Source organism: Heptranchias perlo, chromosome 31, assembly GCF_035084215.1.
Source record: "Heptranchias perlo isolate sHepPer1 chromosome 31, sHepPer1.hap1, whole genome shotgun sequence".
In the NCBI taxonomy this organism is placed as follows: domain Eukaryota; kingdom Metazoa; phylum Chordata; class Chondrichthyes; order Hexanchiformes; family Hexanchidae; genus Heptranchias; species Heptranchias perlo.
In genome coordinates, this window is record NC_090355.1 from 29,100,410 (window position 1) to 29,321,194 (window position 220,785).

Genomic DNA, 220,785 nt, shown 5'->3' on the forward strand with positions numbered 1-220,785 from the left:
TCTGGTCAGGAGAAACCTAAATACAAGGAAGAAACATCTGGGGCTGGGCCAAGCATTCTGGGCACTGAGGCAACTGAATCTTTACCACCTGGGTCTGCCTCGGAATGAATAGACATCTTCCAGGATTTGCTCGACCAATTTGCAGAGGTCAATAGATTTATCTCTTTGGCTGGGTCAGGTAATGGTGGCAGAGAAAGGGTCAGTCCCTTTTCTCAATCCCTAGGCTTTGTACCAGGAGAATCAGAGGATGTGCCTTGGTCCCCTATGGTGGAGGACAACCCAACAGCTGAGCCTCACTGCCCAGGTGGGGCAGGGGATTCCAGAATTGCTGCCACCCCCTGTCTCAGAACTAACATAAGATCCCTTGAGAGATTCCTCGATCTTAGAGCCTGGGGGTGGGGCCAAGCAGGGTCAGACACGGCAGCCAGTTCCCTCTTTGCCTGGTCTGGCCTACACGTGACGGTCTATTTGTAACCTCCTCCAGCCCTACAATCCCACTCCCCCCGCTGAACTCTCTGTCCCTCCAACTCTGGCCTTTTGTGCACCCTGCCTTCCTTCACCCCATCATCGCTGTCAACTATCTAGGCTCTGGAATTCCCTGCCTAAACCTGTCCTTCTCTCCACCTCCCTCTTCTCGTTTAAGACCCTACTTAAAACTCACCTTTTTGACCAAGCTATTGGTCACCCCTCCTAATATCTCCATTAATGGAACGAAAATCAGGCGGGTTCTGCAATGGGCAGACAATCTGCTGCCCCAGGTTACCACCCAGGCAGCAAAGTTGAAAATGACCCCCTACAGCTCATCATGGGGATTGTAATTAGTATGGAAATGGCAATGGCTTCAGGATCTTTTGGAGGCTGTCTTATTGGAATTTGTGCTTGTGATTAAGGATGGCACAGGGGAATTCTACACTTCCCATTTGGGAACATTTTATAAATAGAAAGACTTGCATTTATATAGCGCCTTTCACAACTGCAGAAGTCCCAAAGCGCTTTATAGCCAATGAGGTACTTTTGAAGTGTAGTCACTGTTGTAATGTAGGAAACGCAGCAGCCAATTTGCGCACAGCAAGGTCCCACAAACAGCAATGAGATAAATGCCCAGATAATCTGTTTTAGGTGTTGCTTGAAGGATAAATATTGGCCAAGAGACCAGGGAGAACTCCCCTGTTCTTCTTCGAAATAATGCCATGGGATCCTTCACGTCCACCTGAGAGAGCAGACGGGGCCTTGTTTTAATGTCTCATCTGAAAGACGGTGCCTCTGAGTGTGCAGCACACCCTCAGTACTGCACTGGGGTATCAGCCTAGATTCTAGGCTCAAGTCCCTGGAAGGGGACTTGAACCCACAACCTTCGGAGTCAGAGGCGAGAGTGCTACTGACTGAACCTCAGCTGACACCTATAAAGACAACAAAGCAATAATGAGATATGGTCGGGTGCTAAAGGATCATAGAATTTCACGTTCACAGACGGAGAACATTAGGCCTATCATGACTGTGCTGGCTTTCTGAAAGAGCTAATCACTTAGTCCCATTACTCTGCCCTCACCCCATACCTTTAAAAATGTTCTTTTTGAAATATTTACCCACTTCCCTTTTAAAAGCTCTTATGGATTATTGTTCCTCACTGTTTTTGGTAGGACATTCATATCATTGCAACCCTATGCATAAAGACATTTATCCTAACCTCAACACTGCGAGAGTAGGGGGAAGGGAGAGAAAAGCTGTGGGGAGCTAGTAGCTGGAAAAACTACATACGGATTAAAGAGGACTGAATGACTTGCAATCGAATCCTTACACCAGGAGCCAAAGAATCAAAAACAATTGACCTTGGGTACTGTTTGCATTGCCCAATGACTTAGCGTAACAGAGAGCTTTAATGTACTAACCCTATCTACATTAAATAGTAACTTATTATTGTCAGTATACAACCAAATAATCAGCAGTTATCCTGGATAACAAGGTAAATTGTTTTATGCAAAGTCTGGATTGCAAATTTCAGCTAATGGGCTAGAGAAATACCATTTCTGAATTTAAAAAATTAGCAAGTAGCCAGTTACAGGGTGAGCTAACCTTTTTCTCCTGTTTGAAAAAAAATCAAAAGCTCATCCAGAAAATAATCAGGGGCAACCTATCCAGAGACAAGTGCAGTCACTCCAATGTTTTGCTTGAAAGCATTTTTTCAGTGCTCGGTTTTAAAGGGGCTGCTTTAATTCACAGCGATGGATTAATTATGTGAAAGACAGTGGGTTGTAGCCTGAACTACAAGCAGCAGCAATGTATCTAATACACTGTATCCCTAGGTAGGGCTAGTCAGCCAGTCTTCCGTGATCCGTCCGCTTTTGGAGAATTTTACACTGTGGCATTCGTTTAGAATCATCTATGGAGCACGAACCCAGTGGGCAAATGCACACTGGTGTAATAGTAAGCCGTAGAGATCAGGAGATTTCCAGCTTTGGTCCCTGATCTGTTCAGCGATAAGAGAATTATAATTGGCCTTGGAGTCCCAAGGCTAGGAAGGTGAGAGATGAAAATCAATTCAGTCAGGTTGTGTCTCCGGAATTCTGACCAGTGATCTCTGCTGGAAAGTGCACATATGTAACCATCAAGCAAGGATCGGATTGAGCATGGCAGTGTTGCTCTCTCCTGCACTGGTCAACGTTCACTTTCCAGGCTCACACACGAAGAGCACTCACTTGGGTGAGGTGCAAAGGAGCTGCTGGAAATGTAATCCAACAAGAGTTGGGCCTTGGGCAAGGACAGGAGAAAATTGGGAGGAAAAAAAAGCTAAAGAAAAATAAACTTTTACAGTTAAAACATCCAGGGCAGAATCAGGAGACAGACTGCAGCCCGCCACCATCTTAGACATTGCAGCAAAATGTAGTTGTTTTCACTCAAATTAGCAGTGGCCAGATTCCTGATTACTTAACCCCTTTACAACTCTCAGTTGAGGAAGAAAGAAGGAAATTTAGATAGCATCTTATCAAAAGTGTCATATAAAATAAATTACTTTGAATGGCAGTGAAAGCTGTTTCGTGTGTGTTTCATTAATTGAATGTGGTTCAGGTATAAATTGTTACAGATCAAATCTAGAACAAAGCAAATGACAGAAGCAGAAAAAGGGAATTGAGCAATAATGGACTCAAGGGAATAAGCTGACTTGGCCTGTCAATCAAATCCATTCAGTCTACTGTGCAACTCCACTATCATTATTAACAGCTGATTAGAATTCTTGTCAGAATATTAAATATACTTTTCTCCACTCCTTACCTGGAGGCATATTTATCATTTGGTAAGTGCCATACTCATTGGCAACCCTTCATTATCTTGCTCAAGTAATGAAACTTGGCTTTCTTCAGTTCTGAACTTAGACAATGAATGTTAACATACTATTTGATCATGGAATGGGTGGAGGTAGCAGACAAGCCCAGTTATGTCTTTACCTGATGTCCACACCCATACACCTTCCTGTTGCAATTACTCGATAGTGATCAGAAGTGAAAACTATGGTTGCATTCCCCCCCTCCCCCACCCCACCTCAACCATCTCAGGGGTATCAAGGACAATTGCAGAATAGCCATTGCTGCTCCATCTGGGATCAGCTAGGCAATCTTTATGTAGATATTTACTTTATCTGATTTTATCGCACCTCAAGGCATCGAATCTTTGCCGGGTACAGTTCCACGGGCACCCTCTGGTACCTCATCAAGTGACCATTCTCTTGTGTGAGCCTTAACAGTAAATGTCAACAGGCTTTTCAACCACATGGACATCATAGCCCAGCTTGATCCTGTCCTTACCCGACATATATACAAACATACTTCCAGCAATGGTTGCCAGATAGCGATCAAAGGTGGGAACCCTGGCTGATTTATTTCCTTCCGAACCGAGGGGCATTAAGGCCACTTGTAGCATTCCTACCACCACCTCCATTGAGAGCAGCTAACTTAGCTCAAACTGGGGACTGAACATGAGATCTTCTTGGGACCATCTGGTTGGCTCCTCTAGTCACTGTCATAACCACCCAAGGGGTGAAGCTAAGGAATCATTTTTAAGGTGAGCATCAGAGGGGATCTGAAGTGGCTTGGCAGAGTCAAATACATTAGTATAAAAATAGGGATGATTAATGATGCTTCTAAGTTTGCTATCAGATTTTCTTACAATACAAGTTCTGAAGAAGATTTGGACAACAAAAGTACAATGCAAGTTTATTGCACTGACTTTAGTGAGCTGCCTTACACACTGCACACTTGCACAATGGTGCGGTGGGGATTTCTTGAGCTGCAAGTCACCCTCACTTGAACATAGATGCAACTAGATAGCAATGTAGGTAGGCAACTGACTATAAAGAAAGAACTTGCTTTGCACAACGTCAGGGCATTCCAAAGTGCTTCGCAGCCATTGAAGTACTTCTTTAAAATGTAGTCACTGTTGTAATGTAGGGAAACGGAGCAGCCAATTTGCGCACAGCAAGGTCCCACAAACAGGAATGAGATAAATGACCAGATAATCTGTTTTTGGTTGAGGGATAAATATTGGTCAGGACACGGGAGAACTCCCCTGCCTTCTTTGAATAATGCCATTGGATTTTTTAAATATCCTGCCAAGAGGATAGATGGGGCCTCGATTTAACGTTTCATCCGAAAGATGGCCACCTCTAACAGTGCAGCACTCCCTCAGTATAGCACCGACTTAATCAAAGATAGACTTCATACTACCTATGTAATCATACCCAGCCCAGAGTTGGCGCCCATGAAATTGGTACCCTAACAAGAGCCAGTGACTATGGAACTGGTACCCCAGTGAGAGAGTCAGTGCCCATAGAAACCAAAGCCCAGCAAGAGTCAGCATCTGCAGGGGAGGAAAATTTGGAGAAAACTGGCAATATTTTTCTTTAAGTGTCAGCCTTGGCTCAGTAGTGGCACTCTTGCCTCTGAGTTAGAAGGTTGTGGGCTCACATCTCACTCCAGAGACTTGAGCACATAATCTAGGCTGACACTTCAGTGCAGTACTGAGGGAGTGCTGCACTGTTGGAGGTGCCATCTTTCAGATGAGACGTTAAAACCAAGCTCTGTCTGCCCTCTCAGGTGGACATGAAAAATCCCACGGCACTTTTCAAAGAAAAGCAGGGGAGTTCTTCCAATGTCCTGGCCAACATTTATCCTTCAACTAACATCACCAAAACAGATTATCTAGTCATTTATCTCATTGCTTATTGGGGGATTTTGCTGTGTGTAAATTGGCTGCCCTGTTTGCCCAAATTACAAGTGACTACATCAAATGCCAAGCACTTTGGGACGTCCTGAGGTTGGGAAAAGCACTATATAGAAACAAGTTATTTCTTTCTTTACCTGCAAGGAGTTTATGACTATCACTGAGTGCCTTGAATGATAATTTACAACATCTGTATGAATAGGAACCCAATTGACACTACTGTCATGTGCCTAATCACATCGGTGTTTGGAGAATTTCCTCAATGAACCTTTAAAAATCGCCCTGCGCAGAACAGAACTGAACCTTACAGAGTGGCAAGTTTCCAGGGTTGTTCCCCAGTATGTGTTGAATTAGCTGATCTCAGCCCGGGCAGTGGTAGGGATAGCGCAATTAGCTTTAGCATCCCTGGTCTAGGGAGGGGAAAGAAAAATAAAATGTAGCCAGGATTGCCACTCCTGACCGTTACCTAGTGAATCCGGAAAGTACATGTGCAGATGTCAGCTGAGGACAGGATTGGACTTAGCTGCAATGCTCCTCTCCCCCAGTTGAATACCTTGTCAACACTTACTGTGTGGGCTCACAAATTAATGAGGGCCACTTGGCAAGGCACGAGAAGTCCACTGGTACCTGTGCAACGGTAGCAAGGAATCGGCAACTTCAGAGCGGATGAGGAAGAGCAGGAAGAGAGATTAAGTAAAAAGATGAGCTGCAACGAGTGTAGAGTTAACTGCAGTGCAAACATGCCTTAGTGATCTACACGGCTGCATTCTAGGTGAGGTTGCAGACCACCTCTCCTCTCCCCTACCCAATAACGCTGCACAGTTAGGCAGTAATGGCCCTCAGTTTAGACCCTGCCTCCTTACTACCTAATGCAAAACACCAAGAAGTGATCTCGTTGCTGCTTATGTATCTTGTTACCAACTGTATTCAACCTTCTATATGCCCATTATTCTGCATTTTTGAATGCCACATGACTATATGTACCAAGCACAATCTGGATAAGTAAAATACATATTTATAAATGTGAGTACAGTGTGACCCTACATAGACCTCAACTTTATCACATGTGCAAACTTTGCAAATGACAATAAACTTCATAGAAAGCAGATAGCCTTTTCATTTTAGATGACCTCACCTGACAAAAAATGAATAAACACTGAAAGCCAAGATAAACCGACTGTACCTGGATTGCACAATGTAAAAAACTAATGCTCCAGTCAGATTTCAAAAGTCAAATAACCCACTCATACTAAAACCATAGCACCAACACTCTGGAGTTGGAATCAGCTTGATAAGCACAGTCAATAATGGGGTTTCAGTCCATTGGGATGAACAGTCCACCCAGAGAGAATCCTTCAAAAGATCCAAATCATTGGACTCTGCACTTCAAAAATAATTCAGTTTAAGGGACAATCAAGTAAGTACAGGTTAAAGAAACAACTAATCTATACTGAACAGGAGACAATGAGGAAAGCAACAGATTTCTTTCCGACCTTCTATTGACGCTTAAGTTCAGTGGTTACCTTTTTTCCACATAAGACAGCAATTTACATGTCCTTCCTCCAATCTGGCACACGGGAGCCCAAATGCAGATTGGGTCACTGTATCTGCAAGTGTGTGTGAGAAAAAAAAAATTGACAATGTTTCCTTATATTTTCTTTACTATGTTTTCCTTCTCCTCTTCCCCTGGAGGCACTGCCTTTGCAAGGGTACAAGGTACCATCAGCAGCCCTTTGGTGCCTCACTCAATCTATAAAGTATTTGAGGGGGCATCATAATCAAACCCAATCCTGTTATCACCAGACATTCATACTTTCTAGTGGGGCCATTGATATTAATAAGGGGCAGGAAAGCTAGCTGGTTAATCCCTTGCTTGGCTAAGGATACTGAGGCCGGCTATAGCACCTCTAATGCCACACTGGTTGAGATTAGCCGTCTCAGCACAGAGCAGGGATCCTGTTCTGGGTGGGTCAGTAGGTACTCTTGGTAAAATATAGTTCACACTAGACACAGCCTCAGCCCTGTAGCTCCCAAAACACATAGGAGGTGAGATTCGATTTGGGCGGGGACAGAAAACAGACAGAATCGTTGTTGCCAACCATTATGAGGCGACTCGGGGAAAAACTTTTTTTACGCAGTGTGTGGTTATGATCTGGAATGCGCTGCCTGAAAGGGTGGTGGAAGCAGATTCAATCGTGGCTTTCAAAAAGGAATTGGATAAACACTCGAAAGGAAAAAATTTGCAGGGCTGCGGGGAAAGAGCGGGGGAACGGCACTAATTGGATTGCTCTTACAAAGAGCCGGCACAGGCTCGATGGGCTGAATGGCTTCCTTTTGCGCTGCAACAATTCTATGATTCATTCTATTATACGTCGCGCCCGTTACTCAGTTCTATTGAAGGCAACGGAACTGATTATCAGGCGAGATGTATAACAGGCGGCAGAAGAGATACCGTGTGTTTTGCGTCCACGCCCATGCCCAATTTCATCCCCACAACCTTCTGCACCAGATTTTCCAGTATTAGGCTGTGCTCGGTGAGTCCAATGAAGCAACATTTCAACGTATTCTAGTTATTGAGGAGAAAGTTTTAGCCGATTGTGTTTATAGGCAAAGATGGACCAATCATCGGGATCTGGTGCCAGACCAGCAGCAATGGTTTGACCCAAAGCCAGATGAGCTGATGATGACTGGCAGATAACTAATGAGGATTCAATGAGCACTGGAGAGACTTTGCAAAGATTGGCTATCGGCGCGAGCTCCGCTAGACTACCATGGAATTCAGAGTTAGACCGCCAGGGAAAATGAATCCATCCATTATGAAAGAGGTCCTTCTGAACATGCGTAGCTTGTTTAAAAGTGCATTCAAATCAAAACTGGTCCAAATTCTGATTTACGCATATGAATCCGAGTCAGGCCCGTTTGGCTTTGGTAAGCAATCTGAACAAGTAGTTCCACCATATTGCAACAGACACAGGGAGGGAATTTTAATCTCCCAGGCAGGAGAGCAGCGAGACAAGTGGGCCGCCTGCCCAGGAGCTGCAGTGGGAGGTCCGGCCCATTTTAACGGTTGCCCAGAGGCAGCTTGCCGGCTGTGGGCCTATAAAGATCGGGCGGCCCACAGGCAGCCCAGGCAAGTCGCAACGGGGAGAGGGGTAATGTTTGGGAGCTTTTTGGGAGGGTTGCGGGAGGGTTTTGGGAGCTCTTCAGGAAGGCCCTGGGAGGGTTTCACGGGTGGGGAGGGAGCAACCTAGGCCGGCAGCATCCAAAACTTTCTTTGTAGGACACCTGCGCCTCCAGGTCCCACAAAGATAAATATTACACTTGCAGAGCTTGTGCCGTATGTCCGCCAGGTTTTACTGAACAGGTCAGTTAAAAAGCATCAGGTTCCCATCTAGGTGACAAAACCCTGATTCATGAGGCTCCCATCTGAGTCAGGCAGTGCCTCGGCCGCCCAAGAAATCAGCAGCGTCAAAAAGACCGTGGGGCGGGCAACGAGTGGTAAGTTTACCGCTTGTATTTTAGATCTTTCCACCAGGCGGAGAGAGTTAGAATTCCCCTCTACAGGATCTGGATCACATTTGGTGATGGGATACTCATAATTCCAAATTGCTTGGGGACTACTGGAGACCATTGAAGAAGAAAGAAAGAACTTGCATTTCTATAGCGCCTTTCACGACCTCAGGACGTCCCAAAGCGCTTTACAGCCAATGAGGTACTTTTGGAATGTAGTCGCTGTTGTAATGAGGAAAGGAGGAGGTGTCCATTCTTATGGCCAGAAAGCAAAGGCAGAAACTTCACTAATCACACCCGAGCAACAATAAACTGAATTCATCCAGCATCAGCTGTCAGCTGGTAGAAAACTGGCTAAAAATGAACACCAGCACAGACAAATTAAGGCCCAACAACACAAAGATATTGCCAACTATCTCTGGAGCTTCGTAATTTGAATAACATGTTAATCAGCAAATCACTGCAGCAACTGAAGAAATGAAGCATTATCAGAACAGGACAGAACAGTGAGAATCTTAATAAAAGATCCATTATTATTCCAGCCTTCTCTCTCCTGCACAATGCACATTGAAAGCTTTGAGGTCACACAATGGAATTGGCAGCAGTAGTGCAAAAATGATCAGAATAGAATTAGAATATTAAAACTCTACCCTACTGGAGCCCTTAGTTTGTTTCTGATGTTGAGTCTTATTCCCTATCAGCCTGACCCAATTTCTCAGGTAACTGTAGTACCAGCTTTGTGTTATGTTCATTACTCTGCCTGGATCCTAACAGAGGATAGGAGTGAGGCAGGACCTACTGTGTTAAGGGATATATTTCCAAATCCTTGAAAAATGAGAAATATGGAAACAAGCTTTCTTGTCTCTCTCTCTAGTTGATCATTACTAGTACGGACGGTGCTGCTCTGAACTTTACAATCTAGTTCCTTCTAAATTTCAAACACTGTTCTTCATAATCTTCCTCTTCCCTACATCCTGACTGTATTGAAATCAAGGCTTCACACATCTGTCTCACAACAATGCAATTCAAACTAACACCACAGTCTCAATCCAGCACCTTGGACCATTTGGCAACACTACCTGATTTACCTCATCTTTTATATTTTTCAACCTAGTGGTGTCCTGCACCATCAATGAAAGAAAGAACTTGTGTTTATGTAGTGCCAGTCACATCTTCAGGATGTCCCAATGAATTATTTTTCATGTGCAGTTTGTAGATAAAAACAGTAGCTAATTTGCGCACAGCAAGGTCCCATAAACAGCAATGAGATGAATGACCAGTTAATCTGTTTTTGTGATGATGAGAGATAAATGTTGGCCAAGATATTGGAAGAATTCCCCTGCTCTTCTTCAAAAAAATGCCAGGGGACCATCTACATCCAACTGAACAGGGAGACGGAGCCTCGGTTTAACATTTCATTTGAAAGGTGGCACCTCTGACAATGCAGCACTACCTCAGTACTGCACTGAAGTGTCTGCCTCGATTATGTGTTGACGGATTATGGGTTTTAAGTCTTTTCCTTTGATTTCTCAATTTAAAAAAAAGAAAGAAAATAGCGTACAACGTCTCAAGGCACTTCACAGGAGCGATCATCAAACAAAATTTGACACAGAGTCACATAAGGAGATATTACGACAGGTCAAAGGGGTAGGTCTTAAGAAGGGTCTTAAGGGAGGAGAATCTCAAAGTGTGTTATGTAGTTTTATGCCATAAATATTTGAAAAAACTTTTGAATCATATCAATCATTGCAGCCTTGTTTTTGGAACCATCTTGAAGCTAAACCCTCTTTCATTATATATAAATTCAATCATATTTCAGCATTAAATATTAATGCCCTGGTTACTGACTGTGACTAGAAGCTGGAGTAATGCCAGTGTGAGTCAGGATATTCTATTCAGGTTAGCGGAAGCTGCATCCGTGATAGCGGATGATGCGGTTCCATCCCATAATAACATCTTACCTTCTGGCGTTGGGGCTTGGTGCTGGGCCACATCTGCAGCATCTTCTTCAGAGTCTGTTCAATAGAAAAATATACCGTGATTTTTTTCAAGAATGAATCCATACAACACCATCCCAAACCTTGTTGTGGGTCGAGGGGCACTTGAGGTCTAACCCAACCTTGACAGTAATGCTGCAGGTTTATCTCAAGAGTGGTGTGGATCATCATCTCTCTCTGATGGAAGAGCTTCAATACAACTGTGCTCAATTAGCAGTGTGCTGCGTACGAAGGAACTTGTGGTTCCACACCGCTATGTTACAGTCGGAGCACAGTGTGCTTTATAAACTTTTTTTTAAATAAAAAGCAGATTCAAGCATAATTTTCCAAAGGCAATTAGATACATACTTGAAAAGGAAAATTTTTTGCAGGGCTATGCGGAAAGAGCAGGGGAGTGGGTCTAATTGGACAGCTCTTTCGAAGAGCCGGCACAGGCACGATGGGCTGAATGGCCTCCTTCTGTGCTGTATGATTCTATGATCATTCTATGAGAAAGAGGTTGAGAGGCGGAGAGGTTTATGGAGGGAATTCCAGAGTTTAGGGCCTAGGCAGCGGAAGGCACGAGGCCACCAATGGTGAAGCAAAGAAAATCGGGGATGTGCAATGAAATGATGAAGGAAAATTAAGGGCTAGAATTCCCCGTACAGCGAGTTCTCAAGCTCTGAGTGGAGATCTGCTGGTTCCCACAGAGGCGTGGGCAAGAAGGTGGCAGATAGAGTATAATCTGGGGAAATGTGAGATTGTTCACTTTGGTAGGAAGAATAGAAAATCAGAATATTTTTAAATGGTGAGAAACTATTAAATGTTGGTGTTCAGAGAGATTTGGGTGTCCTCATACACGAAACACAGAAAGTTAACATGCAAGGTACAGCAAGCAATTAGGAAGGCAAATGGTATGTTGGCCTTTATTGCAAGAGGGTTGGAGTACAAGAATAAGGAAGTCTTGCTACAATTGTATAGGGCCTTAGTGAGACCACACCTGGAATTTTGGTCTCCTTATCTAAGGAAGGATACACTTGCCTTAGAGGCAGTGCAACAAAGTTTCATTAGATTGATTCCTGGGGTGAGGGGGTTGTCCTATGAGGAGAGATTGGGTAGAATGGGCCTATACTCTGTGGAGTTTAGAAGAACGAGAGGTGATCTCATTGAAACATATAAGATTCTGAGGGAGCTTGACAGGGTAGACGCTGAGAGGCTGCTTCCCCTGGCTGGAGAGTCTAGAATTAGGGAGCATAGTCTCAGGATAAGGGATCAGCCATTTAAGACTGAGATAAGGAGGAATTTCTTCACTCAGAGGGTTGTGAATCTTTGGAATTCTCTACCCCAGAGGGCTGTGGATGCTCAATCGTTGAGTATATTCAAGACTGCGATCGTTGGATTTTTGGACCCTAAGAGAATCACGGGATATGGGGATCGGGCGGGAAAGTGGAGTTGAGGTCGAAGATCAGCCATGATCTTATTGAATGGTGGAGCAGGCTCGAGGGGCCATATGGCCTACTCCTGCTCCTATTTCTTATGTTCTTATGTTCTTAAATGATGGAAAAAAAATCAGGAGAGCTGACCAGGCTCGTGTACTTCCTGGAAACCATTTTAGGATTATTACTGGCAAAGGATTGGCAGCTGTTGATCAAGCTGGATATAATTTGTGGGCCCCAGGAGAATCAAAGAAAGTAACAAAGAAATTAGGAAGATCAAATAAAAGTGAAGTATTTTCTTTAAGTCACTCCCAGCTTTGACTTTTTATAAAGTTATAAGGTTGCGGTTTGAGGAACTGGATGGATTATATTACAAAACATGTATTCATAATCAGAAGTAACTGGATTAAAATTCACTTCCTCTTCAGGCTTCTCTGTGGTCGCCTGGATTTTTGCCATTTCTTGTAAGTGATGTCGAGTCACCGAAGACAAAAGCTCTTGCACGACATTGCAGCTGGCACTAGGTGTTGTTGGGTGTCACTGTTGCAACAGGCCCATCAATTTGCTGTTTCTTAATATCTTTACTGCAGTACATCCTCTTATTTTCCAGTAAATCGGTTTATTGCATTATCTGGAAACGGACAGCCGGTCAATCAGAATCTATGGCCAGAGGAGACAAGTTCATTTTCAGATGGAAATGGAAAAATGAACAAGCATTTAAACAGGACCAGAACAAAGGGAAAGGGGAGGGGCAGGGGGAGGGAAAAAAGAAAACACGCAAACAAACACACACACGCAAACACAAACACGCAAACACAAACACGCAAACACACAAACACAAACACGCAAACACAAACACGCAAACACAAACACACAAACACACGCAAACACAAACACACACACACACAAACAAACACAAACACGCAAACACACACAAACACAAACACGCAAACACACATACTGGAATGTGATCTGCTCAAAAGGACAAATGGAAATGATTAGAATGGTCTTTACATCGGATGATGTGTGGGGGGGGCGGAGAAAAGCATAAAAGAAATGAGTAAGCTTAAGGGAAACAATGTCAAGGCTGAGTCAGTGGGATGTGACTGAAACTGAAACACAGGAGAAACGAGTAGAACAGAGTAGGATCCGAATGCCTGAGGTGAAGAAAACAGCAGGCTCACAGCACAGCTTCATATCCCTCTGACAACCAAGGTTCTGATAATAGGTCCCCCCAACCCAAGTAGCAACCCGACCCCTGTCAGACGCTAACAGGCCCATTCCATATCACCGGCTCCCTCCTGTCATATTGTTAAGGGTTGAAGTTATTAATGTCATTGTTAAGTACAAAGGGCGCTGGAAAACCCTATTCCCCCAAAAAAATTCACGGGCCAGCGATCCCGGCACGAATGCCAGGATTGTGCCTGGTGTGTACCTCTGCTGCCGTTCCCCCCAGAGACATCCCTGAGTCAGGGAGAAGTTCCCTAATTAGCCTGCAAATGGAGGGAGACCACCCACCACATAAAAGAAGCTAGGAAATGTGGTGCAGGTGCCAAGGCCGAGGGGGGGCCAGAGGTTGAGTCGAGGCCTCCTTCCTGGGAGCGAATTACAAATGCCCCTTTATAAGAGCCCTCCCTGAAAATTTAAAATAAAAATTTGGTCTCCCAAATTTTCAGCATTTCTGGCCACAATCCCAGCCTGGACCTGTAAGTTCCATCGGCTCACTATTGGCAGCTGTGCTTTCAGCTGCCTGGGCCCTAAGCTCTGGAATTCCCTCCCTAAACTTCTCCGCCTCTCTCTACCTCTCTCTTCTCCTTGAAGATGCTCCTTAACACCTACCTCTTTGACCAAGCTGTTGGTCACCTGTCCTAATATCTCCTTATGTGGCTTGGTGTCAAATTCTGTCTGATAACGCTCCTGTGGAGTGCCTTGGGACGTTTAACTGTGTTAAAGGTGTTCTATAAATGCAAGTTGTTGTCGTCAAGACGGAGGGGAAGAAGGGCTACCCGAAAAGTAAGTGAACAGGAAACCCAATATGGAGGTACATAACGCCAGGGAGTACACCTCTATCAAAAATACACCATTTCCTGTGAAGGCCCACGGCACAGGACCTACCATTGTGAGAAGTCCCTCCTCACCCTGACCCCGGCACAAGCCCTGCCCTTTCCTACGCTGATGGCCATGTTCGGGGCAGGAGGATGTTCAAGTCCCCAACAGACCATTATGGAATCCCTGACATAGACTCGGGAAGCAGATCCCAGCCTAGCGTCTGGCTGTTCCAGAAGACCCGTGCCAAAGTTACAGTGGGAGTCTGCGGAACGGCCACCGACTTGTGGGACCCCTGTTACTGCTGCCTCACAGTACAATCCTCTTATAAGGTAAAGTTGCCACCAGTCCCCACTGTGTTGAAATCAAAACTCATTAGGGGTAGCCTAGATTTCCTAACAGGCATTATTGTAAGATAAGCGTTTACCCATTCACTTTAAACGCACTATGGCTGGTGTTGAATTAATGCCAATTGGAAAATCTAAGCTGCTGTTCACTAGTTACATGCAATTTTCTGTTGTCAAATCATTATCATAATTATTCCCAGCTCTGGGTGTTGCTTTGGATGTGCACAGGGAGGTAGCCAAATGGTAGGTCCAGAAAATTGCTACTTTGGTGAAATTTAAAGGGATACAAACACTTAAAGGGAAGTGGCAAATTAATGGGTCAAGGAATTTAACAGCCTTTGTAACCTCCTCCGGCCCTACAACCTTCCGGGAACTCTGCGTTCCTCCAATTCTGGTCTCTTGTGCATCCCCGATTTCCTTCGGCCCTCCATTGGCGGCAGTGCCTTCAGCTGTCTAGGCCCTGTCTAGTGTTTTTTTGTTTATGAAACACACGACATAATGACATAATTTAAGTCAGAACATCAGTGTTACCATCTTTCCCCTCACCTGAAGGCACTGACTCACGCAAAGGGATAATTCCACAGGCACCAGTCACCCTCTGGTACCTCACCAGTGTTGCCAGTCTATTTTTGAGTCAGGCCGTGAGTGTTGACCAGTTATTTGAGCATGGGGGGCATCACAGCCAAGCCCAATCCTGGCCCTGCCTTTACTTATATGCTATTTCAGTCAGCTGGGCATCTGACACATTTGGAAACCCGTCATGCGACTTAAGTTTCCAAACAAAGCTGTAAAATCCTCATAGGTAGAGTTTCTGCTTGCCTCATGCCAATCCCAAGAGTCCACAGGCTGAGACTGGAGTTTAACCAGCCAAATTCGCACAGCCCACCAGTACAGAGCATTGGTAAATTTCCCAATGTTTGTCCAGGCAGGATTAGCCTCCCCATTTGGTTTATAGGATTATCTGGAGTCAAGTCGGAAAAATCCAAGTTCCTAATAGAAAATCCACTCCTCTTCCAGTTGGCTGGTGAGTCACCAACAATGCCCTGGAGCACTGAAAACCTGCTTAGTATTAGCTACCGAGCCATAGGAGGAAATGAAATGACTCGTATTTATATAGTGCCTTTCACAACGTCAGGAAGTCCCAAAGCATAGTCACTGTAGATCACATGGTTGATGGGGGAGGAGGTGGGGTGTGGGGGGGGCAGGAGGTAGGAAGTATCTAGAGATGGTGCTCCAGGTGTAGGGCAGGCTTGATGGAGCAGCAGGTCTTTTCCTGCCTGTCATTTTCGTATGTTCATATGTTGTAATGCCGTGAAAAGCGGCAGCCAATTTGCACACAGCAAGGTCCCACAGACAACAATGAGATACATGACCAGATAATCTGTTTTAGTGATGTTGGCTGATGGATAAATATTGCCCAGATCACCAGGGCGAACTCCCCTGCTCTTCTTCGAATAATGCCACAGGATCTTTTATATCCACCTGAGAGGGCAGATGGGACCTTAGTTTAATGTCTCATCTGAAAAAGCAGCATCTTCGACAGTACAGCACTCCCTCAGTACGGCACTGAAGTGTCAGCCTGGAATATGTGCTCAAGTCTCTGGAGTGGGACTTGAACCCACAACCTTCTGACTCAGAGGCGAGAGTGCAACCAAGGTTGACTTTGGTCCAATTTTCCATCATCAGGCATGTCATCATGGAGCAACCTTCACCTCAGAGATACTCCGCTTTCCTCCCCCAAGGAGGATAGTCACTAGTGGGTCATAAGTGTGGCTATAAATGATTACTAAACGAATAGCAGATATCTGGAACTCACAGGTAGCAGGAGATTGAGCAGTATAACTCATCATAAAATGTGTGACCTCACCTAATCTCTACCCACACACACACACACATACACACATTCTCTCGCACACACTCTGTCACACACATACACACGCTCACACTCACACTCTAATGTTCACACTCACACTCTCACGCTCACACTCTCACACCACACTCACTCACTCACACACACACACACACTCACACACACACACTCTTTCAGACTCACTCACACACACTATTTTGAGTAAGGCTCACTGAATAATAAGCAGGAGTGGGACTCCCGGCTGATTCCCCCTCCCCTCCACCCCAGCCCCTCCCTAGCCCATAGCTAATGAGGGCCAATTGTCATGATCCATACTGTCTCAATATGACATTTTCATTTTGAACATCAGTAATCCTTGTGCTCTACTCTGGCTGAAACAACCGAATTAATGACAAATTGTGCCTTTTTAAAAAAATGTCGTTTTCAAAGCACCCAGTTGAGGCAGAGCAGAGTGTCACGGGTAACAGTTACTTTGTCAACAAAAGTATGACATCAGCCAGGTGCCTGGGTAAATTGCTTTGCTATTTTGAGATCTCTGCCAGCACGAATAACCCAGAGGACAATTTATTTTCCTGATGAACATTCAGTGACAGTCACTAACCTTTCATTGTGGACGTCATTGTGCAGGAAAACACTGTAAAACACACAGAAGCATGTTAAAAGAACACCTTTGACCCAGTTCCAGGACATTACAGCAACGCAATTGGCTTCGAATGTAGTCATGTAAATGATAGGATTTCCTGTCGAGTTACTCCCTGGCCCAGCTCTAACTGGCATCATCAAATTGGCTTCTCAGTGAGAGGAAACCTGAAATGCAGGTAACTGATTAACAACACAACAGGGCATTTACTTAACTTCAATGCGATGCCCAATTTGACATTCCCGCCAATCCATGTACATCTAGTGAATGGGTGGTGCCCAAGGTCGCCAGCTCTGGTTGGGTGTATTCCTGGTTGTTTCATCATATGACCTCCAGCTTGGAACCACCCCGCCCCCACACTCCCCCCATTGGTCTATCCTCCAGGTGCAGAGAGTAGAGGTGAACAGCTGTTTATCGGACTGGAGGAAGATATACATCTACTGCTATTTTTGATATACATTAATGACTTGGACTTGGGTGTACAGGGCACAATTTCAAAATCTGTAGCTGTCACAAAACTTGGAAGTGTAGTGAACAGCGAGGAGGATAGTAATAGACATCAGGAGGACATAGACAGGCTGGTGGAATGCGTGGACACATGGCAGATGAAATTTAACACAGAGAAATGCGAAGTGATACATTTTGGTAGGAAGAACGAGGCGAGGCAATATTAGCTAAAGGGTACAATTCTAAAATGGGTGCAGAAACAGAGAAACCCGGGGGAATATGTGCACAAATCGCTGAAGGTGACAGGGCAGGTTGAAAAAACGGTTAAAGAAGCGTATGGGATCCTGGGCTATATATAGAGGCATAGAGTACAAAAGCAAGGAAGTTATGATGAACCTTTATAAAACACTGGTTTGGCCACAACTGGAATATTGTGTCCAATTCTGGGCACCTCACTTTAGGAAGGATGTGAAGGCCTTAGAGAGGGGGCAGAAAAGATTTACTAGAATGGTTCCAGGGATGAGGGACTTCAGTTACGTGGATAGACTGTGAAGCTGGGGTTGTTCTCATTAGAGCAGAGAAGGTTGAGAGGAGATTTGATCGAGGTGTTCAAAATCATGAGGGCTAGACAGTAGATAGAGAGAAACTATTCCCATTGGCAAAAGGGTTGAGAACCAGTGGACACAGATTTAAGGTGATTGGCAAAAGAGCCAAAGGTGGCATGAGGAAAAACTTTTTTACGCAGCGAGTGGTTATGATCTGGAATGCACTGCCTGAAAGGGTGGTGGAGGCAGATTTAATCGTGGCTTTCGAGAAGGAATTGGTTAAATACTTAAAGGAAAAAAATTTGCAGGGCTACGGGGAAAGGGTGGGAGAGTGGGTCTAGCTGGATTGGTCTTGCAGAGAGCCGGCACGGGCTCAGCGGATCAAGTGGCCTCCTTCTGTGCTGTAACCATTCTATGATTCTATTTCTGGAGACTCCAGGACAGTCCTGGAGGGTTGGCAACCCTAGCGGTGCTGAAACAGGCCATGCTGGAACACATCATGCTGCTCTGCTAGCCTTTCTCACTTACTCCCCTGCATCACACTCAGTCAGGCCCCAACCTTCAGCCAAGACTGACCATTCCCAGTCGCGAGGTGGCAAACTGATTTCAGACAGTACTGTATAGTATTTTTTAATTCATTCTCAGGAAGAGGGCGTCGTAGGCAAGGCTGACATTTTATTTCCCATCCCTAGTTGCCCACTTCAGAGGGAAGTTAAGAGTCAATCACGTTGGTGTAGGACTGGAGTCACATATAAGCCAGACCAGGTAAAGACCATACACGCACACAGACACAGACACACACAGACACACAGACACAGACATACACACACAGACACAGACACACACAGACACACACACATACACACACACACACACACACAGAGACATACACACACAGACACACAGACACAGACATACACACACAGACACACACAGACACACAGACACAGACATACACACACAGACATACACACACAGACACACACACACAGACATACACACACACACACACACACACACACACAGACATACACACACAGACATACACACAGAGATATATTTTTTAACATGTGGCAGTGATCAGAAGTTGGAGCTGCAGCTGCTTCCAGTCCTCCCTAACTCGAGGTCTGTGGGCAATGGTAGCCTTAGTTGCTGCCTTGGCTGTGATCAGCTAATTCAGGGCAAACACTTATGGCTTGATACCACACTGGTGCAATTACACTTCCCCTTTATTAGAGAAACACTATTTTTGGTTCTCTCTTATACTCTGCTGCATGTCGTCTCGCTCTGTAATTTCTCTTGCTCCTCTGAGGCTTTCCCTGTATGTGCCGCAATACCTTTGAATTCCTCGACTCACTCCAAGGCGTTCTCTTGAATTCCAATATTACAATTACCACAAGTGGTTGTTTCACTTCAGTTGGACAGGGCAGACTTGAAGTTACCATGACAACGAGTATCAATGTCAACCTGTCGGGAAGCATTACTTCAGGCGCCTTATTATTTCAGAAGATTCTGACAAACCATTTGCTTTGCTTCCAAAATTCAAAGGACTAACCCTTTCATGAAAGGTTCAGAGTCACCTTTGGACAAATTACTGAGGTTGTGAGGTGGGAAGGTGGGGGCGGGGTTGGCGAAGGTTGGATTCATTTCAGGTTTTTAGAATGAAAGAAAGACTTGCATTTATATGGCGCCTTTCACGACCTCAGGACGTCCCAAAGCGCTTTACAGCCAATTAAATACTTTTTGAAGTGTAGTCACTGTTGTAATGTAGGAAATGCAGCAGACAGTTTGCACATAGCAAGGTCCCACAAACAGTAATGTGATACTAACCAGATAATCTGTATTAGTGATGTTGTTTGAGGGATAAACGTTGGCCAGGACACCGGGGAGAACTCCCCTGCTCTTCGAATTAGGAACATAGGAACAGGAGTAAGTCATTTAGCCCCTCGCACCTGTTCCGCCATTCAATGAGATCATGGCTGATCTGTGACCTAACTCCATTTACCCGCCGTAGCCCCATAGCCGTTAATACCTTTGGTTAACAAAAATCTATCAATCGCAGATTTAAAATTAACAATTGAGCTAGCATCAACTGCCGTTTGGGGAAGAGAGTTCCAAACTTCTACCACACTATGCGTGTAGAAATGTTTCCTAACTTCACTCCTGAAAGTCCTGGCCCTAATTTTTAGGCCATGTCCCCTAGTCCTAGACTCTCCAACCAGCGGAAATAGTTTCTCTCTATCTACTCTATCGGTTCTCCTTAATATTTTAAAAACTTCAATCAAATCACCCCTTAATCTTCTAAATTCCAGGGACTACAACCCTAGTTTGTGTAATCTCTCCTCGTAATTTAACCCTTGGAGTCCAGGTATCATTCTAGAAATAGTGTCATGGGATCTTTTACGACCACCTGAGAGGGGAGACGGGGCCTTGGTTTATTGTCTCATCTGAAAGATGGCACCTCCAACAGTGCAGCACTCCCTCAGTACTGCACTGGACTTCATGCTCAAGTCTCTGGAGTGGGACTTAAACCTACAACCTTCTGACTCAGAGATGAGGCCGCTACCAACTGCCACAGCTGACCCTAACTGAAAGAGGAAGAAGGCCAACAATTTATTATTTTTTTGTTACGTCTTACTCTTGTGCCCCCTGCCACACTCCATCTACCCTGTAGAATCTCACCTCCCCCAATGTTCTTATGATGTTTAGGATGTGAAAGAAGCATGTGTGTTGATGCAGGGGGGAAAGTGAGAGAGGCACTGGAGAAGGTGCAAAAAAGATTTACAAGGATGATACCGGAACTGAGAGGTTATAACTATCGGGAAAGACTGAACAAGCCAGGGCTCATTTCTCTAGAAAAGTGAAAGCTGAGAGGTCACCTGATAGAGGTCTTTAAGATTATGGAGGGGTTTGAAAGGGTAGACATAGAGAAAATGTTTCCACTTGTGGGGGAGACCAGAACTGGCGCCATCAATATAAGATAGTCACGAGTAAATCCAATAAGGAATTCAGGAGAAACTTCTTTACCCAGAAAGTGGTGACAATTTAGAACTTGCTACCACATGGCGTACTTGAGGCGAATGGCATAGATTCATTTAAGGAGAAGCTAGATAAACACATGAGGGAGAAAGGAATGGAAGGATATGCTGATAGGGTGAGATGAAGTAGGGTGGGAGGAGGCTCATGTGGAGCATAAACACCAACATAGACCAGTTGGGCCGAATGGCCTGTTTCTATGCTGTAAATTCTATGTAATTATCTGTGTTGGAGGGTAACTCCATCCTCTTAAAGAAAACGCAATGAATGAATAATTCTCAGTTGCCATTCAAAGCCCCCGTTCATTATTTATCAACATTTATGTGAGAAACATAAGAGGGCCGATTTTCCTCCCCCCTCCCCCCACCACGTGCACTGAATAGGTGCAGCATATCCAAAGAGTGCCTGGACCATGTGAGTTCATGCCTCAATACTTTCAAATTTGGTTATTTGGCACTCTGGCTCTGGTCTGCTCCTGGCAGGGCCTATTGTCCGGAGGTGGAACAGGAAAATCAGTCACTGTTGCAGCAGTAATCAATGCTGCGGTTGGGCCTTCTGGCCGCTGTCCAAAGCCAGCAATGAGAGAGTCTGCAGTTTATCCCCTACCCGACTTTCCTAAAAGCTAGAGCAGGGTCTTAACTGCATAAAGGCAGAAATCAGTGAGTCAGTTCTCTGCCCATTGTGGAATGAGCTACATAGAACAGGGTTTGATCCTGGTCTGTGTTAATGATCTCAGCCAAATTGATGGTGGGCTGTTACAATTCATTGGCTCTAGGCTAGGGATGGGGAACATTGATCTGGGCTCCCAAACATTATCCATTGTGACTGACTCCTCCTGGAAAGTGTCTGTTTGTGTATGTTGGGTAAGGACAGGATTGAACTTGGCAGTTCTCCTCCCTCTTACATTTGAATAGCCTGGGTACACTTTCTGCCAAGGGCCACATATTAAGAATGACCTCACCTCCACAGTGCTCCATCTCGGATCAGCTGATTTCTGGGCGGCTGAGCTGAGATGGCCCGTTTTACACTATCGCCCAAAATCAAAATTAACCCCCAATGAGCCTGACCATGTAAGCAAGCTTAATTTACACCACAAAAGCTGACACCCCTATGGTTAATGACCGTGCATGATTAACCCAGGAGGAGTACATGTATGTTAAAATTTCTACCGGCATTAAGTCAGCTCCTCTGCACTTTCAAGTCCACTGACCTTTATCAAGCCAATTCCACTGATGAATACACACGGACAGATGAAAGCACAAAGGGCATGAATGTTAATAATTCTTTGTGACTTTGATTATTAAGTACAAAAGGAATTCACGCATTAACATTTCAGACAAGTCAATTGAAGTTTTTCCAGTGAAGTCAAAGGGGAAATAGACCTCTTTCACAATCCAATGTTCTCTTGCAAACGGCTGAGGGTAGATCCAGTATATTTCACAAAATCAGCTGCTTGTGGCTTCGCACAGCTTTCATTTCCCAACTTGTAGAACTAGTTATGTAATGGAATTGGAAGAATAGGTTTGGATTTAATGGGGCTGCCGATATAACTCCCCTCCATCCATGGGAGGCTAGGTACGTATATTTGTGATTCTGTGATATCCTACTGAGAGCGGGGTGAGAAAATAAGTCGAATGGGAAGCAGCCGCGCTCCCATCTGCAAGATCGAGGATTGTCAATGCAACACTGTCAGAAGGTTGTGGGTTCGAGTCTCACACCAGAGACTTAAGCACATAATCCAGGCTGACACTTCAGTGCAATACTGAGGAAGTACTGCACTATCGGAGGTGTCGTCTTTCGGATGAGACGTTAAATCAAGGCTCCATCTGCCATTTCAGGGTGGACGTAAAAGATCCCAAGGCATTATTTCGAAGGAGAGCAGGGGAGTTCTCCCCGGTGTCCAGGCCAGTATTTATCCCTCAACCAACGTCACTAAAAAAGATTATCTGTTCATTATCACACTGCTGTTTGTGGGAGCTTGCTGTGCGCAAATTGGCTGCCGCGTTTCCTACAACAGTGACTACACTTCAAAAGTATTTCATTGTCTGTAAAGCGTTTTGGGACATCTTGACATCGCTATATAAATACAAATCTTTCTTTTTCATAGTGCAAGAAAACACCAAGGTTGGAAAGAATAAGCAATGAGGTAAATTAATGTGATTAAGCAACATCAAGCTTGGGACAGGAGTCTATGCAGAAGGAGGGATGATTGAGAGGGAAGGCAAGCCATGTGAAGAAATAATGGAGTGAGAGACTGTGCAATGAGCCTCGATTTCAACACAGCGAGGATGCATGTGCCACACTGAAATTAGATGGAACGAGAGGAAAGATTCAGAGCAGCAATGACTGTGGTACCAATAACACGCGAGAAAGTAAAGAAAGATCATGGTAGAGGGAGGAAGGCGAAAGGTGTGAGAAGGATTGCCTGTCAGGCAACAAACTTGCTCTTGTAATCTGTCCAGAAGACACATTGGAAGGACAGGAGGCAATTGGATCCATCATGCCCAGTCCATTTGCACACCTCCAGTACTAATTTCTCCCTAACTGATGTCAATGTTTCTGCTTCACGTGACATAACAGAGAGAGAATTTTACTGAACAATAATAGTTTTTTTTAACCAGAACAGTCACCACCATGTGCAATATTGTGTCCAAATGCAGTTATTCTGTCCTACTACACAGGCAACTTATAAATTAGTTTTGTCCCATCTGTGGCACACCCTGCAAATTACCCCCCACTGTGGTAAACATGCAGAGATACCTGGGGGTGAATGCAGGCCACAGATGAGTGTAGAACTTCAGGCGAATGGCTGATGGTCCATGGGTTCATTGGGTGTCAGAAGGTGTAGACACCCCAGATTTCTCCCTTCCTCTCCTGAAGGTGTTGACTCTCGCTGGGGTAGGTTCTATGGGTTGTTAGTGTGACTGTAGTGAGCAATCATTGGGGAACTGAGAAAAGGGCAAGGCAGACACTGCAGTCTGGTCTGACTATATTGAGCATCATATATGAAGTTCAATTTCCTAAGGACGCGGAAACAAAACATCAGAGAGCCAGCTCACACTATCGGCTCCTCACTGCACTTAAATATATAAACATTGGCTGGTGGTTTTTTTTTCAGTATCATATGAAAGTCCCCAGTCAACATGAAAATATGCAGTGTTTTTTTTAAAAGTTTTTAGAAGATCTTTTGTCTGCCCATTCCTCCTTTTTGGGTCTTCTTCCCCCACAGATGACACCACTGCTGAGTGGGAAGGCAGGCAAGCTGCTCCAACGGACTTTACTGAAGTCATTCTGTTAGTTACCTGGAGCTGCACAGACGCGTCGGGAGACTCTCTCTCTCTTTTCTCCTTTTTCCATTATTTTAACTTTAGTGTGTTTCTTTCCCCCTCCAATTTAATCTATCGGTCTTATTCCCTTACTTAACTTTAAAGACCATTTTAAGATCTTCACTCCACCCCATCTTCCAAAAGCACAACTGAGCCCGCACAGTGCAGGGAACAAATTGTAGATGTAAACCCAACTCCTACCCTGCATGCAGGAACGCCAGTGTGTTGCCAGCAGAGAGACATCCAGATCACATTTAAAACACTTCCGAGCAGTTGAGACATTGTAGGCACAAGTCATTGGAGAGGGTGCAGAGGAGATTTACCAGAATGGTGCCAGGGATGGGGGACTTCAGTTATGTGGAGAGACTGGAGAAACTGGGTTTGTTCCCCCTAGAGCAGAGAGGATTAAGAGGAGATTTGATAGAGGTATTCAAAATTATGAGGGGTCTCAATAGCGTAAGGGGAAACTGTTTCCAATGGCAGGAGGGTTGCTAACCAGAGGACACAGATTTAAGGTAATTGGTAAAAGAACCAGAGGGGAGATGAGAATTTTTTTTTACATAACGAGTTGTTATGATCTGGAATGCACTGCCTGAAAGGGCGGTGGAAACAGATTCAATAGTAACTTTCAAAAGGAAGTTGGATAAATACTTGAAGGGAAAAAATTGCAGGGCTATGGGGAAGAGCAGGGGAGAGGGACTAATTGGATAGCTCTTTTCAAAGAGCCGGCACAGACACGATGGGCCAAATTGCCTTCTTCTGTGCTGTATGATTCTATGATGAATCTATGTACACTATGATGAATCTATGTATGGAGCTCCAGGGCATTGAGAGGCTGGAATTCGGGTTGGGACTTGCGGCAGCAGAACCGATTTTCCTTGGCACCCTTGCTGCCTTTGTTGACAGTGCTGCTTAATGTCACGATGTCCTGGTGTAAATGGTGTGGAGATGCTGGTGATGGACTGGGGTGGACAAATGTAAGGAGTCTTACAACACCAGGTTATAGTCCAACAGCTTTATTTGAAATCACAAGCTTTCGGAGGCTTCCTCCTTCGTCAGGTGACTCACCTGACGAAGGAGGAAGCCTCCGAAAGCTTGTGATTTCAAATAAAGCTGTTGGACTGTAACCTGGTGTTGTGAGACTCCTTACTGGTGTAAATGGGACAGGGTTTTCCAGGAGCCGGCAGTGAACAACACAGCAAAAACCAAAACTGCACGTTCAATGACGGCAGAGAAACTTCACTCAACACAACAACGAGGTCAGTTCTGTTTTATTAAATTTACATTCGGTCACCTCCTCCAGTCCAACCATCAGTTGAGGCTCCAATAAATACTGGTACAAGTTCGGGTTTGTTTGCAACAGAGTTAGAAAAAAAAAAATTGCTGGTTTGCTTGACAACACAGGAAGAAAGAAACTACAAAAAGACGTTGCACATCTGCAACCATGTTATAATACTTCGATAAATCACTAATGCTTTGAACTCACCTTGTAGGGTATTGGTAATGAACACATTAATAGGATCGTGTGAAATTCTTTGCTATTATAACAAAGGCATTAATAGTTAACAGTTTAATTAAAACACCAAAGAAAATTTGTACGAACGCAGTAAAATGTTTGTTCACCAATAACACACAGCATGATTTCATTGTAAATGAGCATTCTGGATTTTATTTCCCCCAACCCCCAACCCCCCACTCCACCAGTTTGTTCGTTGAAACACCAAACACGGCTTTACAAAAATGTGACTACTTTAGTACAGTTTACAAGAAGAAAATGGAAAGAACGAAATGTTATTTAGGAGGTTGCAGGTTGGATGCCCACAGGAAGATTTCACATGGAGAAAGACATATTTTCAGTCTGCAAATAGTGTCTTGTTTTGACCTTTCTGCATGAATGATTATGTAGAGGGTAACCCTCCGAGGGACTGCCCTCGCACTTCTGCCTCAAAGTAAAAATATTTAAGACTGTAAGGTTTTTTTCTTCCTGAAATTTATTCAGAGAGTATGATACACAAGTAGTGATATTCTGTAACTGGTTTCCACAATAGCAAGTCCCAGAATTTCACAGACAGGTCACTGCTATACATGTTAGATTATATGTAAAGTCAAGATTATTGATTTTATTTTTTAAATGGAAAATTAGTTTGAGTCTTCAATGGGTTAAGCGTAACAGGAAGGAAGTGGTTCTGAGGAATGCATAATGGGATATATAAATACAGGTACTGGTCGGACAAAATGGCTGCCATTTACTGACTAGTGACTCCAGTTGCTATTTTAGCAAAAGATATCTTTCGTCTTGAAGGATTTTTGTTTCAGGTAATACAGTACTTTGTTTACTGTGGGACTCTTACAGCGTTGTCTGGCTGATCTTGGGCTCTGGGACAGACTCTTTCAGCAAAGTACCTGCCTCATGTTTTGATGCGTCGCTGACTGACCCTGTCACGAGTCAATCTTCAGCATAGGGGTTTTGAATGGCTGGAAAACCCACTTTCAAAACCAATTTTCAACCAATAAGAACCCAGCTTGCTTTTTTTTTTGCTGTTGGAAATTTCTCCCACCTCAAAGAGGAAGTGGGTGTTAGGAGATGGGAGGAGAGGTAAGTGAAAGATCTAATAATCTATGAAGCTAAATAAAGGGAGTAAGACTGATAGATTAAATCGGAGGGAAAAAAAGTGAAGTTAAAATAATTGGAAATAGGAGAAAAAAGAGAAATCAAAGTGAGCTGAATTAAAGTGTTTAAAATGATTTTGTCTATTTGAGTTTGGATGTAATATTGCAATAAAAACTATTCCAGATGTTTGAATAGTTTTCATACTGTAATATTACGGTTAATTTCATTGCCATAGTCCACAAACTATAAAGCAAAGGCACTGGTTAGCACAGAAAAACATTCATTACCAGCTGCCAGCTCCAGAGTTAGGTCGGAAATCTCTGGTGTGCGGGAAGCTTTTGTTCACTGAAGTATTACGAACGACCTCAGCGCAAAAGAGACCAGTTTAACAGTCTGAGACTGTGATGCGTTGGACAGTTTTAGACCAGATTACTGGTGGGAACCTGGCCGGGTAATCAGAAGCATCAAATACAGAAAATGTCCAAAAAAGCAACCTCAATTCCTGAGCAGATTGTCTTACTGGGGGCTTAAGAATTTTCTGTGATTGATGCTTCTTGACAGATAAATCTATTGATACCATGAAAATGCCTGTGGCATGTCTGAACATATCTGCCTTCAATGACAAAAGAAATGATGTGGATTTCTGTGGTTGTGTGTGGGTATTTAGTGCACAAAGCAATGAGAGCTGGGGTTCCATTGCTGCCACGGAGGTATGGTGCTGAGCCCCATTCTATTCAATGGATGTTGTTCGACAGGCCAATGGTGGAGATACAATTTCACGGTACACTTGCTGCCTTAGTCTGCCAGCTCGTTCCAAAATACTTGCAGGGACACCGCACAATGAAGAAATGGATCCAATCAAATTTCCGGATGAATAGCCCGTGGCTTGCCAGCCAACTATTAGCTTAACCAATGATTCTTCTTTCTTAGTAACACTGTCCATGATCGGCTGAAAGTGAGACTAGGAGGATAAAGGCATTGCTAGGGGGCAAAGGGAGAGGAGGGGTATCGTTGTAATACGTCTGTCTTCAGGTCACTTTAACACATCGAGAGCAGCTGCAACTTGAGTGAAGACATCGTCCACTGAACCCTCAGCGTTTATCTAAAGATTGAGAAGAAAGAAAAGTACAGACAGCAGCTAAGTAAATCCATATTTCAATTTTCCTTTTAATTAAAGGCAAATACGATCCTGTGTTTCATTCCAATTCCCCGCCCTCCCCTCTCTCCTCTCCAGAAGGTTATTGTGTCTTTCTGAAGTATGGTTGCACAGGTCCAGGCTGCCCTCTTGTACCTCAGTCTAAATGGGCATTCTTAATGTGTGATCTGGACAGTGATGGTCAGAAGGCTGGTGGGGGGGGGGGGCGCCACAGCCAAGTCCGATCCTTTCCAACATCCACAAACATGCGCTTTCCAACAGGAAAGGAACCCGGAATGGGAATCTGGGTGACTTTTCCTCTCCACAGCCCAAAGGGACTGAGGCGAATTGTAGCAGCCCCAATATATCAAGACAGCAGAGATCAGCTCACTCAGCATCGAACGGCCTTCAAACCTGGCACTTCCCTTGTCTCCGTGACTGAGTACCAGAGTGGACGGTGAGTTTGCCAACTGAGCCATTGGGGCAGCTGGGTTTTTCTTTGGCAATAAGACCTGTGTGGGTAGAAGGCATCCCTGATGTGATTGGCTGCCATCTGTTTGAAGCTATAAAAGAAGTTTTTTTTATTTGGTCATGGGGTGTGGGCGTCACTGGCGAGGCCAGCATTTATTGCCCATCCCTAATTGCCCTTGAGAAGGTGGTGGTGAGCCGCCTTCTTGAATCGCTGCAGTCCGTGAGGTGAAGGTTCTCCCACAGTGCTTTTGGGTAGGGAGTTCCAGGATTTTGACCCAGCGATGATGAAGGAATGGTGATATATTTCCAAGTCGGGATGGTGTGTGACTTGGAGGGGAACGTGCAGGTGGTGTTGTTCCCATGGACCTGCTGCCCTTGTCCTTCTAGGTGATAGAGGTCACGGGTTAGGGAGGTGCTGTCAAAGAAGCCTTGGCGAGTTGCTGCAATGCATCCTGTAGAGGGTACACACTGCAGCCACTGTGCGCCGGTGGTGAAGGGAGTGAATGTTTAGGGTGGTGGATGGGGTGCCAATCAAGCGGGCTGCTTTGTCCTGGATGGTGTCGAGCTTCTCGAGTGTTGTTGGAGCAGCACTCATCCAGGCAAGTGGAGAGTATTCCATCATACTCCTGACTTGGGCCTTGTAGATGGTGGAAAGGCTTTGGGGAGTCAGGAGGTGAGTCACTCGCCGCAGAATACCCAGCCTCTGACCTGCTCTTGCAGCCACAGTATTTATATGGCTGGTCCAGTTAAGTTTCTGGTCAATGGTGACCCCCAGGATGTTGATTGTGGGGAATTCGGCGATGGTAATGCCGTTGAATGTCAAGGGGAGGTGGTTCGACTCTCTCTTGTTGGAGATGGTCATTGCCTGGCACTTGTTTGGCGCGAATGTTACTTGCCACTTATCAGCCCAAGCCTGGATGTTGTCCAGGTCTTGCTGCATGCGGGCATGGACTGCTTCATTATCTGAGGGGTTGCGAATGGAACTGAACACTGTGCAATCATCAGCGAACATCCCCATTTCTGACCTTATGATGGTGGGAAGGTCTTTGATGAAGCAGCTGAAGATGGTTGGGCCTAGGACACTGAAATGAGGAACACCTGCAGCAATGTTGCTGGTTGTGCTTAAATAGTGATGGCAGAGGAATTAGAGGAACCGCGATCTCTGGTATAAATGCCTCTATTTCCACCTCTGGTCCCCCTCACTCCACACATCAGGTAGGCAAAATGACCTGCTCCCAAGTTTTCGTTAATGCCGTCCTCTGTTAGCTGATGGCAGGTGCTCTGTACAGAGATTTAAAGCTCATGGTTCCTCTGATTTCTTCCCACCCACCAACTGAACAAGATACAATGAACATAGCTGGCAACTAAGATTGCGTCCTCAGAAAAGACAGCAAACAATCACATCAGTGGTGCTACTCCACCTCCGTAGGCCATCATTTACCTTATTTTGATTGCCAATGGTGGCATGGGTGGATAAAGAGTCACCCAGTGCCTCTGCTGCTATTGGACAACCCAACCCAAACTCTAGGTGGACAAAATCCAGACCTTCACAGATTCCCTTAATTTGTGGGTGTGGAGCTTGTTTCAGCTCATAATTTGACCACTTTATTGACTTCCCGGGCAACTTGGAATTGAACACATGGAGCTGGGATTTCAGGAAAATGCTCCCATCAATGTGTTGTTTTCCTTTGCTACTCTCATAACCGTTGTCACATTCTCGATGTGTCAGGCCTCACCTTCCTGATGATGCCCCTGTGTTCATAGAAGTCGATGACGGGTTCTGTTGCTTTGTAGTAGGTCTCGAGGCGTTTTGTGATGGTTTCTTCATTGTCATCAGAGCGCCCGCTAGTTTTTCCACGTTCCAGGAGACGTTTGATCATTGTTTCTTTGCCAGCATCAATGTACAAGAGCAACGTAGGAGGGCCAATCTACTAGGGCAGAGAAAGCACACATTCAGAAAATTAGCGGAAGGACATTTGTCAAAGTGCAGCTCAGAATTCGGATTCCTCCTGTCCCTTTTTCTTTCTCACTCTTGTCTGAAATCAGAACCCTAGTTTGGTTTTATTTAGTGACTTTTACATCCTTTAGCATTGCAGATGGAAGCATTTCCACTTTGTGTATCCAGTGTCAGTGTCAAACACTCCCAGATCTGGTACAACACAGATTAGATACAGAGTAAAGGTCCCTCTACACTGTCCGATCAAACACTCCCAGATCAGATACAGCACAGATTAGATGCAGAGTAAAGATCCCTCCACACTGTCCGATCAAACACTCCCAGATCAGGTACAGCACAGATTAGATGCAGAGTAAAGCTCTCTCTACACTGTCCGATCAAACACTCCCAGATCAGGTACAGCACAGATTAGATGCAGAGTAAAGCTCTCTCTACACAATCCCATCAAACACTCCCAGATCAGTACAGCACAGATTAGATATAGAGTAAAGGTCCCTCTACACTGTCCCATCAAACACACCCAGATCAGATACAGCACAGATTAGAAAGAGAGTAAAGGTCCCTCTACACTGTCCCATCAAACACACCCAGATCAGATACAGCACAGATTAGATACAGAGTAAAGGTCCCTCTACACTGTCCCATCAAACACACCCAGATCAGATACAGCACAGATTAGATACAGAGCAAAGCTCTCTCTACACTGTCCCATCAAACACACCCAGATCAGATACAGCACAGATTAGATACAGAGTAAAGGTCCCTCTACACTGTCCCATCAAACACAACCAGATCAGGTACAGCACAGATTAGATACAGAGTAAAGCTCTCTCTACACTGTCCCATCAAACACACCCAGATCAGATACAGCACAGATTAGATACAGAGTAAAGGTCCCTCTACACTGTCCCATCAAACACACCCAGATCAGGTACAGCACAGATTAGATACAGAGTAAAGCTCTCTCTACACTGTCCCATCAAACACACCCAGATCAGTTACAGCATGAGCTAAGCACAGAGTAATGCTCCTTCTTTTTCTGTGCCAAAAATGTGCCTTAAGCGTAACCTCAGAAGACTCTTCTCTATTGCATCAGTGCAATATTTCGATATCTCACACCAGCCTTCAGTGACACTGCCAATTTAGTAAGGTTCTTTTCCCCCCAATTTTCTCTTCTCTATTGCGAAGTAAAGCCTAAACAGTGAGCGTTGACAGGTTATTGGACAATGAACGTTGTCACAGCTAAGCACGATCTTATTGCCACATGTACCCACTTTCCAGCGAAGTGTCGCTTGGCCGCAATCAGGAGCAGGAACCTTAGCTGAATGTTTTTTCTATCCCTAATCCAGTTGAGGCCATTTGTAATGTCTCAGCTGATACTTTTGGCTGCGATCAGCCAACTGAGCACAAACCAGGAAGGCTCTGGTCTGTAGGGCTGAATATCACACTGGGAGATGCCTTTACCCAATGGCCAACAGGGGAGTTTGGCCATCTCTATTGTTAGCTACAAGTTGATGTGTCACTAAATCATGGGCTGCCGACAACTGAATACCTCTGTACCTTGTAATTGTTAAGAGAGCAATTATACACCGATTATAGAAAAGGAATAGTTTTGAATTCTGTTTCATCTTTTGGCAAAAAGCCCATTTAAACTAATCTAGGTTCACTGGATTTACTTCAGTAAATGTACTCTTGAGAAAAAGTGGGAGAAAAGGAGTTGGAATCGATGAAAAACAGCACAAATAATTGTATGCCCACAGACTAGAATAGGAGGATTCATATTCCAGGGAGGGGTTTTGTTACTTGGCAAAAACAAAAATCAATTTGTCTCAGACGGGATCACGCCCCATTGTTACTGTATGCCGTACAGACCGCAGCCACTTAATAACATGGAGGAGGCTCATCAAGACCCATTCGCCTGGAAGTTCCACAGGGGGTTTCCCCAGCAGGAGGTTGGTAGAAATGGCCCTGTACTCCAGGGTTCCACCGATCTCTAAGGCAATGTTACTGCAGAAGGTCCTGTCACCCCGTTCCTACTGAGGACAACTCCCACTCTTGGCCTTCTCCTTGTAAAGAACAAATCCCTGCTGAACTGAAGCTTGCCCCCCAACCCCAAAGCAAGTTTCGCTTATTCCTGCCCTCTGAGCAAAGAGTCACCCACCCCCCAAACAATGAGAAGCAAATTGTCCTCACTGACAAACAACCCGTGCCTCTTTCAGACCTTCACACAGAAGCAACTCAGCACTAACCCCCACCCCCCACCCCGAGCCACGAACCTACCTTCTGTAATGTCCCTCCCCACGAGAAGCAAAACACTCCCCCTACTGCCTCACAGGGAATTCGGCCCTGGCCCAATGCAGCTCCTCCTTCCCACACTGTCCCTGGCACGATGCCATCCAACCCTCCTCCAACCACCATGGGCAGCTCGCCTCCACCCCCTGCCCCTCTCCTCTTCCTCAGCTTGTCGTGCCCACAGGACTTGGAGAGGGAACAATTTACAAACACCAGCCTCAAACCCACCGCTCCTGTTTTCCTTCTGTGGGTAACACACACACACATACACCACACACATACACACATACACACCACACGCACATACACACCACACGCACACACAACACACACACACACACGCACACACAAAACACACCACACACATATACACATACACACACAACACACCACACATACACACACCACACACAAACACACACACAAACACACACAAACACACACACAACACACACACAAACACACACACAACACACACACAAGCACACACACACCACACACACACCACACACACACACACCACACACAAACACACACACAACACACAACACACACAAACACACAACACACACAAACACACACACACACACCACACACACACCACACACACACAACACACACAGACACACCACACATACACACACCACACACAAACACACACACAACACACACACAACACACCACACACACACAACACACACACAAACACACACACAACACACACACAAACACACACACAACACACACACAAACACACACACAACACACACACAAACACACACACAACACACACACAAGCACACACACACCACACACACACCACACACAGACACACCACACATACACACACCACACACAAACACACACACAACACACAACACACACAAACACACAACACACACAAACACACACACACACACCACACACACACAACACACAACACACACCACACACAGACACACCACACATACACACACCACACACAAACACACACACAACACACACACAACACACAACACACACAAACACACACACAACACACACAAACACACACACAACACACAACACACACAAACACACACACAACACACACACCAAACTGTATTTCGAAATAACTATTCTTACTGTCAGGTGAACACTGTTGAGATTTTGGGTTGGAGGTTGAACAATGCAGATCATGAAAGTATTAGATTGAAGGTGTGTATGGCATCATGTAATGGATATTTTGAGCTTTGTTTTGCAACAGATTCCTGGCAATCTGCTTAGTACGTCACATGCGCGGGCAACTCTAGTAAGGTAATATAAACTGCCAGGAACAAGTCAGACCAGCCACAACCCTTGTTACCAACAGAGGGAACGGCTCTGCTCCTACTTTTCAACCATTCGAAACTGAGCCCCCCCCCGTAAGCTGGGTGAGATTGTTCCGGGGCCACAGACTCACTCATTCCACCTCCCATTCACTGAACTGAAATAAGAATTTAGGGAGGGCGGGGTGGGGGGGTTAGGGGTGGGGAGAGGGAAAGAGAGAAGAGGAGAAATCTGGCCAGGACTAGATAAATAAAACAGGACAAGATGACTCCACATTTCCTCGACTCCCCGGCCCACAAACCAGCTGCGTCAGAGAAGGAGCTAAGCCCACTGCCAAGGTTGCTGGCAGGAGTGGAATCAGCCTCCAGATTCTCTCCTTTGCCGGTGGCCTGCATTGCACATCCTCTCACAGTGAGGGAAGTGGGGGGGGGAAGAGGTCATAAACATGAACCCCACGACTTGTCACTCTGTGGTGCTGCCAGGTGCTCTGACCCACCGCCATGTTTGTCACAACGTTAGGGACGTAGCTTCAGGGAGATAAAAGAGGTATGTTATCTTCATATTCTAAACCTACGCTCCAGGAATCTTTTCTTAGAGCTGTGTAATGAAGCCATGGTTTTGCTTAAACATAAGATGCCCTCCCATAGAACTTAGGTACAATCCCTCTTCATTATCCTGTAGAAGTAATGAATTTTACACCAAATTAATAAGCATGAGAGAAACACGAACTGAAGACTGGAGCCAGTGAATTATTGCAGCACAGTATCTGTGCATTTGACTCGGAGTAACACAGTGCAATTATATCAGGGCTGCCAACTTCCACAAAGCTATTATTGGTTTTGCACCATTGCTTTAACGTGCATAAGGATAAAACAGAGGGAGAATTACATGTATTAAGGCATTTGACATCATAAGTGTTGGCAACACTGTACTATAAATTTTCCTTTAAAGCTGTATCATCTCACACTTGTTTAATTACATCACTGAATCACTCACAGCTTCAGGGGAAAGATCTCCTCCCAGCTCTATCCAGAATTTGCACAAGGTTAAAATCAAATCCCAATTATCCAAGTTTTCCCAACTTATAAACGATTTCCACAAACCATCTCTACATTCCTATTGCAATTAGCTCAGTTGCAATCTCCATATTCAAATATGACAGAAATTCTACTTTATTATCACAGGAACACCCAAGTCTTTAAAGTGAAGCAGACAATTGTGGAAACACACGTCACGTCCTCCAGCATTCGGAAATAGAAAGGAGAGGTTAACATTTCAAGTGTCGCCCCTTCACCACTCTCTACCCAAAACAGTCAACTCTTTTGACCTCCACTAAATCCTGCCTTGTGATGTTTGTTTGCCGCTGTATTGGATGTGATAAATAAACAGAGGCTCCTGCATTCCAACAGCTGTCTGAATTGTTTTGTGGCCACCGTTGCTTTAATGATTTACCTGTTTGCAAGTGTTGGATCTCAGTCACTATCTGCCATCCTGATTTGTGCACCTTTGCTACAGAGCGAGTCCGGCCACTCCGCGGGGGGTAGGGGGTGGAAATTTCGACTTTGGGCGATAGTGTAAAGCTGGCGATATTGATTCAGCTGCCCGTTACACACACCTCTCCTGATTATTTCCGTGACTTGAATGGAAATGTAAATGGGGAGAGATGTATAACGAGCGACTGATCCAATATCGCCCTCTTACACTATCGCCCAAAGTCAAAATCATCCCCAATGACTCCAGTCACTATTTTAGCAATAACTGTATAAAGACATCTTCTGTTAGGGTTTGAAGGATTTTGTTTTCAGGTAATACAGCACTTTGTTTACTATGAAACTCTTACAGCTCCACAAACAAGTTGATTTGTTTGCCTGGTCTTGGGCTGTGGGACTGGCTCTTTCAGCAATGTCCCCTCATGTTTTGATGTGTCACTGATTGACCTGGTCATGTATCAGTCTTCAGGATAGAATGTATAACAGGCGGCTGAATTGATCTCGCCCGTTTTATACTATCGCCCAAAGTCAAAATCACCCCCCCCCCCGGCCTGCCTGCTTCACTGATTTACATTCCTTAATCAAATCCTGAGTAAAAGTGGATGCTTTCAGGCATCTTCCAAGTAGCAGATTGTGTATCAGACCAGACGATCAGAAATCTCTGCAATACCATCAGCACCAATCTCTCAACTGGTTTTGCCCTTGCTGCGTCCCATTTGGGCACAGCGGGTTACAGTTTAACAGGCACCAGCCATTTCCCAGTACCCAGGCTGCTACTCTTAACGGCTGAGCCTAGACGCTGACCCACAGCAGGCTGTTCAACCAGGAGGGGCCATTGCAATTTCCTCCTCAGACAATGTCAAAGAGCGAGAATGAAAACGAGAATGTCTGTGAGAAGTCACAGTGAAGTGACTCATGACTATAAGAACAACAACTTGATTTATATTGTGCCTTTTAAGGACATATTAGGACAGGTTACCAAAAGCTTAGACAAAGAGGTAGGTTTTAAGGAGCGAGTTGAAGGAGGAGAGAGAGGTAGGGTGGTGGAGAGGTTTAGGGAGGGAATTCTAAAGCTGAGGACCTAGGCAGCCGAAGGCATGGCGGAGCGATAGGGATACAGAGATCAACGTGCCTATTGACACCACTACGTCAGCCAATGGGTTGAAGGCTGGGTGGGACTTACTGCTGGCAGGATTTGCAGCCAAACAGTTTATTTTACAGTAAACAAGGTCTATTTACTGTCTATTTATAAAAAGTCTCTACGAGCTGCAACCAACAGAACTCATGTGCGTAAAATCAATCCCAGTCACTTACAGCAGTGCGGTCTCCAGGGGGAATTACCCAGTCATCTCCATTCTGGCCGGGAATAGTGGTGTCACTATATGAAGCCTATAGAGATAGGGAGGGATGTGGCCATCGAGGGGTTTGAACACAAGGATGTGAATTTTAAAATCGAGGCGTTCTCGGGCCGGGGTCAGCGAGCACAGAGGTGATGGGTGAACGGGGACTTGGTTTGAGTTAGGATACGGGCAGCAGAGTTTTGGATGAGCTCAAGTTTACGGAGGGTGGAAGGTGGAAGGCCGACCAGGAGAGCATTGGAATAGTCGAGTCTGGCTTCTCGCAATCAATTCTAAAAGCTAAGGTGCCACCCACATGACCTCGAGCCAAACAAAGAAGAATCAGACCAGGGCTCCAAGAGTTCTGCCTCTAACCCCCTTCCCCCACGTCACAAATCCTGTACCTTCTTCTCAAATTCTTCCCCCTGCTTCACCTCTCGGGGGTAGCCATCGATCAAGAAGCCCTTCGAGACGTCAGCCTTGGCAATCATGGCGTCCTTCAGCATGTCCAGGACAGTTTCCTGAAGAAAGGAGGCAGTTACAGAAGAGGCTCAATATGCAGGTTCAGGGGCTAAATAAAAATGCATTCTATTTACTCCACAATCCCTGCAAGATACACCAGCAACCCAGTAAACACACAGGATTTGAAAGAGAGAGTGCCGCCACCTGAATCCCCATGTAAAACTGAGGTTACAAACAGGGTAATGTACAGCCCGCTGCTGTCTCTGTGTGTGTGTGTCTGTGTGTGTGTGTTGTGTGTGTGTGTCTGTGTGTGTGTTGTGTGTATGTGTGGTGTGTGTATGTGTGGTGTGTGTGTGTGTATGTGTGGTGTGTGTGTGTGTCTGTGTCTGTGTGTCTGTGTGTGTGTCTGTCTGTGTATGTGTGTGTGTCTGTCTGTGTGTGTGTTTGTGTGTGTGTGTGTCTGTGTGTGTGTTTGTGTGTGTGTGTGTCTGTGTCTGTGTGTGTGTGTGTGTCTGTCTGTGTGTGTGTTTGTGTGTGTGTGTCTGTGTGGTGTGTGTGTGTGTTGTGTGTATGTGTGGTGTGTGTGTGTATGTGTGGTGTGTGTGTGTGTTTGTGTCTGTGTGTCTGTCTGTGTGTGTCTGTCTGTGTGTCTGTCTGTGTGTCTGTCTGTGTGTGTGTCTGTCTGTGTGTCTGTCTGTGTGTGTCTGTCTGTCTGTCTGTGTGTGTGTGTGTGTGTGTGTGTGTGTGTGTGTGTGTGTGTGTGTGTGTCTGTGTGTGTTAAGGCTGTAGCACTGTGACAAAAGCACATTTCGCCTTTGGGTTTATATGATTTTAAGTTGATGAGGAGGGAGCTTGGTGAGTCTCTGCTTAAATGTGTTAAATTTGCCCTGACTTTCACTGGTCAGTATGGGCACACTCCTGCATTGAGAGAATATCGAAGGCAGATCTGAAATTTGTAGCAAGGTGCATTGATTGCTATCTTGTGCATAACAGGCACAATTTTTCAGAGAGCCTTAACACGGCAACAACAACAATAACTTATATTTTGAGAGCGCCTTTAACGTGGGAAAATAGAGTCGATGGGGAGAAACTGTTTCCACTGGCAGGAGAGACAGTAACCAGAGGACACAGATTTAAGGGGGGGAAAATGAGGAGAATTTTTTTTACGCAGCGAGTTGTTATGATCTGGAATGCACTGCCTGAAAGGGAGGTGGAAGCAGATTCAATAGTAACTTTCAAACGGGAATTGGATAAATACTTGAAAAGGAGAGATTTGCAGGTCTATGCAGAAAGAGTAGGGGGAGTGGGACTAATTGGATGGCTCTGTCAAAGAGCCGGTATGGATACAATGGGCCGAATGGCCTCCTTCAGTGCTGTATAGTTCTATGAAAGATGTTTCACTGGAGTGTAACCAGACAAAAATTGACACCGAGATTAATAGAAGCTGCTCTCTCTACACCAGATACAAAAGTGAAGACAATGGGACTTTGGGAAACAGGTAATTGATTCCCTATGACAGCTGGGCAAAGTATTTAAGGTGTTAATGTATAAAACAATACAGATGCAGTTGTTACTCCTGTGTTACTCTGTGCATGAATACAGATGCAGTTGTTACTCCTGTGTTACTCTGTGCATGAATACAGATGCAGTTGTTACTCCTGTGTTACTCTGTGCATGAATACAGATGCAGTTGTTACTCCTGTGTTACTCTGTGCATGAATACAGATGCAGTTGTTACTCCTGTGTTATTCTGTGCATGAATACAGATGCAGTTGTTACTCCTGTGTTACTCTGTGCATGAATACAGATGCAGTTGTTACTCCTGTGTTACTCTGTGCATGAATACAGATGCAGTTGTTACTCCTGTGTTATTCTGTGCATGAATACAGATGCAGTTGTTACTCCTGTGTTACTCTGTGCATGAATACAGATGCAGTTGTTACTCCTGTGTTACTCTGTGCATGAATACAGATGCAGTTGAAATGGGAGGTGTGGGGGAGACCAAAACTAGGGGCTATAAATATAAGATGGTCACAAATAAATCCAATAAGGAATTCAGGAGAAACTTCTTTAGCCAGAGAGTGGTTAGAATGTGGAACTCGCTACCACAAGGAGTAGCTGAGGCGACGAGCATAGATGCATTTAAGGGGAAACCAGATAAACACACGAGGGAGAAAGGAATAGAAGGATATGCTGATAGGGTGAGATGAAGAGAGGTGGGAGGAGGCTCGTGTGGAGCATAAACAGAAGCACAGACCTGTTGGGCCGAATGGCCTGTTTCTGTGCTGTACATTTTATGTAATTCAATGTAAAGATGAGGAAATAACCCTCTCACCAGCCATTGGCTAAAACTGTTAACATTTTGATTGTCTACCCGCTACAAAGAAATTGACTGAACCACAAAGGAAAGTTATGCTCAGAGCTGACCCAGTAAAAGGGGCTTTTCAACCGGGGATGGTTGGGAGTTGCATGTCTTTTTAAATTTAGTGAGTGAATCTCATGATGGTTGAACTTACCAGAGGTACGAGCTCCCCTTTCTCCATGATCGCATTGAGATGCTTGCCTCTGTCTGACCCAGAACTCACTTCTGCTCTCAGCAGGTCTCCAGTGGACAGGTGAGTGTAACCATACTTTTGCACGACCTTATCACACTGAGTGCCTTTACCGGACCCTGGGCCACCTATTCACATGTGAAATGAAACGCCATGTTACCAAAACAACGCTAGGACAGCCCCGGGCAAACCCCAATTTACCACCGTGTTGTGGTTACCGATACGTTTCAAGATCATTGCAAACACAATGCATTTCAAAAAATATCTTCTCATTCCAATTTTCTGCACTCCTGCCCTGCAAGTAGCCAAAATGGCCTTTCTTCATCTGTGGGCCTCGACAGCGAGTGTTAATGAGCTATTCAACCGTGTCGGGTTACATATGCACCTGATACAGCCCAACTCTAACACCCACATATTTGCACTTTTCAGCATGGGGCCGTGACGACAGGATCAGGCCTGAGTGTGATGGCTCCCACATGTGAATAGCCTGACAACACACACTATTGAGGCTCACACAAGTCCCGCGACCTCCGCCACCTAGAAGGCCAAGGGCAGCGGGTGAATAGGAACACCACCACCTCCAAGTTCCCCTCCAAGTCACACACCATCCTGACTTGGACATTATATCACCCGTTCCTTCATTGTCGCTGGGTCAAAATCCTGGAATTCCCTTCCTAACAGCACTGTGGGTGAACCTTCACCACACGGACTGCAGTGGTTCAAGGAGAAGGCGGCTCACCACCACCTTCTCAAGGGTAACTAGGGATGGGCAATGCCAGCGATGCCCACATCCCGAGAATAAATTTAAAAAAGAATGGGCACGTTGTAGCAGAGGGATTCATGTGGAACTGAACTCCACAAGGAGTCAGAATCTTCAGGAGAGGGTGGGAGTCAACTGAGGGAAATTCTAAAAAAAAACACGCCTGAGAGACACAGAAACTCTTGCTAAGGTCAAGTAGCAGAACTCGACTCAGCAATAAAACAGACCTGAGGAGGAAGCTGGAGTCGTGGCCTCCTGGGGACGGGAACGGCAGTGACCTGGGATGAGGTCATTTGCTCCGTTGGATACAGGGGATACCTGGTCTTTGGGGACGGAAGGGAAAGAAAATAGGAATGAGAAAACCATCCCCCCAAACCAAAAAAATAAATGGTACATGAAGCCAACAGGTGTTCAGAGTGAAATACTCCAACAGGTGGGGGGAGTACAGACAAGGTAGACAGTCACAGTATGAAATATACCAGCAGATGGGAGGACTGTCAGAGAGGGACAGTATGAGAGAGTTCCAGTAGATGGCGACTGAGAGCTAGAGACAAAAAGGTATTGAGAAAGGAAGAGGCTGAAGTAAAGGAGTAGGTCCAAAAACGAGAGACAGAGAGTAGATCATCTACATTTTGTATACTGGGAGACCTGTTACCTACATTCCTTTAAAAAGAGATTTATGCATTACTGGTATTTCCAGTTAAATTCAACTACAGGCCCCCAAAACTGGTGGAGGAGTCAGAATTCAGGATTCCTAGTACGAGATCTTAAATCAGAATCTAAATCTGAGTCTCCAGTTAGTGTCACTCCCAAGGCTGGTGTCAGCTGTGGCTCGGTGGTAGCATTCTCGTCTTTGTCAGAAGGTCGTGGGTTCAATTCCCACTTCAGAGCCTTGAGCATAAAATCCAGGCTGGCACTTCAGTGCAGTACTGAGGGGGAGCTGCACGGTCGGAGGGGCCGTCTTTCTGGGCCTGCATCCTGTCACACTTAGTGATGGTGGAGGGGGGAGGCACAGTGTATCACACTCAGTGAGGGGGGGGCTAGTGTATCACACTCAGTGAGGGGGGGGCTAGTGTATCACACTCAGTGAGGGGGGGCTAGTGTATCACACTCAGTGAGGGAGGGGCTAGTGTATCACACTCAGTGAGGGGGGGCTCGTGTATCACACTCAGTGAGGGGGGCTAGTGTATCACACTCAGTGAGGGGGGGCTAGTGTATCACACTCAGTGAGGGAGGGGCTAGTGTATCACACTCAGTGAGGGGGGTCTAGTGTATCACACTCAGTGAGGGGGGGCTAGTGTATCACACTCAGTGAGGGAGGGGCTAGTGTATCACACTCAGTGAGGGGGGGCTAGTGTATCACACTCAGTGAGGGGGGGGCTAGTGTATCACACTCAGTGAGGGAGGGCTAGTGTGTCACACTCAGTGAGGGGGGGCTAGTGTATCACACTCAGTGAGGGGGGGGCTAGTGTATCACACTCAGTGAGGGGGGGGCTAGTGTATCACACTCAGTGAGGGGGGGCTCGTGTATCACACTCAGTGAGGGGGGTCTAGTATATCACACTCAGTGAGGGGGGGCTAGTGTATCACACTCAGTGAGGGGGGGGCTAGTGTATCACACTCAGTGAGGGGGGGCTCGTGTATCACACTCAGTGAGGGGGGTCTAGTATATCACACTCAGTGAGGGGGGGCTAGTATATCACACTCAGTGAGGGGGGGCTAGTGTATCACACTCAATGAGGGGGGGGCTAGTGTATCACACTCAGTGAGGGGGTGCTAGTGTATCACACTCAATGAGGGGGGGCTAGTGTATCACACTCAGTGAGGGAGGGCTAGTGTGTCACACTCAGTGAGGGGGGGGCTAGTGTATCACACTCAGTGAGGGGGGGCTAGTGTATCACACTCAGTGAGGGAGGGCTAGTGTGTCACACTCAGTGAGGGGGGGCTAGTGTATCACACTCAATGAGGGGGGGGCTAGTGTATCACACTCAGTGAGGGAGGGCTAGTGTGTCACACTCAGTGAGGGGGGGCTAGTGTATCACACTCAGTGAGGGGGGGCTAGTGTATCACACTCAGTGAGGGAGGGCTAGTGTATCACACTCAGTGAGGGGGGGGCTAGTGTATCACACTCAGTGAGGGAGGGCTAGTGTGTCACACTCAGTGAGGGGGGGCTAGTGTATCACACTCAATGAGGGGGGGGCTAGTGTATCACACTCAGTGAGGGGGGGCTAGTGTATCACACTCAGTGAGGGGGGGGCTAGTGTATCACACTCAGTGAGGGAGGGCTAGTGTATCACACTCAGTGAGGGGGGGGCTAGTGTATCACACTCAGTGAGGGAGGGCTAGTGTGTCACACTCAGTGAGGGGGGGGCTAGTGTATCACACTCAGTGAGGGAGGGCTAGTGTATCACACTCAGTGAGGGGGGGCTAGTGTATCACACTCAGTGAGGGAGGGCTAGTGTATCACACTCAGTGAGGGGGGGCTAGTGTATCACACTCAGTGAGGGGGGGGCTAGTGTATCACACTCAGTGAGGGAGGGCTAGTGTGTCACACTCAGTGAGGGGGGGCTAGTGTATCACACTCAATGAGGGGGGGCCTAGTGTATCACACTCAGTGAGGGGGGGCTAGTGTATCACACTCAGTGAGGGGGGGGCTAGTGTATCACACTCAGTGAGGGAGGGCTAGTGTATCACACTCAGTGAGGGAGGGCTAGTGTATCACACTCAATGAGGGGGGGGCTAGTGTATCACACTCAGTGAGGGAGGGCTAGTGTGTCACACTCAGTGAGGGGGGGCTAGTGTATCACACTCAGTGAGGGAGGGCTAGTGTGTCACACTCAGTGAGGGGGGGCTAGTGTATCACACTCAGTGAGGGGGGGGCTAGTGTATCACACTCAGTGAGGGAGGGCTAGTGTATCACACTCAGTGAGGGGGGGCTAGTGTATCACACTCAGTGAGGGAGGGCTAGTGTATCACACTCAGTGAGGGAGGGCTAGTGTATCACACTCAGTGAGGGAGGGCTAGTGTATCACACTCAGTGAGGGAGGGCTAGTGTATCACACTCAGTGAGGGGGGGCTATTGTATCACACTCAGTGAGGGAGGGCTAGTGTATCACACTCAGTGAGGGAGGGCTAGTGTATCACACTCAGTGAGGGAGGGCTAGTGTATCACACTCAGTGAGGGAGGGCTAGTGTATCACACTCAGTGAGGGGGGGCTAGTGTATCACACTCAATGAGGGGGGGGCTAGTGTATCACACTCAGTGAGGGGGGGCTAGTGTATCACACTCAGTGAGGGGGGGGCTAGTGTATCACACTCAGTGAGGGAGGGCTAGTGTATCACACTCAGTGAGGGAGGGCTAGTGTGTCACACTCAGTGAGGGAGGGCTAGTGTGTCACACTCAGTGAGGGGGGGCTAGTGTATCACACTCAGTGAGGGGGGGCTAGTGTATCACACTCAGTGAGGGGGGGGCTAGTGTATCACACTCAGTGAGGGAGGGCTAGTGTATCACACTCAGTGAGGGGGGGCTAGTGTATCACACTCAGTGAGGGAGGGCTAGTGTATCACACTCAGTGAGGGAGGGCTAGTGTATCACACTCAGTGAGGGAGGGCTAGTGGTGCACACTCAGTGAGGGGGGGGCTAGTGTATCACACTCAGTGAGGGGGGGGCTAGTGTATCACACTCAGTGAGGGGGGTCTAGTATATCACACTCAGTGAGGGGGGGGCTAGTGTATCACACTCAGTGAGGGAGGGCTAGTGTGTCACACTCAGTGAGGGGGGGCTAGTGTATCACACTCAATGAGGGGGGGGCTAGTGTATCACACTCAGTGAGGGAGGGCTAGTGTGTCACACTCAGTGAGGGGGTGCTAGTGTATCACACTCAATGAGGGGGGGGCTAGTGTATCACACTCAGTGAGGGAGGGCTAGTGTGTCACACTCAGTGAGGGGGGGCTAGTGTATCACACTCAATGAGGGGGGGGGCTAGTGTATCACACTCAGTGAGGGGGGGCTAGTGTATCACACTCAGTGAGGGGGGCTAGTGTATCACACTCAGTGAGGGGGGGGCTAGTGTATCACACTCAGTGATGGGGGGGCTAGTGTATCACACTCAGTGAGGGGGGGCTAGTGTATCACACTCAGTGAGGGAGGGCTAGTGTGTCACACTCAGTGAGGGGTGGCTAGTGTGTCACACTCAGTGAGGGGGGGCTAGTGTATCACACTCAGTGAGGGGGGGCTAGTGTATCACACTCAGTGAGGGGGGGCTAGTGTATCACACTCAGTGAGGGGGGATTACACTGTTTTGGGTCATTTTCGGGTTGGCGGGCTGTTACTAGTGGGGTGCCGCAAGGATCAGTGCTTGGGCCTCAGATATTTACATTATAGATCAAGACTTGGATGAAGGGACCGAGTGTAATGTTACCAAGTTTGCTGACGATGCAAAGCTAGGTGGGAAAGTAAACTGTGAGGAGGACGCAAAGCGTCTGCAAAGGGATAGAGACAGGTTAAGTGAGTGGGCGGGAAGGTGGCAGACAGAGTAAAATGTGGGGAAATGTGAAATTATTCACTTTGGAAGGTAGAATAGAAAAACAGAATATTTTTAAAAAGATGAGAGACTAAGAAATGTTGGTATTCAGAGCGATTTGGGTGTCCTTGTACATAAATCACAGAAACTTAACATGCATGTACAGCAAGCAATTAGGAAGGCAAATAGTATGTTGGCCTTTATTGCAAATGGGTTGGAGTACAAGAGTAAGGAAGTCTTACTACAATTGTACAGGGCTTTGGTGAGACCTCACCTGGAGTACTGTGTACAGTTTTGGTCTCCTTATCTAAGGAAGGATATACTTGCCTTAGAGGCGGTGCAACGAAGGTTCACTAGATTGATTCCCGGGATGAATGGGTTGTCCTATGAGGAGAGATTGAATAAAATGGGCCTATATTCTCAGGAGTTTAGAAGAATGAGAGGTGATCTCATTGAAACAGATAGAATTCTTATAGGGCTTGACAGGGTAGATGCTGAGAGGCTGTTTCCCCTGGCTGGAGAGTCTAGAACTTGGGGTCATAGTCTCAGGATAAGGGACTGGCCATTTAAGACTGAGATGAGGAAAAATGTCTTCACTCAGAGGGTTGTGAATCTTTGGAATTCTCTACCCCAGAGGGCTGTGGATGCTCAGTCGTTGAGTATATTCAAGACTGAGATCGATGGATATTTGGACCCAGGGGAATTACAGGATATGGGGATAGGGCGGGAAAGTGGAGTTGAGGCCGAAGATCAGCCATGATCTGATTGAATGGCGGAGCAGGCTCGAGGGGCTGAATGGCCGACTCCTGCTCCTATTTCTAATGTTCTTATCACACTCAGTGAGGGAGAGGCTACACCGTACCACACTCAGTGAGGGAGGGGCTACACCGTACCACACTCAGTGAGGGAGGGGCTGCACCGTACCACACTCAGTGAGGGAGAGGCTGCACCGTACCACACTCAGTGAGGGAGGGGCTGCACCGTACCACACTCAGTGAGGGAGGGGCTGCACCGTATCACACTCAGTGAGGGAGAGGCTACACCGTATCACACTCAGTGAGGGAGGGGCTGCACGTATCACACTCAGTGAGGGAGGGGCTGCACCGTATCACACTCAGTGAGGGAGGGGCTGCAGCGTACCACACTCAGTGAGGGAGGGGCTGCACCGTACCACACTCAGTGAGGGAGGGGCTGCACCGTACCACACTCAGTGAGGGAGGGGCTGCACCGTACCACACTCAGTGAGGGAGGGGCTGCACCGTACCACACTCAGTGAGGGAGGGGCTGCACCGTATCACACTCAGTGAGGGAGGGGCTGCACGTATCACACTCAGTGGGGGAGGGGCTGCACCGTACCACACTCAGTGAGGGAGGGGCTGCACCGTACCACACTCAGTGAGGGAGGGGCTGCACGTATCACACTCAGTGGGGGAGGGGCTGCACCGTATCACACTCAGTGGGGGAGGGGCTGCACCGTATCACACTCAGTGAGGGAGGGGCTGCACGTATCACACTCAGTGGGGGAGGGGCCACCCCATATCACACTCAGTGAGGGAGGGGCTGCACGTATCACACTCAGTGAGGGAGGGGCTGCACCGTATCACACTCAGTGAGGGAGGGGCTGCAAAATATCACACTCAGTGAGGGAGGGGCTGCACCGTATCACACTCAGTGGGGGAGGGGCTGCACTGTATCACACTCAGTGGGGGAGGGGCTGCACCGTATCACACTCAGTGGGGGAGGGGCTGCACTGTATCACACTCAGTGGGGGAGGGGCTGCACTGTATCACACTCAGTGGGGGAGGGACTGCACCATATTACACACAGTGAGGGTGGGGCTGCATTGTATCACATTCAGTGAGGGAGGGGCTAGTGTATCACACTCAGTGAGGGGGGGCTAGTGTATCACACTCAGTGAGGGGGGGGCTAGTGTATCACACTCAGTGAGGGGGGGCTAGTGTATCACACTCAGTGAGGGGGGGCTAGTGTATCACACTCAGTGAGGGGGGGGCTAGTGTATCACACTCAGTGAGGGGGGGCTAGTGTATCACACTCAGTGAGGGGGGGCTAGTGTATCACACTCAGTGAGGGGGGGGCTAGTGTATCACACTCAGTGAGGGGGGGGCTAGTGTATCACACTCAGTGAGGGAGGGGCTGCACCGTATCACATTCAATGAGGGAGGGGCTAGTGTATCACATTCAGTGAGGGAGGGGCTAGTGTATCACACTCAGTGAGGGGGGGCTAGTGTATCACATTCAGTGAGGGAGGGGCTAGTGTATCACACTCAGTGAGGGAGGGGCTGCACCGTATCACACTCGGTGAGGGGTGTAGACCGTATTGCCCCGTGTAGCCCCCCTTGCAGTGTTTACTAATGTTTGTTACGTGAGAACACTGCCCCCTCGAAATCTTCAATTTCCTTCATGCCTTGTCGAGGCAGAGTCTTACGTGGTGTTCAGCTTCCGTGAGGAATCACTCATTCAAAAACTTTCCCCAAAAAGTCACTTCAGTTAATTTTACTAGTATACCGATTTATTAAAACCATATAAGCTCTGTACTTACCGACAACGAAGATAATCTTGCTTCCTTTCAGTTTGTCTGCGGGTTAAACAGAAAGTGGCCGTTAAACTCACCCATTAGAACTTGTCGTGGTCTTATGTTCAAAAGCTAGATCCAGATGTGGGAAACTGCTTACAGTCCATCCCAGTTCCTGCCTCTAAAAGAAACCGCAGCCCCCAAAATATTCCCTGAAAACTCCTGGTTTCCCACCCTACACGGAAGTCCATCCCAAGCCTCGATCAGGCTACGCACGAAGGACTTCCTGACATCTTCCCTAAATTAGTCTCTCACCTCCGAAACTTCTGTCCTCTTGTCCTACAGTCACGGTTTTAGTCTGAAGTAATGTCCCGCCTCAACCTTTTCTCCACCGCTGTAAACCTCTGCAACTCTCCCCTTAACAAGGACGTAGAGCCCAAGTTTCTGCAGTCCCTCCTCGTAAATCGGCATTCTAATCCCTGCGGCTTTCCAAGATGGTTAAACTGAGAAACCCACCAGACCAGGCCCGAAATAAAACGGACACAGCTAAAAGCTGTGGGCGGCCTAGTGACCCTCTCTAATTTAGGCCGTCGGTGAGCCTTTTCAGCCTGCGCTGCCCCACTATCTCTGGCCTTACCTGTTCCAGGGATACTCTGCACTTTTGTCGAAGAACTGGAGGAGCAGTTGACACCCATATTTTATGCTTGCTTTTTTTTTTGGTCCTATTGACGGAGAGCTGGATAGTACATATCCCTTCTGTTTAACCAGTGCAACTGTTTTGCCCTGTAAGCAGCAACTGTTGAATCATGCGTTTCCATGGTTACGGTTGCTAGTCTCGGTATTTAGCCGGAAGTCTCGGCTGAAACCACTAAGTATTGGAATTCAGCTCCCTGCTTTGATTTCTCCCTCAGTGCCGTCCTGAAATAGTCGGTCGCAAAAGTCTGGGAGGGAGGATAATTTAAGTTAGTTCTAATCTGCACTGGTTATCTTGTACCAGGGGATAATTAAAATTCTTTGAAAAGTTCAGAGGGAAAGTCGGGTAGTTTTTGTCTTTCGCGAATAGAGTGAGTCTCGGTCTCGAGAGGAAGTTAGCCTGGTTAAACATTAAAATCTTTGACACTCAAACCCATAATAGCCCATTGTTTCCTTCTATCAATAACTTTAACAGCAATGGTTCAGCAAGTAACACATTAATAACAGCTGGGAAAGCCATTAACCCCCTGGTGACTGCGCTGACGTTAAAAAGGGGGGAAAATAAATAGTTTGCATTTGTACTGTGCTTTATCACAGCTCTCGGAAATGTCTCCAAGTTCTTCAACTACTCTGCATTTGACAGGCAGTTACCTGTCGTTACCTCCCCACAAAAACCTCGCCAAGTGCGATGATCCCATCCTGTAAGATCATCACTCCGTTCAGACAGAGCCCTTTGAATCAGCCCGACCCAATGAACACCAGGGATTGTTGCTGAATTATCTTTAACGCCCGTATGAGCAGAACCGTCTCGACAACCCCCAACATGTACCAGGTGACGTAACCGCACAGTTATGTAGGTATTTGATTGTAGGTGTAGCTAATTTATCCCTCAACCAACATCACTAAAACAGATTATCTGGTCATTTATCTCATTGCTGTTTGTGGGATCTTGCTGTGCGCAAATTGGCTGCTGTGTTTCCCACATTGCAACAGTGACTAAATTTCAAAAGTACCTCATTGGCTGTAAAGTGTTTTGGGACGTCCCGAGGTTGTGAAAGGTGCTATAGAAATGCAGGTTCTTTCTTTCTTTTATTTCTAATTAACTTCAAAGTTATGCAGCCTCTTCCAGAACCTCGCGTAACAATTTCAAAGGCCACAGTGTGCATTAGGTGTGATGGTAATGTCATCACAATTAACCTTAAAAACCTTCCTTCCTGTTAAATTATCCTTTCCCTCCCTCTGCTTTCCTACTTTGTACCTTCTGTTCCAATATTGTCAAGAGGGCCAGTAACAGAGCTGGTGTCCCGCAGTGGCTTATTATTAGAATAAACTGCATGATGTGTTGCTGAGTTATACAGAGCAGAAAGCCCCCAGGTTCCATTCCTGGTCTGCGCTGAGTTAGCTGACCGCCGTTCAAGGATTATAGTAGGTTAGAGAGAGAGAGAGAGTAAAAAACACACAGTCAGCTGGGGTTCCCACTCACAACCAGTGGCCCCTGCTGGAAGTACATCTGTGTGAACACTGGGTGAGGACCGAATTGGACTGGAAAGTGCTACCCTTCCTGCTCACACTTAGGGTTAGAAATGTGTCTTGGGCGGTACAAGAACATAAGAAATAGGAGCAGGAGTTGGCCAGACGGCCCCTCGAGCCTGCTGATTCAATAAGATCATGGCTGATCTTCGACCTCAACTTTCCCACCTGATCCCCATATCCCTTGATTCCCTTAGGGTCCAAAAATCTATTGATCTCAGTCTTGAATATACTCAACGACTGAGCATCCGCAGCCCTCTGGGGTAGAGAATTCCAAAGATTCACGACCCTCTGAGTGAAGAAATAGTTCAGCATTATATGGCCCGCCCGACGTTCAGTCCCACTGACTTCAGTAGAACTGAATATCAGGGGGCGAGTATAACAATCGGTCGATACCATTTTGTACCTACCGCCCAGGCGAGTGTCTACCCCTTACTGTCTGGACTCACACCTGAAGAATGGACACTTAGGCAAGGTACTGGAGGAGTGTCCGTGCCTGTGTGACTGTACGGCAGTAAGAGTCAGCACCTTCACAGGGGGCGGGGTGAAGGAACAGGTCTCTCAGTCGCCTATGTGGGCGGTGCTGAGATCACAGCCCGGTGTGACACCCCCACCTTGTTCACAGTTCCTACAGCAATCAATTACAGTGCAGAAAATGTCACATGACTTTTAGCATCGTCCTGAAGGAGAATTAAAGGCTGAGGTTATTCCAGGAAATGCTTGAGTTAGATGGAGAAACTTGTGGTAAGCTGTGGTTTTAAACCATTTTATAATTTGACTCTAAAAGCCTCTACAAAAAAAAACCTCCCACCGTTACAGATGTTCTCTGATTTAAATCTCAACTGGTAGAAGATGGTGTGTAACTTTCTAATAACTGCATGCAGAGTGCAGCGACACACTGGTGTCACTGTGCCACTGACAGCGCCTAGTCCAACAGGCTGGCTTTTCAAACTTTAATCTTAAAATGGACACATTTCTGTGACAGCAGCCTGATCTTCGAGGCCTCTGCTCCGGTGGGCTGCCTGGGGACGTCCATTAGGCGTCCGCAGTTCGCTGGCTTGATGATAATGAGGCCCGAGGTCCAATATTACGTGCCCCTCGGGCCTGACCATTCAGGCAGGTGGACCGTTCCCTGCAACCCCTGTTTTTGGGTGCGCTCGACTATCTAGGCCATTAAAATTATACATCTCTCACATACACACACACATATACACACACAGATACACACACACATATACAACAACAACTACTTGCATTTATATAGCACCTTTAATGTAGTAAAATGTCCCAGGGCGCTTCACAGGAGCGATTATCAAACAAAATTTGACACCGAGCCACATAGGAGGTATTAGGACTGATGAACAAAAGCTTGGTCAAAGAGGTAGGTTTTAAGGAGCGTCTTAAAGGAGGAGAGAGAGGCGGAGAGATTTAGGGAGGGAATTCCAGAGCTTAGGGCCTAGGCAGCTGAAGGCACGGCCGCCAATGGCGGAGCGATTAAAATCGGGGATGCGCAAGAGGCAAGAATTAGAGGAGCGCAGAGATCTCGGAGGGTTGTAGGGCTGGAGGAAGTTACAGAAAAAGGGAGGGGCGAGGCCGTGGAGGGATTTGAAAACAAGGATGAGAATTTTAAAATCGAGGCGTTCCTGGATCGGGAGCCAATGTAGGCCAGCGAGCACAGGGGTGATGGGTGAACGGGACTTGGTGCGAGTTAGGATACGGGCAGCAGAGTTTTGAATGAGCTCAAGTTTATGGAGAGTGGAAGATGGGAGGCCAGTCAGGAGAGCATTGGAATAGTCCAGTCTGGAGGTAACAAAGGCATGGATGAGGGTTTCAGCAGCAGATGAGCTGAGGCAGGGGCGGAGACGGGCGATGTTACGGAGATGGTAGTAGGCATTCTTGGTGATGGAGCGGATATGTGGTCAGAAGTTCATCTCAGGGTCAAATAGGACGCCAAGGTTGCGAACGGTCTGGTTCAGCCTCAAACAATGGCCAGGGAGAGGGATGGAGTCGGTGGCTCGGGAACGGAGTTTGCAGCGGGGACCGAAGACAATGGCTTCGGTCTTCCCGATATTTAGTTGGAGGCTAACCGTCCTCAACAGAAAAATCTTCCTTAAAAATCTATCGGTGTCAATGATATTGTGGGGAAAGCTTTCCACGGGGAACAGAGGCCGGCCTGGACAGAACACAAAGAGGGAAATCAGGTGGGGAAGGGTATTGCGTTACCGAGCCCGCCCGCCCAATTGTCCTCTCTGGGCCCCGCCCAAGCCAAATAAGAGGAAAGTCTGCCCCAGTGTGTGGGAGGCCCAGGGTGCTTTGAGGATCAGAGAAGTGAGTGAGTGTCTCAGTTCGTCATGTTTAACCCTTAGTGTACCAAGAAGGGGTGTGTGTGTATATGTGTGTACATGTGTGTGTATGTGTTTGTGTATGTGTACATGTGTGTGTATGTGTGTGTGTATGCGTTTGCATATATGTGCATACATGTATATGTATATGCATGTGTATATGTTTGTACGTGTGTATGTGTGTGTACGTGTACATTCATGTGTATATGAGTGTGTATGTGTATACGTGCGTACGTGTGTGTACATTGTGTGTGTATATGTGTGTGTGATGTATATGTGTGTGTGTATGTATGTATGTGTGTATATATATATATATATGTTTGTGTGTGTGATGTATAATTTTAATGGCCTCGATAGTCGAGCGCACCCAAAAACAGAGGGTTTGGTGGGGGGGTTCCAGGCCAGCCTCTGCGCCTCATGGCAATAAGAGGAAAGCTTTTCCAGCAATATTATGACACTGATAGATTTTTAAGGAAGATTTTTCTGTTGAGGACAATTAGCCTGCAACAAACAGCACACATCCTGGGGATTTTCTTTGCGTGGAGTGCAAGAATGAAACCTGCCTCCTCCCCGCTCCACGGTGTTAGGTGTTCCCTGCCGTCCCCTCACTTATACAGGTGTATGTCCCACCTATCTCTCTCTGAGGGTGAAGGGCAGCGTTGCTCACTGTGTGGAGTGGCGTCGCAAACAACATCGCTTCTTGAGTGCATTTATGACGTGGCTATTGTCTGGAGCAAACCCTTCCTCTTATGTTAGCAAAACTGCAAAGCACACCCAATAGCCAAAGGATTACAAAGGAGAGTATCCCCACTGAGGTGTCCGTCTGTGAGCTTTATGCAACCCATCTTAAAATCAACATGCATCCCACCCTCACTTCCCTGATCTCAGCCTGTGGCAGGAGTGCTACAACTGGCTTCGATGCGCCTGGGCCATTGAGGGTTAAAATCAGCCAGGGTACCCTCTCCCGATCGTTAGTGGAACAACTCCATTTGTTAAGTGCATGTGTGCGGATTGTCAGGTAACGACGGGATCAGGCTGGGCTTTGATGTTCCCCCCACCGCCCCCCGCCACAACAGTCGAATAACCCACTGATGCTCAGTATCTAGGCTCGCTCACAAAGAAGGGCAGACTGGGGACGGTGCCAGAGAGCTCCAGGCGCCTGTGCAACTGCAACCCCTCCCCCACCCACCCACCCCCATCCCCACCCCCAGCAGGGGGGGACATTCCTGTAAAAGAAAATCCAAATCATTCTTAAAGCAGCCTCGGTTCATTAAAGCAAACACAATCACCGAGTAAAATCACAAAGTGCATCTGCAACACGCTCAAGAAGGCAACCACTTTTCCATCTGTAACATTTCACCCCAGGATTCGTGTCGAAATGAGTCATTACCTGACATTGTGATCTCTTCTGTGGGTGAAGTTCCTTCAGTCTAGAACAGAAGAAAACAAAAAGGATTTTTTTTTCCCCCCTATAAATAACTGGAGCATTTCTTTATGAATTCTGCAATCTATCTGCTATTGTGCAGGGTGCTTGACGCAGCCCGTGCTAACACATGCAAATTGTGGCACATCGAGAGGTTCAGAAACTACTCTAGGGAATTGAAAAGACAAGGAAGGCAACTCGTAAGTGGTGTCCTCCGATGAGACGTCTCATCCGCTCTCCTTGCTGTGGAGGCCAGTGCTTAAGTCAAGCTCCTGGTTTGTTTACACAACCCTAGCAAAGGCCCCTCTGCTGCAGAACTGTGTGCTCACTGAGCATGTGCAGTACGTAAGCCGTGCACTTTGGGAGTTACAGTCCTTTCCAATTAAAAAAAAAGCCCCTTCCTCAACTCTTCAACTGAAAAATCCCCTCCCTTCCTCAACCCTTCATTTTATCATTCCACCTGATTTAATTTTTTTTGGTGGAGGGAAGACGCCCGCCTGCTTTTTAAGTTGTTCTCTTTTGTCCTTCTCTAATTGAGTCAGCTCACGCAATGCAGGCTGACCCCTAGTCTTAGAGATCTGAATTATGAGGAAAGACTGGAGAAACTTGGGCTTTTTAGCCTTGAATGGAGACATCTGTGCGATCTGAAGAGAGGTTTGTCGGATAGTAAATGGTATGGAAAAGGCAAATCCAGAAAATTATGTTAAATTGTAAGAGTAGGACAAGGAGTAGAGTTGCCAACCCTCCAGGATTGTCCTGGAGTCCCCAGGAATTGAAGGTTAATCTCCAGGACGCTGCTGCGAGCAACATGGGCAAAAAATAATAGGGGCATTAAAAAAAATTGTGTTTTTTAAACACTTTCATTTATTAGTTACGAAAACATTGGTAATGAGAAAAAAGGCTAACAGTCAAGAATCATCCAATCGGATAATAAAGAGCCTCTTTACTTTCCAATTAGCGTGGAAAGGCAGAAGGTCATGTGATAAAACCTCCAGGAATACGCCCAACCAGAGTTGGCAACCCCAACAAGGGGGTCACAGGTTCAAATTAGCGCTAGACAAATTTACGACTGATATCAGGGAGTTTTATCTCATGTGACAAGTGATCAATACATGGAATGGGCTCCAGGGTAGAGTGGTGGAGACGAAAACAGTGGAACCATTAAGAAACAGTTAGATGAGGCAATGGATGGACTGTAGGGTCATTCTGGGTGGATGAACTAAGATGGACCGTCTGTCTTTCCTCAGCTGCAGTGACCTTGTGATCACTGTCGGTCAGGTAAAGACTCACACCTGTCGAGTTTTTGAGTGTGCTGGCCTGAAGTTGCTGAAATGTAATCTGGGCACCAGAAATCCAAGTTTAAATTAGAATCTTATTTTATTCCAACTTACCTCTCTACCTGTTATGATGGGGTGGGGGGAAGGGGTCCTGTTTGATCTTACGCAATTCAACCGACCTCCCTCAGCAGAACTTAATCCCTGATTTACGGTTTACGTGGGGGAATAAAATGGATGGAATTGCAGAATACAATCCATAAAACATTGGTTAAAGATCCCATGTGCTAAAAACAGAACGTGGCTCGTTCAGTCACTGTACATCAGTGAGGCTAATTAGATGCAGAAAATGGGACTGCGGAAAGAAATCGCCAAAACACGGGGAAAATCCCAGAACCCCGAGTCATAAAAACTGAATTTGCGATATTCAGTCACTGTAAAGCAGTGGTGTGTCTGTGATTTTATCCCCTTGTTCCTGCCCAGTCACACAGATGCCACCCTTCACCATTTGATGCAGACAATCAGCATTTAAAATAAATGATTCTGGGGATGTGGGCATCGCTGCCAAGGACGGCATTTATTGCCCATCCCTAGTTGCCCTTGAGAAGGTGGTGGTGAGCCGCCTTCTTGAACCGCTGCAGTCCGTGTGGTGACGGTTCTCCTACAGTGCTGTTAGGTAGGGAGTTCCGGGATTTTGACCCAGCGACGATGAAGGAACGGCGATATATTTCCAAGTCAGGATGGTGTGTGACTTGGAGGGGAACGTGCAGGTGGTGGTGTTCCCATGCGCCTGCTGCCCTTGTCCTTCTAGGTGGTAGAGGTCGCGGGTTTGGGAGGTGCTGTCGAAGAAGCCTTGGCGAGTTGCTGCAGTGCATCCTGTGGATGGTGCACACTGCAGCCACTGTGTGCTGGTGGTGAAGGGAGTGAATGTTTAGGGTGGTGGATGGGGTGCCAATCAAGCGGGCTGCTTTGTCCTGGATGGTGTCGAGCTTCTTGAGTGTTGTTGGAGCTGCACTCATCCAGGCAAGTGGGGAGTATTCCATCACACTCCTGACTTGTGCCTTGTCGGTAGTGGAGAGGCTTTTGGGAGTCGGGAGGTGAGCCACTCGCCGCAGAATACCCAACCTCTGACCAGCTTTAGTAGCCACGGCCTTTATGGGCCAAACTCATTGTACAGTAGGCCCCCCCCTCAAGCATGGCTCAGGAGCAGCCACTCCTGCTGTGATTGACACCGCTGGACAACGTGGACAGGAGTTGTCATGGGAACTGCTGCCCAGGGTGTGTAACGCCATCAATCACAGCAGGAGTGTCAGCAGGTGGGGGTGCTCGGCAGCAACAGTCTTGTGGGGGGGTGGGGGGGTGGAGAAAGGGAGGTGGGGCAGGTTAGAAGAGTGCACTTGGCACGGGTTGGAGAGAGGGGAGAAGCCACGACCAGCATCTTGAGGGGTTGGGAAAGGAAGAGAGAGAAACTAAGAGGAGCACTTTGAGAGGAAGGGGGAGATAGGAGCTGGAAGCAACACTTTGGAGAAGTGAGAGAGCAGCACTTTGGGGAGGAGAGGGTAGAAGTTGGGGAGGCACTTTGAAGGAGAGAGAGAAAGGGAGGATAAAAGCTGGGAGCAGTGTTTCGGGAGAGGGCAGAAGCTGACAGCAGTAATTTGGGAAGAGATAGAGAGAAAGTTAGAGAGAGAAAGAAAGAGAGAGATAATGATAGAGAAAGAGAGAACGAGATAAAGATTGGGAGGTGTAGTTAATACAAAGGAAGAATGCGACAAAATACAGGAAGACATTAATAAAGTTGCAGAATAGCCGTGTAATTGGCAATTGAATTTTAATATAGAGAAGTGTGAGTTGGTGCATTTTGGTAGGAAGAATAAGGAGGTCACACACTGCTTGGATAATAAGAGTCTAAATGAGGTAGAGGAGCAAAGAGACCTGGGGGTACGGATACACAAATCACTAAAAAGCAAACCAAGCACTGGGGTTCATTTCTGGAGGGATAGAATTGAAAAGCAGAGAAGTTATGTTAAACTTGTATGGAACCTTGGTTAGACCACACTTGGAGTATTTGAGCAGTTCTGGTCTCCATATTATAAAAAGGATAGAGAGGCACTGGAGAAGGTGCAAAAAAGATTCACAAGGATGATACCAGAACTGAGAAGATATACTTATCAGGAAAGGCTGATCAGGCTGGGGCTCTTTTCTCTAGAAAAGAGAAGGCTGAGGAGTGACCTGATGGAGGACTTTAAGATAATGAAAAGGTTTGATAGGTAGAGAAAATGTTTCCACTTGTCGGGGAGACCAGAACTAGAGGTCATAACTATAAGAGTCACTAATAAATCCAATAGAGAATTCAGGAGAAACTTCTTTACCCAAAGAGTAGTTAGAATGTGGAACTCGCTACCACAAGGAGTAGTTGAGGCAAATAGCATAGATGCATTTAAGGGGAAGCTAGATAAACACATGAGGGAGAAAGGAATAGCAGGACATGCTGATAGGGTTAAACGAAGAAGGGTGGGAGGAGGCTCATGTGGAGCATAAACACCGGCATAGAAAAGTTGGGCTGAATGGCCTGTTTCTGAGCTGTAGACTCTATGTAACTCCATGTAAAATAGAGAAAGAGAGAGATAAAGAGAGAGAGAAAGAAGGGTGAAAGCCAGGAGCAGCACAAGGATGGGAAGAAGCTGGAGGCAAACTCAGTCAGTCGGTGTGGATGTAGCTGGTAACTGTACATTTCCCCCTTTCCTTTTTTGGTTCCCCCCATGCCTCACTAGTATTATTACTTGGCTCTAATCAGTACCATCCTTGAGCAGGCCTGAACAACAACAACACGAGCAGCAATAACAATATCTTGCCTTGATAAAGGACTTTTAAGAGTGAGTTGGGCAAATCACTTCTTCCCTCCGTTGGCACAATTGAGATTGGAAAGCTGCCAGCCCTCTCTCACCATTCCAACATCTGCGTTGATTTGTTCAGAGTTATGCAAAGCTCCAGGGACGCAACACAGCTTCCCCAATTGTATCATTACCCAAATATTTTAATTCTTATTACGAGCGCCAGTAGGTTAACTCGACCTGATTGGCAGGGCATATTCTACACAAAAGAAGCCCCTGGGAAAGTTTGTCCTGAGGCCGTTTCAATTTAAGAGCAATCCAGGGAGCGGGAAAGGCAACGACCTCGTCCGTCGGCGGTTAAGATTCCAATCCTACATTCTGGAGCGGGTGATAATATATAAGGTTACCAGCAGCAGGCGCCTCCCTTCAGTTGCCACATGCTACGTTTATTAAAACTGCTCTTTAGATTATGGAGTCCGACAGCTGGCGTGATCGGATTGACATAGAACGATGGCTCACCTTTCCAAAGAGTGAGATCGGAAGCATTCTGCTGACTCTGCCTCGCCCTCAGCTCCTTTAAAGCCCACCCTTTTGGATAAACCTGATCCACCAGGGCAAACAACAACAACTTGCATCTATTTGGTGCCTTTAACATAGTAAAATGCCCCCAAGGCGCTGCAGAAGTGCGATTATCAAACAAAATTTGGCACCGAGCCAGATAAGGAGATATTAGGACAGGTGACCAAAAACTTGGTCAAAGAGGTAGGTTTTAAGCGGTGTCTTAAAGGAGGAGAGAGAGGTACAGAGGCTGAGAGGTTTAGGAAGGGAATTCCAGAGTCTAAGGCCTAGGCAGCTGAAGCCACGGCCGCCAATGGTGGAGCGAATAAAATCCGGGATGCGCAATAGGCCAGAATTGGAGGTTAGAGTCTAGTTCTGGGTGGACAACCAGCACTTCTGTGGCCTTTTACGGCTCTTTCAAGCCCCAAGGGAACAACTGCACCGTAAACATTTAGAAACTAATACTCAATATACAAAACATCCACTAGTACGGTTCAATCAACTGCCTATCCTGGCCTCTCACCCACAGGTGATTTGAGATATTTTTACTGATGCCCAGGCTCGGCAGTTTTAGTGAAAGGTCGACAGCCTTTATTTAAGAGATAGAGAGTAAGATGAAGCAGAAAAAGGGGGCGTATGACAGTTGTCAGGTTAACAATACAAGTGAGGACCAGGCTGAATATAGAAAGTACAGAGGGGAAGTGAAAAAGGAAATAAAAGAGGCAAAGGGAGAGTATGAGAATAGACTGGTGGCTAATATAAAAGGGAATCCAAAAGTCTTCTAAAGGCATATAAACAGTAAACGAGTAGTAAGAGGAGGGGTGGGGCCGATTAGGCAACAAAAAGGAGATCTATGCATGGAGGCAGAGGGCACGGCTGAGGTACTAAATGAGTACTTTGCATCTGTCTTTACCAAAGAAGAAGATGCTGCCAAAATCACAGTAAGTGAAGAGATAGTTGAGATACTGGATGGGCTAAAAAATCATAAAGAGGAGGTTCTAGAGAGGCTGGTTGTACTTAAAGTAGATAAATCACCCTCTCCGGATGGGATGCATCCTTGGTTGCTGAGGGAAGTAAGGATGGAAATTGCAGAGGTGCTGGCCATAATCTTCCAAACATCCTTAGATACCGGGGGGGGGATGGTGCCAGAGGACTGGAGAATTGCAAATGTTAGACCCTTGTTCAAAAAAGGGGGTAAGGATAAACCCGGCAACTACAAGCCAGTCAGGTTAACCTCAGTGGTGGGGAAACTTTTAGAAATGATAAAGCGAGACAAAATTAACAGTCACTTGGACAAGTGGGGATTAATAAAGAAAAGCCAGCATGGATTTGTTAAAGGCAAATCGTGTTTAACTAACTTGATTGAGTTTTTTGATGAGGTTACAGAGAGGGTTGGTGAGAGCAATGCGGTTAATGTGGTGTATATGGACTTCCAAAAGACGTTCGATAAAGTGCACATAATAGGCTTGTCAGCAAAATTGAAGCCCATGGAATAAAAGGGGGCAGTGGCAGCATGGATATGAAATTGGCTAAGTGACAAGAAACAGAGAGTAGTGGTGAACGGTTGTTTTTCGGACTGGAAGGAAGTATACAGTGGTGTTCACCAGGACCACTGCTTTTTTTGATATATATTAATGACTTGGGTGCACAGGGCACAATTTCAAAACTTGCAGATGACACAAAACTTGGAAGTGTAGTGAACAGTGAGGAGGATAGTGATAGACTTCAAGGGGACATAGGCAGGCTGGTGGAATGGACGGACACATGGCAGATGAAATTTAATGCGGAGAAGTACGAAGTGATACATTTTGGCAGGAAGAATGAGGAGGGGCAATATAAACTAAAGGGTACAATTCTAAAAGGGGTGCAGGAACAGAGAGAACTGGGGACATATGTGCACAAATCTTTGAAGGTGGCAGGACAGGTTGAGAAAGCAGTTAAAAAAGTATACAGGATCCTGGGCTTTATAAATAGAGGCATAGAGTACAGAAGCAAGGAGGTTATGTTGAACCTTTATAAAACACTGGTTCAGCCACAACTGGAATATTGTGTTCAATTCTGGGCACCGCACTTTAGGAAGGATGTGAAAGCCTTAGAGAGGGTGCAGAAAAGATTTACTAGAATGGTTCCAGGGATGAGGGACTTCAGTTACGTGGATAGACTGGAGAAGAGAGCAGAGAAGGTTGAGAGGAGATTTGATAGAAGTCATGAAGGATTTAAAGTAAATAAAGAGAAACTGTTCCCATTGGCGGAAGGGTGGAGAATTTTAAGGTGATTGGCAAAAGAACCAAAGGCGACATGAGGAAAATCTTTTTTACGTAGCAAGCAGTTATGATCTGGAATGCGCTGCCTGAAAGGGTGGTGGAAGCAGATTCAATCGTGGCTTTCAAAAAGGAATTGGATAAATACTTGAAGGGGCTACGGGAAAGAGCGGGGAAATGGGACTAACTGGATTGGTCTTACAAAGAGCCGGCACGGGCTCGATGGGCTGAATGGCCTCCTCCTGTGCTGCAACCATTCTATGATTTGAACCTTCGGAATTTTGCAAGAGTTCAGCGGGTCTCGCATGACTGAGGTGGCCCCTAAGTTCAACTCTGGGGAACCCTGAACTGAGCATATCGTATTTTGCCACTTAGAGGAGGAAGTTATCAGATTTATTCAGATTCAGGGGCAAAAGTTTCCCTGTACAAAATAACTGGCCACTCCTGACCTGGGCTTGCATTCCATCAGTGGAAGACCTGTTCAAAGAGTCCCATCAGATTTGTAACGTAATGCGTACCCACAAATACACCAGTATTTATTCTTGGAATCTTACAGCACAGAAGGAGGCCTTTGGCCCATCGTGCCTGTGCCTGCTCTTTGCACGAGGTATCCAATTAGTCCCACTCCCCTGCTCTTTCCCCAAAGCCCTGCACATATTTCCTTTTAAAGTATATATCCCTTTGAAAGTTTCTATTGAATCTGCTTCCACCACCCTTTCAGACAGTGCATTCCCGATCATAACAACTCGCTGCGTGAAAAAAAATTCTCCTCATCTCCCTTCTGGCTCTGTTGCCGATGATCTTAAATCTGTGTCCTCTGGTAATCGACCTGCTGGCCACTGGAAACAGGTTTTCCTTATCTACCCTATCAAAACCCTTCAAAATTTTGAACATTAAATCTTCCCTTACCCTACCCTGTTCTAAGGAGAACAATCCCAGCTTCTCCAGTCTCTCAACATAACTGAAGTCCCTCATCCCTGGTACCATTCTAGTAAATCTCCTCTGCACCCTCTCCAAGGCCTCGACATCCCTCCTAAAGTGTGGTGCCCAGAATTGGACACAATACTCCAGCTGAGGCCTAACCAGTGAGTCATCACTTCTTTCGACACAAGGTTAATTGTCCCTCTACGTCTTCCCCTTCCCTTGTGACCCTTGGCGATGCACCCTCTGTGTCTGGCAGGTTGGGTGGGCAACTTATAGTCAGGACTCCGTCAATATGCCAATGTGCAGGATCCAAAAGGAAACAATAGAATGCGTCAGCCTGGGCTTTTCTTGCTCCTGTCCCAGCTGTTTTTGGAGGCAGAAACATAGAAAATAGGAGCAGGAGTAGGCCATTCGGCCCTTCGAGCCTGCTCCGCCGTTCAATATGATAATGGCTGATCCTCTATCTCAATACCATATTCCCGCTCTCTCCCCACACCCCTTGTCATCCTCCTAAAGAAAGCCAACATCTTAACATGGCAGTGCTGAGCATTAACCCACTATCGTTCTGTGCTGTGGGACAGGATTCAGGTTCCAGCAACCCCCCCCAACTTAAATCCTAATCGAGTCTCGCCGAGCAGGGAGGCTCTGCGTTTCTCAGCGGTGGCCCCACGGACGGAGAAGGAGCCGAGGCACAGCCCTCTCCTGGAGCTTTGATCCTCCACGCTTTAGGGAGCTGCTGCAACCTCTCTGTACAGAGTCTGAAACTCGGAACCTGAGCAGGACTGGATTCAAACTGGCATCTCTCCCCATTCGGCATGTGTAGTGTGCGACGAGCCAGGTCAACTTACTAAGTGATTCAGAGTGACCTTATTTGACCTGCATCTGAAATTTCATCCCATTTCAGCTGATACAGATATATACAGTTGACCTAAATCCTGTTTGTAGGGTTGTCATGTGCGTGCCTGTGTGTGTGTGTGTGTGACTGTGTGGAGTAGAATGGCCTTGACTCTCAAAAAGGCCTTGACTCTTCATGACCATCAATTGACGTAAATGAATTGTGCTGTAGTTACGTGTCATCTCTCGGGTCCACTCCAAACCTGGCATTTTCACAGCCTTTTTATGGAAAGTGTGATACTCATGCGATGTACGCTAAGTGTAGAAATTTGAGGGACGTCTAGCCGTTCTAAATCACTTGTCCTAATTTTTGTGCGATTTTACCCTGTTTTCAGAGCTCTCTCTTTAATCAGAGCAGTAATGGTGGAATGGGATCGGGGCAAATAAGGAGCATTTGTCAAAGCCATTACGGGGAGTTCCCCCGATGGCTTAGTTGGCCAACACAGCATGTAAGTGAGCTACAGAAACTGATTCAATTGCCGGTTTAGGCTGTTGGGTGATTTTAGCTGGCACATGGTATCACATAGAAATTACAACATGGAAACGGGCTGTTCAGCCCAACCAGTCCATGTTGGTAGCACTCTCGCCCCTGAGTTAGAAGGTTGTGGGTTCAAGTCCCACTCCAGAGACTAGAGCACAAAATCCAGGCTGACAGTTCTGTGCGGTACTAAGGGAGTGCTGCACTGTCGGAGGTGCCGTCTTTTGGTTGAGCCATTAAACCGAAGCCCCATCTGCCCTCTCGGGTGGACGTAAAAGATCCCATGGCACTATTTCGAAGAGAAGGGGAGCTGTCCCCGGTGTCCTGGCCAATATTTACCCCTCAACCAACATCACTAAAACAGAATATCAGGTCATTATCACATTGCTGTTTGTGGGATCTTGCTGTGCGAAAATTGGCTCTTTAACACATTGCAACAGTGACTAGAATTCAAAAATAATTAATTGGCAGTAAAGCGCTTTGGGATGTCCTGAGGTCATGAAAGGTGCGATATAATTGCAAGTTCTTTTTCTTTCTTTAAAAGTTTCGCTTTTGGTAAAAATTCCCCCTGCTTCAATTGTCCCTGTTCCCCTCCTACAGCTGCTGACTCTCACTGGGGTACAGTCCACGAGTGTTAGCCACTCTCCAGCCTAAGTGGCCATTTATGAGCCTAGACACTGAGTACTGGCAGGCTATTTGACCACAGCGGCATCACCAGGGATATGGGGATCGGGCAGGAAAGTGGAGTTGAGGTCGAAGATCAGCCATGATCTGACTGGATGGCGGAACAGGCTCGAGGGGCCGTATGGCCTACTCCTGCTCCTATTTCTTACGTTCTTATGTTCTTACAGCTGAGCTCCAGTCACCTCATCTGGCGTGCACACTTTCCCGTGGCGATCACAGTCAGCTGTCTTGCCTGGGGCAGGCTGAATGGCGGCTGCTGCCTTGCCTGGTTCCATAGATTGTCAGAAAGAGAAGAGCAACTCTCAGAAATGTCTCATGGCACTTCGCACACAATCAATGACTTTGAAGTGCAGTGACTGTTGTTATGTAGGTAAACACGGTGCACAGCAAGATCCCACAAACAGCAATGCGACGAATGACTACCCCATCACTTTCTGACGGCGTTGGTTGAGGGGAAAACATTGGGCAGGGCGTCAGGACAACTCCTGTTACTCTTCAGATAATACCGTTGGCTCTTTAACACGTACCCATAAAAGCATAGAAGCGGACAGCACAGAAGAAGGAGGCCGTTTAGCCCATCGTATCTGTGCCGGCTCTTTGCCAGAGCAATCCAAAACTACTTGCCCTGCCCCGTTTGCTCCCCATAGCCCTGCATCAAATATTCATCCAATGTTCCCTTAAAAGATGAAATGGTCTCTGCCCCCCAATCACTCCCTGTGGCAAAGCATTCCGTGGTCCAACAACCCTCTGTGTAAAGAGATTTCTCCGAAACTCTCTCCTCATTGTCTTTGTCCCATATTTAAATTGACCAACCAGAGGAAATGGTTTCACTCTTCTCAAAACCTTTCATAACTTTAAAAACCTGAATTAAATCTCCTCTCAGTCTTTTTGGCTCCAGTGGAAATAGTCCCAGTATCTTAGTTCTCTCCTCATAACTACCTGAACAGACAGAAGTGCCCTTTACTTGACATCTCATCTGACAATGCAACATGCCCTCAAGTACTGCGCTGGCCGACCAGCCTAGATCCTGTGCTGCACCCAAGAGATAGGCCTTGAACTCACAACCTTCTGACTCGTTGTATTTTCCTGTGTATTCCTGATAGCCTAGGAGTATCCAAAAGGGGCATGGTGATAGCCAAGTCTTGTGATACCCCATTAAGCTAACAGGATTGCTTCCTGTAAGAGCATGATGAGAGGCAATGCCACTCCCTCCTGTTACTACTGCGTGCACTGGCCTGAGCCCCATACCGTTCTCACTAGCTCAGTAGCCAGCCACAGGCATAAACTTCCCCTTCAACTTGGGTTGCCAACTCTGGTTGGACGTATTCTCATGACCTCCCACTTCCAACCACCTCACCCAGTCAAATAACCATCCACCCCCCACCCCCAATATTTTTATCACTAAGAAATTAAACTGATCAAAGAAAATCAAGAAAATGCAATTTTTTTTATTTAATGCCCCTATGGTTTTTCTCCCGAGTTGATCGCAGCAGTGTCCTGGAGATTAATCTTTAATTCCTGGAGACTCCAGGGCAATCCTGGAGGGTTGGCAACCCCCCTACTTGCATTAAGCCGATGTCACCAACCATACTTGCTCCAGATCCGCCATTTAGTCTCTGACTGCTGGCAGGCCGAGCTCTCTCAGCACAACAACTATAGGCCAGCAGTGCACGTCTTGCTGGCCTCCCCGACACAGGGCAGGTTTGTCAGCGAAGGAGTAGCAGGAAGGGATTCCGTAATGTAAACGGAGCGTTCAATTTGGTAAAATCCCCTTTCCCAGTACAGAACTTGTCAGTTTATTCATTACTGAAAATTGCTGCTCAATTCGCCAAGAATCAACTTTTAAATGCCTTGGGATGTTCTAACACGTTAAAGGCGCTATATAAGTGCAAACTGTTTGGTGTTTTATGTATTTTATGTTTCTTTTAGATAACATTTCCACTTTTGCTTTTTTAAAAAATCTCAGCTGAAATTATATTTAGAGTTGTTTTATTTCTGGGTTGCTCCTCTTTCCACTGACTGATGGGAGATGGTCTCTTGGAACATCACTGTCGTTTGCATGTTTACATTCAGTCAATGATCAGTCTATTTATTTCCTTTCGACAGGAGACGAGTAAAACCAATTTTCAACTGATTACTTTATCTACTGGATGTAAAAAAGAAATGAACAATTGTCCTCGATCAAGTTGACAAAGTAGCAGTTCGCCTGTTCGTGAAGGAAGGTTTCGGCAAGATTCGTTTCTGTTTGAAAAGGGGGGAGAGCTGAGTGCTGTGTGAATGATGCAGTCATTATATACAACCATACAGCACAGAAGGAGGCCAATCGGCCCATCGTGCCAGCTGTTTGAAAGAGCTCTCCATTTAACCCACTCCCTTGTTCTTTCCCCACAGCCCTACAGTTCCCTTTTGAAAGTTACTGTTGAATCTGCTTCCACCAGCCTTTCAGGCAGTGCATTCCAGATCATAACAACTCGCTGCGTAAAAAATGTCTCCTCATCTCACCTCTGGCTCTTTTGCCAATTAATGTAAATCTGTGTCCTCTGATTACCTTCTGCCAATGGAAACAGTCTCTCCTTATTTACTCGATCAAAACCCTTCATGATTTTGAACGCCTCTATCAAATCTCCCCCTAACCTTCTCTACTCTAAGGAGAAAAGATTTAAAAACTGCCAATTTTTTTTCTTCGAGGCACTATCCCTTTAAGACATTTTTCTGGCATTTCCTTCATTAACTGGACGCCAATTACAAGAAGAAAATTAACTCAACAATCCCGACCAAGAGCAACTTGTTCACTGACTTCAGTGAAAAGGACCATTGTGGAGTTTATCAAACATTAGCTTATTCAGTTCGAAGGGCTCACAGGAGCCCTTTCAAAAAAAAATGGAACAATTCTCATTTACTCTTGTTTCAGTATTTTTAGGTTAGTGAGTATAAATGACAACATTGGGTGTGGGGCTTGGAGAAGGGCTGGGGGGGGGGTGGTGGGAGGGGGGAGGAGAGTCTCTGGGACAGAGGAGTTTCTGAGCCAGGTAGTGCGGAGCAGCTGAATTGTCATCGGTACGGATGCAGTTAACGTCTCGGGTTACAAGGGAGGGTTGTTTAGGCCTGGACTGGGAACTCATTTAGAAAACACCCTCGGGCTGTAATGGGAAGAGGGCAGGGTTGGTACAGGCAACAGCTGAAATCAAATCGGCCAAATGGTCTCCTTCGCCCAAACCGATCTTGTGGGCAAACCAGGACATTTATTTTGAAGGGTATTCTCCCTCCCAACCCCGCCCCGAATAACTTTTCTCTCCAAGTCGTCCCGAAGATACCGGCAATGTATTTCCCCGCAAAAAAAAATTGATGGGCAGAAAAATTCCAACGAGTATGTGAAACATATTTGCCCGTTATTGATTATTTTAAAGCTGGGGCCTGGTGGTGAATCCCTCAGGGGTTAACAGTCGTCTCTCTACCCGACTGAACCCAGCTCATATTTATGGTGTTCACGGCAACATTGGACAACATCTCTGCACCTAATTAGAGTCACGTTCCCACCTGGGGAGTACACACACTGACACCACACGGCACTTCAGAGCACGGAATCCATCACAAGGCATTCCCAGAATTGAGAACGATACCAAATCACATTTTAATGAAATGGAAAAAGAATATGGGGGTGTACTAAAAAAGATCATTTGCCAAAGCTGCGCGTGGTGGTAAAACGAATGGTGGGATTGTTCTGGGAGCGCCACATATAAGCCAGGGGTCGATTCCAGCTGAGGAAATGTGACAGATGAATAACAATTACAGACTACAGTGTACATTCACTCAGGCAGGCTACGGCCTGCTTTTAATAAGCCCACCATTAAACGGACAGGCAAAGACTATTTAATCCTCCTTTGCATTCAGCAGAAAAAAGAAAATGAGATTAATATTTACCCGTGAGAGCCTTTAATTGTAAATGCTTCTTCTGCTCTGGGCCAGGCAGCAAACAGCAGCAGAGGCGTAACTAGCTGACTTGCATATCACCCCAGCCTATATATATCTATCTGTGGCAGAGCAGGGCATGTCGGGAGAGCCAGATTGAAATCTTCTCTCGCTCTTTGCCTGCGAGGACATTTGATTCCTGAGCTCTGACTCGAATATGAATCGTGCAGCAACAAGTCGCCAAGGGAGTGAACGGTGAGTGACGAGAATCGCAGGCAATCCCTGTCCTTCGCCCGACATTTCGTAGCTGCCGCAGACAAATCAAAAAGCTAAAAGCAGCCACAGCCCTGCCGTTGAATGCTGCCTTTACGTAATGGTGTGGCTTTAAGCAGGAGCAGTCTCTGTAATGCTGCAGCTGTTGCTCCAGCAACAAATGGCCGCACCTGCACAGCTGCTCGAACATCTGGCTGACTTCCATTTCCAGCTGCCGGGGAAGGCATGTAAAGGCGAGCAGCAGGGAAACTGCGTCACTGGCCAGCTGCGGGGGGAGAGGGGGTCAAGGAGGGGATTCGTGCTCCGCTAATAATGGCAGACGGTAATTTTATCCACACCCAACATTTGGAATATCTGCTAATATTTAAAAACAATTGATTCAAATGCCATCTTAAAAATTAAAATAAGGCTACAATTTTCTCCCCGCACCAGCTTGAAGGCACTGACTCATCAAGTTACAGTGCAGAAACAGGCCATTCAGCCCAACAAGTCCATGCTCCACACGAACCTCCTCTCTCCTTACCTCATCTACCCCTTTCAGGATATCCTTCTATTCCTTTCTCCCTCATGTGTTTGTGTAGCTTCCCCTTAAATGTATCTACACTATTCATCTCAACTACTCCTTGTGGTAGTGAGTTCCACATTCTCACCACTCTCTGGGTAAAGAAGTTTCTCCTGAATTCCCTATTGGATTTATTAGTGACTATCTTATATTTATGACCTCTAGTTTTGGTCTCCCCCACAAGTGGAAACATTTTCTCTCTGTCTACCCTAGCAAACCCTTTCGTAATCTTAAAGACCTCCATCAGGTCACTTCTCAGCCTTCTCTTTTCTAGATAAAAGAGCTTCAGCCTGATCAATCTTTCCTGATAAGGATATCCGCCTCTCAGTTCTCGTATCTGGGGGGACAGTTCCACACAAGCTGGCCCTGATCAGGTACCTTCGCCATGTATGTCCCTAGGCAGTAGGTGTTAGGCTATTCAACCACAGTAGGCACTTTAGAGCCTGTTCTCACCCAATGTGCACGGGCTAATGAAGGGGGTTAAACTGAGGTTCTATAACTGGGCAACAACTCTGCACGTCTGTGAGTGGAAGCCAGCAATGATGACAATAGTATTGCGTATGTGTCCGTGTGTAAGTAAATAAAACTGTCAAACTATCTCCTGAAGGCGCTGACTGATGGAGGGATATGGTTCCACAGTCACTATCGGCCTTCCAGTACCTCATCCAATTGACGGTTCTCCATTAGTGAGTCTAGTCAGTGAGTGCCAGCGAGCTATTCGACCATGTTGAGCATCACATTCGAGGCCCAATCCTCTGTCCACACTGCACCGTTTCCAGTATGGGTCACTGGGGAGCTATCAGGGCTAACAAGAAGCCTTGTGAATTCGTCCCGTCTCTAGCCCAGGGACGTGGAGGCCCACTGTAGCAAGTCAAGTGCCACCAGCTAACTCAGCACAGACCAGGGAATGATGCTTGGGCCTTCCTGGTCCGTTCGGCTCAACAACACACTCGGTGGTGCATATACCGACTGAGCTACCTCTGCATGAGCAAAGGTGGGTTGGAGGGGAGGGGGGGATAATTTCCACAGATTCGGGCCTGTTTCCAAGAGCCCAGACTCTGCCCTGCAGGACCAGCACAGAGAGGCCCGGAATCGGGCCTCAGGGTCTCCTCTAAATAGTCGAGGGGGAGCTGCCGCCGCCTGTCGTGTCTCCACAGGCAGGATTGCTCCTCTGTAGGATTGACCATGTAGGCCGCTTGTCTCACCAGCAACAGCTCTCGGGTAAGTTCTCGAAGAACAGTGGGGGGATTTGGGTGGGGTTGCCTGGGATGCTCAAAAGTGGGGCCCTATGAATTTAGCATTAGGATTGATACCTGCGCAGGTTGGGCTCCGGCCATCCCACTGCTAAATTGGTCTGCTTTGTGCCCGTTTTATGCCCCAATTAAGGGCACAACACATACCAAATTTTACCTCATTGTCTTTTGGATGAGCAATAAAAGCGAGGCCCTGTCTGTCCTCTCAGATGGACATAAAAGATCCCGTGGTACAACTCAAAGAAAAACAGGGGAGTTCTCCTGATGTCCAGCCAACATTTGGCCTCAACGACCATCACTACAACAGGTGATCTAGTCATTAGCTCACTGCTGTTTGTGGGAGCTTGCTGTGCACAAATTGGCTGCTGAGTTTCCCTACGTTACAACAGTAACTATATTTCAAAAGTAATTTATTGGTTGTGAACTCTCTTGGGACATCCTGAAGTGATGTAAGGCGCTATATAAATGCAAGTTCTTTCGTTCTTTCTAAAGGGTTCTGCCATCGGTGATGGTGCAGAAGGAACAGGAGACAGGATTTGGAAGATCAGATGATGTCGGCTGAACACAGGGCTGGGAGAGAGGAGGATGCAGACTGGACAGAGGGCTGGGAGAGAGGAGGATGCAGACTGGGACAGAGGGCTGGGAGAGAGAAGAATGCAGACTGGGACACAGGGCTGGGAGAGAGGAGAATGCAGACTGGGACACAGGGCTGGGAGAGAGGAGGATGCAGACTGGACAGAGGGCTGGGAGAGAGGAGAATGCAGACTGGGACACAGGGCTGGGAGAGAGGAGAATGCAGACTGGGACACAGGGCTGGGAGAGAGGAGGATGCAGACTGGGACAGAGGGCTATGAGAGAGGAGGATGCAGACTGGGACACAGGGCTGGGAGAGAGGAGGATGCAGACTGGGACAGAGGGCTATGAGAGAGGAGGATGCAGACTGGGACACAGGGCTATGAGAGAGGAGAATGCAGACTGGGACACAGGGCTGGGAGAGAGGAGGATGCAGACTGGGACACAGGGCTGGGAGAGAGGAGGATGCAGACTGGGACACAGGGCTGGGAGAGAGGAGAATGCAGTCTGGGACACAGGGCTGGGAGAGAGGAGGATGCAGACTGGGACAGAGGGCTGGGAGAGAGGAGGATGCAGACTGGGACGCAGGGCTGGGAGAGAGGAGGATGCAGACTGGGACACAGGGCTGGGAGAGAGGAGGATGCAGACTGGACAGAGGGCTGGGAGAGAGGAGAATGCAGACTGGGACACAGGGCTGGGAGAGAGGAGGATGCAGACTGGGACGTGTCCCAGAAGTAGGGTGGTGAAAATGCATGGAAGGATCTGTAGATGTGGACCCGGAGTTTACAATTGGTATTTTGGGGGGTGGGGAGCTGGTGGAAGTCAATGAAGACAAGGTGAGTGGGACTTAGTATTGGATAGGATGTTGGGGACAATGAGATTTACTTTACTGTTGAAAATTCATTTCAAATATAAACACTCTAAACTCACAACACGCAAGAGACTAATTAGCATTCATCTTCACAGCAACCAAACCTCCAAGGAAAGTAATGCATCATTAAACTTTTATATTGTTATCTAATTAAGCTTTAATGTACGGTGTAGACAGAGTGTGTTGGTGCTAGGGAGAGTGATTTTGGGGTCGGCGGATGTGAGTTATACTGCTGGCTCTGTATTGCTCTTTCTGAACAAAGAAAATGGCAGCCGAATGGCAGTTACATTTTAACGTCAATACGGAGACAGTTGGCTTTCTGCTTACATCAACTTCAAAATGGAGTTTAAAAAGTCTGCAGGGGGTCCAATGGACTCACTTCCACCTCCACTAAGTTACCTCTCTCCGTTCCTAGTTTATTCCCACTGATATTGAAACTCTCATCTGCCATTTCAACACTTCACTGCTCGATCTCTAAAGCTTTGCTCAGCAGCCTCCTGAGCTCCTCTGTATGTAAACTCTGAAGCTCTGCCACTTATATCCGCTATCACTTGCTGATCTTCACTAACTCCCCATCGCCCAGTGCATCGATTTTAAGATCCCTGTTTTGTTTTCGACGGCCCTGATCCACCCTACTTCAACAACATCCTCCAGCCCTGCGTTCCAGCACTCAACCCAGCTACACTGACTCTGGTCTGCTGCATGTGGCCCTCCTCCGCCATCTCTATTCCACCACTGCTGACTGAATCTCCAGCCATCGCTCCCCTAAACTGCTCTGCTTCCCTAAAAGCCTCCTCCGACCATGCCTCTGGTCACTCCCTGTAACTTCTCTGCCACTCCCTGCTTGGTATCCTCTGATCTCCTTTGCTTGTCTGTTAGATGAAGGTAACTGATACTGGGGAATGGTTTGTCAGGCATCAACAATCCTCCCCCGCCTCATCAAAGTGGCCGTTCTTCATGCGAGTCTAGACGATGACAACAACAACAACTTGCATTTATATAGCGCCTTTAACGTAGTAAAACGACCCAAGGTGCTTCACAGGAGTGATCATCAAACAAAGTTTGACACCGAGCCTCGTAAGGAGATATTAGGACAAAGCTTGGTCAAAGAGGTAGATTTTAAGGAATCTCTTAAAGGAGGAGAGAGAGGTAGAGAAGCAGAGAGGTCTAGGGAGGGAATTCCAGAGCTTAAACCATGAGTATCGGCAGGTGATTGAGGACCAGTTGCCGCTTTCAGCGTGTGAACCTTCCAGCAGGACTCACTAAATAGCAACCAAGAGTGGGAACCTGGCTGATTTTCTCAACTCCCTGGTTCAGAAGCAACATAGGCAATTATGGTGCTCCTCACAACTACCCTTGGATGAAATCAGCTAACTCAGCACAAAGCACGGGGTCATGTGGTGATAAAGTGCAGCGACTTCAACATGCATTGCCACTGAGAGGCAGATTCCCCACACAATGGGTTTACAATCATTCCAGCAGTGGGCATCCTGAGTGCAAATAGGGGAAGGAAAGACCAACGGGAGACACAATGGGCAGCTCATATTGTTTGTTTTCCAATGATTCCCTTCTCCAAAGGCTCTGATTGACTGACACTGGTGTCTGGTTCCAAGACAGTCACCAGCCCTGCCGTACCTTGGCCAACTGGCCATGTGTGAACCTCGGCAGTGAGTGTTGGCAGGCGATCTATGAGAAGGGGCACCTACTTTTTAGAGCTTATAAAACCCTAATTTGCCCACATAACAACTGTCACTGCACTTCAACATAATTCATTGGACGTGAAGCACTTTCAGGCATTTCAAAGAGCTGTGATAAGGTGCGATATAAATGCAGGTCTCTCTCTTTTTTAGAGTCGGTGTGAAGCTTTTGGGACGTTTTTCTCCGTTAAAGTCGTTGGATAAATGCAAGTTGTTGTGTTGTGAGACTAGCTCCCCAAGGAGTTCTCACATTCCTTGCTTAAGTTCGGTGACTTCGTACCCAAGTTATACCACACATTTTACCAAAACCATCTCTTGCTGACGTGAAGTATGACCTATAACCAGTCCATTGCACACAGACCTCAAGTGCCTTTATCGTATGTCCACTGTTACTCTCTCAACCTCGTAAAGATGAGTCAGTACTTGTTGGATAAATATATCTGACACTTGGCAATCATCACATGTACTGACTCAGTAAGATAGTTTTCAGGTTTCCCATCAGTATAAAACGATAGACAGGAACTTCTTGTGGACAGCACTGAAGAAGATGGAAGATATACCATTAAGCCAGTTTCTATGAAGCCTGGTGATCTGTATCCAATTTCTTACCTGCCCCTTCCTCTCAGCCTCATTCTAGGATACACCCACCCTCCAATACCTTGTTCAGTACCCATTCTTGACTTGTGAGCCTAGACAGTGGGCATCACCATGCTAGGGGGCATGACAGCCAAGCCCAAAGCTGTCCTTAACCAACATTCACACATAGGTAGCAACTGGGAGCAGGGGCTGTAGCCAATTTCCCTCCATCCTAATCCAGGGACACCATTGCCAGCTGTAACACCCCTACTGCCTGCCTGGCTAATACCAGCTTACAGAGGTGGGATTGAACCCGGAATGTGGAACCTTGTTGGTCCGTACAGCTCAGCTACTCATTGGTTTAAGCGGCTGTGCCATTTGGGGAGAATCCATTTGGAATTCCTAACATGAGCAGTTGGCCAACTTGGATCCAAATATGCAGGGAGAGTGGAGTGCAGTGACCAGCTGAGCACCACTGCATAGTGCCTGCATGGTCCAAAACATGGGGCATAACCTTAAAATTAGAGCTAGGCCATTCAGGGGTGATGTCAGGGGGCACTTCATCACACACGGGGTGAGTGGAAATCTGGAACTCTCTCCCCCAAAAACCTGTTGAGGCTGGGAGTCAATTGAAAATTTCAAAACTGAGACTGATAGATTTTTGTTAGGCAAGGGTATTAAGGGTTACAGAACCAAGGCGGGTAGATGGGAGTTAAGATACAGATCAGCCATGATCTAACTGAATGGCGGAACAGGCTCGAGGGACTGAAAGGCCCACTCCTGTTCATAAGTTTGGTTGTTCTGGGGCTGGGCGAGGCTCTCGTTCATTGCCAGCTGACTGCCATGGAGAATGCAGAGTTTGTATTCCCAGTCCACTTTCAGGATAAAAATTACCGGGTCTATGTGAGGTTGAGGCCTTACTGTAAGTTAAGTGGTGGGATGCAAAGCAGCCTTTCAAAAGTATAAAATGTAACCAGAGCAAGATGAAACATTCTTAAAATACAAATCCTGCAAATTTCAACTTGTCCATGGAGATTAATGTCCCTCTGATGACTTTCGGTGTAATTTGGATTCAAAGGGTTGACACGAATGACATTTGCAATCTTCTATTTTTGGAGCAAGGCTGGAGGCCCTCAGGTTGTGACCCCGAGTAAAACAGATAAGTCCCTTTAGCTTCAGAATTTGTGCAATCCTATCAGATTACTTAATAAATCACTTGAAAGAATGAAGGCAGCAGCTGGCCCAGCCAGCTTATCCACAGGGCTTCTTGGAATGCTGTAGCTAGCCACCTCTCATCTCTTAAAGCACTAACACGGGGCACAATTAGGGTAAAAGATGGCTGGGACAGTGCAGAGCAATTCCCAGCCGAGCACCAGTGTATGGTGCCACAGCGGTGATGGGATGGCTCCCACACCAATAAGTGCCTGAACTTCAGTGTCACTGTGGGGAGGCATCAAAGAGGGGGAAGAGATTAGCAATACCATTGTGTGTCTCCCGGCTACTGGCCCAGGGCAGCATTGGCAGAGGACTGGGAGCAGGCCAGGAGCCTGCCCCACTTTTGTGCCAGATTTGGGCAGACTGGAGGAGGAAATTAGAGACAGTCATCGGCCGTGTTTGCCTCCAATAAAGAAATGAGAAGGCCGGGAGAGTGGGTACGTTAGGAATTGTAATGACATATTTGAAAAGGACTAAAAAATTCATCAGACGCACCCACACTCAATCTACCCAACCTCATGCACCACCCTCCCCAATTGCTAGTTATGGGGTTTCAAAGGGGTGTCATGAGCCAAATGAGCAGAAAGGCAGCTCATGTCCGGAAGCAGCCATCCTGTTACATTCTTGCCATAGTGGGTAAGTTTGACTGCCGCAGTGTGAATGAATCATTAAGGATACATTTTCCTTTTAAATATCAATCAGGGCCTGTTTAAAGTAGGCCTGTCAAGTTTCACTTATTTGTTTTTAGACTCACTCATTTTGGTTTAAAAGTGTTTTGACCTATCTCACTCGAAAACTAAACCAGCTCGGTGTGTTTAAAGTGGGTTTGTCATCCGTCTTGTTCTTCGTCATCATAAGTACACTCCTGATGTTGATGGCTCTGCTCTGGCTTTTAGGGCAGTTTTATCTCATGGCATTGCGTTAGGGTTTCCAACCCTCCAGGATTGCCCTGAAGTCTCCAGAAATTGAACATTGATCTCCTGGGAGAAAATTCATAGGGGCATTAAAAAAAATTGGTGTGTTTGTTTCATTTTCTTTGAATACTTTTGCTTATTAGTTGTAAAAAATATTGGAGATTGGGGGGAAAGGCTGTTTAACTGGGCGGGGCAGTTGGAGGCAGAAGGTCATGTGATGAAACCTCCAGAAATGCATCCAACCAGAGTTGGCGTCCCTACGTTGTGAGCATTACTAACTGGATGGAGACTGTCCCATATCACTTCCCTTAGGAACTCCAAAAGCCATTCATAAAGCACCTCTGGGAATGGATTGCTTGCTTTACTGATGGATCATGAGCTCAATGTTACAATTGTCACATTTGAAGTTGAGAGGTGAAAGTGATACAAGGATGTTTTATTCATGGCCACCGGATTGTTTGGAGACTGATACCTTTTTTGCACTAAGAATAACACTCTATTTTGTCTCAGAATGCAGGCTTTGGATTCCATTATTTAAATCCAGAAAACTAAGTGAAGGTTTATGCTAACCCCAGATTACGGTGAACATTAAAAATACTGTCCCTGACAATCCACGGGATTTCCGGCACGTTCCTGCCGTATCTGAGGGGGGAATGTGGCAGAAGGCTCGTGAATTTGGCTGGGACCCGGATACGTCAGTGCAGGCCATCAACCAAGGTTGCAAAGAGTAAAAATGAGGAGGTAAACCAAGGGGGCAAGTTTAACCTAACTCGCCGGGCGGGAAACCCAATGACTTCAATGGGGAGCAAAATCGGGCGGGGTTTAAAACCAGCGTTTTGCACCCAATCTCGTCAGTTTCCTGCCAGGCAAGTTAGGTTAAATTGCTCCCCAAGAGTTTGAATGACACCAAACTTGGATTTTAAGAGCTCGTAGATCGAAGGAGGAAAGGAAGAGAGAGGGAGTTAAAGGTTCAATGGTTTTGAGGTCTGGGGAAAGAGGGAGTTAGAGTAGGAAATAACGCAGTCTTGATTTCAATGCAATGAGGATCTCCGGAGTAGGAGGTGAGGGCAAGATGCCATATTTGGAGCATAGAAGGAACAAGTGGGGGAAGTCCAGTGGACCAGTGACCATAGTCGCGACATAGAGAGACAGGAAAGGCTGCGACAGAGAGAGGTTGGCGGTGACAGAAAGATTTTTCTAACCAATTAGAAAAATGGGCAGATATCCAGATTTCAGCTCATTTAGCTTCCTGTTCAGTTTTCTGCTCAGCCTTTGTACCGGCACCAGAGTGCTCACCTGCCAGTGTGCAGTTGATTATATGAAGATTAGCCCCCGATCACATCATTTAGAAGTTCTTCCAATTTATGGCATCTACGCACCATACAAAATGGCCGTGCAGGACTGCTGTCCGCAGGGGAGCTTTTTAAACAGGCCTGCTGTCAGATTTGTAGCAGCGGTTTGTGGCTATTTGTGATCACTTTCTGATTTGTTTCTTTCCTATTTCCTCTTGGGCTTTGTGCCAAGTGAGCTGGCACTGCCCTTTTATGTTTGGGTAGGTTCAAGTTATTCGAACAATGGGTCTCCCAATGGGAATCCCTTTTGACCCGTGCTATTTGAAGGATAAAGCAGGTGCGGTTGAAGGAGCTATTTATTTAGCTGAAGGCGCTATGTAAATGCAAGAACTTTCTTTCTCATTCTGCACCAGGGGTCGGGCTGTAACGCAAGGGTCATCTGAGCTCTTGTTCTATCGCTCATCAGACTTTCACTGGAGGGGAGGGCCGGGGAGAGGGGGGGGGGATGCGACTGCTCATTGAACATGGAAGTGTTGTGCAAAGCAGCCCGTGAATTCCTGCAGTAGAAAGTATCACTCACCTGTGCGTCTGCCTCCGACCTTCCTTGCTCTTTCTCACTCTTCTCGGTGACCTGCAGCATCTCCTGTCCATTTATCTCTGAAGAGAAAGAACAGAAAATCAACCGGACGTCCCGCTGCTACATTTATGCTACCCCCGGATACGGTGAACATTAAAAATGCTGTCCCCGACGGTCCAAGGGCCGTCCGGCACACTCCTGCCGTAACTGCGGGGGGAATGTGGCAGAAGGCTCTTGGAGTAGTCTGGGAGCTGGATACGCCAGATCCTGGCCTGTTGTTGGAGGTCCCACAGGACCGCATCGGGGCAAAACTTCCTTCCGCCCTCAACAAGGACACCACCGTCAGAGGGGTGGGTTGCGGCCAGGCCCGGTGGACCTCCAAGCCCAGAGTCTTCTTGGTCATTCATAACAATGGGTGACCGACTGGCGTCACTCAAGCCACACAAGGCTTCTGTGCGGCTGAAGTGCAGCTCTTCTCACTTCCTTACGAATCCAATCCCAGTGTTAAGAGTGGGAGCGAAGGGAAGAGGCGGGATCCCCAGGGATCAGTGTTGGAACCTCGTCCATTTCTAATTTCCATGAATGATTTGGATCTGGAAGCTCAGAGAAGATTGGTCCAATTTGCAGATGATAAGAGGGGCAGCTGATTTTTGAAGAGGCAGTTTGAGGGAACACAAAACGAGTTGGACAAAATATGTGCAAGGGTAGAATAATGATAAATGAAATTTAATGCAGACAAGTGCAAAGGACTCCACACAGGAAAGAAAAATGGACGACATAAGTAATCCGTGAATGGGGGACAGGATAGAAGAACCTCACGAAACCATTCATTAAAATCCTAGTGACAATTCAGCCATTTCACAGTGATACTCCCATGGTCCCAGTAGGTCCAGGTCCAATGACCTCCAGTACATGTGTCCATCACTCCCACTCAATGAAATAGTCACATGGGCCATAACACGACATTACTCCACATCACATTGACATTCTCACTCAGAGAAGACTTTTTAAGATAACTGGCAAAAGAACCAGATGAGGAGAATTTTTTTTACGCAGTGGGTTCTTATCATCCGGAATATACTACCCAGGAGGGCGGTGGAAGCAGATTCAATAGTAACTTTCAAAAGGGAATCCGATATATACTTGAAAAGGAAACATTTGCAGCGCTGCAGGGAAAGAGCAGGGGTGTAGGACGAATTGGATAGCTCCTTCAAAGAGCCGGCATGATGGGCTGAATGGCCTCCTTCTGTGCTGTAAGATTCGATGATAAGCCACAGGAGAGGTGGTGCAGGAAATGGAAAAATGTCACACTGGTGTGATGGGGATCGGTTTCTGAGATTGGGGTTGAGGCACATTGGGGCAAAGTAGAGGAAACTTTGCTCTGCACCTAGCCCGTGCCATGCCTGACCTAGGAGTGTTTGATGGGACACAGTAGGGAGAGCTTTGAACTTTGAGTAACCTGTGCTGTGCCTGACCTGAGAGTGTTTGATGGGGCAGAGAAGTGAAGGCTTCACTCTCCATCCAACTGTGCATGACCAGGGAGTGCTTGATGCTAAGACTAGGACCCCGATGGGGCATGTTGGGGCCGGGGTGGGCGGGAAGGGCCCGTTACGATGCTGGCACGAAACCCGGAACATTTTAAATCCTGGGCTCCATTACCGTGTCGGAGGACCAGTCTCATTACCGTGTCGGAGGACCAGTCTCATTATCCTGTCGGAGGACCAGTCTCATTATCCTGTCGGAGGACCAGCCTCATTACCGTGTCGGAGGACCAGTCTCATTACCGTGTCGGAGGACCAGTCTCATTACCGTGTCGGAGGACCAGTCTCATTATCCTGTCGGAGGACCAGCCTCATTATCCTGTCGGAGGACCAGTCTCATTACCGTGTCGGAGGACCAGTCTCATTACCGTGTCGGAGGACCAGTCTCATTATCCTGTCGGAGGACCAGCCTCATTATCCTGTCGGAGGACCAGTCTCATTACCGTGTCGGAGGACCAGCCTCATTATCCTGTCGGAGGACCAGCCTCATTATCCTATCGGAGGACCAGTCTCATTACCGTGTCGGAGGACCAGTCTCATTACCGTGTCGGAGGACCAGTCTCATTACCGTGTCGGAGGACCAGTCTCATTATCGTGTCGGAGGACCAGCCTCATTACTGTGTCGGAGGACCAGTCTCATTACTGTGTCGGAGGACCAGCCTCATTATCCTGTCGGAGGACCAGCCTCATTATCCTATCGGAGGACCAGTCTCATTACTGTGTCGGAGGACCAGACTCATTACCGTGTCGGAGGACCAGTCTCATTACTGTGTCGGAGGACCAGCCTCATTACTGTGTCGGAGGACCAGTCTCATTACTGTGTCGGAGGACCAGTCTCATTACCGTGTCGGAGGACCAGCCTCATTACTGTGTCGGAGGACCAGTCTCATTACTGTGTCGGAGGACCAGTCTCATTACCGTGTCGGAGGACCAGCCTCATTACTGTGTCGGAGGACCAGTCTCATTACTGTGTCGGAGGACCAGTCTCATTACTGTGTCGGAGGACCAGTCTCATTACTGTGTCGGAGGACCAGTCTCATTACCGTGTCGGAGGACCAGTCTCATTACCGTGTCGGAGGACCAGTCTCATTATCCTGTCGGAGGACCAGCCTCATTATCCTGTCGGAGGACCAGTCTCATTACCGTGTCGGAGGACCAGTCTCATTACCGTGTCGGAGGACCAGTCTCATTATCCTGTCGGAGGACCAGCCTCATTATCCTGTCGGAGGACCAGTCTCATTACCGTGTCGGAGGACCAGCCTCATTATCCTGTCGGAGGACCAGCCTCATTATCCTATCGGAGGACCAGTCTCATTACCGTGTCGGAGGACCAGTCTCATTACCGTGTCGGAGGACCAGTCTCATTACCGTGTCGGAGGACCAGTCTCATTATCGTGTCGGAGGACCAGCCTCATTACTGTGTCGGAGGACCAGTCTCATTACTGTGTCGGAGGACCAGCCTCATTATCCTGTCGGAGGACCAGCCTCATTATCCTATCGGAGGACCAGACTCATTACCGTGTCGGAGGACCAGTCTCATTACCGTGTCGGAGGACCAGTCTCATTACTGTGTCGGAGGACCAGTCTCATTACTGTGTCGGAGGATCAGTCTCATTACCGTGTCGGAGGACCAGTCTCATTACCGTGTCGGAGGACCAGTCTCATTATCCTGTCGGAGGACCAGCCTCATTATCCTGTCGGAGGACCAGCCTCATTATCCTGTCGGAGGACCAGTCTCATTACCGTGTCGGAGGACCAGTCTCATTACCGTGTCGGAGGACCAGTCTCATTATCCTGTCGGAGGACCAGTCTCATTATCCTGTCGGAGGACCAGTCTCATTACCGTGTCGGAGGACCAGTCTCATTACCGTGTCGGAGGACCAGTCTCATTACCGTGTCGGAGGACCAGTCTCATTACCGTGTCGGAGGACCAGTCTCATTATCCTGTCGGAGGACCAGCCTCATTATCCTGTCGGAGGACCAGTCTCATTACCGTGTCGGAGGACCAGCCTCATTATCCTGTCGGAGGACCAGCCTCATTATCCTATCGGAGGACCAGTCTCATTACCGTGTCGGAGGACCAGTCTCATTACCGTGTCGGAGGACCAGTCTCATTACCGTGTCGGAGGACCAGTCTCATTATCGTGTCGGAGGACCAGCCTCATTACTGTGTCGGAGGACCAGTCTCATTACTGTGTCGGAGGACCAGTCTCATTACTGTGTCGGAGGACCAGTCTCATTACTGTGTCGGAGGACCAGTCTCATTACTGTGTCGGAGGACCAGTCTCATTACCGTGTCGGAGGACCAGTCTCATTACTGTGTCGGAGGACCAGCCTCATTACTGTGTCGGAGGACCAGCCTCATTATCCTGTCGGAGGACCAGACTCATTACCGTGTCGGAGGACCAGACTCATTATCCTGTCGGAGGACCAGTCTCATTACCGTGTCGGAGGACCAGTCTCATTACTGTGTCGGAGGACCAGTCTCATTACTGTGTCGGAGGACCAGTCTCATTACTGTGTCGGAGGACCAGTCTCATTACTGTGTCGGAGGACCAGTCTCATTACTGTGTCGGAGGACCAGTCTCATTACTGTGTCGGAGGACCAGTCTCATTACTGTGTCGGAGGACCAGCCTCATTACTGTGTCGGAGGACCAGCCTCATTACCGTGTCGGAGGACCAGCCTCATTACTGTGTCGGAGGACCAGCCTCATTACCGTGTCGGAGGACCAGCCTCATTACTGTGTCGGAGGACCAGCCTCATTACTGTGTCGGAGGACCAGTCTCATTACTGTGTCGGAGGACCAGTCTCATTACTGTGTCGGAGGACCAGTCTCATTACTGTGTCGGAGGACCAGCCTCATTATCCTGTCGGAGGACCAGTCTCATTACCGTGTCGGAGGACCAGCCTCATTACTGTGTCGGAGGACCAGCCTCATTACCGTGTCGGAGGACCAGCCTCATTACTGTGTCGGAGGACCAGCCTCATTACTGTGTCGGAGGACCAGTCTCATTACTGTGTCGGAGGACCAGTCTCATTACCGTGTCGGAGGACCAGTCTCATTACTGTGTCGGAGGACCAGCCTCATTATCCTGTCGGAGGACCAGTCTCATTACTGTGTCGGAGGACCAGTCTCATTACCGTGTCGGAGGACCAGTCTCATTACTGTGTCGGAGGACCAGCCTCATTATCCTGTCGGAGGACCAGTCTCATTACTGTGTCGGAGGTCCAGCCTCATTATCCTGTCGGAGGACCAGCCTCATTACCGTGTCGGAGGACCAGTCTCATTACTGTGTCGGAGGACCAGTCTCATTACTGTGTCGGAGGACCAGTCTCATTACTGTGTCGGAGGACCAGTCTCATTACTGTGTCGGAGGACCAGTCTCATTACTGTGTCGGAGGACCAGTCTCATTATCCTGTCGGAGGACCAGTCTCATTACCGTGTCGGAGGACCAGTCTCATTACTGTGTCGGAGGACCAGTCTCATTACCGTGTCGGAGGACCAGTCTCATTACCGTGTCGGAGGACCAGTCTCATTATCCTGTCGGAGGACCAGTCTCATTATCCTGTCGGAGGACCAGTCTCATTATCCTGTCGGAGGACCAGCCTCATTATCCTGTCGGAGGACCAGTCTCATTATCCTGTCGGAGGACCAGTCTCATTACTGTGTCGGAGGACCAGTCTCATTACCGTGTCGGAGGACCAGTCTCATTACCGTGTCGGAGGACCAGTCTCATTACTGTGTCGGAGGACCAGTCTCATTATCCTGTCGGAGGACCAGACTCATTATCCTGTCGGAGGACCAGACTCATTACCGTGTCGGAGGACCAGACTCATTACCGTTTGGGAGGACCAGACTCATTATCCTGTCGGAGGACCAGTCTCATTACCGTGTCGGAGGACCAGTCTCATTACTGTGTCGGAGGACCAGTCTCATTACCGTGTCGGAGGACCAGTCTCATTACCGTGTCGGAGGACCAGTCTCGTTATCCTGTCGGAGGACCAGCCTCATTATCCTGTCGGAGGACCAGTCTCATTACCGTGTCGGAGGACCAGTCTCATTACTGTGTCGGAGGACCAGTCTCATTACCGTGTCGGAGGACCAGTCTCATTACTGTGTCGGAGGACCAGTCTCATTATCCTGTCGGAGGACCAGACTCATTATCCTGTCGGAGGACCAGACTCATTACCGTGTCGGAGGACCAGACTCATTATCCTGTCGGAGGACCAGACTCATTATCCTGTCGGAGGACCAGTCTCATTATCCTGTCGGAGGACCAGACTCATTATCCTGTCGGAGGACCAGACTCATTACCGTGTCGGAGGACCAGACTCATTACCGTTTGGGAGGACCAGACTCATTATCCTGTCGGAGGACCAGTCTCATTACCGTGTCGGAGGACCAGACTCATTACCGTTTGGGAGGACCAGACTCATTACCGTGTCGGAGGACCAGTCTCATTACCGTGTCGGAGGACCAGTCTCATTACCGTGTCGGAGGACCAGTCTCATTATCCTGTCGGAGGACCAGTCTCATTACTGTGTCGGAGGACCAGTCTCATTACCGTGTCGGAGGACCAGTCTCATTACTGTGTCGGAGGACCAGCCTCATTATCCTGTCGGAGGACCAGTCTCATTACTGTGTCGGAGGACCAGTCTCATTACCGTGTCGGAGGACCAGTCTCATTACTGTGTCGGAGGACCAGCCTCATTATCCTGTCGGAGGACCAGTCTCATTACTGTGTCGGAGGTCCAGCCTCATTATCCTGTCGGAGGACCAGCCTCATTACCGTGTCGGAGGACCAGTCTCATTACTGTGTCGGAGGACCAGTCTCATTACTGTGTCGGAGGACCAGTCTCATTACTGTGTCGGAGGACCAGTCTCATTACTGTGTCGGAGGACCAGTCTCATTACTGTGTCGGAGGACCAGTCTCATTATCCTGTCGGAGGACCAGTCTCATTACCGTGTCGGAGGACCAGTCTCATTACTGTGTCGGAGGACCAGTCTCATTACCGTGTCGGAGGACCAGTCTCATTACCGTGTCGGAGGACCAGTCTCATTATCCTGTCGGAGGACCAGTCTCATTATCCTGTCGGAGGACCAGTCTCATTATCCTGTCGGAGGACCAGCCTCATTATCCTGTCGGAGGACCAGTCTCATTATCCTGTCGGAGGACCAGTCTCATTACTGTGTCGGAGGACCAGTCTCATTACCGTGTCGGAGGACCAGTCTCATTACCGTGTCGGAGGACCAGTCTCATTACTGTGTCGGAGGACCAGTCTCATTATCCTGTCGGAGGACCAGACTCATTATCCTGTCGGAGGACCAGACTCATTACCGTGTCGGAGGACCAGACTCATTACCGTTTGGGAGGACCAGACTCATTATCCTGTCGGAGGACCAGTCTCATTACCGTGTCGGAGGACCAGTCTCATTACTGTGTCGGAGGACCAGTCTCATTACCGTGTCGGAGGACCAGTCTCATTACCGTGTCGGAGGACCAGTCTCGTTATCCTGTCGGAGGACCAGCCTCATTATCCTGTCGGAGGACCAGTCTCATTACCGTGTCGGAGGACCAGTCTCATTACTGTGTCGGAGGACCAGTCTCATTACCGTGTCGGAGGACCAGTCTCATTACTGTGTCGGAGGACCAGTCTCATTATCCTGTCGGAGGACCAGACTCATTATCCTGTCGGAGGACCAGACTCATTACCGTGTCGGAGGACCAGACTCATTATCCTGTCGGAGGACCAGACTCATTATCCTGTCGGAGGACCAGTCTCATTATCCTGTCGGAGGACCAGACTCATTATCCTGTCGGAGGACCAGACTCATTACCGTGTCGGAGGACCAGACTCATTACCGTTTGGGAGGACCAGACTCATTATCCTGTCGGAGGACCAGTCTCATTACCGTGTCGGAGGACCAGACTCATTACCGTTTGGGAGGACCAGACTCATTACCGTGTCGGAGGACCAGTCTCATTACCGTGTCGGAGGACCAGTCTCATTACCGTGTCGGAGGACCAGTCTCATTATCCTGTCGGAGGACCAGTCTCATTACTATGTCGGATGGGGGAGGGTGTACGTCCAGATGTGATTGCGGTCAAGAGTGGGGGAGGGAATCCCGAGCAGAGGAAGGCCCAAGGTTTCCCTGTGGGGCCTGGAAAATTCCTGACATTTCTCTGGTTTTCTGTCGCATGGAGGGCAGCGAAAAGAGTAAAGAAAAACATGGAGAAATGAAAGAGAAGGAAAAAAGAAAATAAAGATGGGTAAAGAGGACAACGAAGGAGAGAAGAATTCTTTTATACTATTTGACCATCCTCGATGGACACAGATTGCTAGATTTAACCTGCTTACGTGTTGGTGCGAGACAACATGTCAGGGACGTGCCTCAGGAGTGAAGATCTTACATCTAGGATTGGTTCAGTGCTGACAGGTGGATTTAAAAGATCCCATAGCACTACTCGAAGGGAGCTTTCCCCGGTGACCTGGCCACTATTTATCCCTAGAACAGATTAGCTGAGCATTATCACCTTGCTGTTTGTGGGACCTTGCTGTGCGCAAATTGGCTGCCACATTTCCTACATTACAACAGTGACTACACTTCAAAAAGTACTTAATTGGCTTTGGGACGACCTGAGGTTGTGAAAGGCGCTGTGTGAATGCAAGTTCCTTTTTTTTTAAAACAGATAAGCAATGGTACAAAGAACCATTAATAATAAACCTGCAAATGGATAGATCTCCTCTCAGGCACTTCATCCAATATATTTGAGCACATTTGGACGTGTCTAATTCTGGATGAAGATGAAGCTATTTTGGTCATTTTCTTTTGTCCGCGTTATTTATATACTCTCACGCCCCCTCCCTTATCTGCTCATTTCAGTCTACGGGAGGAGCGGCTGGACTCCAATGGCCCTCAGTAGCTGGTTGTGCGAGTGCACCCTCTGGTGGCAACATGCTTCTGCTTTTCTCTTCCCTCACTCTTGTTAAGTGCAGGGCCTTTGCTCAGTGGCTGTGCATGGTTGAGGTGGGAAAGCTTCATCCCATCACAACACAATGCAATAATAATCCTTGACGTGCAGTGGCATCGACCATTTTTGTTTTGGGTATTTGGTGTTCCTCGTTGTGAGGGATATTAGTACTCAGGGAGTGGAACACTTTTCATTTCAGGTACCCAGTATCAGCACCAAGAACTGCCAGGTCAGGACAGGTACAACTTTCATTTATATAGCACCTTTAATGTCCCAAGGTGCTTCACTGGAGCGATTATCAAACAAAATGTGACACCGAGCCACATAAGGAGATATTAGGACAGATGACCAAAAGCTTGGTCAAAGAGGCAGGTTTTAAGGAGCGTCTTAAAGGAGGAGAGAGAGTTGGAGAGCGGAGAGGTTTAAGGAGGGAATTCCAGAGCTTAGGGCCTAGGCAGCTGAAGGCACGGCCGCCAGTGGTGGAGCGAAGAAAATCGGGGATGTACCAGAGGCCAGAAATGGAGGAGCGCAGAGATCTCGGAGGGTTGTAGGGCTGGAGGAGGTTAGAGAGATAGGGAGGAGCGAGGCCAAGTCTCCGAGTGAGACAACCAATTCAGTGCCAATTAGGGGCAACATTCTTCTCTCACCCAATGCCACCAAAAAACAGACTGATTGGCAATGCCTGCGAGGACCGTGGTTGAGAGTGCCTGAATTTATTTGAAGTTGGGCCCTTATAGCCAGCAGACAGATGAAACTTTCATCCCATCGGTCTGGGTTGGATTTGAACCCAGATGCCCGCGGTGAAGGCCAATGTCCAGTGAAGTCAAAATACCACATGGCGAGTGGCAGTATGGTGGCAAACGCAAGTCTTGTACTTAACCCCCAGTGCAGTACTGAGGGAGTGCTGCACTGTCGGAGGTGCCATCTTTTGCATGAGATGTTAAACCGAGGCTCCGTCTGCCCTCTCAGGTGGACGTGAAAGATCCCACAGCACTATTTCGAAGGAGAGCAGAGGAGTTCTCCCCGGTGTCCAGGCCAATATTAATCCCTCAACCAACATCTCTCAAACAGATAATCTGTTTGTGGGACTTTGCTGTGTCCCATTACTTATATTACAACAGTGACTACACTTCAAAAGTACATAATTGGCTGTAAAACACTTTAGGATGCTCTGAGGTCGTGAAAGGCACTTGCATTAATGCAAGTCTTTCTTTTAACCAAATGAAATCTCGCTGATTGCAAAACATTTTAAACTGAAAGAGACGCCGTTCTGGGTTGTCTGCCTGCTTTTACTTGACCCCATTTTCCAAAGGATAAAACTCTTGGCACATCCCCCCCACAACAGCCCCCCCACCCCCACCCCCACCCCCCACAACACCCCCCCCCCCACCCCCTACCCCCCCCACCACCCCCCCCCCCCCACAACACCCCCCACAAATAGATTCAGAATGAGAATCAGGAGGCCTCTTTGCCTCTTGGTGGACTCTTTGGTGTGAAAGGCCACATGACATGCACATTAATGTCAATTCCGCTGCCGCCACAGGTGGAGCAATCGCCGACTGGACGGTGCCCTCGACGTGAAATCGACAGCTCGGCAAACTCATCACAACAGAGGCAACGCAACTGACTTCGCACTGGGCTGAGAGCCCCTCCCAGAGGAGAACCCCCTGCGTTCCTTATTTTGTTTAGGGCGTTGGGAGATTAATTTGTTGAATATCTGAATTTGACTCATTTTGGCCACTTCGCGATCAGGTGGTTCAAATAAAAATGGGCAATGCCACCTTCCCGGGCGCCTCAGAACCCCACCAGGACTTGGATACGCTGGGTCGCAGCCTCGGGTGGGTGGGTGGGTGGGTGGGGGGTGTGTCTCCATTGGGGCCTAGTAAGGGGCGGATCCTCCGTCCGTCCCTTCCAACGGAGGGGACTCCCCACAATGACCTCACAGGGACCTGGTGTAAGGCCAGAGGGCAGTACATGGAGCGAGAAAAAGTTTGGAAATGAGCATCGGGAGAGATGTTTTAACGGGCGACTGATCCGATATCGGCCGTTATGCACTATCGGCAAGAGCTAAAATGACCCCCAACAACTTTTGTGAAACAAGAAAAGACCTTTAGGCCCAAGAAGAGTTGGCGTCTTCAGGTTAGGACGGGAGAGATGGCGGGAATAAACAGTCAAATAATTCCTGGCCCCACCCACCAGTGACCTTTCACCCCATCATTGATTTTGACAGTAAGGCAGGCATCAAAGTCAATGACACGTTCGAGAGTTCAGCTCTAGAGATGGAAAATAAACGATTAATTAGTCTCGATTCCATTGCAGTAAATCTGACGGCGCTGTAACCTGCTGGCAGCGACACAATGCTCTCCGCAGACCCTCGCTCCCTGCCGCTTTCAGATGAGGTTAGAGGCTGTTGTACTGAACTGCAAGAAAACATAAATCTGCCTCAGGGTCATTGTCTTCCCCACAAAGAGCCTCTTTTGACGTCATTCTCAGTTATGGTAACCACGCACTTATTGCACAACCCTCTTTGAGAGCCGACAGATTGATTAAAATGGCCCCCTTTGCTCTCTTTCCATAGAACTGAATGAATCCTTACAGACAAGAACAGCCCAGCCCATCTTTCAGAGACCTCCATTTCAGTGCCATGCCTCTGCTCAGGGATTCCTAATACCATTTCTATCCAGCAGGATAAAAGACAATGGAACAGAAACTATAACTGTATCCACAGTTTCCACCGGTATGTACCTGAGGAGGAAGATAACAGTCAATAAAATGCCTGTCTAAGTGCCCCTGGTACTTTTCTCCATCCTGGTCTTCACATACAACAACAACAACAACAACAACAACAACAACCACCTACATTTAGCCAGGGTTCCTACTCTAGATCATTTTCCAAGGATTCCTGCTGGCAAGTATGCACGTGGACATTGGGTTCAGCTGTGATGTCCTCTACAACAACAACAACTTGCATTTATATAGCGCCTTTAACGTAGTAAAAGGTCCCAAGGCACTTCACAGGAGCGATTATCAAATAAAATTTGACACCGAGCCACAAAAGGAGATATTAGGACAGGTGACCAAAAGCTTGGTCTAAGAGTTAAGTTTTATGGAGCGACTTGAAGGAGGAGAGAGGGGTAGAAAGGTTTAGGGAGGGAATGCCAGAACTTAGGACCTAGACAGCTGAAGGCACGGCTGCCAATGGTGGAGCGATGAAAATCGGGGATGCGCAAGAGGCCAGAATTGGAGGAGTGCGGAGATCTCAGAGTGTTGTAGGGCTGGAGGTTACAGAGTTAGGGAGGGGCAGTAGGAGAAGCGGGAGGTAGCAGGGTGGTACTCACCAACAGCAGAATTAGGGCCCAGAATGGGGGCCAACGCCTGGGACTTGATGGGGCCTCAGTCTAATGTTTACTTCAAAACACAGCACCTCTGACAGTGCAGCACTCCCTCAGTACTGCACTGAAGTGCCAGCCTAGAATATGTGCTCAAGTCTCTGCAGTGTGGCTTAAACCCAGAAACTTCTGACTCAGAGACCATGAGTATGATTGCTGGCCAAGGCTGGCACGAGTACAGTTAATCAGGGACTTAGTGTTAACTTTGCTTCTCACCAGGTTGTACCTTCCCTCATTACCAATGAGCCAACATCACCATCTATTATTTTTAATTATTCTGATGGATTAAATCCCAGGGTTCAAATGTGGTATCAAGTCACAGCAGCAACCAATGAATCATGCACTGTACACCACCAGTGTTCATATCATAAGGTAAGTATGGACGAGGAAGGCCATTTAGCCCATTCTAGCTCATCAATCTAGAAAAACCTCCATCACAGCGTCTTAAATGACTCCAAAGGTTTTGCCTCTTATCCTACCCAAAAGTCGATTCCCAAGTGTTAATCCTTGTGTGAAGAGCATCTTGTGATGATTCTGCACTGATCGCAGATGAGATGGAATATTTTCACAGTGATCGCCAATAGCAGATGGGAGGTGGACTACGAGACAGATGGAGCGAGTGGGAGAGCAAATACAATGGCAAGAGCTCTAACTGCTCTACGTGCCCCTGAGCACCATCTGGGTACTGAAGCTATGTGGACAGCCATTAATATGGAGTCCTACAATATGAAGCTTGCTGGAACGGAGAAGAGAAAACCTTTTACTGGAACACAGTTCAAGGACATTAAGAACAATCAAAGCCACTCGAACTCATTGAGGCTCACATTCTAACAGCCTAACTGCGCCATTCAACTATTAATGATAAAAAAAAAGCTGGTACTAGATCAGACTAGATACACTCCCCAATATCCCGTCCTGTCTACACATGAATGCTTCTTCGCCCAGGGCCCCCTCACCTATAATCCCGTCCTAGAGCCACTGGTTGGGAGGAGATATTGAGCCGAGCAATGTGAGGGAACTGATTGAACTTATAGGCCCCTGGGAATTCCACGCCGTTTCTGCAACGGCTTTAGGGTAAATTCGAGGCATCTTTTCTTTACTGGGCAGTGAATTGGACTTGGAAGATGTTTCCATTGATTTTTCTGGCACAAATTCAACGCCCCCCCCCCCGGCCGAATTCTTAGAAAGTTCCTGGTGCCTCCTGAGTTCCCCAACCCACCTGATTAACATATATTAAAATGAGAGGTCAAACTCGCTGCAGCTCCACATTTCCTGGTTTTACGCTCATAAAGCATCAGCGGTGAATTAGAATGAGAAATATAACCTGCTGCTGCTGCCAGGATCAGTGGAGACTGGTGCAAGTGAAGGGCATTTGAGCCAGAGATTTGAGGACTGATTATTGTAGCTGGGAATGAGAATTTCCAGCCATTTTTTTTATTGTTACATTCAACCTTTGGTTCTGGCTGCCTGTGTGAGCGTGAAACCACTGAGAGATTCCCCCCGCCCCCAACAACCCTCTCCCCCCCCACCCACAACGAGGGCTTCTTGGGACCATTCCCTATGAGGTATACCTTTTTGTGCTGTTACCATGGAGGAGGAGGAGCAGGAGCAGGAGATGGTGGAGGAAAGGAAAGTGAGGCAGCTTTTAAGGAGGATGTACCCCACCAGATATTAGCCAGTACAAAGAATATACAGGTAACACAGGTCTTATGAGGGCCTGAGTGAGAAGATGTCTATTAGAAGAGGCAAAAGGGGACCAGTGCCAGCTACTGCATGGGGACCTGTAGCCATGGTCATCTGCCTGCACTGCTCTGTCTATGAGTATGACCACACTCAACTTTTATGGCACAGGGTTATTTCAAGCAACTGTAATATCAGCCAGGATGTAATATGGGCATGTATTCGTCAGGTGGTTAACACCCATTACAGGAAAGCCAGGAATTCATCCAGTTTAGCATCACATCAAAGCAGCGAGATAGGCCCATCCACTTTTATGGGGTGTCTGGCTTTCCCAAGGTGCAGAGTGCAATAGATGGCCTAAGCAATTCTTCAAGAACCTCTGCAGTCAACCCCCTCAACAGAGAGGGCTTCCACTCAATGGATGTGCAGATTGTGTATGAGAACACACAAAGGATCCCACATTTCAATGTGAGATCTGCTGTAGGTTGTCACAGTGCCTTCATCCTCTGGGATTATGACCTCTCTGAGCTCTTCAAGGACACAAATTATATCAAAGGAGGGCTTAAGATGTAGCCCCTGCTCCCATGCAAATGACCCCACTGAGAGCTGGATGAACAACAGCAAAGGAGCTTGACCACGAGGCACATGCCTCTTAGCAAGGTGGTTATCAATGAGGCAACGACACTCAGAACAGCCCTTTCCAAACCTCCAGGCTCATGTTTTAACAGAGTAAATAAGAAGAAACTGTTTCCACTGGCAGAAGGGTCAGTAACCAGATTTAAGATAATTTGGCAAAAGAACCAGGGGGGAAATGAGGAGAATTTTTTTTTACGCAGTGAGTTGTTATGATCTGGAATGCACTGCCTGAAAGGGCGGTGGAAGCAGACTCAATAGTAACTTTCAAAAGGGAACTGGATATGTACTTGAAAAGGAGAGATTTGCAGGGCGACGGGGAAAGAGCAGGTGAGTGCGACTAATTGGATAGCTCTTCCAAAGAGCCGGCACAGGCACGATGGGCCGAATGGCCTCCTTCTGTGCTGTAAGATTCTATGAAATTCAAACAGCGAATGAGAAGTATAAGCACAAATTGGACTGAGTTGTTTGGGTTTCCATGCCCAGATTGCTAGGTCTCAGAAGCTGCATGTATGTCACAGGCCCAACGTTTGGACGACTCTTGGAGCGGTCCACTGTCCACGTGGATGCCCTCATAGTGTCGCTGCGTCCAATGTGAAATGAAAACTGGAACGTCTTCACCAACCCATTCTATCCAGAAATTCCCAAGAATTTCCATAATATTCAGTAGGAATTTCCCCTTTTTATCTGTTGAGAGCAGCACTTTGTACACTATTAACTTCTAGGTAAGTCGATTCCCCACTTTATTAGTCAGTACAGAGAAATGAGGCCTTTGTCAAACCAGCAGTGACAAGTCTGTTAGATAAATAGCTTTGAAGGAGCAGTTTCCAGACAAAACATTACCAATGTCCTTGAAGGTGATATGATTTAATCATTGCAATTATAATAAACTGTCACCAATAAAAGATAAATAATGCTTAACTCTGAAATTATACCACACAATCCCTTTAAATTTGATAGAAGTGTGTTTAAATGTTTGAGATTTTTATCATGTGTTTTATATAAACATTTTTAAAGCAATCACTCCTGGCCCCTGATAATTCAAGGTTCAATTTCTGCTGGTTGTCCAATCCTCATTGCAAATAATATAAAAATTCCAAGTTTATTTGTGTTAGGCAAGGGTATTAAAGCTTACGGAACTAAGGTGGGTAGACAGAGTTGAGATACAGATCAGCCATGATCTAATTAAATGGCAGAACAGGCTCGAGGGGAAGAATGGCCTTCTCCTGTTCCTATGTTCCTAAGGGCTCAGTGTTTAGCTGAACCACACAGGCCACAAAAATCCCATGTTCGACCCCTGACCCGTGCTGAATTAGCTAGTCTCAACTGGAGTGGCGGTAGGGATGTAATAATTGGCCTTAGGATCCCTGGGTTAAGGAGAGGGGGGGGAAATCGGCCAGGATTCCTGCTTCTGATTGCCATCCAGGGACTTCTGTCGGAAGTGTGCATGTGTGCATGTCAAGTGAGGAGTGTAGAGAGCTTGACTGCAAAGACCTGGGCAGGCACCGGCCTCTAGATTCAACCCGCCCCCTTCCCCATTCCCCAAAATTGTCATCTTCCACGTCCAAATGCCAAGTCGGAAGATTGTACAGCACAAGAGCAGGAGAATGATCTGAAATATCTGATCACTTCAAACCTGTCTGCAGTCAAATCCTTGTTTACTGGAGGATCATTCTGGAGGCCAAAAAAAAAGCCCAAACTCCATCACACCTTCAACTTCTCAATCCTGCCCACTCTTTGCTACCTCAGCCTCCTCTTTGTTTTCCTCAGTCCCTCCACGGCCTTTGACACCGTTGGACGCTCCATCCTGCTCCAGGGCTTTTCCCTCTCATAATTCTATTCCGACCTGTCCCGATATAACCATCACGTCTCCTTCAAATGCTTCTCGTCCTCACCCTGTCATCTCCAGCGTGCCCCAGGGTCCCATCCTCAGCGCACTCTAATTCCTCCTCCGCCCGCTGTTCCTCAGCCACAGAAGGGCGGTTTCCCCCTCTCAGCGTGGAACCACACTTGCTGAGAGCGCACGCCTGTACATTGTGGTCCCAGTCCTTGATCTCCCATCTGACGGGTGGGGATCTGCAATTTGCCATGATGCCAAGTGCAGTTCCGTGCTGGATTGCTAAAGAGGAACATCTCCCACATTATCCATAAGGACTGGAGGGGCCGGGGTTGCCAAAACCTCCCCGGATTTCTCGGGAGTCTGCGGATCGATCTCCAGCAGCCCGGGAGAAAAGTAAATTTTTTATTGGCGGGTTTTATTGGCCATCACGCCTATGAAATCCACTTTCATGCCTATCTTCTGCCTCCACCATTCCCAGCGACCAGGAGCTCAGAACAGAGATATGGAGCTAAGGCAGGTAAATGAAGCTGATGTACAGATCAGCCATGATCTAAATGAATGGCGGAGCAGGCTCGATGGGGCTGAATGGCCTATTCCTGTTCCTAAGACAAGACTGCTATCCATCAGAGATACTGGAAAAGGGTAAACCAGGCTGAGACAAAGCTCCTTAATACCTCATGGTGATAAATCAGTTAATCACTCAAAGAATACATTTAAATAGGGCTTCCCTCTTCACTCAAACGTGACAGGAATGTAAAAAAAAGACAGATTTTTTTTCAGAACAGAAAGTGTTGCCAGCGAGTGTAACAGTGCAGCAAAATTCACTTAAAAAAAAATTGAAGAGGGAGGGAAGATTAGATAAAACAATCTGTGAGCGCCAGCACCTCACAAATCTCCTCGGACCCTCTCCCCCCGCTCGGTGAGTAACACGCTGGAACTGGACTGTGCATCTTGTTAAAACTCCGGGCAACATACGAACAGATACAATTGACGGGCAGGAAAAGACCAACTGGTCCATCAAGCCTGCCCCACACACCATGATGGCCAGAGCACCCTGACTGAACAATTCTTCTCTCTCCCCACCCACCCCCACAGCCATCTAATCTCCTGGGAGAGGCAAAAAAGACCAGAGGGAAAAAAACACCCAGAAGGACGTACAATGTCTTGGCGTCATTTCTATCCAACGGAGCACTGCTGAAAAGAAGGGCTGAGGAAGCACATCACCCGAGCGGGAAACACAGCAGAAATGGGCTCCAACCAAATGCACGTTCTCCTCCAAGTCACACACCATCCCGACTTGGAAATATATCGCCGTTCCTTCACAGTCGCTGGGTCAAAATCCTGGAACTCCCTTCCTAACAGCACAGTGGGAGAACCTTCACCACACGGACTGCAGCGGTTCAAGAAGGCGGCTCACCACCACCTTCTCAAGGGCAATTAGGGATGGGCAAGAAATGCCGGCCTCGCCAGCGACGCCCACATCCCATGAACGAATAAAAAAAATCTGTGCTCCTGCACCGAGTCCCTCGCCATCATTGAATCAATGCGACCCCTGTCCTCACCCCGGTCTCAGTATTGCTACAAAACGGATTAATTTTAATATGCATTACTTTCGTTATTAAGAAATGTATTCTACTTCCTATTTGGAGGAAATGTCTCAGATGTATTTTAATGCAAAAAAAATTTCATTTTTAGGATAAATTCTGGTTCTTTTCCATCAATGAACTGCTTTTACATTCCTGTAATGTTTGAGTGAAGAGGGAAGCCCTATTTAAATGTACTCTTTGAACGGGGAGCTTTGTCTCAGTCTGGTTTGCCCTTTTCCAGTATCTCTCCGGTGGATAGAAATCTCGACTTAGGAACAGGCCATTCAGCCCCTCGAGCCTGCTCCGCCATTCAATTCGATCATGGCTGATCTGCACCTCAACTCCATTTACCTGCCATTGCTCCATATCCAACAAAAATCTAACAATCTCAGCCTTGTTCCAGCATCCACAGCCTTTTGGGGAATCAAGAACGAGGGAATGTAATCTTCATTTCAGAGCTAGACCATTGAAGGGGGAAATCAGGAAACCTGATTTCCCCCTTCAATGGTCTAGCTCTGAAATGAAGATTACATCCCCTCGTTCTTGATCCCCCCACTACCGCAGAAAATAGTTTCTCTCCATCTACCCTGTCGAATCCTTTTAACAGTTTAAACACCTCGATCAGATCACCCCTCAATCTTGTAAAGTCAAGGGAATACAAGCCAGGTTTAAGCAGCCTCGCCTCGTAATTTAACCCTCTAAGCCCCGGTATCATTCGAGTGAATCTTTTTTTTTTATTACGGAGGGGGTGTAGAGCAGATTCATCAAAACTCAGTCCTGGCGTCTGAAGGACTGCATGCAGTGAGTGGGATGAGCAGGTTTATCTGTTAAGAGCTAGACTGGGTGGTGGGGGGGTTCACCCGTTGAGTGAAAAGTGTTGGGGGGGGGAGGGGGGAGAGGGGGGAGATTCAGTTGGTGAGGGGTCACCGAGGGACCTGACCAAAACACTAGCTGCAGCTGCCGAGTTCTAAAGTCCCGAGACACTTTGGATATTTAAATTCAAATTAATTGCTCCAGCTCTCTGGATCCCTGCAGGCTTTTAACACTAATTCCTTCCCTTCCCCCCACCATTACATATCTATGTAAATATTTCGAGCTCATTACGGAAAGCACTTGGGGCTTTGAGTAAACTCTTAAAACGAGAGCTGCTGAAAATAGACTTCTCTCCCGAATGTTTTTATTTTGTATCCTGTGTATGTTTATACGGTATTAGGTGCGGTGGGATACGTTACAAAGCTGCGCCTAGTCCTCCATTGGGTTGACGCTACCTCTGTGAGCGATGAGGGAAAAGTCAAGTCTGTTACAGTAAATAGAAACATAGAAAATAGGAGCAGGAGTAGGCCATTCGGCCCTTCCAGCCTGCTCCGCCATTCAATATGATCATGGCTGATCCTCTATCTCAATACCATATTCCCGCTCTCTCCCCTCGGTGCCTTTTGTGTCTAGAAATCGATCTATCTCCTTCTTAAATATATTCAGTGACTTGGTCTCCACAGCCTCCTGTGGTAGAGAATTCCACAGGTTCACCACCCTCTGAGTGAAGAAAGTTCTCCTCAGTCCTAAATGTCCTACCCTGTATCCTGAGACTGTGACCCCTCGTTCTGGACCCCCCAGCCAGGGGAAACATCCTTCCTGCATCCAGTCTATCTAGCCCTGTCAGAATTTTATATGTTTCAATGAGATCCCTTCTCATTCTTCTAAACTCGAGTGAATACAGGCCAAGTCGACCCAATCTCTCCCCATACGACAGTCCTGCCATCCCAGGAATCAGTCTGCTGAACCTTCGCTGCACTCCCTCTATGGCAAGTATATCCTTTGCTTACTGTAGCAACTTGCTACATTTCAGATGTTAGTACAGCGTCACCACGATGAAATAGAATGGCCTAGAAATCGGATCGGGTGGCCCCCGTTATTCGGGTGCTGAAGGGACCAATTTGGCATGCAGTGTGAACGCTCATTTTGCGCCAGGAGAGCGCCACATGCCAAATTGGATAGCGCGCCCCTGAGTCGTCCCGGGTGCGCACCTGAAACCAGCGTTAGCCCCATTTCCTATGCAAATCCAGGGCCTAATGCCGGTTTCAGGCCCCTCTCCCATATTCTATCGTGATAGGCCGTCCATGTGGCGGTCAGTTTTTCTCAGGCCTAAATCTGCCAAACCAGCAGTTCTTAAACGGCTGCTGGAGACTGACACGAAAAGGCAAGTGAAAAAAAAAAAATCCAGACTCGTGGACCCAGTGACAGCCAACTTTTGTCCCCTTCAGGATTGGCGCATTTCATCCTGGGACATGACCGGCATTCCCAAGCACCTCGGTTGCACCCTGATAACCCACGAGGACCAATTTCACATGGGGTCCTTTTGCACATCAGTCTCAGCGTGACGGTCACTGCCGCCTCTGGACAGGTGCCCGAATTCGGACACGAACCAATTTCTGCCCCATTGTATTATTTACTTTTTTTGGATGAACCGATTGGTTTTTATCTTTCATGATTAAAAATTGTGGAGCAGTGCGATGTTTAAACAAATGACGCAGTCACATTGATTTCCTAATTAAATATTGTGGGTACTCGCTTCTAAAGAGAAAACAATCTATTTTCAATCATTAACTGCTGCCCGTAAGTAGTCATGGAGCGAAGATTAGGTCGATGATTAAAGTTGATGATTTAGTTTTGATATTATAGATGTACCGTCAGGGTATTTTTCTTCACCCTGATGATGATTGAGGTTTGAGGGTGCAGGACGGAGAGAGAGAAAAGAAGAAAGGGAGACAGAAGTGGTGTAACCTCTGCCAGAGGTTAATCAAACTTTGTTGCAAACTTGTGACGAGCACAGCCTTATCTTAGGCCTCAGATTTTAAAGACGTAGCTGGCAATCAGGAGTGGGAACCTTGTCTGATTTGGGCCTCTCTAACCCAGGGGAGATGAGGCTAATTGTAGCAGCCCCCATCGTCACCCCGGTTGAAATGAGATAACTCAGCAGGGAGCTGGGATCACACTTTTGACCTTCCTGATCTCGCTGCCTCAGTTTGTTGGCATATTTACACTGATGACCTCTGCTTTGAGTTCACAGGAATTTAATTCAACCTTTACCTTCAATGGTCTTGGAGATGGTCTTGTGTTCAAATATCATGTGATTAGGTGTCGTGTAATTGGATGTCACATGATCAAATGTCACGTGATCAAGCCTCCAGGAATACATCCAATCGGATGTACCTTTATTTGGCCAATATCCGGGTAATTGTAGCATGCCTCATGGTTGAACGGAGAATCTTTGTCACTGTATTTCAGCTCATTCAAAACTCTGCTGCCCATATCCTAACTCACACCAAGTCCCTTTCACCCATCAGCCCTGTGCTCACTGACCTAATTTGGTTCCCGGTCTGGGAACGCCTCGATTTTAAAACTCTCAGCCTTGTGTTCAAATCCCTCCATGGCCTTGCTCCTCCCTATCTCTATAACCTCCTCCAGCCCTACAACCCTCCGAGATCTCTGCACTCCTCCAATTCTGGCCTCTTGCGCTACCCCGATTTTCAACGCTCCACCATTGACGGCCGTACCTTCAGCTCCCTAGGCCCTAAGCACTGGGACTCCTCTTCTAAACCTCTCTGCCTCTCATAAGAACATAAGAAATAGGAACAGGAGTAGGCCATATGGCCCCTCGAGTCTGCTCCGCCACTCAATAAGATCATGGCTGATCTTCTACCTCAACTCTGTTTTCCCACCCTATCCCCTTGTCCCTTGATTCCCTTCGTGTCCAAAAATCTATCAACCTCAGTTTTGAATATACTCAATGACTGAGCATCCACAGCCCTCTGGGGTAGAGATTTCCAAAGATTCACAACCCTCTGAGTGAAGAAATTTCTCCTCATCTCGGTCCTAAATGGCCGACCCCTTATCCTGAGACTATGACCCCTGGTTCTGGACTCTTCAGCCTGGGGAAACAGCCTCTCCGCATCTACCCAGTCAAGCCCTCTAAGAATTTTAATTTCTACCTCTCTCTCCTCCTTTAAGGCCCTTCTTTGACCAAGCTTCCTGTCCTACTATCTTGTTGTCAAATTTTGTTGGAACAGTAAACAGGTAGCAAGAACAAATAGCTTTACAATAATTATATACTTCACTGTGCTTCCTCTGGATTTGGATAACAATGCAAACCTGGACCTTGAAACACGGCCCCTGATTAAGCTCATGTGGTAAACTGTCTGACCTGTCCTATCTCTGATAACTTCAGAATGACTGCTGACTTGGAGGATGTCAGTTCAGAGAAACTCTTTCTTTGAAGATACATCAGAAGAAAGGACATTTTTAAAAACGTATCTCTCAAACTCAATTAGAGCTTCTAATCATAAATGTTTACCTTATCCACTTCTAATTGAGATAAACTTGTTGGCCCTTTCCTGGGGAACAAATTAATCCGTCCCAAAACACTTTCAATGACCCATGAGACGGGTCTCTTTTCAAAAACAATGGCAGCGCTAAATATTCGCACATCAAGGACTTCCTGGACTAACTTCATGCCTGCCATGTTCTCAGCCAGCCAGAACAAAAAAACCCAATAGCATAATACAAACAATAACAACTCGCTTTTAAAGTAGTAAAATGTTCCAAGATGCTTCGCAGGAGCGATTATCAGACAAAATTTGGCACCGAGCCACCTAAGGAGATACTAAGACAGGTGACCAAAAGCTTGGTCAAAGAAGAAGTTTTTAAGGAGCATCTTAAAGGAGGAGAGAGAGGTGGAGAGGCAGAAAGGTTTAGGGGGGGAATTCCTGAGCTTAGGGCCTAGGCAGCTGAAGGCACGGCCGCCAATGATGGGCGGGGGGGGGGGAAGGAAATCGGGGATGCGCAAGATGCCAGAATTGGAGGAGCGCAGAGTTCTCGGAGGGTTGTAGGGCTGGAGGAGGTTACAGAGATAGGGAGGGGCGAGAAGGTAGATTTAATGTGAAAGTGACGTGGATTGCTCCTCCATCACTCTCATACACCGGGAAATGGAGATGTGCCATCCACACTTGAGGACGTATAAATAAAACATTTTATTTTCCGTATACTGCATTTTTGTCACAGAGGGGGAAAAAAAATCCATTGTTTGCACTGTTTTGTTGCACTTAACGTTTATTTCAATATTTAGTTAGTTCGATGTCCCTTAACTGTGATCACAGCTTGAATCCTGAGCCGCCTGATAAATTCAAGATTGGTTCATTACTGTGATGCTGCCGACTGCACAGTTTAGTGACTCCATCTGCATTCGCTAATGAAGTGCTATCAGAGCAGTGTGCAGTGAGACTGTGTTATTTAAATAGGTTGCAGATGGTGGCAGATTCTGCCTGGATTGCAACTAACTGTCCTTTCCTACAGATTTCCTGCTCTCTCAATGCCTCCGACAGTGCAGCAAGCAATAAACACAGCAAATAAAAAGAATGACTCGGTATGTGGAGAGCGCTACTCATTGGCAGTGACAGCAGTACTTCAAAGCCACTCGGCACTCAGCAATAACTTACGTTTATACAGCGCCTGCGATATAGAAAAATGACCCCAGGTGCTCCACAGAAGCAAATGGGCACCATGCCAACGAAAGGCGATATTAGGAGGGGTGACCAAAAGCTTGGTCGAAGAGGTGGGTTTTAAGGAGGAGAGGGAAGCGGAGGGGCTTGGGCAGGAAATTCCAGGGCATGGGGCCCAGGCGGATGAAGGCTCGGCCACCCCAACGGTGGAGCAAAGGGAGGTGGGGAGGCACAGAAGGCCAACAGTCGGAGGAACCAGAGAGTTTTGGGGGTTGTAGGGCCGAGGGAGGTTACGGGGATAGGGAGGGACTCAGGCTAAACAAGGGATTTAAACATGAGAATGAGAATTTTAAATTGGAGGCGTTGGGGGACCGGGAGCCAATGTAGGTCAGCGAGGGCAGGGTGAATGGTGAGCGCAATTTGGTGCAGAATAGAATAGGGGTAGCAGAGTTTTGGATGAGCTGAAGTTTATGGAGGGGGGAGGATGGGAGGCCAGCCAGGAGAGCATTGGGATAATTGAGTCTGGAGGTGACAAAAGCATGGGTGAGGGTTTCAGCAGCAGATGGGCTGAGGTAAGGGGGGAGGTGGGCAGTGTTATGGTGGTAGAAGAGGATATGGGGTCGGAAGCTAAGCTGAGGGTTGAACAGGATGCCAAGGTTGCAGACTGTCTGGTTCATCCTGAGACAACTGCTATGGAGGGAGATGGAATCTGTGGCAAGTGTGTGAGATTGTGGCGGGGGCTGAAGATGATGGCTTTAGTCGTCCCAATGTTTCACTGAAGACTGGATGTCGCACTAACATTCTGATCACACAGAGGCTGTGGATGGGACGAGTGAGATGGTGGAGAGGGTGCCATGAGTGTACATGTGGAAGCTGACCCAACGCATGCAGATGATGTCCATTTATATTACGGTGCCAGCCGTGGCTCAGTGGTAGCACTCTCGCCTCTGAGTCATGAAGGTTGTGGGTTCGTAGTCCCACTCCAGAGACTTGACCACAAAAACCTAGGCCGGCACTCCAGTGCAGTACTGAGGGAGTGCTGCACCGTCGGAGGGGTCGCCTTTAGGATGAGACATTAAACCGAGGCCCGTCTGCCCGCTCAGGTTGACATAAAGCAGCCTTGACACTGCTCCAAGTCCTGTTGGCCCAGAGTGATTTCCATGCCCCATCCCAACTGGCTTGCGATAGTTATTGAGGTCAAGAGTACAGGTACTGTGGTTAACCAAGGATACATCAGTAATGCCTCAATAATGCACTGTCACAGCTTATAATGATGTCAGATAAATCGCACAATGCCTAATGGGAGAGAAAATACTCTATATCTCTGAAGCACACCGCTCTGTGCTGTGGGAATACGTTCTGCATACTTGTTGATACAGTGCTATCTGGCGCATACACAGATTATCCAACTACATATTTGCCAGGGAGTGCCCAGTAGTTACAGTGGAGTGATTGTACAGGCGAGTTTCATTCTTGGCACCTGCTCCCTGAATAGTCAGACCCAGGGGTTTGAAATCCATATTTCACTGAAAGTGTGAGCACAGGTGGATAAAGCCATAAAATGGCCAAAACAAATTTGGGAGTTTTATAAATAGGGACAAAGAGTAAAGAAAATCTCTAACTTTAGCTGTGTGTTCCACAGCCTCACAACCCACCGCGTAAAAAAAAAGGTTCTCCTGCTCTCCGTCCTAAACAGGTCAACAAGCATTGGAAAAAAGAAATCTCTAAAATTCTTAGATGTGAAAGGGTTACCGCACATCAGGCAGAGAAACCAAAACGATTCTGTTTGATTCATAGAGAAGAAAAAAACTTGTCTTCATTAAACGGTAGCTTGTTAACTAAGGAACTGCTTCCAAGAATCCTTTCCTGTTTGGTGCAGCAACACCCTTGGAGTTTCCTGTCTTATGGGTTAAAGAAAGATCATAGTGAAATTCCCAGAATTCTTTCCTACCGTCTCTTCCTGCTGCCAACAGTCTCTCCACAACCACAGAATTGATGTCACTGAATATTTCATCCTCTTCACGATCGGCATCCAGCTGGCTCGCAACAGGGGAAATAAGAAAGATAAAATGAATTTTCCGCATCGTAAGAGTCTAAGAGCATCCCCCTCCTGCCCTGGCTCAGTGGTAAATGCCCCACAAGAAGAACAAATTGCATTTATTTAGCGCCTTTACCATAGTAAAACAGTTGGAATGATTATCTGTAATCACCAGGTATTGTTCTCTGACTATAAATGTGAAAGGTTCGAGGATTTCCTGACATTCACCTGACGAAGGAGGAAGCCTCCGAAAGCTTGTGATTTTCAAATAAAATTGTTGGACTATAACTTGGTGTTGTAAGATTGTTTACATTTGTCAACCCCAGTCCATCACCGGCATCTCCACATCATAGTAAAACGGCACAAGGAACAATTATCAAACAAAATTTGACACCGAGCCACATGAGGAGATATTAGGACCGGTGACCAAACGCTTGGTCAAAGAGGTAGGTTTTAAGCTGCATCTTAAAGGAGGAGAGAGAGAGTTGGAGAGGTGAAGAGGGAGGGAATTCCAGAGCTTAGACGGCTGAAGGCACGGCCGACAATGGTGGGGCGAAGGGAGTGTGGGATGGACAAGAGTCCAGAATTAGAGGAATGCAGAGTTCTGGAAGGGTCGTAGGGTTGGGCGTAGTGTGATACCACGCCAGACAGACCAGGGAAGGTCCAGACACGAACCCTGGTCTGTGCTGAGTTAGCCGTCTCAGTCCAGCAACGAGTAGGAACACGACAATTGCCAGGCGAGGGTAGGAAAAGCCAGTCAGGCTTTCTGCCCCTGATTGCTGTCTGCTGACCCCTGCTGGAAAGTTATATGCGTGTGGATGTTGGATGATGATAGGTTTGTTTTGTCCTCCACAGTTGAATGGCCTGCCGACACTCACTGTCGAGGATACGATGTGGGTGGGGGGGGGGTACAAATTCGTCGGCAGCCCGGCGATGCGGCTGCAACGCGGGCTCGAACCAGGAAACCTGAGGCAGGCCTGAAATTGGCCTCGGGCCCCATTAATATTAATTGGGTGCCTGTTCGCGCCTCCTCAGGCACCTCTCCCATTTGGCCTGAAGGTTAAGTCCCAGGAGAGGGGGTGATCAGTATGCTGCGGAGACGGGGAAACACTTCTGATTCTCATGTCTCCACGGCAACAATTGTTTTGTATTTTATTAAAGAAAGGACTTACCTTTATGCAGCAGCCGCCCAGCGACCGCTTAAGAATCCCGAGTGGAACAGGCCTGGTTCCCGCGACATCGACTATCTGGGAGGGGGCCTAAAACAGGCGTTAGGCCTCTCATTTACATATGGGAGGGGGCCCAATGCCTGGTTTAGGCGGCCGCCGGAGACGCATGAGAAATGGCCCGACCCAAAATTGGGTTGGAATTGGCCCTCGTCGCACCCATTTTGCGCCCGTAAAACAGGCTCAACGAGGTCCAATTTCTATCCCAATGTTCCAGCACAGTATCAGGCCATTCAGCCCGTTAAGTTTGAGCTGGTGTTCTTCTGCACACAAAGCGCCTAATCTAATCCCACATGAACAGTTATGGCCGCATAAATTGGTCACTTGAGTGGAACTGTGCCACAGCAAGAGCTGGCACTTTCAGCAGAGGAGGGGAAAGGAAGGAAGGAAGGAAAATTGGAATTAAAAAGGCAAGAGGCTGACATGGGGCAGCAAAATTGGTTACAAGTTTTCTTCTTGTATGTCATCTTGTGATCATGTTTAAATTGCTCTGTTGGCTGAGATACCCGGAACTATCTCTGTTATTTGTGTTGATATAATTGAATGAGACAATGCCTGAGGAACAGTTTCTGAATGAATTCTTCAAACTGCAACTGGTGGACAATCAAAGGAACCTAAGGAAATGCCATAGAAACAATGGGGGGAGGGAAAAGTCAGCAATAGGGCAGATGCCACATCACAGGAGATGTTTATGTTTTTTTTTTATGTTTCTCATAAAAGGAACAAACCTTGATGTATTTTCGGGAAAGGCCTTTTTAAAGGAAACTCAAGAGAACAAACTAACGCTCACTTCTGCCATTGTTTACCTCAATAAAAGTCCACCAAGTTTATACTGCGAGTCGATCCTATCTCCGTCCTCACTCGCAGTCCCCTGATCCATTCTGGAAGCAACCGTCTTTGAGAGTATCTAGCCTTTGATTTAATCAGTGACACTGAGCCCTGGGTTAAACACGAGTCTCTCTCCACCAGCCGTTTCCCTCCCCTGCACTTGTCCATCAAACAGACCAGCTCAGTCATCTCTTTAAATATTATTGACAAATATCTGGCTGAGAATAGAGTTGGAAGCTGTAGTGATAGATCCGGACTAAGATGATCGATTGCTTCTCAGGACACAATAGCACCTGTGCTGCTGGAACCAAGCAACAGTCGCCTGTAGAAAGAGGAACTGACCGAGACCACATATTGCAGAAAGGGGACAGGGAGTAGATGGTTACTTGGCAGTTTTGTTTGATTAGCCTTTGGAAGATCGACATGAGTTGTGCAGAGTCTGTGATTGGACAGACTGTACATGGCATGTGATAGAAGTGGCGGTTGATGGGCTGAGTGGCCTTTTCTCATTCCATTATTCCTAACGTGCTGATAAACTTAGAGACACAGGGGGGCAATTTTAACCTAACTCGCTGGGGGGGGGGTGGGGGGGGTGGGTAACCCACGGGATTGGGTGGAACACAGGTTTTATACCCCGCCCAATATTGCTCTCCATTGACTTCGATTGCAAGCCATCCCGACTGGCGAGTTGGGTTAAAATAACTCCCATTATCAGCCATGCAAGTCAATATGCATCTTGTGGGGATGTTTAAAATCTTTTTGCCTTGTTAAAAAATCCATTGTGCGAAAGTGCCAGAACATCACAAGAGCATCGGTCACCTGAGTGATCTTAGCTCTCCAGCCTTCCCAAAAACGGTCGCAGCCTCCCCCAGCGTGAGGAGCGGCCACTTGGACGACATAGCACACTGTTTCTGGTGCGGAACTGTACCTCAGCATGAGTCGACTGCTTTCGGAACAGATTTGGGGAAAGAACGTTCCAAATATAACGCAGACGCAGGCTAACAAAAAAAATCTGCCTGTGAGAGAAATCGCAAAGCTAAACTGACCATCCACAGGTCGAGGCCTGGACGTGGCCCATGGGGGGAGGTGGATCGCTCCGACTGTCTGTCTCTCTTCCGCCGTCTCGTCCGTGCCCGGGTGGCCCTGGAGAAGGAGCACACGGTGCCTGCTGTGACCGGCGGGCACCGCAGGGGGCTGGAGTGTGTACTGGACAGCAGGGGGCTGGAGTGTGTACTGGACAGCAGGGGGCTGGAGTGTGTACTGGACAGCAGTAATATTATTATTGTTTAAGTTTAGAAGTTTCCTTTTTTTTTTATGGTTTTGTTCTTTATTAGTTGTGCCCCTTTAAAAGGGGGGGAAGGGGACACTTTTGTTTGATGATTCTGGGGCAATCCAGTATCTCCTTATGGCTTTATTTAGAAAAGGCAAATCTAAACTACAAATGGACGTTTCTCTAATCATTTTTATTACATTTCTTTTTGCGGTAGAGCAGCTGGTCCACTGCGTCACATCATGTTCTCCCCTGTCCCGCCAGCACTTGGGCAGATGTACTGCCAACTTCCCTGTGGCACTCGCTCAGAGCAGCAAAGACTGAGTGAATCCAGGACTAAATGAACAATAACTGGCCCTTAAAGGAAGATCATTCCGATCCAGCCTTCCTCATTAATCCGACAGCAACTTGCATTTATATAGCAGCATTAACGTAGTAAAACATCCCAAGGCGCTTCACAGGAGCGATTATCAAACAAAATTTGATACTGAGCCACATAAGGAGATATTAGGACAGCTGACCAAAAGCTTGGTCAAAGAGGGAGGTTTTAAGGAGCGTCTTAAAGGAGGAGAGAGAGGTAGAAACAGAGAGGTTTAGGGAGGGAATTCCAGACCTTAAGGCCTAGGCAGCTGAAGACACGGCCGCCAATGGTGAAGCGAAGAAAAACAGGGACGCACAAGAGGTCAGAATTGGAGGAGCGCAGAGATCTCGGTGGGTTGTAGGGCTGGAGGAGGTTACAGGGATAGGGAGGGGCGAGGGTCATGGAGGGATTTGAAAACACGTTTGAGAATTTTAAAATCGAGGCATTGCCGGACCGGGAGCCAATGTAGGTCAGCGAGCACAGGGGCGACGGGTGAACAGGCTACAGGCTCTTATCAGCCACTGCTGTAACCCTCGCAGGAGCAGTGTTTCAGAACCAGTCTCCACTGCTGTTACGATGGAGGAGCTGAGAATAAAGCATCATGGCATCTCCCAGGAAAGCGGGCGCAGACCCGCACCATGTGCTGCTGGTGACCATTAACAAAGTGGAAGCCCTTGGGATTCATGGAGGGCCGTGGGGTCGTGCGTAAAGAGCCCGCAGAGTGAGGTGAGGCACGCCAGCCTCCGCCAGGACTAATGCGGACCCTTCCGGTGGGGGACCAGGCCCGGGAAGCGGCCTGGAATCCTGAAGAAAGCAACCTGTCTTTAGGTAAATCTGAGAACAGGCCAAGGCTGAGCACTGCGGGCCCCAGGGGCAGGCGGGTGCCAGAGACCTGTCCAAAGTGACACTTGTGCCAGGTTTGCTTTGTTAAACTATTTCAATTGCATATCCTTCCACTGACCCCATGAACTCTGGCAGGGTCAGAGCTGAGAGGGGGGAGGGGCACAGTGGGTTGCGATCCAGTCCCAGAGGACTCTTGGCCCATATATCACTAAATTAAATACTGAAACTGATAAGACGTTTAGTAAACCAGGGAGCGTTTATGAATCCTCATACAACAGCACTGCACTTTATTCAATTGATATTTAGATTTAACATCACTGCATCAGCAAACTGCCAGGGTTGAAGTGACATCTTGTTAAACCACTCAAATATAGCTATCGTGATTTACTGTTTTATCAGAACCCCCTTTGATGTGTTCCTGCCTTGTAACAAACTCCTGAGTTTGTTCAGACAACTTTAACACTCCTATACATGATGCTTAGTGACAACTTTCATCTTAACACAGAGACAATAGGGGGTAATTTGACTTTGGATTACATCTCACCGATTTACATCTCTCCCGATTTACATCTCACCGATTTACATCTCACCTCTGAGAATGCAACATTCCCTCAGAACTGCACTAAATTTAATTTTAGAGGAGGTAATTTTTATTTCTGCCTTGCAGTGGGTTTGGCCGCCTGATTTGGAGCCACCATTTTCATGCTGTTTCTGAAACTGGATACGGTAACAAATTTTAAAAATCTTTTGGCTCCAAGAAATACTCGCTGCACCATCGAGAATCGTGGAGGTTGCTGGGAGCTGAACTGAGCCGAAGCGATAATTGTGAAATTGTGCAAAAAAAAAAACCCAGCAGCACCAATCTAGAGGTCTTGAATTTCAATTAAAAACAGGAGCTACTGTTTGATGAAGAAATCCAATCGGGAATTCAGGAGAAACTTCTTCACCCAGAGAGTGGTTAGAATGTGGAACTCGCTACCACAAGGAGTAGTTGAGGCGAACAGTGTAGATGCATTTAAGGGGAAGCGAGATAAACACATGAGGGAGAAAGGAATAGAAGGATGTTCTGATGAAGTAGGGCGAGAGGAGGCTCGTGTGGAGCATAAATACCAGCATAGACCCAGTTGGGCCGAACGGCCTGTTTCTGTGCTGTAAATTCGATGTAATTTTGTGCGATACATCTCTCCCATTGACTTCAATGGAAATGAAAATCAGGAGAGATGAATAGCGGGCAGCTGGTCCCATATCGCCTCTTTCACACTACTGCCTAAAGTCAAATTGGCCCCCAATATTACCACATGTAACGCTGCCAGAAAGCAGAAGTCTACCTACAGACTCACACAGCATGCAGGGAGCAGCACAGATATTGCATTTCTCTAATGGGTAAACCTACTTAATCCTTTTATTGGTAAAAGCAAATTAAATTGGAGACGCATGCAGACAAACAACATCTACTGGCTTTAGGATTTCCAGGCAATCTACTGAAAATGATTACACAATAAAACCTGCCGTGAATGAGATAGTTGCTAATTGTTCAATGAGACAGTCACCATATGTCAACAAGGAGCGTATAATGGCTGTCAGGAAATAAATCAAAAGCGGAATAAAATTATACCCAAACAACAGGTACCTGGTCAGGGATTTAATGGGAGTGATTCACTAGTTGCCTTAAACTGTGACACTGAAGTCTGAATGGTTTGTGATAGGAGCAGGCTGCTAACAGAGCGGTAAACACCAATTCAAAAGAGAACTGGGCTGATCCCTGATTCAACAGAGGGTAAAGGTTCAGGATAGAAAAAGGTGAAAGAATGGTTTAATGGAACAACCCAGATGGGCTGAGCAGAGTTCGTTCATCCTATACAACTAATTATAAATTTTAAAGAGTTGTTTCTCCCCCATCCCTAATTTTCTTCTCTTTTCCTCCCGTTCGTCCCTCAAGGTGCCGATTCTTTCGAAAAGGCGGACAGGAAAAGACCGGCTGGTCCATCCAGCCTGTCCCAACAATCGTGACGCAACTGCGCATCGTGACTCCCAGTGTCCCCTCCCACTTGTAGTCATGTAATCTTCTGGGCGAGGTAAACAAAACAGATTTTTAAAAAAAAACCCTGGGCCAATGCAAGGAAAAAAAATCTGGAAAACCCCTCTCCGACCGCTGAGGGAATCAAAACATGTTCCTGGAGATTATGGTGACCATGAGGTACGTACCCAAAGTCCCATCTACCGATTGCACACGGTGATATTAGCCACAGTAAGGAACTCGCCCAGCTCCTCTTTGAACCTCTGCAGCGAATCTGCAGTGTCTATATGAGCAGGTAACTCGTTCCAAGTGTCGACAATCCTCTGAGTAGATAAAAACCTCCCGACGTCTAACCGGCATGGGCTCGATGGGCCGAATGGCCTCCTTCTGCGCTGTAACCATTCCATGATTCTAGTCCTACGCTGGCAAAGCTTCTACGCATAACCCCTCGGTTTTCCCGAATGTAGTACCTTGCCTGAGGTATGGTGCCAGGTCCAACACAGCAGCCCTCTGGTATCTCGCACAAATGGCCAGGCTTTATCAGGTGAGCCTCAAACATGGGCTATTCAACCGCATGTGACTCCCAACCCTGCCCTCGCCCACTCTCCACACACCAGCACTTTCCAGCAGCAGTCACTGGCCAATTGTTCTGCCCTCCCCTAAAAGACTGGCGAGCGAACCTGGGATCTTCCTGCTCTGTACAGCTCAGAACCACCTGCTGAACCACGAGAGGAGGTGGCATTTCATGACCCACAGGATGGGTAAACGTGATTGGAACTATTGGCACACGGTAAACACTGTTGGGCCGAATGGCCTGTTTCTGTGTTGTAACCTCTATGTATTTCCAAGTATAAAGCTGGACAGCTCCATCAATTACTGCACCCCTTCCAGTGAAGCTTGGTCCATTTGGAATTATTCACAGGTCTGAATTGGCTCCAGATGGAAGTACAATGGTTGGCTCTCAGGTGTAGAGAGATGAACTTGCACCTCTGTATGCCCCAATATCCCACCACTGTTGCATGCACACACACAAAGGGACTTTTTGAATGCTGTTCACACCTTGGATGTCCTGTGTTAAGTTTCTCATTGTTACCGTAGATAAATGGATGGTGAGGGTGAGACTTCTGGTTGTGGCTGAAGACATGGGAACAAAGGTGATAATAGTCAACTTGGCTCAGTTGGTAGCTCTCTTGTTTTTGAGTCAGAAGGTTGTGGGTTTAATCTTCCTGAGGTTTGCCACGATCCAACTGATAGCAGAACAGGCTCAAAGGGCTGAATGGCCTACTCCTGTTCCTATGATAACTGATGGAGTGTCAGGAGGTGCTCTTCTTGTGATAAGATGGAAAATCAAGGCCTTGTCTGCCTGTTCCTGTGGTTCAGGTGATTATTCAAGGTAAAGAGTTCTCCTGGTGTCCTGTCCAACATTGCACCCTCAACCAACACCATCAAAAATAGATCAACTGGTCATTCACCTCACTATGTTTGCGGGATCTTGCTGTGTACAAAATTCGAAAGCATGTGTCTGTAGAGCAGCAGTCATTACACTTTAAATTAATTCATTATACGTGAAGCGCTTTGGGGTGTTCATGGGAGGTGTGATAAATGAAAGTCTTTATTTCTTTCAAATTAAGAACCAGAAACAAAGATGTCTTTAAATGGAGTTGAGGGACAGAAGAGACGACTTCAGATTCTGCTGCTCTGATGAGGGAACCTGTACATTTTATAGATGTCTAGTGGGAGGAGGGGGCTTATATCTACTTTTCACGCTGTCAGTGGGCTAATTGGTCATGGGTGGTTGCTGGGTCTCTTCCGTCCCAGGACATTGGGTTGGTGTATGATTGCTGCTTGTGCAACTGTAACTATATCTTACTAGGTGTCAGCCTTGGTCCAGTTGGTAGCACGCTCGCCTCTGAATCAGAAGGTTTGTGGGTTCAAGTCCCACTCCAGAGGTCTGAGCACAAAATCTCGGCTGGCACTCCGGTGCAGTACTGAGGAAGGGCTGTGCTGTCGGAGATACTGCCTCTCGGATGAGACGTTAAACCGAGGCCCTCTCAGGTGGATGTAAAAGATTCCATGGCGCTATTTCGAAGAAGAGCAGGGAAGTTCTTCCTGGTGTCCTGGGCAATATTTATCCTTCAACCAACACCTAAAACAGATTATCTGGTCATTTATCTTATCGCTGTTTGTGGGATCTTGCTGTGCGCAAATTGGCTGCCGCGTTTCCTACATTACAACAGTGACTACACTTCAAAACGCGCTTCATTGGCTGTAAAACACTTTGGGACGTCCTGAGGTCGTGAAAGGCGCTAAAGAAATGCAAGTCTTTCTCTTAATTCATTATGTGGAGATGCCGGTGATGGACTGGGGTTGACAATTGTTAACAATTTTACAACACCAAGTTATAGTCCAGCAATTTTATTTGAAATTCATAAGCTTTCGGAGGCTTCCTCCTTCCACAACATTCACCTGAGGAAGGAGGAAGCCTCCGAAAGCTTCTTAATTCATTAGTGGAATCATGTTGTTTCAAGTGGGGGGTGTGGGGGGTTGGGTGGGTGAATATGTGTCAATGCTCTCTAGCCTTTGAGAGTTGTCAACCTGTGGAGTGAGCAAAGTGAGGTGATGGGCTGACACACGAGGAGACAACCCCCCTTACCACTGGCTTGTTACGCAATGCTGTAACAGCAATTTGAGTCCAATTTCTTTTTTTTTTACAGGTAAAATGGAGCTAATCAATTCCTGGCATTGTCTGCCTTTGAATCATATCCTGGAAGCTTTCGAGAAAAAAAAAATCTCCACAACCTCCTCTCCCTAGCAACCAGAGTCCGAGCTTACACAATCATCCGATGTGGTGAAGGATGAACGATTCTTCCTGACAACAAGAACAAGTAGGTAAGACACAAAGTGTCAACGAGGTGAACACTTCTAAGGTTTCAAGATGGGTTGCTGTTGTGTGATAATGTTAATTGGATGAATCATTCAGACATCTGACTGAAGGCTGGAAACAATATACACTAAGATATCTTCAGCTGGCTTGAGAGGAGTGTTCCTGTTGTAGCTTTTTGTCTCTGTACAATCTGTACAACTCCCCCACCATTTTGTGAAAAAAAAAACACCTTCTTTCTGAAGACATCTTTTGCCCGTTGCAAAGCCTCCTGGTCTTCAATTGAATCTTGTCGATTGTGGCCCTCCATTTTCTTGACGGTTTTAACTCCTTCCTCCTCCTGAAGGCGCTGGCTCCTGCTGGCCTACAATTCCAGAGACGGCAACATTTTCCCAGTATCCCTGGGGTAAAAGTTCCATGCCCGAGCTCACGGCACATTCTGGCTGTGCCTATCTCAGAATGGCGCAGTCCCAGACTGTGATTCCACTCCCCCCCCCCCCACTCACCGTTAATCACGGCCTGGAATGGTCCTGGCCGGTGCTGAGAGGGCAGACACACAACGTTTGCCCCATTAGAGCTGGTTTTCATCGCTGATTTCAAAACCCGTTCGGAACTTTTTCCAGGTGTTTTCCAGATTCTATTTTTAGCATCAAAAAAAAATCAGGGTGGGGGCGGGAAGGGAAATTCGAATGCAAAAAAACCCCCCAGGTAAGTTCAGAGAAAATCCTTTTACAAAAACATCTGCATTTATTTGAAAGAGTTCTAAAACTCAAGAAAACAAGTCAGGGACTAATGCTGACGAAAGGTCATCAACCTGAAACATTAACTCCACTGAGGGAGCTAGCACGGGCACAGACGCAATGGGCTGAAAGGCCTCCTTCTACCTATGGTTTCTATGATGGGTAGGCTCAGGAACCAATGTTCGCCACAATGCTGTGCCTCCCACCAGAGTCTAGTTGACGCTCAATTGAGGAGTTATCGTGCCGATCACAGTCACTCCTGGCATTTTGCTAAATTTGCAAACTCGGGTAATGTAGTCCCTGCTTTCTCTCTAACTCGGTGGAGTTGGCTTGGACTGAATTACTAAGCAATCGGTCAGGACTTCCATTTTCAGATGGGTTTACGATGGTTCCGAGTTTGTCGTGATTTCGAAGAATGATATTTGAAGAGTGCCACAGCTGAAATTCTCTTTGGCCTCCTGGGATGGGTTTGTTCTGGAGTCCCCAAACTAACGGCCTCAGTTGTCAGGAACTCTTGTCAGAAAAGGATGTTAGTCGTCCAGGTAACTTATAGCATCCACCGCCATGGTCTGTAACAGAATGGACTAGCATTTTGTGTAGTTTAGGTAATCTATTAACTACAACACGGCCAGATGATACATAGGGGGTTAAATTGGATAAGGCATGAAACCGGGCGCAGGTACCATGATCTGCGATTAACCTGCGCCTGGTGTTTCCATCACTGGCCTCAGCACTGACCTCAGCCAAGTGTTAAAAACCATTGTTGACACGAGGATTCAAGGACATTTGCACTTTCCACCAGCAGAGGGAGCCTGAATCTCTTAAAGGCAGGCTGTCTCCCTGACAGCCAGCCAAAATCTCTTAAAGGTAGCCGGCACCTGTAATTTGCTAAAAGTAACAGTCTGCTGTCTGCATGGAGCCTGAACGGAGATCAGACATCGCACACGTAAAATACAGATGCAGGTCCCGTCCCTATGTTTACACACTGTTGAGTTATTTTAATTGTAAACAATTTTACAACACCAAGTTATAGTCCAGCAATTTTATTTTAAATTCACAAGCTTTCGGAGGCTTCCTCCTTCGTCAGGTGAACGATGTGAAAATGAAATCCTCGAAATGAAATCGCATTTATAATTCACAGAACAATGCTTGGTGAGTACAGACAGTTTTTTCAACTGCCCGTTGCCAAGGCAATCAGTGTGCAGACAGACAGGTGTTACCTGCCAGGTCTCACAGAATATACAAATCACCAAAAAAAAACAACAAACAAAAAAAAGAGATAGATTAAAACATTGAATAAAGGTTGCGCACTACTAAATCCCACATCCTCCAATCAGCATGCCAGACCTCACCAATCTGCCGATCTGAGTTGTACTAGGCCTGTGAGAGAGCGTGCACCAAGGTTCTCAGATGATGAACTAGAGGCCTTGGTGCAAGAGGTGGACAGAAGGAGGGACATCCTATATCTGCAATGGGGAGAGGAGGTGGGCAAGAGGCCCTCCAGGCATAAGCTCAAAAGAAAGTGGGAGGCAGCAGGGGACGAAGTCAATGCCAGGCGCACAGCATCATGGACATGGATGCAGTGCAGAAAGAAGTTCAATGCTTTGACATGAGTGGTCAAGGTGAGTGAGGTCAACTGTCAAGTGGCGGCTCCTACCAACTGCACCACGCACTACACCCCCCATCCCCCACATACCAATAAACTCTTTCCATCAGTACTCAACTCTTCCAATCAGATGCTTCCTCTCACCATTACACATTATCACTGTTGCAAGCCACCCACCCACAATGGCAGCTATTCAACCATGACAGGCACATCACCCAGTCACACATCCCGCTTTCTTGCAGGAGAAGGTGGCGCATAACAGGAGGCAGCAAGTGGCAGTGGCATTTAGCCCCTCGAGCTTGTTCCGCCATTCAATGAGATCATGGTTGATCTGTGACCTAATTCCATATCCCTTAATACCCTTGGTTCACAGAAATTTATCAATCTCAGATTTAAAATTCACAAGTGAGTTAGTATCAACCGCTGTTTGCAGAAGAGCATTCCAGACATCTCCCAACCTTTGAGTGTAGAAGCGTTTCCTCATTTCACTGCTGCATGTCCTGGCTCGAAATGTTAGGCAATGATCCCTCGTCCTAGTATTTTGGAGACCCCCAAAACCAGTTACAAATGCATTCGCATCCAGAAGCAATAATTCAGCAACCAACCTGTAAATCCTGCATGGTCCCTTTAAAAAGCGCTGGGGGGGGAGGTGGGGGGTGGAGGGGGGGTCCTCCAGGAACACTAAGGCATATTTAGATGATCACAGTTAAGACAGTGTTGAGTGGAGTGTTAAGTGTCAAAATGGTGTATATCACTTTAAATCAGCGTTGCACAATGATCAAATGCACTTTCTCCCTACTTTACATGAGGCCGGCATTCGTTACTTGCGCATGCGCTAAACCCTTTACCAAGATGGCGTCCGGCGGATGTGCGTGCGCATCCAAGACGCCATCTTGGATCTCCGGGAGGCCGCGTAGCACCGAAACAACGGGTGCTAGACCGCCCAATTTAGTGCCCGTAGCCTCTTAGTCAAATTCATTCCTTCTCACGACCTCAAAAGTGGAACTCTTTACGTCTCTCAGTCTTTCCTTCCTCCTGCAATCTACAGATCGTTAAGCCTCAAGTTTGACATCAAGTTCCCGATTTCCCCTCAGCTTCTCTTTTACTCTGTTCAACTTTGGTGCTGCCCTGCACTATGGGCTTTGGCATTCCACCTTTCTCTATTTATATATATATAAAAAAAATCTCATAAAACCAGCTGATACTTGCTGGGAGCGCAGAGGAGTTGGACAATGTGGTTCCATTGGGCAAGCTTGGAGATTTCCTGTTGTAAAATGAATGTATCAGAAGCCTTCATAGAATGTTACAGCACAGAAGGAGGCCATTCGGCCCATCAGGCCTGTGCTGGAAGCCTTGGTTCAATATTTTACATCTGAACTTCCACACACGAGGGACTCTGCTCCAGGTGACAAGGTAGGGTTCTCAGTGGGATGAGGAGCGTTATCTGAAGCTTGTATTCATAGAGTGATGCAGAACTTACAGCGCAGAAACAGGAAATTCGGTCCAACTGGTCCATGCCGGTGTCTGTGCTCCGCACGAGCATAAACAGATGGTTTAATTGCATCGCCCTGAAACACTGAGGTGCAGCTACACAACTCTCGTATTCCTGCTATAATGGTGTACGGCGAACGGCCCTATCGGGGTCTGGCTCAAATTTGTCACCCTTTCTAAATACAGATACTATGTGATGAAAAGATCCCTCGTTTTTTTTTTAAATTGGGAAACCTCGACAAGGAGTCAACCTCCCTGCCATTGCCATAGGGCACCGAGGCTGGATAGAGTAGGAGAGATGAGGTAAAGCAGGAAGTAGTGGTTAGGTAATGTCACGCCTGGGTTTTAAACCTGGCTCCGCACCTGAAACACTAACCTCCAGAGTGTTTCCGGCATTTTAATACTTTTGTTTCTGGGTTTTAAAAAGCCTGTAGATTGTAAAAGGAACAAAAGTCTGAGGGAGGGAAAGAGTGGCACCTTTCTGAAGTCCAGCGAAAGAAGGAGTTGGATTCGGAAACTGTGTAATGAGTCTTCACTTCAAAATAGCGAGGACGCAGGGAGGAGGAAGAGCATAGAAGTTTACAACATGGAAACAGGCCCTTCGGCCCAACATGTCCATGTCGCCCAGTTTATACCACTAAGCTAGTCCCAATTGCCTGCACTTGGCCCATATCCCTCTATACCCATCTTACCCATGCAACTGTCCAAATGCTTTTTAAAAGACAAAATTGTACCCGCCTCTACTACTGCCTCTGGCAGCTCGTTCCAGACACTCACCACCCTTTGAGTGAAAAAATTGCCCCTCTGGACCCTTTTGTATCTCTCCCCTCTCACCTTAAATCTATGCCCCCTCGTTATAGACTCCCCTACCTTTGGGAAAAGCATAAAGGAGGGCATGTTTGGAGCTCAGGGGTAATGAGGGAAGTTCAGGTGAACAACGGTCGTACCAGTAGGAATAATACAGAGCGAGGGAGAGATACATGAAAGGGCGTTATGGGAGGCGGGATTAGAAGCTGGAGGTGAAAGAATATTGGCCTGTGAGAGTTGAATTCATAGCTGCTTGAAGTGGAAGAGTTGGAAGCAGAGACGAATCCTCAGCTGTGGCACTTGTACAAACAGGCAGTGACTGAGGAGAATCTGTTCAACGTCAGGAACAAAGGCCTTTTATTCATCATCTGCCGAATGATGGAGAGACGAGTGGTGCTTTTCGATATTTTTAAATCACAGCTTAATGAGCCATTAAAGACAGGCCGGCAGCAGAATCATCCAGCATTTTCTGCACAGAACACAAGGGTGTTGAGCAGTTGGGTCTTGTTAAGGGGATACCATTAGCACGGACCGATTTAAGATCCCTTCCCTTCAAATGTCACAGCCCAGACTTCGATTTGGTTGCTGAATTATTGCTCCTACTGTCGCTCCAGTAAGGATCAGGCGGAAAATGGCAGGGGCCCAGTTGCAACAAGTCCCCACCGTTTCCGGAATCTTCCAGTCGGTTTTATAAGAGTCGCAATCATTGCCTGCCCCTTGCAAGGCCAATGACGTCAGGGGTCACGGGGGGGGGTGACCCCAGGGGAGGGGCGGGGAATCCCTGCGCTGAACCAGAGACGACAACACCAAGAGGAGCGAGGTGTACAGAACAAGAGGGCATAGCCTTAAAATCAGAGCTAGGCCGTTCAGGGGCGATGTCAGGAAGCACTTCTTCACACAAGGGGTGGTGAAAATCTGGAACACTCTCTCCCCCCCCCCAGAAAAAAAGCTGTTGAGGCTGGGGGTCAATTGAAAACTTCAAAACTGAGATTGATAGATTTTTGTTAGGTAAGGGTTACGGACCCATGGCAGATAGATGGAGTTAAGATACAGATCAGCCATGATCTAATTGAATGGCGGAACAGGCTCGAGGGGCTGAATGGCCTCCTCCTGTTCCTATATACTGGTCTCCAGAGGGGTACGTCTGGATCCCACTGGGGGTGCTCCTTAGCCCCCCACCCCCACCACCAAAAGACTAGAGAGTTTATTTTTAACAAGGGGCCGAGGGGATGTTTAAAGGTTTTAGGGGTTTTAGAGGCCGGCTTGGGCAAATATCCCACCTTCGCCCACCCCAGCCCTCCGATGGCAGGCAGGCACTGGATTTTCCGGAACGAAAACCGGACAGTAATTGTTGGCTTTTCACTGCTGCATTTTGAAAGTAGCCTGTGCGGACACGTCAGCTGATGTGTTTTGCGCGTGAGTGATTGGGTCTGTTCCTCACCTGCGTGTAGCCTTTCTAAAGAATACCCCGCTCTGACCTGGCTCGGGGCTGCGCAAAGGCTGGCAATAGAAAAAAAAAGGAAAGAACTTGCATTTATATAGCGCCTTTCACATCCTTAGCATGTCCCGAAGCACTTCACTGCCGGTGAATTACTTTTGAAGTGTAGTCGCTCTTTTTTTTGTAGTCAAACTCAGTAACCAATTTACACGCAGCCAGGTCCCACATAACAGCAATGAGATAAATGACCAGATAACCTATTTTAGTGATGTTGGTTGGGGGATAAATATTGGCCAGGACACTGGGGAGAACTGCCCTGCTTCAAACAGTGCCATGAGATCTTTTGTGTCTTCGGGAGCAGGTGGATGGGGTCTATGGTTTAATACCAGATCCAAAAGACGGCACCTTCGACAGTGCAGCACTCCCTCAGTGCGGCACTGAAGCGTCAGCCTAGATTATGCGCTCCCCACAACCTCCTGACTCAGAGGCCAGAGTGCTGCCCACTCCGTCAAGCCTGACACTAAAGTAATTACCTAAGTTGACTGTTCTAAAAAGGAGTTAACCTTTGCAGAGAGTTTTGTTCATGAATGAATATTTGACAAAGGATAATAAACTAAGAGCGGGCTGCAAACAAAGGAATGCAAAAACCTAAGGACACAGTGTGCAGTTACCCACGGCGACCTTACCCGAACAATGAGCTCCTTCTCCTGGTAATACTTCACGATCAGGTTGATGTTTTGTTTGAAGGTCTCGACCCTCCTTTCGATGGCGTGACTGTTGTCATCCAGCCTCCCCTGCTGCACCGCTCGCTTCTCCAGGCGTTGTCGTAACCGGTGATTGGAGCAGGCCAGCAGGAGCACCAAGTCTGGAGAGCCAATCTGTATCAATCAGACACAAAAGGGAAGAGGACACAACTCCTGAAGGAAGGGCAATATTCCAAGGTCATCACCTGACTAATTATGGAGAAGATCAAAAGCCTGTGACAAGACGGCGAACGCTGAGAAGGGTTTTAAGGAAAATTCAACAGCTTTCGTACATAATGGGATCCAAGACCGCACTTGTTAACGGCCTCCAGTGTGTTGGAAAGTGAGCTGCCAGCACATGTTGCTTTAACTCAGGGACATGGGTTCAAATCCAATCCAGATTGATGGGTTGAACATCTCACTGCTGTCTGTACAGAGTCTAGCCAACTGGGTTTGGGAGACAGTCTCAACCCTCCCTCGTTGGTGAGTGTGAATGAATCCACAGCACGACACTACCCACAATGAGGCAGACGCTGAGAGGCCTCTGGGTGACTGATGTGGGAGAAAGGGAAATTTTCCTCGGGTACAGTAGGGGGCGCTCTTCTGACTTTCCATTTAAGGCATGTTCTTGGGCAAACAACCAGGGCGTGAATTTGGACTCGGGCGGGGACACAAAACACACAGTATCACATCAGTCGCCTGTTACACACCTCGCTCGATATTCAGTCACGTTGACTTCAATATCTGAGTATCAGGTGTGTCACATAACGATTGGCCAATGCGACTCCGTCTGTTTTGCATCCTCGACCGTGTCCAATTTCAACCCTAGTATTTATAGAACATCTTTACCGTACAAAATGTCCCAAACTGCTCTACCTGGTTGGGGGGTGGGGTGGTGGTAATAAAAATAAAAATGTTTTTTTTTTTGGAAGGTTTTTAAGGTGGAGAAAGAAGTGGAGAGGCAGAGGGGTTTAGGGAGAGAGTTCCAGACAGCAAGGCTAAGGCAGCTGAAGGCTTTGCTACCAATGGTGGGGCAGAGTGCAGTCAGAGCACCCAAGTGGGGCAGAAAGGGACATAAGTTTGGAGGAGGTTGTAGAAGTCGGGTGGGACGAGGTAATGAAGGGGTTTGAAGATAAGGGTGAGAATTTTAAATTCAATACAACGGGGGACTGAGAGCCAGTGCCAGTCAGTGAGGATGGGAGTGATGGACGAGCAGAACTCAGGCGGAGGAGGAGATGCTGGCAAGAAGGGCATTGGAGAGGTCGAGCCTAGGGTGCAGAGGGGGTGATATTTTGCATCTAACCTGCACTACAGCTGACCTTTTTTTGATTCATTCATGGGATGTGGGCGTCGCTGGCGAGGTCAGTATTTATTGCCCATCCCTAATTGCCCTTGAGAAGGTGGCGGTGAGCCGCCTTCTTGAACCGCTGCAGTCCGTGTGGTGAAGGTTCTCCCACAGTGCTGTTAGGAAGGGAGTTCCAGGATTTTGACCCAGCGACGATGAAGGAACGGCGATATATTTCCAAGTCGGGGCGGTCTGTGACTTGGATGGGGAACGTGCAGGTGGTGTTGTTCCCATGTGCTGGCCAGCACAGGTGGTGCGAGATTGGCCCAGTGGCCATTCCCGGGGAGACGGTTCAGCCTCCCTCCCAATGCACCATTGTTCAGGTCAGGAGTTTAGCGGAGTGACCTCGTTTCCTCCCGCCCCTCATTCCAACATGCAGCGTCGCCATGCGGTAAAGATTAGCACTGAATGAGGCGGTGGTCTGCGGACCAGAGAAATGCACTGACAGCCCTCACCTGTTCTTCAAATGTGAAGGCCTGGCTGATCTCCTTGGGAAATCCGTCTACAATGAAGCCTTTTGCGTCCGGGTGCTGCATAAACTGATGCTTTAGCTCCTCAATGGCCGTTTCCTGAGACGGTATAAAGAAAGTCACATTTTAGAGTGTTTGGCGCATTTCTGGGGGTGGGGGAGATGGAGAAATCGTTCTCATACCTTGGCTTCCAGCTTTTCAAACCCAGATATCTTCTGAAAGTTGGCCAGTGCCAGATTTTCAATGAAACCACCCCACCAAGTTCATAGGACTATTTCACTCATGCTAAGCAGCGTGGGTAAGAACTGCCGGCATTCAAGAGAGAGAACAAACCCATTTTGAGTGCAAGCTAAAGACAATAGCGTGAAGCATGCTCAGAAGGAGTGAAGTCTCGCACATTTGGGAATCAAAACTCTCATTTATCTGACTCCCAGTTGTCAGCCATGGCTCAGTGGTAGCACTCTCACCTTTGAGTCAGAAGGTCATGGGTTCAAGTCCCAGTCCAGAGACTTGAGCACGTAATCCAGGCCGACATTCCCAGTGCAGTACAGAGGGACTGTTGGCCTGTCGGAGGTGTCGTCTTTCGGAAGAGGCGTTAAACTGAGGCCCCGTCTGCCCTCTCAGGTGGCACTATTCAAACAAGAGCAGGGGAATTCTCCCTGGTGTCCTGGCCAATCTTTATCCCTCAACTAACATCATAAAAAACAGATAATTTGGTCATTATCTCATTGCTGTTTGTGGGATCTTGCTGTGCATAAATTGGCTGCCATGTTTCCTGCATTACAACAGTGACTACACTTCAAAAGTTCTTCATTGGCTGTGAAACACTCTGGGACATCCTGAGCTTGTAAAAGGCTTGCATAAATGTGTTAGACTCGAATTTTTAACTGCTGACAAAGTTAAAGTATATTTTGCCAGTCCAACAAATGCAAGATCTTTCTTTCATTTATTTAAATGTTGTGCAGATGTTTGAGAATAAATTACTCTGATTTTGAACTACCCATTCTTTGGCCTGAAAATTCACCTTAATCCAATAAGCCCAAATTCAGAGAAATAATTAACAATAATTATTAGAAGCCATTGGGACTCTACTCATTGGAGTTCAGAAGAATGAGAGGCGATCTTATTGAAACATATAAGATTGTGAAGGGGCTTGATCGGGTGGATGCGGTAAGGATGTTCCCAAGGATGGGTGAAACTAGAACTAGGGGGCATAATCTTAGAATAAGGGGCTGCTCTTTCAAAACTGAGATGAGGAGAAACTTCTTCACTCAGAGGGTAGTAGGTCTGTGGAATTTGCTGCCCCAGGAAGCTGTGGAAGCTACATCATTAAATAAATTTAAAACAGAAATAGACAGTTTCCTAGAAGTAAAGGGAATTAGGGGTTACGGGGAGCGGGCAGGAAATTGGACATGAATTTAGATTTGAGGTTAGGATCAGATCAGCCATGATCTTACTGAATGGCGGAACAGGCTTGAGGGGCCGATTGGCCTACTCCTGCTCCTATTGCTTATGTTCTTATTCCTTTTCCTGCTCAGGCACCCACCCTAGTTTGTAAAGATTTTATTTGGATGTACATTGTATATTTTTCCCCTTCTGTTCATGTCTGCTCCGTGCTCGGTCCAATCCCTTACCGGAGGTGCCAGTTCCCCATTGGCGATGATCTGTGCGATGAGCTCCCACTTCCGATCGCTGGTCGCGTGGTGCAGCATCTGTCGACGTAAGATCTCTCCCACTGAAATGGACTCAAATCCGTATCGCCTGGCCATCTTCGCGCTCTGCGTTCCCTTCCCGCTGCCAGGACCACCTGCGGAGGGGCAGAGTTCACAACAGGTTAGCAGTAAAGATCAGAGCAATGCAAACTGGTCCCAGTGCATTTACGCTCAATGTTGCAGAAGTGTGGGGGGAAGGGGAACGGGCAAGGGACAAGGGAAAGGGGGGTGGGAGACGGGAGAAGGGGAAAGGGAAAGAGGGAAGAGGGAAGGGAGAAGGGGATGAGGAGGGGGGAGGGCAAGGGGGATGGGAGAAAGGAGAATGGAGAAGGGGGAATAGGGGAAGGGGGAATAGGGGAAGGGGGAATAGGGGAAGGGGGAATAGGGGAAGGGGGAATAGGGGAAGGGGGAATAGGGGAAGGGGGAATAGGGGAATAGGGGAAGGGGGAATAGGGGAAGGGGGAATAGGGGAAGGGGGAATAGGGGAAGGGGGAATAGGGGAAGGGGGAATAGGGGAAGGGGGAATAGGGGAAGGGGGAATAGGGAATAGGGGAAGGGGGATAGGGGAAGGGGGATAGGGGAAGGGGAATAGGGGAAGGGGAATAGGGGAAGGGGAATAGGGGAAGGGGAATAGGGGAAGGGGGATAGGGGAAGGGGAAGGAGAAAGGGAGAAGGTGAAAGGGAGAAGGTGAAAGGGAGAAGGTGAAAGGGAGAAGGTGAAAGGGAGAAGGTGAAAGGGAGAAGGTAGGGAGTTCCAGGATTTTGATCCAGCGACAATGAAGGAAGGGCGATATCTGTCCGTATCGGGATGGTGTGTGACTGGAAGGGTAAATTGGAGGTGATGGTGTTCCCATGCACCTACTGCCCTTGACCCACCCCATTTCCTGCATTACAACAGTGACTACACTTCAAAAGTACTTCATTGGCTGTAAAGCACTTTGGGACATCCTGAGGTCGTGAAAGGCGCTATATAAATGCAAGTTATTTCATTCACTTGTCATTCGACGCCAGTAAAAATCAACCCTGCACTGCCTCCTTCTCCGCTATCCTACAGCCCTTGGTGGCCCGCTGCCCCGTCCTAACTATACATCAGAGTGAAAGGCAGCCGTTATTCTTCTATCCACTCTTTAAAATTTAGTTCTTAAATCGAGAGGCTGGGTGGGAGGATCCCACCAAGGTTGAAGAGAGTAGGGCAGAAGATGAGGTAAATCAGGAAGTAGTGGTTAGCTGACGTCAAGCTTGGGTCTTAAAAGCCTGTGGATTGTAAGAGGAAGCTGAGACTGGGCGTCATTTAAATTAAACTTCAATTCTTTTTTTTAATATATAAGTTGATTATTCAGATCCACCATGTCTCCTTTACTTTCATTGTCAATCTTTCCTCCTCTTCTCTTTTGAAGAAGTGACTCCTTGTTCCACAGGTGCCAGTCTCCCCGGGCCCCAATCCCTCAGTACCTTGCTCAAGAGGCCATTTTGTATCTGTGAACCTGGACAGCAGTGAGACCCGATTTTAACCCAACCCGCCCGGCAGGAACGAGGTTCAAGGCCTGTTTAACACCCCGCCTGATTCTACGGGTGTAAAGGGGGCGTCCGGCCCAAACCCTGCCCGTTCCCACCCGGGGGGTGCGGTTAGGTTAAAATCGGGGCTCAAGTGACAAGTGTCTGATAAAAGGAGTTTCACCATATCAGGAGTCACCTGAATAATAAGCTGGACGAGTATAAAGTGGTTTCAGTATAAGTGGGTCTCACTAGCGATACATGATAGAGCCTGAATGACACAAGACCTCGTTTAAACACCAAACAACTTGTGTTTACTAGGGTGGAATTACAATTGGTTTTGGTGAGGTGTGGTTTTACCAATACCACATCTGTCGCCAAGGCGATCAGGCCAGGCTCTGGTTGGTCAAGAGTTGAAACCTCTCTCATTTGCTCAGTTCTCTGTAATCACTTGACCTGCCTTTTCAGTTTACTTCGTTCCCTCCCTCCCTCTTCCTTCTACAGTCCACAGGCTTTTAAAACCCAAGCTGGTGTCACCCAACCACTCCTTCTTCATCTGTCCCTCCTTCCTCCTCATGCTTTTCCATTTTTTTCAGGTGTCTTGGATCTTGGCCCTTCACCTGGGTTTCTCAATTAAAAATACATAAAACGAGAAAAAATTAAAACTGTAAGCATGGCTTAGGGATTCGATTATCCATCCCGAGTGAAAACTCATCATCATAGTTCCAACGGAGAGAGACCATTTGTTTGCTTCAGGCATGGGGCGGTTTCACTCAGTCATCCCACATACTGATACACCAACTTGGCCACACTGGGAGCAGCCTTCACCTACTTTGTGCTTAATATGTTTAGAATGCCCGTTGACAACGACAACATCTTGCATTTATATAGCGCCTTTAATGTAGTAGAACGTCTCAAGGTGCCTCACAGGAGGGTATTTAGACTGACGAGAGAGCTTCCAAATACTCTCACTGCGGAGAGCTTTAGGCAGTCTTGCAACACGCTGACACATTCGCCTATTCACGGAGGAGAAAGGCCATTTAAATGCTCCGCATTTGACAAACGATTCGCTTATTAGTCCCACCTGCTCACATTTTGCTGCAGTGCTTAGATTCGGCTATTAATTACACCCGGGACTGAACTGTGTAATTATAGCATCTGGGGTTTTTCTATGCTGATATGAATAACCCCCTACAATTGACTGAATTTTAACATTATAAATAAATCCACTTTCTTTTAAAAAAAATAATTCCATGGCCACTTTATTTTAAAGATACGTTTACGGAGACCAACTTTTGATAGAATCACTTCAACTTTTAATTAATAAAATTAAAACAGGGAGATGGTATCACATCTGAACTCATATTTAATTCAAACAGCTCAGTTCACAGGACTCAGGAAAACACTGAGTCACAAATTGCTCTTTATACCCATCGTGCCCGTCCAGAACCCACTCTGGTCCATTCACAGTTGGCATAAACCAACAATGAAATGGAGGCCCACCTATATCAAAGGCAGAGCTTCCAACATTGCACCATCTGTTGCCCTACCTAAGTGATTAACCTTCTAATATCTCACAGAGTTTTAGCCCAGCTGATTCATCCATCCACAGAAAACTATGATTCCCACCCTCACAGCATCTAACTGCCTCTGATTCTATCTCGGAGTGTTACCCAGCTCACCATGCCAACCAGCTCGCTTTGCTGTGATCCCGTGTTTTGGGCCTCAATCTGACCACATGTGCCAAACGGACAGCCTGAGCAGTCAATCCAATTTCAGTTCTGAGTGCACCGGCTGACAGTCTGTTTCATAAATCAGTGACTCTCGGTAATGAAATCATTCCTTAACTAAGGTCACCTTGGGATTTGTTTACTTGATAACCTTGTCCCAGTGGTTCTCCAATCCTGGAGTTGCACAGTATTCCTCACTACATCCACATCATTGGTTCCGTTCATTATTACAAAATCCCGCAGATCCCCATTCAGGTTTTTTTTCCTGAGATTAGATTTGACTCTCTCGACTGCAGCCTCCAACCTCTCTTGTCTCTGATTTATCAATCAGCCTGCTGTCCTCTGAACTTTCTTCTTTTGTTCCTCCTGTGAGATTTGAAACACCCAGTGTACACACAGCCTGCATCCTCACTATGTCAAGAACAAGACCTGATTATATCAACTCATTCCTCGCCTGGACTTCAACACTGTGGAACTCCTCACCTCCTACAGTCTTTCTTTCCTTCTACAATCTACTGGCCTTCAAAACCCATTCTTGATGTTACCTAACCATTATTTCTTGAGGTGCCTCATTTTCCCTCCTACTCATTTCAGCCTAGGTGGCGCGTCCTGCACTATGAGCTTTGACCTTTCAACTTGGTTTCTCAAAAAATTGTTTTTTTTTATCTCATAACACGGTACCCTGGTTTAAAAAGGATAACAAATCTCACCCAGGTGGTTAGAGGGCCAGAATCAGCAGGGTGACTCAGTCTCCCAGCTTTAAAATGGTCATGGGGCAGAATTAGACCAGAAAGTGGACCGTTTTGATTTTAAATCCCGTACGGCCCACTTTTCACTAAGTGGCAAGAATCAGCTCCTTCAGGAGGGGAGGGGACCCACCCCCACCTTTAAAACAGACCGCGGAAAAGTAGTAGACACATCACCTTCAGCGAAAAGAAAAAAGACGAGCACTTATACAGCAACCTTTCATGACCCCAGGACGCCCCAAAGCACTTTATAACCAGTGATGTACTTTTGAAGTGTAGTCACTGTTGTAATGTAGGAAACGTGGCAGCCAATGTGCGTACAGCAAGATCCCACAAACAGCAATGAAATAAATAGCCAGGTAATCTGTTTTAGGTGTTGCTTGAGGGATAAATATTGGCTAGGAGAACTTCCCTGCTCTTCTTCGAAATGATGCTATGGGATCTTTTACGTCCACGAGAGGGCAGACGGGGCCTCGGTTTAACATCTCATGGCACCTCCGACAGTGCAGCACTCCCTCAGTACCACACTGAAGTGCCAGCCTAGCTTGTGTGCTCAAGTCTCTGGAGTGGAGCTTGGACCCACAACCTTCATGAACTCAGAAGCAATGAGCACAGAAGCACTACCCACTGAGCCACAGCTGACACTATATGCAGTATGCGCATAATATGGTGAAGCAATTAATAGTACCCTGAACAATGGACTGGCCACACCATAGTTAGCATGGTGATGGTCAACCTTGCAGGCTGGATAGTAAAGGCAAAAACAATGGGGTTATTTAACATAGAATCAGATGCCTTGATAGGACAAGTCTCTGGTGCGGGACTTGAACCCACAACCTCCTGACTCGGAGGCAAGAGTGCTACCAACTGAGCCACGGCTAAACAGTTAAAGAACTAGAGTGACACAGGGGAGACTTACCAATGACAAAAATAATGCACGGCCTTGTTTTGATTGGGTCGAACACATCGTATTCTTGAATCAGTCCAGAGGTTTCCACCATATCAGAGTCACTTTCAATTGAAAACTGGGCCTGGATTGGAGGTAAACGGTCATAGCGGCGATAAGCAGCGACTCCCGGCTCTACCAGAAGAAAACATTGATTAGTAAGGTGCAGTAAAGGTCAACGGTCCTTCAAATATTACGTCTGGCTTAGTCCCATTCATCACCCTGGGATCCTTGGCATTATTCTAGGTTGATCAGATAGAAATGATGATGGAAGCCTGGGGCATCTCAATCAAGTTTATAAATGTTTTTCTTCCCCCCCCCGCACCCCCTCGAGTTGTCCTCCTCCTAAAGGAGCCAATTCTTGCTGGATGGTCCCGTAGCCATTGGCAACCTTCCAGTCACAGCTCAGTCACATGACTATTATCCATGTATGAGCCTAGGCAGCATCAGCGGGGAACCCATGGAAAGTTTTTTTTCCCCTCCACTGTCCTAAGGCACTGAGGCCAACAGTAACTACCTAAGATCAACTCATTCAAGACAGACTTAGGATCAAACCTTGAATCACAGAATCACCAATTCAATTCTGCTTCATGTGGCTCAGTATGATGTTGGAGAGTGCACGTCCCCACTGAGCCCTTGGGCAAGCTCTCAATTAAAGTCTACAATGGATCTTAGTCTGCAGCACAAAGCTATCATTCAAGAAGCATTCTTAGTGGCTCAGTGGGCTGTGGCATCGAGCCATGCAAATCAAGAATGTACCAGTGAAGCAGGGAGCCAACTGGGCCTCAACAAGACAGGCCCAACTATGGACTGGCACAGGGCTGGATTTTATCTTTATCTCAAGCTGCAAGTTTCTGATTGTTAATACAAAATGTACAAGATTCCGGAAAGAGCACAATATATCAGTTGACGAACAGTAATCAGCCTGACACAGACACTTAATTCCTCTCTGAAAACAACAGATAGGAGTATGGGGGATTTAAAAGGAAGTTAATTGTTCAACTGTGAGGTGAACTCTATCTGATACTTTTATAATAGCCACTCTTGGAAATTGTACAGAACCATTATCCAGCCCACTGTTTGTATAAACAGCTGAGCTATCAGCCAATGGTTAATATCTTAAACTCCAAATCTAGACGTTTAACGGAATTTTGTTTCAGGATATTTTTTCTAAAAGTTTCTAAACAGGCAAGACACCCAAAAAATAACCTGTCTCTACCCAGAGGTATCAGTGCAACATTACAACTATTCAACCTGTGATCAGTGGGCCATCCACAGATGATCCACGTCTACAATTACAACCTGTGACCCCATTCTTAACCATATATAAGAGTTACATAGTTATGTAGAGACCACAGCGCAGAAACAGGCCATTCGGCCCAACTGGTCTATGCTGGCATTTATGCTCCACAGGAGCCTCCTCCCACCCCTCTTCATCTAACCCTATCTGGATATCCTTCTATTCCTTTCTCCCCCATGTGTTTATCGAGCTTCCCCTTAAATGCATCTATGCTATTCGCCTCAACTACTCCTTGTGGTAGCGAGTTCCACATTCTAACCACTCTCTGGGTAAAGAAGCTTTTCCTGAATTCCCCATTGGATTTATTAGTGACTATCTTATATTTATGACCTCCAGTTTTGGACTCCCCCACAAGTGGAAACATTTTCTCTGCGACTACCCTATTCAAACCCTTTCATAATCTTAAAGACCTCCATCAGGTCACCCCCCCACCCCTGTCTCTTTTCTAGAGAAATATATGTTTTAAAAGAGGTTCAATGATAGGATTAGCCGCACTCCCTCAGCACCACACTGACGTGTCAGACTGGATTTTGTGCTCGAGTCTCATGGCTTGCACCCACAACCTTCTGACTCAGAGGTGAGACCGTTATCACAGAGCCAACGCTGACACCTTGGACGCTTTGTGGTGAGGGTCATCAGTGCTGTGGAATGGAACATTTTATTTTTCTGTCTCAGCATCGAACATTCTGAGGTCAGGTGCAGGGTAAAAAAAAGAAACTTGTGGCTCCTGGAGATCTGAAATAAATATAGATCACTTCAGACGACGTGTTGACTGGCCTGCTGTGCATTTTTACCACGTTATGTTTTTATTTCTGGTCAGGTATTACGTGGTTTAGATGCAGAGTAAAACTCCCTCTACACTGCCCCAGCAACATTTCTGAAGAAAACTTGCATTTCCATAGCCCTCCTCACATAAAAGAATATCCCAGTGTTTTACAAAGAGCAGGGAGGTTATGCTGGGACTTTATAAAACACTGGTTAGGCTACAGCTTGGGTACTGCGGACAGTTCTGGTCACCACATTACAGGAAGGATGTAATTGCAGTAGAGAGGGTGCAGAGGAGATTTACGAGGATGTTGCCAGGGCTGGAGAATTTTAGCTATGAGGAAAGATTGGAGAGGCTGGGGTTGTTCTTTTTGGAACAGAGGAGGCTGAGGGGAGATTTAATTGAGGTGTATAAAATTATGAGGGGCCTAAATAGAGTGGATAGGAAGGACCTATTTCCCTTAGCAGAGAGGTCAATAACCAGGGGGCATAGATTTAAAGTGATTGGTAGAAGGATTAGAGGGGAGCTGAGGAAAATCTTTTTCACCCAGAGGGCGGTGGGGGTCTGGAACTCACTGCCTGAAAGGGTGGTCGAGGCAGAAACCCTCAGCTCATTTAAAAAGTACCTGGATGTGCACCTGAAGTGCCGTGACCTACAAGGCTACGGACCAAGTGATGGAAAGTGGGATTAGGCTGGGTGGCTCATTTTCGGCCGGCGCGGACACGATGGGCCGAATGGCCTCCTTCTGTGCCGCAAATTTTTCTATGATTCTATGACTCTATGAAAGGGAAAGAGGTTTACTGAGCAGGAAATGATGGAATTTGCAGGGAGGGAGGGGGGGGAGAACACTGTGGGAACAGCTGAAGAAGTAAATTTGTAGGAGTCCTTTTAATTGGGAAGTTTGGCAAAGTGGCTTTTGGAAGAGAATCGCACAGGGCGGTGAGCACAATGGCTGGAAGATTAGCCTCTGATAGTGGAGCAGAGGGGCAAGAGGAGGGGTAGAACAAGTTGTGCTCCACAGCCAAAGGAACGGAGGCTGCAGCCTCGGATGTTTCGAAATTGGGCCAGGCCCCAATCTCAGAAGAGACTATTCCAGCACAACATTCCCATTTCCAACCCAGCCATTACTTTGCCTCGTTGAGTGATTTTGCCAATACACGGGGAAGTCTGTTACTGTGGGTATCCACACCCCACTAAAAACATGGGTGATCCACTTAGGACTGTTAAACCAGCAGGAAGATAAGGCTTTTGTCGCGTCAGGCTGAGCTTCAAACCCAGAGGCCAGAGGTGAGAGATAGCGTGTACTCTGCCGCACTGCACAATTCCCAGTGCTCTGTCTGTGTCAGCCGTGGCTCAGTGGTCGCACCTCTCGCCTCCGAATCAAGTGGTCACGGGCACAAAATCCACGCTGACACTCCAGTGCAGTCCCGAGGGAGTGCTGCACTGTCGGAGGTGCCGTCTTTCGGATAAGACTTTAAACCGAGGCCCCGTCTGCCCTCTCAGGTGGACATAAAAGATCCTACGTCACTATTTCGAAGAAGAGTCGGGGAGTTCTCCCCAGTTTCCTGGCCAATATTTATCCCTCAGCCAATGCCTAAAATAGATTATCTGGTCATTATCACATTGCTGTTTGTGGGATCTTGCTGTGCGCAAATTGGCTGCCATGTTTCCTACATTACAACAGTGACTACACTGCAAAGAAAGTACTTCATTGACTGTAAAGCGCTTTGGGGCGTCCTGAGGTTGTGAAAGGCGCTATATAAATGCAAGTCTTTCTTTTTCTGACTTTCAGTGTTTCTAATTAATTCAAAAACACATTCAAAAGAACATGTTTCGACACATAGCGACCACATGAACACTTTCCCCTACTGTAGGTGCAGTGTGCTGGAAGACAGAGCAGAGGAAAAGCCTGAGAAATGATACAAAGGCTATTTTAAAATCAGGCCGTTTAAATTCTCAACTATTTTTGTCTGTTATCCAGAACTACTGGCCAGCTGTACCCAACACCGACCACATCAAAATCCGGCAGCTCACCGCAGCCAAGGTTAAGTGCAAAATATCACCAAGGAGAATCTGCTACTGGTCACTGATTCTGTGTTCAGGTCGAAACAAACACCACAACAGACACTGTTAAACTTCACTTCTCCTTTTATAACTGGCTTCCTGTTTTCCGTAACTAGTCATGTTTCACATGCAATTCATCGATGCCATGTTTGCAATTCAAGAATTAACCAGAGGAATCTGGGGTGGGGGGAGCAATGTCTGGAGGAGGAGAGCAGCGTCTGAGGGGGGGAAGCAGCGTCTGAGGGGGGGAAGCAGCGTCTGAGGGGGGGAAGCAGCGTCTGAGGGGGGGGAGCAGCGTCTGAGGGGGGGGAAGCAGCGTCTGAGGGGGGGGAAGCAGCGTCTGAGGGGGGGGAAGCAGCGTCTGAGGGGGGGGAAGCAGCGTCTGAGGGGGGGAAGCAGCGTCTGAGGGGGGGAAGCAGCGTCTGAGGGGGGGAAGCAGCGTCTGAGGGAGGGAAGCAGCGTCTGAGGGGGGGAAGCAGCGTCTGAGGGGGGGAAGCAGCGTCTGAGGGGGGGAAGCAGCGTCTGAGGGGGGGAAGCAGCGTCTGAGGGGGGGAAGCAAGGTCTGAGTGGGGAAGCAAGGTCTGAGGGGGGAAGCAAGGTCTGAGGGGGGAAGCAAGGTCTGAGGGGGGAAGCAAGGTCTGAGGGGGGGAAGCAAGGTCTGAGGGGGGGAAGCAAGGTCTGAGGGGGGAAGCAAGGTCTGAGGGGGGAAGCAAGGTCTGAGGGGGGAAGCAAGGTCTGAGGGGGGAAGCAAGGTCTGAGGGGGGAAGCAAGGTCTGAGGGGGGAAGCAAGGTCTGAGGGGGGAAGCAAGGTCTGAGGGGGGAAGCAAGGTCTGGATGAATGCCACATTTGGAGGAAGCAAAATCTGGAGGCTCCGCCAATGGGTCAGAAAGCATTGCTTTTAGTCCCAGTTTCTTTCTCCTGAAGATGCTCTAGTCTTGCTGGACTGTAGTTCCAAGGATGCCGGCTGTCCTCGTCATCCATTCAAGTAGCAACTCTTAAAGTGCTAGTCTAAACAGCGAGTGTCCACAGGCTATCCATGTGTGGGGGAGGGGGCAACCCAACCAAACCAAGTCCAGTCCTCGTCCAATATCTGTTAAAGTGGACTTTCCAGCAGGGGTCACTGGATCAGGAGTTGGAACCATAGATGAGGCCAGCTATAGCACCCCATATCCCACCCTCTAGCACCCCCTCATCCCACTCTGTAGAACCCCCTCATCCCACCCTGTAGCACCCCCACATCCCACCCTGTAGCACCCCCACATCCCACCCTGTAGCACCCCCACATCCCACCCTCTAGCACCCCTACATCCCACCCTCTAGCACCCCTACATCCCACCCTCTAGCACCCCCTCATCCCACCCTGTAGCACCCCCACATCCCACTCTGTAGCACCCCCTCATCCCACCCTGTAGCACCCCCACGTCCCACTCTGTAGCACCCCCTCGTCCCACCCTCTAGCACCCCCACGTCCCACCCTGTAGCACCCCCACGTCCCACCCTCTAGCACCCCCACGTCCCACCCTCTAGCACCCCCACGTCCCACCCTCTAGCACCCCCTCGTCCCACTCTGTAGCACCCCCACATCCCACCCTGTAGCACCCCCACATCCCACCCTGGCAGATATCAGCTAACTCAACACAGACCGGGGAAGCCAACCTGGGACCTTCCTGGTCTATATGGTTCAGTACCACCCTGGACACTGCTTGTACCCACTAGACCACCCAAGGAGGCTCAGAGAGTAAATGCAAATGGTGTGTTTCACAGCTGTACAGGTAAACCAAAGGGTTGAGGGGAAGAATTGTGAACTAAAGAAAGAACTTGCTTTTATATAGCACCTTTAATGATCTCAGGACGTCCCAATGAAGTACTTTTGAAGAGTGGTCACTTGTAATGTAACTAAAGGTCAATGTTCCTCAGTGATGATATTTAGAATGTGGTTGACCACTTCTGTGCATTTTGTCCCACCTAATCTTGGTGGACTTCACTAGGCTGGAGGGAGAGTTGAAGAGAGTCAGCCACATTCTAACTGCTGGCCTCTATTAACAAGGTGCTTGGATGCAGCTCACATACAGAATTTTTAAGAACAAACTGCAAAGCTTCTGCAGCTTGGACCTACGTGAAACGGCACGGTTTCCGACGGGTAAACTCTTCTGTTTGTTTGTAAAACGTATCATTCGCGGTGTCACTTTTGTGTTGTTGCCATGGCGATGTAAAATCCACACCACTGTTCTCCACCCCTCTCCGGACACACAGAATAAAGGTGCTCGAGGAAGGACTGGCCCTTTAATCAGATCGAAATGTTTCTCAGACCCAACTTTTGGTGGCCTGGATTTGGACCCAAGTCTTTCATTAACGTGCCGCCAGCCCCCGCCACCCCCATCCCCACCCCCACCCTCCCCCTTCCAATCAAACAGGCAAACATCTACACTGCCGCCAGGCCTATCAAAACAAGCTCAGTGGGGTTCTGTTTGTTATAATTGAAGATTAACTTGATTTTATTCATTCACCTGTTCGAAATATTGGCTTCTTCCCTTGCCCTCCATTGATTGGGGGTAGTGGCCGACGTTCCTGGGTGATAAATGTGTCCCACTTCACTTTCTCCGGCCCTCCTAATTCTCGAACTCTCTGCAAACATCCCTCAAGGTATTCTATAGGATCCTCAGGCCGATAGTACATCAGCCCCGTCAACATGCTCTGTTGGGCAGAAAGGAAAGTTAGATATCTCGTACTTAGTTTCAACCAACACTGGAGACGCATTTTAAGAATAACAGGCTTAAATCTAATTCGATTTAATATTTCATCCAGTTTAAGTCTCTCTGCCGCCGCCTGCCCTAAGTCTGTTCAGCCGCTCCACAGGTTGACACACCAAAGATCAGAACCTCTGGGCTCCAGAGGCAGACAGGCCACTAAATGTTGCCGTCCTTTGTGAAGAACATCCCTGATATAGCTATTCAGAGCTTCCCCCCCAGAGTGGGCAAACGTACCTCTGTGCAGAGCAGGAGAGTTCATAGTTCAATCCCCTGTCTGTGCTGAGCCAGCTGATCTCAAGCGGAGCAGTGAAGGTCTCAACACCTCAGGCTGAGGGAGTGTGGCAAACAGCCATGATTCCTGCTCTTGATTCCTCCTCCAATTCTTGCCTCTTAGGCATCCCCGATTTTAAAATCGCTCTACCACTGAAGGCCGTGCCTTCAGCTGCCTAGGTCCTAAGCTCTGGAATTCCTCTCCCTAAACCTCTCTCTCCTCCTTTAAGACGCTCCTTAAAAACCTACCTCTTTGACCAAGCTTTTGGTCACCTGTCCTAATATCTCCTTACGTGGCTCGGTGTCAAATTTGATTTGATAATCGCTCATGTGAAGCGGCCTTGGGACGTTTTACATTAAAGGCGCTATATAAATGCAAGTTGTTGTTGTTGTTGTTATTGATCCGACAGTGACTCCCTGCTGATGTCGGGCAAGGGCAGGATCAGGCTCAGCAATGATACGCACTGTCCAACCACAGACGTGAAGGATGACTACATGGAGCCTGGCACCGGAGGACCATACCCTAGCATGAATGAATCAGCGCCTTCAGTGGATAGAGGGAGTAAAGGGGAAAATACAATTGGGGAAAAAAAAAACCTTTTCAGTTCACAGCTGTGTGTTCCAGGCAAATGTTGACCGAAATCATTTTCAAGTAAAGGTGACGGGGGAGGGGGGGGGGGGGGGGTGGGGGGAGACCTCTTGTAGATGTACCACTGACAAGGGAAATTCAACACTACAGTGAGACCTGATTGTGGTATGACCCTGATATGTAACCAAGGCTTCCTGCTGACTACTTTCTTCGACGTGGATTAGTGTTGTTGCAGAAGAGCGCTGATTAGCAAAGGTGCCTTCTCCATACAGCCTCCTATCCTACACAAATGACAAGGGAATCAAGGGATAGGGGGGATCGGGCGGGAAAATGGAGTTGAGGTAGAAGATCAGCCATGATCTTATTGAATGGCGGAGCAGGCTCGAGGGGACGTATGGCCTACTCCTGCTCCTATTTCTTATGTAAGACAAATCGCTTTGTCAACTTATTGCTTCTGCAAGGATTCCAGTGCCTTGTGGGGAAAGAAACACCTACACAGGTACATTTTACCCTACCCACCACAGGATGAGGACTACTGCTCATGTGGAGGATAAACACCAACATGGACTGGTGGTACTAATAGGCCTGTTCCCGGGCTGTAATATCTATGTAACTGTGGGGGAGAACATTCACATTTCTGCTGTTCCTAACTCTTCTACGCCTGAAATAAGCCAAACTGCCCAGGGTTCAGGCTGGAGCCCAGCTCCCTGTCCTTTGCCAATACCTCTCTACACTTGAATACTGGAAAGAGCTAAAGGACGATCCAGGGAATTGCCTGTGAAAGTGCCCAGCCTCCGCTCAACACCCCCCACCCACCCTCACTAGTCCTTTCGGATCACACTGTGGTAGGACAGGGAAAGGTTTACTCTGTGCACAAGTTCTGGTGGAATCGTTTATTAAAAAATGGGTTTGTGGTCTTGTTCTACCTCGTACCTCCCAATATGTGGAAATCATGGTTGCAGACCATAAATTTACGTGGCATTTAACACAGTGCTGACCTTTAGCATTAATTCCATTATTTTCTATATTGCACTTTATGATTCCCATCCACATTGTAGTTACAGGAGTCAGTGGCTGGAATAACAGCAACAGAACTCTGTAATAATTTACAAATATATATAAAAATCATCCCCAGTGTCAGGTGTGTGTGAGCGTGTGTGTGTGTGTAGATGTTTGTAGATGTTCGTAGGTGTGCACGTGTGTGTAGGTGTGCGTGCGTGCATGTGTGCAGGTGTGTGCGTGCACGTATGTAGGTGTGTGCATGTGTGTAGGTGTGCGCATGCGAGTGTGCATGTGTAGTTGTGTGCGTGTGTAGGTGTGTGTGTGCATGTGCATGTAGATGTGTGCATGCACGTGTGTAGGTGTGTGCATGAGTGTGTGTGTGGGTGTGTGTGTGCACGTGTGTGGGTGTGTGTGTGCACGTGTGTAGGTGTGTGTGTGCACGTGTGTAGGTTTGTGTGCGTGTGTGTAGGTGTGTGCGCGTGTGTGTAGGTGTGTGCGCGTGTGTGTAGGTGTGTGCATGTGGGTGCATGTGGGTGCATGCATGTGTGTAGGTGTCTGCATGCCTGTGTGTAGGTGTGTGTGTGCACGTGTGTAGGTTTGTGTGAGTGTGTGTATGTGGGTGCATGCATGTGTGTAGGTGTCTGCATGCCTGTGTGTAGGTGTGTGTGTAGGTGTGTGTGCGCACGTGTGTAGGTTTGTGTGCGCACATGTGTAGGTTTGTGTGCGCACGTGTGTAGGTTTGTGTGCGCACATGTGTAGGTTTGTGTGCGCACGTGTGTAGGTTTGTGTGCGCACGTGTGTAGGTTTGTGTGCGCACGTGTGTAGGTTTGTGTGCGCACGTGTGTAGGTTTGTGTGCGCACGTGTGTAGGTTTGTGTGCGCACGTGTGTAGGTTTGTGTGCGCACGTGTGTAGGTTTGTGTGCGCACGTGTGTAGGTATGTGTGCGCACGTGTGTAGGTATGTGTGCGCACGTGTGTAGGTATGTGTGCGCACGTGTGTAGGTTTGTGTGCATGTGTAGGTGTGTGCATGTGTGTGTATGTGGGTGCATGCCTGTGTGTAGGTGTCTGCATGCCTGTGTGTAGGTGTCTGCATGCCTGTGTGTAGGTGTGTGTGTGTAGGTGTGTGTGTGTAGGTGTGTGTGTGCACGTGTGTAGGTATGTGTGTGCACATGTGTAGGTATGTGTGTGCACGTGTGTAGGTATGTGTGTGCACCTGTGTAGGTATGTGTGCATGCGTGTGCACGTAGGTGGGTGCATGCGTGTGTGTCGGTGTGTGGTCCAGCAGTCTTGGTGATCTAAAGAGTGTAATGATACATCAGTTTGAGAATGAGAATTTAGAGCCATCCTCTTAACACAAGTAAGCGCAGTATCACTACTGCAACTAAGCAACTGATTAGATCCAAACTGAAGTCAGTCAGTCTTGTAAGGAGACATTTGCCAGCTTTCAGAGAGCTGTTGAATGCTTGCTGCGTTGTATAGGAAGTAAATAAATCATTCAATGTTGAATTGTTAAGAACCCTAACATTATAACATAAGAATAACATAACAGGGTGTGGAGGAGAGTATGTGTCCATTCACTGGCTGTGTATTGGGGGTGTGGGGATGTGGAAAGTGAGGGTTATATTTGTGTTTCCCCATGATCCAGAGAATTACTGATACCCATTTGAATTATTGAGATCAACCACGTTTTACAAATACATTCAGTTTAGCCTCTCTAAGGGAGACCAAAATGAGATGGTGTGCGAAACCTCAAAATGACTTCATTCGAAACTAGAATGCTAACACTTCTCCGTTACACGGCCAAACATTAATTATCTGCCCTGGATGATAATCCTCAATCACGTAGCAGCAAACCACAAGAGCAGCCTATTGAATGATCTGCCGCAAGTCTCCACTCACTACGTTGATATTCAGGCAATCCTTACAGACACCGTTTTCTATCCTGCTGAATAAAAGTTAGAAATACTGGTTGGTGTTAAGCTGCGCTCTTAAGATTGCCTTTCCTCATTCAAATATTTCAAATCATTCAATCACAGGCCTTCACTGAGTCGTATCTGTTGAGAGTGCGACTCTTTCCTGGGGTGGTATAAAGCTTGGAAATGTTGTTAATCAGCTGAAAACAGCTGTACAAATTAAATATAAATTAAAATGTCCCCTGGAGGGATTCTGTTTCAATCTGTACACAGAACACTACACACCCTGTTAAAGATGGCAGTGGTACCAACACTGGAGAGTATTTCTTCAATTCCTATTGGGTGGCATTTGAGAGCATCCAGAGGCAACTGTATGAGAATGGATGTCTCAGAAACTCAATCCTAGTGTCAGCCATGGCTCAGCAGGTAGCACTCTCACCTCTGAGTCAGAAAGTTACAGGCACAAGTCCCATTTCAGCATAAAACTATGTTGACACTCCCACTGCAGTACTGCACTGGCAGAGGTGCTGTCTTTCAGATGAGACGTTAAACCCAGGTGGATGTAAAAGATTGCATGGTAGTGTTTTGAAGAAGAGCAGGGGAGATCTCCCAGGTGTCCTGGCCAATATTTATCACTAAAACAAATTATTGGTATTTATCTGTTTGTGGGACCTTGCTGTGCACAAATTGTCTGCTGCGTTTCCTAAATTACATCAGTGACTACACTTCAAAAAAAGTACTTCATTGGCTGTAAAGCATTTTGGCATGTCCTGAGGTCATGAAAGGTATTATATAAATACAAGTCTTTATTCTATCACTTAGTGGACAATATGGTTATTGACAAACTGAGTGTCCTTTAGGGATTGATTGTTCTAACACTTTTACCAGCCATCTCACTACTCACTGTCTGCTTCTAACATAAATTGGATATGATTATTGAGCCAAGGCGTAGAATGTTTTGTACCTAAAGAGAACCTGTTAGTTTTAGAGAGTCCAGCTGGGCAGGGAATATTATGGTCAACTTTCTCAATGAAATATTGGTTTTTATCTCCTCAGAATTGAAGGGTACACACCATCTGTCTGACCACTCTCCAAAACTACTTCCTGAAATGATTCAGTTACCATTTGTTTTGCAAATGAGGAGTTGCCTTCTGGAGGGTGGCAATATCAGCAAAGGGAAGATCATGGCTTGTGAAGAGATCCCTACAGAGTTGCTTCCACAGGGGGATTAACGTCTTTGTGTTCATCCCGTTCAACAATTCGACAGGGAATATATACACACACACACACATATATATATATATATGTCAGCAGTGGTTCAGAATACTCAAACCAAATTGGTAATAATGTAGCAGCTTGTCCTGATCAAGATGGTGCAGCTGCTTGTTGTTGACTGTGGTTTTCCTCAGCTCTGAGTATGTCTCCCAAGTGTCTCATTTCAATCGAGATGTCCGACATTGTTCAGTGTCACTGAGAAAAGCCAACAAACTTCGTAAACCTGCTGGTTCTATGGAATACTCAGTTGGTGACCCAAATTCCAACCTTTCAACACCTGGAAAGATTGAGAGTTATGTCCAACACGAGTGGCAGTACAGTTACTGAGCTGTAGCTGTCTGGTATTAGCCTTGGCTCAGTCGGTAGCACTCTTACCTCTAAGTCAGAAGGTTGTGGGTTCAAGTCCCACTCCAGAGACTTGAGCACATAATCCAGGCTGACACTTCAGTGCCATACTGGGGGAGGTGCCACGCTGTTGGACGTGCCGTCTTTCGGGTGAGACTTTAAACCGAGGTTCTGCCTGACCTCTCAGGTGGAATTAAAAGATTCCATAGCACCACTCAAAGAAGAGCAGGGGTGGTTTCCTGGCCAACAATTATCCCTCAGCCAACACCTAAAACAGATTATCAGGTCATTTAACTTATTGGTGTTTGTGAGACCTTGCTGTATGCAAATTGGCAGCTACATTGCAACAGTGATTACACTGCAAAAAAAGTACTTCATGACTGAAAAGCGCTTTGGGATGTCCTGAGGTTATGAAAGACACTATATAAATGCAAGTTTACATGAATTTTAGCATGAGAACAGATATCATAGCCCAATCCTGTCTTTATCCACAATTCCGCAAAGGGAACGCCAGCTAGGAACCAGGAGCAGGTACTGTCGGAAGTGCCCTTTTTTGGATGAATCATCTGCCCCCTCAAGTGTTTGTAAAAGAACCCATGGCATTATTTCGAAGAAGAGCAGGGGAGTTCTCCCCGGTATCCTGGCCAATATTTACCCCTCAACCAACACCATTAAAAACGATAATCTGGTACGTGGGGTCTTGCTGTGCACAAATTGGCTGCCACGCTTCCTACATTACAACAGTGACTACACTTCAAAAATACTTCATCGGCTGTTGGGACATCTTGAGGTGCTGAAAGGCTCGATATAAATGCAAGTCTTTCTTTTTTTGAATTCAGTTTCTATCATTCACTGATCCCTGTGCCTGCCAGCATTATCTGTGTTTTGACATAGAGTATGGTCATGTCTGACAAACAGTAAACAACTGTCTTTCACAAGTATTATAAAGGATTACAACAGAGTCTTATAACAAGGATGAAGTACAAATAGAGAGTGTGTTATAAACAAGGCCACTGTTTTACTGTGAATGAATAAATCACATTCCATTTTTATTACATGGGATTTTGAGATTTTTACTTGTGTTTTGGGCAAGCCTATTGCAGGATTCCATCAGTTTATAATTATATCCATTGGCTCATAGTGACTGAATAAGTCAAATTCAGTCTTTAGTTGATGGGATTACAGGATTTTCACTGGTAGTTTGCGGCTCTCAGTATCTGTAATAATTACCGAGCTTAAAATGAAAGAGGGTTAACGAGAGTATGGAGGAATTTTCTCCCAGTATCCCGGCCAACATTCCCCTCTCAACAAATATCACTAAAAAAAAGATAACGCGGATGCTGAAAATCTGAAATTAAAAAAAAACAGAAAATGCTGGAAACACTCAGCAGGTCAGGCAGCATCTGAGGATCGACCGGACATGTTAACTCTGTTTCTCTCTCCACAGATGCTGTTTGTTTGTGGGAATATTGCTGTGCGCAGAATGACTGCTGCATTTGCCTACAGAGCATCGAGCCGTTTGGAAGGTGTGACGGGATACTACTTAAATTCAAGTATTTCTTCCTGAATGTTTGGTCAAAGAAACGAGAAAATCCACATTCTATCAGACACCTGATCCATTGGCTGAGTACAGCTCAGTCCTGAAAGGAGTTAAACAAGATTTTAGCTTTGCTTGAATTTCCTTCAGTGAATAGATAGACTTCCTCGATCCTTATCAACCCACACATCAGCAAACCAGAGAAGGAGAAATGTGCTGCGTTATGAACTTTTGTAAACAAGAGCTTCACACTTGATGTGGCATCAGAATGAAAATGCACAATTTAGCTATTTTCCTCCCCTTCCAAAAAACTGATGCAGATTATATGTTAAAACAATATTAAAATTATTTAAATTACAACACCATATGCGCCATACAAATATTTTCTTAATCTGTTAGCTGATCTGTTTCCTTCTCAATTTTTTTTCTTCCCCTATTTTAAGTTCCTCCACAAATACATTTTAGATTTAGATTTTCCTCCTCTCCTCACCCCCCGGCTCTTGCTGAGGTACATTTCTGTGGGCACTTGCTGCCCTCTGCTACCTCACCTAAGTGGCTGTGCTTCATGTGTGTGTGTGTGTGTGTCCAGATTCTGGATGAACTATTTCAGACAACGGAGACATCACAGCCGAGCTCTCTCTCGACATCCACGCATTTTCCTGCAGATGTCACTGGAAAGCAATAGCAAGAATCTAGGCTGATTCCCGAGAGGGCCCCCCCACCCCCTTATCCCAGAAGGACAGAGTCCAACTGTAATATTCCCAACGGAATTCAGATAAGATAATGCATCACGCACCAAGGATTGAACTGGGAAGATTTCTGATCAATAGAGAGGAGGCTTTCTTGGCATCAGTTTGGGCTGGATTTGCACGCAGTGCCCCCCCCTCCATGTTTTGTTTTAGGCTGACAGGGTTTTTGGGGGGAGGTGCAAACTGGAAATTCTGTTTAAAAAAGAAAAAGAAAGACTTGCAATTATATAGCGCCTTTCACTATCTCAAGAAGTCCCAAAGCGCTTTACAGCCAATGAAGTACTTTTGAAGTGTAGTCACTGTTGTTATGTAGGTAATGCGGCAGCTAATTTGCGCACAGCAAGATCCCACAAACAGCAATGTATTATTGACCAGATAATCTGTTTTTTTTAGTGATGTTGGTTGAGGGTTAAATATTGGCCAGGACATCGGGGCGAACGCCCCTTGCTCTGCTTTGAAACAGTGCCGTGGGATCTTTTAATTCCACCCGTCAGGGCAGACAGGGCCTCAATTTAACGTCTCATCTGAAAGACAGCACCTGCCTCAGTGCTGCACTGGAGTGTCAGCCTAGATTTTGTGCTCAGGTCTCTGGAATGGGGCGTTTAAGGCATTCTGTTACATCTGGAGATGTTTAAGATAGCTTGTCGTTTTGCCTGTGACTTATTTTTGGGTGAGCAATGAAGTTTATATGACAATCACAAGTGGTCTCTGCTTTTGTGAACCATTGCCATGAAACTATAATTTTTGCAATCTGATCAGTATTTCTTTTTAATATACAAATTTGTTTTTTAATTTACTAAATAAAACTGAAGGAAAATTCTCACAACCAAAGGGCACCAGATTAGGACCTGCACTTTATGACTGCCTTGTAATGCAGTCCCACTTTTCATATGTAGGGGTGTTTGTGCTCGGCCTACATGACCATTAACATGTACGCAAGTACAATCAGCCAAATACTAATCAATGAGTTCTCCGGAGCCTCCCATAGCTCGCTCCCACCGGGGAGGAACCTGGTTTCCTTTTCTTAAGCATATATTCAGATCTCCTTGGCAAAAGGGACTACACAATGGTTGCTGCGTTAATGGACTTTTACCATCATTTGGCTACACCAGGCTCATTCGATTCTTAAAACAGCCTGTTCCCAAAGCTCCCATCCCCAATGCCACATTAGCTGACAGGTTCCGTTCCCTACCACTGCACAAACATTAGTACTTTCTAAACAAAAAACTTTTTATTAATGATTGCTTACTTGTGTATAAGACAACTCACAGACAAGATGATCGCCCAAAATTTCACACAGACGTCTGGAATAAAATCCCTGACATTACATAAGACGAGTGTTAACACTACAAAGCTGCTCACCTTCATGCTGATTGGAGAGATACACCACCTCTGCCGTCTATCTCAATTCAATCAGTGTGTCCTATCCACTGTTGCTGCTCCAGCAATGTGATATTCAATGGAAACTTTCCCTCCTAATTTCACACTTCAGTCCAACCTTGTGCTGCTGAGAGTCCGGAACAGCCCAGCAGTGCAGATATAGGGAGAGGAGTGAAGGTGGGAGTGGTAGATGGAGACATTTTTTTTAACGCAGCGAGTTGTTATGATCTGGAATGCGCTGCCTGAAAGGGCGGTGGAAGCAGATTCAATAGTAACTTTCAAAAGGGAATTGGATAAATACTTGAAAAGGAAAAATTTGCAGAGCTATGGGGAAAGAGCAGGGGGAGTGGGACTAATTAGATAGCTCTTTCAAAGAGCAGGCAAAGGCACTATGGGCCTCCTTCTGTGCTGTAAGATTCTATGAACTGGCTCCAACAATGTCAACAGAGAAGCTAACTCCACCATTGATAAAACCGCACAAGCATCTTGCAGAATGCTTTTGAAGATTGCTCCAACATGTCGGGACACGTTTTAATAGGAGAAATCCCAAAACTTGAAAGATTATTACACTTATAAGAGATGCAAATGTTTTGTTGTTCTGAAAAGGCTTCAAGAAGTACAACATTTAAATTAGTAACTTAATTAGGAACGGTCCCAGATTTGTAATGAAGGGAGGAGGCCTCTGTAAAATATTTTTCACATCTAAATACTGTACCGTGCAAAGAAAATTCTGTACTCTAAAGGGTTAAAAAAAATACCCCCCATCACAGAGGGATCCTCCTCTCCCCTTGAACTGTAAATGCCCCCAACAATCACTTGCCTAGATACAGCTTCTACCACATTCTGAAACACAAACCCCGGCAGCACACGCTGAATCTGATGGTAATTTTCAGGGTTTTCCAGAAAAAAAAAAGTCATGAAAAATTATGCATTCATTTTTTAAAAAAAAAATAAAACATAATTATTGCCAGTTGCGTTATGCAAATCAGAGAGATCTCCACGTTGTTGAATGTTGAACGAAATAAAGAATCAAGTCCTTGCTACCACCCTCTCTCCCCTTTTTTTTTCCCTTCCACGTTCTTACCTCGAACAGCTGAGGTATCTCCCTTTTTGAAAGGTAATCTTTGGCATCGTTGGAGTTCATCTCGGACAATGAAGCCAGCTGGATCAGTCCTGAAACTGACCGATGAAACTGAAACGACTCAGGGCTCTTGCTGCTGCTGCTGCTGCCCGCGCTCCCGTCTTGCATCCAGCCTGCCGTGTACACACATTCACATACAATGCAGCATTAAAGTCTCAAATGTTTTGGCAGGAAACCTTGTATAAAATCGACTGACTCGAACCTTTCTCTCTCACACACACGCACAAAAAAAAAACCAAACAAACCGGGTATCAAGAAGAAACAGTTGTCAAACCAAACATCTTTATAATGCTGATTATCCCCCTGCCTTTCATTAGTTCTCCAATCCTCCTCTAAGTTTCCCACTACAGCTTTCTGTATCTCTCAGTTGCGCAACTGATACGGCTGCTAGTTTACCTGGTGTTTTTCTCTCTCTCTCTCCTTTTTGCATCCACCACTAGGAGTTAAAGGCACGTACAGACGTCCGCATGTTTGGTTTGTTATTGTCTTAATGGCCGGTGAGCTGAGTGAGTGAGGCTCCCTGTGCTGTTTGTGTGTGTGTGTGTCTCTCTCTCTCTCTCTCTCGCTGTCCGGGGTCCAAATGCCCGCCTGGTTTCTGTCCCACTTGAAATCAGCATTGTCACTGGCGCGGGTGTAATGTGCAAATTTCAACTTCGATGTTTGCTACTATAATAAGAGGGACATTTTAAATATTTCTCCTCCTGCATCTACAGACTCCTTGTTTGTGTTTTGTTCCACAGGCACCCAAGTGGTCATGTGAATTCCAGACAGTGAGTGTTGGAGGGATATTCCAGCACAACAGCCACATCCTGCTCTCACTCCACACGTTCCCAGCAGGAGTCAGTAGATACCAATCAACGGCGAAATCCTGTTTTCCCTTTCCTGTGCTAAAGAAAGACTTGCATTTTATATAGCACCTTGCATGATCTCAGGATGTCCCAAAATAAGGGGTTGCCCGTTTAAGACGGAATTTCTTCTCCCAGAGGGTCGTGAATCTTTGGAATTCTTTACCCCAAAAAGCTGTGGAAGCTGAGTCATTGATTACATTCAAGGCTGAGTTAGACAAATTTTTGATCAGCAAGGGAGTCAAAGGATATGGGGAAAGGACGGGAAAGTGGAGTTGAGGTAAAAATCAGATCAGCTATGATCTCATTAAATGGCGGAGCAGGCTCGAGGGTGCTGAATGGCCTACTCCTGCTCCTATCTCTTATAACACTTTACAGCTTTTGAAGTGTAGTCACTGTTGTAAAGTAGGAAACGCGGCAGCCGATTTGCATACAGCAAGGTCCCACAAACAGCAATGTGATAATCTGTTTTTAGTGATGGTGGTTGAGGGATAAATATTGGCCAGGACACCAGGGAAAACTCCCCCTGCTCTTCTTTGAAATAGTACCAATGGATCTTTTACATCCACCTGAGAGGGTAGATGAAGCCTCAGTTTAACATCTCATCTGAAAGACAGCATCTCCGACAGTGCAGCATTCCCTCAATACTGCATTGAAGCATCAGTCTGGATTTTGTGGTCAAGTCTCTGGAGTGGGATTTGAACCACACAAACTTCTGAGTCAGAGGCGAGAGTGTTACCCACTGAACCACAGCTAAGAGCACTAAGGCCATTGGTAGTACCCGAGCTACTAATCCAACTGAGAACAGCTGACTCAGTACAGACAAGGGACCTCCTTGGTCATTGTGCTGAATTCCACACTGAATTACCAGCTAAGTCACCTGAGAGGTTGGGAGTTGGGGAAGAGGAGTTCTTTTGTTAAAAAAGACTTTCTGTTTATTTTATTATGAGGGGGGTGGGGCTAACCTTATATAATGCATGATGTGTTGACACCATTTGAATCATCAATTACATCTCCATGAAAAATATAACTTTCTAGAAGTAGTGAGAAAAGCTAACATTACCCCACAAGAACCATGCCTGAAAAACACTCCTATAGTCTCACCTGTCTCTGGCAGGCAATACGCAGCCTCCTACATTTTTTTCAATGCAAGAGCTCAGTGCAACTCAAAACCTCCTCAAAAGGGCAACAAACAAGAGATACAGTAAGCCTGCAATGATGCAAAGATGTTTTCTAATTCCATTCATTACCACAGTGTGTTGATGAACATTGGAAATCTACGCCAATGATTTCACATGAGTAAGAATGCCACTTTAAGGAAGAACGTAAAAGTGTATTCAAGGCTGTAAAGTCTAGGTTTCTCTAGTCATAGAATCATAGAATGGTTACAGCACAGAAGGAGGCCAGTCAGCCTATCGAGCCTGTGCTGGCTCTTTGTAAGAGCAATCCAGTTAGTCCCATTCCCCTGCTCGTTCCCCATAGCCGTGCAAACCTTTTCCCTTCAAGTATTTATCCAATTCCTTTTTGAAAGTCACAAGTGAATCTTCTTCCACCACCCTTTCAGGCAGCGCAATCCAGATCAAACTATTCACTGCCTAAAAAAGTTTTTCCTCATGTCGCCTTTGGTTCTTTTGCCAATCACCTTAAATCTGTGTCCTCTGGTTCTCGACCCTTCCACCAGTGAGAACATGTATTCCATGAATGGTGTCTAAATGGCTACTGGTGAAATCGAGAGAGATTTAGGGATATAATAGATTCGATGCTCAAGATATCCAAAAACTGTGCAGCAGCAATCAACAAAGCAAAAAGAATGCTGGTCTATACAGTCAAAACCGTAGAGTACAAGTCAGTGGGAGTCATGCTTGAACTGCACAGTGCTCTGAATGCCATACCTTGAGTACTGTGACTAGTTCTGGTCACCAAGACACAAGGGCGTTGGAGACAAAGTAACAAAAAGCCACGAGACTGAATTATGAGGAAAGACTATTCTATAGGCCACCTATTGGTGGGAAGGATATAGAGGAGCAAATTTGCAGGGAAATTACAGAGAGGTGCAAGAGCCATAGAGTAGTGATAATGGGGGACTTCAACTATCCTAATATAGACTGGAATAGGAATAGTGGAAAGGGCAAAGAGGGGGAGGAATTTCTGAAGTGTATCCAGGAGAACTTTCTTGATAAGTCACAAGTTTCCAGCCCAACGAGGAATGAGTCATTGCTGGGTTTGGTTCTGGGGATTGAGGTGGGTCAAGTGGAGGAACATTTAGGGGACAGCGATCACAGTGTCATCAGGTTTACATTAGTTATGGAAAAGGACAAGGAGCAATCTAGAGTAAAAATACTTAATTGGAGGAGGGCCAATTTCAGTGGGTTGAGAACGGATCTGGCCCGGATAAATTTGAATCAAAGATTGGCAGGCAAAACTTTAATTGAACAATGGGCGGCCTTTAAAGAGGAGATGGTTCGGGTACAGTCTAGGTACATTCCCACGAGGGGGAAGGGTAGGGCAACCAAAGCCAGAGTTCTCTGGATGACGAAAGAGATAGAGAGTAAGATGAAGCAGAAAAAGGGGGCATATGACAGATGTCAGGTTGATAATACAACTGAGAACCAGGCTGAATATAGAAAGTACAGTGAAGTGAAAAAGGAAAAAAGGGGTAAAGAGAGAGTATGAGAATAGACTGGTGACTAATATAAAAGGAAATCCAAAAGTCTTTTAAAGGCATATAAATTGTAAAAGGTTAGTAAGAGGAGGGGTGGGGCCGATTAGGGGCCTAAAAGGAGATCTACGCATAAAGGCAGAGGGCATGGCTGAGGTACTAAATGAGTACTTTGTATCTGTCTTTATGAAGGAAGAAGATGCTGCCAAAATCACAGTAAAAGAGGTAGTTGAGATACTGGATGGACTAAACATTGTTAAAGAGGATACTAGAGGGACTGGCTGTACTTAAAGTAGATAAGTCACCCGGTCCGGATGGGATGCATCCTAGGTTGATGTGAGAAGTAAGGGTGGAAATTGCAGAGGTGCTGGCCATAATCTTCCTTAGATATGGGGGTGGTGCCAGAGGACTGGAGAATTGCAAATATTACACCCTTGTTCAAAAAGGTGTAAGAATAAATCCGGCAACTACAGGCCAGTCAGTTTAAACTCGGTGTTGGGGAAGCTTATAGAAACAATAATTGGGGGCAAAATTAATAGTCACTTGGACAAGTGTGGATTAATAAAGGAAGGCCAGCACAGATTTGTTAAAGGCAAATTGTGTTTAACTAACTTGATTGTGTTTTTTGATGAGGTAACAGAGAGGGTTCATGAAGGCAATGCAGTTGATGTTGTGTATATGGACTTTCAAAAGGCGTTTGACAAAGTGCCACATAATAGGCTTGTCAGCAAAATTGAAGCCCATGGAATGAAAGGGGCAGTGGCAGGAAATAGAGAGTAGTGGTGAACGGTTGTTTTCCAAACTGGAGGAAGGTATACAGTGGTGTTCACCAGGGGGCGGTGCTGGGACCACTGTTTTTTTTTATATATATTAATGACTTGGACTTGGGTGTACAGGGCACAATTTCAAAATTTTCAGATGACACAAAACTTGGAAGTGTAGTAAACAGTGAGGAGGATAGTAATAGACTTCAAAGGGACATAGGCAGGCTGGTGGAATGGGCGGACTCATGGCAGATGAAATTTAATGCAGAGAAGTGTGAAGTGATACATTTTGGTAGGAAGAACGAGGAGAGACAATATAAACTAAATGGTACAATTCTAAAGTGGGTGCAGGAACAGTGAGACCTGGAGGTATAAGTGCACAAATCTTTGAAGGTGGCAGGACAGGTTGAGAAAGCAGTTAAAAAAGCATACGGGACCCTGGGCTTTAAAATAGGGGCATAGAGTACAAAAGCAAGGATCTTATGTTGAACCTTTATAAAACACTGGTTCGGCCACAATTGGAGTATTGTGTCCAATTCTGGGCAAAGCACTTTAGGAAGGCTGTGAAAGCCTTAGAGAGGGTGCAGAAAAGATTTACTAGAATGGTTACAGGGATGAGGGACTTCAGCTATGTGGATAGACTGGAGAAGCTGGGGTGGTTTTCCATAGAGCAGAGAAGGTTGAGAGAAGATTTGATAGAAGTGTTCAAAATCATGAAGGGTTTAGATAAAGTAAATAAAGAGAAACTGTACCCATTGGCAGAAGGGTTGAGAACCAGAGGACACAGATTTAAGGTGATTGGCAAAAGAACCAAAGGCGATATGAGGAAAAACCTTTTTACGTAGCAAGTAGTTATGATCTGGAATGTGCTGCCTGAAAGGGTGGTGGAAGCAGATTCAATCGTGGCTTTCAAAAAGGAATTGGATAAATACTTGAAGGGAAAAAATTTGCAGGGCTACAGGGAATGAGCAGGGGAATGGGACTAACTGGATTGCTCTTACAAAGAGCCAGCATGGGCTCGATGAGCTTAATGGCTTCCTTCTGTGCTGTAACCATTCTATGATTCTATGACTAGAGAAACTTGGGCTTTTCAGCCTTGAAGGGAGGTGACTGATGGTTAACTTTATAGAGGTATATAAGATAATTGTTGTTTTCATATCTTCACTCTTTGGAGAATAGTAGTGGAAGGATTCGCAGATTGATTAACAGTCTGACGGACTGCACCATGAACTCTCCTTCCGTGGCAGTAACCATCCTTATACCAGCCGATAGGATGGTTAGTCCTATATGGCGGGAGGATTTTACGGGCTCCCACAACACACTGGATGCAAGTACGATAATGGATGTCAACCCAGAATTCAGGGCCACGGCTCCGGTTTCCACTCACTGGGATTTTCTGGAGTGGGGTTTGAACCCTGCACCTTCTGACTCAGAGGCAGGAAGCCAAAGGCTCGCTCCTATAAGACAGGACCTGATATAGAAAAGGTAAATCCAAAACACTACTTCACACTAAAGTGTGAGAGTAGGACAAGGAGACACAGGCTGAAGCCAGTCAAAGGCAAATTCAGGGCTGATATCAGAAAGTTCTTCACACAAAGGGTGATCAGCATATGGACGGGAATATTAGGTAAAAACAGAGGCAAAAACTCTGGATTGTTTAAGAAGCTGTTTGATGTTCTGATGGGGAGACTGCAGCTTCTTACTGGGCCAGCAGTGATGGACCAAATGGCCTTCCTCATGGGTATCTGTCTTGTGATCAGGTAAATGGTCCAACGGTGTTACATTTTGTCGCATGTTGCTGAGCCAAATCGCACACAAATCACATCATGAGTCACCTCCTTCAGCACCTCTTGTGTTCTCACACGTACTCATCACCTTCCTTCAACGTGGTACTGAGCTGGGAGGGTTCTATTTCTGCTCCATGTTAAGTCGACTCACCTCAGTGTGGGCAGCAGCAGGGGTGTTGCATTTGGCCCCAGCGCCTTCTGTTCTGGTGAAGAGAGCCGGCCAGCACTTCTACTCCTCCTGGCCCCACAAAAATTCTCCCCCCCCAAAAAGTTTTGAGCCATTTCTTGAGCGGCCACCAGCCGCCCCTTTAAGGACCACTGGATAAGCTGCTCAACGCCTAGTACAAATAAGCTGAGCATGTGCCGCCCATTTGGTCCTGAAAATTGCAAATAGGGGTTCTACAACCGGTGGAGGTCCCCTTATTTGCATATTTAAGCAGCCCCCTGACGGGAAAAAGGTAGGGGTGGGCTGCTCGCCCATTTGCAGGCCTGCCTGAAAATTGCATCAGGAGGTCCTCAGGCACCAATGAGGCGGCCGGGGTCTTTCACCCCCCCACCCCCGCCCCTCCATCACCGACTCATCGGGTGAGAAACGGACAGGCCGAGTGGTTGAAAATCGCCCCCCCACCCAGCCCCCGCCCCCGACACATGTCCAATCATAAACAGTGGTGGAGGCAGAAATGACAAAAGGGAAGTAGATAAATATTTGACAAGGAAAAGAAAATGAAAAGGTCTCAGGGAAATGGGATGAAGCAGAGAGCTCTATCGGAACGCTGCCACAGGCATTCTGTGCTGAAAAATGCTTTGGTCCTATGAATAAAACCTCCCCGGTCAATGATACAGTGAGGGAATGTGATGAGTATTTATGATCGTACAAAGGATGCAGTGGGCAGTGTCACATGATGTGATTTGGTCAAGCAACACACTTAAAAATGTAACATTATTGGACCCTTTACCGGATCACAAGTGGGCAGGAAAAAAAATACAGTCAGAAAGTGTGTGGGAAGGGACAGGATCAGACTTGCTCCTCGAGAAAATCTATCGATAGTAAAATGATGCCATACAGAGGTATGCTCCCCATAATCAAGACAAGAAGGAAAGAAAGACTTGCATTTATATCACACCTTTCACGACCTCAGGATGTCCCAACACACTTCACAATGAAGTACTTTTAAAATGCAGACCGTGTTGTAATGTAGGAAATCATTGGCTCACACTTGAAGGGTGGGTATTTAGGTGGGGCAGCAGAGGGCAGCCAGTGTTTGAACAAGTGTAGCCCAGGGTGAGTCACTGCCTTCAGGCGAGGAGGGGAGAAACGGCAGAGAGTAATTAGGTGGTGATTTAGGGGAGGTTTAAACGCCTCTCAGCTGAGAGTCTGGAGACCACACTCTGAAATGGTAAAAAAAAATACAAACCTGATAAAATGATACTCGTACATTCAGACGTGGATGCTGAGAGCTGCCCGTTGGTTAAGGTGTATGTCACGGCCCAAGTATTGGAGCAGCAAACAGAACATTCAAAATTGACCAGCTGGAAAAATTAGGTCATTACAGAATTCAGCAATAATGAAAAGGAAGTTGTTTGTATATCTGAGACTGGGGTTAACCACACCAGTGACTGTGTTCCTGTGAACTCAAAGACAATGATTCGGCTTCAATGTGATGATGCCATTGAGTTTATTGCCCTTAAAGAGACACTGACTTCATGAAAAGCTACTTGACAATTTTTTTTCCCATGGGGGAAGGGGGGGTTAGAGAAAGGTCTAGAACAGCTTCAAGTCCCAACCATATCTTCTGTAAGTGAATTCATGACTTTCAGTTCAATTGCTGTTTTTGCATTTTGTGTTCAGAACAAAAAGTTTGGCAAATACTTTTTCTCATGGAGGTGCTGCCCCTTTAATTTGTATGCCTTTCAAAAAAAATCACAAGCTCCTGACGGGAGTGAGTGTTAATCACGGTGACAGTGTGTGCTGATATCCTGATGGGAGTGAGTGTTAATCACTCGACAGTGTGTACTGAAATCCTGACAGGAGCGAGCGTTAATCACGGCGACAGTGTGTACTGAAATCCTGACGGGAGTGACTGTTAATCAGAGTGACAGTGTGTACTGATATCCTGACGGGAGTGACTGTTAATCAGAGTGACAGTGTGTACTGATATCCTGACGGTAGTGACTGTTAATCAGAGTGACAGTGTGTACTGATATCCTGACAGGAGTGAGTGTTAATCAGAGTGACAGTGTGTACTGATATCCTGACGGGAGTGAGTATTAATCAGAGTGACAGTGTGTACTGATATCCTGACGGTAGTGAGCATTAATCACGGTGACAGTGTGTACTGATATCCTGACGGGAGTGAGTGTTAATCAGAGTGACAGTGTGTACTGATATCCTGACGGGAGTGAGTATTAATCAGAGTGACAGTGTGTACTGATATCCTGACGGGAGTGAGTGTTAATCAGAGTGACAGTGTGTACTGATATCCTGACGGGAGTGAGTGTTAATCAGAGTGACAGTGTGTACTGATATCCTGACGGGAGTGAGTGTTAATCAGAGTGACAGTGTGTACTGATATCCTGACGGGAGTGAGTGTTAATCAGAGTGACAGTGTGTACTGATATCCTGACGGTAGTGAGCATTAATCACGGTGACAGTGTGTACTGATATCCTGACGGGAGTGAGTGTTAATCAGAGTGACAGTGTGTACTGATATCCTGACGGGAGTGAGTGTTAATCGGAGTGACAGTGTGTACTGATATCCTGACGGGAGTGAGTATTAATCAGAGTGACAGTGTGTACTGATATCCTGATGGGAGTGAGTGTTAATCAGAGTGACAGTGTGTACTGATATCCTGATGGGAGTGAGTGTTAATCAGAGTGACAGTGTGTACTGATATCCTGAAGGGAGTGAGTGTTAATCAGAGTGACAGTGTGTACTGATATCCTGACGGGAGTGAGTGTTAATCAGAGTGACAGTGTGTACTGATATCCTGATGGGAGTGAGTGTTAATCAGAGTGACAGTGTGTACTGATATCCTGACGGGAGTGAGTGTTAATCAGAGTGACAGTGTGTACTGATATCCTGATGGGAGTGACTGTTAATCAGAGTGACAGTGTGTACTGATATCCTGACGGAGTGAGTGTTAATCAGAGTGACAGTGTGTACTGATATCCTGATGGGAGTGAGTGTTAATCAGAGTGACAGTGTGTACTGATATCCTGACGGGAGTGAGTGTTAATCAGAGTGACAGTGTGTACTGATATCCTGACGGGAGTGAGTGTTAATCAGAGTGACAGTGTGTACTGATATCCTGACGGGAGTGAGTGTTAATCAGAGTGACAGTGTGTTGAATGTTTCAGTGGAATCTACTGACAGGACGATAGAAGATTCCAACACAGCATTTTCAGCAGGGATTTTGCTACTCTGATAGCCAATCACAATATTGATTTCAATCTCATACTGATCCATATTGAGTGTGACCGTGTGTATAATTCCACATGACAGGGACTATTTTGTCACGAGCTGAAGTTATGAGCTGCCCCGATTATCAGTGCACTATCTACACACCTCAAAGACCTGTCAGCAAAAAGCAATCCATTTTTAAACTGAGACTTTAAAACTTATCAGAATGGATATTTAGACTTTGATTGACAGCGACGCCAACTTTGGCAGAATCTTCTCCAGGTGGGGAGAGGGAGTTACGGCACCCTCGATTATCCCAAGAAAAGCTAGTGGAGCCCCTCAATACTTACAGCCAACCACCTCACCCCCAGCTCAAGCTATACTGCCAACAAAATGCCCTGATCTTCGGCCAGGTAACAGTACTGAGTAGCCTGACAGACTCTTTGTATCATTGTATTTTCTTGTAAATACTGCACAGGTAAAATGAACAATGACTCCACCCATATGTAAACCAGTGTAAGCTCCCCCCGACTGCTCAGTGTTTGTGGTAGTGATTGACTTTATCACATTGGGGTAGGGGAGAGGACGAGAAAAGAACTGGCAGGATATTTGCCCCTGAATGTTATCTAGTGACTATGAAGGGAATGTACACATGTAGAGATTGAGCAAGGGCAGGGTGAGGCTCAGCCGCGATGCCTCGCAATGGTTGAATTGCCTGGCTTGCACATGAAGCGTGGCCACTTGAGCACTGCTGGCCACTGTGTAACCGCCGTCCAGTAAGAATCAGGCCCTTCAGGAGCAAAAGGGGAGAAAAATGGGTGAAGAGGGGAGCACAAGAAAATTGTAAGACTGAAAAAAGTAAATATTAAAATGGTAACATGAGTATTGTGAGAAAGTTTTGTAGGGACCGGCAATGGTTTTGTGACTAATGTCATCAAATAAGAGATTTACAGATTGAATTCTAAGACGACACACAGATTTACCAATTCCCTTTGGGAACTCTTTTGAGGCAGGAAGTGGGATTGGGAGTGGGAGAGGGACTAGCTGGATTGCTCTTGCATAGAGCTGACGCGGACTCGATGGGCCGAATGGCCGCCTTCCGTGCTGTAACCTTTCTATGATTCTATGATTCTATGATCTGCTATTAAAATTTCCCAAAACAGAAATTGGTTTCCCTTGATCTGAAATGCAGATGGTTTTACACTACCTGTTAAAATTGTTCCTCTCTAGGACCTCGTGATCTTTTACACCCACCTGAGAGGAGAGATGGGGCCTCAGTTTAACACCTCATCTGAAAGGCAGCACCTCCGACAGTGCAGCACTCCCTCAGTACTGCACTGGGAGTGTCAGCCTGGATTAAGTGCTCACATCTCTGGAGTGGGACTTGAACCCACGAACATCTGACTCAGAGGCGAGAGTGTCTGACACCTTGTCCCAATGGTGCATTTGTTATAGATACTGTCAAGTTGGTCTGAAGAAAAATTGATGGTCCAAGTTACTATTGGATATGTGCCACAATATCTGGAGAAAATAAGAGGGTGGGAGAGGGAGGAAGGGAGCAAATCCGCCCTGCATGTGGGAAGGTTAATAGGCAACACACAGCAGCAGAGAGATGCTGGTTAGATTCTCCATAAGAAGGAACTACAGATCCAAACCTTTGTGTGAATCACCAAGGAAATGCTAGTGTCCAGCAGTGTCTCAGTGAGGTTGCCCAGCTGAGCCATACAGACCTAATATGGACCCTTGGCTTGTGCTGAATTAGCTGATCTCAATGAGGATGATAAGGGAACCTCACCACCACCGCCCCCACCCCAGGCTAGGGAGCGGAAAATACGTGCCTGTGGAAGGCTGGGGAGGGGGACAGGGTTGCCTTGGTACCCTCCCCCTCCCCCCGCTCCTGTGGTCAAATAGGATGTTGACACCCGTTTACACATGAAGAATAAGCATCTGGGCGAAGCAACAGTGGGCAACAGAAGCAATGTGACCTCCTCTAGTGTCCCCAGGACCATTGACCAGCAAAGAGTCAACAGCCTCAGGTCAGGAGAAGGGAAACTCATGAAAAGAAAAGAAAAGGCTGACTTTGGCTTTGAAAGTTCACAGTCAAGAATTTCTTGTTTGCAAGCCACAAACTCCTGAATATAAACAGGCTGAACTGGTTTAACATAGTAACATGTTTTTTTTTTGGTTGTTTGTATATTCGGTGGCCTTGTAGGTAACACCTCTCTGTCTGCACACTGTGATTGCCTTGGCAACGGGCAGTTGGAAAGACTATCTGTAATCACCAGGTATTGTTCTGTGATTTATAAATGCGAAGGGTTCGAGGATTTCATTTCCACAACATTCACCTGAGGAAGGAGGAAGTCTCCGAAAGCTTGTGAATTTCAAATAAAATTGTTGGACTATAACTTGGTGTTGTAAAATTGTTTACAATTGTCAACCCCAGTCCATCACCGGCATCTCCACATCATGGTTTAACATAGTGTGGGGCTGCCAGCCAATGTCATGATGTGATTGCACAAGTGGGTGAGTTCGAGGAGCTTTAGGATTGGAAGATATTGGAAATTCTCAGAGCTAACATTTCAGGTCGATGACCTTTCTCTCCGACGGGATTTCCGTTTGTCTCTTTCACGCTGTCCACCTCCATTACTTTCCGTTTCCCTTCTGGCGTTTTGGCCTGAAACGTTGCCTCTGTTTCTCTCTCCACGGATGCTGCCTGTCCTGCCGAGTCTTTCCAGCATTTTCTGCTTTTATTTCAGATTTCCAGCAGCCGCAGTTTTTTTGTTTTTGCTTGAGCTTTAGAATTTGTAGCCCGTGGGGGCATGTAGTGGGCCGCCTTTGAGGATAGGGTCAGCTAAGGATAAGCTGCTTCTCTCAGTTTTTTGCTAACGTCATCGGTTGCTCGCTAACATTATGTTAAAAAAAAATTCCCAGTCTCGTGATCGTCAGCTTGGGAGACCTGGAGGAGGGAATTGAGACATGAGAATTGCAAAACAAAGCACCAGGGAGCTGGCAGCTTCACACTTGTGTTTGTGGGCTGCAATTCCATTTGTTGGCCATGCCGCGTTCCTGCCAGCATGTCTCATGGAGGAGGGAGGAAGGAAATTGTCAGGAGACAGTAGGGAGCTGCATTACCAGAATGAATGTAGTGATGTACACAGCATTCAGGAAACAGAGGGCATCAGCAGTCAACAACACGTATCCACATGCGGTAACCTGGCCTCAGGGCCCGTAATGAACGGTTAACTCAACATTGTTTACTCTCCGAAACGACATCCAGCAGGGATTGTCGGAGGGAAGGCAACTCTATCCCTTAAAGGGGCACTGCCATTATTGAAAACACGTTTTGTTTTCATTTGGGAAAGGCTGCAATGTGACACGATTTGTGTCGGCAGGTCTGGAAAATATTACCAGGATGAAATCTCAGCAACTTTTCCATCTGTTATCTCTCTCGCTCTCTCCCCATCACTCATGATCTTGTTCTGTTTTTATTTATGAATCTATATCCTGGCACAGGCTCAAGAGTCTACGTGACCTCCTCTTGCTCAGAACTTTCAAGCAGAATCTCGCGTTTGTTCTCCACCTCCTGTCTCGCCTCCCGTTTTATTCCTTTAGTCTTCCTCTCCCCTTGACAGCGACTCACGACGGCTACTGTTCAATAGGTGTCAAAAGTGCCTCCGTCCACTTGCCCCCGTGGCCTTGCCCGTGTCACAGTGAGCGTCGGCAGGCTATTCCATCCGGGAGGCATCACAGCCGGCACGTTATGGCTGATTAGCCATTAGTGGCGGATGGTTATTTTTTCCCTCCTCCCCTTCTGCTGCTGCATCTCCACTGTTGCGTTTGGCTAGGGTAAGTTAGCTCAGCACAGACAAGGAACCAAACCCTGGACTTTCCTGGTCTGTGCGTGTCTCAGTACCAGGTCACGCAGTGCATTTAACCATCGCAGTGGAGATAAGAAGGATTCTCCTGGATCTGTGCCTGAGTGCACCTGGACACAATGGGCACCAGAAAACTGGATGCGTCAGAGCACGCGACCATAAAGGAACACGTTCAACTTTTTTTTCCATTTATGTTAATGGAATGAAAATCAGGCGGGTTCCTTTAAAGGGGGGCTCTCCAATCTGCCAATTTTCCAATATTCGCAGCATCCAGACAATCTGGGCACAGACCCAGGAAAACCTCTCCTAAAGTCTTCCCACATGATTCAATAGAGGATGCCAGATAGTCCAAACAACAACAATAACTTTAACATTGACAAACATCGCAAGAAGCAAATATCAGACAAAAATGGACGCCAGGCCAAAGAAGGAGACATTAGGACAGGTGACCAAAAGCTTGGTTAAAGAGGTAGGTTTTAAGGAGCGTCTTAAAGGAGGAGAGAGAAAGGTGGAGAGGCGGAGGGGTTTAGGGGTGGAATTCCAAAGCTTAGGGCCCAGGCAGCTGAAGGAAATGGTGGGGCGAAGGAGTGGGGGACGCACAAGAGGCCAGAGTTGGAGGAACGCAGGGTTCTCGGAGGGTTATAGGGCGGGAGGAGGTTACAGAGATTGGGATTTAAACTCGAGGATGATCATTTCATATAGGAGGCGTTGAGGGACCGGGAGCCAATGTAGGTCAGCGAGAACAGGGGTGAAGTAACTAACGTAACTATAATCAATGAGGTGCAAGGGTCAAGAGTCAAGGATCAGCCATACTTTCATTCAGTTGTGTTTGGCCCTGGTCTCATTTTATTTGGCCTTCCCTATGTATAGAGAAGACACGGGAGAGTTAAGATCATGAGAAACCAATTTTATGCAACTGTGCTTTCAATCCTTTTATGGAATTCATGTCAAATGAAAATAGCAGTTTGTTTACTTGTTCCAGCTTGCCCCTGAATTTGCTTTGTAATCAGTCCTGAGTGTCCGTTATTTTATATATACACTACCCAAGCCTTTGGATTAGCATTTTAGCCTGTAACTCACTCCTGTGTATCAGTTATTCTACATATATAAACCATCCAAACTCTTCAATTAGATTTGGGCCTGTAACTTACTCCCAGGTATTGGTTACTCAATGTATAAACCATCCAAACCCTTTGATTAACTAACAAGGTGGGACAGAGGGCCAATGGTGACTGGGAGGTAGCCTGATTGACACACCCAATGTTGCTTCTCTTCCCGGTACAGCTGGATTCCAAACCTCGGACTGACATCTCTCTCCACAGCACAGCTCAGTTTCATAGGCTCTCTCTGACACTTTGCCTAAGTGGCCACTCCTCATATGGAGTCCAGACATTAGATTGTTGGACACAAGTGCCAATCTGCTTCCTTAAAGGTTAATTCTACACACACACACACATACTTACATAGAATTGCATTGAATGTACAGCACAGAAACAGGCCATTCTGCCCAACAGGTCTATGCCGGTGTTTATGCTCCACACGAGCCTCCTCCCACCGTCTTCGTCTCACCCGATCAGCATAACCTTCTATTCCTTTCTCCCTCATGTGTTTATCTAACTTACCCTTAAATGTATCTATGTTAGTCGCCTCATCTACTCCTTGTGGTAGCGAGTTCCACATTCTAACCACTCTCTGGCTTAAAGAAGTTTCTCCTGAATTCCCTGTTGGATTTATTAGTGACTTTCTTATATTTATGGCCCCTAGTTCTGGTCTTCACACTTGATGTGGAGCCATGTTTGGATTTATGATGCAGTAGAAAATCCCATATTCAAGCCCTGGGGCCATTGATATATGTGGATGTGAGAGGACCTTCACCAAGGAGGGATATCCCCAGGTGAAGATCGGCATAAGAGTTCCAATTGTAATGTTCCAACCGTAAGGGTTCCGTTGAAAGGTCACCCACCTGAAACGTTAACTCTGTTTCTCTCTCCACAGATGCTGCCTGACCTGCTGAGTGTTTCCAGCATTTTCTGTTTTTAGTTCAGATTTCCAGCATCTGCAGTATTTTGCTTTTGACAATCTGGTTCACCTTGTCCAGAACAGTAGAACCAGAGGACACGGCCTGGGCTTGAAGAGGGGTAAAAATTTTTTTTATTCGTTCATGGGATGTGGGCGTCGCTGGCGAGGCCGGCATTTATTGCCCATCCCTTATTGCCCTTGAGAAGGTGGTGGTGAGCCGCCTTCTTGAACCGCTGCAGTCCGTGTGGTGAAGGTTCTCCCACAGTGCTGTTAGGAAGGGAGTTCCAGGATTTTGAACCAGCGACGATGAAGGAACGGCGATATATTTCCAAGTCGGGATGGTGTGTGACTTGGAGGGGAACGTGCAGGTGGTGTTGTTCCCATGTGCCTGCTGCCCTTGTCCTTCTAGGTGGTAGAGGTCGTGGGTTTGGGAGGTGCTGTCGAAGAAGCCTAGGCGAGTTGCTGCAATGCATCCTGTGGATGGTACACACTGCAGCCACAGTGCACTGGTGGTGAAGGGAGTGAACGTTTAGGGTGGTGGATGGGGTGCCAATCAAGTGGGCTGCTTTGTCCTAGATGGTATCGAGCTTCTTGAGTGTTGTTGGAGCTGCACTCATCCAGGCAAGTGGAGAGTATTCCATCACACTCCTGACTTGTGCCTTGTAGATGGTGGAAAGGCTTTGGGGAGTCAGGAGGTGAGTCACTCGCCGCAGAATACCCAGTCTCTGACCTGCTCTTGTAGCCACAGTATTTATGTGGCTGATCCAGTTAAGTTTCTGGTCAACGGTGATCCCCAGGATGTTGATGGTGGGGGATTCGGCAATGGTAATGCTGTTGAATGTCAAGGGGAGGTGGTTAGACTCTCTCTTGTTGGAGATGGTCATTGCCTGGCACTTGACTGGCGCAAATGTTACTTGCCACTTATGAGCCCAATCCTGGATGTTGTCCAGGTCTTGCTGCTTGCGGGCACGGATTGCTTCATTATCTGAGGGGTTGCAAATGGAACTGAACACTGTGCAATCATCAGCAAACATCCCCATTTCTGACCTTATGATAGAGTGAAGGTCATTGATGAAGCAGCTGAAGATGGTTGGGCCTAGAACACTGCCCTGAGGAACTCCTGCAGCAATGTCCTGGGGCTGAGATGATTGGCCTCCAACAACCACTACCATCTTCCTTGTGCTAGGTATGAGTCCAGCCACTGGAGAGTTTTTCCCCTGATTCCCACTGACTTTAATTTTACTAGGGCTCCTCGGTGCCACACTCGGTTAAATGCTGCCTTGATGTCAAGGGCATTCACTCTCACCTCACCTCTGGAATTCAGCTCTTTTTTTTTTATTCGTTCATGGGATGTGGGCGTCGCTGGCGAGGCCGGCAATTATTGCCCATCCCTAATTGCCCTTGAGAAGGTGGTGGTGAGCCGCCTTCTTGAACCACTGCAGTCCGTGTGGTGAAGGTTCTCCCACTGTGCTGTTAGGAAGGGAGTTCCAGGATTTTGACCCAGCGACGATGAAGGAACGGCGATATATTTCCAAGTCAGGGTGGTGTGTGACTTGGAGGGGAACGTGCAGGTGGTGTTTTTCCCATGTGCCTGCTGCTCTTGTCCTTCTAGGTGGTAGAGGTCGTGGGTTTGGGAGGTGCTGTCGAAGAAGCCTTGGCGAGTTGCTGCAATGCATCCTGTGGATGGTACACACTGCAGCCACAGTGCGCCGATGGTGAAGGGAGTGAATATTTAGGGTGGTGGATGGGGTGCCAATCAAGCGGGCTGCTTTATCTTGGATGGTGTCGAGCTTCTTGAGTGTTGTTGGAGCTGCACTCATCCAGGCATCTTTTGTTCATGTTTGGACCAAGGCTGTAATGAGGTCTGGAGCAGACTGTTCCTGGCGGAACCCAAACTGAGCATCAGTAAGCACATTATTCGTGAGTAAGTGCCGCTTGATAGCACTGTCGACGACACCTTCCATCACTTTGCTGATGATTGAGAGTAGGCTGATGGGGCGGTAATTGGCCGGATTGGATTTGTCCTGCTTTTTGTGGACAGGACATACCTGGGCAATTTTCCACATTGTCGGGTAGATGCCAGTGTTGTAGCTGTACTGGAACAGTTTGGCTAGAGGCGCAGCTAGTTCTGGAGCACAATTCTTCAGCACTACAGCTGGGATGTTGTCGGAGCCCATAGCCTTTGCTGTATCCAGTGCATTCAGCCGTTCCTTGATATCACGTGGAGTGAATCGAATTGGCTGAATACTGGCTTCTGTGATGGTGGAGATATCGGGAGGAGGTCAAGATGGATTCAAAACTATTCTGCTGAAATATTATTACATGAGCGAGTGGTCAATCTGTGGAACAGGGTCTCTACAGAGGTGAGGGAAGCAGATAGTATTGATTCATTCCAATGCAGGTTAGATAGATTTCTTTCAGAAAATAATATTTTGGGATTCAGTATGAATAATTTGAGACATGACATGTGTTAAGTGCCTTGGGACATCTTGCTACAATAAAGGCGCTACATAAATGTAAGTTGTTGTTGTAGCAGGCTTGGGAGGAACAGGTGACTCCCAAAACTCTCCACATCTGGGGGGTTCTCCTCGCCTCGTGTCAGGGTCTGTTGTAGACCAATTGATAGTGATTGTTTGCTATGATTGGTCAACAACTCCATCATTGTTGTATTGTGCGACTACCAGGATGGTGGAAGACGAACTAGATGGACCTTGGGTCTTTTTAAAAAAAAAATCTAGCCATTCCGACGTGCCTATGAGTCCAGAGCTGACAATTGAGAATGGTCAGAGTGTGGCTGCCCAATATAGTGCTGGACATCAAGAAACAAAGCGGACCAGTTTCTGCACAATAAAGAGTGTTTCAGGAAAATAGAAAGTGACGCTTGAGAAATAGAAAAGGGAAGCAACATTCAAAGAATCTTAAGACGGAGCTTCAAATTGACAACATATAAATGATCAGAGCTGACCAGCGAAGGGTTAAAGTCCAACAAGCTGATTTTTTGCCTCTGAAATCTTGGTACCAACATGGCGATGAAATTCTGCTGCCACCTAATGGAATGGTGTAGAAATTCCACTCCGTTCTTAAGATCATGGCACAGACTACACAAGAAAAACTTTTGTTTCCTTTTTTTTAGTGTGGAATGAATGTGCAGTCAGGCTGATTCTTCTTTTTTCTTTTTTAGGCCCCCCTTTTATAAGAAGAGAAGGGGAGGGGGGCGGGGTTCGGGTGTGCTCATGTGCAGAAAACCAATAATCCCAAAATAAACGTCAAATTATAATTTTAATATCTCGGTCCAGGATGCACTCCAGCAAGAATGCTGCATTGTTATTGCACTTTGGTCTCTCAGAAATATCTCAAAGCATTTTACATACAATAAACATTTTGAAGTGCAGTGACTGTTATATAAATAAATGTAGCCACCAGAACAAAGATCCTACTAATAGAAATCAGATCATTAGGTTTGCTCGCTGTATATTTTCATCATCTAAAGTCAGGTGAAATAAAGGGACTGTGTGCAGGTGGGGAATCACTCTTTTTTTTGTAATGAGCAATTTGCAAAGTCGATTGGAACTGATGAGGGTGATTAAAAGCTGAAACAGGCTTCCAGGATGGGGACAGGACTCTGTTCTCATTTAAGAAATGGCCAGATGCTGTAATGGGGCGTTGATTGGATTGGATTGACATTCTGAGATCAAATGAACTTATTTTGAGAAATCACTTAGAACTGATGAGGGGCTCTTCAACTTCTCCAGGTGAAGGGAACCAGAGATTGTTAATGATATTACTGAAGATTCAGAGTGCTTTTATTTTTCCTGTGTGTGTGTGTGTTTTTAAAAATTGATAAAACCCAAAAGGTATTCCGCAGGAGATTGCTTTTGACAGAGAATCAATGATATATGACTGGGTGATGCTGAAGTCATGGCGTTTCCGAGGATGACTGGTTGTAGAGGCCCTTCTAACCGGGCTGTGTATGAAACCATCACCCCTAGAACCACCAAGGGGATCTTCTCATCCTATGCTTTGGGTATTGAAGATTTTAAGGACATATCTACAGGCAACGATGAGGATTCTGTGTACAGTTGGTATGTGATGAGTACAAGTCAATCTGTTCATATTTGTTGGGGTTCAATCTGATCAAATTGTAATGTTATAATCTGAGTTGCTATTTTGAGGAGAAAGAGGAGGGTTTATATTTTCAGCATTATATATAAACCAACAGTTACTGCCCCATGCATTGAAAGACAAACAACTCTTTCTTTCTTTCTTTCTTTCTTTCTTCCCCCTGCCCCCCCAAAAAAAGACCTGGGCTACTTTGAAACAACAGGGGTGATTTTAAACCCCAAGAATGGGTGGGTGTTGAAAATAGTTGTTTTTGGGTTGCGGTTGCGACTGCAACCCTGCTTTATTTCCGGGTTTAACGTCAGCGTGTAAAAGTACAAGCTTCCCATTGGGAATGCCAAGTCCAAAAACAACTATTTTCAATTCCCACCTGTTCTTAAGGTTTAAAATCACCCCCAATATATGGGGATGTGCTAAGCACAAGATGGTTGAGAACTGGAAACATTTCCCCCCAACCCTCACCCCTCACTTTTTTCCCCCTTCCTGTATGTTTGAGACATGGTTGCAATATAAATGATAGTGACTATAACTCTCATTGAATTGTAAGACCAATGTAAAGAGCCTTAAATGGGTGGGTGTAGAAGTTGGGGGAGGGGGAACCTGCTTGATAAGCTTTGTAGTTTTGGGGTGTGCTAAGAACTATCATGGTGAATATGATTTATCTCCCTCTTACAAATTTTGGTTCTTTAGTACATAACTCAAACTCTTGTGGGTTCCAAAGTGGGAAATTCCTCGCTGACCCCCTGAGACAATCAAAACTAGTCCAGGAGACCACAGAGACCATGTGCATACCACCTGGTATTTTACCTACCTTTTTTATAAGACATGATTTTCTTCCCAATCAGGAACTGGTCCAATGCTCTCTTGAAAACATGGAGAGTCTGCACTCACCACCTGAGCTGATAACATGTTCCATAGGTCTACTATTCTCTGGGACAAGAACTGTCTTAACATCTAATCTAGACCTACCCTTGCATAGCTTATATGCATTCCCCAACCTATCTATTTGAAATAGCCTCTCAAGAGGAACACAATCAAGCTTCTTAACATGTGATGGGAGAACTGTAATAATGGCATTGGACCATAAGGGGCATAACATTGGTACCAGATCAATGCTAACATTTTGGTACCCAAATGTTCAAAATCTTTAAACTGTTTACTTTATTTATAAGGATAGTTATAAGGAATTATTGAGCAAAGTGACAGTGATTACTTTCTCTGATCAGAAGTGCTCTTCATCCTGTCCTGTACCTGCAATCTCTGAACTATTCTAAAGCTATGTCTGCTTTTAGTTGTAAAGTTTTCAATAGCTGCTTGGTCGTTATTGCTTAATTATCCCATTCCCTCCAAATTGAGCTGCCTGGAGTCCTGCACTGCCTTAATGTAGCCATGTTTTCAAAGGCTTCTCAATTAACTCTTGATGCAGCAGTGATTCTGGGGAGGAGGAGGAGGAGGAAGAAGGAGAAGAGGAGGAGGAGGAGGAGGAGGAAGAGGAGCAGCAGCAGAGTGAGGACAAACTTGATGACTTCCAGAAGCGGATGTTAAGGGAACATCAAGAAGCAGTGGCTAAAGCTGAAGCCCAGGTTGACAAGATAAATGTGATCAAAGAGCGAGACAGGAGGTAAAGTCTATAATATTTTTTAAAAATTAATTAGGCCACATTTCCTGTCATTTTTCCCATTATAAATTTTTGTGTCCATATTTATAATTGAAACTGTCTATGTAAACTTGTCACACTGTAATCATAACATCCTGTCAGTGGAGGTGCTACAGAGCCACTACTGGACAAAAGGTGCAATTTTACTGGCCAGTTTATGTAGGCAGTTTCTGTTATGAATGTGGACATAAAAATTTATAATGGAAATATGAAAATAACAAAATGGGGATTGACTTGTGTCCTTGTCCAATTGCCCTTTAACCCCAATTCGCCCGAAGACGACACATTGTCTCCCTGTGTGCAACACCATGGGAGGTTAACCAGTGTTTAAATTTGCCATATGTTCTATAGTCCCTATGTGGGCATTGCCATTCTCCCTATGTGGGCATTGCCATTCTCCCTATGTGGGCATTGCCATTCTGTCATGCCTCTAGGTAGTGTCTTGATGGGATTTTCCAATTCTAAAGCTACCTGTAGCTGCACACGTCTACCACTAGATGGAGCCACAGAAGCTGCAGCATCACTGAGGGGCAATTAGTTTGGTTCTGACTTTCTGTGGACAACACCATGGGAAAATGTTCCAAATAAAGGATAATTTAGCTACGCTCAGCCTGAGAAGAGATCGCATCATTGACTCTACATTCTTTCCTATTTTGTGCACAAGACCAAGCTAGCTTGACTGACTAACTAGTTCACTTTGTTGATCCAGAGTGGCTGCTGCACTCCTTGGTGCTGCTTTTATACAGAATCTGAAAGGACTTGACTTTGTCTTTTATTAGTTCCCATGTTTTAACTAAACTCTTTGGCGTTTTACTCGTTCACAGTTTTGAGTGGTGTACCTTTTTACGTCACCAGAAACCAGTGTTGAGTCAATAAAAGTGCTTCCTTTATAAACGTTAAGCTATCCTTTATAGAAAGGAACTGAAATAGAACTTGCTGAAAGGGTCGACACATGACTCATTCACCAATCTCTTCTCTCTTCACCGCTGCTGATAGATTGATTGTCTACTTCCCGAACGCGGTTTATATAAAATTTGGATTTTAGCAAAGTATGGAAAGTTGATCTCCCAGCCCAAATGCAAATATCTTTTTTGACACCCCACACACTTTCTTTGCTGGAGACACTCCAACCTGTGCCCAGGTAGGTGAGCAAGGCCTCCTGCTGCTAAGACCCACCCTACCCCACCCCACCCCACCTGTGTGTCTTCCCACTCGCATGACTGAGGGATTTTGTGGGGGGAGGGAGGGAGGGAAAGAAAGAAATTAAACCTGTACCCCACATGGCAACGCCCCCTAAGTGGGGGGACTGAAACTGAATTCCCACCCCAGTCTGTTACTCTAACTCATTGTGCTGCTGTTCAAGGTGTTGGATGTAAAATGGATTGCAGCTTGCCCTTTCCCATTCCATCATCACCTGCAATGTTGGAATTCTTGTTACTTAGTCCCACAATTATTGAAGGGGAGAGGGAAGACCACACACGGCTTGGTGGATAAATATAGCGCGACGTAGATTAGGAAGGAAAGAGGAAAAAATGTAATTTTATAGATTGCCTTTCACATCCTCAAGACACCCCAAAACATTTTACAGTCAATGAATTACTCTTGAAGTGTAGTCAGCCACGAAGGCAAGGCCTCGGGTTCAGGTTCAGTTCTGTGCTGAGTTAGCTGATCTCGGTCAGGATGATGTCTCAGTTGGTTTTAGTGTCTCTGGGCTGGCGAGGGCGAGGGGGAGTGGGCGGGCGAGGGGGAGTGGGCGGGCGAGGGGGAGTGGGCGGGCGAGGGGGAGTGGGCGGGCGAGGGGGAGTGGGCGGGCGAGGGGGAGTGGGCGGGCGAGGGGGAGTGGGCGGGCGAGGGGGAGTGGGCGGGCGAGGGGGAGTGGGCGGGCGAGGGGGAGTGGGCGGGCGAGGGGGAGTGGGCGGGCGAGGGGGAGTGGGCGGGCGAGGGGGAGTGGGCGGGCGAGGGGGAGTGGGCGGGCGAGGGGGAGTGGGCGGGCGAGGGGGAGTGGGCGGGCGAGGGGGAGTGGGCGGGCGAGGGGGAGTGGGCGGGCGAGGGGGAGTGGGCGGGCGAGGGGGAGTGGGCGGGCGAGGGGGAGTGGGCGGGCGAGGGGGAGTGGGCGGGCGAGGGGGAGTGGGCTGGGGGCGTGGGCTGGGGGAGTGGGCTGGGGGAGTGGGCTGGGGGAGTGGGCTGGGGGCGTGGGCTGGGGGAGTGGGCGTGGGCTGGGGGAGTGGGCGTGGGCTGGGGGAGTGGGCGTGGGCTGGGGGAGTGGGCGTGGGCTGGGGGAGTGGGCGTGGGCTGGGGGAGTGGGCTGGGGGAGTGGGCTGGGGGAGTGGGCTGGGGAGGGGGAGGGGGAGGGGGGCTGGTGAGGGGGGCTGGCGAGGGGGAGGGGGAGGGGGGGCTGGCGAGGGGGAGGGGGAGGGGGGGCTGGCGAGGGGGAGGGGGAGGGGGGGCTGGCGAGGGCGAGGGGGAGGGGGGGCTGGCGAGGGGGAGGGGGGGCTGGCGAGGGGGAGGGGGAGCTGGCGAGGGGGAGGGGGAGGGGGGGCTGGCGAGGGGGAGGGCGAGGGGGGGCTGGCGAGGGCGAGGGGGAGCTGGCGAGGGGGAGGGGGAGCTGGCGAGGGGGAGGGGGGCTGGCGAGGGGGAGGGGGGCTGGCGAGGGGGAGGGGGAGGGGGGAGGGGGAGGGGGAGGGGGGCTGGCGAGGGGGAGTGGGGAGGGGGAGGGGGAGGGGGGCTGGCGAGGGGGAGTGGGGAGGGGGAGGGGGAGGGGGGCTGGCGAGGGGGAGGGGGGCTGGCGAGGGGGAGGGGGGCGGGCGAGGGGGAGTGGGCGGGCGAGGGGGAGTGGGCGGGCGAGGGGGAGTGGGCGGGCGAGGGGGAGTGGGCGGGCGAGGGGGAGTGGGCGGGCGAGGGGGAGTGGGCGGGCGAGGGGGAGTGGGCGGGCGAGGGGGAGTGGGCGGGCGAGGGGGAGTGGGCGGGCGAGGGGGAGTGGGCGGGCGAGGGGGAGTGGGCTGGCGAGGGGGAGTGGGCTGGCGAGGGGGAGTGGGCTGGCGAGGGCGAGGGCGAGGGGGAGTGGGCTGGCGAGGGCGAGGGCGAGGGGGAGTGGGCTGGCGAGGGCGAGGGGGAGTGGGCTGGCGAGGGCGAGGGGGAGTGGGCTGGCGAGGGCGAGGGGGAGTGGGCTGGCGAGGGCGAGGGGGAGTGGGCTGGCGAGGGCGAGGGGGAGTGGGCTGGCGAGGGCGAGGGGGAGTGGGCTGGCGAGGGCGAGGGGGAGTGGGCTGGCGAGGGCGAGGGGGAGTGGGCTGGCGAGGGCGAGGGCGAGGGGGAGTGGGCTGGCGAGGGCGAGGGGGAGTGGGCTGGCGAGGGCGAGGGCGAGGGGGAGTGGGCTGGCGAGGGCGAGGGCGAGGGGGAGTGGGCTGGCGAGGGCGAGGGCGAGGGGGAGTGGGCTGGCGAGGGCGAGGGGGAGTGGGCTGGCGAGGGCGAGGGGGAGTGGGCTGGCGAGGGCGAGGGCGAGGGGGAGTGGGCTGGCGAGGGCGAGGGCGAGGGGGAGTGGGCTGGCGAGGGCGAGGGCGAGGGGGAGTGGGCGGGCGAGGGCGAGGGGGAGTGGGCTGGCGAGGGCGAGGGGGAGTGGGCTGGCGAGGGCGAGGGGGAGTGGGCTGGCGAGGGCGAGTGGGCTGGCGAGGGCGAGGGCGAGGGGGAGTGGGCTGGCGAGGGCGAGGGCGAGTGGGCTGGCGAGGGCGAGGGCGAGGGGGAGTGGGCTGGCGAGGGCGAGGGCGAGGGGGAGTGGGCTGGCGAGGGCGAGGGCGAGGGGGAGTGGGCTGGCGAGGGCGAGGGGGAGTGGGCTGGCGAGGGGGAGGGCGAGGGGGAGTGGGCTGGCGAGGGCGAGGGCGAGGGGGAGTGGGCGAGGGCGAGGGGGAGGGCGAGGGGGAGTGGGCTGGCGAGGGCGAGGGCGAGGGCGAGGGGGAGTGGGCTGGCGAGGGCGAGGGCAAGGGGGAGTGGGCTGGCGAGGGCGAGGGGGAGTGGGCTGGCGAGGGGGAAATCTATATGGCAGGATGCTGCTCCTCAAATGAGGAAAGGGTTGGATTTAGTTTGATGGTTTTAATGATCTAACAGCCTGCTGATACTTGGGGTGAGGTGCTGTGGGTGCCTGTGGAACTGTACATGGCCTGAGTAGACACCCCCAAGAAAAGGAGAAAACGGGGAACCATTAAGGTTAAATCTGTTAACAGGATGTCGTGGGTCAAGTGAATTGGTACATGATCTTTCAAACTCTTAATGGATGTTGGCAGCAAGGCTAAATACAGTTGCCCATTATGATGCCTGTCTGTCTTGGGTTCAATACTTTTGTGAAAGCAGTCACTCATTTCATTTTTAATCTGCCAGGAAACGGATTAAAATCAGTTGTGATCAGCTTCGGGATCTGCTGCCCAAATTTGAAGGGCGAAGAAATGATATGGCATCAGTCTTGGAGATGACTGTGAAATACCTGGAGCTTGTCCGAGCACTTGTCCCATCACAGGAACAATCTAGAGTGAGTAGACCACCCAAGAATATTCTCCCTTTTTTAAAAAGTTTTAAAAAAAATTCATTTGATATAAATATTCAGTAGTTTTATTCCTGAAAACCTCCTCTTCTCTCCTCTACGATCATCTTCTAATTCTCTTCTTTCCCCATTTCTCCCCCCTCCCCAAAAAGTGAAGATGGTCTTAACTCAGCACAGACTGGGGATAGAACCTGAGGCCTCCCTGATTTGTGTGGCTGTGAGCAGAGATGTGCAAGCAAAACCACTTCAAACTTTAACTTCTGGATAGTAATTCAGATTTGTCTACTCATAACTGACCTGTTAATAATGAGCCTCCAGTCTTGTGACATAATAACAAAAGAGCTGTCTTTCATGGGCTGAAACTTTTTTTTTATTCAGACGTTATCGGTACCTGAGGGGCTATATGAAAAGTGGCAGAAGCCCACCACAAAGACAGAGCCAGCAAAACCATGCTCTGCACAGGAGAGAGCTACGAGACCAATGGGGAGAAGAAAAATGTAAGAGTTTGTACAATTGTTGCATGTTGCCAGTGTTCAATTTGCACCGGTTTGTTGGGATGTCCTTGGTCACTGTTTATCCTGCATCCAGGAGCATTAGATATAACTTGGGTGTGTTCCTCTTTTGGCAGAAGGTCCTGTCACTTGTCACTTGTATAAAATACACTGGGTAACCAGTCGTGGTGATCCTGAGTGGCTGGGCTGTGGGAAGCTGGAGTTGTGGCTCCTCCCACCCTTGGAAGGGGGGGTGTTGGGTCTTCAAGGGAAAGCTCAGAAGGTGAAGTGCTGTTGCAGTTGCTAACTTCTTACATGTTTTGTTGGATATATCCTGTTTTATATGCAAAACTCCAAGTTGGAAGCCCCTGTTTATCCAGTGCTTATATGGGTCTTCATGCAGTATATGAAAAATGCAACAAATTGTGCTAGTCAGCCTGTATACTTGTCCTTAAGTAGGACAAATGATGTATCATTCAGATCTGCTCAGGAACCAGCATTTTCACAATCTATTCCTATTTTGCAAAATTGCAGTACTCTGGCATAAATCACATTCTACATGGGTAGAAATTTGATAGATGTCACATTGCACCAAATCACTTGCCTTACTTTTGAGTCATGCTTTATATCACTTAGTCTATACACGTCACTATGCGAGTGTGGAACCATAGTTTTGTTGCACAGCCACTCCAAGGACTATGCATTTCCAATTTCTCATCTGATACCATTCATTATTGGCCTCCCAAGAAGATGTGCTGTGCCAATATTGGAAGGAACCACCTGACACATCTACCTCATCAGAGGGAAGGAAGAAAAGATCAAACAACATGCCCAAGCCTGACGCTCCAGTCTAGGAGAAACCAGAGAGTGAATGTTAGTGGATATAGAGATCTGAATCCTGGTCTCGGTCAGTCCATCACCCTAGCTCGGTCACCTCGAGAATCTTTGCTCCAGAGTCTTCCCTTGACGTGGACAATATTTTCATACTCTATCATTTGTTTTTTCGTTCAACAGGAAAAAGGGACCAATGAAAACTTGCTGTACAAGCCAAACTGCAAAGGGTAAAAAGCAAGCCTTGGCTGGAAATGCAGGCATCTCCCAGCACATTCCACAACTGAACACCCCTTTCATCTCCGGTTAGCTCTTGTCAGTCAATAGAAGCTCTATGAATCCAACTAGTCCAATTTTTTTTTAAAAGGAGTGGGAACCACCTTCACTTTTTTTTTTCTTTCCAGCTCTAACCCAAACTGAGCCTAGTGCAAGGCCAGAAATGAACTCTCTCAAAGTTATTTTGAACCAAGACACAGCTCCTGGAGATGGTGGACAGATCTGTATTCAGGGTAGGAAATATAATCTCTAAAATGGTACGTGCATTAAAGATCAACACTTGGATAGTGAGAGAAGGATCCTGTTTCTCACCTATAACATTAAGCATTCCATTGATATCCTGTCGATGTGGAGCAAAAGGATTAAGCATCTGAATTAATCTCTGGAAGTGACATTGATGTGAAATGCTTGGAAACCAAATATGCATTGGTTTAATTTTTAACTGGTATATAATGGTGACCTCTGCCAGTGTCTAGCTCAGATGGGCTGTTCTTTGATATGGTTGCAGAGGATAATCATAAGCATATGTTTTTTTTTTGTCTGTCTTCATATTGGTGCAGTAAAAATAATGAGATTTCTGTTGTAGAGAAGCCTACAGCCTCTCGAGAACATGTGCCATCTCCAGTCAGCTGTCTACCTGCCAAGTGGTTTACAACTCTCCCCAACGGGTGGGGAGATCAGCACCTACAAAATCTTCTTATCACCGGTCCTAAAACTCTTGCTCCAATTCAACAAAATGGGTTTGTGTCTCTATCTTAAGCTTATTATTTTTAAAAAGTTAATTATTGCATCTTCAGGCTTTAATTCCTGTTTATAATCTCAGCTCTCCAGGGGGAAATGCTAATCAACCAGATAACCTGACCTTCAACAGCCCAGATCAATGGAATGATGTGCAAGGTAGGGTTGTATGATGTAAAGTTCAACTAATCAATCTCACTTACTTTTAATTGACAATTTTATTTCTATTGATGTAAATTCACTTCTAGGGAGGTGTCTGCCCTCTGCCTTTCTAGGGCAGTGTGGCTGAGATTAACTTGATTGAACCTGTATCCCACAACTCTTTGCACTTTGGCCCTCCAATGTTCTGCCCTGTGAATCAACTTTTTTTTTCTATACTTGTCGCTCAGCCTTACAGACCAGAAAATCCCCAGGCTGAAATACTAGTCTCAGTTGAGTTAGCTGATCTCAGCCAGGGAGGCAGTAACAATGCTACAAATGGCCTGTGGCCTTCATTTGGGAGGTCAAAATCAGTCAGGAATCCCACACCAGATTGTTGACTAACAACCCCTGGACTTGCACATGTGGTTGTCTGATAAGTACTGGACTGGGCTCAGCTTTGATGCCCTCTCTCCTACAATTGTAAACAATTTTACAACACCAAGTTATAGTCCAACGATTTTATTTTTAATCCCACAAGCTTTCGGGGGCTTTCCCCTTCCTCAGGCGGTGTGGAAAAGACAATTTTGAAAATTGTCTTTTCCACACCGCCTGAGGAAGGGGAAAGCCCCCGAAAGCTTGTGGGATTAAAAATAAAATCGTTGGACTATAACTTGGTGTTGTAAAATTGTTTACAATTGTTAACCCCAGTCCATCACCGGCATCTCCACATCATGGCTACCACTCTCTCCTACAGTTTGGGCCTGCTGACACTTCAATTGTTGAGGCTCATGTAGAAATAAGTACCACTTAACAATTACCTTCTTGTGCTTTGCTTATGTGTGGGATTATTATATATATCTTTTGGAGGTTTCTCTATCGTTTCCCTCGCAGTTATAGCATGAGCAGATATAGATAGGTATCTGCTTATGCTATAACTGAAAGGGAAATGATAGAGAAACCTCCAAATAAGATCACTACGTTATCCAATAAAAGAATACAGCACCCCACACTTCTAGTTAACAATTTATCTTTGTAATCAGTCCTCTGCTCCACTTTAACCTGCGATGGGTGGCACTAAGTTGAGTGTTGATTCTCGAGTGCTGGGTACACGTCTGAATTCCATTCTGTTCACTTGCGCTCTGCTGAAACGTAGGTACTGAGCAGTGGTTGTAGTCATTTCTGGCAGGGAGTTGTCTGGTTACAGGGCATACTGATGGCCTGTTCGCAGGATGCCATGTTCCTGCCCTGTCAGTCACATGGGTAGAAAAGGGTGAATCCTGCAGGTGGTGGGAGGGGCAAATATCTGCTTAAAGAATCGGCTACTGACTTAATCAGTGAACTCAAACTGGACTATTTCCCACATTAACCAGTCAACTCATTCACTCATTTAGTTCTAAATTTGCATTTCACTAGTTTGAAGCTGTTTACCTTTTCCATGCTGTAAACTACCTAGTTACTTTAGCGGCTGAAAAATCCACTGTTCTCCTGACTTTCCCTCTAACTCGGACCCTCCTTGTAACTCACACTGCTAACACTGGTGGTCGGCTCTGTGGTTCTTCTGAATCCAGCACTTGAATATTTCCCGTGTTTGAGAACTTGACACAGTACTCCACATGTGGTCTGACCTAAGCACTGTGCAGATAAAGCATGATGTCCTCTGTCTTGTATTCTACTACTTTGATATACTGCAACATTCCATTGGCTTTGGTTGCTATGTTCCAATTGTTGGACAGCTTGAGTGTTGCGTCTACTAAGACTCTTGGGTCTTGAGTTTTCTTTGTTGTTTTGACACCATTCATGGATCAGGGGTGCTTTCTATGTGCAGTACTTCACACTTGACAATTTTAAATTTAATCTGCCATTGTTCTATCCACTTGCATGTTTAATAATTTCTGAGCTGCCTCCTCAGAATTCATATATAAATGCAAGTTGTTGTCATTGTCTCTCAATTTGGTTGGGGGGGGGGGAAACCTCTGCAGTAATACTACTTGATAAATTGACCTGGAATATGGCTTCCAGCAAAATTTAGGATTGGGTATTCAGCACAGACTAGATGGGCAGAATGGCCTCCTTCTGTGCTGTAACCTTTGATTCTATATGTCCCCTCCCACCATCAGTAAGATGGTCTTTGACTTGTTAGATGGGAAATGTGCTCTGAACTTCATACCATTACAGACCATGAAGATTCCACCAGCTCCACAGCTGACAAAAGCTTGGAGATTCCTGCATCAACTATGGATTCAGATACTTCAATGAACAAAAGTCAGACTTCAGCTTCAGAAGTGAAACCAGAATTGGAAAAATCATCATTCCATGTGCTGGATTTAAGTACACTAATAGCAGCAGAGAATTCGCTGGGAAACTGGCCAGAAGTGGAGTCGCCAGAGACAACAGATGAACTCTGTGCGGAGGAAGATGTGACTATGGTAGACTTGATCTTTTTAAGTTTATAACCAATTCAAACTGACCAATTTTGGGGGCAAGTGAGGTATTGCTGATTACCAGCATTTTCACTGCCTCTTGGGCACACTTCAAAGTAGTGCAGGGGAGTTATCCCACTGTCCTAGCCATCATTTAACCAACACCACTTAAACCAATCTCATTATTTGTGGGACCTTGTGTACAAATTAGCTGCTGCATTTACTTATAACAGTGACTATGCTTCAAAAGTATTGGTGCTGAATTGCTTTGGGTGATCAAACATGAAAGATGCTATAGAAATCCAAGTTTATCCGTTTCCTTTATACATGGAACTGTAGTTGGTGTAGGAATTTTCTTGAGGGATGTTTTGCTGCAGCAAATTACTTGCCTTAATTATAACTTGACAGTCAATGTACAGTTTGCAAACTTGCACCTGGCTGTGCTGTGGCAGACCTGGAATCCTTGCACAATGCCTAAAGTGGGGGGTGGAGGAGAAATATTTTCCAGCATAGGCTAATCTTTCAATGATCACAATGTTACTTTACAATGTGTGGAGGTGTCTAGCTAAATAGTTAAAGGCTAATGAGATTTTCAGAATCTACCATATTTTGCTTTGTTCTTAAAACAAAAACAGAAAATGGAGATACTCGGGTCAAGCAGCAACTGTGGGGATAGTTCAGCCAATGACATGTTTTCTTGACAGATGCTAATCATTTAGGAGTACTTTATACGGCCAGCTGCACATTAAAACTCAATTAAACTTTGCTTAATTTATTGGAGGGGGATGCAAGTTATGTCTTAAGGTCAGATCAGAGTTCAGTTGTTGGCATGATTTGCTCAGAATTTTGTTAAGCAAGTTTTTTTTTGCAAAAATGGCCTTTTTGTAATTGTGCAAACCTTTTGCTATGAACATACTATTGGGGTTAATGCAGTGAAAATCAGATTTCTACCACTCAACTGTATTTTCTTAAAATTACTGGTTTATTTCCCTTCCTACAATCTTGTGGCAAATTGGTGTCTTTGCTGTTCCGAATCTCGATAGTTTTTTGGATGGTGGTTGAAAGAGGAATGATGGTTAATTCATTTTTGCTTCTGCCAGGCTTTGGTAGTTTCTCCTAGCAGCAAGTCCCATTTAGAACAAAAACAGTGTGGAAATAATTAGGAATACTGGCATACTGTTGGGATCAAGTCTTGTGTTTATTATGCAGTAACATTTATAATTACTCCAAAGCAGTAAAAATTAGCCTTGCTACTATAAAGCCATATATAGAAGTGACCCCTACCATGGAGGGAGGGGGAAGAAAGATGTGTACGTGGACAGCCTTGATGGGGTATTAGTTGTTTACTTGTCAGCAGTCTTGCTCTAGGATCACACCATGATCCTAGTGTACCTCAGTAGTTGGTGCTTGCAGGGAAGGAAATGAAGAAAATACATTTAATTCAGTGTATTCACTCCACAGTACCTCAGTCCCAAAGATGGTTTAAAAACAAAGCTGTAAATGACAAGGGTGAGGTGAAAGAAAATGCTCAGTACCTTCACACATAATGAAGCATTTTTGAACTGAACTTTATTTAAATACTGTACAAGTTGAACATTTGCTGTAAATAAAAAATACACAGAATATACCACCTTAAACAGCAAGAACACATTAAATAAATGTATTATATCAGGCAATTTGAGGGCCAGTATTCATTCAGATCTCTAATAAGATCCCATCTACTTTAACAGCAGCATTTGTATTGGGATGTGAATTTAAGATAGGATCCTTCTTTGAAGGGAGGGGGAAGAACCAAGATTTAGTCCTAATGGTTTCCAGCTAACACACATGGAAGTGGGGAGAACTAAGTAGAATTGACACTTTTCTCTTTACTGGAAGTGAAAAGTACATATCAACATCAAAGCATCGGACTACTGCCCATTTAAAATAAGGATAATTCCCATAAAACTACTACAGTTAATTTTATAAGATCACACTTTGTATTACAAAGCTACTTGTTCACTATTAAAAGTTGTCTTCACCCACCTTGGTGCAATCAGGTTGGCAAACAAAAGCAGCAATCCATATTGCTTTTGAACATCTTCAATTGTGTCCTGGTCCTGTAATTTGTAGTGCTCAGCTGCACAGCAGAGTTGGGAACTTGGAGCTTTTGCTAAGTTCCTGTCGCATTGACTTCAAATCACTACCTGGTGGTAACCTGTCTTCGGTTGTTTAAAAAGCATGTTAATTGCATCTTGTAGGTTTTGTATTTTGATGTATCTACAGTGTAACTAGGCTAAAAATGCACCACAAGCTTATGTTCTCTAGCATGTATCTTACATTGTGATGGAGGCTAAACTTCAAATTCATTGACAAGTGATTATACATCACTTATCTCTATGCTCAGTACTAATGACAAAGGGTTTTACATGCATACAAAAAATGACTGACAGGAAAAGACCTACTGGTCTTCAGTGTTGCTTAATTTTACTATCCATATGTAAAGCAAGGATATAATTGAAAGCATTTATGTAATTCATAAACCAGTTGTAGTCAACCTGATACAAAAAAAGAAAATCTGACCCTGGACTTAAACCATTCAGCCGTGTAAGTTAACAGATCATTTTCTTGCCTTTACTGACTTTGAACCAATATGGAAGGTAACTTTTTTAGTATTTCATACATTTGCTATTTCTTTCTCTTCACTCCCAAGTTGCATAAATACAGTGTAGTTTGTGTTGGCAATTCAAAGATATAACATAGCTGTACATGTGCCAGAATAAATTGAAACTTTAAAGAAGCTTGCCCAGATCTGGAATTATCTATTTAAACAGGGCTAGGCATTTGTAAGGCAGCAGGTTTTATTTCAATAATAGATTCAAAGATCATCTCAAGTTACTACTAGTTCATAACGCACTGTTCCAACTTTGCAAGAAATGTAACTGCTAAACAATATAGAAAATATTTTTTGCACTTTATGCATTTATAAAGATTGCTATATATAGTGCACTTATTCTAGAAGGTGCTCTTCTACAATCTTTTGCTTCAAATGCTATTTTGGTACAGTTAGAAAAAGGTGGGAATTCAGTGCCCACGTTATAAATAGGTAAAACAGGCAGGGCAACCCTCCCTGCAAAGTCGAAGAATTCACCAAATGTGCGACTCGCATTGTGTCATCTTCACCACACCGACCCCACCTCCGAGGCGTCTGTAATTCATACTTCCAAAGAGCCTGAGATGGGGAATAAATAATCGGTGTATTCAAGCCATTATGCAATGATGATATGTAAACAAATCTAGCGTTGACAAATAAAAACAGAAAATGCTGGAAATACTCAGCAAGTCAGGCAGCATCTGTGGAGAAAGAAACAGAGTTAACGTTTCAGGTCGATGACCTTTTGTCAGAACTGATTGATGTAGGAGGCTGTGCCCCTGCTCAAAAGATAAATCTGTTATTCATTTTGTGCACTACTTTACAAGTTCAATGTAATCAATAAACCTGCTGCCAATGTTTTTCTTTGCTTAAAAAGGATAATTAAAAAAAAAGTGAAGTGCATTGCTAGGGACAAGAATTTATCAACACAACTAATCCAAAAAATGCATTTGGAGGGAAAATGATATAACTCATGAGACATTAGAACAAAATTAAATGTGCTGGATTCTTTAGTTTACAAAGCCCAAAGCATACAGGTTGTTCAACACTTCCTTGCAATGCAACTGAAGGGTTCAGATGACTTCACACCCTGTGAGTCTTGGGTGGGTTTGTAGTCCCTGTGCTAAAAGTTCATGTAATGCAGCATCAGGAGGCTGCTATTTTACAAAACATTGCATAGGTGCGGTTAAAGAAATATGCTGAATTTAACTGCATGTGAAAGAGCTTGCTATCTCTTTTAAATAGTGTTTTCCCTCACTTTTTTTTTACTATAATTTCCAAGATGAATTTAACATTCTGGATGGTATTCTTTCCAGTGTAATAAAAGCATACAGATCATTTTTGGTTAGTAATGATCATGTACTGGACAATAATGAAGTGCCTTTTGCAATTGGGCTCTATGCCCATGTATGGTTCAATATACAATGGCAAGACTTTTGATTAATTTCAAATTTCTACTTAATGCCACAGAGGGGGTGGGGGTGTAAAATATATTTCGGCAGTTCCTCTGTTAGATTACTACATCAGTGTAAGTTATTCTATAATACAGTTTATTCAGCATCCACTTGATGACACAGCAGTGTATTTAGCTGATGTACCTATTAATTGTGGTAAACACAGCCCTTTGACTTTTGAAACTCAAGGATAAAGTAACTTACTGTAGATACAATTAATGTATGGCTGTGAAACATTTTGGACACTAATATACTGTGGGATTCTACCCTTGTAGTGCATGCACTGATTGTTGCGTTTTATTTAAAATATGCTGACACCTCTACCAGAATGCTGTCTGAAAAACAAGAATATTTTTCCCTGTGGGGGGGGGGGGGGGAAGGAAGGTAGTGCTCAACTCTGTCAGAAAGCTATAGGTTCAAGTCCAACTAAAGTACTTGAGCAAATAATCTAGATCGATAACCCGGCACAGTACTGGCGGTGCCGTCCTTTGGATGGGAGGTTAAACCGGAAGGTCCTGTATGCCTAGGCTGGTGAAGCTGTGCTGGAAAAATGGTAGCACTGGTGTTCTGGAAAGATTAGGGCAAAAGGCTTTCTTCAGCTGAACCTCTCAGGACCTTGTGAAATGGAGATGCGGCAGTCAATGCAAGAGCCAGATGGTTTAGGATCAGGTGACTGGATCTTGAGAACACTAATCACAAACTGAACTCTGAACTGAAAGAAGGTGTCAACACAACAGATGAATGAGGCTGTACTACACTCACACATATTTAAAACCTATGCAGAGTCACAACCTACTGGAACCACCTATTTACAGTTCAAAATTTTTATGAAAATTTCTGGAAAGCATTCTTGTAACTCACCACCATACTTACTGCTCTAACTGCAATACTGAATAGATTATACTCAAAGGTTAAGATTTGTACAGCTTTTCCTGTTCTACTCTACAATTACTGATTTCATTCATGGGTCTTGTCCAGATATTAACATGGCATAGGTTTCAAAACAAAATTAGAAAAACTCAATTTTACATCTCTCAAAATTCCAACTGTCTTAGTTATCCTAGTTGCTGTTGCACATTATAACAAAGTGACTGATTCCATCAAAACATAAAAGTTAAACTTCTTGAGCTGGAAACATATTCGTACCTCCATGTATTTGCATCAGGATCAAACACCTCAACAGTTTTTAAGTAGGTTGTACCATCAAAACCTCCAACTGCCATCAGAAGTCCATTTACAACAGCTAGACCAACCTGGATGGTCAGGGGAAAAACACACAAAATTAAATACATTTTTAATTACTTGTTAGGCACAACAGGTTTTACATAGGTTAAAAAGAAATTGCTAATACAATAGGTAACCTGCAAGCACAGCATGTTGATGCATCATATGCCATACAATGGAGAGGACACAGGTTTGTTCCCACAGCTGGTATCTACTGGCACAATGTAGCTGCCAATGAGTGAGTAAAATCCAGCACTTCCCCAAAGAGAAGAAAATGCAAACACACACACACACAGCTACTCCATCCCACGTATGTGTCTCCTAGTGGGCAATTAATGCCTCTTACTGCACCCATCTGCAAGTGGCATATATTGTAGGGAGAAACACACAGTATGGAGTAAGGTCAATGGTCACTATATTATGAACAAATGGGAGACTCTAATTGCTACAGACAACAGCTGCAATCCTTAAAGTCAGATTATTCTGCTATGGGTGCATAGGGAGGGGAAGACTAAGCCCTTATATAAATAGCCTGCCAAATTATTTGTTCCTGTGTAGATACACAGACAAAATGTATTATTCAGCCAGGTACATGTTCAATTTCTATTTTAGGATACTCAACATCATAATCAGCATAGATGAGACTGGGAAGATTTGTTAGCTTGTGTGTTAGATGCTCTACATTGTGTCATCCTATTTTCTACAGAAGAAGATTGACATCTTTGGTTTTCTTAAAGCTGGATGCCGTGCTAAGAAATGCATTTTTCAATTTGAAGATGTAGGGCACCAGAAATCCAAACAATGCAGGCTTCTTAAACCCATGGTGATTAAAAGAAAAAACAAAATTTGCTACAAATCTGAAAAATTACTAGACATGCACAGCAGGTCAATCAGCATCTGGAAGAAAGGTAAATGTAACCCTTATTAAAACTGTCAGTTCTGATGGAGTTATACCCAAAAAATTCACCTTTCTCTTGTCAATGTTTCATGTCGTATTAGATTACATTTTGTTCAGGTTAAAGCTGCAGTCCAGGGATGGCACTTTTACATTGCTTGAGTCTGTAATATATGGTGTGCTGCTAACACACACCTTTTTTAGTACATACTTACTCCACTCCGTCTGGAAGTCATAGCAACCACTGGTGACCACTGATTGGTTCTAAGGTTGTATCGCTCAGCACTGCTGAGCTCTGTTGTGTCATCGCGTCCTCCGACTGCATAGATCATGTCCTGGAACACGGCACAGCCAAGGTGCTTCCGCCTCGTTCCCATGGGTGGACAGGGAGACCAGCGATTCTCCTGAGGAATGAAGCGTTCAACTGAAAAGTACAAAATAATTCCATGAACCCAACCAGCAAAGACTAAATGGAGTATTAAACCAAAGCAGGCTATGTACATATTGTGATCTTGATTTCTTTTATAATTCCAGGCTTTTACTGGGGACAATTTTGTACATAGCAGTATCTGGTATGCTCACAAGATCATACAATCAGCATTGATGACCATTTTAGTTCCTCCATCCTCTAATTCTAGCATCTCGTTGTTTTAATAATTCCAAGCTTTGCACCTCCACTACCCTACCTTGAAATCCATTTCAAGTTTGATCACTGTGAGGAGCAACTACCTGAAGTTCTAAATTTGCTTTATTGGATTGAATCTGTCTCCTCCTTGTATTCTTGTAATTTAGTTTGAAGCAATATTCCAGATTTACCTTTCCCATTCAGTTTACAAATTTATATAGCTCTGATATGTCCCATCTGCCCCCTCAAGTGGATATAAAAGATCTCATGGCACTATTCGAAGAGCAGAGAAGGTCTCCCAATGTCCTGGCTAACATTTATCCCTTAACCAATACCACAAGAACAGTTTAATTGGTCAGTTTCTCATTGCTGTTTGTGGGATCTTGCTGTGTGCTAATTAACAGCCACGTTTCCCTACATTACAACAGTTACCATACTTCAAAAGTAATTCATTGGCTGTGAAGCACCTTGGGGTGTCCTGAGGTTGTAAATTGCTCTATATAAATGAAAGTTCATTCTTTCTCTCTCACTCTAAAATATCACTTTTCAATTTCCTCCTTTCCAGACTATAAAATCCAAATTTCTCCTGTTGCTCATAACTTTGTCCTCCAACAGTAGGAATCAGTCTCATTGCTCTTTTCTGAAGTGCTTCCAGTCGTCGCCTTCCTTGTGTCTCGGTGACCACAATTGGACACAATTCTCAGACTAGCATGGTACACAGTTTCAGTATGGCTTCCTCTGACTGGTACTCTACCCTTCTGGCTATATACCCATTATTCCTTCCAATGTGCAGTACTTTATACTTGTCCATTTTAAATTTCATCTGCCAGTGCTGCCTACTTACACCTTTAATCCAACTCACTGTGCATTTGCCTGAGCTGCTTCCTCAGAATCAAGTACCCCTCCTAGTTTGGTATCATCTGCAAATTTCACCTGAGTTGTGTATTTAATTTGGTAACAGTAGTCATACTAGTACTGATTCCTGGGAACTCTATTCCACTTCTTGAACAAGTTCCTACTATTCTTTTCAGCCAATTTCTAAGCCTAAATCCATACAGCTTTGAGCTCAACTAGTAGCCCTTAATATGGAACTTTGTTGAATGTATTATGGAAGTCTATGTGCACTGTATCAAAGCTCTCCACAGCCCACTTTTGATCTAGAATTTCAGATTCAAGCCATAAATACTCGAATTTTTAAAATAGAAACCCAGCATTGTTCACTTTAACAGTGTAAGTTACAAAGAAGGTTATTGAATAAACATCCCCATATTAAAAAGAAAAGCACTGTGTAATGCACCTTTCTCTGTTCTAGTGTTCAATTGCTATCCATTTCATCCAAGTGTAACATCCATAAGGTAAGATATGGTTTCAAAAGATTCTTTACCTTCCAGCTACTAAAAGAAATGGTTGGAGACCAAAAGTTGGCAGCTTAGGAAATCTCAGCTATAATATCCAACAGCCGGACACAATTGGAAGCTAGCTCTGACAAGAGTTTACAAGCTTGGAAACCCCCCCCCACACACTGACAGTTGATCAGCCTGTCCCCCACTCACTCGTCTCTACCATCCCCTGCCCCACCCTCCCGATCTCCCTTCCCTCTTCTCCTCCCTTCATGCCTTGGTCCAATTATCACCCCACCCCCTATCTCTGCTCGACTTCAATAATGCCCTCTGTCTTGACGTGCTGTATGCAGCACCACAGTTAGGTCAGTATATTTTATATTTGTAACAACAAACTAGATAAGAATGAATCTTTTCCAACCATAATGATTGTGGTGCTTTAATTTCTTGTTGCACAGCCCAATCTTGCTGCAAGTGGAATTCAATCATTTTCCCACCGCCTTCCTGTATTCAGTCAGCCCAGTTTCTCACTTTTTGCCACAAGTCTAATAACAAGTTTTTAAAAAAATAAGCAATATACAAAAACCCCACGAAAATTCAACCAGCTTTTATTGGGATGCAAAACAAAATAATCTTGCGGTTCCCCTTCACCCTCAACAATGTTCTTATAGCAGTAATCTACTACATTATATGAATATTGAACTAGGGAGGAAAATAGCCAGTTTTTTTTGAGTGTTGAATTCAACATAACGCACAGCATAAAAAAAAAGATGACAATCATTTCTGTGAGGTTCACTATCAATTCAAACTAGTCCAATCTCTGCACTGTGAGGAGGACCCTACATGAAATGAATTTGGACAGTTAGAACCCAATTACTGATGGGTCCAAGACCATAGCATAAAACTGACCATAATTTAACATTCATTACTATTAAATTGTCAATTTCACTAAGGATGGTTGGTGTGGGAGATGAAAAACCACACAAGTGCAACTGGTGATGTGTTAAGGTTGTAAACATATTGGTATAGTGTACAGGGAGATTTACACTGCATCCAATCTGGAAGTACTGAATATAAACAATCCATATTAAATTAAAAAATGGGAAAATTTTAATTGTCTAGCACATTCCAGCCCTCATATTAATGAGTTAAAAAAGATTAAAGTTAGGATCTGTCTGAAGCACACCTATTGTGAGTAATCTCTGAATGAATCTGTTTCCACATACATTACCTGTATTCAGTGGAGATGTTCCATCAGAGCCCCCGATAGCATAGAGATGTCCACCGAGGACTGCCACAGCTACCCCCAGGCGGCGAGTGCTCATAGGGGCTACTCTCATCCACTTATTTTCCTTAGGATCAAACCTGGCAAAATAATAAACGTGCTACAAATAGGATTGCCTCTAATTCTATAAACTTATCTGCTAACAACTCTTTAAACAGCAAGTGCCACAATAAGTACCTTCACCCATCCACCCAGCTTTTTTTTTGCCAATTTTATCCCCTAATGGAGTATTTCTTTCTGGAGTATAGTTCTCAAGTTGCCCATGGCCTTCTGGTACCTTGTCCAGGTGCTCAATTTTCACATACAAGCCTAGGCAGCAACAGCAAGAGTTGGCAAGCGTGTTGATGCAGGGAATATCACAGCCAAGTCCAATCCTGGCCACACCCAACAGTCACACATGGACAATCCAAGATGGGACACTGGATAGTGATCAGGAATGGGATCCTAGCTGATTTCCTCCTTCCTAATTTCAGACTCTGATGTCAATTGTAATAATAATGTCACCTGCTGAGATAGGCTAACTAAAAATACAGACCAATGATAGAAGCTGGGCCCTTCCTGTTTGTACAGCACAGCTATTGATAAGACAGACTTGAGGAACTTCCAATAGCCCTTTTTTAAAAAAAAAATTAAAACATGTTCATTAAACTCTTCATGTTTGTTTGGTTTAAACAGCAAATGCACAATGGAGACGTGTTTTAGTTTTGGTGGAGTTACATTGCATTCTTCATTTTCATCACAGACTGGTGTTGGGCACACACAGAAACCCTTTAGGAACATAGGAACAGGAGTAGGCCATTTAGCCCCTCGAGCCTGCTCTGCCATTTGATAAGATCATGGCTGATCTGTGATCTAACTCCATTTACCTGCCTTTGGCCCATATCCCTTAATACCTTTGGTTGCCAAAAAGCGATCTATCTCAGATTTAAATTTAGCAATTGAGCTAAATTGCCATTTACGGAAGAGAGTTCCAAACTTCTACCACCCTTTGTGTGTAGAAATGTTTTCTAATCTCACTCCTGAAAGGTCTGGCTCTAATTTTTAAACTGTGCCCCCTACTCCTAGAATCCCCAACCAGCTTTCTCTCTATCTGTTCCCCTTAGTATCTTGTAAACTTCGGATCAGATCACCCCTTAACCTTCTAAACTCTAGAGAATACAACCCCATTTTGTGTAATCCCTCCTCGTAACTTAACCCTTGAAGTCCGGGCATCATTCTAGTAAACCTACCAAGGCCACTATGTCCTTCCGAAGGTGCAGTGCCCAGAACTGCTCACAGTACTCCAGGTGCAGTCTAACCAGGTTTTTTTTTTACAGCTGCAGCATAACTTCTGCCCCCTTGTACTCTAGTCATCTAGATATAAAGGCCAGCATTCAATTTGCCTTATTGACTATTTTCTGCACCTGTTCATGACACTTCAATGATCTATGTACCTGAACCCCAAAGTCCCTTTGGACATCCACTGTTTTTAACTTTTTACCATTTAGAAAGTACCCTGTTCTATCCTTTTTTGATCCAAAGTGGATGACGTCACATTTGCCTACACTGAATTCCGTTTGCCACGGTTTTGCCCATTCACCTAATCTATCAATATCCCTTTGCAATTTTATTTTTTCATCTACACTGCTTACAATGCCACCAATCTTTGTGTCATCGGCAAACTTAAATATGAGACTTTCTATGCCTTCATCTAAGTCGGTAATAAATATTATGAATAATTGAGGCCCCAAGACAGATCCCTGAGGGACTCCATAGTCACATCCTGCCAATGTGAGTACCTACCCATTATCCCTACTCTCTGTCGCCTTTCGCTCAGCCAACTTCCTAACCAAGTCTGTACTTTTCCCTCGATTCCATGGGCTTCTATCTTAGCTAACAGTCTCTTATGTGGGACTTTATCAAATGCCTTCTGGAAGTCTATATAAATAACATCCATTGACATTCCCCTGTCCACTACTTTAGTCACCTCTTCAAAAAATTCAATCAGGTTTGTCAGGCACGACCTACCTTTCACAAATCTATGCTGGCTCTCTCAGATTAACTGAAAATTCTTGAGGTGTTCAGACACCCTATCCTTAATTATAGACTCTAGCATTTTCCCCACAACAGATGTTAGGCTAACTTGTCTATAATTCCCTGGTTTCCCTCTCTCTCTCTCTCTCTCCTTTCTTAAAAAGCAGAGTGACGTGCAATTTTCCAATCTAGGAGGGACAGTTCCTGAATCTAGAGAACTTTGAAAGATTATGGTTAGGGCATCTGCAATGTGCTCACCCTTTGCCGTGCCATAGTGTCCCAGCTACTGAGAAATCCACATAGGTTTCAGTTCACCCTGTAACTAGTGCACACTTTGTCTCTTTATTACCCAAATCCAGAGATGTAGGCTGGCAAGAGCAAGGTCTTAGGGATCCCGGGTTATGTGTAGGCGATACTGCTGGAATTTAACTGGATAAAACCATGTAGTCTGTCAGCAAACAGCTAAATTTCCCACTGCTTGTCCAGCTAGGTTCACTAGATTGCAGAATTATCTTAAGTCCAGTGGGAAGAATCCTAGTTCCTACCTACAGGTTTACTTCTCCAGGTCCTATTGATGAAACAGGATGGTGCTCTGTAGTATTGTAGTCCTGCATGGCTCAGGTATTGAATTACCAAATCTACCACAGAAGGTTGACTCGGTTCCAATCTTCCATCACCAATGTGTCATTTGGGACGGAAGAGACCCCACTTACCTTCTCTTTTCCATCCCCAATCCATCAGAAGAATAGACTAATGGACAAAAGGACTAGTGCAGGTTACAACCCTTACAAGGTGAACTCACATACCAGGAAGCCATGTGGTGAGCAGCACAACTCATCATCAAATGCGAATGCACAGCCACCACTCCCGAGAACACCATAACCCATCAAATGGTGGCTCCATCATTTGGAGATGCAGAGATTTAGTAGCCTCTTTGCAACTCAATCATGGTAGGTACCAAACCTTGGATAATTGAGGTGTTCTCATACCCAGTCTTCAGGCAATACCTTCTAGTAGTGGTCTTATGAAAACAATTTTCTCATCAACTGCCTTTAGCATATTGAAAGGATCTGTGCAGGACAGTTTGCAACGGGTCAGCTACCTTGTTGTTTTACATGTCCCAAGTGCAATATTGCATACCAGGCTTAGTCTCACCAATTACTTAATTCAGGCCCTCGCATGAAAGGCTTTGGCAGATGCAGCTGTAGCTGTTGACTCTCCCTCCTGTAAGCCAAAGCTATGCCTGTAACCATTTCCCTCACAAATCCTTCTCACAGTTAGTTCCCTCATCTCGTACATGGAATAAAGGATACCTTTCCACTGCATGCTTAGAAACTATGAAAGAGAATTGAATGGATAAATGTCTTATGTGCCATTAGCTCAGCCTGCACTAGGACTTTTCTGTCATTGAAGACACAGACTAAAGCCCCCTTTTACCTGAATAAATCATTTTTTAAAAAAAAGTTACCTTTCCACAATGTTAAGGCAGGACACTCCATCCTGTCCTCCAACAGCATACAGGTACCCTCCCAACACTGCTACGCCCACACTGGTTCTGCAAGTGCTAGTTGGAGCTACGTCACTACTCCATTGATTTGTCTTGGGGTCATACCTTGGCAAAAGAACAGAAATAATTGACAGGTTAAAAGGAGATAGGGGCATGTAAAAGAGACAGATATTCTAACACATTGTTCTGAAAGCATTCTGCAACCATGACAAAAAGGACACTGTTTTCTTCCTCTTCCCATTTCCTTAGTCTACACTAAAAGTAGTTTCTATCGTGAAGACCAATAAAGAAAATATGGAACACGATTAATCAAACGTTCAGATTTAATGAACTAGAGGTGGGCAACAGAATTGCCAAGCCCAGCAGAGACCAGGTTCTAGCTCAGCTCTCAAAGCCAAATCTCAAGACAAGCCCATCAGAATAAATGAAGCAAATTTAAATTCAACTCCTGCATGGATATAAGCACATTTTTAAAAACTTAAAGGAATGAAGTGAGGTAGATTTGCTGCACATTAAGATGAATTACCACCTATACAAGTTTCCCAATCTTTCTAGTAGGAGGACCCCAGATGATCTGTGCTGTCTCCAGACTCAGTATTGTAGGCAAACCTTCCAACAGCACTGCTCCATATGCCCAGTCTACACCAAAGTAGCCCAGGGGTTTGTCAGCAGCATCAAGGGTTGGAAGCCAGGAGCTGGCAACCAGGCCATCTGAGATCTGTTTGGACTCTAGGTGCACTGATGTAATAGAGGATGTGGCATCTTCTGAGAGTAGCATGCCCCCTTTCTCCCCTCCCCCCCCCCCCAAAATGGTTCCTTTGTCATGAGTGGGGGCTATTTTACATTTGCTTGCTCGTTGGTAGAAATATAGTTTCTAAGGAAATACCGCATGTTCCCTAAAGGCAAAAAAAGTAATACACTTATGCCCACATATGTAGCAAAAAAGGTTGTGAAAAATCCCTTTCTCGTGATTGTTACTTTGTGGCTGAACAATACAGCCCAGGAGATACACAAAGTCCAATGCAACTTCCGATTTAATCAATGAGGGATATGTTTGTTGAGGAAACAGTGCAAGGCAGTAGTTATCAGTTTTTTTTTAAGGGCGAGAAATCCTTCTATTGCAGGTACCAGTTTTTCTGCAGTGCTGCTCTGAGCCAATTACAAAAGGTTATGTTTTTACTTTAGCTACAGATCTGAGAAGAGTAACTAAGTTACAAGTTCCAAACAGGCAGTACTAAGTTCATATTGGCTCCACTTTGAATTCTCCCAGCCAGTACACAGTCCTGCGCTTGCCTACATGCTATTAAGTTTGAAAAGTACTGAGCCCTGATCACTTTTTAAACCCAGCGTGACTCCACATTGTAGTTACATTGCAGTGTTAATCCAAATGATGTGAAATGACCTGTTCCAGGATGTCTCACACCACACTCTTCCATAGACAGACCAGGCCAACTCTGCAGTTAATGGTCACTTCTCATTGAAGCCACTTTGCAGCATCACTGAGGTTACAATATAAATGCACCCCAAGAACGGCACAAGAATGGTCTGGGAGTGGTTCCTTATTCTGCTTGTGGGGATGCAGCAGATCTCCACTTCACAATGTAGGCAAGATCAGAATTGCAACAAAAAGGGAGGAAGAAAAAAAAAGTTGGGTAGAGAACCAAAACAATGTTCAGTTTTTCTCTATTTGTGGTGCGATGACAACCGCTGCATTGATAAGAACAACCTCCAAGGCTTTGCATCACTTAGCCAAAACAACCCAAGGAACTAAGCTACTGATTTAGAACTGATCGAGTTATGGTGAAGTAAGGAGGATAGATAGATAGGTTAGGGCTGAAATTTAATACCAGCTGAATTACAATTCTAGGAGATTTGTCAGTTTTGATAGCATTCCAAGCACTGTTGCAGCTCTCCCAGTGGGGTTAATAATTGAATCTTTCAGGCATCTCAGTAACAAATCTTTCAGTTTTCACATTTTGTCATCCTAATCATCAACCGTGATTGTATTCTGAATAGAATTAGTGGGGAAAGAATAGTTGCTATAAAAGAACTCTTGCTCCTGGGAACAAATTAAATCTGAGCCAGTGTATACGAGCAAGATGTGTTAGTTGATGACAGGTGTTATGATTCCTTATATTTCCTTTCCTGGTCACACAAAAACATGCTTGCACACACACAATTATAAGTAATGATTCTATTAGGGCAGAAATAAGTTCTAGGGCTGACAAATCTTGAAGACCATTGTGTTTCAATACTATAGAGTTGCTTCAAAGTGAATTAAAAGGGAAGGAAAGTCTGAGGACACGGAGGAACTTGCTGTTTTTACTCCTCCTTATCTACTTGATAAACATATGGTAGCACGTATATTTGTTACTTGTCAGAAAACATCATCCTTGCAGTAAATTCATAAAAGCACATCAATCTGGTTCCACATTTTTCTTCAGTTGCTCTGTTACACAGGAGCAAACATTATATGTCCTGTAGGCTCTATTTAGCAAAATGGAAATTAGCACTTTGAACTAGTGAGGGAGCCAATCCAGAGTGACCCAAGTCTACAAAACTCTCTACTGACCAAGTAGGCAGCAGAACTAAAGCAGATAGGATTTTTTACTATTTTCTTAGAAACACACTCTTTACGTTATGATTTTCAATGTTCCTTTTTTTAAAAAAAATCATCAGAAACTAAAGCCGATATTGAAATGCAGTTGGTCAAATGACAAATTAAGTGCGTCTGTCAAAGTAGGTGACAGCCTAAACAAACAGCTGAAGAGCTGTACATATCCTGCCACACATTTCAAACTGACTGGTTTTATGAATAGATGTAATCCACAGCCCTCTGGCAATCTGACTCCCAGCACAAGTTACATTTGTCTCAACCTGCTGCTGACTATATTTGTAATGTGTACACAATAAGTGTAATGTCAGTGCAGCAGGTTTCCTCAGTGGAGGCACTGTGCTAATCAAATCCAGAATTGGTTGGGTGAAAGCAGAGATAAATTGTGGTACCACTGCACTTAGTACAATGCCAGCAGTTCAAGTGCATGAGACTGCACAGTTTTCACCATTTTGAAGCAGTTTTGGTTTTGCAGTGACACAAGAATCACAGGATAACTGCAACCAACTCAATGTCACTGGCATTTGATGCAAGACTACGTCTCATCCTGCTTTAGTCTTGTGCTGTTTGTAGTATAACTGCAAAGCCAACGTTTTACTAGACACCCTTTTAAGTTTCAAAAGATCAGGAACAGGAGTAGGCCATTGAGCCCCTCGAGCCTGTTCCGCTATTCAATTAGATCATGGCTGACCTGTAAGGTAAAAAAAAACTACTGATGACTCATCAGTTCTTTTTCAACGTCAGGTATTTCACCAGTTGTTGATACTCAATGAGCAGAGGTCTGCATATTCACACAGCTCTGCTTTTCCCAAAGCAGAGAGTGGTGAAGCAATAAGCACTGCTATACGTGTGGTTCTATCATGTTAACACTTAGATAAGGTGATCTCAAATATCCAATGAACTCCAAACGGGTTTCAGTTTTAAATATATGATCTAGTACCCTACTTTATAGGCTCAGGTGCTGGTACAGAGGAAGATGCTACTTCCCAGTTCAGAAATATTTGGTGGACTGATTCCCAGCTGACTCTAGCTCAGGTTCTGAAGTCAATGCAATGGTGAAAAGACTAATAAGGCATCACCTGCTTTCAACACAAGTCTTCCTAACTATTTTCATCTAGAAAGGGGTCAGCCTTAGCTCAGTGATAGCAAAAGAATGAAATTCCACCCCCCCCCCACCACAAGCCTGACAGTTGCTGGAGTGGAGTTCATGAGTGCTGTCTTCCATCTAATACTATGTTTAAGTGACCAATCTATTTGTGAGCCTAGACTAGACAGCAAGTGTCTGCAGGCTATTCAACCAAACTTTCCAGCATGGGTCAATAGTGATAAGATCACTACTGTTGCCAGACTGAAAGCAGTTAACTAATCGTAACAGAATCCTTGCCTATAGGGCTCAGTCCCAACGTCGAGGGCATCCTGAAACCCATCGTACAGGGAACCCCCAGCTTCTGTCGCGACACTACAGACTTCCTACAAAAACTCAGCACCCACGGACCAGTTGAACCAGGAACACGTCTCACCACGATGGACGTCTCGGCACTCTACACCAGTATCCCCCACAATGACTGCATCGCTGCAACACCAACAACAGCCAATCCCCAGACGCCATCCTACAACTCATCCGCTTCATCCTGGATCACAATGTCTTCACCTTCAATAACCAGTTCTTTACCCAAACACACGGAACAGCCATGGGGACCAAATTCGCACCCCAATACGCCAACATTTTCATGCACAAGTTCGAGCACGACTTCTTCACTGCACAGGACCTCCAACCAACGCTATACACCAGATACATCGACGACATTTTCTTCCTATGGACCCACGCCGAAGAATCACTGAAGAGACTACACGATAACATCAACAAGTTCCATCCCACCATCAAACTCACCATGGACTACTCCTCAGAATCGGTTTCTTTCTTGGACACACAAATCTCCATCAAAGACAGGCACCTCAGCACCTCACTCTACCGCAAGCCCACGGACAACCTCATGATGCTCCACTTTTCCAGCTTCCACCCTAACCACGTCAAAGAGGCCATCCCCTATGGACAGGCCCTGCAAATACACAGGGTCTGCTCAGACGAGGAGGAACGTGATGGACACCTACAGACGCTGAAAGACGCCCTCGTAAGAACGGGATATGACGCTCGACTCATCGATCGACAGTTCCAACGGGCCACAGCGAAAAATCGCATAGACCTCCTCAGGAGACCAACACGGGACGCAACCAACAGAGTACCGTTCGTCGTCCAGTACTTCCCCGGAGCGGAGAAACTACGCCATGTTCTCCGCAGCCTTCAACAAGTCATCGATGACGACGAACACCTCGCTAAGGCCATCCCCACGCCTCCACTACTCGCCTTCAAACAGCCACCCAACCTCAAACAGACCACGTTCGCAGCAAATTACCCAGCTCTAAGGAGAACAGCGTCCACGACGCCACACAACCCTGCCACGGCAACCTCTGCAAGACATGCCAGATCATCGACACAGATACCACCATCACACGAGAGGACACCACACACCAGGTAATGGGTTCATACTCCTGCGACTCGGCCAACGTTGTCTACCTCATACGTTGCAGGAAAGGATGCCCCGGAGCATGGTACATCGGCGAGACCACGCAGACACTGCAACAACAGATGAACGGACACCACTCAACAATCGCCAGACAGGAGGGTTCCCTCCCAGTTGGGGAACACTTCAGCAGTCAAGGACATTCAGCCTCCGATCTTCGGGTAAGCGTTCTCCCAAGGCGGCCTTCGAGACACACGACAACGCAAAATCGTCGAGCAGAAATTGATAGCCAAGTTCCGCACCCATGAGGACGGCTTCTACTGGGATCTTGGGTGCATGTCACGCTACATGTAACCCCACCAGGGGAAAAAAAAAGTTATCTGTTTTTAATACAACTGGCCATTCTTTGTGTGTCTCTCTCTCTCTCTCTTTCTTTGTAATCTGACAGCTTGCGTATTCAGTGGTCTGGGGTGTAATGTTCCCCTGTCTGAACACCATCCATGCAGAGGTGTGATAATGGGCAGTTGGAAAGATTATCTGTAATCACCAGGCATTGTTCTGTGACTATATATGCGGTGCTTTTATGGAAACCTTCACACACCTGACGAAGGAGAAAAGCTTCGAAAGCTTGTGATTTTCAAATAAAACTGTTGGACTATAACCTGGTGTTGTAAGGTTCCTTACATTTGTCCAAGACGACATTGCAATGGTACATTATTGCAACTCAAAGAGATCATTATCAGTCTTTTGTTTCTTCATTAAGCAAAAATAGGCCATTTAGCAAATACACTTTGAATTTACCTTTCAACACTGTTCAGGTAGGAAGACCCATCATGACCTCCAACTGCATACAAAAGATCATCAAGAACTGCTACACCAACACCACACCTTCGTTTGGACATTGATGCCATCATCCGCCATTCATGTGCCTGAGGGTCATAGCGTTCCACGCTAGAGATTGCATCACCACTGCACCAGCCACCAACTATAAAGTGACAAAAATAAAAGTTACAGGGTACAATTGAAAAAACTCCTACATTCAACAAGGTCTCTGTCCATACAAAACCATGCTGCTGTTTATACTGCAGTTGACCTTGTTATTTGAAATGCACAGGAGACCCAATGTTATGCTAACTGTGCAGTTTTATTCAGCTCAATAAAGGGTTAAAATCTTATTAGTCAATAAACTGACCAGATACGGCTAACTTAGTACAGAAAACTCTTGAGCTTATAGCAACAACTACTAAATAAAATGCTTTTTAGCACTAAGTTGCTATTTGAATTCTCTCCAGCAGGTTATCTGTAGCACACACATAATTTATATGCCTTGTGACAACACTGCTACAGAACTACAACATAGAAGACTGCAATGATATGAAGTCAGGATCTGAATTCACAGAAAGATACTTTACATTAATCTTTAGCAATAGGTCAGGAATTAAGAAGAAATCACTACACTCACTTACCAGCAAAAAGCACCTCCCCACATCGGATGGGCTTACGAGGTCGTGTTCGGGGACCCTGCATTAGTGGTCTCTCCTGTGGCAGGAGGAGATAATTTTTTGCCTCATCCAAGAGATCTCTGAAGGACATTGGAAAAAAAATCATGAAGGTTAAACAACTCATCAGTCAAGTGAAGGAAGTTTAGTTACTGTAGTGTAGGGCAGACAAAAACACGTGCTACGCTGGGTGTAACTTCAACAGGAATGCAGATACTAAACTACTTGGCTAAAGGAGTTTGATGAAGTCGAGTGAAGTTTCACAGTTATGTGTAAAATGCACTTGAATTTTCAACCATTTTTGGAAGTGAAACAGAAACAGGTTATTGCCAACTGATCATCTATTTGACACACAACAATGCTGAGAATGACTCAGTCCTGAAGAGTTGGGAAAGACTTAGCAGAATTGTTATGCATTGGAGATCCTCTGTAGTAACACCTCCAATCCAACATTCTTTCATATCAGACAAGTTAAAATGAGTTTCTGGAGTTAGCAAATGATAATTACAATACAGATTTCTTTAGTATATGGGTGGATTGGAAGGATTCATTTGTAATGCCTTCAGACTGGAGTATTTCCAGGCAAACAGCAGTGGCTAAGCAATATTGTACAAAAGTTTTTTTAAAAACTTGAAGACCATTTTTCAAAGGGGATGATTATGACATTGCATTTATATTGAAAACCTTTGGCACTGAGCTGGTTCAGAAATAACGTATCTGAAGAAGTCATTATTGTGCCACTGAGCACCAATAATGTGTGAAAAAAGCAAAATTCCACCTTCATATCAATGACAGCACAACTCTTGGTTTAAATAACTAAAAAGGCAACTATGAGAAATTTTTTTACAATATGAGCTATATTAACTAATGGAATTTAGTACAACTACATCAAAATAATGTTTAAATTTCATTAAGGAAGGCTTACACTCCCCAATGGAGCATTACAACCAAATGATGGCACTTTTAGAAAAATTGGGCAGTGTCAAGATTAAATTAAGAAAATTCAGTGACAAAAGTCAACGCACAATATACACACATATACTACTGCTGAAATAGTCTCTCACAGTTTATTCAAGACTTTTTGCAAATACTTGCCAATAATTGCTCCAAGCAAACGTTTTTAAATTCGCTGTAGTAATTAAACACTTTGAACATTTAGTACCACAGGGGAAAAAGCATTTTTCACCCATTTCCCAACACAAGGATTGCAAACAATTCTAAATAAAAAACTTTCCATAAAGCAATTGACTATCCAAAATTACAGAAGCATGTGAAAATTACTCCCAATTTGCATGCTCAAACATTTCATTCTTTAGCCATCATTCAGTGATGTCAGTGTTCACCTGCCTGTCAGTGCCGAATACGACTGGGCAGAGAGTCACAGCTAGCTCAGTTTATTCAAAACAAGACCGTAAAAAACTAATTTATTAAACTTCCAATGCCTGTAACTATCAAACAGAATTTATAAGAATATATGAAGAATCAAAACTATTTTACGCAATACCATCCAGTCATATGTATCTAGCATAAACAATACTTTCTGTAAGAAATCAATTTCTATAAGAAATCTTTAGCTAAAGAAGCAATTCTTTGAGAAAAAATTTGCAAATAAATTGAGTTTTATAATACTCACATCTCACAAATGTGCACAATTAGTTTTGAGTTAAAGCCATTTCTACTTATTTTCATCATAAAGACTCATTGTGCGTTTTAATATAACTTTTTAAATTGAAACTGTGCAGAGTACTTTTAGCCTAATTTAGCAGTTTGCCGATGATGAAATGCTAGTGCTGGTGTTACGGCTCACCCTGCTTATATAGCTGACTGACGGACCGAATGGAATATTTTTTATGCCTTGCCAAAACCTTACGACAAGGATAGAGTGACCATGAAAACTGCACCAAAGGTCACATGCCTAAAAACAAGCTCCAGCCAAATACCACATTGTTTTGAAACCATATTTAAAGCAGCTCTGCTGACAAGAAAAAGGCATTTACAAATAAAGCAAGGTTTAGAAAACACAGTAATATAAATAATACTGAAAGACCTGACACATCTCCTCTCCCACACCCTCCCAAAAAATGTCAAACTGTCAAAAAACACAAGCTCAGAAATGATCTCAATTTGAAAGACTGCTTCACAACTATACAAATGCATGATGCCGTCCAGCAAAAAAAAATTAGGGATGTCCCACAGCACAGTTTGTGTTTGAAATAGCAAGGTCTCTCAATGAGTGCCAACGGCAAGGATAACAGCACTTCAATGAGGAAACTAGCAATATTGCTCATTCTCTCAGTAGCAAGGCTGTAGGTGCGGGAGGCAGAGGGAAATCATCTTAAATTGCTAGTCTCTATTCCAGTTCCCATGGGGGAACATAAAAACCAGATATAAAAGTGATGTTTTTTAAGGTACAGTAAAGTGGTCATATAAAAGTTGGGATTCCTCTTTTCTATCACCTAAGCCAGAGGGAAAGAGAGGAGTTGAGAGAAAGAACACACAGGAGAGAGAGGGAGATGATATTACTGTGTAAAGGAATGTTGTTTACTGTATCAACTCCTATTTCTTCAAAAGCAGAGTTCCAAATGTACATTGATCATTTAAATTGAAACAATGCAGTTAATTTAATTTTAAAAATCAACATTGGGAAATCCTCCGTAGCTACATTACCTCTTTATGAAAGCTTTATCAAGAGAGGAATTGTCCATTTAAAAAGAACTGTCCAGCTACATGCGACAAAATTAAAACACTTCAAATTCAAATCTTGTACTTTCAGATGCAACCTACTACCTTCTCCTCGTCATTTTTAAGAGGCTAGAATAATGAAACTCTTGCACTTGCAGACAGATACAGATAGATCTTGCCGTATATGACTATAACAGATATAATATGTGTGCATGAAACAGAGGTGAAGACACTGAATACTTTTGGCATGGTTAAAATAAGACTTTAAAAACGACCACAGAAAACTTCCTTGGGAGGCAGCAGAAATTACATTTTGACCCTAGTTTTTGTTTTAGGATAAACTGTATGTCTCCTTTTTAACCTTGGAGCACTGAGCCATTGGCAAACACATGAATAAAAGAAATATAGAATGACAGATTTGGAACATCAGGCTACACTTTTAGCTGATATGTTGGCATTTACAATCTAACTTCTAGCTCTGACCACAGGCCTCTGGCAATCAGCGGAGGACTGCAGGGATCAAGTATCTCGAACAGTTTTATAGAAAGCATCAAATAGCAGCCAATGTCAAAACAGAGTCATAAAAATCTGGAAACTGCAGTAGTAAACAGATTTTACATACATGAATATAATTAGACTGGACCCATCATCTTGCGTTTATGAATTTTTACAAATTTCTTTTACAAGACGTGCATCAATTATGCAGTGCTGACAGCAATTCCAAATTAGATGTCACATTCGACCAAAAGTCACTGCACTTCAAAAGTAATTAATTGTCTTAAATGTTGTGAGACATATGAACGATGTGCTAGGGTACTATATAAATGCAAGTATTTCCTTCTGAACGGAGGGAGAGGGAGGAGAATGGAGATATTTACATTGGTAAGTTACTTCCCTCTTCTAAAAAGCTTACGTTGGAGATGGAAAACTAACTGGCAAGAGGAAAGTGTTATTAAATGCATTGCTACTGAGAATTGATGTTTCATGAAGTGCTTTCAAAGAGCCGGCACAGGCACGATTTGCCGAATAGCCTCTTTCTGTGCTGTAAATTCAAATGAAAATGCTGGACTGTAAGTCAGCTGACATCATTCAGAATGTCAGTCAGCAAATCCACTTATTTAACGCAGAAAACCAATATCCTTTTAGATCCTTGTTGTGGAACCACCCTGCCCCTTGGCAACTGCAATTTTCCAGCAGTGGTGCACAATACAGACTGTTCAGTGAAACATCAGTCTTCAATGACAAATACTAAACACATTGCTGGACTACAGAACATCCAAGGTCATATTTCAGCTGAGCAGTAATGTTTTTAACACGTAAATACCACGTTGAGCCCAGGTATGGCAATTTGTGCTGGAGCTGATGACACCCCCATAATAAATGGTCTGTGGAAGCTATTAACTTTGATTTAGCAACATTAGCATTTACCTTTAGTATTCTGTCCAAATTAGAAATTAAAAAAAGTAAAAAAAAAAATGAAATTTGAAATTTACATTTTTATTTGAGGTTCGTGAACATCTTTAAATATTGAGTACTGTTACTCTTTTTGCAGTTTTCAAATTCCCATCACATATTGTGTAGATTGTTTCTGAACTTTCTTAAAAAGCTGTATATACTCAGTGCATAGTAGAGTGAGAAAAAGACACCAAGTACCTGAAAGCTTTATAACCCCATTAGTCAGTTCAGGAACACTTATTAAAAATAATGACTGCCTACCTAGGCCACAAAACAACACTGTTTCTTGGGCAACTTAGAATGACTACAAGTCTCAAGAGTTTTCTTGGTGGGGACATCAACACAGGCTCTGTTATGCCTGCTACAGAACTATTTGAAAAAGAGGTAACAAAATAGGTTAAAGTCAAGATAGAAAAGAACTTTAAAAAAAATTGAAACTCGACGTTGCACTCTTTTGCAGCATAGTCTTTAGAAGTGATAAAAAACACTACCGAGCTGGTACATTGGCGAGACCATGCAGACGCTGCGACAACGGATGAACGGACACCGCGCAACAATCGCCAAACAGGAGGGTTCCCTCCCAGTCGGGGAACACTTCAGCAGTCATGGACATTCATCCACCGACCTTCGGGTAAGCGTACTCCAAGGCGGCCTTCGAGACACACGACAACGCAAAATCGTCGAGCAGAAATTGATAGCCAAGTTCCGCACCCATGAGGACGGCCTCAACCGGGATCTTGGGTTCATGTCACGCTACACGTTACCCCACCAGCGAACAAATGTTATCTGTTTTTAATATAATGGGTCATTTGCTGGCTCTCTCTGCCTTCCGGATGTTTCTGCCTCTCTCTGTGTTTTTTTTCTCTGTTTTTTTTTCCCTGTTTGTTTTTTTATTGAATGTGTATTCGGAGGTTCTGCAGGTAACACCTCTCTGTCTGAACACGGTGATTGCCTTGGCAACGGGCAGTTGCAGAGGCAGTCTGTAAACACCATTTATTATTGTTCAATATGTATAAATGCGTAGGCTTCAAGGAGATCTTGAAACATTTGCCTGAGGAAGGAGAAAATCTCCGAAAGCTTGTGAATTTAAAATAAAATTGCTGGACTATAACTTGGTGTTGTAAAATTGTTTACAATTGTCAACCCCAGTCCATCACCGGCATCTCCACATCATGACTACCGAGCTAAGCTGATAAATAACAGCAAAAGTAGGAGTATTAAAAAAGCAACAGGTGTAACAGATTGCACATTAACAATACCCTTAAGCCATTGCCTAGGTAAACCCAATTATGGGCAATCAAAAATCAAGTCAAAGAGAATCTTTAAATTGTTACTTGGATAGCTCCAATTATAGGTCGCTAGATGTCACTGATTGGAATTAAACAATTAGGAGCTATTCTAAGCTGGATTTCCACAGCTTGGCAGTTTCTGCTGCAATTCATATTGTGAGAAGCCAAAATAGATTGCTCCTGCTCAAGATGAGCTATCATATTTCAACAACTGATCAAATCACAGCATCACAACTATCCTTTTGTTCTCTTACAATTGAATGGAGGGCAAGAATTTATTTGCTGATAATTTGTAATGTCACAGCTGTACATTTGATTACAATAAGTTACTCCCTGTAGACTCATTCCCTTTGAGATCTTTTAGATTCAAATATTAAACTCACCATCACCTCCCCCCGCCCCCCACAAAAAAAGAAAATCCCCCCCCTCCACACACATAACATCATGAACCTTCACTAAAGCTATCATTGCAATCTTCTGGTGAGTCACTAAAATGCCAGTGCAACTGGTGCCAACCAAAAGAAGCCAAGGGTCCTGGCGAGACACAATGGCTCATGGACTAAAACCAAAAAGTGTTGAAAGATTGTTGTAACTGATGCAAAAATGGCAAGATACTTAACTCACATGGAGTTCCAAAATACCTTTTTGAGACTACATGGTGGCGTTGATGCTAAAATGAATAAAAAGAAAAGCTCAGCAGTAAACACCATGATCCTGTCTATGCCAGATAGTTTTACTTATCCCTACTCAAGTGATCAGCCACTTTATACACCAAGTGCTGTGACTGAGTAACCCCTTGGGTTCTGGATGTTATTCCACAGTACTGAAATTTACCATCAACACTGTGTAACATAATAAAAGGGTATAAAATCCCATTATCATGCCAGCAACTGCAGTACTGTTTTGTCGACAATATATTTTATATTCGCATTAAAAATGCCATAGCATATTTTAGTAATTTCAGGAAGACCAATAGCAGATTTACTGGCCCATACAATGAAGGCACAAGTGTTTGCAAATATTATGACATTTCTTTGTCAACTAAGTTGTGGTTTAATTTTATACTTCGAAAAGTACTGAACATTATAGTACATATTTCCTCAGTAACTGAAGATGAACACTTGTGTGCCACTGTTTACAGCTTTCAAAATACACACATCTTTACTAGTGTACAATATCTGTAGAAGTACTTTTGTAAAGTTAGTAGCTAACTGCAAACTCTCCATGCCACACACCATTTGCAAACAATAAGCAGGTGACATGTTCTTGAGGCAGCTGTTACAATGTTCTTTACCATGATTGTGGAAGGGGGAGGGGCTAAGTCAGCAAGGTTCCTGGTCTCTGCTTTGCACATTCTTCCAGTCAAATCGGTAGAGGTGAGAAACTTGCTGCATGGGGAGACAATTGCACGCACAAGTCATGCCCTATTGCTCTGCAGGACTGTACAGTATGCTGGAGCATCAACATAATACACCACCCTGCTTTGTCAAAATTGGAAGTTCTGGTTACTACAAAAAAGAATATTGGAGGCTACGAGTGTGCTTATGTATATAAACATGCACTGTGCAATGGAATGGAAGAGATTCAAGGGACATGTCTTAAAAATGGTCTTATTTAATAAAACATAAGTTTTACTGAAAGCTCATGTCAAAAGTTAGTTGCCCTGCTGACTCAGCTACATAAGACATTGAGTAGCTGACACAGATCAAGATGATCCCAAGTTCAATCCTCAGTCCACTTGGAGTCAGCTGATCTTATCATTTATGACAGCAAGTGTACTACAGTTAGCTTCAGTTCCCTGGGGTTAAGTGAGGAGGAGGAAGCAGTCAGTCAAGGGCAGGATCAGCTTGGCTGTTATGCTTCATGTGGTCAAATAGCCATCTGAAACTCACACTCAACTGGCAGGTGGCATACTTGGGTGAGGTTTTATGGGGTTTGCAGTTTCTGGACCTCTATCTAGTAGTAGAATTGTGCAGCTGCAGGCATTGCTGTGCAACAGGTAACTTTAGAATGTGAAAATCTTACTGAGACACCAACAGATGCATTAACAGAATGGTGATGCCCAAATAAGGCATGTGAAATACATAGCAAATTTATTATAGATTTTATTTTGCAATGCTGAAAGAGCAGAAACAACACAAATAACACTAGTTAAGCTCCAAATAAACAGGTCTTCCCACATACAAATCCATCCCCTGCTTTTTTATAACAGATCTCTATAACAGTATAACAGAGCTCTATAAACATTATAAAATTCCAGCTGTAGAGAAGTTAACATTGAATAGTTTTTCTCTGCTAGCTTCCCCCCGTCCCCCAAATATTGCTAAATTTCATTCACAGATTATCACAACTTCAAAAGGCTATTTCTAAAAAAGAAAAGGGAACAAGAATATAGCTAAATGCCATTTTGAGCCATTTTAAAACCGAAACACAGATTTGTGCTGGTGAAAAGGCAATAATTTTGTCACTTAGCCCTATTTATTCAGCAGAGTGAGGACTAAATGGTTACCATCACGACATATATTTATGTTAAGAGTAACTTGTTCATAGATCCAGCTTCAGCTATGTTTCAATCCACTGTGCCTATCCAAGGTTGATCCATTAAGATTTTCCAGTACAGTATAAATGGTAAATTCGAATCAGGAGAACTCCTTGACCAACAAAAATACAAAAGCAGAAGTAGGAATTGAAAACGGAAAAGCCTTTAAAAAGTTTTTTTCCACTATAAACATTAAATCTGAATGTACAACATGCAAATCATCAAAATCAAAGCCGGAACAATATTAAGATCAGGGCTTGTACAAGAATATTGTATGTTTGATCCCTGGTCTATGCAGAGTCAGTAGTTCTCAGTTGGTATAGTTGAAAAGGGGCTACAATTGGCTTTAGTATCACTGGGTTTGGGGGGATGGAGGGGTAGAGAAAATAATTGGCTGATCACTAACCAGTTGCTCTTGCTGCAAGTGCACGTGGACATCAGATGGGGACAGGATTGGGCTCTGCTACCTGTGATCAAAGAGCCAACTGATATTCACCCTGCAAGATTCCACGGGACTGCACCTCACAAAACAAACAGCCAACACTTCAGGAGAGGAGGGAAGGGAGAAAACTGGCAGAGAGTTTGTAAAAAAAAACAAGGCTTTTAGATTCACATGTGTACAGCACCCTCCCCTAGCCCAGTACACAATGGGCACACATACACACACTACCTGCACATTTCATCACTTTTGATCAAAGAGTCAGTTCCAACTGTGCCAACCAGGAATTTAGGGCTCAACAATGGCAGTCGAACATGTTGCAAGACCTGGGGAAAAATAATCAAAAAAGTACAAATGAGGATAAAAAGAGGAAAAACATGAATTCAGTGTACATTTAGTCAGAGGTATAGTCTAGAAGCCTGAAGGCTGAAAAATGCAGCTATGAAGCTTCTACTCTTAGCATAGATCTTTTTCTATATCCAACAGAAAGATTGCCAGTGTTGAGGAATGGAACATTGTTCCATTTTCCATCTACTACCTGAAATTGTTCCAGGTTAAAATCAGACAGAGTAAAAATGGGGCCCAAGACTGTGCCTCACCCCCAACCTCAAAATACCATCACAGGTGCATCAACACAGTCTTTCCATTTCCCACATCAGTCTCATTTTGATAACCTCAGTCAAGAGGTCAGTTAGTTCCACTATGCTGAACGGTGAAAAGTTTTCTGGTGTAGACCTTGCCCATCAGGTTATCAAACACTTGATTTCAATACTTCAGGCAGAAGGCTGCAAATATCCATCAAAAAAATGCCTTGGGTTATAGGTCATATACAATACTACAGTAGAAACTGTTACAGTCACTTACTGACCTGTACCAACTAACTGCAGATTGGGACTCTGAACTGACAGCAGAGAATTGAACTCATGCAGTTTTGCTAATTTCTTGAAAAATGACATGTTTCTTTAGGGGATAAAAAGAATAAACTTTCTGGAATCAACTAAGCTTGCAACCTTTTGCATTCAGTACTTTTGCCAGCTCATATAATTATTCCTCCTAATCTTGCAGCCTACCAGGCACTTCTGACACAACCTTCTCTTTCTTCCTTTATCTTACCTAGGTCCTTTTAATATATTTTAACATTTATCATTTAACAGAAAATCGACCACCTCTTAACTCCAGCCAGATCCTAAATCTCTTCTGTACAATTGTGCAATTAAGTGGCCACAATACAGAGGACTCAGACAACCACTCTGTACAGGAGTATTCCCGGTCATCTGTTGGCCTTGACCCTAAAGTGTGGCCAAAAGAACAGGTTTAACTGTGGTGCATATCAATTTAAATTTGACTATATTAAACTAATATTTATCAGAGTTCTCTGGTGCCAACTGCAATTCTCAATATTACGGTCAATTAGTACAGGCCAGTAGGTGACTATAACAGATTCCACTGTAGTATTGTTTATGAACTATAACACAAGACATTTTTGATGGCTATTTGCAACCATCTGCCGAATGTATTTTTTTGGTTAGATACTTCAAACCCCTTTTACTATTTTGCCAAAAAAACTGACAAAACTTCTAGGTGCTAACTGCACTCAACCTCCTTGAAACCCATTAAGATTTTTTCAAATTACAGAATGCTGTTCAGTTCTAAACATTTTTTTCTTCCTTTTTAATTTTTTGTGCTCACAAATTGAGGAAAATTAGTCTATGTTCCCATTTTGGGCACCCGGTATCATGGCACACAATTCCAAGTCAAGCACAGCACAGTTAGGTACAGAATAAAGTGCCCTTTACTGTACCAGTGTGACATGTTTCTACCTCCTGTGGTCTGAGTGAGATCATCATTTAGTGCCAAATTTGATGGTGATTTGTACTTTGGACACATGAATACTGAGAACTAGACTAAGATTGTCCAAACTCATTTCAAATAGGTCCCTTACAAACAATAAAGTAGACTTTTATCCCATCAATCGGAGCTCGATTCAGACTCAGGTCTCAGAGATGACAGGACAGTGTGCTAATCCACTTTCCCACCTAGTCCCTGGCTTTCATCATTCGCTGTTACCTGTGCAAGTTGTCCTCTCCTCTCCTGAATGTTGTATTTAACCCATGATACAACAGCACTATACACCTGCTCCTCACTTCGTACATTCAACTCATCGCTGGAAATGATATCAATCATCTGGTTCGCTGGTAGCAGCATGAACTCCTCACTCTCCATTACCTGGACAGAAGGATTGAGAAACCAAAAGTTATTTGGAATTCAATATCATATTAAATCTCAACAGTCAAAGACAGCTGTGTGAACAAAAATCTATCAATGGATGCCTTAAGCCAGTGCAAAAGGATGTCCTCTATGAGCTGAGTATCACCACAGCCCTTACATAATATACATATAGATACTTATAAGGACAGTGACGAGGCAAGGGTGCATAAAGTCATTAAGTGGGCTTAGAAGAGAATTTTCTGATTTGTTGGGCTGGAATCTGTGTTTTGTTAGCAAGAAAACATGAGGGATAATAATTTCCATGGATCGAACAAACAAAAACAATGGCATCACATGATGAAGTCCTGATTATTAGTATTGTACTCAACATCCTTTCAGCCATATGAAGTACAGTAATGATTTCCATTCCATTGCTACTTGGCTGATCAGTTAACAATGTCTTCAAAGTTTATACAATCAGCTGACCAAATGGCAGAGTCGAACAAACTTTGAAAGATTGAGTTCTTTGATGAAGAATCAGAGAGGGTTGATGAAGGTACTGCAGTAGATGTTGTATATATGGACTTTCAAAAACGCATTTGATAAAGTACCACATAACAGACTTATTCAGAAAATAGAAGCACATGGAATTAAAGGGATGTTAGTAACTTGGGTATGTAACTGACTAAGGGATAGGAGGCAAAGAGTAGTGGTGAACAGATGTTTTTCTGACCAGAAAGAAGTATGCAGTGGGGTCCCCCAGGGATCAATATTAGGACCATTGATTTTCTTGTTATATATAAATGACCCAGACTTGGGAATAGGGAGTACAATATCGAAGTTTGCGGATAATACAAAACTTGGCAACATAATAAACAGTTAGAAGGATAGTAGCGGACTTCAGGAGGACATAGACAGACTGGTGAAATGGCAGAAGCAATTTAGTACTGATAAATGTGAAATGGTGCACTTTAGGAGGAACAACATAAAGAGGCAGTATAACCTAATTAATACTATTTTGAGAGGAGTGCAAGAGCAGAGGGACCTGGGGGTGCATATTCACAAATCTTTGAAGATGGCAGGGCAAGTTGATAAAGAGGTTAAGAAATCGTATGGGATACATGGCTTTGTAAATAGCGGCATTGAATACAAAAATAAGGAAGCAGAAATACTGTAGATCAGCCATGATCTGATTGAATGGCGGAGCAGGCTCCCGAGGGGCTGTATGGCCTACTCCTGCTCCTGCTCCTATTTCTTATGTTCTAATGAAGTCATGCTCAGCCGTTAAAAAATTAGTTAGACATCAGCTGGAGTATTGTGTATAATTGTGGGCACCACACTTTCGGAAGGATGTTAAGGCTGTGGAGAGTGTACTGATGAGGATGATATCAGGGATGGAGAGATTGGAGAAACTGGGATTGTTTTCCTTAGAGCAGAATTATGAGGGGTTTTGATAGAGCAAGTAGGGGGAAACTATTTCCTCGAACAAGCAGGTCAGTAACCAGAGATCACAGATTTAAAATCATTGGCAAAAGAACTACAGAGGAAATGAGGAGAATTTTTTTTTTACAGAGGATTGTTAAGATCTGGAATGCCTACCTGAAAGGGTGGTGGAAGCAGAACCCATAGGAACTTTCAAAAGGCAAATGGGCACGTACTTGAAGAGGACTAATTTTCAGGGCAGTGGAGAAAAAGCTAGGGTCCGGGTCTAAATTGGACAGCTCTTTCAAAGAGCCAGCACAGGCACGATGGGCTGAATGGCCCCCTTCTGTGTTATAAGATTCTATGATTCTTAAATTAGGCTGCATTATTTCGGTGTACGGGAAATGACTTGAAGCTAGGAAAAGGTGGAGGGGTAGCTCTGTTAATTAAGGATGACATGAGTATAATAGAGAGAAATGACCGTAGTTCTAAAGACCAAGATGTAGAATCAGTTTGGGTAGAGATAAGAAATAGTAAAGGCAAGAAGTCACTTGTGGGAGTAGTTTATAGGCCCCCTAACAGTAACCACTCTGTAGGACAGGGTATACAGGAAGAAATAATGGGGGCTTGTGAGAAAGGAACAGCAATAATCATGGGTGATTTTAATCTACATATAAATTGAAAGAATTTGATTGGCAAAGGTAGCCTGGAAGATGAGTTCATAGTGTGCTTTATGGGCAGTTTCTTAGAGCAGCACGTTCTACAGCCAACCAGAGAGCAAGCTATTCTAGATCTGGTAATGTGTAATGAGACAGGATTAATTAATGACCTCATTGTAAAGGAGCCTCTAGGTAGCAGTGATCACAATATGATTGAATTTCGCATTCAGTTTAAGAGCGAGAAGAGTAAGTCTAAGACTAGTGTTTTAAACTTAAATAAGGGCAATTATGAGGGCATGGAGACAGAGCTGGCTAAAGTGAACTGGGAACTTAGGTTAAGGGATATGTCAGTAGAGATTCAATGGCAGACATTTAATGAGATATTTCATAACACTCAGCAAAGATACAGTCCAGTGAGAAAGAAAGACTCTAGGGGAAGGAAGTACCATCCATGGCTAACTAAGGAAGTTAAAGATAGTATCAAATTGAAAGAAAAAGCATACAATTCTGCAAAAATTAGTGGCAGGTCAGAAGATTGGACAGAATATAAAAAACTGCATAGAATGACTAAAAGAATAACAAGGTGGGAGAAATTAGAATACAAGAGAAAGCTAGCTAGAAATATTAAAACAGGTAGTAAGAGTTTCTACAGGTATTTAAAAAGGAAGAGTAAGTAAAGTAAGCGTTGGTCCTCTAGAGTGAGAGTCTGGGGAATTAATAATGGAGAATAAGGAAATGATGGATGAATTGAACAGATATTTTGTGTCCGTCTTCACTGTACGGGATACAAATAACATGCCAGAAATAATTGTGAATCAAGAGGTGAAAGGGAGGGAGGAACTTAAAACATTTACAATCACCAGGAAAAGGGTTTTAAAAGCTGACAAGTCCCCAGGTCCTGACAGACTTCATCCTAGGGTCTTAAAAGAAGTGGCTGCAGAGATAATAGATGCATTGGTATTAATTTTCCAAAATTCCCTAGATTCTGGAAGAGTCCCATCAGATTGGAAAATAGCGAATGTAACTCCTCTATTCAAGAAAGGAGAGAGACAGAAAGGGAACTACAGGCCAGTTAGCTTAACATCTGTCATAGAGAAAATGCTAGAATCTATTATTAAGGTTATAGCAGGGCACTTAGAAAATCTCAATGCAATCAGACAGAGTCAACACGGCTTTGTGAAAGGAAAATCGTGTTTGACTAATTTATTAGAGTTCTTTGAGGAAGTAACAAGCAACATGGATAAAGGGGATCCTGTGAATGTGGTGTACTTGGATTTCCAGAAGGCTTTTGACAAGGTGCCATATCAAAGGCTACTATACAAAATAAGAGCTCATGGTGTAGGGGGTAACATATTAGCATGCGTAAAGGATTGGTTAACTAACAGTAAACAGAGAGTAGGCATAAATGGATCATTTTCAGGTTGGCAAGATGTAACGAGTGACGTGCCACAGGGATCAGTGCTTGGGCCTCAACTATTTACAATCTATATCAATGACTTGGATAAAGGGACTGAATGTATGGTTGCTAAATTTGCTGATGACACAAAGGTAGGTAGGAAAGTAAGTTGTGAAGAGGACATAAGGAATCTGCAAAGTGATATAGATAGGTTAAGTGAGTGGGCAAAAATTTGGCAGATGGAGTATAATGTGGGAAAATGTGAATTTGTCCACTTTGGCAGGAGGAATAGAAAAGTAGTATATTATTTAAATGGAGAGAGATTGCAGAACTCTGAGGTACGGAGGGATCTGGATGTCCTAGCACATGAATCACAAAAAGTTAGTGTGCAGGTACAGCAAGTGATTAGGAAGGCAAACGGAATGTTGTCATTTATTGCAAGGGAAATGGAATATAAAAGTAGAGATGTTTTGCCACAGTTGTACAGGACATTGATGAGCCCACATCGAGAATACTGTGTGCAGTTTTGGTCTCCTTATTTAAGAAAGGACATAGTTGCTTTGGAGGAAGTTCAAAGAAGGTTCACTCGACTGATTCCTGGGATGAGGGGGTTATCTTATGAAGAAAGGTTGGACAAGTTGGGCCTGTATACACTGGAGTTTAGAAGAATGAGAGGTGATCTTATTGAAGCACATAAGATCCTGAGGGGACTAGAAGGGGTAGATGCTGAGAGGATGTTTCCCCTTGCAGGAGAGACTAGAACTAGGGGCCACAGTTTAAAAATAAGGGGTCTCCCATTTAAGACGGAGATGAGGAGAAATCTTTTCTCTCAGAGGGTCATGAGTCTGTGGAACTCCCTTCCCCAGAGAGCGGTGGAGGCAGGGTCATTGAATATTTTTAAGGCTGAGTTAGATAGATTCCTGATTAACAAGGGAGTCAAAGTTATAGAAGGTAGACAGGAAAGTAGGGTTGAGGTCACAATCAGATCAGCCATGATCTTATCAAATGGCAGAGCAGGCTCAAGGGGCCGAATGGCCTACTCCTGATCTTAATTTGTATGTTCGTACTGCCACTGTTTATACCTCCAAGCTTTACAAAAGATCCCTTGTTAATGATAAGTAATAAAAGAATATAGAATAAGGACAGGGTAGATTCATAGTACTGCCATCATGCACTTTTGGCACACACAAGCCTCATAGAAAAGCGCGGAGGGGCTGGAGTACTAGTCACAAGTGTCTCCATTCCAAATCCCACTAATACTGCAGCTTAGCCATTGAAGTTTTATAATCACAGCTTTGGGTTTTCAAAAAGTCCTGCTTGAAAAAACTGAGTCAAAGCAGAGAAGCATAATTTCTCACCTCTTGAAAGTTGTGTTGTGTAAACTTATCTGCCACACGCAGCAATTCCCTACAAGCATGAGTGTCAGCAAATGCCCGAATTCCCAAACAATTGGATGGATCAAGCTGTCGCTTTAAAAATTCACAGCAGGTTTCTTGGATCTCAGTCAGCTGTAATAAGCAAGCAGCTGGCAGCAGAGTCTGGACATTGTTCTCCTCCACAATAATCTGGGACGTGTATGCAAAGTCAATGAGTAATTCCATGGCATGTTCATCGATGTCCCTAATCAGAACTTCCGTCTGTCTACTTTCTGCAAGTTCACTGGTGAACATTGCGTGGAAATATGGACTGCAGGCTGCAAGCACCACCCGATGTGCATAGATTTTCTTCAGACCAACAACAAGCACGACATCGCACAGGCCCTTGTTTCTCCGCAGTTGGTTGATGGCATCCAGAGTGAGTCGTGGGTGTTTGTCAGAGACATAATGCATGCGAGCAGGTTGAGGCAGACCTTCAGGAAGCCGGTTTGGATCGCCAGCTGTACATCGGTTGGTCACATCCATTCCTGTCACCACTGGAGACATGAAAAGATCTGAAGGGGGGGCAAAATTAGCATTATGCTGTACTATGCTCATTAAAACTCATTAACTTTCATCCATTGCCAACTTTGGTGATGCCTCAGCTAGACCCTCTCTGTAATACACACAGAATGGCTACAATCTGGTCTTGGTTAGGAGGGCGAGAGTTTAGCCTTGGCATAAAACACTCGAGTGAGAGAAAGAGGATGATTCATCTGTTTTCTCAGGACGGTTCTGATCCCTCTTGACCAGACAACCAAAATTACAGTAGCAGAACTTGCTTTCAAGTACAGATGAAATGCGAAAGCCACATAGGTTTTGGGTACTAATTGCAGAAGCAGATTGAACTATTTTGTTCATTCAAACTTTAAAAAGCTTTATGAACTACAGTTTCTGTAGCAGGCTATACCACATTTCTGCTGAAAGCAACATCAGTCTATCATCATACTTCAGACTGTGGTACTATGCACCTACAATAAAAGTGTTTACTGTGCATCAACGCAAATTACTCTACTCAAAAATACACTGTTCATACCATCGGGGAGAATTTTAGTGCTCAAGTTAATAAGCACAAAATTTCACCAGAAAAAGGGCTATTTTTCTAAAAAGCTCCATAACACCACATTCATCAAATGCAACTGAAAGCCCAGATATATACCCAAATCCACTACTTGAGCACCCATACAATTGATTAACTTAACTCTTGAAAAATGATTTCTAAAATCTCTTCAAAACAAGTAGGCAGTTTTAAGGATCAAAGACAAACAGATCTGTGTTCAGCTACGGTTCTTAAGTGGTGCAGAGTACACAGACTTATCAAAATGTTTTCCAATCTCCTACTGCCAATGATTATTAACAGTGGCCTACGAAACTCCAGCTCTCTAATGTTCAGAGTCTACAGTTGCAATCCAGATATCGTGGACAAAATGCCTTTCTAAAAAAGACAAAACGCCATTTTAAGGAGAGTAATTTTTCTCCTGCCCTGAAGGTGCTGACATTCACTTGGCTCCATGGGTGCTGGCTACCCTCCCATGGCTGTTCTTTATAATGTGAGCCCAGGCAGAATGGACAGGCTATTTGATCATGGAGGGGTGTGAGAGCCCAATCAGTTGCATGCACAATTTTCAGCAACGGTCACTGAACAGCAGAGCCCTGCTAGATTTTTATTCAATTTTTTCCTCCCCACTTTTAAAATTCATATTTCCATTCATTTTTGATTCCGCTCCCTTGCTACTTACCATTTCCCCCCCTGAGGGAGGCTGGTAACCACAACCTGTTCAGTTCTGATTGTCTGGCCAAGATCAGGCCAATTGCAGGTTGCTTAGTTACCAGGCACAGAAGCATGTCCCCATCAGCTTTTAATTTTATTTAAAATTTAGCATTTCATGTAACAGAAACTGCAGTATTTGTAACTTGCACAAGCATAAGACTAAATGGGTATTGAAACAGTGACAGGTACAGGCCCACACCTGCTGTTTGCACTGTTAATAATACTGTTGAGAAAGAGGCAAAGGAATGCTGGAAAGAAACAGCTGGTCAGAACGTGTGGATTTGTGCAGTTATCTGCAGAGCAGATAGATCACAGACATCTTTTGAAGAGCTCAAAATACCCCCACTCTTCTCATGGGTCAGTTAGTTAAGGCAGCAAGTTAAACTAAGCATACGGACCAGGAACATAGCTGGCTCAATGCCCCAGGTCGTGTGAGTTAGTTGATCTTAGCCATGGCTGTAGTAACAATGCTTCGATTTTATAATTCTCATCCTTTTTTCAAATCCCTCCATGGCCTCGCCATTCCCTATCTCTGTAACCTCCAACAGCCCTACAACCCTCCGAGATCTCTGTGCTCCTCCAATTCTGGCCTCTTGTGCATCCCTGATTTTCTTCGCTCCACCACTGGCGGCCGAGCCTTCAGCTGTCTAGACCCTAAACTCTGGAATTCCATGGCTAACCTTTCCGTCTCTCTACCTCTCTCTCCTCCTTTAAGACGCTCCTTAAAAGCTACCTCTCACCTGACTTAATATCTCCTTATGTGGCTCGGTGTCAAATTTTGTTTGATAATCGCTCCTGTGAAGTACCTTGGGATGTTTCACTAAGTTAAACGTGCTATATAAGTACAAGTTGTTGCTACAATTGTTTTCAGCATGCTGGGCTAAGGAAGGGAAAATCACCCACAGCTCCAACTCCTGATCACCATCTAGTGACCTCTGCTTGAAGTTCTGTATGTGCATGTGCTTATACGAGGCAAGGACAGTGTTGTGATTGCTGTGATGTACCCCCTTGGTCAACTTGCCTTGTTGACACTCATCATTCAGGCTCACATGTGAATGGTGGGCATTTGGACAAGGTACAAAGAGTACCCAACACCAATGGAACTGTATCTCAGCAACACCTTCAGAAGATTGGCAATAAAAATAAATCACTAAAAACCTGGTTTATGCTTACCACCTGAGCAATAACACCTTTGAAAAGCAAACATAAATATGCCATGTAACTCTTGACAGAGCCTTTTACGCAAAACCAACAATCCCTTTCTCAGTCTTTTTAAAAAAAATCTTCATATCCTTCCTGAAACTTATTTCCTGATATTTTTGCTGTTCAGTCCAGAACATCTGATCTGGATTATGGTAACGGTCATTTTGAGAACACAAACATTGATTCTTTTTGTTCAACATTTATGAAGGTTTGGACGCAAACTACATTAACCTAAATTATATCATTAATTTTCAAGGGCAACAATGTACCTCCCTTTCTGTAACAACACACCTACCTAAGTGTGGCTGGCAGCACAAGGGCAGTAAATATTAAGAGCAGTAACACTCAGTGCCACTGAACAGGTTTTCAGGAGAGCTGTGCCAATGTGGGGATGGTGTGGAGATGCCGGTGATGGACTGGGGTTGACAAATGCAAGGAATCTTACAACACCAGGTTATAGTCCAACAATTTTGGACTATAACCTGGTGTTGTAAGATTCCTTGAATGTGGGGATGGGGATGGGAAGGGGAAGGAGGAAGGGGAAGAAAAGAATAAAATCAAAAGAAAGTTATGATTTGACAACCCATGAGGCATAAAATCCACATTGACTTGAAAGTGAATGACAGGGGGGGAAAAAAAATCACTAAAATGTTCGAAGCTATTTATTCATTAAGAGACATCATCCCCAATTTGTCTCATCAGTGTTTTGGGTTCCAACTCAGCCCAGGTCTCTCTACCCCCCCCAACTCCAGCTCCAATAAAGACACAGATCAGCCGTTAAACCATCAATTTTAAAAACAATGGAACTTACCAGAAGGCGGCCTGAAGCCGGACACAGCAAGGACTCGAGCCCCAAGCTCCTCACTGGGTCAACATCCGCCACCGAGGCAGTGCCCCGGGAACATCACGGTCCCCACCCGCCATCACCTCAAAACAAAATATATATATATTTACAACTTAAAAGGTATATCAACTTTTCATATAAAAAAAAATCGATCTAGAAGTTTCCGTCACTAGTTGGCTAATGTTTTTTTTATATAAACCAATCCCATCCCAGTCACTCTCTTCCACACCGAGAAGGTCTAACCGCTAATAGACTGACGCGCCCGCCTCTAAGCCCCGCCCTCTGCCCATGCTCATAGGCTCCAATCATTTCCCCTGACAGCCCGCGCCGCGTTTTGATACGGTGCTTGAACCGCCAATCATTCTAAACAGGCCCCACCTCCCGCCCCGCCCTCAAACCGTGCTTCTCGGCTCCAATCATTTCTCCTGACAGCCCGTGCCGCGTTTTGATACGGCGCTTGAACTGCCAATCATTCTAATCAGGCCCGCCCCAGCACCCCGTCCCGCCCTCAGCTCATGCTCATAGGCTCTAATCATTTCCCCGATCGCTCATTCCGTGTTTTGATACGGTGCTTGAACTGCCAATCATTGCAATCCGGTCCCGCCCACTCCTCCTGCAACTGAGGGTAGAAATGTTCAGGTGGGAGCAACCATACACTGAGATTATCGATGTTGTTTATGGAATCGATTAGATCGTTGTGCAACAATCTGAATATTTAATAAATGAAAAACACCCTTAGTAACAGCAAACCAACTTTTTTCAAGCAATTCCTCTAATTTAAAAAACCTGTCCAGTCTGCTCTTTTGGAGAAAGGCAGATTCACTCATTTTTGTTTAAAAATGTCAACTATTTTGCTTATCTCACTCTTAGAAATTAACATTTCTCCAATCAGTCTCAGTCTTTTTCTTCATAAATCTGAATACTAACAATATCCCAAATGTTAACAGCTTTAATATTAAAAACAACTTATATTTTTATGGCACCTCTAAAGTAAAGAAAATGCCCTGAAGTTCTTCACATAGGAACATAGGAATTACTAGTCGAAAAAAGACCACAGTCCATCTAGTTCACCTTCTACCATCCTGGTAGTCGCATGATATAATGATAATGAAGTAGCAGAGGCAGCTGTACAAAATGGTTTCAATTTTGGAGATGAAGAAATCCATGAACTCCTCACATTTGGTATTTGAGACGAGAGTGGAGGAGGCAGGGAATAAGGGTTTACAGCAGTGGCTGGTCCATGAAAAATAGATCCTGGGATTATCCTTGCACACCAGGAAGTTTTAGCTGATGCGACCAAAGCATGATAATGCTTGACATGATCAAATTAATCTGCTCATTGGTGACTGGGCCAATTGTGCACTGGGCATGCTTGAGTTTTTTTTATTCGTTCATGGGCATCACTGGCAAGGCCAGCATTTATTGCCCATCCCTAATTGCCCTTGAGAAGGTGGTGGTGAGCCGCCTTGTTGAACCGCTGCAGTCCGCGTGGTGAAGGTTCTCCCAAAGTGCTGTTAGGTTGGGAGTTCCAGGATTTCGATCCAGCGACGATGAAGGAATGGCGATATATTTCCAAGTCGGGATGGTGTGTGACTTGGAGGGGAACATGCAGGTGGTGTTGTTCCCATGTGCCTGCTGCCCTTGTCCTTCTAGGTGGTAGAGGTCGCGGGTTTGGGAGTTGCTGCAGTGCATCCTGTGGATGGTACACACTGCAGCCACTGTGCGCCAGTGGTGAAGGGAGTGAATGTTTAGTGCGGTGGAAGGGGTGCCAATCAAGCGGGCTGCTTAGTCCTGGATGGTGTCGAGCTTCTTGAGTGTTGTTGAAGCTGCACTCTTCCAGGCAAGTGGAGAGTATTCCATCACACTTGTGCCTTATAGATGGTGGAAAGGATTTGGGGAGTCAGGAGGTGAGTCACTTGCCGCAGAATACCCAGCCTCTGACCTGCTCTTGTAGCCACAGTATTTATGTGGCTGGTCCAGTTAAGTCTCTGGTCAATTGTGACCCCCAGGGTGTTGATGGTGGGGGATTCGGCAATGGTAATGCCATTGAATTCAAGGGGAGCTGGTTAGACTCCCTCTTGTTGGAGATGGTCATTGCCTGGCACTTTTCTGGCGCAAATGTTACTTGCCACTTATCAGCCCAAGCCTGGATGTTGTCCAGGTCTTGCTGCATGCGGGCATGGACTGCTTCATTATCTGAGGGGTTGTGAATGGAACTGAACACTGTGCATTCATCAGCAAACATCCCCATTTCTGACCTTATGATGGAGGGAAGGTCATTGATGAAGCAGCTGAAGATGGTTGGGCCCAGGACACTGCCCTGAGGAACTCTGCAGCAACGTCCTGGGGCTGAGATGATTGGCCTCCAACAACCACTACCATCTTCCTTTGTGCTAGGTATGACTCCAGCCACTGGAGTGTATTCCCCCTGATTCCCATTGACTTCAATTTTACTCGGGCTCCTTGGTGCCACACTCGGCCAAATGCTACCTTGATGTCAAGTGCAGTTACTCTCACCTCACCTCTGGAATTCAGCTCTTTTATCCATGTTTGGACCAAGGCTGTAATGAGGTCTGGAGCTGAGTGGTCCTGGCACAACCCAAACTGAGCATCGGTGAGCAGGTTATTGGTGACCAAGTGCCACTTGATAACACTGTCGACGACACCTTCCATCACTTTGCTGATAATTGAGAGTAGACTGATGAGGCGGTAATTGACCGGATTGTATTTGTCCTGCTTTTTGTGGACAGGACATACCTGGGCAATTTTCCACATTGGGGATGGGCAATTGGCCCAGTCACCAAACAGTGTTGTAGCTGGCTAGATGCGTGACTAGTTCTGGAGCACAAGACTTCAGCACTACAGCCGATATGTTGTCGGGGCCCACTGCCTTTGTAGTAACTCTGACTTAAGGAAGCAAAAATGGAGCTACACCAGGGAGCAACAGGGGTGGAATACAGTGACTGATATGTTAAGAACAAAGAAATGTTTAAGCAAGTCAACGGCAACAGAGGTTTTGTGACAGTGAAGGGCCACATGCGAAGGAGTTGCGCATTTGAGAGTGAGTTTGTAAGAAGAATAGGAGAGAGCTTTTTTCCATGGTTGGGTGATGAGAAAAGTGTAATTGGGGTTGTGGATGGTAAGGGAGACAAGAAAGTGGTCAGATATTGTCTTGTCGGTAATCAAGACCTCAGATGAAGAGAAGCCATGAAAGCCAAGGAGAAGGTAAAGGATATGGATGGGGAGTTAATATGAAAGGTACTATTAAAACAGAAGTACGGTGAAGGCAGAGGAGAGGGAGCTATGGGAGTTAAAGCATAAGTTGAAATCACTTAAGGATGAGGAGTCATTTAGTGCAGAGGCTGAGAGAAGAGAGGACATTTCGATAAATAAACCAACATGGGACATTGGGGGCAGTAAATAATGAGGAGTGTAAAAAAGAGATGTGAAGGATGGAAAATAGTAAAGTACTCAAAGGAGGAGAAGGTATCAGAAGAGTCAGGGCCATGTTGCTGTCCTGGCAATTTGGGCAAGTCAACTGGTGAACTATGTAGTCAGGCAAGGTGGCTTTTTTGTAAGGGAGAAGGACATGCCACCTGCTCATGATTCATGCAAGACATTTAAATTTCTTATGTGAAGTGCTAACATTAAAAAATGTTCCAAATTGCATGACTTTTAATGACCATGAGTCTTGTCAACGCTGAGAAGCAGACAGCTGAAATCGTAATATTGAGGTTAAACCTTTAACGCAAAGGCAGGGCAGAGATCTAAACATTAAAAAACACTGCAGAAAACAAAATCAAAGATGAGTTCAGATACATCCAAGAAGCTCTATCTTTATGAAAAAATGGCAAATCTGTTGTTATTTGGGGAAAACAGCGATGCATAATTTTTATCACAATCAGCCACATGCAACACATGCAATGATACACATTCATGGGATTTACTGCTTCTTCCAATATGCTTGCAAGTGGACAAGAAAAGGTTTTGCAAATATTTTCGCCATAAAGATAGTAGTGAAAGTAGTTTTACATTTTTTTTGCTATTTTTCTCTCTCTCTGCCCCCCCCCCCCCCCACTCTCCTTCCCCCGGGGCTCCCTCCAGTACTTTGACCAAATGACTGTCCTTCATGTATGGGCTCAGACAGCAATTGTCATCAGGGTGTTCAACAGATATCTTGTCAGAAAGACATTACAAGTTATTTGGGATGACAAGGAGCTGTTAGTGAGGGAGAAGCGTATGCAGTTTAATTCCACCTAAAACACTTGATATTCAACTTCCATAGAACAAACTCTGTCCTCAATATATAGAAATATTTGAATTTCTTGTTGTTTTCATGTACTACTTTGTGTCAATCATGGACAGCAATGGATAGCTGGCCTGTCACGGTTGGAGCATTTTTCCAATACTTTTCCTTTCATTCATGTCTAGATGACAGTTTCCATTGGCAGACCGAGTCTTCTGTGAACTGAAACGTGTATCTTTGTTCTCTGCAAATGAATAAACATAGCCCAGGTTCAAAATTGACCCTTTAATCACAATGAATTACTTACCAGACAATACATGAGATGCCCACAACATTCTCCTATGGGCTCAGACGGCAGCCAATGATGTGCCATGAAACCAATCCATTCAGGCTAAGCTATCTGTTCAGATTTATTTACTGATGAATAGTATACAGAAGAGAAAAGTCATATAAGATATTAAATGTACAATATTTAAAAAAAACAATACAACTTAAATCAGGCCTCAAAGGATTATTTTTTCAGTACGGTGTTTTACAGATTATAAGAAATGGACAGGTGGGCAGAAAAGTGGAAAATGGAATTCAATCCGGAGAAGTGTGAGGTAATGCATTTGGGGAGGGCAAACAAGGCAAGTGACTACACAATAAATGGTAGGATACTGAGAAATGTAGAGAAACGGAGGGACCTTGGAGTGCATGTCCACAGATCCCTGAAGGTAGCAGGACAGGTAGATAAGATGGTTAAGAAGGCATACGGGATATTTTCCTTTATTAGCCAAGGCATAGAATATAAGAGCAGGGAGGTTATGCTGGAACTGTATAAAACACTAGTTAAGCCACAACTAGAGTACTGCGTACAGTTCTGGTCACCACATTACAGGAAGGGTGTAATTGCACTATAGAGGGTACAGAGGAGATTTACGAGGATGTTGCCAGGACTGGAGAATTTTAGCTATGAGGAAAGATTGGATAGGCTGAGGTTGTTTTCTTTGGAGCAGAGGAGGCTGAGGGGAGATTTAATTGAAGTGTATAAAATTATGAGGGGCCTAAATAGAGTGGATAGGAAGGACCTATTTCCCTTAGCAGAGGGGTCAATAACCAGGGGGCATAGACTTAAAGTGATTGGTAGAAGGATTCGAGGGGAGTTGAGGAGAATTTTTTTCACCCAGAGGATGGTGGGGGTCTGGAACTCACTGCCTGAAAGGGTGGCAGAGGCAGAAACCCTCAATGCATTTAAAAGGTGCTTGGAAATGCACTTGAAGTGCCGTAACCTACAAGGCTATGGACCAAGAGCTGGAAAGTGGGATTAGGCTGGACAGCTATTTATCGGCTGGCACAGACATGATGGGCCGAATGGCCTCCTTCTGTGCTGTAAATTTCTATGATTCTATGAAACCAATTGGTCTTTTTTTTAATGGAACTGTTAGATTTTCTCTTTCATTGACCTTCAACATGAGATGTTGCACACGAAATATGTGAGTTTCAGTTCGCTCACAGAATTTGTTGCACTTACATTAGAATTAAATACAACAGGAGAATCACACTCTATTATGTAGCTTAAAGACTTTTGGAGGGGGTTTAATCAATCATTGGCATCAAAGCCACAATATAGAGGGATGATTATCTTGAATCCTAATGAGCAATTAGTCACATATATCTGGATCTTGAGAACCTGCCCCGATACTGTACAATTCAATATGCCTCTGGAAAAATACTATCTCTATCTTGACCAATTTTTAATCAATCAGTCTTGCCTGGATTCTGCAAACAGAATATTTCCTATCCATCATTCGGAATCGTAGAGAAAAAAGAGCCTAATTAATTTAACCTTTTCTATTTGAAAACAAACCATTTCAAATAAAGACAGAAGTTTTCTATTTGCCACAGGTTCCTGTGGTTAAACTGCATGCCTTGACAAGCATTGAAATTTTTAAAAATTATTCGTTCATGGGATGTGGGCGTCGCTGGCGAGGCCGGCAATTATTGCCCATCCCTAATTGCCCTTGAGAAGGTGGTGGTGAGCCGCCTTCTTGAACCGCTGCAGTCCGTGTGGTGACGGTTCTCCCACTGTGCTGTTAGGAAGGGAGTTCCAGGATTTTGACCCAGCGACGATGAAGGAACGGCGATATATTTCCAAGTCGGGATGGTGTGTGACTTGGAGGGGAACGTGCAGGGGGTGTTGTTCCCATGTGCCTGCTGCTCTTGTCCTTCTAGGTGGTAGAGTTCGCGGGTTTGGGAGGCGCCGGTGGTGAAGGGAGTGAATTATGATTTATATTTAATAGTCATTGATTAATATCATCATCATAGCCTTCATATATTATATAATCTATAATGCAAAAAACATGATTATTCCATATTGTATGAATTCCATTTGTTCCACGTGATATTCATTTCATTTAGAGGGCCCTCATGCACTATTGATTTCTATCTAATTAACTTGCCTCTTTGTTGTCCTGATATTTGATATTCAAGGTTATCCATTGCATCTTTGCTACTAAATAATTTACCTAGTGCAAGTTACTTTCAACAACACAAACTGTATAAAGAAGGGATATATACACAGCTAATAATTATACATTGTAATTTATTCAATGTTATGTAAATTCAGTCAAGTTATCAAAATGATTTTTAAAAAGTTTGCAAAAGAACAAAATCTAACATGACTGAAATGT

General features: G+C 45.8%; 3 protein-coding genes across 7 annotated transcripts; 1 reads left to right on the forward strand and 2 right to left on the reverse strand.

The window, feature by feature from the left end:
• Positions 1-25,648: 25,648 nt before the first annotated feature.
• Positions 25,649-144,885, reverse strand: LOC137300638 (adenylate kinase isoenzyme 1-like). 3 transcript variants are annotated; one of them, XM_067969849.1, is made up of 15 exons: positions 144,781-144,885; positions 144,328-144,497; positions 133,941-134,127; positions 127,276-127,437; positions 122,309-122,481; positions 120,660-120,773; positions 118,803-118,994; positions 102,522-102,606; positions 77,432-77,508; positions 53,780-53,819; positions 47,852-47,887; positions 39,973-40,136; positions 37,399-37,515; positions 30,347-30,538; positions 25,649-28,106 (listed from the first exon to the last, which is right to left on the reverse strand). In XM_067969849.1, exons 1-15 carry the CDS (start codon positions 144,812-144,814, stop codon positions 28,038-28,040), a joined length of 1,812 nt encoding a protein of 603 aa, XP_067825950.1. In that variant the 5' UTR covers positions 144,815-144,885; the 3' UTR covers positions 25,649-28,037. The 3 variants fall into 3 exon arrangements, with proteins under 3 accessions (XP_067825950.1, XP_067825952.1, XP_067825951.1); XM_067969851.1 differs by lacking the exons at positions 77,432-77,508; positions 102,522-102,606; positions 118,803-118,994; ... (4 more) ...; positions 144,328-144,497; positions 144,781-144,885 and adding an exon at positions 67,638-67,741; XM_067969850.1 differs by lacking the exons at positions 53,780-53,819; positions 77,432-77,508; positions 102,522-102,606; ... (5 more) ...; positions 144,328-144,497; positions 144,781-144,885 and adding an exon at positions 48,462-48,627.
• Positions 144,886-155,772: 10,887 nt separating this feature from the next.
• LOC137300345 (histone acetyltransferase KAT6B-like) lies at positions 155,773-177,866 on the forward strand. The gene is made up of 9 exons (XM_067969429.1): positions 155,773-155,876; positions 165,280-165,474; positions 169,879-170,026; positions 170,417-170,535; positions 171,544-171,665; positions 171,765-171,869; positions 172,223-172,376; positions 172,460-172,533; positions 174,691-177,866. Exons 1-9 carry the CDS (start codon positions 155,773-155,775, stop codon positions 174,966-174,968), a joined length of 1,299 nt encoding a protein of 432 aa, XP_067825530.1. The 3' UTR covers positions 174,969-177,866.
• On the reverse strand, positions 176,122-214,111 carry LOC137300639 (kelch-like protein 20). 3 transcript variants are annotated; one of them, XR_010958144.1, is made up of 12 exons: positions 213,835-214,111; positions 209,993-210,564; positions 205,017-205,175; positions 203,181-203,275; positions 194,513-194,628; positions 193,848-194,031; positions 187,872-188,015; positions 184,337-184,470; positions 181,356-181,564; positions 180,168-180,274; positions 176,961-178,146; positions 176,122-176,341 (listed from the first exon to the last, which is right to left on the reverse strand). XR_010958144.1 is itself a non-coding variant. In XM_067969852.1 (11 exons), exons 2-11 carry the CDS (start codon positions 210,554-210,556, stop codon positions 178,062-178,064), a joined length of 1,797 nt encoding a protein of 598 aa, XP_067825953.1. In that variant the 5' UTR covers positions 210,557-210,564; positions 213,835-214,111; the 3' UTR covers positions 176,485-178,061. The 3 variants fall into 3 exon arrangements, 2 of the variants coding, with proteins under 2 accessions (XP_067825953.1, XP_067825954.1); XM_067969852.1 differs by lacking the exon at positions 176,122-176,341 and having other exon boundaries at positions 176,485-178,146; XM_067969853.1 differs by lacking the exons at positions 176,122-176,341; positions 176,961-178,146 and adding an exon at positions 178,153-178,268.
• Positions 214,112-220,785: the final 6,674 nt, after the last annotated feature.

Bases quoted from the DNA above. Each gene is read 5' to 3' on its own strand.
- LOC137300638 (XM_067969849.1), bottom strand. From the start codon at position 144,814: ATGCAAAAAGGAGAGAGAGAGAGAAAAACACCAG. The intron at 122,482-127,275 runs GTAAGTCTCCCC...GCCCCTCCGCAG, and splicing joins GTGCATTATTTTTGTCATTG to GTGGTCCTGGCAGCGGGAAG. The intron at 77,509-102,521 runs GTAGGAAAGAAT...CTTTCTCTTCAG, and splicing joins GTTGGCAGCAGGAAGAGACG to AGATAAATGGACAGGAGATG.
- LOC137300345 (XM_067969429.1), top strand. From the start codon at position 155,773: ATGAAGAATAAGCATCTGGGCGAAGCAACAGTGGGCAACAGAAGCAAT. The intron at 155,877-165,279 runs GTCAGGAGAAGG...CTCTTGATGCAG, and splicing joins CAAAGAGTCAACAGCCTCAG to CAGTGATTCTGGGGAGGAGG. The intron at 170,536-171,543 runs GTAAGAGTTTGT...TTCGTTCAACAG, and splicing joins CCAATGGGGAGAAGAAAAAT to GAAAAAGGGACCAATGAAAA.
- LOC137300639 (XM_067969852.1), bottom strand. From the start codon at position 210,556: ATGTCTCCAGTGGTGACAGGAATGGATGTGACCAACCGATGTACAGCT. The intron at 194,629-203,180 runs GTAGTGTGTGTA...AATGTCCTTCAG, and splicing joins AAAAGTGATGAAATGTGCAG to AGATCTCTTGGATGAGGCAA. The intron at 194,032-194,512 runs GTAAGTGAGTGT...GTCACTTTATAG, and splicing joins TGGGGAGGTGCTTTTTGCTG to TTGGTGGCTGGTGCAGTGGT.